Genomic DNA, 278806 nt, shown 5'->3' with positions numbered 1-278806 from the left:
ACCAAGAAACATTTGATGAACAAAAGTCAATCTTAAAACATAACATTTTCAGAAAACAAAGACAGCACTTAAGGGGACTTTTAACAAATACTTAAGCCACAGGGTCATGATTTGAGTTTTCTGTTTCCTGTTTTATTTTGTAGTCCTGTGTCCTTTGTGTCTCTACAATTCCTGCCCTGGTGGTTGTCTGGGATTGTCTGTCTACCTGGTTCCTGATTGTGTATACCCTTCACCTGTGCTGCCCTCATTGTGTTTCCCTATTTCGTGTTATCTCCGTCTTATATTTAAACCCCATTTGTCTCCTGTCCCCTTCTCGGTTTGTACCTTGTGTTCCACTGTTCCCCGTGAGTAGTATGTCTCTCTTTAATTATAGTGTTTGTTAAAATAATTTAAACTGTTGCATGGGCATTTGGGTCCTCACTCTCAGAGCTTCTCGTGACAGAACAAACTGATCAATACCTCGACCCAGCCATTTTTTTTTCCGGCTCTGCCATGGCAAGTCTATGGCCAGCCACTATCAGTTTTTTTTTGTATGTTTCTCATTGCTATAGCCTGGCCTGTGTCGACCAGGTCATGGCCCAGAGCTTGATGCCCTTTGTGAGTCCCCCAGATTCTCGGTGGTCTCTGGGGTCACGAGAAGGGATCCTTGGACCATGTGATGGACCCGGAGCGTGGTCTGTGGGGGGGTTTCTGGGTGGCTGTTGGTGGGGGCCCCGTAGCCTGAGGCGCAAGGTCCGTAATCCGGAGGACCGAACTTCAAGGCCTCGTCGTCATCTGGTATCCCACTGCTGCCCCGTGCTGCAGTCCAAGCTGGTTCTGGTTGCTGCCTCCATACTGCTGCCAGTTCCAGCCCTGGCCTCCGCCACTGCCAGCCCTCGACCAGGCCTCTGCACTGCTGCCAGACCCAGATCCGGCCTCTGTGCCCTGTCCGACACTTGCTCCCCCTGTCATGCCTCATATTTAGCAGTCCCCTTCCCTTACAGAGTCCCCTTTCCCTTCTATGGAGCCTCACTCTGCGGAGCACCTGGTCCTCCTAGGCGCAGAGCCACGGCTTCCTGGCCCCAGGAGCATGGCTGTCCTCCGGCCCGTCCCCCCTGACTGGTCGAGCCTGCCCCCCGCATTGATTTATTCCGCCTGGTGCCTGTCCTCCGGCACAGCCCCAGGGACTGTTTTTGCCGTGACCCTGTTCCCAGTGAGGAGTATTTCTCTGTTTAATTAGTGTTTTTGTTCAAATTACTGTAAACTGTTGCATGGGTATTTGGGTCCTCACTCTCAGAGCTTTCTGTGACATACGGAGGACAAAGATGAAGAAATTCTTTCACGTGTGCTCTTGGCTAAAAATAAACCAACGCTTGGTCGGTAGTTTGACATATATGCTCACTGTCAAAATGTAAATGGCAGAATTTTGCTTATTAAATCTGTTTCAATTCATCATATTCAAAGTAAATATAGAAGTTTTACCCACCTGATTCTCATCACCTGTAGCTCTGTGCATTTTATGAATTAGTGCTCCAATCTGAGTTCAATGTCAGAACAGCATGTATGTTCACTCCCTGTTCTATTTCATCCTTACTGACCGCCAGAGGCAGTGTTTCACAATGGATATTTCCATCTTGCGCTTGCGCAGGTCGAATATATTTATAACAACAAAGTGACCTCGGATAACCCCCAGCCGGGTACATCGTCCGGCGTCATCCTGAGATCAGTCCTTCGTCATCTTCTCGCTAAAGCAGGCTAACTATTATGTTAGCATCAGTTAATAGCTGAACCTAGACAATTAAAGAGCTGTCGCTCGTAGTCTTGGGACCACTGGTTGGAGTTGCAGGTCTCTCGCCCTCCAAAGGCTGCGACAAGCTGCCCCTCTTCGGCGGAAGCAGTACGCCTTCTACGTTCGGACCACGGAGCCGGACAGTGTACCGATCTTCGGTCATCACGAGGTCGGCTACCTTCACACCATGATGCACTGTCGAGACCACGCTAGATTCCAACAGCTAATTGACTACCGCCCCTCTCAGAGGCAGACTGTGCTTGACCCGTTACCATATGAACTGTTCGCCCGCTCGGCGTGGCTAGATCGCTACACTGTCGCGGCGGCTTTCAGTGTGCATCTCAGACTGACTGTAGGGACGCTAACGAGAGCAACGTTGGTAAACATTGCAGCTGTTGAGGTAGTGGAGTGACCCCACTCAGGCCAACTGGTGGGACGCTACCAAGAGTAAGTCGACGACGAGACTGAGCAGCGTGTACACACGCCGCAAATTACTGCGGCTGTAAGGGCAGTCGTCCCGTGGTAGAACGTATAGAATCGCACTCTGCGCCGCCGTGGCGGCTTTTGTCCTGAAAGGCAGTACAAATGTTTGTGGTGATTCAGCACTGACGACCTGGCGTCGACTCAACAAAGTGGATTGGGACCAATTTTGACAACCGGGGACAGCCATGGGGATTTCTTGGCAAGTCCAGTGAATGGCGTCGTTGCCTCATTCATCCTTTTTTCAAATCCTGAGCACTTTTGGCATTCTGCAGATGGTCTGTGGGCTTTGGAAGAACATCAGGGACAAACATTGACATAGGGGTGTAGACAATGCGCGTACACGTACATCCCATGTAACTGCACGGACAATGTCATTTCCTAATTGCGTGTCCGGGTCTCCAGAGGCCACCTGCTGGTTACATACCCAGGATTAGTGCACCCAGCTGGGCCCTGCTGTCATTTGTTGTCCCTGATGTAAGTACAAGGGGACGACTTTGCACACACAGTTGTACGGGCTTTTCATGTAAAGGTGTTGTCTATGCCCTGCTGTCAAGGGTTGTCCCTAATGCAAGTACAAGGGGACGACTTTGCGCACGCAGTTGTACAGGCTTTTCATGTAAAGGTGTTGTCTATGCCCTGCTGTCATTTGTTGTCCCTGATGTAAGTACAATGGGACGACTTTGCGCACGCAGTTGTACGGGCTATACATGGAATTGTGTTGTCTATGCCCCGCTGTCATGGGTTGTCCCTGATGGTCCGGCTCTCCAGAGGCCACCTGAGCTTGTCACTTAGCCAGAAATAGTACGCGCTGGGCATAAGTTCGTTAGCAACATGTTAGCATGTTGCTACTTGTTAGCTTGTTGCTCATTTTCGGCAATCTTTTTCTAAGCTGTCTGCAGACTTGTGCTCAGAGGAACATGTTAAGGACATCCCAAGCTATGCTACGTTCTAAGTACAAGCATTTTGGACCATTATTTGTTGATTTATGAGCATTTATGAGCATTTATGAGCACATTTACGTTGCATCATTGTCTGTTATTCATGAGGACCAGGGGTCTGATTCCCTAAAGCGGCGAAATAGGGGTTTTAACTCAGGTGGTGCGGGGGTGGGGGGTGCTTGAGTGTGGGTCCACCGGGTCGGGGGGTGAGCCGGGTTAGGGTTTGAGGTCCATAGGTGAGTCTCCAAGTACCCGGACTTAGTGGGCCCTGGCTGGAGTAACTCTATGTCATATGGACCCCCCTGATGACAAGAACCGTACCCCAGACTGAGTGGGCCTTGGATAGGTAACTAAGTCATGTGCACCCCCTGAGGACAAGGACCTGTACCTCAGACTCAGTGGGCCTTGGCTGGGATAACTAAGTAATGTGGACCCCCCTGATGACCGGGACCTGTACCCCAGACCGAGTGGGTCTTGGCTGGGTAACTCTCGACCATTATTTGATTACATTGTATCCATTACATTACAAAGGAATGCCAGTGTGCACACTGTTGTATGGGCTATACATCGAATCATGTTGTCTTTGCCCTGTTGTCATGGGTTGTCCCTGATGCAATTACAAACTCTAAGTCATGTGGACTCCCTCCTGATGACCAGGACCTGTACCAAGACTTAGTGGGCCTTGGCTGGGTAACTCTAGACCATTATTTGATTACATTGTATCCATTACATTACATGGGAATGCCAGTGTGCACACTGTTGTATGGGCTATACATTGAATCATGTTGTCTTTGCCCTGTTGTCATGGGTTGTCCCCGATGCGATTACCAACTCCAAGTCATGTGGACCCCCTGATGACCAAGACCCGCACCCAGACCAGAGTGTTTTTAAACTTGACACCCAGGACAACCGCAGACATCTGAGTGTATATAGACGATGCACATGAACGTATGGCCAATGCAACTGCCGGCGCAATTTCTTCCCCTTGACTGCAGCCAGTCAACCGGGGACAAATCTTGCCAATCCGGGGGCACATCTCCCCGGTCGTCAGAATTTGTCCTGTTCGACTCGCGAAACTCGCCACCTGGTGGCCGACCGAGGCGCCACAGACAACCCGGATTGCAACGCATGGTCGACTTTGAAAAATGGCAACTCCTGGCTCCCGGGCGGTCCCGGGCGGTTCTGAGGAGTCCCGACCGATCGCCGGGTGCCCTTTCTCCGCTCCAGGGGGCGCTTTTCCCCTCCGCAGGGCGACCAGTAACAGTGGGCCGGCGAGTGCGTGTTGTCAGAGGTGGGCCGGTTAGTGCATGTTGTCAGGGGTTCACTAATGCTTGTTAGAGGTAGCGGAGTGTCCCCAGTCAAGCTAACTGAGACCACACTAATTCTGAAGAGGGCCCCGCTAGAGACGCCCCTCTCACTAGACGGACCAGGTCTGACATGTTTCCACAAGACTGGTCCCCGCAGTAGCATAGTGCTCGAGCCATTGATGCTACTACTATGACACCAATAATCACAGCTACAGTACTAGCCACAGCTACTGTACTAATGAGGAGAGTGTGCTTGCCCCCCTCATAAACAGACTGTGCCTGACCTTTTTCCGGTTTCCCCACTAGCTCAGTGCTCTCGCTGAAGCTTACTGGTAGGAAACCAAGAACACAGCTACTGGACTAGTGAAGAGAGTGCTCTCGCGCCCCTCTCCTTGACAGACTGTGCTTGAACTGTTTGCCACAGGACCGGTTTTCCCACTAGCTCAGTGCTCTCGCTGAAGCTTAATGGTAGAACACCGGTTAGTGGGGCAGGTTCCCTCCAGACTCGCAGTCAGGTTTAACCTCGCCTGTTGTGGGACTTGTTGTGGGACTGTTGGCTCCTCTCCAGCCTGAGGATGGCCATGACCTTGCGCCTCCAGTTTTGGCCTCGAACACCCAAGGGGGGGTCTCTCAGAGGAATCATGCATGAACTGCGGCATTATGCTTTACGCAGTAACGGCCGCCAGACTGGCCAAGGTGGAACGCCTGACAGGCGAGGGTGACCTTCCCCTTTCAGGGCACCCGAATCCAGCCCAACCTACCAGAGGGGAGCTGCCCCCAAGAGAGCTAAACCCGGAGTGTTGGCTTCTAGGGTAGACCTGCTGACGGCTGAGCTAGCTGAGGTGAAGTTGCTTCTCCTGACCCTCCACCCTGGTACAGGTGGTACTGAGGCAGCAGCTCCATCCCCGGCTGAGCCGGTCCCAGAATTTCACGGAATGCGTCCGCCAAATTCTTCAATGAACACAGTGGCGAGTGGCCCTGCCATTCTTCCAGGCCTGGTTCCCATTCTTCAGCCCATACTCCTTTGGAAGGGCCAGTTGACGACCCAGGAGGTCGGTCATTCGCAGGGCACAGGCGCCAAATTACGGTCCCACAGAACTATTACGTTGACTATAAAAGTACTCTCACCCTGATTACGTGTTTGACGTATTACGAATACATTGCTTATACTCGTATTTTAGTTATCGTTTATTACAAATATGTTTATAATCGTGTGCTTGTGTTATTGTTTTATTGCGTTCCCGCTGAATTTAAGCATATTTGAATTTCTAAACTCTGCGGAGGAAAATAAAAGAAAAGGGGCGGTGTGAGGCCGGTAACGGGACCGGTCTGAAGACCGCTTGCCCGAAGGTGCCGGTAACGGCCCGCGTCGTACCGGTGTCCGGGACGGTACTAGCCCCCGTCGCGCCGGGTCTGGTCTTCTCTAAGTCGGGTTGTCAGCTGCAACTGACACTGATATGAAACATATTCAAACGCCTCTATTCTCTGCTATTCTCCCATCCTGTCCTGTTGGCATCCTATATGTTTGTAAATCTGACTTGTGAGTCAGTGCCTCCCCAACTCCAACCTTCACTGTACGTCACTGCTGGACCCCCTATATTCGGCTCTCGGAACCTTGGCAGACCTAAGATGGCTGTCTGCAAGGGCTGTTTTTTCTCCCTGCCATCACTTCGGCAGGCAAGTAGGTGAGACGCATGCCATGTTGGTGAGTGAATCCTGTCTGAGGTGGAACTCAGATGGCTCAGGTGCCACACTGTAGCTGCATGCAGCAATTTCTCCCAGAAGGCCGGGAACGCTTGCATCTCAACGAGCCTATCTAGCTGAACATTCCAACCCCCCCCCCCCCCCCCCCCCACCCACCTCGTGACTCTGTTGATATAAGTCATCCAGTGTGAAACAATGACTCTGGCGGTCGGTATGGATGAAATAGAACGAAAGTTACAAAGGTTACAAAGGTAACTACCGCCAGAGGCAGTGTTTCACACTGGATATTTCCATCTTGCGCTTGCACAGGTTGAATATTTATAACAATAAAGTCACCTGTGACCTCGGATGACCCCCAGCTGGGTACAACTTCTGGCTTCATCCTGAGATCAGTCGTGCGGAATCTTCTCGCGAAGCACGAGATTCCGAGTGACCAAGAACTCTGGCGGTCATCCAGGATTCATAGAACCGTAGTTACCTTCGTAACTTTCGTTTTCAGTAAGGATATAATAAAGACCAAAAACTATATTATGGCTCCAATAGCAACATTTACTGTAAAACTTAGTCTGCACATTCAGTCTTCATCTTTAACTAAATATTTACATTTTTTATATTACACATTTTAATCATTGTGTGTCATTTTTCGGAAGTACTTTTTGTTTTTCAAAAATATTCTGGCATCATAGCCTAATGGTTTTAAAAAACTGACAATATAAACTTTCTGTTATAAACTCAGTGCTCATTCATATTTCTGTTTTGGCATTATTTATTATGCAAATTAACAAAAAAACTAATTTGTGGTTGACATTTGTTAGTCTGTAGTAATCGCCTGAACACAGATTTTTCATGGGTAGCTTTAAAAGAGTAAAGAGACATGGGCACTTGATGCATATTATAACATACACAAAGCTCACAAAAAATACTTGTACAAGAGTTAATCAAAAACCAGAGGGTAAGAGCATCCTCTCTCTGACGTACAGTAAGCTGACGTACAGTAGGAGGAAGCTTCAGTCAGAAAATCTATATAGACCAGTAAAAACACAGAATGCCCACTAGAGGAGAGTTGAGGATGGAGATCTCAGCTCTCTTTATTGGCCTGATCCTGTCTCTGGGTTTGTGTAAGCTGAACTCAGCTCTTGGCTTGAATGGTTCTGTGGATGGTGTGAAACAAAGGAATGAGCTCACAGAGGATAGGACTGGTGTTGGGGTGAGCACTGAGGCCTCATCTGTGAAATGTAAGCTCCAAGGTACCACTCGTCTACCTGCTTTCTCAATGGATGGTGACTACGTTATTGGTGGTAGTTTCTCCATTCATTACTCCATGCACGCGATGAAGCATAACTACACCACCATGCCTGATCCACTAAGATGCTCAGGGAGGTTAGTAAGTGGAAGATGTTGTGGTTAAGAGGATGTTTTTATTGTTTGGATGCATTAATGTTTGGTTATGAAAAAATGCATTACATAAAATGTAAGTATTATATGAACAAAACAGGAGAGAATTGTACCTATTTTTCATTTGTTCACTGAAAACATTAGGAAAACAAAAACTAGAGTTTAAAAAATCCAACTATTGTTAATCTATGCATTAAGATTATTGTGCATTTTGTACTGATATCTGTTTAAATTGTTACCTGTTATGTATTTCTGTTAAAATTAGTGAAATGTCCTTATTATATGTAGACCATATTTTAAACAGTGACACAAGTGTCTGTCTGCAGGATTGTTACCCGTGAACTGCGTTATACACGTGCAATGATCTTCGCCATCGAGGAGATTAACAACAGCACAGAGCTGCTGCCGGGCATCAAACTCGGTTATCAGATCTACGACTCGTGTGCCTCTGTGCCTGTATCAGTGCATGTGGCATTCCAGCTGTCAAGCGGCCTGGACCCAATGTTTTACACCGGTGACAATTGTTCACAATCTGGTAAGGTGATGGCTGTTGTTGGTGAGACTAGGTCCACGCCATCCATCAGCATGTCTCGCATCATCGGACCCTTTAACATTCCTCAAGTAAATATTTTGAATTTCTAAAAACAATGTGTTCAACAGACTAGTGCTATTTTGTGTCTATCCTGTTCAATAATTACACTGTTGTATTCATTTAGGTTAGTCACTTTGCCACTTGTGCATGCCTGTCCGATAAGCAGCAGTACCCGAGTTTTTTCAGAACAATCCCAAGTGACCAGTTCCAGGCTGACGCGCTGGCAAAGCTGGTCAAACACTTTGGTTGGACTTGGATTGGTGCTATTCGATCAGATTCAGATTATGGAAACAATGGCATGGCGTCTTTCCTGGACGCAGCACACAAAGAGGGAATCTGTGTGGAATATTCAGAATCTTTCAACAAGTACCAGCCACGAAGCAGGATCCAGAGAGTAGCCGATATTATCCGCAGGTTTTAACATTCTCTGATTATGTGCTTTTGTTCCCTGCGCTCACACTGATCATATGTACGTAAATCTACAACAATGTTCTCTAAAGTGAGAGATAGGAGACTATTTTTTCACCTTTAAGACACATTGCGTTTAAAACATTTCAAACTATCACCATATATATATATATATATATATATATATATATATATATATATATATATATATATATATATATATATATATATATATATATATATATATATATATATATATATATATATATATATATATATATATACATACATACATACATACATACATACATACATACATACATACATACCAGAGAGAGAGAGAGACACAAATATTTTGTATATAGTTCTCTTACAATGCAATGTTATTTATGTCCAGGTCGACAGCTATGGTGATTGTGGCGTTTATAATACCTCGAGACTTGATGATTCTGCTGGAAGAGCTGTCGCTCAAGCCCTCTTCTCCTCGTCAGTGGATCGGCAGTGAGGGCTGGGTAACTGACCCAGACATGCTGAGGTTCAGTTTATGTGCTGGAGCAGTTGGATTTGGCATTGAGAGATCTGTCATCCCAGGTCTGAGAGACTTCCTGCTGGATCTCTCTCCCTCTAAAGTGGCTGCCTCTCCAGTGTTTACTGAGTTCTGGGAAGATGCATTCAACTGCAGGCTGGGGAAAAGTGAGAAAGTTTGTCTGATTCTGAATATAACACTTACAGTTGTGTCTTGTGACAGATATTTAAATGGAAATCTATTGTTATTGAACAAAAACATCAAGAAGGTAGCGCAGTAGCAGCACTTTAGTAGCACTCAGATGGCACTTACTGATAGCACTTTGTAGTTTGACTTTATTGAAGAAATTGTACTTTCAGGATTCTTATTATTCTGAGTTAGTTCTCACGATTGACTGTTACTTATTGTAAGTCGCTTTGTTTCAAAGCGTCAGCTAAATTAAATGTAATGTAACATGAAGTGTAAATCAGGTCTCCATGAAAAATATAACTATTATTTATTCATTTTTTAATAGTATTTTTCAGGCCAAGTTGAGCCACTCGTCTGTCTTGGAGAAGATTTTAAAACTAAAGCCCTACACACAAGGACACATTATATTGACAGTCTTTAGGCCACTTTAAGTGAAATAAAGTACATCATATTGTATTTACTTGCCGTATCAGTTTCAGTATATAAGTAACTATGTATGTTGATCTAAACATAGAGATATATTGACATGGATTAATAGATCATTTATTTGCTTAAAAGACATTTAAACAGGTTAAGTCAGTATCCATTTCAAGGAAAATACTTTTTTAAATAAGCATATATGTGTGTATATATATATACATATACATACAAAAGATGAAACAAAAAGAAGATAAAAACACAGGGCCATACAAAAACGGAATTTGCACATTTTCAAAACAATAAAAAACAGATAAACAAGATCAAGGTTGTAACAAAGTGTTTTGAATTGTAATCAAAAATAAGCATTTTTTAAAAAAGTGAATTAGAATAAAATATATATTAATCACTGGCGGGCTGTGCATTTCTTACCTATCCATGCCGTCTGATATTGTATACATGAATACGCGCGTGACGGGATAGTTATAACTTTTAATTATTAAAAAAAAAGCTCTACCTTTGTGATTATTTAGGTCAGCAGAGAAGGCTTGGTAGGAGGCCCTGATGGCCCAACACTGATATTTATGTATGTAGATATATACAAGGAGCTTTAATAAAGGTTTTGGAGGTTAAATAAAACTAAAAAGAACATTTTTTGAAATGATGAAATAGTTTTCTCAACATAAAAAAACACCTGCCTGTGTCTTTGTGTGTTTTTAGCAGTAGCCACAGACAAGAATGTGTGTGATGGAAGTGAAGACATAGAGACGATCCAGAGCCCGTACACTGACACGTCTCAGCTCAGAATCACTAACATGGTGTACAAGGCTGTTTATGCAATAGCACATGCCATTCATAATGCAGTGTGTCAGGAATCATATGCTATCACCCAGTGTGATAAACTCACCAGCATAGAGTCCAAACAGGTCAGTCAAAACAAATGTTATAACACCAATGTACTTTTTTTGCTATACTGTGCATTTTCATGAATTAAATTTACATTTTAAAAACATTGTCTAATTTTTTCCCACTCCATCTTCCACTACTTCATCCTCACAGGTTCTCCTTCAGTTGAAGAAAGTTAAGTTTTCCCAAAATGGTTATGATGTGTCATTTGATGCCAACGGGGATCCTGTGGCCACATACGAGCTGGTTAACTGGCAAAAAACTGAGAGTGGCAGCATTGAGATGGTGGCAGTAGGGCACTACGATGCATCACTGCCGGTGGGCCAGGAACTCCACATCAACAGGAACATCATCTGGGTGGAGGATAGCATACAAGTAGGAAGCCCAAAATGTATATTTGGTCGCTGGTTATCCAGTCCATAATGGTTGTAAAGAGATTTTTTGTCAAGTTACAGCATTTTCAGTCTGAAATACAACTTAATAGTTTCAACAAAAAGCTTCCTTTGCTGAGAAATAGTAACAAAAAACATGACTTAGTACAAAAAGACTAACTTTGGAAGATAACTGCTTGCTTTGTCCAATTCAGGTTTTTTTTCCACCAGCTGTTGCATTGACAAAACACACTTACTTATTTCAACATGTGAGTTATGTTTTTCTACAGACTCGAAAAGAGCTATAGGGCTTGGCAAAGTTGAACAAATTTAACTTTTCTCATGATTTTTCTGTGATTAATTGCAATTAATCACATTCTAAACCTAAGACCAGCAATTGATTAACTTCATAAAAAGCAATAATTGCTTTGGATGTTTTCCAGTCCAGTTCAGTTTTTCTTTCTCAGTGAGAAAAGTGCAGTCTGCATTAGCTTGAAAAAGTGCACTGAAGCTCTTCTTAGCATGTCTCCTCATGAAAAGTTCTCCTCTTTGAGAGAAGAGTAAAGATCCAGAAGTATATAATATAGTATAGTAATAAAAAATGCAGTTACGCATGATCAAAAAATGTACGTTGTTAAAGATTACTGCATGAGCGCGTTTAAACGAGTTAACTTGCCCATCCCTAAAAAAACTTGAACATGTTCTTTACTCCTCAGCGTTTTGAAGCACATCTGAATATGTTTGACTTTGTATCTATGTGCCAGGTGCCTGTGTCAGTGTGCTCTGTCAGCTGTCCTGCAGGAACTCGTAAGGTGCTGCAGAAAGGAAAACCCATCTGCTGTTATGATTGTATACCGTGTCCTGAAGGAGAGATTAGCAACGCTACAGGTATTGTTTCTCTGAATGCATATCTACTGCACAGCATCAAATATTGAGCATGACCGCTAAAAGCCCTCCTTTGTTGTATTATTTCAGATTCCCCTGATTGTTTCCCTTGCCCCAAGGAATTTTGGCCGAATGCAAAGAGAGACACTTGTCTCCCCAAGCCTGTAGAGTTTCTTTCCTTCAACGAGGCCCTAGGAATCATCCTGGCTGCATTCTCAGTTGGTGGTGCCTGTCTGGCCATCATAACAGCGGCTGTGTTTCACCGTCACAGAACATCCCCGATTGTCAGAGCCAACAACTCTGAGCTGAGCTTCCTGCTGCTCTTCTCTCTGACTCTCTGTTTCTTATGTCCATTGACTTTCATTGGAGAACCCTCTGAGTGGTCCTGCATGCTGCGCCACACAGCGTTTGGGATCACCTTCGTCCTCTGTATGTCCTGTGTTCTTGGAAAAACAATAGTTGTGTTAATGGCATTTAAAGCCACTCTCCCAGGTCGTAATGTTATGAAATGGTTTGGTCCTCCACAGCAAAGGATGACTGTAGTGTCTTTCACCTTCATTCAAGTTATAATATGTACTCTTTGGTTGGTTCTTAGTCCTCCTTTTCCAAGGAAAAACCTCACCACATACAAGGAGAGAATCATCCTGCAGTGTGCATTAGGCTCATCTATTGGGTTCTGGGCTGTGCTCGGGTACATTGGCCTGCTGGCTGTCTTTTGCTTCGTGTTAGCGGTCCTAGCCCGGAAACTACCTGATAATTTTAATGAAGCCAAGCTTATCACCTTCAGCATGCTGATATTCTGTGCAGTCTGGGTCACCTTCATCCCAGCATATGTCAGTTCTCCTGGGAAATTTACTGTGGCTGTGGAGATATTTGCCATTCTTGCCTCCAGTTTTGGACTCATATTGTGTATATTTGCTCCAAAGTGTTTCATCATATTGTTTAAACCAGAGAAAAACACCAAGAAACATTTGATGAACAAAAGTCAATCTTAAAACATAACATTTTGAGAAAACACAGACAGCACTTGAGGGGACTTTTATAAATACTTAAGCCACAGGGTCATGATTTGAGTTGTCTGTTTCCTGTTTTATTTTGTAGTCTTGTGTCCTTTGTGTCTCGACACTTCCTTCCCTAGTGGTTGTCTGGGATTGTCTGTCTACCTGGTTCCTGATTGTGTATACCCTTCATCTGTGCTGCCCTCATTGTGTCTACCTGTTTCTCGTTACCTCCCTTTTGTATTTAAACCCCATTTGTCTCACTGTTCCCCGTGAATAGTATGACTCTCTTTAATTATAGTGTTTTTTGTTCAAATAAAATAATTTAAACTGTTGCATGGGCATTTGGGTCCTCACTCTGTGAGCTTCTCGTGACAGAACAAACCGACCAATACCTCGACCCAGCCATCTTTTTTCCGGCCCTGCCATGGCAAGTCCATGGCCAGCCACAGTTTGTTTTTTGTGATGCTCATGGCTATAGCCTGAGCTGTGTCGACCAGGTCATGGCCCCAGAGCTCGATGCCCTTTTTGAGCCCCCCAGGTTCTGCGTGGACCAAGCCTCCGCACCGCTGCCAGACCCAGATCTGGCTTCCGCTTCGGCACCCTGTCCGACACCTACTCCCTCTGTCTTTCCAACGCCATCTCCCCTTGTCCTGCCGACACTTGTCTGAGTCACCTTAAGCAGTCCCCTTCTCCGACAGAGTCCCGTTTCCCTTCTATGGAGCCTCACTCTGCGGAGCCCCTGGTCCTCCTAGGCGCAGAGCTAAGGCTTCCTGGCCCCAGAAGCATGTCTGTCCACCTGGTGGCTGTCCTCCGGCCCGCCCCTCTGACTGCTCGAGCCCTTCCCCCGGATTGATTTATTCCACTTGGTGCCTGTCCTTCAACACAGCCCCAGGGACTGTTTTTGCCGTGACCCTGTTCACAGTGAGGATTATTTCTCTGTTAGTGTTTTTGTTCAAATTAATTACTGTCAACTGTTGCATGGGTATTTGGGTCCTCACTCTCAGAGCTTTCCGTGACACACAAAGGACAAAGATGGAGAAATTGTTTCACATGTGTGCTATTGGCTACTCACGCTCCAGACCCCTGGGTGGTTTCCGGAGAGACTCTAACTCAGGGGTACAAGCTTCAATTGAGACGCCCGCCCCAAACCTTCAGCCGGGTCAAGTTGACCACCATCACCAACCCGGCAAAAGCCCTAGCCCTGAGCCAGGAGTTAGCCGTGCTCCTGACTGAAGGTGCAATCGAGGTGGTGGGTTCTACTCGACTTACTTCCTCGTAAAGAGGAAGAACGGCGGAATGTGCCCAGTCCTAGATTTGAGGGGATTAAACAAGTTCCTGTCGGTCATACCATTCACATGGTGAGCACAGCAGACGTCCTTCGTGCCGTCTCCGCGGGAGACAGGTTCAAGTCTGTCAACTTGAAGGACACCTAATTTCATGTCCCCACTGTGACACATCACAGACAGGTTCCTTCGTTTTGCCTCCCAAGGCTGTCCTTTTCAGTTCAGGGTTCTTCCACTTGGACTCTCCCTATCCCCACAAGCGTTCACAAGTTTTGTCACTGCTGCCTTTCTCCCTTTCTCCCCCTGCAATCACAGGGCATGAAGACACTGTCCTAACTGGAAGATTGGCTGATCTGTGCGCCATCCCGGGTTCAGGCTGCACAGGAAACCACTTGCCTTCCCTCATGTGGCCCTGTGGGGCCTCATGGTAGGCATGGAGAAGAGCTCTCTGAGCCCTTCTCTGAGCATAACATTAATCTGTATAGCTCTAGATGCAGCCGCTATGAGGACCAGTGTGTTGCCTCAGTGTGTGGACGACATCCTCTATCCCCTTTGCAGAAGGGGCCGAACAGCCTCTGCTTGTGCCATAGGCACAGGATAGTAGAAGTGTCACAGCATTGGCCTTATCGCTCTATCATTGTGGAGGGTGAGAACATACTCATCAAGCGGTATCCCCATTGGCATGGTTCCATCCCATCGGGAAGTGGTCACGACAGATGCCTGCCCTTCATGGCAGTGTGTCGGAAGAGGACTGTTCATCGAGCATGTCAATGTCACCTAACGTTCAAACGTTTCCCGCTATACTTGAGAGGAAAACAGGTACCGGATCTGTCAGACAACACCTCAACCATGGTTCACAAAGGCCAGCCGGGGGCACCAGGTCTGCGACGGGTGTCCCGTACCTTTCTGACTTGGGCAGGTCTTCTCCCGGCCAGCCTTCGTGTGGTGTACTGACCAGCAGTAGGGAACTGGGTTACAGATTCCCTCTCACGTCACAAGCCTCCATCAGGGGAGTGGCAGCTTCATCCATAAAGTGGCACACAGCACCAGAGTTCACTTCGGCAGAGCAGAGAGGGGCTCCTTTTCTCAAAGGTGTCGACCCACTTGTTCTCCGTGAGACAGAACCAGCCCTCTGGGTCAAGATGCCCTGGCGCACACGTGGCCAGAAAGCCTTTGTGCTTACCCCTATTTTTACTGATCTACTACGGAGCGCCATGGCACCTCGCCCACAGGGGGAACCTCCTATGGCAGCTCGGTGGTCGGATCTAGCATCCCAACCCCAGCCAACGTCAACTAGGGGCCTGGCTGCTGCGTGGCCAAATAGCCTGCTGAGCGGCTGTTAACAATGACAGGGTATTGAGCCATAGGATGGTGTCCCTGTTCTTTAAAAGGGGGCTCAGCGACTGCGCCCTCCGAGCACCCCGACGGCGCCTCACGGGACTTGTCCATGAGACTGGACTCCAGTGACATGCAGTTAGAGGAGGCAGGTGAGGCTGTGCCTCCCCTGCCATCATGAGAAGAAAAAGAAAGGAAATAATAAAATAACATGAGTATTAATATGTGTCCTCTAGCCTATGATTTTGGTGAGGTTCATAATGTATTTTGATAATTTTTATTGTCAAAATAGCGGAAATTCTGTATTTTCTGTTCGAATACAACAGAGACGAGAGGTGAGGCACAGACGAGCTGTGCCTCCCTTCAGATTGTGCAGTCACTCACAAACTGGATTAAGCACGTGCAAATGGTGCGTGCTTGTTCCCATTTCTGTGTATGTGTCCAATATGATCGTTAAGGACACTTCTATTATACGTCTTTATTTCCGTGGTGTTTAGTAATGTATTTCACGTATGTGCGTAATATTTACGTCTTATTGATCTGACATGAATCCACAGGGAAAATACTTGCCGTGAGGCAGCCAGTACCTGTGCCTCAATGAAGGGGGCGATAGTGAGCCCGCTGTCCGGTGAACTCTAAAAGTATGTAAAAGAAGAAAAAAAACAACATCACGACCACAACAACAAATGCAATGCTAGAGCTTAGCTGACAGCTGTCATTTCTCGCCCTGAAAATGAAGGATTTGAGGATTACTTGCCAGTAAAAGTAAGATATACTGCAATATACCAGTCCTGTCTTCTACAAATTACGGTCCCCTAGAACTATTACGTTTACTAGAAACGTACTCTCACCCTGATTACGTGTTTGACGTATTACGAATACGTTGCTTATACGCATATTTTATTTTTATCGTTTATTGCAAATACGTTTATAATTCTGTGCTTGTGTTATTGTTTTATTGCTTTCCCGCTGAATTTAAGCATATTTGAATTTCTAAACTCTGCGTAGGAAAAGAAAAGAAACGGGGCGGTGTGAGGCCGGTAACGAGACCGGTCTGAAGACCGCTTGCCCGAAGGTGCCGGTAACGGCCCCCGTCGCACCGGGTTCCGGGACGGTAGCAGCCCCCGTCGCGCCGGGTCCGGTCTTCACTAAATTGGGTTGTCAGCTGTGGCTGACACTGACGTGAAACATATTCAAATGCCCCTATTCTCTCCTATTCTCCCATCCTATCCTATTGGCATCATATTTGTTTGTAAATTTGACTTGTGAGTCAGTGCCTCCCTAACTCCAACCTTCACTGCACGTCACTGCTGGACCCCCTATGTTCGGCTCTCGGAACCTTGGCAGAGCTAAGATGGCTGTCTGCAAGGGCTGTTTTTTCTCCCTGCCATCACTTCGGCAGGCAAGTAGGTGATCTCCAGTGCCTCCACGTTAGGAGCACCCCTGAGAGGTGTGCCTGTGGAGGATATATGTGCTGCACCCAGCACAATCAACAGACTACAGAGTGAACGTTGCCACCTCTCACCCACTGGGTGTGGTTCTGGTTCAAATTTCTCTGCTTGAGCCATATGAGGTAGTTCCCGTGGGATTCCTCGTGACTCTGTTGATATAAGTCATCCAGTGTGAAACAATGCCTCTGGCGGTCAGTATGGATGAAATAGAACGAAAGTTACAAAGGTAACTACGGTTCTATGAATCCTGGATGACCGCCAGAGTTCTTGGTCACTCGGAATCTCGTGATTCGCGAGAAGAATCTGCATGACTGATCTCAAGATGAAGCCGGAAGTTGTACCGGGTCATCCAAGGTCACAGGTGACTTTATTGTTATAAATATTCGACCTGTGCAAGCACAGGATGGAAATATCCAGTGTGAAACACTGCCTCTGGCGGTCATCCAGGATTCATAGAACCGTAGTTACCTTCGTAACTTTCGTTTTCAGTAAGGATATAATAAAGACCAAAAACTATATTATGGCTCCAATAGCAACATCTACTGTAAAACTTAGTCTGCACATTCAGTCTTCATCTTTAACTAAATATTTACTTTTTTTTTTATATTACACATTTTAATCATTGTATGTCATTTTTCGGAAGTACTTTTTGTTTTTCAAAAATATTCTGGCATCATAGCCTAATGGTATAAAAAAAAAAAGACAATATAAACTTTCTGTTATAAACTCAGTGATTATTCATATTTCGGTTTTGGCATTATTTATGATGCAAATTAACAAAACAACTCATTTGTGGTTGACATTTGTTAGTCTGTAGTAATAGCCTGAACACAGTTTTTTCATGGGTAGCTTTAAAAGAGTAAAGAGACATGGGCACTTGATGCATATTATAATGTACACAAAGCTCACAAAAAATACTTGCACAAGAGTTAATCAAAAACCAGAAGGTAAGCGCATCCTCTGTCTGACGTACGGTAAGCTGACGTACAGTAGGAGGGAAGATTCAGTCAGAATATCTATATAAACCAGTAAAAACACAGAATGCCCACAAGAGGAGAGTTGAGGATGGAGATCTCAGCTCTCTTTATTGGCTTTATCCTGTCTCTGGGTTTGTGTGAGCTGAACTCAGCTCTTGCCTTGAATGGTTCTGTGGATGGTGTGAAACAAAGGAATGAGCTCACAGAGGACAGGACTGGTGTTGGGGTGAGCACTGAGGCCTCATCTGTGAAATGTAAGCTCCAGGGTACCACTCGTCTACCTGCTTTCTCAATGGATGGTGACTACGTTATTGGTGGTAGTTTCTCCATTCATTACTCCATGCACGCAATGAAGCATAACTACACCACCATGCCTGATCCACTAAGATGCTCAGGGAGGTTAGTAAGTGGAAGATGTTGGCGCTAAGAGGATGTTTATATAGTTTGAATGCATTAGTGTTTGGTTATGAAAAAATGCATTACATAATATGTAAGTAATTTATAAACAAAACAGGAGAGAATTGTACCTATTTTTTATTTGTTCACTGAAAACATTAGGAAAACAAAAACTAGAGTTTAAAATATCCAACTATTGTTAATCTACGCATTAGGATTATTGTGCATTTTGTACTGATATCTATTTTTAAATTCTGACCTATTATGTATTTCTGTTAAAATTTGTGAAATGTCCTAATTATATGTAGAACATATTTTAAACAGTGACACAAGTGTCTGTTTGCAGGATTGTTACCCGTGAACTGCATTATTCACGTGCAATGATCTTCGCCATCGAGGAGATTAACAACAGCACGGAGCTGCTGCCGGGCATCAAACTCGGTTATCAGATCTATGACTCGTGTGCCTCTGTGCCTGTAGCGGTGCATGTGGCATTCCAGCTGTCAAGCGGCCTGGACCCAATGTTTTACACCGGTGACAATTGTTCACAATCTGGTAAGGTGATGGCCATTGTTGGTGAGTCTGGGTCCACGCCATCCATCAGCATGTCTCGCATCATCGGACCCTTTAACATTCCTCAAGTAAATATTTTGAATTTCTACAAACAATGTGTTTTACAGACTAGTGCTATTTTGTGTCGTCCTGTTCAATAATTACACTGTTGTGTTCTTTTAGGTTAGTTACTTTGCCACTTGTGCGTGCCTGTCCGATAAGCAGCAGTACCCGAGTTTCTTCAGAACAATCCCAAGTGACCAGTTCCAGGCTGACGCGCTGGCAAAGCTGGTAAAACACTTTGGTTGGACTTGGATAGGTGCTATCCGGTCGGATTCAGATTATGGAAACAATGGCATGGCGTCTTTCCTGGACGCAGCACACAAAGAGGGAATCTGTGTGGAATATTCAGAATCTTTCTATCGGACCCACCCACGAAGCAGGATCCAGAGAGTAGCCGACATTATCCGCAGGTTAATTATTCTATATTTAATAATTATTCTATAATTATTCTATAATTATGTTCTTACGTTCCCAGTGTTCACACTGATCGTATGTACACAAGTCCATAACAATGTTCTGTAAAGTATAAGACAGAAGAGTATTTTCTCACGTTAGAGGCAAATTGAGTGAAACCAAAAACTGTTTAAATTATCTCTATATATAAATACACAATTTATTTTGTAATATATATCATTATTTTTCTCATACAATGCCCTTTTATTTCTCTCTAGGTCAACAGCTATGGTGATTGTGGCATTTACATCCCCTGGAGACTTGAGGATTCTGCTGGAAGAGCTGTCGCTCAAGCCCTCTCCTCCTCGTCAGTGGATCGGCAGTGAGTCCTGGGTAACTGACCCAGACATGCTGAGGTTCAATCTATGTGCTGGAGCAGTTGGATTTGGCATTGAGAGATCTGTCATCCCAGGTCTGAGAGACTTTCTGCTGGATCTCTCTCCCTCTAAAGTGGCTGCCTCTCCAGTGTTTACTGAGTTCTGGGAGGATGCTTTCAACTGCAGGCTGGGAAAAAGTGAGAACGTTTGGCTGATCTTTAACACAACACTTACAGTTGTGTGTTGTCTATGTTCTGTTTTTTAATTCTGTCTGACTGCATTAACATCCCAATCCCTGAGTAATTTAAAGGGAAATATTTTGTTATTGAACAATGATATTAAGTATAAATAAGGTCTCTGTGAATAATCTAACTTAAAATGAAGATTTTTCAGGTCAAGTTGAGGCACTCTGCTGTCTTGCAGAAGAATACAACAGTAAAGGCTTAGTGTAACATACAAATTGGGTTTACCTGTATGTATCAGTTTCAGTATATATGTAAATATGTATGTATGTTGGTCTAAATACATTTTTATATTGACGTGGATTGATGTATCATTTATTCGTTTGAAAGACATTTAAACAGGTCAATATCCAATTTAAGAAAAATACTTATTTTTTTCGGACAAAATGAGCTGATATACAAAAGGTAAAAACACAGGGCCACATAGAAGAAACAACTAAAACAGATAAAGACAAGTCGGGAAAAAAAGTGTTTTAAATTGTAATAGAAAATAAGCATGTTTTATAAGTGAATTAGAATAATCTATTCCTACGGTGTCTTTATGTGTATATATATGTATATATATATGTATATATATATATATATATATATGTATATATATATATGTATGTATGTATATATATATGTATATATATATATATATATACATATATATATACATACATACATATATATATATATACATATATATATATACATATATATATGTATATATATATATATATATACATATATATATATATATATGTATGTATGTATATATATGTATATATATATATATATATATATATAGAGAGAGAGAGAGAGAGAGAGAGAGAGAGAGAGAGAGAGAGAGAGAGAGAGAGAGAGAGAGAGAGAGAGATAAATATATATATACATATATATATATATATATATATATATATATATACATATATATATATATATATACACACACATTTATATACATACACAATAAGCTTGAAGCAAAGATTCTAGGTTAAATAAAATTTAAAAAGAACATTATACTTGAGAAATAATTATATAATTGTCAAGGCTAAAACAACTACCAGTGTCTTTATGTGTCCTTTCTTTTGTTTTTAGCAGCAAGCACGGACAAGAATGTGTGTGATGGAAGTGAAGACATAGAGACGATCCAGAGCCCGTACACTGACACATCTCAGCTCAGAATCACTAACATGGTGTACAAGGCTGTTTATGCAATAGCACATGCCATTCATAATGCAGTGTGTCAGGAATCATATGCTATCACCCAGTGTGATAAACTCACCAGCATAGAGTCCAAACAGGTCAGTCAAAACAAATATGTCAAAACCAATGTCCTTTTTTTTGCTATACCGAACATTTTCCTACATGAAATATACATTTAATATATGTTTAATTTCTCCCCCTCTCCGTCTTCCACTAATTCATCCTCACAGGTTCTCACTCAGCTGAAGAAAGTTAAGTTTTCTCAAAATGGTTATGATGTGTCATTTGATGCCAACGGGGATCCTGTGGCCACATACGAGCTGGTTAACTGGCAAAAAAGTGAGAGTGGCAGCATTGAGTTGGTGGCAGTAGGGCACTACGATGCATCACTGCCGGTGGACCAGGAACTCCACATCAACAGGAACCTCACCTGGGTGGAGGGTAGCACACAAGTAAGGCACAAAATGTATTACATATTTTATTTAAAACTTACATTCTAATAAACGTTATATGTGAAGATGTATTCTTGATTACTGCAATTGTTACCCCTGTAAATAAAGCCAGTAAAGATATCTGCCCCGAATCTGATTTCAATGTAATGAATCATGGGTCACACATTGAAATAACTACACAGAGCCCAAAATGTATATTATAACACGTTCTAATTTCAAATTTGGTGATATGTGTCTTTGGATCGGTTCCTCCAGTTCAATAACAGGGACACATACTGGGAATATTTCTGTTCTAATGTTACAGCATTTTCAGTCTGAAATCACACTGAATAGTTCCAACAAAAATTAATCTTTGCTGGAGAATTTTTGTTGGGAAAAGTAACAAAAAACAGGTTGTTGAACAAAATTACTCTTTGGAAGACAACTGCTTGCTTTGTCCAATCCAGACTGCTGAGGCCTCATTTTGCTAAACATAAGAACTATTTTTTTACATAACTGTGGATTTTTTTCACCAGCATTTGCATTGACAAATCACACATACTTATTTTAACATGAGAGTTATGTTATTAGACAGACTTGAAAACAACTTGAACATATTCTTTAATCCTCAGAGCTTTAAGCACATCTGAATATGTGCGACTTTGTTTGTATCTATGTGCCAGGTGCCTGTGTCAGTGTGCTCTGACAGCTGTCCTGCAGGAACTCGTAAGGTGCTGCAGAGAGGAAAACCCATCTGCTGCTATGATTGTATACCGTGTCCTGAAGGAGAGATTAGCAACGCTACAGGTATTGTTTCTCTGAATGCATATCTACTGCACAACATCAAATATTGAGCATGACTGCTAAAATACCTCTTTTATTGTATTCTTTCAGATTCCCCTGATTGTTTCTCTTGCCCCAAGGAATTTTGGCCGAATGCAAAGAGAGACACTTGTCTCCCCAAGCCTGTAGAGTTTCTTTCCTTCAACGAGGCCCTAGGAATCATCCTGGCTGCATTCTCAGTTGGTGGTGCCTGTCTTGCCATCATAACAGCGGCTGTGTTTCACCGTCACAGAACATCCCCGATTGTCAGAGCCAACAACTCTGAGCTGAGCTTCCTGCTGCTCTTCTCTCTGACTCTCTGTTTCTTATGTCCATTGACTTTCATTGGAGAACCCTCTGAGTGGTCCTGCATGCTGCGCCACACAGCGTTTGGGATCACCTTCGTCCTCTGTATCTCTTGTGTTCTTGGAAAAACAATAGTTGTGCTAATGGCATTTAAAGCCACTCTCCCAGGTCGTAATGTTATGAAATGGTTTGGTCCTCCACAGCAAAGGATGACTGTAGTGTCTTTCACCTTCATTCAAGTTATAATATGTACTCTTTGGTTGGTTCTTAGTCCTCCTTTTCCAAGGAAAAACCTCACCACATACAAGGAGAGAATCATCCTGCAGTGTGCATTAGGCTCATCTATTGGGTTCTGGGCTGTGCTCGGGTACATTGGCCTGCTGGCTGTCTTTTGCTTCGTGTTAGCGGTCCTAGCCCGGAAACTACCTGATAATTTTAATGAAGCCAAGCTTATCACCTTCAGCATGCTGATATTCTGTGCAGTCTGGGTCACCTTCATCCCAGCATATGTCAGTTCTCCTGGGAAATTTACTGTGGCTGTGGAGATATTTGCCATTCTTGCCTCCAGTTTTGGACTCATATTGTGTATATTTGCTCCAAAGTGTTTCATCATATTGTTTAAACCAGAGAAAAACACCAAGAAACATTTGATGAACAAAAGTCAATCTTAAAACATAACATTTTGAGAAAATACAGACAGCACTTGAGGGGACTTTTGTAAATACTTAAGCCACAGGGTCATGATTTGAGTTGTCTGTTTTTCCTGTTTTATTTTGTAGTCTTGTGTCCTTTGTGTCTCGACACTTCCTTCCCTAGTGGTTGTCTGGGATTGTCTGTCTACCTGGTTCCTGATTGTGTATACCCTTCATCTGTGCTGCCCTCATTGTGTCTACCTGTTTCTCGTTACCTCCCTTTTGTATTTAAACCCCATTTGTCTCACTGTTCCCCGTGAATAGTATGGCTCTCTTTAATTATAGTGTTTTTTGTTCAAATAAAATAATTTAAACTGTTGCATGGGCATTTGGGTCCTCACTCTGGGAGCTTCTCGTGACAGAACAAACCGACCAATACCTCGACCCAGCCATCTTTTTTCCGGCCCTGCCATGGCAAGTCCATGGCCAGCCACAGTTTGTTTTTTGTGATGCTCATGGCTATAGCCTGAGCTGTGTCGACCAGGTCATGGCCCCAGAGCTCGATGCCCTTTTTGAGCCCCCCAGGTTCTGCGTGGACCAAGCCTCCGCACCGCTGCCAGACCCAGATCTGGCTTCCGCTTCGGCACCCTGTCCGACACCTACTCCCTCTGTCTTTCCAACGCCATCTCCCCTTGTCCTGCCGACACTTGTCTGAGTCACCTTAAGCAGTCCCCTTCTCCGACAGAGTCCCGTTTCCCTTCTATGGAGCCTCACTCTGCGGAGCCCCTGGTCCTCCTAGGCGCAGAGCTAAGGCTTCCTGGCCCCAGAAGCATGTCTGTCCACCTGGTGGCTGTCCTCCGGCCCGCCCCTCTGACTGCTCGAGCCCTTCCCCCGGATTGATTTATTCCACTTGGTGCCTGTCCTTCAACACAGCCCCAGGGACTGTTTTTGCCGTGACCCTGTTCACAGTGAGGATTATTTCTCTGTTAGTGTTTTTGTTCAAATTAATTACTGTCAACTGTTGCATGGGTATTTGGGTCCTCACTCTCAGAGCTTTCCGTGACACACAAAGGACAAAGATGGAGAAATTGTTTCACATGTGTGCTATTGGCTACTCACGCTCCAGACCCCTGGGTGGTTTCCGGAGAGACTCTAACTCAGGGGTACAAGCTTCAATTGAGACGCCCGCCCCAAACCTTCAGCCGGGTCAAGTTGACCACTATCACCAACCCGGCAAAAGCCCTAGCCCTGAGCCAGGAGTTAGCCGTGCTCCTGACTGAAGGCGCAATCGAGGTGGTGGGTTCTACTCGACTTACTTCCTCGTAAAGAGGAAGAACGGCGGAATGTGCCCAGTCCTAGATTTGAGGGGATTAAACAAGTTCCTGTCGGTCATACCATTCACATGGTGAGCACAGCAGACGTCCTTCGTGCCGTCTCCGCGGGAGACAGGTTCAAGTCTGTCAACTTGAAGGACACCTAATTTCATGTCCCCACTGTGACACATCACAGACAGGTTCCTTCGTTTTGCCTCCCAAGGCTGTCCTTTTCAGTTCAGGGTTCTTCCACTTGGACTCTCCCTATCCCCACAAGCGTTCACAAGTTTTGTCACTGCTGCCTTTCTCCCTTTCTCCCCCTGCAATCACAGGGTATGAAGACACTGTCCTAACTGGAAGATTGGCTGATCTGTGCGCCATCCCGGGTTCAGGCTGCACAGGAAACCACTTGCCTTCCCTCATGTGGCCCTGTGGGGCCTCAGGGTAGGCATGGAGAAGAGCTCTCTGAGCCCTTCTCTGAGCATAACATTAATCTGTATAGCTCTAGATGCAGCCGCTATGAGGACCAGTGTGTTGCCTCAGTGTGTGGACGACATCCTCTATCCCCTTTGCAGAAGGGGCCGAACAGCCTCTGCTTGTGCCATAGGCACAAGATAGTAGAAGTGTCACAGCATTGGCCTTATCGCTCTATCATTGTGGAGGGTGAGAACATACTCATCAAGCGGTATCCCCATTGGCATGGTTCCATCCCATCGGGAAGTGGTCACGACAGATGCCTGCCCTTCATGGCAGTGTGTCGGAAGAGGACTGTTCATCGAGCATGTCAATGTCACCTAACGTTCAAACGTTTCCCGCTATACTTGAGAGGAAAACAGGTACCGGATCTGTCAGACAACACCTCAACCATGGTTCACAAAGGCCAGCCGGGGGCACCAGGTCTGCGACGGGTGTCCCGTACCTTTCTGACTTGGGCAGGTCTTCTCCCGGCCAGCCTTCGTGTGTGTACTGACCAGCAGTAGGGAACTGGGTTACAGATTCCCTCTCACGTCACAAGCCTCCATCAGGGAAGTGGCAGCTTCATCCATAAAGTGGCACACAGCACCAGGGTTCACTTCGGCAGAGCAGAGAGGGGCTCCTTTTCTCAAAGGTGTCGACCCACTTGTTCTCCGTGAGACAGAACCAGCCCTCTGGGTCAAGATGCCCTGGCGCACACGTGGCCAGAAAGCCTTTGTGCTTACCCCTATTTTTACTGATCTACTACGGAGCGCCATGGCACCTCGCCCACAGGGGGAACCTCCTATGGCAGCTCGGTGGTCGGATCTAGCATCCCAACCCCAGCCAACGTCAACTAGGGGCCTGGCTGCTGCGTGGCCAAATAGCCTGCTGAGCGGCTGTTAACAATGACAGGGTATTGAGCCATAGGATGGTGTCCCTGTTCTTTAAAAGGGGGCTCAGCGACTGCGCCCTCCGAGCACCCCGACGGCGCCTCACGGGACTTGTCCATGAGACTGGACTCCAGTGACATGCAGTTAGAGGAGGCAGGTGAGGCTGTGCCTCCCCTGCCATCATGAGAAGAAAAAGAAAGGAAATAATAAAATAACATGAGTATTAATATGTGTCCTCTAGCCTATGATTTTGGTGAGGTTCATAATGTATTTTGATAATTTTTATTGTCAAAATAGCGGAAATTCTGTATTTTCTGTTCGAATACAACAGAGACGAGAGGTGAGGCACAGACGAGCTGTGCCTCCCTTCAGATTGTGCAGTCACTCACAAACTGGATTAAGCACGTGCAAATGGTGCGTGCTTGTTCCCATTTCTGTGTATGTGTCCAATATGATCGTTAAGGACACTTCTATTATACGTCTTTATTTCCGTGGTGTTTAGTAATGTATTTCACGTATGTGCGTAATATTTACGTCTTATTGATCTGACATGAATCCACAGGGAAAATACTTGCCGTGAGGCAGCCAGTACCTGTGCCTCAATGAAGGGGGCGATAGTGAGCCCGCTGTCCGGTGAACTCTAAAAGTATGTAAAAGAAGAAAAAAAACAACATCACGACCACAACAACAAATGCAATGCTAGAGCTTAGCTGACAGCTGTCATTTCTCGCCCTGAAAATGAAGGATTTGAGGATTACTTGCCAGTAAAAGTAAGATATACTGCAATATACCAGTCCTGTCTTCTACAAATTACGGTCCCCTAGAACTATTACGTTTACTAGAAACGTACTCTCACCCTGATTACGTGTTTGACGTATTACGAATACGTTGCTTATACGCATATTTTATTTTTATCGTTTATTGCAAATACGTTTATAATTCTGTGCTTGTGTTATTGTTTTATTGCTTTCCCGCTGAATTTAAGCATATTTGAATTTCTAAACTCTGCGTAGGAAAAGAAAAGAAACGGGGCGGTGTGAGGCCGGTAACGAGACCGGTCTGAAGACCGCTTGCCCGAAGGTGCCGGTAACGGCCCCCGTCGCACCGGGTTCCGGGACGGTAGCAGCCCCCGTCGCGCCGGGTCCGGTCTTCACTAAGTTGGGTTGTCAGCTGTGGCTGACACTGACGTGAAACATATTCAAATGCCCCTATTCTCTCCTATTCTCCCATCCTATCCTATTGGCATCATATTTGTTTGTTAATTTGACTTGTGAGTCAGTGCCTCCCTAACTCCAACCTTCACTGCACGTCACTGCTGGACCCCCTATGTTCGGCTCTCGGAACCTTGGCAGAGCTAAGATGGCTGTCTGCAAGGGCTGTTTTTTCTCCCTGCCATCACTTCGGCAGGCAAGTAGGTGATCTCCAGTGCCTCCACGTTAGGAGCACCCCTGAGAGGTGTGCCTGTGGAGGATATATGTGCTGCACCCAGCACAATCAACAGACTACAGAGTGAACGTTGCCACCTCTCACCCACTGGGTGTGGTTCTGGTTCAAATTTCTCTGCTTGAGCCTTATGAGGTAGTTCCTGTGGGATTCCTCGTGACTCTGTTGATATAAGTCATCCAGTGTGAAACAATGCCTCTGGCGGTCAGTATGGATGAAATAGAACGAAAGTTACAAAGGTAACTACGGTTCTATGAATCCTGGATGACCGCCAGAGTTCTTGGTCACTCGGAATCTCGTGATTCGCGAGAAGAATCTGCATGACTGATCTCAAGATGAAGCCGGAAGTTGTACCGGGTCATCCAAGGTCACAGGTGACTTTATTGTTATAAATATTCAACCTGTGCAAGCACAGGATGGAAATATCCAGTGTGAAACACTGCCTCTGGCGGTCATCCAGGATTCATAGAACTGTAGTTACCTTCGTAACTTTCGTTTTCAGTAAGGATATAATAAAGACCAAAAACTATATTATGGCTCCAATAGCAACATCTACTGTAAAACTTAGTCTGCACATTCAGTCTTCATCTTTAACTAAATATTTACTTTTTTTTTTATATTACACATTTTAATCATTGTATGTCATGTTTTGGAAGTACTTTTTGTTTTTCAAAAATATTCTGGCATCATAGCCTAATGGTATAAAAAAAAGACAATATAAACTTTCTGTTATAAACTCAGTGATTATTCATATTTCGGTTTTGGCATTATTTATGATGCAAATTAACAAAACAACTCATTTGTGGTTGACATTTGTTAGTCTGTAGTAATAGCCTGAACACAGTTTTTTCATGGGTAGCTTTAAAAGAGTAAAGAGACATGGGCACTTGATGCATATTATAATGTACACAAAGCTCACAAAAAATACTTGCACAAGAGTTAATCAAAAACCAGAAGGTAAGAGCATCCTCTCTCTGACGTACAGTAAGCTGACGTACAGTAGGAGGGAAGATTCAGTCAGAATATCTATATAAACCAGTAAAAACACAGAATGCCCACAAGAGGACAGTTGAGGATGGAGATCTCAGCTCTCTTCATTAGCCTGATCCTGTCTCTTGTTTTGTGTGAGCTGAACTCAGCTCTTGCCTTGAATGATTCTGTGGATGGTGTGAAACAAAGGAATGAGCTCACAGAGGATAGGACTGGTGTTGGGGTGAGCACTGAGGCCTCATCTGTGAAATGTAAGCTCCAGGGTACCACTCGTCTACCTGCTTTCTCAATGGATGGTGACTATGTTATTGGTGGTAGTTTCTCCATTCATTACTCCATGCACGCGATGAAGCATAACTACACCACCATGCCTGATCCACTAAGATGCTCAGGGAGGTTAGTAAGTGGAAGATGTTGGGGCTAAGAGGATGTTAATATAGTTTGAATGCATTAGTGTTTGGTTATGAAAAAATGCATTACATAATATGTAAATAATATATGAACAAAACAGGAGAGAATTGTACCTATTTTTTATTTGTTCACTGAAAACATTAGGAAAACAAAAACTAGAGTTTAAAATATCCAACTATTGTTAATCTATGCATTAAGATTATTGTGCATTTTGTACTGATATCTGTTTAAATTGTTACCTGTTATGCATTTCTGTTAAAATTAGTGAAATGTCCTAATTATATGTAGAACATATTTCAAACAGTGACACAAGTGTCTGTTTGCAGGATTGTTACCCGTGAACTGCGTTATTCACGTGCAATGATCTTCGCCATCGAGGAGATTAACAACAGCACGGAGCTGCTGCCGGGCATCAAACTCGGTTATCAGATCTACGACTCGTGTGCCTCTGTGCCTGTATCAGTGCATGTGGCATTCCAGCTGTCAAGCGGCCTTGACCCAATGTTTTACACCGGTGACAATTGTTCACAATCTGGTAAGATGATGGCCATTGTTGGTGAGTCTGGGTCCACGCCATCCATCAGCATGTCTCACGTCATCGGGCCCTTTAACATTCCTCAAGTAAATATTTTGCATTTCTACAAACAATGTGTTTAACAGACCAGTGCTATTTTGTGTCGTCCTGTTCAATAATTACACTGTTGTATTCATTTAGGTTAGTCACTTTGCCACTTGTGCATGCCTGTCCGATAAGCAGCAGTACCCGAGTTTTTTCAGAACAATCCCAAGTGACCAGTTCCAGGCTGACGCGCTGGCAAAGCTGGTAAAACACTTTGGTTGGACTTGGATAGGTGCTATCCGATCAGATACGGATTATGGAAACAATGGCATGGCGTCTTTCCTGGACGCAGCACACAAAGAGGGAATCTGTGTGGAATATTCAGAATCTTTCAATAAGTACCAGCCACGAAGCAGGATCCAGAGAGTAGCCGACATTATCCGCAGGTTTTAACATTCTCTTATTATGTGCTTTTGTTCCCTGCGCTCACACTGATCATATGTACGTAAATCTACAACAATGTTCTCTAAAGTGAAAGATAGGAGAGTATTATTTCACCTTAAAGACACATTGCGTTTAAAACATTTTAAACTATCGCCATATATATATATATATATATATATATATATATATATATATATATATATATATATATATATATATATATATATAATATAAATATATATATATATATATATATATATATACACACACACACACACACACACACATACATACATACATGGGAGAGAGAGAGAGAGAGAAAAACATTTTGTAATATAGTTCTCTTACAACGCAATATTATTTATGTCCAGGTCGACAGCTATGGTGATTGTGGCGTTTATAATACCTCGAGACTTGAGGATTCTGCTGGAAGAGCTGTCGCTCAAGCCCTCTCCTCCTCGTCAGTGGATCGGCAGTGAGTCCTGGGTAACTGACCTAGACATGCTGAGGTTCAGTTACTGTGCTGGAGCAGTTGGATTTGGCATTGAGCGATCTGTCATCCCAGGTCTGAGAGACTTCCTGCTGGATCTCTCTCCCTCTAAAGTGGCTGCCTCTCCAGTGTTTACTGAGTTCTGGGAGGATGCTTTCAACTGCAGGCTGGGAAAAAGTGAGAACGTTTGACTGATCTTTAACACAACATTTACAGTTGTGTCTTGTCTCTGTTCTGTTTTTTAATTCTGTCTGACTGCATTAACATCCCAATCCCTGAGTAATTTAAAGGAAAATATTTTTGTTATTGAACAATGATATAAAGTATAAATAAGGTCTCTGTGAATAATCTAACTTAAAAAGAAGATTTTTCAGGTCAAGTTGAGGCACTCTGCTGTCTTGCAGAAGAATACAACACTAAAGGCTTAGTGTAACATACAAATTGGGTTTACCTGTATGTATCAGTTTCAGTATATATGTAAATATGTATGTATGTTGGTCTAAATACATTTTTATATTGACGTGGATTAATGTATCATTTATTCGTTTGAAAGACATTTAAACAGGTCAATATCCAATTGAAGGAAAATATTTATTTTTTTCGGACAACATGAGCTGATATACAAAAGGTAAAAACACAGGGCCACATAGAAGAAACAACTAAAACAGATAAAGACAAGTCGGGAAAAAAAGTGTTTTAAATTGTAATAGAAAATAATAATCTATTCCTCTCTCTCTCTCTCTCTCTCTCTCTCTCTCTCTCTCTCTCTCTCTCTCTCTCTCTCCCTATATATATATATATATATATATATATATATATATATATATATATATATATATATATATATATATATATGTATATAAAAATATGTATATAAAAATATATATATATATATATTATATATATATATATATATATATATATATATATATAGATATATATATATATAGATACACACACACACATTTATATACCTACACAATAAGCTTGAAGCAAAGATTCTAGTTTAAATAAAATTTAAAAAGAACATTATACTTGAGAAATAATTATATAATTGTCAAGGCTAAAACAACTACCAGTGTCTTCATGTGTCCTTTCTTTTGTTTTTAGCAGCAAGCACGGACAAGAATGTGTGTGATGGAAGTGAAGACATAGAGACGATCCAGAGCCCGTACACTGACACATCTCAGCTCAGGATCACTAACATGGTGTACAAGGCTGTTTATGCAATAGCACATGCCATTCATAATGAAGTGTGTCAGGAATCATATTCTATCACCCAGTGTGATAAACTCACCAGCATAGAGTCCAAACAGGTCAGTCAAAACAAATGTTATAACACCAATGTACTTTTTTTTCTTCTATACCGAACATTTTCCTAAATGAAATATACATTTTAATATATGTTTATTTTTCTCCCCCTCTCCGTCTTCCACTACGTCATCCTCACAGGTTCTCACTCAGCTGAAGAAAGTTAAGTTTTCTCAAAATGGTTATGATGTGTCATTTGATGCCAACGGGGATCCTGTGGCCACATACGAGCTGGTTAACTGGCAAAAAACGGAGAGTGGCAGCATTGAGTTGGTGGCAGTAGGGCACTACGATGCATCACTGCCGGTGGGCCAGGAACTCCGTATAGACAGGAACCTCACCTGGGTGGAGGGTGGTACACAAGTAAGGCACAAAATGTATTACATATTTAATTTAAAACTTACATTATAATAAACGTTATATTTGAAGATGTATTCTTGATTACTGCAATTGTTACCCCTGTAAATAAAGGCAGTAAAGATATCTGCCCTGATTTCAATGTAATGAATCATGGGTCACACATTGAAATAACTACACAGAGCCCAAAATGTATATTATAACACATTCTAATTTCAAATTTTGGTAATATGTGTCTTTGGATCGGTTCCTTCAGTTCAATAACAGAGACACATACTGGGAATATTTCTGTTCTAATGTTACAGCATTTTCAGTCTGAAATCTCACTTAATGGTTTCAACAAAAATGAATCTTTGCTGGAGAATTTTTGTTGGGAAAAGTAACAAAAAACAGGTTGTTGAACAAAATTACTCTTTGGAAGACAACTGCTTGCTTTGTCCAATCCAGACTGCTGAGGCCTCATTTTGCTAAACATAAGAACTATTTTTTTACACAACTGTGGATTTTTTTCACCAGTTTTTGCAATGACAAATCACACATACATATTTTACATGAGAGTTATGTTATTAGACAGACTTGAAAATAACTTGAACATATTCTTTAATCACATCTGAATATGTGTAACTTTGTTTGTATCTATGTGCCAGGTGCCTGTGTCAGTGTGCTCTGTCAGCTGTCCTGCAGGAACTCGTAAGGTGTTGCAGAAAGGAAAACCCATCTGCTGTTATGATTGTATACCGTGTCCTGAAGGAGAGATTAGCAACGCTACAGGTATTGTTTCTCTGAATGCATATCTACTGCATAACATCAAATATTGAGCTTGAGTGCTAAAAGCCCTCTTTTGTTGTGTTCTTTCAGATTCCCCTGATTGTTTCTCTTGCCCTAAGGAATTTTGGCCGAATGCAAAGAGAGACACTTGTCTCCCCAAGCCTGTAGAGTTTATTTCCTTCAATGAGGCCCTAGGAATCATCCTGGCTGCATTCTCAGTTGGTGGTGCCTGTCTTGCCATCATAACAGCGGCTGTGTTTCACCGTCACAGAACATCTCCGATTGTCAGAGCCAACAACTCTGAGCTGAGCTTCCTGCTGCTCTTCTCTCTGACTCTCTGTTTCTTATGTTCATTGACTTTCATTGGAGAACCCTCTGAGTGGTCCTGCATGCTGCGCCACACAGCGTTTGGGATCACCTTCGTCCTCTGTATCTCTTGTGTTCTTGGAAAAACAATAGTTGTGTTAATGGCATTCAAAGCCACTCTCCCAGGTCGTAATGTTATGAAATGGTTTGGTCCTCCACAGCAAAGGATGACTGTAGTGTCTTTCACCTTCATTCAAGTTATAATATGCACTCTTTGGTTGGTTCTTAGTCCTCCTTTTCCAATGAAAAACCTCACCACATACAAGGAGAGAATCATCCTGGAGTGTGCATTAGGCTCATCTATTGGGTTCTGGGCTGTGCTCGGGTACATCGGCCTGCTGGCTGTCTTTTGCTTTGTGTTAGCGGTCCTAGCCCGGAAACTACCTGATAATTTTAATGAAGCCAAGCTCATCACCTTCAGCATGCTGATATTCTGTGCAGTCTGGGTCACCTTCATCCCAGCATATGTCAGTTCTCCTGGGAAATTTACTGTGGCTGTGGAGATATTTGCCATTCTTGCCTCCAGTTTTGGACTCATATTGTGTATATTTGCTCCAAAGTGTTTCATCATATTGTTTAAACCAGAGAAAAACACCAAGAAACATTTAATGAACAAAAGTCAATCTTAAAATACAAAGCATGGAGAAAACTAAGACAGCAATAAAAGGGTCTTTTAATACAGATACTAACAACAGAGGACAAAGAGGGAGAATGTTTTTCACATGTGTGCTCTTGGTTAAAAATAAACCAATGTTTAGTTTCTAGTTTGACATATGTGCCATATATATGTCAGAACCTCATGTCTGTACACAAAATTAGCACACACAGGCACTGCGCTCGCCCTCTTCTCATCCCACCTCAACGACCGCACCTACAGGGTAACTTGAAGAGCGTCTGTGTCGGAACCTTGTCCTCTCACTACTGGGGTCCCTCAAGGCTCCGTCCTAGGTCCTCCTCTCTTTGCACACCAACTCTCTCGGCTCTGTCATTCGCTCGCATGGCTTTTCCTACCATAGCTATGCTGATGGCACCCAACTGATCCTCTCATTTTCCCAATCAAAAACACAGGTAGCAGAGCGAATTTCTGCCTGTCTGACTGATATCTCTCAGTGGATGTCCGTACACCTTTTTTATTTTATTTTTACTGTGTTTAAGCTATTATCACAGACTAACAGATGTCAACCATTAATGAGTTGGTTGTTTGTTTGTTTGAATTTTATATTAAATAATGCCAACACAGAAATATGAATAAAGAAGGACATAGTTTATAACAGAGTAAGAGTAAATTCATATTATCATCTGTAACTGTTGCCACTGTATTGGTTTGATGTTTTGTGACTGTTTTCCATTGGGTTATATTTTGTATTTGTGTATGGCATCGCTGTGTAACTACAGATAGGACTTTAATTTTGGAGCCTCAGCTGAGCTGTTAGAACGCACAGAGCTTTATAGAGGTACCTGAACACACCACACCTGTGTTCTCACTGTGCTGGGAAGGCTTGCTAGCTCAGTAGTATCACACACCTTTACGCCGGCAGGACGTACAGACATCGCAACAAGGTGAAGGGAACTAATGTTTAGGACTGGAAGAAGTTCAGAGGATTTCCTTCTCGTTGCACGCAGCCAACGAGGTTTTTTGTCCATTTGGTGTTTGCTTGTGCTTTGTGTTGTTGTTGATGCTGTTTTGCTGACTGGCTAACGTTGTGTGTTCACCTTGTGTTGCATAGTTTTCACGGTTTAATATGGAAGAAGAAGAATTCATTAAAACCCTTAATGGAAACCATTTTGCTGTCTGACTGTGCTTGGGAGGACGTCACATCATCTCTTACTTTTGTCATTCACTTTCTTCTGTATTGCTGGCCGTGATGACAGAATATTGTTAAAATAAAACAAAACTATTTTTAAATTAGTGCTTGGGAGGGCGTCACATCATCTATTACTTTACTCATTCACTTTCTTGTATATTTGCTGGCCGTGATGGCAGCATATTTTAAAAATAAGACAATACTATTTTTAAATTAGTTAGTAAATATTCAGAAGATGTTGAGGAATGAATTTGCACATCATGACCTATATACTAACTCAGGGGTGGGCAATTATTTTTCCCAAGGGGCCACATGAGGAATAGAAAACATTGTGGAGGGCCAGGCCAATAGCCTGAACTCATTTGTATACTCTCCGTGACAGAGTTTGACAGAACTTCCCAGCATGCAGTTCCGTGGTATAATTTTATAAATGGGAAAGCTTGACTGAAGTTTCTATCCCTGACAGTTAAGTAGGTCCGCTCAGTAGATCTTTGGCTATAGCTAAGAAAATTTAATGTTACTGCCTGCTAACAGTTATGATAATGCACCGCCTGTTTGACGGTATGTCCACCAGGCCCGCCAAAAGTGCCAGGCCTAACATAAAAAATAAAAAATTTAAATTAGAATACTCAGCAGGACCAGAATAAAATGCCCAATGGGTTATATACGGCCCTTGGCTGTAGTTTACCCACCCCTGTACTAACTGCTGCTGTTGATACCATAATGTAGCTTTTTGTCTTTATTCTATCCTTACTGAAAACACAGTTTTTTACATTACATTTCATTTAGCTGACGGTTTTATCCAAAGCGTCTTACAATGAGTGTGTTCAAGTACAAACTCTGAACAACAAGAATCAGGAAAAAACAATTTCTTCAATAAAGTCAAACTACAAAGTTCTATCAGTAAGTGCCATTTGAGTGCTACTAAAGTGCTACTGCTACTGTCTTTATTTAAGGTGTAGTCGAAACAATTGTGTTTTTCGTTTGCGACGGAAGATATAGACACTTTCTACTGTCCTGATTTCGATGGGGGAGCTCGTTCCACCAATGAGGAGCAGGAAAGCAAACAGTTGGGACTTCGTTGAGTGTTTAGCTCGCAATGACAGAACTACAAGCCAATCTGTTCGTAGCACGGTATGCCAGTACCAATGTTTTAAAGCGGATGCGTTCAGTCACCTGTAACCAGTGAATCGCACGGAGGAGCGGAGTAGTGTGGGTGAATTTCGAAAGGTTAAAGACCAGTCAAGCTGCTGCATTCTGGATTAGCTGTAGAGAGTGAATGGCGTTAGCAGGTAGACCTGCCGGGAGGGAGTTACAGTAGTCAAGACGCAAAATGACCAGAGCTTCTACAAGAACCTGTGCCGCCTTCTGAGTGAGAAGGGGACGTATTCTCCTGAAGTTGTACAGCATTTATCTACAGGTGCGTGTTGTTGCGGTGATGTTGGCAGGGAGTCAGGGAGGCTTGACTGTTGAGAGTCACACCGAGGTTCTTGGCAGTCGGGGTTGGGGTCAACACCAAGTTGTTCAAGGTAATAGTGATGTTGTGGTTGGGAGAGTCTTTTCCTTTCCAGGAAAAGAAGTTCAGTCTTGTCAGGGTTTAATTTCAGGTGGTGTGCGGACATCCACCGAGCGATATCAGTCAGACAGGCAGAGATTCGCTCCGCTATCTGTGTTTCTGATTAGGGAAACGAGAGGATCAGTTGGATGTTATCAGCATAGCTATGGTAGGAAAAGCCATGCGAGCGAATGACAGAGTCGAGAGAGTTGGTGTGCACAAAGAGGAGGACCTAGGACGGAGCCTTGAGGGACCCCAGTAGTGAGAGGACAAGGTTCCGACACAGACGCTCTTCAAGTTACCGTGTAGGTGCGGTCGTTGAGGTGGGATGAGAAGAGGGCGAGCGCAGTGCCTGTGTGTGCCAGTTTTGTGTACAGACATGAGGTTCTGACATATATATGGCACATATGTCAAACTAGAAACTAAACATTGGTTTATTTTTAGCCAAGAGCACACATGTGAAAAACGTTCTCCCTCTTTGTCCTCTGTTGTTGGTATTTGTATTAAAAGTCCCTTTTAGTGCTGTCTTAGTTTTCCCCATGCTTTGTATTTTAAGATTGACTTTTGTTCATTAAATGTTTCTTGGTGTTTTTCTCTGGCTTAAACAATATGATGAAACACTTTGGAGCAAATATACACAATATGAGTCCAAAACTAGAGGCAAGAATGGCAAATATCTCCACAGCCACAGTAAATTTCCCAGGAGAACTGACATATGCCGGGATGAAGGTGACCCAGACTGCACAGAATATCAGCATGCTGAAGGTGATGAGCTTGGCTTCATTAAAATTATCAGGTAGTTTCCGGGCTAGGACCGCTAACACAAAGCAAAAGACAGCCAGCAGGCCGATGTACCCGAGCACAGCCCAGAACCCAATAGATGAGCCTAATGCACACTCCAGGATGATTCTCTCCTTGTATGTGGTGAGGTTTTTTCTTGGAAAAGGAGGACTAAGAACCAACCAAAGAGTACATATTATAACTTGAATGAAGGTGAAAGACACTACAGTCATCCTTTGCTGTGGAGGACCAAACCATTTCATAACATTACGACCTGGGAGAGTGGCTTTGAATGCCATTAACACAACTATTGTTTTTCCAAGAACACAAGAGATACAGAGGACGAAGGTGATCCCAAACGCTGTGTGGCGCAGCATGCAGGACCACTCAGAGGGTTCTCCAATGAATGTCAATGAACATAAGAAACAGAGAGTCAGAGAGAAGAGCAGCAGGAAGCTCAGCTCAGAGTTGTTGGCTCTGACAATCGGGGATGTTCTGTGACGGTGGAAGACAGCCGCTGTTATGATGGCAAGACAGGCACCACCAACTGAGAATGCAGCCAGGATGATTCCTAGGGCCTCGTTGAAGGAAAGAAACTCTACAGGCTTGGGGAGACAAGTGTCTCTCTTTGCATTAGGCCAAAGTTCCTTGGGGCAAGGGAAACAATCAGGGGAATCTGGAAAAAAACAAAAACAAAGACAGCTTTTAGTAGTCATAGTGATGTTATTATTATTAATAATAATAATAATAATAATAATGTACCCTCCTAGGGGGGTCTAAACCTCTTTTTCCCACTGTCATAGGAACCCTAGGAAAAAGAGGTCTCAAATTTGTGACAAGAGGTATGCATTAGAAGACCACAGCTGGATAAAGAAGTGGTGGTGAGGTGAGAGAGGGCTTAGTTGATTATGGAGGGCTTTTTGAATGAGGATATAGGACTTTGAATTGGATCTGTTGTGGGACAGGAAGCCAGTGAAGGATTTAGGGCATAAGGATGATGTGATCACAGAAGTGGTGGTTGAGCAGAGAAGCAGCAAGAAGAAGATAGGTAGCATGTACTTGCAGACTTGCAGGACACCTGTATATGGTCAGTTAAAGTGTTTAAACATTTAAACGTCAGAATGCTAAAGGATCAGGAACAAAGCACCGCTAAAATGTGCCAGCTTCTGTATAATCTGTACTAGGAAAAACAATACCTGTAGCATTGCTAATCTCTCCCTCAGGACACGGTATGCAATCAAAACAGCAGATGGGTTTTCCTTTCTGCAGCACCTTACGAGATCCTGCAGGACAGCTGTCAGTGCACACTGACACAGGCACCTGGCACATAGATACAAAGTCACACATATTCAGTTGTGCTTCAAAGCTCTGGGGATTAAACACAAACACGCAGAGAGGGGTTCAAACTCTTGCTGAGGTTAGTAGAGTGACGGTGGTGTGGGCCCTCAGAAGCCCTGTTGTTTCGGAAGGCTCTTCACATACTCAGGGTTGGGAAGCGTAATGATCTGTTTGACAAACACCGATTGGCACAGCATGAAAATCCACCCTGCCACAACAATGGCCAAGAAAGCTCATTTACGCCTTTCCGACAATCCATCTCACCCGTTCGCTGTTGGAGAGAATGAGTGCAATTGATGCGCTGCCCACTCTGAGCCATCCTCTCCTGTCTTAGCTTCTTAGTAGAATAGGCTGTGCCTAGTCTCTCCTGTTTACAATGTTTGGTTGATAGGGAGCTGTCTCATGCCACTACATATGTGTATGCAGCAGCTGTTTGTTTCTGCTATGAGGATTTTGGCAACAGACCAGTCTTAAGCCACTCTTGTGTGGCGGTTCTTGCAGGAGCTCAGGAGACAATTACTGGTGACGAGTGCCTCCTCCCCACAATTAAGGCCTTTGTGTAGGTTCCTCTGGAGCACCACTCTCAGAAGGTTTTATCATTCAAAACCACTTTGCTGCTTGCATTGACCTCAGCTAAGTGTAAGTGAACTATATTGGTGCACATCAGGTGTTTGCGGTTTCGTTGCTGGACTATTTTCAGCCCGAAATGTTCCTTTGTTGACAACAATGGAGTTATTTCACTCTACACACTACACACAGCATGGCAGTCTTGGAATATCATGTGCAGGGTGTCTATTGCTTGGGTTATGCCATGACTCCAACCAGTTCACTCATGTACTACCGAGGTTGACCGACGCCCCCTACTTCTCTCCATAGTGGTAGCCTATGTTAGAAATATGTAGATGGAGTGTGCCAACTAGCCTTTAGCTGGTCAGGATCAATGTGCTTGGGTCAATGTTATGTGGCGACAATGCGGGACTTTGTGGGTTAGTAGAGAGGTTTCTGTATTGTAACCCTAGGTCAAAGCCCTCCAGCTGAAGAGAACGTACGATAGTGTGCTGCCTAATATAGTGTGGGGTATGCATGTATCCGGGTATATGTATCCTGAATAGCCAGCTGCGTTCATGCAACTTTACTTTTGTTTATATATAAAGTTACAATATCATAACCTTTTTCCTTCTTCTGAAGTTTAGTCTTTTTAGCACAAATGTCCTCCATGTATTACTATCCCTTGTGTCATGGCTCAGCAAGGGAACACTTTTGGAAATATAAAGGAATTTTTATATCATCTGAATGCAGGGATGGGATCTGAAACCCAGTATTAAACTGGTTTTGGTGCTAAATTACCAGAGTATGAATACGTCCTGTCATTACTTATGTTTTTATAATTTTTAATGCTTTAAAACAACATGAGTACAACAAGAAGGAGCCTATTGATGTATGAATAGGTTTTGGTCATTCTTGACTTATGCTCCCAATAACAAATATTCTGCAGTGTATATAAAACCAAATTTCTCAAAAATTGCTGCTTGAGTATGACCCTTAGTGATTAAACACTTGCCCTAACTCTTCCTTGCACAGATTTATTAATAAAGTATTGGCTTTTTACTTGTGAATATTTCATATAATGTCCAAACAAAATATATCTTCGCAAATACAGAAATGTTATTGAAAGTAGAGGGGTATTTATGGTACAGATGCAACTAAATCTTACACAATGGGATTCCAAATTCAAATTTGAACACTGCTTTTGAGCGCCTTACTTGTGTACCACCGTCCACCCAGGTGAGGTTCCTGTTGATGTGGAATTCCTGGCCCACTGGCAGTGATGCATCGTAGTGCCCTACTGCCACCAACTCAATGCTGCCACTCTCAGTTTTTTGCCAGTTAACCAGCTCGTATGTGGCCACAGGATCCCCGTTGGCATCAAATGACACATCATAACCATTTTGTGAAAAATGTACATTATTCAGTTGAGTAAGAATCTGTGAGGAAGAAGTAAAAGAAGACAATGGGGGAGAGATTTGAAACCACGTTAATTTAAGAAAAGGTATAGTACAGCGAAAAAAGGACATTGAGGTAATCATGTATTGGTCTTTACTAGCCTGTTTGGACTCTATGCTGGTGAGTTTATCACACTGGGTGATAGCATATGATTCCTGACACACTGCATTATGAATGGCATGTGCTATTGCATAAACAGCCTTGTACACCATGTTAGTGATTCTGAGCTGAGAGGTGTCAGTGTACGGGCTCTGGATCGTCTCTATGTCTTCACTTCCATCACACACATTCTTGTCTGTGCTTGCTGCTAAAAAACACACAAAGAGACAGGGAGGTATTTTTTTAGGCTTGACAATGATATTATATTATTATTCATCTGTATGTTTTATTTCATTTTTTTTAGCTCACCTGCTAAATGTGCTTTGTAAAAATATGTGTACTTACATTGTTCTCATTTAGAAGTAAAACTTTATTTTGAATTATATATTTTTGTTTAAAATTAAGATATTTCACTCTTCATCTATAGTATAAGTAGCTGATAACATTTTAACAAAGAGAACTTTATTGGGCAAAAATAACAGAGCACACACGAGGACCCAACTGCAGCTGTTTTTTATGTTTCTGTTAAAGGTCAGCCAAACGTTCTCACTTTTTCCCAGCTTGCAGTTAAATGCATCCTCCCAGAACTCAGTAAACACTGGAGAGGCAGCCACTTTAGAGGGAGAGAGATCCAGCAGGAAGTCTCTCAGACCTGGGATGACAGATCTCTCAATGCCAAATCCAACTGCTCCAGCACATAGACTGAACCTCAGCATGTCTGGGTCAGTTACCCAGGACTCACTGCCGATCCACTGGCGAGGAGGAGAGGGCTTGAGCGACAGCTCTTCCAGCAGAATCCTCAAGTCTCCAGAGGATGTAAAAGCAACAATAACCATGGCTGTTGACCTTGAGAGAAATAAAAGTGCATTGTATGAGATAAATAATGATATATATTACAAAATAAATTGTGTATTTATATATAGAGATAATTTAAACAGTTTTTGATTTCACTAAATTTGTATAAGACCAATTTAAGAAAAATCAGTATCAAGTTAATAAACACAAACTAACATGAGATAATTGGTTCAAATGATTCTATGAGAACATCAGTAATGTGCCGTTCATATGAAAAAGGTGTGAAGACAGGGAAAAAAAGCACATAATCAGTGAATGTAAAAACCTCCGGATAACGTCGGCTACTCTCTGGATCCTGCTTCGTGGGTGGGTCCGATAGAAAGATTCTGAATATTCCACACAGATCCCTTCTTTGTGTGCTGCGTCCAGGAAAGACGCCATGCCATTGTTTCCATAATCCGAATCTGAGCGGATAGCACCTATCCAAGTCCAACCAAAGTGTTTTACCAGCTTTGCCAGCGCGTCAGCCTGGAACTGGTCACTTGGGATTGTTCTGAAGAAACTCGGGTACTGCTGCTTATCGGACAGGCATGCACAAGTGGCAAAGTGACTAACCTAAAAGAACACAACAGTGTAATTATTGAACAGGATGACACAAAATAGCACTGGTCTGTTAAACACATTGTTTGCAGAATCTCAAATATTTACTTGAGGAATGTTAAAGGGTCCGATGATGCGAGACATGCTGATGGATGGCGTGGACCCAGACTCACCAACAATGGCCATCACCTTACCAGATTGTGAACAATTGTCACCGGTGTAAAACATTGGGTCCAGGCCGCTTGACAGCTGGAATGCCACATGCACCGCTACAGGCACAGAGGCACACGAGTCGTAGATCTGATAACCGAGTTTGATGCCCGGCAGCAGCTCCGTGCTATTGTTAATCTCCTCGATGGCGAAGATCATTGCACGTGAGAAGCGCAGTTCACGGGTATCAATGCTGCACAAAGACACTTGTGTTACTGTTTAAAATACATATGAGGACATTTCACTTATTTATTAGAAATTAAACACGATTGCATTTAAAAGTGTTGACCAACAACTGATAGCTGGACTGCATAATTATGTCATCCACAATTACGCCAAAGAATTTCAAAAAAGGTATAAATAGTTAATCAACTTAAAATGATTTAAAATGTACATCTCTAAATTGTCACAATTTGCTATTGTAGGAAATATAATACCTAAAATGGTCAAGCCAAACACTGATTTGGTAGTTTATGTCAAATATTCTTTTGCATTTTCAATAAAACACATACAAAAATATATTGAAACATTTCCACATCCACAGTGGAACATTCTTTTAGCCCACACATCTTCCACTTACTAACCTCCCTGAGCATCTTAGTGGATCAGGCATGGTGGTGTAGTTATGCTTCACTGTATATGCATAGTGGTGTATGGACAAAACACCACCAATAACATAGTCACCATCCATTGAGAAAGCAGGTAGACGAGTGGTACCTTGGAGCTTACATTTCACAGATGAGGCCTCAGTGCTCACCCCAACACCAGTCCTATCCTCTGTGAGCTCATTCCTTTGTTTCACACCATCCACAGAACCATTCAAGGCAAGAGCTGAGTTCAGCTCACACAAACCCAGAGACAGGATCAGGCCAATGAAGAGAGCTGAGATCTCCATCCTCAACTGTCCTCTTGTGGGCATTCTGTGTATTTACTGGTTTATATAGATTTTCTGACTGAATCTTCCCTCCTACTGTACGTCAGAGAGAGCATGCTCTTACCCTTTAGTGTTGATTAACTCTTGTACAAGTATTTTTTGTGAGCTTTGTGAACATTATAATATGCATCAAGTGCCCATGTCTCTTTTCTCTTCTTTTTAAGTTACTGTTGTAAACCTAAATATCTTCTTAATTAGGTCATATACCTTTTAAATGTCTAACAAATGTCCACCTATAAGAAATTGTTTGTTTAGTTATATTGCATATGAAATAATGCCAACACAGAAATATAAATAAAGAAGCACTAAGTTAAGACAAAATAAATACATAATATTGTCAGTTTTCCATTTATATTATCAGGCCGTGATCGAAGATTTAAAAAAAAAAATAAGACAACGAAAAAATTAAAGTACTTACACAAAATTACATTACAATTAATAAAATATATTATAATATATAATGTAAAAAAAAATGGAATTTGTTGAAACAAGATGATGACTGAATGTGCACATCATGAACTATATACTAAATGTTGCTTTTGGAGCCATAATATATTTTTTTTGTCTTTATTATATCCTCACTGAAAACACAGAGTACATACATGCAGTTCTGACATTGAAGACAGATTGGAGCACTAACTCATGAAATGCACGTAGAGCTACAGGTGATGAGAATCAGGTGTGTTGAACAGTTCTTTAGTTACGTTACGTGTTGGAGAGAGAACATGGCTGGCGTGCTTAGATTGTGAATATAATGAATTAAAACAAATATTTAATAAGCAAAATGTTGCTATTTACATTTTGCCAGTGAGCATAAATGTCAAACTACCAACCAAACATTGGTTTATTTTTAGCCAAGAGCACACATGTGAAACATGGTTTTCCTCTTTGGCCACTGTGGTTTTAGTATTTGTTTTAGAAGTCCCTTCAATTGTCGTCTTTGTTTTCTTCAAACTATATGTTTTAAGATTGACTTTTGTTCATTAAATGTTTCTTAGTGTTTTTCTCCGGCTTAAACAATATGATGAAACACTTTGGAGCAAATATACACAATATGAGTCCAAAACTGGAGGCAAGAATGGCAAATATCTCCACAGCCACAGTAAATTTCCCAGGAGAACTGACATATGCTGGGATAAAGGTGACCCAGACTGCACAGAATATCAGCATGCTGAAGGTGATGAGCTTGGCTTCATTAAAATTATCAGGTAGTTTCCGGGCTAAGACCGCTAACATAAAGCAAAAGACAGCCAGCAGGCCGATGTACCCGAGCACAGCCCAGAACCCAATAGATGAGCCTAATGCACACTCCAGGATGATTCTCTCCTTGTATGTGGTGAGGTTTTTCCTTGGATAAGGAGGACTAAGAACCAACCAAAGAGTACATATTATAACTTGAATGAAGGTGAAAGATACTACAGTCATCTTTTGCTGTGGAGGACCAAACCATTTCATAACATTACGACCTGGGAGAGTGGCTTTGAATGCCATTAACACAACTATTGTTTTTCCAAGAACACAAGAGATACAGAGGACAAAGGTGATCCCAAACGCTGTGTGGCGCAGCATGCAGGACCACTCAGAGGGTTTTCCAATGAAAGTTAACGAGCATAAGAAACAGAGAGTCAGAGAGAAGAGCAGCAGGAAGCTCAGCTCAGAGTTGTTGGCTCTGACAATCGGGGATGTCCTGTGACGGTGAAACACAGCCGCTGTTATGATGGCAAGACAGGCACCACCAACTGAGAATGCAGCCAGGATGATTCCTAGGGCCTCGTTGAAGGAAAGAAACTCTACAGGCTTGGGGAGACAAGTGTCTCTCTTTGCATTCGGCCAAAATTCCTTGGGGCAAGGGAAACAATTGGGGGACTCTGAAAAAGTACAACAAAAGAGGGTTTTTAGCAGTCATACTCAATATTTGATGCTGTGCAGTAGTCATGCATTCAGAGAAACAATACCTGTAGCGTTGCTAATCTCTCCTTCAGGACACGGTATACAATCATAACAGCAGATGGGTTTTCCTTTCTGCAACACCTTACGAGTTCCTGCAGGACAGCTGACAGAGCACACTGACACAGGCACCTGGCACATGGATACAAACAAAGTCAAACATATTCAGATGTTCTTCAAAACTCTGAGGATTAAAGAATAGGTTCAGATTATTTTCAAGTCTGTCTAATAACATAACTCTCATGTTAAAATAAGTATGTGTGTTTTTGTCAATGCAACTGCTGGAGGAAAAACTTTACAGTTGTGTCATAAATTATTTCTAATGTTTAGCAAAATGAGGCTTCAGCAGTCTGGATTGGACAAAGCAGGCAGGTATCTTCCAAAGAGTAATTGCATTTTGCTCCTTACTTCTGTGCTACCCTCCACCCAGGTGAGGTTCCTGTCTATACGGAGTTCCTGGCCCACCGGCAGTGATGCATCGTAGTGCCCTACTGCCACCAACTCAATGCTGCCGCTCTCAGTTTTTTGCCAGTTAACCAGCTCGTATGTGGCCACAGGATCCCCGTTGGCATCAAATGACACATCATAACCATTTTGGGAAAACTTAACTTTCTTCAGCTGAGTGAGAACCTGCAAGGATGAAGTAGTGGAAGATAGAGAGGGGAAGGAAAGAAACAATGTATCATAACATTCATATTTTCATTGGTGTTTTGACATATTTGTTTTGACTGACCTGTTTGGACTCTATGCTGGTGAGTTTATCACAGTGGGTGATAGCATACGATTCCTGACACACTGCATTATGAATGGCATGTGCTATTGCATGAACAGCTTTGTACACCATGTTAGTGATCCTGAGCTGAGATGTGTCAGTGTACGGGCTCTGGATCATCTCTATGTCTTCATTTCCATCACACACATTCTTGTCCGTGCCTGCTGCTAAAAACAAAAGAGAGGACACATGATGACACTGGTAGTCGTTTTAGCCTTAAGGATCCATCCATCCATCCATTTTCCGCCCCTTATCTGGTGTCAAGTCGCGCTGGCAGCACACCCAGCAGACGGACCCAGGCTTTCCTCTCACCCGCAACATTTTCTAGCTCATTCTGGGGGACCCCGAGGCGTTCCCAGGCCAGCCGGGAGATATAATCCCTCGCGCGTGTTCTAGGTCTTACCCGGGGCCTCTCCCCAGTTTGACATGCCTGGAAAACGTCTAATGGGAGGCGTCCAGGAGGCATCCAGATTAGATGCCCGAACCACCTCAGCTGACTCCTTTCGATATGAACAAGTAGCGGTTCGACTCCAAGCTCCCTCCTGATGTCCGAGCTCCTTTCCCTATCTCTAAGGCTGAGCCCGGCCACCCTACGGAGGAAGCTCATTTCGGCCGCTTGTATCCGCGACCTCGTTCTTTTGGTCACGACCCAGAGTTCGTGACAATAGGTGAGGGTTGGAACATAGACCGAGCAGTAAATGGAGAGCTTCGCCTTCCGACTCAGCTCCCTCTTCACCAAGACGGACCGTTACAGCGCCTGTTTTACTGCTGCAGCCGCACTGATCTGCCTGTCGATCTCCCACTCCACCGTACCCTCACTCGCGAACAAGACCCCGAGATACTTGAACTCCTTCACTTGGGGCAGGCATTTTGTACCCACCTGGAGGGAGCAATCCACCGGTTTCCGGCAGAGAACAATGGCCCCAGATTTGGAGGCGCTAACTCTCATTCCTGCCGCTTCACACTTGGCTGCAAAATGCCCCAGCGAATGCTGGAGGTCACGGTCCAAGGAGGCAAACAGGACCACATCATCTACAAACAGCAGAAAGGAAATCCCGAGGCTCCCGAACCGGATTTCCTCCGCCCCCTGGCTGCGCTTACAAATCCTGTCCATGAAAGTCACAAACAGGACCGGTGATAAAGGGCAGCCCTGGCGGAGGCCAACACCCGCCGGAAATGTGTCTGACTTATTACCGAGGATACGAACGCAACTGCATGCCTGTACATGGTTCCAACACTATCATCAAGTTTGCAGACGACACAACGATGGTGGGCCTCATCAACAACAACGATGAGTCGACCGACAGGGAGGAGGTCCGGCACCTGGCTGCGTGGTGCGCCAACGACAACCTGACCCTCAACACCAAGAAAACCAAAGAACTCATCTTGGACTTCAGGAAGACATAATGCTGCACACACTCCTGCATCTGTATCAATGAAACAGAGGTTGAGCGTGTCTCCAGCTCAAGCTTCTTGGATGTCCACATCTCAGAGGACCTCTCTTGGACCCTCAACACCTCAACCCTGGTCAAGAAGGCACATCTGCATCTCTTCTTTTTGAGGAAACTGAACAAGATCCACGTCTCCTCTGATACTGGTGAACTTCTACCGCTCCACCATCGAGAGCATGCTGACAAACTGCATCACAGTTTGGTACGACAACCACTCCATCCACGGACTGTTTGCCCTCCTCCCCTCTTGGAGGTGCTATAGAAACCTCCGTTCCAGGACCAGCAGGCTCAGGAACAGTTTCTTTCACTCAGCTGTCAACACCCTTAACTCTGCACCACGGTGACATCATTACACCACACTGCACCTTAATCGCTACTTTTGCTCTCTGGACAGATGCAAACTCCATTTCATTGCCACAGTACTTGTGCTATAAAGATGCATCTGAATCTACAAGTATACCTATATTACTGTAATATATGTACTTGTATAGCGCTTTTCTAGTCTTCCGACCACTCAGCGCGCTTTAACACTACGTGACATCATTCACCCATTCACACACTAATGGGAGGAGCCACCATGGAAGGTGCCACCATGGAAGGTGCCACATCAGTATCATCAACCATTCATACACATTCATACACCGTAGGCGCAGCTACGGGAGTAATTTTAGAGTTAAGTGTCATGTTGAAAGACACATCGACATGGGCTAGCGGGCCGGGGATCACACCGCCAATCCTCTGATTGAAAGACGATCCCTGCTCACCACTGAGCCACAGTCGCCCTGCATGTAATGTATTTCACCCAAGTAGCCCAAATACTGTCTATATAGTGTGTGCTTGTGTTTAGCCCTTTAGTGTTGACATCTTCTCCAAGATAGCAGAGTGCCTCAACTTGACCTGAAAAATCTTTATTTCAAGTTAGATTATTCACAGAGACCTTATATCCACTTCATGTCTTTGTTCAATAACAAAAGATTTCCCTTTAAATAGATTGGAGATTGGCATGTTAATGGAGCTGCTTCTCCAGTCAGAGAGAATAACCCATCTATGTGTTATATTCAGAATCAGACAAACTTTCTCACTTTTTCCCAGCCTGCAGTTGAATGTATCCTCCCAGAACTCAGTAAACACTGGAGAGGCAGCCACTTTAGAGGGAGAGAGATCCAGCAGGAAGTCTCTCAGACCTGGGATGACAGATCTCTCAATGCCAAATCCAACTGCTCCAGCACATAGACTGAACCTCAGCATGTCTGGGTCAGTTAACCAGGCCTCACTGCCGATCCACTGGCGAGGAGGAGAGGGCTTGAGCGATAGCTCTTCCAGCAGAATCCTCAAGTCTCCAGCCGATGTAAAAGCCACAATAACCACGGCTGTTGACCTTGAGAGAAATCAAAGTGCATTCTATGAGTCAAATAATGACATATATTACAAAATAAATTGTGTATTTATATATGTAGATAATTTAACCCTGTAAGACCCAAACATAAAAATAATGTCTATTTTTTTTTAAAGTCAGATTATGTTTTAAGAGTCTTCTGATGCAGATAATGAAGGATTTATTTAAAAAAAAGTTTTTGTAAGTTTTTAGGGAAACGTAATATTGCAACGTTGGGCCTAGTTGGTTGCAGAATTTCAGCATTTGCTTTCAAACTGTCAGAACAAATGCACAAAACAACTACTGGTTAATTTAGAGTGTGTATAAAGAATCAGTTTCCCTTGATTACTTGCAATGGTAGTCCCAAAGCAGTTTTTTTCCTCTGAAAAGCAGAGGCGGAGATTGCACTTCCTGCAGAGTGTATTGGAATATCCTTTCACGCAATGTCTGCAGCGTCCTCTTGTTGTATTCACCGGGAAATGTGCAGCCACTTCCATTTACAAAAGGAAAATACAACCCCACCCAGAACTCTTACATCCCCACATCGCAGAACATTTACACCTTTCCCTAAACAATGCACCATGCATGCAACCCCCAGGTTCCTAAACATTTAAACTTGTCCCTGCACAACCATCCTCCAAATCATTCCACAAACATGATCTGGCTTGTGTAAGAAGGAGATATTTGAGCAAACAAAAAAAGTCCAGATTAAAAAAAATGGACTATATCACATAGAAATGATGTAGTGTTATGGTTACAATAACCCAATTATAATTATTAAATCTGGTTTAAACTTAGAATTATAACAAATAACCCATTAGTAAAGTGTGAATAATCAAATACATTATATTTCTGTAAGTATTTATCCTGTTTCTGAACATTTGAGAAGTGGAATGTCTCCATGTAGTGTGCAAGGTGCATGCTATTTTAGCTACCATTATGACCCAACGTTGTAAAATTACAACAATGACATAACAAGCTGAAAATCTAATGGGATGCATTAATTCCACAAAAAAATATATATATATATTTCATGGAATTTATTTACTTCAATGTTGATATATCCAGTTGAATGAAACAAGGAAACGCGCTTCCATGAAAGTGTGCAGGTAGAGTGAGTTCAAGGCCTTCTGGCCAGACCGACATACACATTTACAATTCAATGGCCTTGCAAGGCATGACAATATGACCCATTGACTATGTAAATGTGGTCTTTCCTCAAAAAACGTTTTTGCAAATGTATTTTTTTAAGAGATAAAAGTGACGTTGTCATATTACAACAACGGGTCTTACAGGGTTAAACAGTTTTTGGTCTCACTCAATTTGCCTCTAACGTGAGAAAATACTCTTCTGTCTTATACTTTACAGAACATCTTCATGGACTTGTGTACATACAATCAGTGTGAACAGAAGGAACAAAAGCACATAATTAGAGAATATAAAAACCTGCGGATAATGTCGGTTACTGTCTGGATCCTGCTTCGTGGCTGGTACTTATTGAAAGATTCTGAATATTCCACACAGATCCCCTCTTTGTGTGCTGCGTCCAGGAAAGACGCCATGCCATTGTTTCCATAATCCGTATCCGATCGGATAGCACCAATCCAAGTCCAACCAAAGTGTTTGACCAGCTTTGCCAGCGCGTCAGCCTGGAACTGGTCACTTGGGATTGTTCTGAAGAAACTCGGGTACTGCTGCTTATCGGACAGGCATGCACAAGTGGCAAAGTAACTAACCTAAAAGAACACAGCAGTGTAATTTTAGGATAGACACAAAATAGATAGACACAGTGTAATTATTGAACAGGACGACACAAAATAGCACTGGTCTGTTAAACACATCGTTTTCAAAAATTCAAAATATTTACTTGAGGAATGTTAAAGGGTCCGATGATGCGAGACATGCTGATGGATGGCGTGGACTCAGACTCACCAACAATGGCCATCACCTTACCAGATTGTGAACAATTGTCACCGGTGTAAAACATTGGGTCCAGGCCGCTTGACAGCTGGAATGCCACATGCACTGATACAGGCACAGAGGCACACGAGTCGTAGATCTGATAACCAAGTTTGATGCCCGGCAGCAGCTCTGTGCTGTTGTTAATCTCCTCGATGGCGAAGATCATTGCACGTGAGTAGCGCAGTTCACGGGTATCAATGCTGCAGACAGACACTTGTGTCATTGTTTAAAATATGGTCTACATAATGATGGACAGGACATTCGACTCATTTTAACAGAAACACATAACAGGTAACAATTTCAAACCAAAATTAAAGAAAGATATCACTACGAAATGCACAATAATCTTAATTAATGGATTAACAATAGTTGGATATTTTAAACCCTTACGTTAGTTTTCATAGTGTTTTCAGTTAACATAAAACTAGCTAAAATTCTCTCCTATATTGTTAACATAATACTTGCATATTATATCATGTTTTTTTTCACAACCAAACATTAATGCATTCAAACTATATAAACATCCTCTTAGCCCCAACATCTTCCACTTACTAACCTCCCTGAGCATCTCAGTGGATCAGGCATGGTGGTGTAGTTATGCTTCATCGCATGCATGGAGTAATGAATGGAGAAACTACCACCAATAACATAGTCACCATCCATTGAGAAATCAGGTAGACGAGTGGTACCCTGGAGCTTACATTTCACAGATGAGGCCTCAGTGCTCACCCCAACACCAGTCCTGTCCTCTGTGAGCTCATTCCTTTGTTTCACACCATCCACAGAACCATTCAAGGCAAGAGCTGAGTTCAGCTCACACAAAACAAGAGACAGGATCAGGCCAATGAAGAGAGCTGAGATCTCCATCCTCAACTGTCCTCTTCTGGGCATTCTATGTATTTACTGGTTTATATAGATTTGGGACTGAATCTTCCCTCCTACTGTACGTCATCATACAGTACGTCAGAGAGAGGATGCTCTTACCCTCTGGTATTGATTAACTCTTGTACAAGTATTTTTTGTGAGCTTTGTGTACATTATAATATGCACCAAGTGCACATGTCTCTTTTCTCTTCTTTTCAAGTTACCATTGTAAACCTTAATATCTTCTAAATTAAGTCATATACCTTTTAAATGTCTAACAAATGTCCAACACTAATGAATTGTTTGTTTGGTTATATTGCATATTAAATAATGCCAACACAGAAATATGAATAAAAAAGCACTGAGTCAATTTAAAAAACAAACATTATACTGGTAGTTTCCCTTTTATATTTTTAGTACTTACTCAAAATTACATTAAAATTAATATATTTAATATTAAAAAAATTAAAATGTAAATATTTGGTGAAACAAGATGATGACTGACATCATGAACTATATACTAAATATTGCTGTTGGAGCGATAATATAGTTTTTTTGTCTTTATTATATCCTTACTGAAAACACAGAGTACATACATGCAGTTCTGACATTGAACACAGATTGGAGCACTAACTCATGAAATGCACACAGAGCTACAGGTGATGAGAATCAGGTGTGTTGAACAGTTCTGTAATTAAGTTACGTGTTAGAGACAGAGCATGGCTGGCGTGCTTAGATTGTGAATATAATGAATTAAAACAGATATTTAATAAGCAAAATGCTGCTATTAACATTTTGCCCGTGAGCATAAATGTCAAACTACCAACCAAACATTGGTTTATTTTTAGCCAATAGCACACATGTGAAACTTTTTTTTTTCTTTGTCGATGGTTCAGGTATTTGTATTGCCTTCTTAGTTTTCTCCATGCTTTATGTTTTAAGATTGACTTTTGTTCATTAAATGTTTCTTAGTGTTTTTCTCTGGCTTAAACAATATGATGAAACACTTTGGAGCAAATATACACAATATGAGTCCAAAACTAGAGGCAAGAATGGCAAATATCTCCACAGCCACAGTAAATTTCCCAGGAGAACTGACATATGCTGGGATGAAGGTGATCCAGACTGCACAGAATATCAGCATGCTGAAGGTGATGAGCTTGGCTTCATTAAAATTATCAGGTAGTTTCCGGGCTAGGGCCGCTAACACAAAGCAAAAGACAGCCAGCAGGCCGATGTACCCGAGCACAGCCCAGAACCCAATAGATGAGCCTAATGCACACTCCAGGATGATTCTCTCCTTGTATGTGGTGAGGTTTTTTCTTGGAAAAGGAGGACTAAGAACCAACCAAAGAGTACATATTATAACTTGAATGAAGGTGAATGACACTACAGTCATCTTTTGCTGTGGAGGACTAAACCATTTCATAACATTACGACCTGGGAGAGTGGCTTTGAATGCCATTAACACAACTATTGTTTTTCCAAGAACACAAGAGATACAGAGGACGAAGGTGATCCCAAACGCTGTGTGGCGCAGCATGCAGGACCACTCAGAGGGTTCTCCAATGAAAGTCAATGAGCATAAGAAACAGAGAGTCAGAGAGAAGAGCAGCAGGAAGCTCAGCTCAGAGTTGTTGGCTCTGACAATCGGGGATGTTCTGTGACGGTGAAACACAGCCGCTGTTATGATGGCAAGACAGGCACCAGCAACTGAGAATGCAGCCAGGATGATTCCTAGAGCCTCGTTGAAGGAAAGAAACTCTACAGGCTTGGGGAGACAAGTGTCTCTCTTTGAATTCGGCCAAAATTCCTTGGGGCAAGGGAAACAATCAGGGGAATCTGAAAATAAAGAAAAAGAGGGCTTTTAGCAGTCATGCTCAATATTTGATGTTGTGCAGTAGATATGCATTCAGAGAAACAATACCTGTAGCGTTGCTAATCTCTCCTTCAGGACACGGTATACAATCATAACAGCAGATGGGTTTTCCTTTCTGCAACACCTTACGAGTTCCTGCAGGACAGCTGTCAGAGCACACTGACACAGGCACCTGGCACATAGATACAAACAAAGTCACACATATTCAGATGTGTTCCAAAGCTCTGAGGATTAAAGAGTATTTTCAAGTCTGTCTAAAAACATAACTTACATGTTAAAATAAGTATGTGTTTTTATCAATGTAACTGCTGGAGGAAAAACTTCACAGTTGTGTAATAAATTAGTTCTAATGTTCAGCAAAATGAGGCATCAGCAGTCTGGATTGGACAAAGCAATTAGGTATCTTCCAAAGAGTAATTTTGTTCAACAACCTGTTTTTTGTTACTTTACCCAGCAACAATTCTCCAGCAAAGATTAATTTTTGTTGAAACCATTAAGGGGGATTTCAGACTGAAAATGCTGTAACATTAGAACAGAAATATTTCCAGTATGTGTCCCTTTTATTGTACTTATTTATATTAATATTTTATTGTAAATATTGTGTATTTAAAATAAGAATGTGTTATAATATACATTTTGGGCTCTGTGTAGTTTTTTTCAATGTGTGACCCATGATTCATTACATTGAAATCATATTGGGGACGGATATCTTTACTGCCGTTATTTACAGGGGTAACAATTGCAGTGACCCAAAAAACGTGTTCACATATAACATTTCGTAAAATTTTAGTTTAAATTGAAATATATAATACATTTTGCTCCCTACTTGTGTGCTACCCTCCACCCAGGTGAGGTCCCTGTTGATGTGGAGTTCCTGGCCCACCGGCAGTGATGCATCGTAGTGCCCTACTGCCACCAACTCAATGCTGCCACTCTCAGTTTTTTGCCAGTTAACCAGCTCGTATGTGGCCACAGGATCCCCGTTGGCATCAAATGACACATCATAACCATTTTGGGAAAACTTAACTTTCTTCAACTGAGTGAGAACCTGTGAGGATGAAGTAGTGGAAGACGCAGTGGGAAAAAATTAGACAATGTTTTTAAAATGTAAATTGAGGTAGATGGAGAGGGGGGGAGGAAAGAAACAATTTATAACAAAATTTAAATTGTATTGAGTAAAATGCAGAGTATAGCAACAAAAAAAATGGACATTAGTGTTTTGACAATTGTTTTGACTGACCTGTTTGGACTCTATGCTGGTGAGTGTATCACACTGGGTGATAGCATATGATTCCTGACACACTGCATTATGAATGGCATGTGCTATTGCATAAACTGCCTTGTACACCATGTTAGTGATTCTGAGCTGAGAGGTGTCAGTGTACGGGCTCTGGATCGTCTCTATGTCTTCACTTCCATCACACACATTCTTGTCTGTGACTGCTGCTAAAAACACACAAAGACACAGGAAGGTTTGTTTTTGCCTTAACAATTCTATAATTATTTCTCATGCATAATGTTCTCTTTTAGTTTTATTCTGAAAACCTCGCTTAGGGCCTCTTGTATAGAGCGTATTCACCCATGTGACCACACCGAGCTTTGGCGGCCATATTGGGGTCCATGCACAGCATTGTTTTGCTGTGTTTTATGCCGCTCTTCTTAAGAAATGGCCATTATATCCTGAAGGAGACACAATTTCAGTTCAAAACGGCGTATGTTGTGATTATTGTACTGTGCCTTATTGTTAGATGTGGGACTAATATTTCAGAATATGGGTTTATCAGCTCAACAAGACAGACTTGTACTTCAACTTGTCCAGCTTCTCAATTATGCATCTAACTTACTTCGGTTTCACTCGTGAATAAGCGTTAGCACTGTTCTCATGTGTTTCTGTTAATACATCGGGTTGTGGGCACGTTTCCATTGACATGCTCTCATCAATAATCTCCTTTAGCTTTTTCGCTGGGTGAAAATCAATGTCCTTCACTTGCGCAAAGGGAACTGTGGATGGAAACTTGAGAGAAAGCCATGAAATGGCAACTCTGTCGGGCGACGTCTGCCTTTACTCTGTGATTCATTTCAAGGTAAAATAAAACCCTGGCGACATGGGAACAGCACTCAGCACGACAGCCAAACAGTCACTGCTGGTCCCCCCTGAATGAGCACTGGAAGCGGCTTCATCCAGACACTTGTCCTGGAGCCGGAGACAGCTGTGTGAGGCTACGGAGAATAGTATGAACCCAGACACGGGGCGCTCGATGGTTCCGACATTCGTTTCATATGTGATATTTACACAACAAGCATAGCGCAGAAATATTTGTTAATGTCTCATGGTCGATAGCGGAAATGAAAACTGTTTTACAGAAATGTGACCAGGCTATGTGATGATGGTAACTCGGGGTAACGGGACTCAAGCCGCGCCGGCTTTCCACCGCAACTGGTTGCGAAAAAGCGAAAAACGAGTTAACCACATAACGTGTCAAGCGAGTAAAAATCCATTGCAAAATCCATTGCCTCACACTAGCAGTAGGCTAACTAGGTGGACCCCATGATGGCGCGATTGGGATGATGACGTCACGTGAATACGCTCTAAAGAGAGAGAGAGAGAGAGAGAGAGAGAAATAGAAATATATTATTCTAATTTACTTATACAACTTTTTTTTATTACACTTTAAATCACTTTTTTTGTTTCTTAATCTGTTTTTTCATAGCCCTACGGTTTTACCTTTTTTTTTTAACCTTTTGTATATCAGTTCAAAAAGTATTTTTCTTGAATTGGGTACTGACTTGACCTGTTTAAATGTTAAACTAATAAATGATCTATTAATGCAAGTCAATATAACAATTTATTTAGACCAACATACATATTTTGCCACATTAATGCAGGATTGGTGTGTATCGATATATAGAAACAAAGTCACATATTCAGATGTGCTTCAAAATTCTGAGGATTAAAGAATATGTTCAAGTTTTTTTTTGAGCTGGGCCAGTGAACTTGTTAAAAACGTGTTAACGCAGTAATCCTTTAACAGTGTTAATCATTTTATTATGTACGTGCGCACACGCTCCTGTAGCCTTACTGACAGGCAGTGCTGACAACTTGCAGACTTAAGGCCTAACGTCAAAGCACGTATTGTTATGCAGTTTCAGTCCTCAGCGAGCAGCAGGCGCTGCCACAAGCTGCTCCGCTTCCCAAAGCTCTCACAGGCAGTGACTTGGAGCCTATGCAGGCTCCAAGTCTTGATTGAAAATGAATCGTGCAAAGCTCCTGACCTTGCGGTCTGATACACTTTGGCAGAGCACATTAAGTCAGTATCACTTCTGGATCTTAGCTCTTCTCTCAAATAGGAGAACTTTCCACACCTGAGGAGGCATGCTAAGAAGAGGTTCAGTGCACTTGTTCAAGCCAACACAGGCTGAACTTTTCTCACTGAGTAAGGAAAACTGAACTTGACTGGAAAACATCCAAAGCACTCATTGCTTTTGTATGAAGTTAATCAATTGCTGGTCTTTAACATACATCTTTAAGGTAAGCAAAAAACTGAACATGGACAAAACAAGGAGTGGGTTGTCCCTCACAGAGACCTTTACTACTGAAAACACTGTTTATGTTGTTCCCTGATAAAATACAAATGTTTCTTCTAAAACCTGCTCAGAAAAAAGAAAATAAACTGATTCATATACTATATGTGTATGTATGTTAACTTGCTGTTGCTCCAGAGTGTCTGTTATATTGTTCTGAAAACATTACTTAAAAAAAAAAAGCGTACAATACACTAGTTTTTCTGCATTGTTGAATTTGGCGCATAATGCAATTAATTGCAGAAAAATCATGAGATTAATCAGTTACATTTTTTAACTTTGCCCATCCCTAAATATTTAAATATATACTGGATCTGATACATCCTAAAACAAAGACCAGAGGAGGGCTAAGCTCAGGCTAAAGCTAACGCCGCACCATCTGTCTTTACCCAGCATCTTCCTTTCCAATGTGCGATCTTTGGCGAACAAAATAGATGAGCTGCAGCTGTGGATCATCACTCAGTAAAGGATTATGGACTGCAACATCATGATCTTCACAGAAAAATGGTTCATCAGCGGCGTCTCGGATAGCGCCATGGAGCTAGCGGGTCGCTACATGCTCAGAGCAGATAGATCTGCAGTCGACTCCGGTAAGACCAAAGGCGGGGGACTGTGCATTTACATCAACAAAGCTTGGTGCACGGACATTGCTGTAATTGAGAGTCACAGCTTTGACAACCTGAAACATCTGATGGTTGAGTGCAGACCTTTCTATCTGCTCAGAGAATTCACATCTGCTGCAGCATATATCCCCCCAAATGCTAATGCTGCGCTTGCAATGAAAGAACTGCATGATGCCATTAGTAAACTACAGACTAAACACCCAGAGGCAGCCTTTACTGTTGCGGGTGACTTCAATCACTCCAACCTAAAGTCTCTAATGCCCAAATTACATCTACATGTCTCCTGACCTACTCGAGGAGACATGACCCTGGACCATGTTTACACCAACGTGGCTGAGGCCAACAGCGCCATTCCCCTCCCCCACCTAGGACAGTCGGACCATCTCTCTTTGTTCCTACTCCCCAGGTACACACCACTCATCAAATGTCAGAAACCATCAGAGAAATTAGTCAAAGGGTGGCCAAAAGGAGCAGAGTCTACACTGCAGCACTCCAGTCTGTGAGTTTCAACTCACAGACTGGAGTATGTTTGCCATTCAGGCCACCCTGGACTACCACACAGACATTGACTCTTATGCATCCTCTCTTCTGTATTACCTCAGCACTAACACCAATAATGTCCCCTTCCTCAAAGACATTACAACATTCCCAAATCAGAAGCCGTGGATGAGCAGAGAGGTCCGCCTACTACTGAAGGCATGCGACACCGCCTTCAGATCAGGTGATATACAAGCCTACAGCTCATCCAGAGCCAACCTGGAAAGGGGCGTCAAGAGGGCCAAGCAAAGCCACAAGCTAAGGACTAAAGAGTACTTTAACAACTCCGACCCCCAACGCATGTGTCAAGGCATCCAGGCCATTAGAGATTATTAACCCTCCAGCATTAAACACTATCATCCCCTCAAATCTAAATGCCAAACTAGTTGAGCTTGGCATTGACACCTCCCTCTGCAGCTGGATACTGGATTTCCTAACCAACAGACCCAAGTATGTTAGGTTAGGCAATCACACCTCCTCGACCATCACCCTGAACACTGGCTTTCCACAGGGCTGTGTACTGAGTCCTCTACTCTATTCCCTGTTTACCTACAACTGCATGCCTGTACATGGTTCCAACACCATCATCAAGTTTGCAGACGACACAACGATGGTGTGCCTCATCAACGACAACAACAACGATGAGTCGACCGACATGGAGGAGGTCCGGCACCTGGCTGCGTGGTGCGCCAACAACAACCTGACCCTGAACACCAAGAAAACCAAAGAACTCATCGTGGACTGCAGGAAGACAAAGTGCTACACACACTCCTGCATCTGTATCAATGAAACAGAGGTTGAGCATGTCCCCAGCTTAAGCTTCTTGGGTGTCCACATCTCAGAGGACCTCTCTTGGACCCTCAACAACTCAACCCTGGTCAAGAAGGCACATCAGAATCTGTTCTTCCTGAGGAAACTGAACAAGATCCATGTCTCCTCCGATACTGGTGAACTTCTACCGCTCGACTATCGAGAACACCCTGACAAACTGCATCACAGTTTGATCCGGCAACTGGTCTGTCTCAGGCCGGAAAGCTCTGCAGAGGGTGGTGAAAACCGCCCAACGCATCACCGGTACTCCACTCCCTGCCATTAACTCCATCCACCTCAAGCGTTTCCTGCAGAGAGCGCACCACATCGTCAGGGACCCCACTCACCCCAACCACGGACTGTTTACCTTCCTCCCCTCTGGGAGGCGCTACAGAAACCTCCGTTCCAGGACCAGCAGGCTCAGGAACAGTTTATTTCACTCAGCTGTCAACACCCTTAACTCTGCACCACGGTGACATCATTACACTGCAACTTAACTGCTAGTTTTGCTCTCTGGACAGATGCAAACTACATTTCGTTGCCACAGTACTTGTGCTATAAAGATGCATCTGAATCTACTAGTATAGCTATATTACGATAGTATATGTACTTATTTAGCGCTTTTCTAGTCTTCTGACCACTCAGAGCGCTTTAAAACTACATGACATCATTCACCCATTCACAACCATTCACACACTAATGGGAGGAGCCACCATGCAAGGTGCCACATTGGTATCGTCAACCATTCACACACATTCATACACCGTAGGCGCAGCTATGGGAGCAATTTTAGGGTTAAGTGTCTTGTTCAAAGACACATCGACATGGGCTAGCGGTCGCCCTGCATGCAATGTATTTCATCCAAGGGGCCTAAATACTGTCTATATAGTGTGTGCTTGTGTTTAGCCCTTTAGTGTTGACATCTTCTCCAAGATTGCAGAGTGCCTCAACTTGACCTGAAAAATCTTTATTTCAAGTTAGATTATTCACAGAGACCTTATTTCCACTTCATGTCTTTGTTCAATACCAAAAGATTTCCCTTTAAATAGCTCGGAGATTGGCATGTTGATGCAGCTGTTTCTCCAGTCAGAGAGATTAACCCATCTAAGTGTTATGTTAAAGATCAGTCAAACTTTCTCACTTTTTCCCAGCCTGCAGTTGAATGCATCCTCCCAGAACTCAGTAAACACTGGAGTGGCAGCCACTTTAGAGGGAGAGAGATCCAGCAGGAAGTCTCTCAGACCTGGGATGACAGATCTCTCAATGCCAAATCCAACTGCTCCAGCACATAGATTGAACCTCAGCATGTCTGTGTCAGTTACCCAGGCCTCACTGCCGATCCACTGGCGAGGAGGAGAGGGCTTGAGCGATAGCTCTTCCAGCAGAATCCTCAAGTCTCCAGATATTATAAACGCCACAATCACCATAGCTGTTGACCTTGAGAGAAATAAAAGTGCATTGTATGAGTCAAATAATGCCATGTATTACAAAATAAATTGTGTATTTATATATGGAGATAATTTAAACAGTTTTTGGTCTCACTCAATTTGCCTCTAACGTGAGAAAATACTCTTCCATCTTATACTTTACAGAACATTATTAAGGACTTGTGTACATACGATCAGTGTGAACACAAGGAACAAAAGCACATAATTTGAGAATATAAAAACCTGCGGATAATATCGGCTACTCTCTGGATCCTGCTTCGTGGCTGGTACTTATTGAAAGATTCTGAATATTCCACACAGATTCCCTCTTTGTGTGCTGCGTCCAGGAAAGACGCCATGCCATTGTTTCCATAATCCGTATCCGATCGGATAGCACCTATCCAAGTCCAACCAAAGTGTTTGACCAGCTTTGCCAGCGCGTCAGCCTGGAACTGGTCACTTGGGATTGTTCTGAAGAAACTCGGGTACTGCTGCTTATCGGACAGGCATGCACAAGTGGCAAAGTAACTAACCTAAAAGAACACAGCAGTGTAATTTTAGGATAGACACAAAATAGATAGACACAGTGTAATTATTGAACAGGACGACACAAAATAGCACTGGTCTGTTAAACACATCGTTTTCAAAAATTCAAAATATTTACTTGAGGAATGTTAAAGGGTCCGATGATGCGAGACATGCTGATGGATGGCGTGGACTCAGACTCACCAACAATGGCCATCACCTTACCAGATTGTGAACAATTGTCACCGGTGTAAAACATTGGGTCCAGGCCGCTTGACAGCTGGAATGCCACATGCACTGATACAGGCACAGAGGCACACGAGTCGTAGATCTGATAACCGAGTTTGATGCCCGGCAGCAGCTCCGTGCTGTTGTTAATCTCCTCGATGGCGAAGATCATTGCACGTGAGTAGCGCAGTTCACGGGTATCAATGCTGCAGACAGACACTTGTGTCATTGTTTAAAATATGGTCTACATAATGATGGACAGGACATTCGACTCATTTTAACAGAAACACATAACAGGTAACAATTTCAAACCAAAATTAAAGAAAGATATCACTACGAAATGCACAATAATCTTAATTAATGGATTAACAATAGTTGGATATTTTAAACCCTAACGTTAGTTTTCATAGTGTTTTCAGTTAACATAAAACTAGCTAAAATTCTCTCCTATATTGTTAACATAATACTTGCATATTATATCATGTTTTTTTTCACAACCAAACATTAATGCATTCAAACTATATAAACATCCTCTTAGCCCCAACATCTTCCACTTACTAACCTCCCTGAGCATCTCAGTGGATCAGGCATGGTGGTGTAGTTATGCTTCATCGCATGCATGGAGTAATGAATGGAGAAACTACCACCAATAACATAGTCACCATCCATTGAGAAATCAGGTAGACGAGTGGTACCCTGGAGCTTACATTTCACAGATGAGGCCTCAGTGCTCACCCCAACACCAGTCCTATCCTCTGTGAGCTCATTCCTTTGTTTCACACCATCCACAGAACCATTCAAGGCAAGAGCTGAGTTCAGCTCACACAAACCCAGAGACAGGATCAGGCCAATGAAGAGAGCTGAGATCTCCATGCTCAACTGTCCTCTTGTGGGCATTCTATGTATTTACTGGTTTATATAGATTTGGGACTGAATCTTCCCTCCTACTGTACGTCATCATACAGTACGTCAGAGAGAGGATGCTCTTACCCTCTGGTATTGATTAACTCTTGTACAAGTATTTTTTGTGAGCTCTGTGTACATTATAATATGCACCAAGTGCACATGTCTCTTTTCTCTTCTTTTCAAGTTACCATTGTAAACCTTAATATCTTCTAAATTAAGTCATATACCTTTTAAATGTCTAACAAATGTCCAACACTAATGAATTGTTTGTTTGGTTATATTGCATATTAAATAATGCCAACACAGAAATATGAATAAAAAAGCACTGAGTCAATTTAAAAAACAAACATTATACTGGTAGTTTCCCTTTTATATTTTTAGTACTTACTCAAAATTACATTAAAATTAATATATTTAATATTAAAAAAATTAAAATGTAAATATTTGGTGAAACAAGATGATGACTGACATCATGAACTATATACTAAATATTGCTGTTGGAGCGATAATATAGTTTTTTTGTCTTTATTATATCCTTACTGAAAACACAGAGTACATACATGCAGTTCTGACATTGAACACAGATTGGAGCACTAACTCATGAAATGCACACAGAGCTACAGGTGATGAGAATCAGGTGTGTTGAACAGTTCTGTAATTAAGTTACGTGTTAGAGACAGAGCATGGCTGGCGTGCTTAGATTGTGAATATAATGAATTAAAACAGATATTTAATAAGCAAAATGCTGCTATTAACATTTTGCCCGTGAGCATAAATGTCAAACTACCAACCAAACATTGGTTTATTTTTAGCCAATAGCACACATGTGAAACTTTTTTTTTTCTTTGTCGATGGTTCAGGTATTTGTATTGCCTTCTTAGTTTTCTCCATGCTTTATGTTTTAAGATTGACTTTTGTTCATTAAATGTTTCTTAGTGTTTTTCTCTGGCTTAAACAATATGATGAAACACTTTGGAGCAAATATACACAATATGAGTCCAAAACTAGAGGCAAGAATGGCAAATATCTCCACAGCCACAGTAAATTTCCCAGGAGAACTGACATATGCTGGGATGAAGGTGATCCAGACTGCACAGAATATCAGCATGCTGAAGGTGATGAGCTTGGCTTCATTAAAATTATCAGGTAGTTTCCGGGCTAGGGCCGCTAACACAAAGCAAAAGACAGCCAGCAGGCCGATGTACCCGAGCACAGCCCAGAACCCAATAGATGAGCCTAATGCACACTCCAGGATGATTCTCTCCTTGTATGTGGTGAGGTTTTTTCTTGGAAAAGGAGGACTAAGAACCAACCAAAGAGTACATATTATAACTTGAATGAAGGTGAATGACACTACAGTCATCTTTTGCTGTGGAGGACTAAACCATTTCATAACATTACGACCTGGGAGTGTGGCTTTGAATGCCATTAACACAACTATTGTTTTTCCAAGAACACAAGAGATACAGAGGACGAAGGTGATCCCAAACGCTGTGTGGCGCAGCATGCAGGACCACTCAGAGGGTTCTCCAATGAAAGTCAATGAGCATAAGAAACAGAGAGTCAGAGAGAAGAGCAGCAGGAAGCTCAGCTCAGAGTTGTTGGCTCTGACAATCGGGGATGTTCTGTGACGGTGAAACACAGCCGCTGTTATGATGGCAAGACAGGCACCAGCAACTGAGAATGCAGCCAGGATGATTCCTAGGGCCTCGTTGAAGGAAAGAAACTCTACAGGCTTGGGGAGACAAGTGTCTCTCTTTGAATTCGGCCAAAATTCCTTGGGGCAAGGGAAACAATCAGGGGAATCTGAAAATAAAGAAAAAGAGGGCTTTTAGCAGTCATGCTCAATATTTGATGTTGTGCAGTAGATATGCATTCAGAGAAACAATACCTGTAGCGTTGCTAATCTCTCCTTCAGGACACGGTATACAATCATAACAGCAGATGGGTTTTCCTTTCTGCAACACCTTACGAGTTCCTGCAGGACAGCTGTCAGAGCACACTGACACAGGCACCTGGCACATAGATACAAACAAAGTCACACATATTCAGATGTGTTCCAAAGCTCTGAGGATTAAAGAGTATTTTCAAGTCTGTCTAAAAACATAACTTACATGTTAAAATAAGTATGTGTTTTTATCAATGCAACTGCTGGAGGAAAAACTTCACAGTTGTGTAATAAATTAGTTCTAATGTTCAGCAAAATGAGGCATCAGCAGTCTGGATTGGACAAAGCAATTAGGTATCTTCCAAAGAGTAATTTTGTTCAACAACCTGTTTTTTGTTACTTTACCCAGCAACAATTCTCCAGCAAAGATGAATTTTTGTTGAAACCATTAAGGGGGATTTCAGACTGAAAATGCTGTAACATTAGAACAGAAATATTTCCAGTATGTGTCCCTTTTATTGTACTTATTTATATTAATATTTTATTGTAAATATTGTGTATTTAAAATAAGAATGTGTTATAATATACATTTTGGGCTCTGTGTAGTTTTTTTCAATGTGTGACCCATGATTCATTACATTGAAATCATATTGGGGACGGATATCTTTACTGCCGTTATTTACAGGGGTAACAATTGCAGTGACCCAAAAAACGTGTTCACATATAACATTTCGTAAAATTTTAGTTTAAATTGAAATATATAATACATTTTGCTCCCTACTTGTGTGCTACCCTCCACCCAGGTGAGGTCCCTGTTGATGTGGAGTTCCTGGCCCACCGGCAGTGATGCATCGTAGTGCCCTACTGCCACCAACTCAATGCTGCCACTCTCAGTTTTTTGCCAGTTAACCAGCTCGTATGTGGCCACAGGATCCCCGTTGGCATCAAATGACACATCATAACCATTTTGGGAAAACTTAACTTTCTTCAACTGAGTGAGAACCTGTGAGGATGAAGTAGTGGAAGACGCAGTGGGAAAAAATTAGACAATGTTTTTAAAATGTAAATTGAGGTAGATGGAGAGGGGGGGAGGAAAGAAACAATTTATAACAAAATTTAAATTGTATTGAGTAAAATGCAGAGTATAGCAACAAAAAAAATGGACATTAGTGTTTTGACAATTGTTTTGACTGACCTGTTTGGACTCTATGCTGGTGAGTTTATCACACTGGGTGATAGCATATGATTCCTGACACACTGCATTATGAATGGCATGTGCTATTGCATAAACAGCCTTGTACACCATGTTAGTGATTCTGAGCTGAGATGTGTCAGTGTACGGGCTCTGGATCATCTCTATGTCTTCACTTCCATCACACACATTCTTGTCTGTGACTGCTGCTAAAAACACACAAAGACACAGGAAGGTTTGTTTTTGCCTTAACAATTATATAATTATTTCTCATGCATAATGTTCTCTTTTAGTTTTATTCTGAAAACCTCGCTTAGGGCCTCTTGTATAGAGCGTATTCACCCATGTGACCACACCGAGCTTTGGCGGCCATATTGGGGTCCATGCACAGCATTGTTTTGCTGTGTTTTATGCCGCTCTTCTTAAGAAATGGCCATTATATCCTGAAGGAGACACAATTTCAGTTCAAAATGGCGTATGTTGTGATTATTGTACTGTGCCTTATTGTTAGATGTGGGACTAATATTTCAGAATATGGGTTTATCAGCTCAACAAGACAGACTTGTACTTCAACTTGTCCAGCTTCTCAATTATGCATCTAACTTACTTCGGTTTCACTCGTGAATAAGCGTTAGGACTGTTCTCATGTGTTTCTGTTAATTCATCGGGTTGTGGGCACGTTTCCATTGACATGCTCTCATCAATAATCTCCTTTAGCTTTTTCGCTGGGTGAAAATCAATGTCCTTCACTTGCGCAAAGGGAACTGTGGATGGAAACTTGAGAGAAAGCCATGAAATGGCAACTCTGTCGGGCGACGTCTGCCTTTACTCTGTGATTCATTTCAAGGTAAAATAAAACACTGGCGACATGGGAACAGCACTCAGCACGACAGCCAAACAGTCACTGCTGGTCCCCCCTGAATGAGCACTGGAAGCGGCTTCATCCAGACACTTGTCCTGGAGCCGGAGACAGCTGTGTGAGGCTACGGAGAATAGTATGAACCCAGACACGGGGCGCTCGATGGTTCCGACATTTGTTTCATTTGTGATATTTACACAACAAGCATAACGCAGAAATATTTGTTAATGTCTCATGGTCGATAGCGGAAATGAAAACTGTTTTACAGAAATGTGACCAGGCTATGTGATGATGGTAACTCGGGGTAACGGGACTCAAGCCGCGCTGGCTTTCCACCGCAACTGGTTGCGAAAAAGCGAAAAACGAGTTAACCACATAACGTGTCAAGCGAGTAAAAATCCATTGCAAAATCCATTGCCTCACACTAGCAGTAGGCTAACTAGGTGGACCCCATGATGGCGCGATTGGGATGATGACGTCACGTGAATACGCTCTAAAGAGAGAGAGAGAGAGAGAGAGAGAAATAGAAATATATTATTCTAATTTACTTATACAACTTTTTTTTATTACACTTTAAATCACTTTTTTTGTTTCTTAATCTGTTTTTTCATAGCCCTACGGTTTTACCTTTTTTTTTAACCTTTTGTATATCAGTTCAAAAAGTATTTTTCTTGAATTGGGTACTGACTTGACCTGTTTAAATGTTAAACTAATAAATGATCTATTAATGCAAGTCAATATAACAATTTATTTAGACCAACATACATATTTTGCCACATTAATGCAGGATTGGTGTGTATCGATATATAGAAACAAAGTCACATATTCAGATGTGCTTCAAAATTCTGAGGATTAAAGAATATGTTCAAGTTTTTTTTTGAGCTGGGCCAGTGAACTTGTTAAAAACGTGTTAACGCAGTAATCCTTTAACAGTGTTAATCATTTTATTATGTACGTGCGCACACGCTCCTGTAGCCTTACTGACAGGCAGTGCTGACAACTTGCAGACTTAAGGCCTAACGTCAAAGCACGTATTGTTATGCAGTTTCAGTCCTCAGCGAGCAGCAGGCGCTGCCACAAGCTGCTCCGCTTCCCAAAGCTCTCACAGGCAGTGACTTGGAGCCTATGCAGGCTCCAAGTCTTGATTGAAAATGAATCGTGCAAAGCTCCTGACCTTGCGGTCTGATACACTTTGGCAGAGCACTTTAAGTCAGTATCACTTCTGGATCTTAGCTCTTCTCTCAAATAGGAGAACTTTCCACACCTGAGGAGGCATGCTAATAAGAGGTTCAGTGCACTTGTTCAAGCCAACACAGGCTGAACTTTTCTCACTGAGTAAGGAAAACTGAACTTGACTGGAAAACATCCAAAGCACTCATTGCTTTTGTATGAAGTTAATCAATTGCTGGTCTTTAACATACATCTTTAAGGTAAGCAAAAAACTGAACATGGACAAAACAAGGAGTGGGTTGTCCCTCACAGAGACCTTTACTACTGAAAACACTGTTTATGTTGTTCCCTGATAAAATACAAATGTTTCTTCTAAAACCTGCTCAGAAAAAAGAAAATAAACTGATTCATATACTATATGTGTATGTATGTTAACTTGCTGTTGCTCCAGAGTGGCTGTTATATTGTTCTGAAAACATTACTTAAAAAAAAAAAAGCGTACAATACACTAGTTTTTCTGCATTGTTGAATTTGGCGCATAATGCAATTAATTGCAGAAAAATCATGAGATTAATCAGTTACATTTTTTAACTTTGCCCATCCCTGAATATTTAAATATATACTGGATCTGATACATCCTAAAACAAAGACCAGAGGAGGGCTAAGCTCAGGCTAAAGCTAACGCCGCACCATCTGTCTTTACCCAGCATCTTCCTTTCCAATGTGCGATCTTTGGCGAACAAAATAGATGAGCTGCAGCTGTGGATCATCACTCAGTAAAGGATTATGGACTGCAACATCATGATCTTCACAGAAAAATGGTTCATCAGCGGCGTCTCGGATAGCGCCATGGAGCTAGCGGGTCGCTACATGCTCAGAGCAGATAGATCTGCAGTCGACTCCGGTAAGACCAAAGGCGGGGGACTGTGCATTTACATCAACAAAGCTTGGTGCACGGACATTGCTGTAATTGAGAGTCACAGCTTTGACAACCTGAAACATCTGATGGTTGAGTGCAGACCTTTCTATCTGCTCAGAGAATTCACATCTGCTGCAGCATATATCCCCCCAAATGCTAATGCTGCGCTTGCAATGAAAGAACTGCATGATGCCATTAGTAAACTACAGACTAAACACCCAGAGGCAGCCTTTACTGTTGCGGGTGACTTCAATCACTCCAACCTAAAGTCTCTAATGCCCAAATTACATCTACATGTCTCCTGACCTACTCGAGGAGACATGACCCTGGACCATGTTTACACCAACGTGGCTGAGGCCAACAGCGCCATTCCCCTCCCCCACCTAGGACAGTCGGACCATCTCTCTTTGTTCCTACTCCCCAGGTACACACCACTCATCAAATGTCAGAAACCATCAGAGAAATTAGTCAAAGGGTGGCCAAAAGGAGCAGAGTCTACACTGCAGCACTCCAGTCTGTGAGTTTTAACTCACAGACTGGAGTATGTTTGCCATTCAGGCCACCCTGGACTACCACACAGACATTGACTCTTATGCATCCTCTCTTCTGTATTACCTCAGCACTAACACCAATAATGTCCCCTTCCTCAAAGACATTACAACATTCCCAAATCAGAAGCCGTGGATGAGCAGAGAGGTCCGCCTACTACTGAAGGCATGCGACACCGCCTTCAGATCAGGTGATATACAAGCCTACAGCTCATCCAGAGCCAACCTGGAAAGGGGCGTCAAGAGGGCCAAGCAAAGCCACAAGCTAAGGACTAAAGAGTACTTTAACAACTCCGACCCCCAACGCATGTGTCAAGGCATCCAGGCCATTAGAGATTATTAACCCTCCAGCATTAAACACTATCATCCCCTCAAATCTAAATGCCAAACTAGTTGAGCTTGGCATTGACACCTCCCTCTGCAGCTGGATACTGGATTTCCTAACCAACAGACCCAAGTATGTTAGGTTAGGCAATCACACCTCCTCGACCATCACCCTGAACACTGGCTTTCCACAGGGCTGTGTACTGAGTCCTCTACTCTATTCCCTGTTTACCTACAACTGCATGCCTGTACATGGTTCCAACACCATCATCAAGTTTGCAGACGACACAACGATGGTGTGCCTCATCAACGACAACAACAACGATGAGTCGACCGACATGGAGGAGGTCCGGCACCTGGCTGCGTGGTGCGCCAACAACAACCTGACCCTGAACACCAGGAAAACCAAAGAACTCATCGTGGACTGCAGGAAGACAAAGTGCTACACACACTCCTGCATCTGTATCAATGAAACAGAGGTTGAGCATGTCCCCAGCTTAAGCTTCTTGGGTGTCCACATCTCAGAGGACCTCTCTTGGACCCTCAACAACTCAACCCTGGTCAAGAAGGCACATCAGAATCTGTTCTTCCTGAGGAAACTGAACAAGATCCATGTCTCCTCCGATACTGGTGAACTTCTACCGCTCGACTATCGAGAACACCCTGACAAACTGCATCACAGTTTGATCCGGCAACTGGTCTGTCTCAGGCCGGAAAGCTCTGCAGAGGGTGGTGAAAACCGCCCAACGCATCACCGGTACTCCACTCCCTGCCATTAACTCCATCCACCTCAAGCGTTTCCTGCAGAGAGCGCACCACATCGTCAGGGACCCCACTCACCCCAACCACGGACTGTTTACCTTCCTCCCCTCTGGGAGGCGCTACAGAAACCTCCGTTCCAGGACCAGCAGGCTCAGGAACAGTTTATTTCACTCAGCTGTCAACACCCTTAACTCTGCACCACGGTGACATCATTACACTGCAACTTAACTGCTAGTTTTGCTCTCTGGACAGATGCAAACTACATTTCGTTGCCACAGTACTTGTGCTATAAAGATGCATCTGAATCTACTAGTATAGCTATATTACGATAGTATATGTACTTATTTAGCGCTTTTCTAGTCTTCTGACCACTCAGAGCGCTTTAAAACTACATGACATCATTCACCCATTCACAACCATTCACACACTAATGGGAGGAGCCACCATGCAAGGTGCCACATTGGTATCGTCAACCATTCACACACATTCATACACCGTAGGCGCAGCTATGGGAGCAATTTTAGGGTTAAGTGTCTTGTTCAAAGACACATCGACATGGGCTAGCGGCGCCGGGATCACACCGCCAATCCTCTGATTGAAAGATGATCCCTGCTCACCACTGAGCCACAGTCGCCCTGCATGTAATGTATTTCACCTAATTTGGCCTAAATACTGTCTATATAGTGTGTGCTTGTGTTTAGCCCTTTAGTGTTGACATCTTCTCCAAGATTGCAGAGTGCCTCAACTTGACCTGAAAAATCTTTATTTCAAGTTAGATTATTCACAGAGACCTTATTTCCACTTCATGTCTTTGTTCAATACCAAAAGATTTCCCTTTAAATAGCTCGGAGATTGGCATGTTGATGCAGCTGTTTCTCCAGTCAGAGAGATTAACCCATCTAAGTGTTATGTTAAAGATCAGTCAAACTTTCTCACTTTTTCCCAGCCTGCAGTTGAATGCATCCTCCCAGAACTCAGTAAACACTGGAGTGGCAGCCACTTTAGAGGGAGAGAGATCCAGCAGGAAGTCTCTCAGACCTGGGATGACAGATCTCTCAATGCCAAATCCAACTGCTCCAGCACATAGATTGAACCTCAGCATGTCTGTGTCAGTTACCCAGGCCTCACTGCCGATCCACTGGCGAGGAGGAGAGGGCTTGAGCGATAGCTCTTCCAGCAGAATCCTCAAGTCTCCAGATATTATAAACGCCACAATCACCATAGCTGTTGACCTTGAGAGAAATAAAAGTGCATTGTATGAGTCAAATAATGCCATGTATTACAAAATAAATTGTGTATTTATATATGGAGATAATTTAAACAGTTTTTGGTCTCACTCAATTTGCCTCTAACGTGAGAAAATACTCTTCCATCTTATACTTTACAGAACATTATTAAGGACTTGTGTACATACGATCAGTGTGAACACAAGGAACAAAAGCACATAATTTGAGAATATAAAAACCTGCGGATAATATCGGCTACTCTCTGGATCCTGCTTCGTGGCTGGTACTTATTGAAAGATTCTGAATATTCCACACAGATTCCCTCTTTGTGTGCTGCGTCCAGGAAAGACGCCATGCCATTGTTTCCATAATCCGTATCCGATCGGATAGCACCTATCCAAGTCCAACCAAAGTGTTTGACCAGCTTTGCCAGCGCGTCAGCCTGGAACTGGTCACTTGGGATTGTTCTGAAGAAACTCGGGTACTGCTGCTTATCGGACAGGCATGCACAAGTGGCAAAGTAACTAACCTAAATGAACACAACAGTGTAATCATTGAACAGAAGGACACAAATTAGCACTGATGGTTAAACACATAGTTTCCAGAAACTCAAATATTTACTTGAGGAATGTTAAAGGGTCCGATGATGCGAGACATGCTGATGGATGGCGTGGACTCAGTCTCACCAACAATGGCCATCACCTTACCAGATTGTGAACAATTGTCGCCGGTGTAAAACATTGGGTCCAGGCCACTTGACAGCTGGAATGCCACCTGCACTGATACAGGCACAGAGGAACACGAGTCGTAGATCTGATAACCGAGTTTGATGCCCGGCAGCAACTCCGTGCTGTTGTTAATCTCCTCGATGGCGAAGATCATTGCACGTGAGTAGCGCAATTCACGGGTATCAATGCTGCAGACAGACACTTGTGTCACTGTTTAAACTATGGTCTACATCATAATGAGGGCAGGACATTCCACTCACTAATTTTAACAGAAATACATAATAGGAACAATTTCAAACCAAAATTCAAGACAGATATCAGTATAAAATGCACAGTATTCTTAATTCATGGATTAACAATAGTTGGATATTTTAAACCCTAATGTTAGTTTTCATATTGTTTTCAGCTTACATAAAAATAGCTAAAATTCTCTTATATATTGTTAACATAATACTTGTATATTGTATCATGTTTTTTTTCATAACCAATCATTAATGCATTCAAACTATATAAACATCCTCTTCGCCTCATCTTCCACTTACTAACCTCCCTGAGCATCTCAGTGGATCAGGCATGGTGGTGTAGTTATGCTTCATCGCGTGCATGGAGTAATGAATGGAGAAACTACCACCAATAACATAGTCACCATCCATTGAGAAAGCAGGTAGACGAGTGGTACCCTGGAGCTTACATTTCACAGATGAGGCCTCAGTGCTCACCCCAACACCAGTCCTGTCCTCTGTGAGCTCATTCCTTTGTTTCACACCATCCACAGAACCATTCAAGGCAAGAGCTGAGTTCAGCTCACACAAACCCAGAGACAGGATCAGGCCAATGAAGAGAGCTGAGATCTCCATCCTCAACTGTCCTCTTGTGGGCATTCTATGTATTTACTGGTTTATATAGATTTTCTGACTGAATCTTCCCTCCTACTGTACGTCAGCTTACTGTACGTCAGAGAGAGGATGCTCTTACCCTCTGGTGTTGATTAACTCTTATACAAGTCTTTTTGTGAGCTTTGTGTACATTATAATATGCATCAAGTGCCCATGTGTCTTTTCTCTTCTTTTCAAGTTACCATTGTAAACCTTGATATCTTCTAAATTAAGTCATATACCTTTTAAATGTCTAACAAATGTCCAACATTAATAAATTGTTTGTTTGGTTATATTGCATAATAAATAATGCCAACACAGAAATGTGAATGAAGAAGCACTAAGTTAAGACAAAAAAATACATTATATTGTCAGTTTTCCTTTTATGTTTTCAGGCCGTGATGAAAGATTATTTTTTAAATAGGACAAGAAAAAATTAAAAGTACTTACATACAATTAGATTACATTTAATATAATATATAATGTAAAAAACTGAATATTTTGTGAAACAAGATGATGACTGAATGTGCACATCATGAACTATGTACTAAATGTTGCTGTTGGAGCCATAATATAGTTTTTTTTGTCTTTATTATATCCTCACTGAAAACACAGAGTACATACATGCAGTTCTGACATTGAACACAGATTGGAGCACTAACTCATGAAATGCACGCAGAGCTACAGGTGATGAGAATCAGGTGTGTTGAACAGTTCTTTAATTACGTTACGTGTTGGAGGGAGAGCATGGCTGGCGTGCTTAGATTGTGAATATAATGAATTAAAACAAATATTTAATAAGCAAAATGCTGCTATTTACATTTTGCCAGTGAGCATGAATGTCAAACTACCAACCAAACATTGGTTTATTTTTAGACAAGAGCACACATGTGAAATATGGTTTCCCTCTTTGCCCACTGTGGTTTCGGTGTTTCGGGTCTTTGTTTTCTTCAAACTATATGTTTTAAGATTGACTTTTGTTCATTACATTTTTCTTGGTGTTTTTCTCTGGCTTAAACAATATGATGAAACACTTTGGAGCAAATATACACAATATGAGTCCAAAACTGGAGGCAAGAATGGCAAATATCTCCACAGCCACAGTAAATTTCCCAGGAGAACTGACATATGCTGGGATGAAGGTGACCCAGACTGCACAGAATATCAGCATGCTGAAGGTGATGAGCTTGGCTTCATTAAAATTATCAGGTAGTTTCCGGGCTAGGACCGCCAACATAAAGCAAAAGACAGCCAGCAGGCCGATGTACCCGAGCACAGCCCAGAACCCAATAGATGAGCCTAATGCACACTCCAGGATGATTCTCTCCTTGTATGTGGTGAGGTTTTTCATTGGAAAAGGAGGACTAAGAACCAACCAAAGAGTACATATTATAACTTGAATGAAGGTGAAAGACACTACAGTCATCCTTTGCTGTGGAGGACCAAACCATTTCATAACATTACGACCTGGGAGAGTGGCTTTAAATGCCATTAACACAACTATTGTTTTTCCAAGAACACAAGAGATACAGAGGACGAAGGTGATCCCAAATGCTGTGTGGCGCAGCATGCAGGACCACTCAGAGGGTTTTCCAATGAAAGTCAATGGGCATAAGAAACAGAGAGTCAGAGAGAAGAGCAGCAGGAAGCTCAGCTCAGAGTTGTTGGCTCTGACAATCGGGGATGTTCTGTGACGGTGAAACACAGCCGCTGTTATGATGGCAAGACAGGCACCACCAACTGAGAATGCAGCCAGGGTGATTCCTAGGGCCTCGTTGAAGGAAAGAAACTCTACAGGCTTGGGGAGACAAGTGTCTCTCTTTGCATTCGGCCAAAATTCCTTGGGGCAAGGGAAACAATCAGGGGAATCTGAAATAATACAATAAAAGAGGTATTTTAGAAGTCATGCTCAATATTTGATGTTGTGCAGTAGATATGCATTCAGAGAAACAATACCTGTTGCGTTGCTAATCTCTCCTTCAGGACACGGTATACAATCATAACAGCAGATGGGTTTTCCTTTCTGCAGCACCTTACGAGTTCCTGCAGGACAGCTGTCAGAGCACACTGACACAGGCACCTGGCACATAGATACAAACAAAGTCAAACATATTTAGATGTGCTTCAAAGCTCTGAGGATTAAAGAATATGTTTAAGTTATTTTCAAGTCTGTCTAATAACATAACTCTCATGTTAAAATAAGTATGTGTGATTAGTCAATGCAAATACTGGTGAAAAAAATCTACAGTTGTGTAAAAAAATAGTTCTTATGTTTAGCAAAATGAGGCCTCAGCAGTCTGGATTGGACAAAGCAAGCAGTTGTCTTCCAAAGAGTATTTTTCTTCGACAACCTGTTTTTTGTTACCTTTCCCAGTAAAAATTTTCCAGCAAAGATTCATTTTTGTTGAAACCATTAAGTGAGATTTCAGACTGAAAATGCTGTAACATTAGAACAGAAATATTCTCAGTATGTGTCCCTGTTATTGAACTGGAGGAACCGATCCAAAGACACATATCACCAAATTTGAAATTAGAATGTGTTATAATATACACTTTGGGCTCTGTGTAGTTATTTCAATGTGTGACCCATGATTCATTACATTGAAATCAGATTCTGGGCAGATATCTTTACTGCCTTTATTTACATGGGTAATAATTGCAGTGATCAAGAAAATGTGTTCACATGTAACGTTTAATATAATTTAAGTTTAACTTGTTTAAATTAAAATATGCAATACATTTTGCTCCTTACTTCTGTACCACCCTCCACCCAGGTGAGGTTCCTGTCTATACGGAGTTCCTGGCCCACCGGCAGTGATGCATCGTAGTGCCCTACTGCCACCAACTCAATGCTGCCACTCTCAGTTTTTTGCCAGTTAACCAGCTCGTATGTGGCCACAGGATCCCCGTTGGCATCAAATGACACATCATAACCATTTTGGGAAAACTTAACTTTCTTCAGCTGCGTGAGAACCTGCAAGGATGAAGTAGTGGAAGAGGGAGAGGGGAAGGAAAGAAACAATGTATCATAACATTTATATTTTCATTGGTGTTATAACATTGGTTTTGACTGACCTGTTTGGACTCTATGCTGGTGAGTTTATCACACTGGGTGATAGCATACGATTCCTGACACACTGCATTATGAATGGCATGTGCTATTGCATAAACAGCCTTGTACACCATGTTAGTGATCCTGAGCTGAGATGTGTCAGTGTACGGGCTCTGGATCGTCTCTATGTCTTCACTTCCATCACACACATTCTTGTCTGTGACTGCTGCTAAAAACACACAAAGAGACACAGGCAGGTGTTTTTAGCCTTGACAATTATAGTTTCTCTTTTTTCAAACCTAGTTTAGAGCCTTTTGTAGAAAGAGAGAGAGAGAGAGAGAGAGAGAGAGAGAGAGGGCGAGATAGATTATTCTAATTAACTTATAAAACTTTCTTTCCATTACAATTCAAATCACATTTTTGCTTCTTAGTCAGTTTTTTTCTTGGCTTTACGGTTTTACTTTTTTTTTTTTTTTTAACCTTTTGTATATATGTTAAAAAAAAGTATTTTTCTTGAATTGGATACTGACTTAACCTGTTTAAATGTCAAACTAATGAATGATCTATTATTTTTTTAGACCAACATACATATTTTGCCACATTAATGCAGGATTGTTGTGTATCCATATATTCAAACAAAGTCACATATTCAGATGTGCTTCAAAATTCTGAGGATTAAAGAATATTTTCAAGTTTTTTTAGGGCTGGGCCAGTTAACTTGTTAAAAACGTGTTAACGCAGTAATCCTTACTGAACACACTGTTTATGTTGTTCTCTGTTGAAATACAAATGTTTCTTTTGGTACCTGCTCAGAAAAAAAAAAGAAAACTGAGACATGTATTATACGTGTATGTATGCATATTTACTTGCTGTTGCTCTAGAGTGTCTGTTATATTGTTCTGATAACATTACTTTTAAATAAAAGCCTGCAATACACTATTTTTTACTGCATTGTTGAATTTGGCGCATAATGCAATTAATTGCAAAAAAATCATGAGATTAATCAGTTACATTTTTTAACTTTGCCCATCCCTAATATTTAAACATATACTGGATCTGATACATCCTAAAAAAAAAAAAAACCTTGACAAGATGGCGTGCACAACGTGAGGCTTTGTGTCTCTCTGGACTTGCAAAACAGTAGTTATCTGCCTATTTGTCTTAATCCTATTCAAATAGTAAAGTCATGCAAACACCTTCTACAGCTGACAACAACTTCTAGACATCCATTCCCAAAACTTAGTCCACTATATCGGGCCCGCAGGCGGCGCTGAGATCGTAAACAAAGGCGGGGTGCAAGAGGAGGGCTAAGGGCTAAGCTAAAGCCTAGTTCATGCTTCTGCGTCACGTTGACGCCGTACCTACGCCGTCGACGTGACGCCTCGTTGAGCATTCAAAGTTCTGCGTCAAGGGACCGCGGTGCTCTGCAATTCACGGCCATGCCACCAGGTGCGTGTGGCTGTGTGGTTCCAGGGATTTTAGAGTCGGAGCTCATCAAAATTGAAGAGCAAATGCTTATATTGCAAATGTTGAAGCGTAGGCGACAGAGAAGACGTTTGTGGAGGTGGTCTGTACGACCACTAAAAAAAAAGCAACTGCCGGAAGTTATGTCGACGCGACACGTAGTTAGGATTTTGGGGAGGTGCACGTCAGGCTACGGCGTAGTGGTCTGCGTCGACAGCGCAGCAACGGCGTAGGTATGCCGTTGACCTGACGCAGAAGCATAAACTAGGCTTAAGGCTAAGGCTAACGCCGCATCGGCTGTCTTTACCTAGCATCTTCCTTGCCAATATGCGATCTCTGGCAAACAAAATGGATGAGCTGCAGCTGTGGATTATCACTCAGTAAAGGATTATGGACTGCAACATAATGATCTTCACGAAAACATGGCTCAACAGCGGCGTCTCGGATAGCGCCATTGAGCTAGCGGAGCGCTACCAATAACCAAAGGCGGGGGACTGTGCATTTATATCAACAAAGCTTGGTGCACGGCCATTGCTTTAATCTAGAGTCACAGCTTTGACAACCTGAAACATCTGATGGTTAAGTGCAGACCTTTCTATCTTCCCAGAGAATTCACATCTGCTGTTGTGATTTCAGTAAATATAACCTGCATGCTAAGGCTGCGCTTGCAATGAAAGAACTGCATGCTGCCATTAGTAAACTACAGACTAAACACCCAAAGGCAGCCTTTATTGATGCAGATGACTTCAATTACTCCAACCTGATGTCTGTACTGCCCAAATTTCATCTACATGTCTCCTGCCCCACTAGAGGAGACAAGACCCTGGACCATGTTTACACCAACATGGCTGAGGCCAACAGCGCCATTCCCCTCGCCCACCTGGGACAGTCGGACCATCTCTCTTTGTTCCTACCCCCCAGGTACCTCCCTCATCAAATGTCAGAAACCATCAGAGAAATTAGTCAAAGGGTGGCCAAAAGGAGCAGAGTCTACACTGCAGCACTGGTTTCAACTCACAGACTAGAGTATGTTTGCCATTCAGGCCACCCTGGACTACAACACAGACATTGACTCTTATGCATCCTCCGTTCTGTATTACATCAGCACTAACACCAATAATGTCACCTTCCTCAAAGACATTACAACATTCCCAAATCAGAAGCCGTGGATGAGCAGAGAGGTCCGCCTACTACTGAAGGCATGCGACACTGCCTTCAGATCAGGTGATGTACAAGCCTACAGCTCATCCAGAGCCAACCTGGAGAGGGGCGTCAAGAGGGCCAAGCACAGCCACAAGCTCAGGACTAAAGAGTACTTTAACAACTCCGACCCCCAACGCATGTGTCAAGGCATCCAGGCCATTACAGAGTATTAACCCCTTCAGCATTTGACACTATCATCCCCTCAAAACTAAATGCCAAACTAGGTGAGCTTGGCATTGACACCTCCCTCTGCAGCTGGATACTGGATTTCCTAACCAACAGACTCCAGTATGTTAGGTTAGGCAATCACACCTCCTTGACCCTCACCCTGAACACTGGCTTTCCACAGGGCTGTGTACTGAGTCCTCTCCTCTATTTCGTGTTCACCTACAACTGCATGCCTGTACATGGTTCCAACACCATCATCAAGTTTGCAGACGACACAACGATGGTGGGCCTCATCAACAACAACGATAAGTCGACCGACAGGGAGGAGGTCCGGCACCTGGCTGCGTGGTGCGCCAACAACAACCTGACCCTTCACATGTCTCCTCTGATACTGGTGAACTTTTACCGCTCCACCATCAAGAGCATCCTGACAAACTGCATCACAGTTTGGTATGGCAACTGGTCTGCCTCAGGCCGGAAAGCTCTGCAGAGGGTGGTGAAAACCGCCCAACGCATCACCGGTGCTCCACTCCCTGCCATTAACTCCATCCACCTCAAGCGTTACCTGCAGAGAGCGCACCACATCGTCATGGACCCCACTCACCCCAACCATGGACTGTTTGCCCTCCTCGCCTCTTGGAGGCGCTATAGAAACCTCCGTTCCAGAACCTGCAGGCTCAGGAACAGTTTCCTTCACTCAGTTGTCAACACCCTTAACTCTGCACCACGGTGACATCATTACACTGCACTGCACCTTAACTGCTTCTTTTGCACTCCGGACAGATGCAAACTCCATTTCATTGCCACAGTACTTGTGCTATGTGCAATAACAATAAAGATGAATCTGATCTGAATCTACTAGTAAGTACAATTTGTTGTAATGTAAATGGACGTGTACTTGTATAGCGCTTTTCTAGTCTTCCGACCACTCAAAGCGCTTTAACACTACATGACAACATTCACACACTGATGGGAGGAGCCACCATGCAAGGTGCCACATCAGTATCGTCAACCATTCATACACATTCATACACCGTAGGCGCAGCTACGGGAGCAATTTTAGGGTTAAGTGTCTTGTTCAAAGACACATCGACATGGGCTAGCGGTCGCCCTGCATGCAATGTATTTCATCCAAGGGGCCTAAATACTGTCTATATAGTGTGTGCTTGTGTTTAGGGCTTTAGTGTTGACATCTTCTCCAAGATAGCAGAGTGCCTCAACTTGACCTGAGAAATCTTTATTTCAAGTTAGATTATTGACAGAGACCTTACTTCCACTACATGTCTTTGTTTAATAACAAAAGATTTTTCTTTAAATCACTTGGAGATTGGCATGTTGATGCAGCTGCTTCTCCAGTCAGGGAGAGATTAACCCATCTAAGTGTTATGTTAAAGATCAGCCAAACCTTCTCACTTTTTCCCAGCCTGCAGTTGAATGCATCCTCCCAAAACTCAGTAAACACTGGAGAGGCAGCCACTTTAGCGGGAGAGAGATCCAGCAGGAAGTCTCTCAGACCTGGGATGACAGATCGCTCAATGCCAAATCCAACTGCTCCAGCACATACACTGAACCTCAGCATGTCTGGGTTAGTTACCCAGCCCTCACTGCCGATCCACTGACGAGGAGGAGAGGGCTTGAGCGACAGCTCTTCCAGCAGAATCATCAAGTCTCCAGGGGATATAAACGCAACAATAACAATAGCTGTTGACCTGGAGAGAAATAATAGTGCATTGTATGAGTCAAATAATGACATATATTACAAAATAAATTGTGTATTTATATATGGAGATAATTTAAACACTTTTTGGTCTCACTCAATTTGCCTCTAATGTAAGAAAATACTCTTCTATCTTATACTTTACAGAACAATGTTATAGACTTGTGTACATACGTTTAGTGTGAACACAAGGAACAAAAGCAAATAATTAGAGAATATAAAAACCTGCGGATAACGTCGGCTACTCTCTGGATCCTGCTTCGTGGGTGGGTCCAATAGAAAGATTCTGAATATTCCACACAGATCCCCTCTTTGTGTGCTGCGTCCAGGAAAGACGCCATGCCATTGTTTCCATAATCTGAATCCGACCGGATAGCACCTATCCAAGTCCAACCAAAGTGTTTTACCAGCTTTGCCAGCGCGTCAGCCTGGAACTGGTCACTTGGGATTGTTCTGAAGAAACTCGGGTACTGCTGCTTATCGGACAGGCATGCACAAGTGGCAAAGTAACTAACCTAAATGAATACAACAGTGTAATTATTGAAGAGGATAGACATAAAATACCATTGATGTGTTAAACCCTTTGGTTTCAGAAACTCAAAATATTTACTTGAGGAATGTTAAAGGGTCCGATGATACGAGACATGCTGATGGATGGCGTGGACTCAGTCTCACCAACAACAGCCATCACCTTACCAGATTGTGAACAATTGTCGCCGGTGTAAAACATTGGGTCCAGGCCGCTTGACAGCTGGAATGCCACCTGCACTGATACAGGCACAGAGGAACACGAGTCGTAGATCTGATAACCGAGTTTGATCCCTGGCAGCAGCTCCGTGCTGTTGTTAATCTCCTCGATGGCGAAGATCATTGCACGTGAGAAGCGCAGTTCACGGGTATCAATGCTGCACAAAGACACTTGTGTCACTGTTTAAAATATGGTCAACATAGTGATGAGGACAGGACATTCCACTAATTTTAACAGAAATACATAATAGGAACAATTTCAAACCAAAATTCAAGACAGATATCAGAACAAAATGCACAATAATCTTAATTCATGGATTAACAATAGTTGGATATTTTAGTTTTTTTAGTTTCATATTGTTTTCAGCTGACATGAAAATAGCTAAAATTCTCTCATACATTTTTAACATAATGCTTGCATATTATATCATGTTTTTTCATAATCAATCATTAATGCATTTAAACTATATAAACATCCACTTTGCCCCAACATCTTCCTCTTACTAACCTCCCTGAGCATCTTAGTGGATCAGGCATGGTGGTGTAGTTATGCTTCATCGCGTGCATGGAGTAATGAATGGAGAAACTACCACCAATAACATAGTCACCATCCATTGAGAAAGCAGGTAGACGAGTGGTACCCTGGAGCTTACATTTCACAGATGAGGCCTCAGTGCTCACCCCAACACCAGTCCTGTCCTCTGTGAGCTCATTCCTTTGTTTCACACCATCCACAGAACCATTCAAGGCAAGAGCTGAGTTCAGCTCACACAAACCCAGAGACAGGATCAGGCCAATGAAGAGAGCTGAGATCTCCATCCTCAACTGTCCTCTTGTGGGCATTCTGTGTATTTACTGGTCTATATAGATTTTCTGACTGAAGCTTCCCTCCTACTGTACGTCAGCTTACTGTACGTCAGAGAGAGGATGCTCTTACCCTCTGGTGTTGATTAACTCTTATACAAGTCTTTTTGTGAGCTTTGTGTACATTATAATATGCATCAAGTGCCCATGTGTCTTTTCTCTTCTTTTCAAGTTACCATTGTAAACCTTGATATCTTCTAAATTAAGTCATATACCTTTTAAATGTCTAACAAATGTCCAACATTAATAAATTGTTTGTTTGGTTATATTGCATAATAAATAATGCCAACACAGAAATGTGAATGAAGAAGCACTAAGTTAAGACGAAAAAATACATAATATTGTCAGTTTTCCTTTTATGTTTTCAGGCAGTGATGAAAGATTATTTTTTAAATAGGACAAGAAAAAATTAAAAGTACTTACATAAAATTAGATTACATTTAATATAATATATAATGTAAAAAACTGAATATTTTGTGAAACAAGATGATGACTGAATGTGCACATCATGAACTATATACTAAATGTTGCTGTTGGAGCCATAATATATATTTTTTTTGTTTTTATTATATCCTCACTGAAAACACAGAGTATATACATGCAGTTCTGACATTGAACACAGATTGGAGCACTAACTCATGAAATGCACGCAGAGCTACAGGTGATGAGAATCAGGTGTGTTGAACAGTTCTTTAATTACGTTACGTGTTGGAGGGAGAGCATGGCTGGCGTGCTTAGATTGTGAATATAATGAATTAAAACAAATATTCAATAAGCAAAATGCTGCTATCTACATTTTGCCAGTGAGCATGAATGTCAAACTACCAACCAAACATTGGTTTATTTTTAGCCAATAGCACACATGTGAAACATGGGCCCTATTCCACGTACGTGGTTTACTGATATAGCTGGATAACTTCCAGGATAAGATGACGTAGATCTGGATTTTCGGTTCCACGAAGCCAGTTTAGATCAGTCACCATAGCAACACATCAAAATCGCCTAACCTGGTCGGGAGCAGGTTTAGTGAAAGTTCACTGGATAAGTTGGCCACTCTCACCGGACAAAACGCAGCTCTCTTCCTCATTAATGAAGGAGCGATATTAGTTTTATATTAGTTTTATAGGGAGAGTTCTTCCAGATCGCCAAGATCCGTTCTCGCATCATGATGACGTCATATGAGCGCTGTCGATTCTGCCGACAAGGACTCATTTATTTACGAGACTTTCTGGAGCCGTACATTGAACACCGGCGCAGCCGAGCGCTGTCCGTCTCACATACTGTACACAATACATACTGTACATGCAGACTGGATCACAGAAGGATAGTGTAAAAAAAAAAAAAGAGCGCAAGGCTCAGCTCGCTTTTTTGCGAGTGGTACACGTTTGTATTCGCGATGCGGAGAACATGGTGAAAGCCACTGCATGCCGTGCTGTTCATAACGTTTATTTAGCGCTTTAGAAACTTATAAATGTGTTGAAAGCACTCATACTTATATGATAGTCATTAGTACACGATGCATATCATTACTGTAGAACACGATAAAGGTGAACTCAAGAAAACAATCCTTATCACTGCTTCAACTGATTGAATTTCTAATTATGAATAATACATACATACTGATCCGCCCATACAAATATTCAAACTCCTAGTTATATGGTAATCTGAACACACATAGGTTACATGAATATACACATAGTTCATGATACATACGTGCATACAGTACATATATCCTCATAAGTATATATTAATTCGTATACTACTACCAGCAGGCACATTTAAATAAATATAATCTGAATGAATTGGGTGATGAGGCACTTAAAATTAGCAGATACATTTTATTTTGTTTGACACATTTACTTGTCTGATATTTCTGCACTGACTCGTCTTACGCTGCATTCACAACAGGAAGTGTTGCGAATATTCGCTACGCTTGAATTTGACTGCACCATTAGATTTTGTCATGATTATGGACTTAAATTCATCATATGTAGTCTTGATCAACTTCTGCTCATCTGCAGAGAAACGAGACAGTCATTCTTTGAGTTTATAAGTCTTTTTAGAAAGACAACATTATGAATTTGGCGTTTGACTTTTCTCCCTTCTGAAGAGGAGAGGGCACGCACAGTTATCCTGTGAACTGACGTCTGGTTAGAATAAACGAGACCGTTTGTGGACGGATCCACCTTTGTGGAACCGACATATCCTGTAGTCAATCATCTCGTTAGGTTAAGCTGGATAATAGGACTTTTGATCGGATTTGTTGAACTACGTACGTGGAATAGGACCATGGTTTCCCTCTTTACCCACTGTGGTTTCTGTGTTTGTTTTAGAAGTCCCTTCAATTGTCGTCTTTGTTTTCTTCAAACTATATGTTTTAAGATTGACTTTTGTTCATCAAATGTTTCTTGGTGTTTTTCTCTGGCTTAAACAATATGATGAAACACTTTGGAGCAAATATACACAATATGAGTCCAAAACTTGAGGCAAGAATTGCAAATATCTCCACAGCCACAGTAAATTTCCCAGGAGAACTGACATATGCTGGGATGAAGGTGACCCAGACTGCACAGAATATCAGCATGCTGAAGGTGATAAGCTTGGCTTCATTAAAATTATCAGGTAGTTTCCGGGCTAGGACCGCTAACACAAAGCAAAAGACAGCCAGCAGGCCGATGTACCCGAGCACAACCCAGAACCCAACAGATGAGCCTAATGCACACTCCAGGATGATTCTCTCCTTGTATGTGGTGAGGTTTTTCCTTGGAAAAGGAGGACTAAGAACCAACCAAAGAGTACATATTATAACTTGAATGAAGGTGAAAGACACTACAGTCATCCTTTGTTGTGGAGGACCAAACCATTTCATAACATTACGACCTGGGAGAGTGGCTTTGAATGCCATTAACACAACTATTGTTTTTCCAAGAACACAAGAGATACAGAGGACGAAGGTGATCCCAAACGCTGTGTGGCGCAGCATGCAGGACCACTCAGAGGGTTTTCCTATGAAAGTCAATGGGCATAAGAAACAGAGAGTCAGAGAGAAGAGCAGCAGGAAGCTCAGCTCAGAGTTGTTGGCTCTGACAATCGGGGATGTTCTGTGATGGTGAAACACAGCCGCTGTTATGATGGCAAGACAGGCACCACCAACTGAGAATGCAGCCAGGGTGATTCCTAGGGCCTCATTGAAGGAAAGAAACTCTACAGGCTTGGGGAGACAAGTGTTTCTCTTTGCATTAGGCCAAAATTCCTTGGGGCAAGTGAAACAATTAGGGGACTCTGAAAAAATACAACAAAAGAGGGTTTAGCAGTCATACTCAATATTTGATGTTATGCAGTAGATATGCATTCAAAGAAACAATACCTGTTGCGTTGCTAATCTCTCCTTCAGGACATGGTATACAATCATAACAGCAGATGGGTTTTCCTTTCTGCAACACCTTACGAGTTCCTGCAGGACAGCTGACAGAGCACACTGACACAGGCACCTGGCACATAGATACAAACAAAGTCAAACATATTCAGATGTGCTTCAAAACTCTGAGGATTAAAGAATATGTTTAAGTTATTTTCAAGTCAGTCTAAAAACATAACTCTCATGTTAAAATAAGTATGTGTGTTTTTGTCAATGCAACTGCTGGAGGAAAAACTTCACAGTTGTGTCATAAAATTATTTCTAATGTTTAGCAAAACTAGGCCTTAGCAGTCTGGATTGGACAAAGCAAGCAGGTATTTCCCAAAGAGTAATTTCATTTTGCTCCTTACTTCTGTGCTACCCTCCACCCAGGTGAGGTCCCTGTTGATGTGGAGTTCCTGGCCCACCGGCAGTGATGCATCGTAGTGCCCTACTGCCACCATCTCAATGCTGCCACTCTCAGTTTTTTGCCAGTTAACCAGCTCGTATGTGGCCACAGGATCCCCGTTGGCATCAAATGACACATCATAACCATTTTGGGAAAACTTAACTTTCTTCAGCTGCGTGAGAACCTGCAAGGATGAAGTAGTGGAAGAGGGAGAGGGGAAGGAAAGAAACAATGTATAATAACATTTATATTTTCATTGGTGTTTTGACATATTTGTTTTGACTGACCTGTTTGGACTCTATGCTGGTGAGTTTATCACAGTGGGTGATAGCATATGATTCCTGACACATTGCATTATGAATGGCATGTGCTATTGCATAAACAGCTTTGTACACCATGTTAGTGATTCTGAGCTGAGATGTGTCAGTGTACGGGCTCTGGATCATCTCTATGTCTTCACTTCCATCACACACATTCTTGTCCGTGCCTGCTGCTAAAAACAAAAGAGAGGACACATGAAGACACTGGTAGTTGTTTTAGCCTTGACCATCCATCCATCCAACCATTTTCCGCCCCTTATCTGGTGTCGGGTCGCGGTGGCAGCACACCCAGCAGACCGACCCAGGCTTCCCTCTCACCCGCAACATTTTCTAGCTCATTCTGGGGGACCCCGAGGCGTTCCCAGGCCAGCCGGGAGATATAATCCCTCCAGCGTGCCCTGGGTCTTCCCCGGGGCCTCTTCCCAGTTGGACGTGCCTGGACAACCTCTAATCGGAGGCGTCCAGGAGGCATACGGATTAGATGCCCGAACCACCTCAGCTGACTCCTTTCGATACAGACAAGTAGCGGTTCGACTCCAAGCTCCCTCCTGATGTCCGAGCTCCTTTCCCGATCTCTAAGGCTGAGCCCAGCCACCCTACGAAGGAAGCTCATTTCGGACGCTTGTATCTGCAACCTCGTTCTTTTGGTCACGACCCAGAGTTCGTGATCATAGGTGAGGGTTGGAACGTAGACCGAACAGTAAATGGAGAGCTTCGCCTTCCGACTCAGCTCCCTTATCACCAAGACGGACCGGTACAGCGCCTGTTTTACTGCTGCAGCCGCATTGATCCGCCTGTCGATCTCCCGCTCCACCTTACCCTCACTCGTGAACAAGACCCCGAGATACTTGAACTCCTTCGCTTGGGGCAGGCATGTTGTCCCCACCTGAAGGGAGCAATCCACCGGTTTCCGGCAGAGAACCATGGCCCCAAATTTGGAGGCGCTAACTCTCATTCCTGCCGCTTAATACTCGGCTGCAAAATGCCCAAGCGAATGCTGGAGGTCACGGTCCGAGGAGGCAAACAGGACCACATCATCTGCAAACAGCAGAGAGGCGATCCCGAGGCCCCCAAACCGGATTTCCTCCGCCCCCGGCTGCGCCTAGAAATCCTGTCCATGAAAGTCACAAACAGGACCAGTGATAAAGGGCAGCCCTGGCGGAGGCCAACACCCACCGGGAACGTGTCTGACTTACTACCGAGGATACGAACGCAACTCCTACTACAGGCGTACAGACACCGGATAACCCGTGCCAACGGGTCCGGCACCCCATACTCCTGCAGCACCCCCCACAAAAATCCCCGAGGGACCCGGTCGAAAGCCTTCTCCAAGTGCACAAAGCACATGTAGACTCCTTGGGCAAACTCCCATGACCCCTCCAGTAGCCTTGCAAGGGTAAAGAGCTGGCCCACTGTTCCACGACCGAGATGGAATCTGCACTGCTCTTCCTGAATCCGAGGTTCGACAAGCGGTCGGAGCCTCCTTTCCAGCACCCTGGCATAAGCTTTTCCCGGGAGGCTGAGCAGTGTGATACCACGATAGTTCGAGCACACTCTCCGGTCCCCCTTCTTGAAGATGGGAACCACCACCCCGGTCTGCCAGTCCATGGGCACTGTTCCCGACCCCCATGCGACACTGAAAAGGTAGTGATGGCGAGATGAAGCTTCTTGAAGCTTTGAGGCTTTCCATCCAATTAGTTCACTCATGGGTAAGATGTAATGACAGGCGGGACTTGAGCCGTCCGGGAGCGCGTATTTGTCGTCGTCACCGTCGTCTCTCTCTGATGTATTGTGACTTTGGTTCAGTGGTTCGACACCCGTCTTTCAGTAGGAGTGTTGGTGGTTCGAGCCCGGGATCCGCAAGTCCATCATAATGTGTCCTTGAGCGAGACACTTAATCCAGAGTTACGGTGTATGTAGCTTAAATATAAGTTGCTTTTTATGAAAGCTTCAGCTAAATGTAATGTTACTCAAGGTGCAACGTTATATATTTTTTTAATAAAAATATAACTTTCCCACAGTGCTGGGCTTTTTGAGACAAGTTCACTTGCTTTATAAAATACCTTTCACAGGCACAGATGAAGCTGGTTACAGAGAGGAAGGGGGGAAATCTATTGAGTTTCGCTGCCTCTTATATTTCGAATCCCACGGCAAACCAACAAACTGTTTTCTGAATCAGTCACATGGTGCCGTTCGCGAGGCTTCGAACGTCACCACATACGTCATCGACACAAGCCCAACCGCCCAACGTATCACCGGTACTCAACTCCCTGCCATTAACTCCATCCATCTCAAGCGTTAACTGCAGAGAGCACACCGCATCGTCAGGGACCCCACTCACCACAACCACGGACTGTTTGCCCTCCTCGCCTCTGGGAGGCGCTACAGAAACCTCCGTTCCAGTACCAGCAGGCTCAGGAACAAATTATTTCACTCAGCTGTCAACACCCTTAACTCTGCACCACGGTGACATCATTACACCACACTGCACCTTAATCGCTACTTTTGCTCTCTGGACAGATGCAAACTACATTTCATTGCCACAGTACTTGTGCTATAAAGATGCATCTGAATCTACTAGTATAGCTATATTACTATAATATATGTACTTATATAATGCTTTTCTAGTCTTCCGACCACTCAGAGCGCTTTAACATTACATTACATCATTCACCCATTCACACCCATTCACACACTAATGGGAGGAACCACCATGCAAGGTGCCACATCGGTATCATCAACCATTCATACACATTCATACACCGTAGGCGCAGCTATGGGAGCAATTTTAGGGTTAAGTGTCTTGTTCAAAGACACATCGACATGGGCTAGTGGCGCTGGGATCACACCGCCAATCCTCTGATTGAAAGACGATCCCTGCTCACCACTGAGCCACAGTCGCCCTGCATGTAATGTATTTCACCCAAGGGGCCTAAATACTGTCTATATAGTGTGTGCTTGTGTTTAGCCCTTTAGTGTTGACATCTTCTCCAAGATAGCAGAGTGCCTCAACTTGACCTGAAAAATCTTTATTTCAAGTTAGATTATTCACAGAGATCTTATTTCCACTTCATGTCTTTGTTCAATACCAAAAGATTTCCCTTTAAATAGCTCGGAGATTGGCATGTTGATGCAGCTGTTTCTCCAGTCAGAGAGAATAACCCATCTAAGTGTTATGTTAAAGATCAGTCAAACTTTCTCACTTTTTCCCAGGCTGCAGTTGAATGCATCCTCCCAGAACTCAGTAAACACTGGAGAGGCAGCCACTTTAGAGGGAGAGAGATCCAGCAGGAAGTCTCTCAGACCTGGGATGACAGATCGCTCAATGCCAAATCCAACTGCTCCAGCACATAGACTGAACCTCAGCATGTCTGTGTCAGTTACCCAGGACTCACTGCCTATCCACTGGCGAGGAGGAGAGGGCTTGAGCGACAGCTCTTCCAGCAGAATCCTCATGTCTCCAGGGGATGTAAAAGCAACAATAACCATGGCTGTTGACCTTGAGAGAAATCAAAGTGCATTGTATAAGTCAAATAATGACATATATTACAAAATAAATTGTGTATTTATATATGGAGATAATTTCAACAGTTTTTGGTCTCACTCAATTTGCCTCTAACGTGAGAAAATACTCTTGTATCTTATACTTTACGAAACATTGTTATGGACTTGTTTACATACGATCAGTGTGAACACAAGGAACAAAAGCACATAATTAGAGAATATAAAAACCTGTTGATAATGTCGGCTACTCTCTGGATCCTGCTTCGTGGCTGGTACTTATTGAAAGATTCTGAATATTCCACACAGATTCCCTCTTTGTGTGCTGCGTCCAGGAAAGACGCCATGCCATTGTTTCCATAATCCGTATCTGAGCGGATAGCACCTATCCAAGTCCAACCAAAGTGTTTTACCAGCTTTGCCAGCGCGTCAGCCTGGAACTGGTCACTTGGGATTGTTCTGAAGAAACTCGGGTACTGCTGCTTATCGGACAGGCATGCACAAGTGGCAAAGTAACTAACCTAAATGAACACAACAGTGTAATTATTGAACAGGACAACACAAAATAGCACTGGTCTGTTAAACACATAGTTTGCAGAAACTCAAAATATTTACTTGAGGAATGTTAAAAGGTCCAATGATGCGAGACATGCTGATGGATGGCGTGGACTCAGTCTCACCAATAACAGCCATCATCTTACCAGATTGTGAACAATTGTCACCGGTGTAAAACATTGGGTCCAGGCCGCTTGACAGCTGGAATGCCACATGCACTGATACAGGCACAGAGGAACACGAGTCGTAGATCTGATAACCAAGTTTGATGCCCGGCAGCAGCTCTGTGCTGTTGTTAATCTCCTCGATGGCGAAGATCATTGCACGTGAATAGCGCAATTCACGGGTATCAATGCTGCACAAAGACACTTGTGTCACTGTTTAAAATATAGTCAACATTGTGATGGGGACAGGACATTCCAGTCATTTTCAACAGAAATACATAATATGTAACAATTTCAAACCAAAATTCAAGACAGATATCAGTACAAAATGCACAATAATCTTAATTCATGGATTAACAATAGTTGGATATTTTAATCCTGAATGTTAGTTTTCATATTTTTTTCAGCTGACATGAAAATAGCTAAAATTCTCTCATACATTGTTAACATAATACTTGCATATTAAATCATTATATTTTTTCATAACCAAACAATAATGCATTCAAACTATATAAACATCCTCTTAGCCCCAACATCTTCCTCTTACTAACCTCCCTGAGCATCTTAGTGGATCAGGCATGGTGGTGTAGTTATGCTTCATCGCGTGCATGGAGTAATGAATGGAGAAACTACCACCAATAACGTAGTCACCATCCATTGAGAAATCAGGTAGACGAGTGGTACCCTGGAGCTTACATTTCACAGATGAGGCTTCAGTTCTCACCCCAACACCAGTCCTATCCTCTGTGAGCTCATTCCTTTGTTTCACACCATCCACAGAACCATTCAAGGCAAGAGCTGAGTTCAGCTCACACAAACCCAGAGACAGGATCAGGCCAATGAAGAGAGCTGAGATCTCCATCCTCAACTCTCCTCTTGTGGGCATTCTGTGTTTTTACTGGTTTATATAGATTTTCTGACTGAATCTTCCCTCCTACTGTACGTCAGCTTCCTGTACGTCAGAGAGAGGATGCTCTTACCCTCTGGTGTTGATTAACTATTGTACAAGTCTTTTTTGTGAGCTTTGTGTACATTATAATATGCATCAAGTGCCCATGTGTCTTTTCTCTTCTTTTCAAGTTACCATTGTAAACCTTAATATCTTCTAAATTAAGTCATATACCTTTTAAATGTCTAACAAATGTCCAACACTAATGAATTGTTTGTTTGGTTTTATTGCATATTAAATATTGTCAACACAGAAATATGAATAAAGAAGCACTGAGTTAATACAAAAAAAACATTATGCTGTTAGTTTTACTTTTATATTTTCAGGCCGTGATGAAAGAATATTTTTTTAAAAGGGACGAAACATTTTTTAAGGTACTTACTCAAAATTAGATTAAAATTAATATATTTAATATAAAAAAACTTAAAATGTAAATATTTTGTGAAACAAGATGATGACTGAATGTGCACATCATGAACTATATACTAAATGTTGCTGTTGGAGCCATAACATAGTTTTTTGTCTTTATTATATCCTGACTGAAAACACAGAGTACATACATGCAGTTTTGACATTGAACACAGATTGGAGCACTAACTCATGAAATGCACACAGAGCTACAGGTGATGAGAATCAGGTGTGTTGAACAGTTCTTTAATTACGTTACGTGTTGGAGACAGAGCATGGCTGGCGTGCTTAGATTGTGAATATAATGAATTAAAGCAGATATTTAATAAGCAAAATGCTGCTATTTACATTTTGCCAGTGAGCATAAATGTCAAACTACCAACCAAACATTGGTTTATTTTTAACTAAGAGCACACATGTGAAACAGTTTGTTTTTCCTTTGTCGATGGTTCAGGTATTTGCCTTCTTAGTTTTCTCCATGCTTTACGTTTTAAGATTGACTTTTGTTCATTACATTTTTCTTGGTGTTTTTCTCTGGCTTAAACAATATGATGAAACACTTTGGAGCAAATATACACAATATGAGTCCAAAACTGGAGGCAAGAATGGCAAATATCTCCACAGCCACAGTAAATTTCCCAGGAGAACTGACATATGCTGGGATGAAGGTGATCCAGACTGCACAGAATATCAGCATGCTGAAGGTGATGAGCTTGGCTTCATTAAAATTATCAGGTAGTGTACGGGCTAGGACCGCTAACACAAAGCAAAAGACAGCCAGCAGGCCGATGTACCCGAGCACAGCCCAGAACCCAATAGATGAGCCTAATGCACACTCCAGGATGATTCTCTCCTTGTATGTGGTGAGGTTTTTCATTGGAAAAGGAGGACTAAGAACCAACCAAAGAGTACATATTATAACTTGAATGAAGGTGAAAGACACTACAGTCATCCTTTGCTGTGGAGGACCAAACCATTTCATAACATTACGACCTGGGAGTGTGGCTTTGAATGCCATTAACACAACTATTGTTTTTCCAAGAACACAAGAGATACAGAGGACGAAGGTGATCCCAAACGCTGTGTGGCGCAGCATGCAGGACCACTCAGAGGGTTCTCCAATGAAAGTCAATGAGCATAAGAAACAGAGAGTCAGAGAGAAGAGCAGCAGGAAGCTCAGCTCAGAGTTGTTGGCTCTGACAATCGGGGATGTCCTGTGACGGTGAAACACAGCCGCTGTTATGATGGCAAGACAGGCACCACCAACTGAGAATGCAGCCAGGATGATTCCTAGGGCCTCGTTGAAGGAAAGAAACTCTACAGGCTTGGGGAGACAAGTGTCTCTCTTTGCATTCGGCCAAAATTCTTTGGGGCAAGAGAAACAATCCGGGGAATCTGAAAGAACGCAACAAAAGAGGGTTTTTAAAAGTCAAGCCCAATATTTGATGTGATGCAGTAGATATGCATTCAAAGAAACAATACCTGTTGCGTTGCTAATCTCTCCTTCAGGACACGGTATACAATCATAACAGCAGATGGGTTTTCCTTTCTGCAACACCTTACGAGTTCCTGCAGGACAGCTGACAGAGCACATTGACACAGGCACCTGGCACATAGATACAAACAAAGTCAAACATATTCAGATGTGTTTCAAAGCTCTAAGGATTTAAGAATATGTTCAAGTTCCTTTCAAGTCTGTCTAAAAACATAACTCTCATGTTAAAATAAGTATGTGTGTTTTTGTCAATGCAACTGCTGGAGGAAAAACTTCCCAGTTGTGTCTTAAATTATTTCTAATGTTTTGCAAAATTAGGTCTCAGCAGTCTGGATTGGACAAAGCAAGCAAGTATTTCCCAAAGAGTAATTGCATTTTGCTCCTTACTTCTGTGCTACCCTCCACCCAGGTGAGGTTCCTGTCTATACGGAGTTCCTGGCCCACCGGCAGTGATGCATCGTAGTGCCCTACTGCCACCAACTCAATGCTGCCACTCTCCGTTTTTTGCCAGTTAACCAGCTCGTATGTGGCCACAGGATCCCCGTTGGCATCAAATGACACATCATAACCATTTTGGGAAAACTTAACTTTCTTCAGCTGAGTGAGAACCTGTGAGGATAAATTAGTGGAAGACGGAGAGGGGGATAAATTAAATGATGTATAATAGGAAAAGGTACAGTATAACCAAAAGTCATTTGGGTTTTGACATATTTGTTTTGACTGACCTGTTTGGACTCTATGCTGGTGAGTTTATCACACTGGGTGATAGCATACGATTCCTGACACACTGCATTATGAATGGCATGTGCTATTGCATAAACAGCCTTGTACACCATGTTAGTGATTCTGAGCTGAGATGTGTCAGTGTACGGGCTCTGGATCGTCTCTATGTCTTCACTTCCATCACACACATTCTTGTCTGTGGCTGCTGTTAAAAACACACAAAAACACAGGCAGGTGTTTTTTAGCACTGACAATGATATAACTATTTCAAGTTATAATGTTCTTTTTGAGTTTTATTTAACCTGTAAAACCGTTCATAGAACCTATTGTATCTATAGTCATCTAATTCATTCATAAAACATGCTTATTTTCACTGACTCCTTAACTCTCAAGTCACTCCTCTCAGACATTACCCATGAATCCATTTTCTGCCTCTAACTAGTCTTAAATGCAGCAGCTAGGCATCTTACTGGTTTTAACAGACAACAGAATATTTACCCAGTTCTGACCTTTCTCCACTGGCTCCCAGTTGGTTTTAAAATTGATTTTTATTGATCACTTTTAAGACCAGTCTGGGTCTGACTTCATAACTCTCATGTTAAAATAAGTATGTGTGTGCTCTGTTACTGAAATGTTAAAGATCAGCCAAACGTTCTCACTTTTTCCCAGCCTGCAGTTGAATGCATCCTCCCAGAACTGAGTAAACACTGGAGAGGCAGCCACTTTAGAGGGAGAGAGATCCAGCAGGAAGTCTCTCAGACCTGGGATGACAGATCTCTCAATGCCAAATCCAACTGCTCCAGCACATGAACTGAACCTCAGCATGTCTGGGTCAGTTACCCAGGACTCACTGCCGATCCACTGGCGAGGAGGAGAGGGCTTGAGCGACAGCTCTTCCAGCAGAATCGTCAGGTCTCCAGTGGATGTAAAAGCAACAATAACCATTGCTGTTGACCTGGAGAGAATTAATAGTGCATTGTATGAGACCATTATGAACAAAATATATGACAACATATTTGTGAATATGTATGGAGATAGTTTTTGGTCACACTTAATTTGACACTCGGTGAGCAAATACTCTTCTATCTCATACTTCACAGGACATTGTCGTTGATTTGTGTACATACGATCAGTGTTAACACACAGAGAACAAAAGCACATTATAAGTGAATGTAAAAACCTCCGGATAATGTCTGCTATTCTCTGGATCCTGCTTCGTGGGTGGGTCCGATAGAAAGATTCTGAATATTCCACACAGATTCCCTCTTTGTGTGCTGCGTCCAGGAAAGACGCCATGCCATTGTTTCCATAATCCGAATCTGATCGGATAGCACCTATCCAAGTCCAACCAAAGTGTTTGACCAGCTTTGCCAGCGCGTCAGCCTGGAACTGGTCACTTGGGATTGTTCTGAAGAAACTCGGGTACTGCTGTTTATTGGACAGGCATGCACAAGTGGCAAAGTGACTAACCTAAATGAACACAGCAGTGAAATTTTAGGATAGACACAAAATATCCCTGGTCTGTTAAACACATTGTTTTCAGAAATTCTAAATATTTACTTGAGGAATGTTAAAGGGTCCGATGATGTGAGACATGCTGATGGATGACGTGGATTCAGATCCACCAACAACAGCCATCACCTTACCAGATTGTGAACAAGTGTCACCGGTGTAAAACATTGGGTCCAGGCCGCTTGACAGCTGGAATGCCACATGCACCGCTACAGGCACAGAGGCACACAAGTCGTAGATCTTATAACCGAGTTTGATGCCTGGCAGCAGCTCCGTGCTGTTGTTAATCTCCTCGATGGCGAAGATCATTGCACGTGAGAAGCGCAGGTCACGGGCTATAAAGCTTTACATGGATAAAAACGCAAACTCAGGGTTCAATAACTGTATTAATATGGTCTACATATGAGGATAATTCACAATTTTAACAGAAATATACAAAACGTGAAAACTGAATAACAAAAATCGATGTGATTAACTAATTAATTAGATACTAACCCAATAATAATGTTCATGCATGGATTTAACAATATTAACTGTTCCAAACAACATTTTTGGTTTTTATAATGTTTACTAATTCAAAAACATATACTTAAATGTTATATTATGATTGTAATAATATAATTTACTTACATTTTTTCGAATATGTAAATTTGTTATGTCCACAGAATGTTGCAATAAAGAAATTTAAAACAAAATACACATTTCCATCACAGAGTAACATCCTCTTAACACCGACATTTTCCTCTTACTAACCTCCCTGAGCATCTTAGTGAATCAGGCATGATGGTGTAGTTATGCTTCATTGTATATGCATAGGGGTGCATTGAGAAACTACCACCAATAACGTAGTCACCATCCATTGAGAAAGCAGGTAGACGAGTGGTACCCTGGAGCTTACATTTCACAGATGAGGCCTCAGTGCTCACCCCAACACCAGTCCTATCCTCTGTGAGCTCATCCCTTTGTTTCACACCATCCACAGAACCATTCAAGGCAAGAGCTGAGTTCAGCTCACACAAACCCAGAGACAGGATCAGGCCAATAAACAGAGCTGAGATCTCCATCCTCAACTGTCCTCTATTGTGCATTCTGTGTTTTTACTAGTCTATATATAGATTTTCTGACTGAATCTTTCCTCCTACTGTACGTCATCTTACTGTACGTCAGAGAGGATGTTCTTACCCTCTGGTATTGATTAACTCTTGTACAAATCTTTTTTGTGAGCTTTGTGTACATTATAATATGCATCAAGTGCACATATCTCCCTCCCTCATAGCTTCTCTCCTATTGTACGTCATCTTACTTTACGTCAGAGAGAGGATGATCTTACACTGTAATGTTTGATTAACTCTTGTATTCCTCATTTATTTTACAGAGAGGATTCATAACACCCATCCCCACCAGCCCGGGTCTGTTTTTTATTTCTGAACATACATATTGTGTAAATATTTTTTTTAATGTATCATACATATTTTGTTTTTTAAAAATGAAGCTTGCTCTGCAGTATGAAGTCATTTATTAGTCCCATTTTTATAATTTTGGTGAAAGAAATGACAGACAGTTTTAGACATTTAATGACATGTATCTACCATTTTATTCACATATTTCACTGCTAGACCCACATGGAACAAAAAATGTGTACCCTTCTTTCTTATTTCTTCTTCCATCCATCCATCCATTTTCCGCCGCTTATCCGGGGTCGGGTCGCGGTGGCAGCACACCCAGCAGACCGACCCAGGCTTCCCTCTCACCCGCAACATTTTCCAGCTCGTTCTGGGGGACCCCGAGACGTTCCCAGGCCAGCCGGGAGATATAATCCCTCCAGCGTGTCCTGGGTCTTCCCCGGGGCCTCTTCCCAGTTGGACGTGCCTGGAAAACCTCTAATGGGAGGCGTCCAGGAGGCATCCGAATTAGGTGCCCGAACCACCTCAGCTGACTCCTTTCGATACGAAGGAGCAGCGGCTCGACTCCAAGCTCCCCCCTGATGTCCGAGCTCCTTACCCTATCTCTAAGGCTGAGCCCGGCCACCCTACGGAGGAAGCTCATTTCGGCCGCTTGTATCCGCGACCTCGTTCTTTCGGTCACGACCCAGAGTTCGTGACCATAGGTGAGGGTTGGAACGTAGACCGACCAGTAAATAGAGAGCTTCGCCTTCCGACTTAGCTCCCTCTTCACCAAGACGGACCGGTACAGCGCCTGTTTTACTGCTGCAGCCGCACCGATCCGCCTGTCGATCTCTCGCTCCACCTTACCCTCACTCGTGAACAAGACCCCGAGGTACTTGAACTCCTTCGCTTGGGGCAGGCATGTTGTCCCCACCTGAAGGGAGCAATCCACCGGTTTCCGGCAGAGAACCATGGCCTCGGATTTGGAGGCGCTAACCCTCATCCCTGCCGCTTCACACTCGGCTGCAAAACGCCCCAGCGAATGCTGGAGGTCACGTTCCGAGGAAGCAAACAGGACCACATCATCTGCAAACAGCAGAGAGGCGATCCCGAGGCCCCCGAACCGGATTTCCTCCGCCCCCCGGCTGCGCCTAGAAATCCTGTCCATGAAGGTCACAAACAGGACCGGTGATAAAGGGCAGCCCTGGCGGAGGCCAACACCCACCGGGAACGTGTCTGACTTAATACCGAGGATACGGACACAACTCCTACTGCAGGCGTATAGAGACCAAATAGCCCGTGCCAACGGATCCGGCACCCCGTACTCCTGCAGCACCCCCCACAGAACCCCCCGAGGGACCCGGTCGAAAGCCTTCTCCAAGTCCACAAAGCACATGTAGACTGGTTGGGCAAACTCCCAAGACCCCTCCAGTAGTCCCGCAAGGGTAAAGAGCTGGTCCACTGTTCCACGACCGGGACGGAATCCGCACTGCTCCTCTTGAATCCGAGGTTCGACAAGCGGTCGGAGTCTCCTTTCCAGCACCCTGGCATAAGCTTTTCCCGGGAGGCTGAGTAGTGTGATACCACGATAGTTCGAGCACACTCTCCGGTCCCCCTTCTTGAAAATGGGAACCACCACCCCGGTCTGCCAGTCCATGGGCACTGTTCCCGACCCCCATGCGACACTGAAAAGGCGTGTCAGCCAAGACAGCCCAGCAATGTCCAGCGCTTTCAGCATCTCAGGGCGGATTTCATCCACCCCCGGCGCCTTGCCACCAAGAAGCTCTTTAACTACCTTAGTGACCTCTGCCAGGGATATGGGTGCACCCACCCCAAGGTCTTCAGGCACTGCCCCCTCCCCAGGGGACATGTTGGCCGGGTTTAGGAGTTCCTCAAAGTGCTCTTTCCACCGTCCGACGATGTCCCCAGTCCGAGTCAGCAGTTCCCCTCCCCCGCTGAGAACAGCCTGGGGTAGGCCCTGCTTTCCCTTTCTGATCCGCCGGATGGTTTGCCAGAACCTCTTTGAGGCCAACCGAAAGTCCTTCTCCATGGCCTCCCCGAACTCTTCCCATGACCGAGTTTTAGCATCCGCTACCGCCGCAGCTGCAGCCCTCTTGGCCTGCCGGTACCCATCAGCTGCTTCAGGAGACCCCTGGGCCAACCAGGCCCGAAAGGCCTCCTTCTTCAACTTGACGGCTTCCCTCACCCCCGGTGTCCACCACCGGGTTCTCGGGTTACCGCCGCGACAGGCACCGACGACCTTCCGACCACAACTCTTGACAGTAGCTTCCACAATAGAGGCTTTGAACAAGGTCCACTCGGATTCCATGTCCCCAACCTCCCTCAGGATGCGTGAAAAGTTCTTCCGGAGGTGGGAGTTGAAGACCTTCCGGACAGGATCCTCAGCTAGACGTTCCCAGTTCACCCTCACAACACGTTTGGGCTTGCCAGGTCTTTCCAGCCGCCTCCCTCGCCATCTGATCCAACTCACCACCAGGTGGTGATCAGTTGACAGCTCTGCTCCTCTCTTTACCCGAGTGTCCAAGACATACGGCCGCAGGTCAGATGATACGATTACAAAGTCGATCATTGATCTTTGGCCTAAGGTGTTCTGGTACCAAGTACACTTATGAACCACCTTATGCTCAAACATGGTGTTTGTGATGGCCAAACCGTGGCTAGCACAGAAGTCCAACAGCAGAACACCGTTCGGGTTCAGATCGGGCAAGCCGTTCCTCCCAATCACCCCCCGCCAAGTTTCACTGTCATTACCCACGTGACCGTTGAAGTCTCCCAGGAGAACTATAGAGTCGGCAGGACTCTATAGGACTCTATTTCTTCTTTATACTTATTATTTATTTTTTTTCAAACAGGAATATCAGGTTGGACTACCATCACTTCCAGTGAGACCAGGGTGCATTCTTGCTCTCTCTGGAACCTAAGGTCTCTCTTTGGCTACTAACCGTCCCCTATCCACTCTTCGCCCCTTGGAAGGTAGCTGCAACCTGTAGACGACCTCACCCACCCTTTCCAAGACTGTGCAGGGGCCGACCAGCTTTGGGCACTAACCCGTCTTTCGCTGCGGGTTATAAACCCACACAAGCTCCCCAGCCCAAAAGTGCTGTCCTCTTTCCCTCACGTCTTAATTACGTTTTTGCTGCTTCCTCGAGAACTCATGGGCAGATTCGAGGCAAGCTTGCAGTCTCCTGGCAAACTCGGGCTCAGGGGAACGGTTTCAGGGGGCCGGCCAAAAGCCATTTCTGCGGGGGTGCGAAGTTCTCTCCCCAGCATGAGGAGAGACGTGTACAAGAAGACGACTCCTGAACAGCCGAGCGACACGCCATGAGCACCAAAGGCAGATGCTTGTCCCAGTCGTGCTGGTGCTGGGCAGTAAGGATGGCCAGCTGCTGACCCATGGTGCGGTGGAATCTCTCCACCAACCCATCACTATGCAGCCGCAGGGGGGAGGTGCACGTCTTGTGCATGCCTAGGGGCTCACACACCCGTGACTTAAAGTTCCACCCCTGATTGCTGTGAATGGTCTCTGGTACTTCAAACTGACTGAACATGGCTTTCACCAGAGTCTCAACAACCGTCTCTGCCTCTTGATCAGGGATAGCGTACGTCTCTAGCCACTAGGTGAAGTAGTCGATGGCTGTGAGAACATAGCGGTTCCCTCCGTCTGAGCGAGGCAGCAGCCCCGCCACATCCACGGCCACTTGCTTCATTGGTGCCCCCACGAGGCACTGCTGTAACGCCGCATGTGAGCGCCCAGGGGGTCCCTTTCGTGCCATGCAAAGATTTCAGTGATGGCAGAAATCCTCCACATCATTCTTGCACTGTCCCCATTAGAAGCCCTGACGTAGGCGACATAGTGTTTTGGACACCCCAAAGTGCCTGGACACTAGCACCGCGACACGCAGCCCCTTGGGGACCACCATCTGCCACTTTGCCTCCTCTGTTGCTGGCTCCTTACATGCCCAATGGAGTATGGCCAGACTCAGGCGTAGCGATTTGAACTGTGACCGGAGTCCTTGAAGGGATTTGGAGAACCCGGCTACCTCCTCCTACAGCGACCGCCGACCTGACCCCCACCCACTGTATGGCCGCCTGTAAGTCTGTGTCCTGACTCTGTTAGCGTTTCCACTTGGCTAGGTCCACCACATGCCGCTCCGTGACCTCCTCCAGACGTCTTACCGCCGCACAGTCCCCCTCCTCCTTTCTCAGTTCCCCTCCTCCTTTCTCAGTTCCTGCTCTCTGGACTCCCTTTGTTGATATTATCTGCACTGGTCTATGGCACAAGGGCAATGTGAGAGCGCGTCGGGGTTCGTGTGCCATGCCCCATCCCGATGCTCCACGACAAACTCATACAACTGGAGCTCCTCCAACCACCTGCCCCTCCGGCTCCTTGAATGACCTTGAGAGCCACTGCAGAGCCGCATGGTCCATCCTCACGGTGAACGCCCGCCCGCAAAGGTAGTATTTAAAGTGACGAACTGACAGCACTACCGCCAGGAGCTCCCTTCAGGTGACGCAGTAGCGGCGCTCAGCCTTGCTGAATGACCGACTGAAGTACGCCACCACCCATTCTTCTTCTAGTCTTTACTGCGAGAGTACTCCCCCGATGCCTCCCCCGCTGGCGTCTGTTTCCAAGGTAAACAGCAAGTTGGGGTCGGCGGCAGCCAGCACCGGAGCATCAATCAGGGAGCCTAGCAGTCTGTCGAATGCTGCCTGGCACTCTTCTGTACAAGAGAACTCCCTGTCCTTCTGGAGCAACTAAAACAGCGACGCAGCTGTCCCCCCGAATCCTCGTACGAAACTCCGGTCGTACGAGGAGATGCCCAGGAAGCTTTTCAGCTGTTTCAGATTGGTGGGAGTAGGCCAGTCGGCGACTACCTGCACTTTCTCCAGCAAGGTTCCGACACCTTCCGCTCCTACCCTGTGCCCCAGGAAGCACACCTCCCTCTGAAGAAAGTTGCACTTCTCCGGGTGGAGTTTGAGGCCCGCTGACTTGATCCTGCCCGGCACCAACCGCAGTGATGCCAGTGCACACTCGCATGAGTCACCATGTGCCAGGATGTCGTCCAGGTAGACCAGGCATTGCTCACAGGGAACCCCTTCCAGCACCTTGCCCATTAACCGGACAAATGTGGCAGGGGCATTGCACAGTCCAAAGCTCAGGACCTTAAACTGCCCGTCGGCGGCAGATCGCTGTCTTTGGTCGGGACTCCGGGGTGAGCGGCACTTGATAGTAACCGCTGTGGAGGTCCAGTCAGGGGAACCATGAGGACCCTGAGACCAGGTCCAGGGACTCGCCGATACGGGGCAGCAGGTACGAATCTTTCCGTGTTACCCCGTTCACCCCCCTGTAGTCTGCGCAATCTCCAGCCCCGCATCTTATTTGGCACCATGACCATGGCTGCCGCCCATGGACTGTCTGAAGGCTCTATAATGCCGGCTTGGAGTATGCCTGCAACCGCTTTATCGCAAGCATGTTGCCTCGCCAGTGAGAGGTGAGTTTGTCCTACCTCTTCTTCGTTCCTGGCAAAGATGCCCCAGCTGCTCCTGCTGGTGGCGGTGCAACCCGTCCCGGTTTTGTCCCATATTGCTTTCATCGCTGGAAGCAATTCTTGGTCCTCTTCCTGCACGGTGGGGTCAGCCGCGGATGGGCTAACGTCTGATTCTGCGGAAACAGTGGAGGGAGACAGATCTTCAGGTTCCACCTCTGCAGCTCGGTTAGCTCGCCCTGTTAGCTCTCGGTTAACTGCAAGCTCCGCTTGATTAGCTCCACAACGGCTTACTTGCGTCCGGTAAATCACTTCTGACACCAGTGTAATGTTCGCTGCAGAAAGGCTTGCGGATGTTGGTCTCTTTAACTTGACGGTTTATTTCAAAGATTCACTTGTCGGTGACGGGGCTAAAAACACTCATGTAAACCCCCACACTACACATACAGCAACAACCACAACACACATACTTCCTTCGAAAACCATCCATCTCCCCCCTGCTCCACCAATCACAGGCCACAACCCCACCAAACGGACGCTGCTTCCCTGTGATTGGCCGGAGAGTGTGAGAGGCCCCTGCCCGTCCATCCTCCCCAACAGATACCAGTACAGGGTCGCTACAATAGGATGCAGCCAGCACGGCCATAGGTTTGCATGCCCTGCTTGGATGAATGATGTCGTCAGCACGGCTATAGGGCTGCATGCTATGCTTGGATGAATGATGGAGCCAGTACGGCTATGATACTGACTTAAAGTGCTCTGCCATAACAACATAACATAACAATATGTGCTTTCAAGTCAGACTCAAGTCGGCAAGTCGCGAACATTGCCAGTCAGTGAGAATACGGAAGCGCACACGCACCTACATAAATCGTCTTCAGAGTAAAACCAGTGTCGTTGTATTGTATTTCTGGAAATTGTATTTATTTATTTTTCATTTTTTCATTGACCTTACCATTGACCTTACGTGGGCCGGACTGGGAGAGCTGTAAGACGCCGAGTTCTAAACTTTACCGTCTGGTAGAGATCTGAAGTGCCTAAAATAAATATGAAAGAAAGTCGATGAGGTAAGTAAAAAAAAAAATCTCTTTTTATGGCTCCAAGTGCAACATTCAGTAAAACGCTCATGATCAGTCATCATCTTGTTTCTTTAAATATTTAGCTTTGAAGATTTTTAGATCAAATAATATATTAATTTTAATGTAATTTTGTGTAAGTACTTTCTAAAAGATGTTTGTCTTATTTAAAAAATAGTCTTTCATCACGGCCTGAACATATAAAAGCAAAACTAACAATATAATGTATTTTTCTTTTATTAACTCAGTGCTTCTTTATTCATATTTTTGTGTTGGCATTATTTAATATGCAATTTAACCAAACAAACAATTCATTCGCGGTGGACATTTGTTAGACATTTAAAAGGTATGTGACTTAATTAAGAAGATATATAGGTTTACAATGGTAACGTGAAAAGAAGAGAAAAGAGATATGTGCACTTGGTGCATATTAAAACATACACAAAGCTCACAAAAAAGACTTGTACAAGAGTTAATCTGTACCAGAGGGTAAGAGCATCCTCTCTCTGACGTACTGTATGATGACGTACAGTAAGAGGGAAGATTCAGTCCAAAATCTATATAAACCAGTAAATACACAGAATGCCCACAAGAGGACAGTTGAGGATGGAGATCTCAGCTCTCTTCATTGGCCTGATCCTGTCTCTGGGTTTGTGTGAGCTGAACTCAACTCTTGCCTTGAATGGTTCTGTGGATGGTGTGAAACAAAGGAATGAGCTCACAGAGGACAGGACTGGTGTTGGGGTGAGCACTGAGGCCTCATCTGTGAAATGTAAGCTCCAAGGTACCACTCGTCTACCTGCTTTCTCAATGGATGGTGACTATGTTATTGGTGGTAGTTTCTCTATACACCACTACATATATGCAATGAAGCATAACTACACCACCATGCCTGATCCACTAAGATGCTCAGGGAGGTTAGTAAGAGGAACATGTATTCTGTGGTGATGGACATGTTTACATACTTTTAAAATAATTGAATGCATTAGTATTTGACGATACAGAATGTGAGTCAATTTTTTGTTTGATGTTCAGTTCTCCCGTATTATATATGTATATTAACATTGTGAATTGTCCTCTTATGTGTGTCATATTTAAAAACTCAACTGTGATTTTGTATTTGTGTATAGCTTTAACTCCCGTGACCTGCGCTTCTCACGTGCAATGATCTTCGCCATCGAGGAGATTAACAACAGCACAGAGCTGCTGCCGGGCATCAAACTTGGTTATCAGATCTATGACTCGTGTGCCTCTGTGTCTGTATCAGTGCATGTGGCATTCCAGCTGTCAAGCGGCCTGGACCCAATGTTTTACACCGGTGACAATTGTTCACAATCTGGTAAGGTGATGGCCATTGTTGGTGAGTCTGGGTCCTCGTCATCCATCAGCATGTCTCGCATCATTGGACCCTTTAACATTCCTCAAGTAAATATTTGAGTTTCTGGAAACTATGTGTTTAACAGACCAGTGCTATTTTGTGTTGTCCTGTTCAATAATTACACTGTTGTGTTCTTTTAGGTTAGTTACTTTGCCACATGTGCATGCCTGTCCGATAAGCAGCAGTACCCGAGTTTTTTCAGAACAATCCCGAGTGACCAGTTCCAGGCTGACGCGCTGGCAAAGCTGGTAAAACACTTTGGTTGGACTTGGATTGGTGCTATCCGATCAGATTCGGATTACGGAAACAATGGCATGGCGTCTTTCCTGGACGCAGCACACAAAGAGGGGATCTGTGTGGAATATTCAGAATCTTTCTATCGGACCCACCCACGAAGCAGGATCCAGAGAGTAGCCGACGTTATCCGGAGGTTTTTACATTCACTGATTTTTTTCTCTGAACTGTTTTTGTTCCCTGTATTCACACTGATCGTATGTACACATGTCCATAACAATGTTTTGTAAAGTATAAGATAGAATTGTATTTCGTCAACTGAGAGGCAAATTGAGTGAGACCAAAAACTGTTTAAATTATCTCCACATATATATACATTTTTTTTGTCATATTGGTCTCATACAATGCACTTTTATTTCTCTCAAGGTCAACAGCTACGGTGATTGTGGCGTTTACATCCTCTGGAGACTTGACGATTCTGCTGGAAGAGCTGTCGCTCAAGCCCTCTCCTCCTCGTCAGTGGATCGGCAGTGAGTCCTGGGTAACTAACCCAGACATGCTGAGGTTCAGTTTATGTGCTGGAGCAGTTGGATTTGGTATTGAGCAATCTGTCATCCCAGGTCTGAGAGACTTTCTGCTGGATCTCTCTCCCTCTAAAGTGACTGCCTCTCCAGTGTTTACTGAGTTCTGGGAGGATGCATTTAACTGCTGGCTGGGAAAAAGTGAGAAAGTTTTGCTGATCTTTAACATACCTGACACTCACAGTTGTGTCTTGTCTGTGCTGTGTTTGTTTATTCTGTCTGACTGTAGACGCAGCTGCTTTAACATCTCAACTCCTGAGTGATTTAAAGCGATGTCCATTGTCATTGAACAAAGACATGAAGTGTAAATAAGGTCTCTGTTAATAATATATAAGTTGTAATGAAGATCTTTTAGGTCAAGTTGAGGCACTCTGCTGTCTTGGAAAAGATTACAACAATGCAAGCATACACTATATACAAAGTCTTTAGGCCATAAGGCTAAATAAAGAATATATTGTACCCATTAGTTTATATCAGTTACAGTATATGTGTAAATATACTGTTATATTGATCTTTTTTTTTTTTTAAAGACATTTAAAAGTCAGTATTAATTCAAGGAACATATTTTTCTCTGATGTACAAAAGGTAAAAAAAATAAAATAAAAACATAGGGCCATATAAAAGCTTAAACTTCACATATTAAAACAGATGAAGACAAGTCAGCAAAAAAGTGCTTTGAAATGTAATAGAAAATAAGCATGTTTTATGGATAAATTAGAAAACTATAGCTACAAAGGCTTCTAAGAAAGGTTTTACAGGTTAAATTAAACTTAAACTAAACTAAAAAAGAACATTGTACATGACAATACTTATTTAATTGTCAGTGCTAAAAAAACACCTGCCTGTGTCTTTGTGTGTTTTTTAGCAGCAGCCACAGACAAGAATGTGTGTGATGGAAGTGAAGACATAGAGATGATCCAGAGCCCGTACACTGACACATCTCAGCTCAGAATCACTAACATGGTGTACAAGGCTGTTTATGCAATAGCACATGCCATTCATAATGAAGTGTGTCAGGAATCATATGGTATCACCCAGTGTGATAAACTCACCAGCATAGAGTCCAAACAGGTCAGTCAAAACAAAAATGTCAAAACACTAATGTCTTTTGGTTATACTGTAAGTTTTCCTATTATACATTGTTTCTTTCCTCCCCCTCTCCGTCTTCCACTACTTCATCCTCACAGGTTCTCACTCAGCTGAAGAAAGTTAAGTTTTCCCAAAATGGTTATGATGTGTCATTTGATGCCAACGGGGATCCTGTGGCCACATACGAGCTGGTTAACTGGCAAAAAACGGAGAGTGGCAGCATTGAGATGGTGGCAGTAGGGCACTACGATGCATCACTGCCGGTGGGCCAGGAACTCCGTATAGACAGGAACCTCACCTGGGTGGAGGATAGCATACAAGTAGGGAGCCCAAAATGTATATAACATATTCCAACTTCAAATTTGGTCACATGTCGTTGGTCCCTGTTCCTCCAGTTCAGGAACAGCGACACCTACTGGGAAGAGATCTGTTTTCAGTCTGAACTAAATGTTGTTTTATTTGCTGAGGAATCGCAGCAAAAAACAGGACATTGAACAAAAATAATAATATTTAGTGGATAAGTACTTGCTTTGTCCAATCCAGACTGCTGAGGCCTCATTTTGGCTTTGGCTGAACTTTAGAACTAATTTATTACACAACTGTGAGTTTTTCCTCCAGCAGTTGCATTGACAAAACACACATACTTATTTTAACATGAGAGTTATGTTTTAGACAGACTTGAAATGACCGTAACATATTCTTTAATCCACAGAGTTTTAAAGGACATCTGAGTATGTGTGACTTTGTTTGTATCTATGTGCCAGGTGCCTGTGTCAGTGTGCTCTGTCAGCTGTCCTGCAGGAACTCGTAAGGTGCTGCAGAAAGGAAAACCCATCTGCTGTTATGATTGTATACCGTGTCCTGAAGGAGAGATTAGCAACGCTACAGGTATTGTTTCTCTGAATGCATATCTACTGCACAACATCAAATATTGCGCATGACCGCTAAAAGCCCTATTTTGTTGTATTTTTTTCAGATTCCCCTGATTGTTTCCCTTGCCCCAAGGAATTCTGGCCTAATACAAAGAGAGACACTTGTCTCCCCAAGCCTGTAGAGTTTCTTTCCTTCAACGAGGCTCTAGGAATCACCCTGGCTGCATTCTCAGTTGGTGGTGCCTGTCTTGCCATCATAACAGCAGGTGTGTTTCACCGTCACAGAACATCCCCGATTGTCAGAGCCAACAACTCTGAGCTGAGCTTCCTGCTGCTCTTCTCTCTGACTCTCTGTTTCTTATGCTCATTGACATTCATTGGAGAACCCTCTGAGTGGTCCTGCATGCTGCGCCACACAGCGTTTGGGATCACCTTCGTCCTCTGTATGTCTTGTGTTCTTGGAAAAACAATAGTTGTGTTAATGGCATTTAAAGCCACACTACCAGGTCGTAATGTTATGAAATGGTTTGGTCCTCCACAGCAAAGGATGACTGTAGTGTCTTTCACCTTCATTCAAGTTATAATATGTACTCTTTGGTTGGCTCTTAGTCCTCCTTTTCCAATGAAAAACCTCACCACATATAAGGAGAGAATCATCCTGGAGTGTGCATTAGGCTCATCTATTGGGTTCTGGGCTGTGCTCGGGTACATCGGCCTACTGGCTGTCTTTTGCTTTGTGTTAGCGGTCTTAGCCCGGAAACTACCTGATAATTTTAATGAAGCTAAGCTTATCACCTTCAGCATGCTGATATTCTGTGCAGTCTGGATCACCTTCATCCCAGCATATGTCAGTTCTCCTGGGAAATTTACTGTGGCTGTGGAGATATTTGCCATTCTTGCCTCCAGTTTTGGACTCATATTGTGTATATTTGCTCCAAAGTGTTTCATCATATTGTTTAAGCCAGAGAAAAACACCAAGAAACATTTAATGAACAAAAGTCAATCTTAAAACATATAGTTTGGAGAAAACAATGACGACAACTTAAGGGACTTTAATTACCAATACCTAAGGAAAGAGGGAAACCATGTGTCACGTTTGTGCTTAAAACATAAAGGTTTGTCATGATTTAAGTTTTCAGTTTCCTGTTTTATTTTGTAGTCTTGTGTCTTCTGTGTCTCTGCACTTTCTGCCCTGGTGATTGTCTGTCTACCCGGTTCCTGATTGTGTATTCCCTGCACTTGTGCTGCCCTCATTGTGTCGACCTGTTTCTCGTTACCTCCTTCTTGTATTTAAACCCCCTTTTTCTCCTGTCCCCTTGTCGGTTTGTACTGTGTGTTACACTCTTCCCTGTTATTAGTATCGCTCTGTTTAATTATAGTGTTTGTGTTAAAATAAATTACTTTAAACTGTTGCTTGGGGATTTGGGTCCTCACACTCCTAGCTTCCCGTGACTGAACAAACCGACCAATACCTGGACCCAGCCATCTTTTTTTCCGGCCCTGCCGTGACAAGTCCATGGCCAGCCACTGTCTGTTTGTTTTTTTGTGACTCTCATGGCCGTAGGCTATGTCGACCAGGTCATGGGCCCAGAGCCTGATCCCGAGACCCTTCAGAGTCCCAGTCTCCGGAGCCCAAGCTGTCCACCATTAGGTTCCATTTTCCTGAAGCCGCCGCCACCACCCCCTGGTCCTTCTAGGCACAGAGCCATAGCCTTCTGGCTCCAAGAGCACGATATCTGTCGGCCTGGTGGTCGTCTCCGTCCCCCCCTCGGACTGCTTCAGCCCACCTGGTGCCCATCCTCCAGCATAGCTGAGTAAGAACCTGTGAGGATAAAGTAGTGGAAGACGGAGAGGGGGATAACTTAAATGATGTATAATAGGAAAAGGTACAGTATAACCAATAGTCATTTGTGTTTTGACATATTTGTTTTGACTGACCTGTTTGGACTCTATGCTGGTGAGTTTATCACATAGTTTATCACACTGGGTGATAGAATATGATTCCTGACACACTGCATTATGAATGGCATCCTCGATGGCGAAGATGATTGCACGTGAGAAGCGCAGGTCACGGGCTATAAAGCTGTACATGGATAAAAACGCAAAGTTAGGGTTCAATAACTGTATTAATATGGTCTACATATGAGGATAATTCACAATTTTAACAGAAATATACAAAACGTGAAAACTAAACAACAAAAATCGATGTAATTAATTAATGAGATACTAACCCAATAATAATGTTAATGCATGGATTTAACAATATTAACTGTTCCAAACAACATTTTTGGTTTTTATAATGTTTACTAATTCAAAAACATATACTTAAATGTTATATTATGATTGTAATAATATAATATACTTACATTTTTTAGAATATGTAAATTTGTTATGTCCACAGAATGTTGCAATAAAGAAATTTAAAACAATATACACATTTCTATCACAGAGTAACATCCTCTTAACACCCACTATTTCCTCTTACTAACCTCCCTGAGCATCTTAGTGAATCAGGCATGATGGTGTAGTTATGCTTCATTGTATATGCATAGGGGTGCATTGAGAAACTACCACCAATAACATAGTCACCATCCATTGAGAAAGCAGGTAGACGAGTGGTACCTTGGAGCTTACATTTCACAGAGAACTCATGGGCAGATTCGAGGCAAGCTTGCAGTCTCCTGGCAAACTCTGGCCCAGGGGAACGGTTTCAGGGGGCTGGCCAAAAGTCATTTCTGCGGGGGTGCGAAGTTCTCTCCCCAGCATGAGGAGAGACGGTGTACAAGAAGACGACTCCTGAACAGCCGAGCGATATGCCATGAGCACTAAAGGCAGATGCTTGTCCCAGTCGTGCTGGTGCTGGGCAGTAAGGATGGCCAGCTGCTGACCCATGATGCGGTGGAATCTCTCCACCAACCCATCACTATGCCGCCGCAGGGGGGAGGTGCACGTCTTGTGCATGCCTAGGGTCTCACACACCCGTGATTTAAAGTTCCACCCCTGATTGCTGTGAATGGTCTCTGGCACTTCAAACTGACTGAACATGGCTTTCACCAGAGTCTCAACAACCGTCTCTGCCTCTTGATCAGGGATAGCGTACGTCTCTAGCCACTTAGTGAAGTAGTCGACGGCTGTGAGAACATAGCGGTTCCCTCCGTCGGAGCGAGGCAGCAGCCCCACCACATCCACGGCCACTTGCTTCATTGGTGCCCCCACGAGGCACTGCTGTAACGCCGCATGTGAGCGCCCAGGGGGTCCCTTTCGTGCCATGCAAAGATTTCAGTGATGGCAGAAATCCTCCACATCCTTCTTGCACTGTCCCCATTAGAAGCCCTGACGTAGGCGACATAGTGTTTTGGACACCCCAAAGTGACTGGACACTAGCACTGCGACACGCAGCCTCTTGGGGACCACCATCTGCCACTTTGCCTCCTCTGTTGCTGGCTCCTTACCTGCCCAATGGAGTACGGCCAGACTCAGGCGTAGCGATTCGAACTGTGACCAGAGCCCTTGAAGGGATTTGGAGAACCCGGCTACCTCCTCCTACAGCGATCGCCGACTTGACCCCCACCCACTGTATGGCCGCATGTAAGTCTGTGTCCTGACTCTGTTAGCGTTTCCACTTGGCTAGGTCCACCACATGCCGCTCCGTGACCTCCTCCAGACGTCTTACCGCCGCACAGACCCCCTCCTCTTTTCTTAGTTCCCCTCCTCCTTTCTCAGTTCCTGCTCTCTAGACTCCCTTTGTTGATATTATCTGCACTGGTCTATGGCACAAGGGTAATGTGAGAGCGCGTCGGGGTTCGTGTGCCATGCCCCATCCCGATGCTCCACGACAAACTCATACAACTGGAGCTCCTCCAACCACCTGCCCCTCCGGCTCCTTGAATGACCTTGAGAGCCACTGCAGAGCCGCATGGTCCATCCTCACGGTAAACGCCCGCCCGCAAAGGTAGTATTTAAAGTGACGAACTGACAGCACTACCGCCAGGAGCTCCCTTCAGGTGACGCAGTAGCGGCGCTCAGCCTTGCTGAATGACCGACTGAAGTACGCCACCACCCATTCTTCTTCTAGTCTTTACTGCGAGAGTACTCCCCCGATGCCTCCCCCGCTGGCGTCTGTTTCCAAGGTAAACAGCAAGTTGGGGTCGGCGGCAGCCAGCACCGGAGCATCAATCAGGGAGCCTAGCAGTCTGTCGAATGCTGCCTGGCACTCTTCTGTACAAGAGAACTCCCTGTCCTTCTGGAGCAACTAAAACAGCGACGCAGTTGTCCCCCCGAATCCTCGTACGAAACTCCGGTCGTACGAGGAGATGCCCAGGAAGCTTTTCAGCTGTTTCAGATTGGTGGGAGTAGGCCAGTCGGCGACTACCTGCACTTTCTCCAGCAAGGTTCCGACACCTTCCGCTCCTACCCTCTGCCCCAGGAAGCACACATCCCTCTGAAGAAAGTTGCACTTCTCCGGGTGGAGTTTGAGGCCCGCTGACTTGATCCTGCCCGGCACCAACCGCAGTGATGCCAGTGCACACTTGAATGAGTCACCATGTGCCAGGATGTCGTCCAGGTAGACCAGGCATTGCTCACAGGGAACCCCTTCCAGCACCTTGCCCATTAACCGGACAAATGTGGCAGGGACATTGCACAGTCCAAAGCTCAGGACCTTAAACTGCCCGTCGGCGGCAGATTGCTGTCTTTGGTCGGGACTCCGGGGTGAGCGGCACTTGATAGTAACCGCTGTGGAGGTCCAGTCAGGGGAACCATGAGGACCCTGAGACCAGGTCCAGGGACTCGCCGATACGGGGCAGCAGGTACGAATCTTTCCGTGTTACCCCGTTCACCCCCCTGTAGTCTGCGCAATCTCCAGCCCCGCATCTTATTTGGCACCATGACCATGGCTCTATAATGCCGGCTTGGAGTATGCCTGCAACCGCTTTATCGCAAGCATGTTGGCTCGCCAGTGAGAGGTGAGTTTGTCCTACCTCTTCTTCGTTCCTGGCAAAGATGCCCCAGCTGCTCCTGCTGGTGGCGGTGCAACCCGTCCCGGTTTTGTCCCATATTGCTTTCATCGCTGGAAGCAATTCTTGGTCCTCTTCCTGCACGGTGGGGTCAGCCGCGGATGGGCTAACGTCTGATTCTGCGGAAACAGTGGAGGGAGACAGATCTTCAGGTTCCACCTCTGCAGCTCGGTTAGCTCGCCCTGTTAGCTCTCGGTTAACTGCAAGCTCCGCTTGATTAGCTCCACAACGGCTTACTTGCGTCCGGTAAATCACTTCTGACACCAGTGTAATGTTCGCTGCAGAAAGGCTTGCGGATGTTGGTCTCTTTAACTTGACGGTTTATTTCAAAGATTCACTTGTCGGTGACGGGGCTAAAAACACTCATGTAAACCCCCACACTACACATACAGCAACAACCACAACACACATACTTCCTTCGAAAACCATCCATCTCCCCCCCTGCTCCACCAATCACAGGCCACAACCCCACCAAACGGACGCTGCTTCCCTGTGATTGGCCGGAGAGTGTGAGAGGCCCCTGCCCGTCCATCCTCCCCAACAGATACCAGTACAGGGTCGCTACAATAGGATGCAGCCAGCACGGCCATAGGTTTGCATGCCCTGCTTGGATGAATGATGTCGTCAGCACGGCTATAGGGCTGCATGCTATGCTTGGATGAATGATGGAGCCAGTACGGCTATGATACTGACTTAAAGTGCTCTGCCATAACAACATAACATAACAATATGTGCTTTCAAGTCAGACTCAAGTCGGCAAGTCGCGAACATTGCCAGTCAGTGAGAATACGGAAGCGCACACGCACCTACATAAATCGTCTTCAGAGTAAAACCAGTGTCGTTGTATTGTATTTCTGGAAATTTTATTTATTTATTTTTCATTTTTTCATTGACCTTACCATTGACCTTACGTGGGCCGGACTGGGAGAGCTGTAAGACGCCTAGTTCTAAACTTTACCGTCTGGTAGAGATCTGAAGTGCCTAAAATAAATATGAAAGAAAGTCGATGAGGTAAGTAAAAAAAAATCTCTTTTTATGGGACAAGTGCAACATTCAGTAAAACGCTCATGATCAGTCATCATCTTGTTTCTTTAAATATTTAGCTTTGAAGATTTTTAGATCAAATAATATATTAATTTTAATGTAATTTTGTGTAAGTACTTTCTAAAAGATGTTTGTCTTATTTAAAAAATAGTCTTTCATCACGGCTTGAACATATAAAAGCAAAACTAACAGTATAATGTATTTTTCTTTTATTAACTCAGTGCTTCTTTATTCATATTTTTGTGTTGGCATTATTTAATATGCAATTTAACCAAACAAACAATTCATTCGCGGTGGACATTTGTTAGACATTTAAAAGGTATGTGACTTAATTAAGAAGATATATAGGTTTACAATGGTAACGTGAAAAGAAGAGAAAAGAGATATGTGCACTTGGTGCATATTAAAACATACACAAAGCTCACAAAAAAGACTTGTACAAGAGTTAATCTGTACCAGAGGGTAAGAGCATCCTCTCTCTGACGTACTGTATGATGACGTACAGTAAGAGGGAAGATTCAGTCCAAAATCTATATAAACCAGTAAATACACAGAATGCCCACAAGAGGACAGTTGAGGATGGAGATCTCAGCTCTCTTCATTGACCTGATCCTGTCTCTGGGTTTGTGTGAGCTGAACTCAACTCTTGCCTTGAATGGTTCTGTGGATGGTGTGAAACAAAGGAATGAGCTCACAGAGGACAGGACTGGTGTTGGGGTGAGCACTGAGGCCTCATCTGTGAAATGTAAGCTCCAAGGTACCACTCGTCTACCTGCTTTCTCAATGGATGGTGACTATGTTATTGGTGGTAGTTTCTCTATACACCACTACATATATGCAATGAAGCATAACTACACCACCATGCCTGATCCACTAAGATGCTCAGGGAGGTTAGTAAGAGGAACATGTATTCTGTGGTGATGGACATGTTTACATACTTTTAAAATATTTGAATGCATTAGTATTTGACAATACAGAATGTGAGTTGTTTTTTTTCAAAAAGAGGAAATAATTGGAGTCAATTTTTTGTTTGATGTTCAGTTCTCCCGTATTATATATGTATATTAACATTGTGAATTGTCCTCTTGTGTGTGTCATATTTAAAAACTCAACTGTGATTTTGTATTTGTGTATAGCTTTAACTCCCGTGACCTGCGCTTCTCACGTGCAATGATCTTCGCCATCGAGGAGATTAACAACAGCACAGAGCTGCTGCCGGGCATCAAACTTGGTTATCAGATCTATGACTCGTGTGCCTCTGTGTCTGTATCAGTGCATGTGGCATTCCAGCTGTCAAGCGGCCTGGACCCAATGTTTTACACCGGTGACAATTGTTCACAATCTGGTAAGGTGATGGCCATTGTTGGTGAGTCTGGGTCCTCGTCATCCATCAGCATGTCTCGCGTCATCGGACCCTTTAACATTCCTCAAGTAAATATTTGAGTTTCTGGAAACTATGTGTTTAACAGACCAGTGCTATTTTGTGTCTTCCTGTTCAATAATTACACTGTTGTGTTCTTTTAGGTTAGTTACTTTGCCACTTGTGCATGCCTGTCCGATAAGCAGCAGTACCCGAGTTTCTTCAGAACAATCCCGAGTGACCAGTTCCAGGCTGACGCGCTGGCAAAGCTGGTAAAACACTTTGGTTGGACTTGGATTGGTGCTATCCGATCAGATTCGGATTATGGAAACAATGGCATGGCGTCTTTCCTGGACGCAGCACACAAAGAGGGAATCTGTGTGGAATATTCAGAATCTTTCTATCGGACCCACCCACGAAGCAGGATCCAGAGAGTAGCCGACGTTATCCGGAGGTTTTTACATTCACTGATTTTTTTCTCTGAACTGTTTTTGTTCCCTGTATTCACACTGATCGTATGTACACATGTCCATAACAATGTTTTGTAAAGTATAAGATAGAATTGCATTTCCTCAACTGAGAGGCAAATTGAGTGAGACCAAAAACTGTTTAAATTATCTCCATATATATGTATACATTTTTTTTTGTCATATTGGTCTCATACAATGCACTTTTATTTCTCTCAAGATCAACAGCTACGGTGATTGTGGCGTTTACATCCTCTGGAGACTTGACGATTCTGCTGGAAGAGCTGTCGCTCAAGCCCTCTCCTCCTCGCCAGTGGATCGGCAGTGAGTCCTGGGTAACTGACCCAGACATGCTGAGGTTCAGTTTATGTGCTGGAGCAGTTGGATTTGGCATTGAGCAATCTGTCATCCCAGGTCTGAGAAACTTTCTGCTGGATCTCTCTCCCTCTAAAGTGGCTGCCTCTCCAGTGTTTACTGAGTTCTGGGAGGATGCATTTAACTGCTGGCTGGGAAAAAGTGAGAAAGTTTTGCTGATCTTTAACATACCTGACACTCACAGTTGTGTCTTGTCTGTGCTGTGTTTGTTTATTCTGTCTGACTGTAGACGCAGCTGCTTTAACATCTCAACTCCTGAGTGATTTAAAGCGATGTCCATTGTCATTGAACAAAGACATGAAGTGTAAATAAGGTCTCTGTTAATAATATATAAGTTGTAATGAAGATCTTTTAGGTCAAGTTGAGGCACTCTGCTGTCTTGGAAAAGATTACAACAATGCAAGCATACACTATATACAAAGTCTTTAGGCCATAAGGCTAAATAAAGAATATATTGTACCCATTAGTTTATATCAGTTACAGTATATGTGTAAATATACTATTATATTGATCATTTATTTTTTTTAAAGACATTTAAAAGTCAGTATTAATTCAAGGAACATATTTTTCTCTGATGTACAAAAGGTAAAAAAAATAAAATAAAAACATAGGGCCATATAAAAGCTTAAACTTCACATATTAAAACAGATGAAGACAAGTCAGCAAAAAAGTGCTTTGAAATGTAATAGAAAATAAGCATGTTTTATGGATAAATTAGAAAACTATAGCTACAAAGGCTTCTAAGAAAGGTTTTACAGGTTAAATTAAACTTAAACTAAACTAAAAAAGAACATTGTACATGACAATACTTATTTAATTGTCAGTGCTAAAAAAAACACCTTCCTGTGTCTTTGTGTGTTTTTAGCAGCAGCCACAGACAAGAATGTGTGTGATGGAAGTGAAGACATAGAGACGATCCAGAGCCCGTACACTGACACATCTCAGCTCAGAATCACTAACATGGTGTACAAGGCTGTTTATGCAATAGCACATGCCATTCATAATGCAGTGTGTCAGGAATCATATGGTATCACCCAGTGTGATAAACTCACCAGCATAGAGTCCAAACAGGTCAGTCAAAACAAAAATGTCAAAACACTAATGTCTTTTGGTTATACTGTACCTTTTCCTATTATACATTGTTTCTTTCCTCCCCCTCTCCGTCTTCCACTACTTCATCCTCACAGGTTCTCACTCAGCTGAAGAAAGTTAAGTTTTCCCAAAATGGTTATGATGTGTCATTTGATGCCAACGGGGATCCTGTAGCCACATACGAGCTGGTTAACTGGCAAAAAACGGAGAGTGGCAGCATTGAGATGGTGGCAGTAGGGCACTACGATGCATCACTGCCGGTGGGCCAGGAACTCCGTATAGACAGGAACCTCACCTGGGTGGAGGATAGCACACAAGTAGGGAGCCCAAAATGTATATAACATATTCCAACTTCAAATTTGGTCACATGTCGTTGGTCCCTGTTCCTCCAGTTCAGGAACAGCGACACCTACTGGGAAGAGATCTGTTTTCAGTCTGAACTAAATGTTGTTTTATTTGCTGAGGAATAGCAGCAAAAAACAGGACATTAAACAAAAATAATAATATTTAGTGGATAAGTACTTGCTTTGTCCAATCCAGACTGCTGAGGCCTCATTTTGGCTTTAGCTGAACTTTAGAACTAATTTATTACACAACTGTGAGTTTTTCCTCCAGCAGTTGCATTGACAAAACACACATACTTATTTTAACATGAGAGTTATGTTTTAGACAGACTTGAAATGACCGTAACATATTCTTTAATCCACAGAGTTTTAAAGGACATCTGAGTATGTGTGACTTTGTTTGTATCTATGTGCCAGGTGCCTGTGTCAGTGTGCTCTGTCAGCTGTCCTGCAGGAACTCGTAAGGTGCTGCAGAAAGGAAAACCCATCTGCTGTTATGATTGTATACCGTGTCCTGAAGGAGAGATTAGCAACGCTACAGGTATTGTTTCTCTGAATACATATCTACTGCACAACATCAAATATTGCGCATGACCGCTAAAAGCCCTATTTTGTTGTATTTTATTCAGATTCCCCTGATTGTTTCCCTTGCCCCAAGGAATTTTGGCCGAATGCAAAGAGAAACACTTGTCTCCCCAAGCCTGTAGAGTTTCTTTCCTTCAACGAGGCCCTAGGAATCATCCTGGCTGCATTCTCAGTTGGTGGTGCCTGTCTTGCCATCATAACAGCGGCTGTGTTCCACCGTCACAGAACATCTCCGATTGTCAGAGCCAACAACTCTGAGCTGAGCTTCCTGCTGCTCTTCTCTCTGACTCTCTGTTTCTTATGCTCATTGACTTTCATTGGAGAACCCTCTGAGTGGTCCTGCATGCTGCGCCACACAGCGTTTGGGATCACCTTCGTCCTCTGTATGTCCTGTGTTCTTGGAAAAACAATAGTTGTGTTAATGGCATTCAAAGCCACACTCCCAGGTCGTAATGTTATGAAATGGTTTGGTCCTCCACAGCAAAGGATGACTGTAGTGTCTTTCACCTTCATTCAAGTTATAATATGTACTCTTTGGTTGGCTCTTAGTCCTCCTTTTCCAATGAAAAACCTCACCACATACAAGGAGAGAATCATCCTGGAGTGTGCATTAGGCTCATCTATTGGGTTCTGGGCTGTGCTCGGGTACATCGGCCTGCTGGCTGTCTTTTGCTTTATGTTAGCGGTCTTAGCCCGGAAACTACCTGATAATTTTAATGAAGCTAAGCTTATCACCTTCAGCATGCTGATATTCTGTGCAGTCTGGATCACCTTCATCCCAGCATATGTCAGTTCTCCTGGGAAATTTACTGTGGCTGTGGAGATATTTGCCATTCTTGCCTCCAGTTTTGGACTCATATTGTGTATATTTGCTCCAAAGTGTTTCATCATATTGTTTAAGCCAGAGAAAAACACCAAGAAACATTTAATGAACAAAAGTCAATCTTAAAACATATAGTTTGGAGAAAACAATGACGACAACTTAAGGGACTTTAATTACCAATACCTAAGGGAAGAGGGAAACCATGTTTCACGTTTGTGCTTAAAACATAAAGGTTTGTCATGATTTAAGTTTTCAGTTTCCTGTTTTATTTTGTAGTCTTGTGTCTTCTGTGTCTCTGCACTTTCTGCCCTGGTGATTGTCTGTCTACCCGGTTCCTGATTGTGTATTCCCTGCACTTGTGCTGCCCTCATTGTGTCGACCTGTTTCTCGTTACCTCCTTCTTGTATTTAAACCCCCTTTTTCTCCTGTCCCCTTGTCGGTTTGTACTGTGTGTTACACTCTTCCCTGTTATTAGTATCGCTCTGTTTAATTATAGTGTTTGTGTTAAAATAAATTACTTTAAACTGTTGCTTGGGCATTTGGGTCCTCACACTCCTAGCTTCCCGTGACTGAACAAACTGACCAATACCTGGACCCAGCCATCTTTTTTTCCGGCCCTGCCGTGACAAGTCCATGGCCAGCCACTGTCTGTTTGTTTTTTTGTGACTCTCATGGCCGTAGTCTGGGCTATGTCGACCAGGTCATGGGCCCAGAGCCTGATCCCGAGACCCTTCAGAGTCCCAGTCTCCGGAGCCCAAGCTGTCCACCATTAGGTTCCATTTTCCTGAAGCCGCCGCCACCACCCCCTGGTCCTTCTCGGCACAGAGCCATAGCCTTCTGGCTCCAAGAGCACAATATCTGTCAGCCTGGTGGTCGTCTCCGTCCCCCCCTCGGACTGCTTCAGACCATCTAGTGCCCATCCTCCAGCATAGCCCCAGGGACTGTTTTTGCCATGTCCCTGGTTTATTATATGAAAATAAACCAACACTTAGTTGGTAGTTTGACGTATATGCTCACTGGCAAAATGTAAATAGCAGGATTGTCCATATTACATTTGTTTCAATTTATTGTATTCAGAATCAAGCACGACAGCCATGCTCTCTCCAACCGGTAATGTAATCAAAGAACTGTTCTACACTTTTGAATCTCATCACCTGTAGCTTACCTATGTGCACTTCATGAACTAATGTGCCTATCTTTGTTTAAAGTCAGAACTGCATGTATGTTCACTTTGTTTTCAGTAAGGATACAAAAAAGAAAATGGCATTATGGTTTGACCGGCAACATTACTCTATAGCTCATGAGCAGATTTAGTTTTCATATTGTCTTTGTAAATATTCATATTTGAAATGTATTTTATTAATTGTAATGGCATGTTATGAAAGTACCTAAACTGTTTTTGGTATTTCAAAGTGTTTTTTCATCACAGCCTGAAAATACAGGATTAAAGTAATGCTAATTAAAAAAAGAGTAAAATAAAAATGTGTTTCTTTTAGCATCAGTGTGGTTTAACTAAACAACTCATGAGTAGTGGCCATTCGCTTAACTGTCAAAATACAGCAAAAAAGGTGTGAGAGTATAACTTAAGAAGATATTACTGTTTACAATTGTATCTTAAAGAAACGTGGGCACTTAGTGCATATTATAATGTACACAAAGCTCACAAAAATACTGGTACAAGACTTAATCAACACCAGAGGGTAAGAGCATCCTCTCTCTGACGTACTGTAAGCTGACGTACAGTAGGAGGGAAGATCTAGTCCCAAATCTATATAGACCAGTAAAAACACAGAATGCCCACAAGAGGACAGTTGAGGATGGAGATCTCAGCTCTCTTCATTGGCCTGATCCTGTCTCTGGGTTTGTGTCAGCTGAACTCAGCTCTTGCCTTGAATGGTTCTGTGGATGGTGTGAAACAAAGGAATGAGCTCACAGAGGATAGGACTGGTGTTGGGGTGAGCACTGAGGCCTCATCTGTGAAATGTAAGCTCCAGGGTACCACTCGTCTACCTGCTTTCTCAATGGATGGTGACTATGTTATTGGTGGTGTTTTGTCCATACACCACTATGTATATGCAATGAAGCATAACTACACCACTATGCCTGATTCACTAAGATGCTCAGGGAGGTTAGTAAGAGGAAGATGTGTGGGCTAAAAGAATGTTTCACTGTGGGTGTGGAAATGTTTCAATACGTATTGTGTTTTATTGAAAATGTAAACAAATATTTGACAAACTACCAAATCAGTATTTGGCTGGACCATTTTAGGTATTATATTTACTACAATAGCAAATTGTGACAATTTAAAGATGTACATTTTTTAAATCATTCATAGTTGATTAAGTATTTTTTATTTTTATTATACTTATGCAGTTTAGCTATCAGTTCTTGGCCAACACTTTTAAATGCAATTGTCTTTAATTTCTATGAAATAAGTGAAATGTCATATGAATGTCAGAATCTCATATGTATTTTAAACAGTGACACAAGTGTCTGTCTGCAGCATTGATACCCGTGAACTGCGCTTCTCACGTGCAATGATCTTCGCCATCGAGGAGATTAACAACAGCACGGAGCTGCTGCCGGGCATCAAACTTGGTTATCAGATCTACGACTCATGTGCCTCTGTGTCTGTATCAGTGCATGTGGCATTCCAGCTGTCAAGCGGCCTGGACCCAATGTTTTACACCGGCGACAATTGTTCACAATCTGGTAAGATGATGGCTGTTGTTGGTGAGTCTGGGTCCACGCCATCCATCAGCATGTCTCGCATCATTGGGCCCTTTAACATTCCTCAAGTAAATATTTTGAGTTTCTGCAAACTATGTGTTTAACAGACCAGGGATATTTTGTGTTGTCCTGTTCAATAATTACACTGTTGTGTTCATTTAGGTTAGTCACTTTGCCACTTGTGCATGCCTGTCCGATAAGCAGCAGTACCCGAGTTTCTTCAGAACAATCCCGAGTGACCAGTTTCAGGCTGACGCGCTGGCAAAGCTGGTAAAACACTTTGGTTGGACTTGGATAGGTGCTATCCGGTCGGATTCAGATTATGGAAACAATGGCATGGCGTCTTTCCTGGACGCAGCACACAAAGAGGGAATCTGTGTGGAATATTCAGAATCTTTCTATCGGACCCACCCACGAAGCAGGATCCAGAGAATAGCAGACATTATCCGGAGGTTTCAACATTCACTGATTATCTGCTTTTGTTCATTTATCTCGCACAAAAGGCACACAACTGACGTTATAGAATCAGTGGCACAATACTGTACATTAACAAACAAAATTGAAGTCTCTTGACATCTCTTATATAATTGTTTTAATTAGCTTTATATAGAATTAAATGTTTTTTTCATATTGGACTCATTCGATGCACTATTATTTCTCTCAAGGTCAACAGCTACGGTGATTGTGGCATTTATAACATCTGGAGACTTTAGGATTCTGCTGGAAGAGCTGTCGCTCAAGCCCTCTCCTCCTCGCCAGTGGATCGGCAGTGAGGCCTGGGTAACTGACCCAGACATGCTGAGGTTCAGTCTGTGTGCTGGAGCAGTTGGATTTGGCATTGAGCGATCTGTCATCCCAGGTCTGAGAGACTTCCTGCTGGATCTCTCTCCCTCTAAAGTGGCTGCCTCTCCAGTGTTTACTGAGTTCTGGGAAGATGCATTCAACTGCAGGCTGGGAAAAAGTGAGAAAATTGGGTTCATTGACATAAAAGACACTCAAAGTTGCATCTTTGCATGTGTTCTGTTATTTCTTTCAAAGTCCAATTGAAACTGTGTTAAAATGTCTAAATGTGCTCTTAGTCTAACCCCTAGATTAAAATAGAATATATATAGATATTGAACAAAGACATGTTATGGACATAAAGAGCATTTTTGTGAATAATCAATTTTTTTGTGGTTTGTAAGAACTTCAGCTGCAGTAGTTTCACCATGTCAACCCTGAAGCCTGAACACATGCACACAATAAATTAAGTTTACAGGCCACTAAGCAAACTAAAGTACAAACAGTTTTACTTATCCTACTAGCATGTATCAGTTACAGTTTATATGTATATAGTTTGATGCTCTTTTTCTAACAGTGATAGTTTATTTCTTCAAAACACTTTAACACAGATCTTCAAATTCAATGAGAAAAATACATGATTTGCATTTTATTCAGTTGACTAATTGTCGGATATGAGCTCGTCGATAAAGCTAAAAAAAAAATACAAAAAACATTCAGATGAATTATAATATTGTCAATGCTAAAGAAAATGTGGTTTTGTCTTTATGTGTTTTTAACAGCAGTCATAGACAAGAATGCGTGTGACGGAAGTGAAGACATAGAGACGATCCAGAGCCCGTACACTGACACATCTCAGCTCAGGATCACTAACATGGTGTACAAGGCTGTTTATGCAATAGCACATGCCATTCATAATGCAGTGTGTCAGGAATCATATTCTATCACCCAGTGTGATAAACTCACCAGCATAGAGTCCAAACAGGTCAGTCAAAAAAATATGTACACTTTTCACTCTGTTGTACCATTTTATAATCATACATTCATCTTATCTTCTATTGCTTCAAATTTCTCTTTCATTTTCTTCCACTACTTCATCCTCACAGGTTCTCGCTCAGCTGAAAAATTTAAAATTTTCCAAAAATGGTTATGATGTGTCATTTGATGCCAACGGGGATCCTGTGGCTGCATACGAGCTGGTTAACTGGCAAAAAACTGAGAGTGGCAGCATTGAGTTGGTGGCAGTAGGGCACTACGATGCATCACTGCCGGTGGGCCAGGAATTCCACATCAACAAGAACCTCACCTGGGTGGAGGGTGGTACACAAGTAGGGAGCGAAATGTATTTCATATTTCAATTTGAACTTGCATTATATTAAACGTTATATGTGAACACGTAATTTGGGTCACTGCAATTGGTACCTCTGTAGATAAAAGCAGGAAAGATATTCGTCCCGAATACGATTTCAATGTAATGAATCATCGGTCACACATTTTAACAGTATTTAGCATTAGTTAAGTATGAGTAAAAACCTAATTTCTAAATTTTAAAGCATTGTTCCAACATTTATAAACACAAGTGTCGGGCCGTGCGTTTTAAACTTAGGCCTTCAGTGAGTGCCGTATAGTCCACATCACGGGTGGACTGGGGGAAAAAAATTGTCCCGGGAGTTATTGTCACAGACCAACCCACTCAATACACATCGCGTTTCTACAGTTTACCATGTGTGGACAGCAGACAACCACTCCGCCACACGGCACTACCACAAGCGTGCGTGGGGGCCGACCCACGAAGCTATGTGGACTAACCCGCCGAACAACACACAATTACGCAGCACCTCTCGATTGGACGCCTCGAGGTTGGAGGTGTCTCTACACCTTTTCTCTACACATGAACACTCCGTGGAGCAATGTGCCTTGCAATGTTGTGCATCGTGGCTGACTGATTTGTCCAGCGCAACCCCGTCGGGTCAACAACAATGCATGTTGTCCAAATCAACAACTAGTCACATTTAGTTATAGCAAAACAATCCAACAAAACTGCGGCACTGAAACCCTTTAAACACAAGACATTGCAGGCGTGATAATATATATTATTATTTTTGTATAAAATAGCTATAACTTTGAGATTCTGATTAGGCCAGCAGGATTGTGCGAAAGAAAGTCCTTCATTTGAGTCTTCCAATATTGCGAGTAACTTGCATCTCTTGCTTAAGTTTAATGAGAAGGACCCAGAGGTTTTTTCTCTGTTCGAAAGGGTTGCAAGGGCAAGAAAGCGGTCTGACTGAGCAAACTGTGCTGTTGCAGTGTGTGTTGTCAGGGGAGGCTCAGGAGGCGTATGCGGCTTTAAGTGATGATCTAACTTATATATCAGTCAAGGATGCGGTGTTGAAGGCATATGAATTGGTCCCTGAAGCATATTGTCAGCGCTTTAGGACACGGGAAAAATAGGTCAACCAGTCTCACACGGCGTCTGTGAGGGAACTTACCTTTAATTGACATGCAAGTATTGTTTTTAGACACACTTGAAAATAATCTTAACTCCTTTAATCCTCTAAGCACGTTTTGACATGTGTGACTTTGTTTGTGCCAGGTGCCTGTGTCAGTGTGCTCTGACAGCTGTCCTGCAGGATCTCGCAAAGTGCTGCAGAAAGGAAAACCCATTTGCTGTTTTGATTGTATAACATGTCCTGAAGGAGAGATTAGCAATGCTACAGGTATCGTTTCTCCGATTGAAGATTAGACATAAACTGGCACATAACTGTTAATGTAACACATGTTTTAACACTTTAACCAAGCAGATAAAGTTGTCCGGAGAGTCTGTGTATACATGCTACCGATTATCCTCCTTGTCTGCTCACCCATTACCACTGCTGTGATCACATCACCGCTGTCCACTAATACCCTGCACTGGCTCCCTGTCCCACAACAGAGCCCATTCAAAATCCTTATTTTTATGGTGTGTTCACACCAAAACACTTGTGAATATTCACAACGCCTTTTTGCCTGACTTTATGTAGTTAATTTGCTTTTTCTCAATCATTGGTGGCAGAAAGGGGGCGTGGCTACGTTACCCCAAGTCACCAGCACATAGCCTCACAAGCTAATCTAAACTCACCAGGTCATGTTCCTGGAGTTACCACTTAATACCGAAATGAGTGACAGTCACGCTCAATGCGTGACACTTGAGAGCCCTGATATCTCAGTCTCTCTGCTCCTCCTGAGTTTCTCCCGCGACTGTGTCTGTTTGGTGTAAATTAGGGTGACTAGACGTCCTCTTTTTCCCGGACATGTCCTCTTTTTCCCGGACATGTCCTCTTTTCGAGACTTAAAAAATGTTTGAATTAAATTGAATTCAGCTACGGCAGGATGGCGATGACGACGGGCGCAGCATCTCAACGCTGATTGGCTTTCACCAACTCCGTGTCGGGCAAATTAAATTGCCAATTTAAATTGGCAAAAAAGCAAATATTCACAACGCTTTTTCGCATCATGTGCACCGCCGGGCGAAAAATTTGCTTTTTCGCAACCATTCGCATTGGTGCATTGAATTTACATGTAATCTATTCTAATCTGTTACTCAAACACACTCTCCAAATCAGGCCTTTACCCCAACAAGCTGCTTCACCACCACACTTTTTTCCACAGCTGCAGTTCCTCTAATACCAACCTCCTGTCTCCACCTCTAAAGACCAAGCAGCAGCTACAGTGTTCTCAATAGCTGCCTCCTTCATTATTATTGACTACACAACATCAAATATTGAGTATGGCTGCTAAAAGCCTTTTTGTTGTGTTCTTTCAGATTCCCCTGATTGTTTCCCTTGCCCCAAGGAATTGTGGCCTAATGCAAAGAGAAACACTTGTCTCCCCAAGCCTGTAGAGTTTCTTTCCTTCAACGAGGCCCTAGGATTCATCCTGGCTGCATTCTCAGTTGGTGGTGCCTGTCTGGCCATCATAACAGCGGCTGTGTTTCATTGTCACAGGACATCTCCGATTGTCAGAGCCAACAACTCTGAGCTGAGCTTCCTGCTGCTCTTCTCTCTGACTCTCTGTTTCTTATGTTCATTGACTTTCATTGGAGAACCCTCTGAGTGGTCCTGCATGCTGCGCCACACAGCGTTTGGGATCACCTTCGTCCTCTGTATCTCTTGTGTTCTTGGAAAAACAATAGTTGTGTTAATGGCATTCAAAGCCACTCTCCCAGGTCGTAATGTTATGAAATGGTTTGGTCCTCCACAGCAAAGGATGACCGTAGTGTCTTTCACCTTCATTCAAGTTATAATATGTACTCTTTGGTTGGTTCTTAGTCCTCCTTTTCCAATGAAAAACCTCACCACATACAAGGAGAGAATCATCCTGGAGTGTGCATTAGGCTCATCTATTGGGTTCTGGGCTGTGCTCGGGTACATCGGCCTGCTGGCTGTCTTTTGCTTTGTGTTAGCGGTCCTAGCCCGGAAACTACCTGATAATTTTAATGAAGCCAAGCTCATCACCTTCAGCATGCTGATATTCTGTGCAGTCTGGGTCACCTTCATCCCAGCATATGTCAGTTCTCCTGGGAAATTTACTGTGGCTGTGGAGATATTTGCCATTCTTGCCTCCAGTTTTGGACTCATATTGTGTATATTTGCTCCAAAGTGTTTCATCATATTGTTTAAGCCAGAGAAAAACACCAAGAAACATTTAATGAACAAAAGTCAATCTTAAAACATAAAATTTTGAGAAAACAAAGACAGCACTTAAGGGGACTTTTTACAAATACTTAAGCCACAAGGTCACAATTTGAGTTTTCTGTCTCCTGTTTTATTTTGTAGTCTTGTGTCCTCTGTGTCTCTGCACTTCCTGCCCTGGTGATTGTCTGGGATTGTCTGTCTACCTGGTTCCTGATTGTGTATTCCCTTCACCTGTGCTGCCCTTATTGTGTCTACCTGCTTCTCGTTACCTCCCTCTTATATTTAAACCCCATTTGTCTCCTGTCCCCTTGTCGGTTTGTACTGTGTGTTACCCTGTTCCCTGTGAGTAGTATGTCTCTGTTCAACTATAGTGTTTTTTGTTAAAATAATTTAAACTGTTGAATGGGCATTTGGGTCCTTACTCTCAAAGCGTCCCGTGACCGAACAAACCGACCAATACCTGGACCAGCCATCTTTTTTCCGGCCCTGCCGTGGCAAGTCCATGGCCAGCCACAGTTAGTTAGTTTTTTTTGTGATGCTCATGGACATAGTCTGGGGTATGTCGACCAGGTCATGGGCCCAGAACTTGATGCCTTTTGTGAGCCCCGCGAGGTTCTGCGTGGTCCGTGGGGTCACTAGAAGGGACCCTTGGACCACGTGATGGAGCATGGTCCGTGGTGGGGTGCCCAACTGGCTCTTGGTGGGCCCCGTAGCCTAAGGGGAAAGGTCCCTGATCCGGTGGACTGAACTTCAAGGCCTAGTCGTCGACAGGTTCCTGCTGACCCCCCCCCCCCCCCCCCCCCACCCGTGCTTCAGTCCAAGCTGGTTCTGGTTGCTGCCTTCCTACTGCTGCCAGTTCCAGCCCCTCATGATTTCAGTTTCCTGTTTTATTTTGTAGTCTTGTGTGTGTCCCTACACTTTCTGCTGCGGTGATTGTCTGTCTACCTGGTTCCTGACTGTATATGCCCTTCACATGTGCTGCCCTCATTGTGTCCACCCGTTTCTCATTACTTCACTATTGTATATGATCCCAGTTTGTCTCCTGTCTCCTTGTCGGTTCATACTGTGTCTTATCCCGTTTCCTGTGAGTAGTATGTCTCTGTTTAATTAGTGTTTTTGTTCAAATAAATGACTTTGAACTGTTGCATGGGTATTTGGTTCCTCACTCATAGAGCTTCCCGAGACACACGCAGGACAAAGATGGAGAAATTGTTTGACATTTCATGAGTTAGTGCTCCAATCCGTGTTTTTTATATTGCATATTTTATTTATTGTAATGTCATTTTTCGAAAGTACTTTTAAAACGATATTTGTTTGATTTAAAAAATATTCTGTCATCACAGCCTATTAGTATAAAAGAAAATTGATATACACTTAATTCTACTTTATAAACTCAGTGCTTCTTTATTCATATTTCTGTTTTGGCATTAATTATGCAAATTAACTGAACTCATAAGGTTGACGTTTGTTAGTCTGTAATAATAGCTTGAACACAGATTTTTCTTGGGTAGCTCTAAAAGAGTAAAGAGACATGGGCACATGGTGCATATTATAATGTCCACAAAGCTCACAAAAAAAGACTGTAGGGTCAGATCATCCTCCTTCTGACGTACAGTAAGATGACGTACAGGAGGAGGGAGGATTCAGTCCCAAATCTATATAGACCAGTAAAAACACAGAATGCCCACAAGAGGACAGTTGAGGATGGAGATCTCAGCTCTCTTCATTGGCCTGATCCTGTCTCTGGGTTTGTGTGAGCTGAACTCAGCTCTTGCCTTGAATGGTTCTGTGGATGGTTTGAAACAAAGGAATGAGCTCACAGAGGATAGGACTGGTGTTGGGGTGAGCACTGAGGCCTCATCTGTGAAATGTAAGCTCCAAGGTACCACTCGTCTACCTGCTTTCTCAATGGATGGTGACTACGTTATTGGTGGTAGTTTCTCCCTACATTATTCCACGCACGCAATGAAGCATAACTACACCATCATGCCTGAGTCACGAAGATGCTCAGGGAGGTTAGTAAGAGGAAGATGTTGGGGCTAAAAGGATGTTTATATAGTTTGAATTATAAAAAAAAGTATGACATAATGTGTAAGTATTATATTAACAAAATAGAAGAATTGTAGCTATTTTTCATTTGTTGACTGAAAACATGAAAACTAAAACTAGTTTAAAATATCCAACTATTGTTAATCTATGCATTAGGATTATTGTGCATGTTGTACTGATGTTTGTGTTTAAATTCTTACCTATTATGTATTTCTGTTACAATTATTGGGATGTTCTGTCCTCATCATTATGTAGACCATATTTTAAACAGTGACACAAGTGTCTGTTTGCAGGATTATTACACGTGAACTGCGCTACTCACGTGCAATGATCTTCGCCATCGAGGAGATTAACAACAGCACGGAGCTGCTGCCGGGCATCAAACTTGGTTATCAGATCTATGACTCGTGTGCCTCTGTGTCTGTATCAGTGCATGTGGCATTCCAGCTGTCAAGCGGCCTGGACCCAATGTTTTACACCGGTGACAATTGTTCACAATCTGGTAAAATGATGGCTGTTGTTGGTGAGACTGGGTCCTCGCAATCAATCAGCATGTCTCACATCATCGGACCCTTTAACATTCCTCAAGTAAATATTTTGAATTTCTGAAAACTATGTGTTTAACAGACCAGTGCTATTTTGTGTCGTCCTGTTCAATAATTACACTGTTGTGTTCTTTTAGGTTAGTTACTTTGCCACATGTGCATGCCTGTCCGATAAGCAGCAGTACCCGAGTTTCTTCAGAACAATCCCAAGTGACCAGTTCCAGGCTGACGCGCTGGCAAAGCTGGTAAAACACTTTGGTTGGACTTGGATTGGTGCTATCCGATCAGATTCGGATTATGGAAACAATGGCATGGCGTCTTTCCTGGACTCAGCACACAAAGAGGGAATCTGTGTGGAATATTCTGAATCTTTCAATACGTACCAGCCACGAAGCAGGATCCAGAGAGTAGCAGACATTATCAACAGGTTTTTATATTCTATTATTATGTGCTTTTGTTCCCTGTATTCACATTGATCGTATGTACATAAGTCCATAACAATGTTCGGTAAAGTATAAGACAGAAGAGTATTTTATCACGTTAGAGGCCAATTCAGTGAGACCAAAAACTGTTAAAATGATCTCCATATATATATATATATATATATATATATATATATATAGACACAGACAATTTAATTTGTAATATATGTTATTACTGGTCTCATACAATGCACTTTTATTTCTCTCCAGGTCGACAGCTATGGTGATTGTGGTATTTGCAACCTCTGGAGACTTGACGATTCTGCTGGAAGAGCTGTCGCTCAAGCCCTCTCCTCCTCGCCAGTGGATCGGCAGTGAGTCCTGGGTAACTAACCCAGACATGCTGAGGTTCAGTTTATGTGCTGGAGCAATTGGATTTGGCATTGAGCGATCTGTCATCCCAGGTCTGAGAGACTTCCTGCTGGACCTCTCTCCCTCTAAAGTGGCTGCCTCTCCAGTGTTTACTGAGTTCTGGGAGGATGCATTTAACTGCAGCCTGGGAAAAAGTGAGAAAATTAGGTTCATTAACATAAAAGACACTCAAAGTTGCGTATTTGCGTGTGTTCTGTTATTTCTTTCAAAGTCCAATTAAAACTGTGTTAAAATGTCCAAAGGTGCTTTCAGTCCAACCCCTCGATTAAAATAGAATATATATAGATATTGAACAAAGACATGTTCTGGACATAAAGAGCATTTTTGTGAATAATCAGTTTTTTTGTGGTTTATATGAACTTCAGCTTCAGTAGTTTCACCATGTCAACCCTGAAGCCTGAACACATGCACACAATAAATTAACAGTCTACAGGACACTAAGCAAACTAAAGTATAAACAGTTTTACTTATCCTACTAGCATGTATCAGTTACAGTTTATATGTATATAGTCTGAATCTCTTTTTCAAACAGTGATAGTTTATTTCTTCAAAACACTTTAACACAGATCTTCAAATTCAATGAGAAAAATACATGATTTGCATTTTATCCAGTTGATTAAGTGTCTGATATATGGGCTGGTAGATAAAGCTCAAAATAAAAATAATAAAACATTTTTTTAGATGAATTATAATATATAATTTTGTCAATGCTAAGGAAAATGTGTTTTTGTCTTTATGTGTTTTTAACAGCAACCACAGACAAGAATGTGTGTGATGGAAGTGAAGACATAGAGACGATCCAGAGCCCGTACACTGACACATCTCAGCTCAGAATCACTAACATGGTGTACAAGGCCACTTATGCAATAGCACATGCCATTCATAATGAAGTGTGTCAGGAATCATATTCTATCACCCAGTGTGATAAACTCACCAACATAGAGTCCAAACAGGTCAGTCAAAACAAATATGTACACTTTTCACTCTGTTGTGCCTTTTTTTAAATCATACAGTCTTACAATCTTATCTTCTATTGCTTTATTTCTCTTTTATTTTCTTCCACTACTTCATCCTCACAGGTTCTCACTCAGTTGAAGAAAGTTAAGTTTTCCCGAAATGGTTATGATGTGTCATTTGATGCCAACGGGGATCCTGTGGCCACATACGAGCTGGTTAACTGGCAAAAAACTGAGAGTGGCAGCATTGAGTTGGTGGCAGTAGGGCACTACGATGCATCACTGCCGGTGGGCCAGGAACTCCGTATAGACAGGAACCTCACCTGGGTGGAGGGTAGCACACAAGTAAGGAGCAAAATGTATTACATATTTCAATTTGAACTTACATTATATTAAAGGTTATATGTAAACACGTATTTTGGGTCACTGCAATTCTTACCCCTGTAAATAAAAGCAGTAAAGATATTTGTTTGAATACAATTTTAATGTAATGAATCATGCGTCACACATCGTAATAGTATTTAACATTAGTTAAGTATGAGTAATTTTTCAAGCATTGTTCCAACATTCATAAGCACCAGTTGCAGGCTGTGCGTTTTAAACTTAGGCCTTCAGTGAGTGCCGTATAGTCCACATCACGGGTGGACTGGGGGAAAAAAAGTGTCCCGGGAGTTACTGTCACAGACTGACCCACTCAATACACGAGGCGTTTCTACAGTTTACCATGTGCGGACAGCAGACACCCACTCCGCCACACGGCACTACCACAAGCGTGCGTGGGGACTAGGAGTGTCACGATACCAAAAGTTTAGTAGTCGGTGCCAATACCAGTAAAATAACATGATTCTCATTACCAATTTTGATACCATGATTAAAAAAAAAGATTCAATGTACTTAAACTTGAAACATGAACTTCTTTATTCAAATATTTTTTTTAAAAACACCCGACACGTTTGCTGCACCACACTTCACTGAAAGTTTTAGTTTACTTGTTGAGAGTTGCGCATGCCCAGAACTGATGGTGACTGGGTCCGCCCACTTACTGTGAAATATAAATCTTCCAGAGCAATGCGCCGTTCTGCTAGCTCAATCAGTGCACAAACCCGTCTGCATTTGCTTCAAAACGATTTACTGTCAACAGTTTCTTTCGGTGTGCACCGACTTTCCAGAGATAGCTGTTGCTCAAGTTCCACTAATGTTCACCACCTCCACTGTTTACAAGCCACGCCAGCTCGGTAGGCCCCGCGTGCAGTTCCTCAGCACACAGCCTTTCTGTTAGCTAGGTATTTAAGTAAGCTAGCACGGCGTGCAGTGTAGCTTTCTGTCTGTTGATCTAGTAGCGAAAGAGAGAGAGAGAGAGCGCTCAGGCAACAAATACACTAGCGCAGTTTAAAGCTTTAAGAACAAGCAGGTTTTGCTTGCGCAAGAGGGGATTTTGCTCGCGGAGTGATGTAAAAGCGCTCGTCAAAGTGATGTAAAAGCGCTCGTCGAAGTAAATTACGCTACCCTTTCTTGTCAACAAGTCACGGTGGGACAATCGCTGCAGCCGTAGTTGCCATCTTTGTTTTCTGAATGTAAACATCGACTGGAACACGAAAGCGTATACTGCCCACATCAGTTCCAGAAGAGGTGCAGCTCACGGTACTTGCGATACCTCAAAAAAATAGGCATCGTCCGTGTTTTGATATTTCAGAATCGAAAGGTACCGTAAGTATCGGTTCTCGTGACATCCCTAGTGGGGACCGACCCACGAAGCCACGTGGACTCCCCCGCCGAGCAACGCACAATTACGCAGCGCCTCTCGGTCAGATGCCTCAAGGTTGAAGTTGTCTCTACACTGAAACCCTGCACACACAAGACATTGCAGGCGTGATAATATATTACTTTGTTTGTATAAAATAGCTATAACTTTGTGATTCTGTTTAGGCCATCAGGATAATTTTGCAAATGAAAGAAAGTCTGAGTCTTCTGATATAGTGAGTACCTTGCATCTTGCCTAAGTTTAATAAAAAAGGACCCAGATGTTTTTTTCCCTGTTTGAAAGAGTTGCAAGGACAAGAAACTGGTCCGACTCAGCAAACTGTGCTGTTGCAGTGTGTTGTCAGGGAAGGCTCGGGAGGCGTATCCGGTTTTAAGTGATGATCTAACTTATATATGAAGGATGCCGTGTTGAAGACATATTATTTGGTCCCTGAAGCATGTTGTCAGCGGTTTAGGACATAGGAAAAATAGGTCAACCAGTTAATATGGACTTTGCGAGTAAACTTACCTTTAATTGACATGCAAGTATTGTTTTTAGACACACTTAATAATCTTAACTCCTTTAATCCTCGATGCACATTTTAACATGTGTGACTTTGTTTGTGCCAGGTGCCTGTGTCAGTGTGCTCTGACAGCTGTCCTGCAGGATCTCGCAAAGTGCTGCAGAAAGGAAAACCCATTTGCTGTTTTGATTGTATACCGTGTCCTGAGGGAGAGATTAGCAATGCTACAGGTATCGTTTCTCCGATTGCAGATTAGACATAAACTGGCACATAACTGTTAACGTAATACATGTTTTACACTTTAACCAAGCAGTTAAAGTTGTCCTGAGAGTCTGTGTATACATGCTACCTATTATCCTCCTTGTCTGCTCACCCGTTATCACTGCTGTGATCACATCACCCCTGTCCACTAAAACCCTGCACTGGCTCCCTGTCCCACAACGGAGCTTTCGCCTGACTTTATGTTGTTAATTCGCTTTTTCCCATTTTTTTTTTCTCACCATTCGTGGCAGAAATGGGCTGCGGCTATGTTACCCCTAGTTACCAGCACATAGCCTCACTAGCTAACCTAAACTGACCCGGTCACATTCCTGTAGTTAGCTGCACATAGCCTCACTAGCTAACCTAAACTGACCCGGTCACATTCCTGTAGTTAGCTGCACATAGCCTCACTAGCTAACCTAAACTGACCCGGTCACGTTCCTGTAAAACAATTTTCATCGACCATGAAAAATTAACAACTATTTATGCGTTATACTTGTTGTAGGAATACCATAAACGTGTAAACATCAAGCGCCCCCATGTCTGGGTTCATATTATCCGTAGTCGCACACAGCTCCGACTCCTCCAGGACGAGTGTCTGAATGAAGCCGCTTGGCTTTCGCAACTCGGCGTCAGACGAATTAAATCGGCAGAGTTAAAATATTTAAACTCTGGTGAATGCAAATATTCACAACGCTTTTTCGCGTCATTTGCGCCGCCAGGAGAAAAATTTGCTTTTTCGCAACCATTCTCGTCTGTGCATTGACTTTACATGTTATCTCCTTGTGCAAATATTTCGCAACTCTTTTGGTGTGAACACAGCACTACTCAAAAAAGCCCTCCAAACCAGGCCTTCACTCTACCGAGCTGCTTCACCACCACACTTTTTTCCACAGCGGTAGCTCCTTTAATGCCAACCTCCTGTCTCCACCTCTAAAGACCAAGCTGCAGCTACAGTGTTCTCAATAGCCGCTTCCTTCATTATTATCTACTGCACAACATCAAATATTGAGTATGACTGCTAAAAGCCCTTTTGTTGTGTTCTTTCAGATTCCCCTGATTGTTTCCCTTGCCCCAAGGAATTGTGGCCTAATGCAAAGAGAGACACTTGTCTCCCCAAGCCTGTAGAGTTTCTTTCCTTCAACGAGGCCCTAGGATTCATCCTGGCTGCATTCTCAGTTGGTGGTGCCTGTCTTGCCATCATAACAGCGGCTGTGTTTCACCGTCACAGGACATCCCCGATTGTCAGAGCCAACAACTCTGAGCTGAGCTTCCTGCTGCTTTTCTCTCTGACTCTCTGTTTCTTATGCTCATTGACTTTCATTGGAGAACCCTCTGAGTGGTCCTGCATGCTGCGCCACACAGCGTTTGGGATCACCTTCGTCCTTTGTATGTCTTGTGTTCTTGGAAAAACAATAGTTGTGTTAATGGCATTTAAAGCCACACTCCCAGGTCGTAATGTTATGAAATGGTTTGGTCCTCCACAGCAAAGGATGACTGTAGTGTCTTTTACCTTCATTCAAGTTATAATATGTACTCTTTGGTTGGTTCTTAGTGCTCCTTTTCCAATGAAAAACCTCACCACATACAAGGAGAGAATCATCCTGGAGTGTGCATTAGGCTCATCTATTGGGTTCTGGGCTGTGCTCGGGTACATCGGCCTGCTGGCTGTCTTTTGCTTCGTGTTAGCGGTCCTAGCCCGGAAACTACCTGATAATTTTAATGAAGCCAAGCTTATCACCTTCAGCATGCTGATATTCTGTGCAGTCTGGATCACCTTCATCCCAGCATATGTCAGTTCTCCTGGGAAATTTACTGTGGCTGTGGAGATATTTGCCATTCTTGCCTCTAGTTTTGGACTCATATTGTGTATATTTGCTCCAAAGTGTTTCATCATATTGTTTAAGCCAGAGAAAAACACCAAGAAACATTTAATGAACAAAAATGTATCCTAAAAGATTCAGTAAGAACCTGAGAGGCCCATCAAGTCAGATCTGGAATTGAAGATTGCCAACGCCTCTTGTCCAAGTCTCTTCTGTGGACTGCATGTACAATATCATCTTCACTAAGTGCCCATGTCTCATTTCTACTCTTGCAGGACATCATATTAATTTCATGCTAACCTTATTGCAGTTAAATCTAATAAATATACAAATTGAAGGAGTAGTTAGTTTGCAATAGTTAGGACGACAACCTACAGTGTAATGCTCATGATGTGCACATTCGACTGTTTTCACCTTGTTGATTTACTGTAATTAACAAGTTATTTTGTATAAATATTTTGATTGAATTATATGTCTTTTATGTGTAATCATATACATAAAATGAATACACAAGGTGAATCTTCTTCATTAAATTATTGCTACTTTAATAATGTGTTTGTATCTATTTTTTTAAGACCATATTCAACGCCACAATAACTTCTTCAATTTGTATATTTATTAGATTTAACTGCAATAAGGTTAACATGAAATTAATATGATGCCCTGCAGGAGTAGAAAAGAGACATGGGCACTTAGTGAAGATAATATTGTACATGCAGTCCACAGAAGAGACTTGGACAAGAGGCATTGGCAATCTTCAATTCCAGATCTGAAAGATCTGACTTGATGGGCCTCTCAGGTTCTCACTGAGTTGTGTGAGAATGGATTCAACTGAACTCTTTTAATTGATTGTCAAAGTGGAGCAAGAGCAGCTTAAAGATGAAACCTCAACACATGGTGGGGATGTAAGTTTGATGCTATGGGAGGTTAAAGCATATTGCATACAGTACAATAAAAATAAAATATCCATAAAGTCCAGAAAAGGGATGCAAACTGAACTGCAGCAATTGTAAACTATGAAAGATACACTACTTTTTTTGTGTTTTAGTACCTATTAACATCCCTTGATCCTCACATGCCCCAACTAACTAATTTGTGTGTATTGTCCACCATTGTCCACTATAATAATATGAAAGATGGAAACAAACACATAATCACATTTTTAGCAAAATTGTATTTCTCTTTTTCTATTTAGCAATAATTTAAAAATTGTGAACACATGAAAACATCAGACAAAAGGAAAGACAAAACAGTTTACAGTACACAAAGATAGAGGTACGTTTAATAATGCTAATTAAACAGACTATTCAGGGCACAAAGTGAGCTTTGATGCAGCTTTAGGATCTAAACCTGCAGTCATATCTCAATCAGATCTAAATGTGTTTTTTCCTTGAACCCTGATTGCTGTCTTTGTGTTTCTCTCCAGTCTCAGCAGGATGATGTAACATTTGCATTCACGTATTGTCCTCTCTCCTGTGCCATTGCATTTGATTGTGATTGGTTAATCTGGCGATGACTCATATGACCCATGAAATAAAGCAACCATCACAGTTTTTATAGCACTTAGACAGCCTTTCAGAGAATATGTTGGCGAACTGTCATCTCTTAAAGACAGTGTTCATTGGGTCTGTGTCGACATTCTACCATTGTGATGGCTTCTCCCTGGCTGAGTCTTTGCGCCTTATTTATGCTTCTTTTTCCTGTGTTCTCTGATGTGAAGGAAAGGGAAGAGCCAAGTTTAGAGAGAAGTGTGGTGGGGAATGAGGAGAACGTGAGTGAGGTCGGTTCTAGTTTACCTCATTGTGTGAAGCTGGCAGCCAGCGAGCCTGCGGCCCTGCAGTCGGGAGGGGATGTCGTGATCGGAGGGCTTTTCCCTTTGCATTATGTGGCTTCCAAGCAAGAGCAAAGTTACCACAGCAAACCTTATCTCACGCCTTGCAGCGGGTAAGTGTAAGGGTCCTGTTGATATGTGATATACCCCCCCACCACATGTTTTCAATTTTCATATTGTTTTAATTTTTACACAAAAACGTAACTGAAATGTGTTTTTTGTCAAAGGATGAATTCCATAGACTGCATTCAACTTTATTTAATTCTCTGCAGCTTTGACCACAGAGCCTTCCGCTGGATAATGACCATGGTGTTCGCAGTGGAGGAAATAAACCGTAATTTGAGCCTGTTACCAGGGGTTAAACTCGGCTACAGGATCATGGACAGCTGTGACCATGTCCACACTAGCCTCAAAGCTCTTTTGTCTTTAGTCAGTCCATCCAAAGTTGTGATGAATGAGGTGAACCAAATGGAAGAAATGGATAAAAGATTAGATATGTCAAAGGACAGAAGTACTGGATCGGAGGGGGTAAAAGGCAATGAAAATGAAAGAAAGGAAAGGATGCTGTGGACAGTGAAAAAGAGAGTGTCTGAATTTCTTGAAGCAACGCCTCACAGTCTTGAAAATAATGGAAATGACAAAAAGGAAAATGAAACAACTGATGGGAGTACACGGTCTCAAACTTTACCTCATTGTCTGGCTGACTCTCCGGTGGCAGCTGTGATTGGCCTTGCATCCTCTTCTCCTACAAGAGCAGTAGCTCACACCCTTGGCCCTTTCAATCTCCCACTGGTAATGAAAAGCCAGAAACATGCACAGCACCACATTTTCACATATACTGTATATATTTTCATCACGTTTTTTTTTTTTCATGATGAATCACAAAAGAATGCTTGATACATTTTGTTTTTTACAGGTGAGTTATTTTGCCACCTGTACCTGTCTAACTGACAAGCACATGTACCCATCATTCTTGCGGACTGTGCCGAGTGATCTCTTTCAAGTTAGAGGGCTTGTTCAGCTGGTCACCTTCTTAGGCTGGTTCTGGGTGGGCACAATAGGGACCACGGTGAGATAAGCCTTCTTCTTTTCTTTCATACCAACATACCAACATGTTTTACAAAAGCTCTCTATGTATTTCAGGATGACTACAGTCGCTATGGTATCCACGAATTTTCCAACCAGTTTAGACAACAAGGTGGGTGTCTGGCATTTCATCTGACCATCCCGAAATCACCCACAGCGGCTGAGACACAGGAAATGGCAGACAGGCTGCAGAGTTCCACCGCAGTGGTCGTGGTGGTGTTTGCCACAGAGGGACAGCTGCTGGACTTGATCCTCGAGGTGAGCACTCTGGGGTTCTCAACCTTTTGTGGCTCAACTAACAAACGCTGACTTGTTTTGTGTCGCCGACTAAATTTAGTAAAAATTAAAAAATATGAGTGGCCAACACCAAGTACCGATCTGATACCAGTTTAAATCAGAAACCCTGGAGGCTTCACTTTATAGAACAGGCAGGCTGTATTTGTTTATGTGTAAAGTGAAATCGGACTGGACTTGAACATTATATTCCTAACTTTGTAAAAAAAAAAAATCCATTTTGTGTCACTCCATCTAAAAGGACGTGTCTCTTTGTCTCAGTTTATGCATATGCATGATCATACCATTATATATTATGAAGCATTTAAAGTAATAATTGGAGTTCATGCTCATCTGTTTGCTTTCTTATTAGATTTCTTGACGTATGCCTTATTTTCCAGCTGGCTCAGAGAAATGCGACAGGCATCCAGTGGGTAGCAAGTGAAGCCTGGGTGACGGCGAGCCTGCTGACCTCACCCCGCTTCCACCGTCTCTTAGAGGGCACGCTGGGCTTCTCCTTCCCTGGAGTCAGGATCCCAGGCTTGAAAGAGTTCTTGTTGAATATCCGCCCTTCTCCAATACCCGGGATGGCGTTCGTCAACATGTTCTGGGAAGAGCTGTTTAGCTGCAGGCTAGAGTTTAGAGGAAACCAATCAGCTGATGCAAACTATGAAGGTGCTGCTGAAAAGCCTGCGTGCACTGGTTCAGAGGATGTGAGGGCCATTGACAGCAGCTTTACTGATGTATCTCAGGTCAGAATATCCTATAATGTTTATAAAGCTGTATATGCCATCGCCCATGCTCTTCACACTTTATTAAACTGTGATTCTGCAGAACATCACGGAAAGTGTGAGAATCGCAAATCATTCACTTCTAGGCAGGCAAGTTAAACCACGGCAACATAATAAAGTATATGATTTATTTGAACTATGTCATTACATGAGTCTTTCCTTTAGTTGTTCTCTCCTCTGTTCTTTATTGAGTTTTTTCTCTTTTCATACAGTTGCTGCAACATCTGAAGGCAGTGAATTTCACCAACCAGTTTGAGGAGAAGGTTTTTTTTGACTCCAACGGAGAGCCGGTCCCTCTCTATGACATCATCAACTGGCAGAAAGACAGCACGGGTGTAATTAGGTGGAATATTATCCTTTTAAACTCTCGGATATAATTATGTTTTCAAGAACTTTTTATTTAGTTTGATGTCAAACTGATCTCCTTCAGCGGCAAAACTACAAAATATATTTCAAATAGTTCAAAGATATCCCACAAAGTTTTTTCGTATGTCATTCACATAATCTTAAAGGAGGATGTATAAAGACAGCGAATTACACTCAATGAGAGCAGGAGGGGAGGTTAATCTATCAAACAGCAGTTTGTGAAACGAGGAGTCTGTTGAGGTTTTTGTCATGTCACTTGTGTACTTCCTTAACGACACGTCCACGGTTGTTTTAACTCAAACAACAATCTATTCCTAAACCTAACCGAGTAGTTATCATGCTTCAACCTCACAGGATCATCCGTGAAGACAAAAGTGTATCTATAAAAAAGACTGTATGCCTGTAACGAGCAGAAATTGACGGGCTTTTGTCGGAAAACACACAAACGATGAGATGACATTGATGACATTTTGTAGGATTTACAAACCGTTGCATGAGAATGCGCTGTAACGCTTTTTAAACTTTCAGCAATACAAAATTGTCAAATTTACTCTGGCCTGATATTACAATAATGCCATGTGTTTAGATTCATAAAAGTGGGAAGCTACGATGGTTCCGCTCCATTGAAAGAACAGCTGCAGATAAAGCAGAGCACCATTGTGTGGACAAGTGGACAGTCACAGGTGGGTCACATGTCCTCTAAAAACATTTAAATTTCTTTAGCTTACAGGAAAAGACATATTCAAATTGCTAGCATGGAACCCAGCATGTAATCTGCTGCGACGCAAATCTTGGTATGTGATTGAACTCCTTTATTTCTCCAGGTTCCTGCGTCTCAGTGTAGTTCTCCGTGCTCGCCCGGCAGCAGACAGGCCAGACGGCCCGGAGAGCCTCACTGCTGCTTTGATTGTTTGCCCTGTGCAGATGGAGAGATCAGCAACCAGACCGGTGGCCCATCCATTTTTTTTTCCATTCATAACGTGTCTGAAGCAAAATGCCAAATCCTGGAACACTAACATTACAAAGAGTATATTTTATCCCCGATATAAAGTACCCGATAAAACATATTTCTCATCAAAATATATGAATACAAAAATACAATATTGAATATCTTCTTTTATTTTTACATTATGTAGAATTTCTCATGAAACTGAAAACAGGTGTCCCAGTGAGACCCTGAGAAAAGGTTAAAAATCAGGTGAACAATTTGGGGAATCGTCAATGAAACATGATTAGAAATATAAATAATGGAGCTATGAACTTCTTCTTTGATCCTTCCTGGGTGATGTGAGTCTCCCCGCGATGGTAATGTCCACCTGAAAATCTTTGACCCTTTATCACTAACGTTGGGTGAAAATCACCAGAACAAAAAAAAAGGGATCGGCTTCCCGCCTTCATAACGTCAGTGGGCAGCCTGAAGCTACACAAACACCTACACAACTCAGACAAAAGCAACACAATGAAAATTACGTAACCACAATCGCGCTGGTAAAAATCAACCAACGTTAATGTTCTAGGGTTAAACCCACAAAAAAAAGAATGTCGCACAACTTTGGCATATATGAATGCAAACTGTTGTGTAGAGTTTGGGTGTGTTTACAGTGTGTGTGTTTGTGTGTGTCTCTCGAATAGGTTCCACCGAGTGCACAAAGTGTGCTGAATACTACTGGTCAGACAAAGACCATGTGACATGCGTGGCTGGGGTGGAAGAGTTCCTGTCTTTCCACGACATCATGGGCGTCGTCCTGGTCACGCTCACGCTGCTGGGCGTTGTCCTGACAACCATGGTCACTGCTGTCTTTCAACGTTTCCGTCGCACGCCGATCGTGAAGGCCAACAACTCAGAAATAAGCTTCCTGCTTCTCCTGTCACTCAAGCTGTGCTTCCTGTGTTCCCTGGTGTTCATCGGCCAGCCTTCAGTGTGGACGTGTCGGCTCCGGCAGGCCGCATTCGGGATCAGCTTTGTCCTCTGTCTCTCCTGCCTCCTCGTGAAGACCATAGTTGTTCTCTTGGTCTTTTACTCCAAAGCACCCGGTTCGAGGGCCCTGAAGCAGTTTGGTCCCTCTCAACAGAGGACTTTGATCCTGTGCACGACAGCTCCTCAGGTGGGAGGGCTTTAGCACCAACACTAAGCTGTGACGTTTTTTCAATTTTGGGGGGGTTTATAAAGGGTAGCTTATCTTTTCATTTTGCCCCCAGATTTGTCTCTGTGCTGGTTGTCTTTTGGGCGCCCCTCCTTTCCCATTCAAGAACTCAAACTACCAAGCCTTGACTGGAAAAGTAAGAATTGCAGTATCTACCGTCAGGAGTCTCCAGAATGAGAAATGCAGAAATCAGAGCCAAACCAAACAATCAGTTCAAATTGGTTATAAACACCCTGATGCAAAATGATACCATTCATGTTGATTGATCTGTATTCATGTATTGTTGGACATACTTAGATTGTTGTGGAGTGTAAGGAGCCATGGCCCCCTGGATTTTATCTGGTCCTGGGCTACATTGGTCTACTGGCCCTCGTCTGCCTCATCCTGGCGTTCCTTGGACGCAAGCTCCCCGATACCTTCAATGAGGCCAAGCTCATCACCTTCAGCATGCTGATCTTCTGGGCCGTGTGGATCTCTTTCATCCCAGCTTACGTCAGCTCTCCTGGAAAGTTCACTGTGGCTGTGGAAGTATTTGCTATATTAGCCTCCAGTTTTGGACTGTTGCTATGTATTTTTGTGCCAAAATGTTATATAATATTACTGCGGCCTCAGAGAAACATTAAGAAAGGACTGACGAGAAAATAACTAACATGAAGTCACCATGTGTCACACAGTTCCTGTACATTGTTGCAGTGTGTTTGTGTACACCTTTTCCTGTTACTGTCTCTCTCACAATAACCCTTTAGTAGTCCATGCCCCATATTCACAGCACCCTGCTAGAAAAGCTTTATTGTCCAATGTCTTACATACTATAACTGCATATTTGAAACACGACATATCTCATTACAGACTCACTTTGTATAGTTACATTGTATCAATAAAAAAAAACCTATAGGTTATCAGTGTTTAACAAATGTTTTTCATGACCGTATGAAATGATGTGTGTGCATCCAATTTTAAACATTCAAACCAATAGTTTTATTTGTGCTTGTGCTAGTGAGCCATAACAATTGTACAAGCACATTTGAATTGTGAAAGATAAAAGCAAAGTCAAACATCAAATCAAATTCTGCTCAATAGTTCCTCACACCCAGAGCGCAGAGGAGAGGGTGTGATGAAGTATCTGCTCACGGCCGCTGATGAAATTATAATCATCGGTTGTAGAAATCCAAGATAATATCAAAAAGCATTAAAGAATTGAAGAACAGAGTCAACAATAAATTCACTGGAGCGACAATCAAACCAAATTCCTTCTGTGTTCCCAATGATTTGCAAGTAAAATTGGGCTCATGTTTGGATAATATGTTCAGATTTTATTGCTACAAGAACTTTGAAAGGTCACTCCTTTAATAAAAAGTGGAGAGTGCTTTCCAGTATTATGGTGCATGCTCCTCCCTCCGTGTGAATGTCATACAGATCATTATAGAAAAGCCGTGTTCATTTATTTAAGGATATCCATGTTTCTCTCCCGACATTTTGTCAACTACAAAAAAATCGTCACACATATTTGATGTTAAAATAAATTAGTAAACAGAATTTTGCAAATGTCTGAGACTTTTGGGACAGTTTCAGTAATATTGTGTGAAGTGTGTAAAAGTATAAACCTGTTAAGTTTACAGGTACAGCAAGGTAGCACATAAACACAATATATACACCAAAAACTACTGCTAGTTATCTTTTTATCTTCTAAACACACAATAAAGCGATATGCTCTTTGTAATTTGTAAACAGTTGCAATGCTGAGATAATAATAACCTATCAAAATATTGAACATTGATTGGGAATCTCAAACAGGTTCATTTATGTCGTGTTAGTTCTTTTATTTTCCCATCAGGTGCTGTTTTGTATTCTTTTCTGGCTTCAGTAAAATAATGTAGCACTTTGGAGCAAACAGGCACAACAATAAGCCAAAACTGGAAGCCAGAATGGCAAACGACTCCACTGCATCTGCATAATTCCCAGGAGAGCTGATGTAAGCGGGGATGAATGCCAGCCAGACCGCACAGAAGATAAGCATGCTGAAGGTGATGAACTTGGCCTCGTTGAAGTTGCCCGGCAATGCGCGGGCAAGGAAAGCCAGTACAAAGCACAGACAGGCCTGGAGACCAATATACCCCAGAACACACCAGAATGCAATGCTGGAGCCCACACTGCACTCCAGTATGATCTTTGAGCGCTCATACTGAGTGTTCGGGGATGGAGAAGGGGGAGCGTCAATGAGCCAGGCGGCGCAGATAGCCACCTGAATAAGAGTGCTGAAGAAGATGATGGCCCTCTGCTGTTTGGGCCCCAGCCACTTCATGATGTTGTCCCCCGGCCTGGTGGCAGTGAACGCAGCCAACACCACCAGGGTCTTCCCCAGGATGCAGGAGATGCAAAGTGAAAATGTGATGCTGAAGGCAGTGTGGCGCAGCATGCAGGACCAAAGGGTTGGTTCTCCAATGAACAACAGGGAACACAAGAAACAAAGAGTGAGAGCGCACAGGATGAAGAAGCTGAGTTCAGAGTTATTCACACGGACGATGGCACTTTTTCTATGATAGAAAAAGACGGCAAATACAGCTATAGTGAGGCACGCACCCACCACAGAGATCACTGTCAGGGCTATGCCCAGTGCATCATAGGCCAAGAACTCCACCTTTTTGGGGATGCAGGCGGCTCTTTCGTCGTTTGACCAGAAATCCTCGGGACAAAGTGTGCAATCTATTGAATCTGGGGAAAAAAAGGGTAGTTCAAACATCCAGTATTCAAATAGTACATCATGGTAGTACATCAAAGAATACTTTTAAAAGATATTTTGATGGTAACTATGAACATCCAGCATGATATGAGCTAGATTCCCCCAAAATGCCTCCTGGAGCGTCAATAAGACACCTTTTTGGAAAGATTAGGGCCTAAAGGATCTGAATCTGCAACAAAAATCACAATAATACAAAGTCTTGGTCTTTTAGGAAGAAGTTTCAGTCAAATAACTGTGTTTGGTTCAAAAATGGAAGAATTGCGTATTATAAGCCAAAAGATTGTCTGAATTGGGCATGCTGGGACTTAAAATGGCAGCGGGAGAATTTCCATACACAGTTTCCAAAAGGTTAAATTGTTGTGCACGATTTGTCTACCCTTGCTAGCTTGCTACACTTGCTAGTCTGCCCCAGAAATACGGGATGGTCAAAATTGTCATTTTATTGTCATCCACTATTAAATTACAGAATGACACGTGCTACATATGAGCTATCCAGATCTTATCTCATCAGCCCTTATTTGAATTTATTATGATTTCTATGGCTTGGTTTTGAGCTCACTTGTCTGATTGCTAATTTTGCCACTGTCACATGGAACACAGTCAAAGCAGCAAACATGTTCCCCACGACGGACAGCCTTCCTGAACCCTGGGAGACAGCTGGCACTGCATACAGACACTGGCACCTGGGGAGCAAAGAGTGGCATTCAGCTAGGCAGTGTGAACGGAGTCTGCAGAGATAATATATAATAAGTATAATAAGTCACACTGTATGGTGGGCTTTGAACTATTTACGCAATACAATAGAACTCACATCAGATCCAGCTCGTTCAGCCCACCTGACTTACCTCCACCTTAACCTACAGAACTTCAACAGTTGGCATCTGATGAAGGTAAAAACACAGTGTGAGCAGCTTGCCTCCCTCTGATGCCCTGCCCACATTATCCTGTCCTCCTGGATCACCAGCTCCTCTCCGGCAGGCTTGGTCCCATCAAACAACCCCACGTTGACAAATTCAATGTTCCCATCCGGGCCTCTCTGCCAATTGAGGATGTCATAGTACGGTATGGAGTCTCCCTTCAGGTCGAAGTTTACCTCCTCATCTGCTATATTAAACTTCACTTCCTGGAGGTAGTACTGGAGCTGGCAAACCAATAGATCATACTCTAAAAAATAAACTCCAAACACAATTTACATCACACAACAAAAAAAAAACAATAAGAAGACTGAACTCTACCTGCCAGGGGTGTATGTTGTTGCCTTGAGCACATGAGTGGTTTTGGAAAGGGCCAGTGCCTGGTTGACAGAGAAGAAGGTTGTGCAAGGAATAAGCAACTGCATATACAGCTTTATAGACATTATAGGCCACCCGAGGGCTGGAGGTATTCATGTAGGCTGAATGCTGTTCCAACAGGGACTCCTGCCCTGAGCATGGAGGCAGCTGGGAGCCAGGCATCGGAGAAGGATTGCAACCATACAGGGCCTCCCACAGTTCCTTTACCAGATTATTATCTGGATACAGCTGAGGGTTAACTGTTTGAAGGTAGAGGCTGAGTCTGGAGATATGACCTTTTCGGATGCCAAACCCGATGGTGCCCCCGAGGTAGGGGTAAAACTCGCTGCCTGTGAAGACAGATGCTGTGACCCAAGCCTCGCTGGCCACCCACTGGATTCCAGTGATGTTCTGTTTCATGTAGTCCCTCAAAAAAGGCGTCATCTCCCCCTCAGCTGAAAACACCACCACCACTTTTGCCGAAGAGGAACGCATCACCTACGCAGAAAGCCAGATGATGAAGGAAGACAGTCTCACAAGGTACAGAGAGAGAGAGATGGCAAAAAAACAGATTACAGATTACAAATAAGTGACCATGCACAAAATAATGTGTAATAACTGCATGTATTACATGTTACTATATATAGGATTTGAAAATGTAATCTAGTGATCATTTACCAAAAATATACTTTGGCAAACAGTGCCAATACCCCTGACCCCGCCCCTCCAAAGCTCCAATCTATGACACTGGGAGAATGAAAGCAACACATGGGCTGCAACTGACTTCTCTCTAAACATGGACTTCCCTCGGGCTGATAATGATGTGTAATCAGCAACTACTACCAACAGGGTCTTGGGGTGAATACAAACTCTCTAGTGCTTTAAAACCTAACTCTGTGTGCTTCGCCTATACCTCCATGATCTCCAGAGCCCTCTTGCGATCGTAGAGCAGAGGGATCATTTCTTGGTACGCCACACACACTCTGGTCCCTTGTAATTCTCTCAGTAAACCTTGCACAGCAAACCGCCCGTACTCGTGGTCCCCTCGCACCAGCCCCACAAAGCTCCAGTTGAAGCGTATCAGCAGCTGAGCAATGGCTTTCACCTGGGTGCAGCAGTAGAGATGGACAACACAGTCATGAAACATAGTTCACTGGCATTATTTCAATATAATGTCTATACAACAGACTGGCCGTCAGTCTGACAAACAATTGAACAATTAATCAGACACCTCCATCTGCACTATCTGCACTTTCTGCACCACTGTTTCCTGTCGTTCTGTTTTCTGAATGTCTTTTTTTGTCTTTTATATTAAGAGCAAAGAGAAATCTGAGTAAAATTTACATGGCCATTAAAGCTGATTTTGATTCTGCATTTTGTTCTTATGCTAGGCAATGGACATATATGACAATTTCAAGAAATGTCTTCTTACAACCTTATTCTTCATCAAGTCCTGAGGCCAAATTCCCACCTGATAGTCATCGTTTGGGATCACTCTGAAGAAGGTGGGGAACTCTTTTCTGTCAGTGAGACAGGCGCATGAAGAAAAGTAGCTGATCTGTGGAAAGAAGATTGTAAGATAATATGCTAATGTTTTGGGTGGATTAAGAAGTAGTCATCTTTACCATTGGGATTCTGAATGGTTGTAGGATTCTTGACACCACGATAGACTGAGCAGAACCAGATTCCCCGATCACAGCGAGGAGCGGAGACGCCCCTCGGCACATGGGGGAGTCGTCCTCGCTCAGCCCGTTCAACACCGCCAGAGCCGCCCGCTGGCCAGTCAGCGGATATGCACATGAATCAAATATTTTGTACCCAAGGGTGTAGTTTGGCAAAAGGTCTGCACTCTGATTGATCTCCTCCACTGCCAGCCTCATAGTCTGGGCCCAGCGGAAAGCCCTGGGGTCGAATCTGAAGCCGGCAGAAACAGATGCACACAAAGGAAAATATCACGTTTGAATTGGAAGTTAGTCAGAATTGCATTTTTTTTAAATCTATTTTTGGAAAAAAGTAACAGAGTGGATTATTTTTGCTATGTACTCATTTTTGAACATCTTTTTTTAGAATATGCTACCAAAATACAACTTTATTAACGATTTATTTTACACATCTGTATTTTTTTATTACTTCCTGAGATGTTATCTTAAAAGACTCGAATGATGTCAAACTACTTTCAGTGGAAAATACACACATTGTTCAATTAGTACACTTCCAAGTTATGCATTAAAATTGCTTGCTGCGTATAGAGCATATTCCCATTATCCACATTTTAATGAAACTAAATCACATAATGAATAAAAATATTAGGCAATCGCACACCCAATAAATAAATAAAACATTCTCGTTGTGTCTCTCTTGAACATTATTTACTCTGACATAAATCTTTAACTTAAACTAAAATGCAATTCAGTTCAAACCAACTTCTCACGTCAGACCAATTATCACCATATACCCAAACCTGATGAGTAAAAATGTATTCAGTCAAGGAAAAGTTGTAAAAAATCAGACACTATTTGAGTGAAAAAAGGAAGTTGCGTAGTCCCACTATGATTCTATTAAACTCACCCATTGCACTTCACTGGCAGGGCTCTGTAGGTGCTGTTCAGGTCAGGCATCTCCTGGTTATAGTGCAAAGGGAAGATTCCTCCAAGAACATAGTCACCCTGGGCCACGAAGCTCGGATTGAAGCTGTTTTGAAGCGTGCACGCTTTGGCTGCAGATGGTGGTGAGGAGGTAAAGCTGGAAATTGGGATACAGGTTATACTGAGGACACAGAGAGAGTAAAGCAATGACACTAACACAAGTGCAGTCATATTGTTCACACACCCCTAACCCTGACAGAGAGGGAGATACATATATATATTTATAGATATTAGGCAAGTTCTAAGCAGTATGTCACTGACGTCAAAGAGACACTGGATTGGATATCAGCAGCCCCACCTGATTTACTCAAGACTGAATTATGCAAATTAATGATGTAATAGGACATTGATAAAAGATATGTGCATTTCTATTAAAAAAAAGACTTACTTGCCAGTTTATAACACCGAGTTAGACCTACTTTAATTTAATGTTAGAAATCCAACCTACTTATTGGTAAAAATGGATTCAGTCTGGATTAAACAGATTCAATTAATAAACAGATATTGAATAGGACTTCAATATAACATGGACGGGGCAAGGCAGATGTAACTTTGTCTCCAATTTAGAAAAAACAAAAAAAACATGCAGTTCATTCAATTTCAAACATTTAGAGCTCCGGACGTTCTTGGGAACAAAGACGTTTCAGCTTCTCGGTCGCACCACAGCAGCCAGCTGGGTGCAGAAACAGTGTGTTCACACACACTCTGAGGTCATCGAGAGCAGCAAAGCTGTCTTCAACATTAACGTTTCTTAAGAGGTCACCTGTCAGTCACAAAAACTCTTGGGGCAAAAAGAAATGGCGGCTCACGCTGTGGAGACGCCCGTGTGGGTCAGAACGCTTCGGCACATTTTTCTATCTGAATTTAAAATGATGAATTTCTTAATTAAAATCCCCACATGAAATCAATTCCTCTTCATATCACACAACGGTTGTATTTCTGTTATAACAGTACTTATATACACACAGATAAAATATTCAACCATAAACAATGCATGATGGCTCATCATTTAATATTTTTTCAACAAAAATTACACAACTTTAATTCATTAATAATTCATTTGTATCGTATATATATTAAATAATCACTTCCATCCATGCTTTTTGCCTACAGCACAGTAAATATGTGCATTTTGTGTACATTATGTATAGAAGATAAGACATTAAATATATATTGCAACTATTGATGAAAACTCTGCAGTACAATACAGTACATTGGATCATTAGGACTATCTTCAAGAATTAAGAAATCCTACTATTTCCCATGACATGTTTCTTGGTATTTTTCTCCGGCTTGATCAATATTATGTAACATTTAGGTGCAAAAATGCTAATAAATAAGCCAAATGCTGAAGACAAAATTGCAAATATCTCCACAGCGACAGTGAACTTCCCGGGAGAGCTGACATACGCTGGAATGAAGGCAATCCAGACGGCACAGAATATCAGCATGCTGAAGGTGATTAATTTGGCTTCATTAAAGTCATCAGGCAACTTTCTGGCTAGAAATGCCAGGACCAAACTTATTAATGCGAGGATCCCTATGTAGCCCAGCACTGCGTAGAAAGCAGCGTCAGAGCCCGTGTTACATTCTAAAACAATCTTCGTATTGCTGTGTTGAAAAACCATGTCTGGGAAAGGCGGATTTAACTCAAGCCACAACACACATATGACGATCTGAAGCACAGTGCAGGAGCACACTATGATCCTTTGCTGAGCGGGACCAAACTTTCCTGCAAATGCGTTGCCTGGGAATGTGGCTTTGAACGCTGTAACGACAACAATAGTTTTCCCCAAGACGCAGGAAATACAGAGTGCAAATGTCACGCCAAAAGCTGTGTGGCGCAACATACATGTCCAGACTGTGGGTCTGCCCATGAAGGTGAGGGGACAGAGGAAACACAAAAACAGAGAAAGCAGCAGGAAACAGCTGAGCTCAGAGTTGCTGGCCTTTATCACCGGAGTCTCTCTGAAGCGGATGAAGAGCATCATCGTGGCCAGCGACAGGGAAGCCCCGAGCAGGGATACGACTGTGATAGCTATTCCCATCGACTCGTGATAGGTCAGGAACTCAATAGCTTTTGGAATGCACTTGTCTTTCCCCTCGTTGGACCAGTATTCCCGTGGACAAGGTGTGCAGTCTGCTGCACCTGTTGAACATGAGCAGAAAAAGATCAGTGCAGTGACTCTGATAATTATATATTATACATCAAATGTATGCAAACACTAATCACATGCTATGTTATTGGATTGTGTGTGCTTTACTTTGGCAATCATGGGTTTGATACCTGTTGAATTGGCTATAGTTCCATCTGCACATGGGATGCAGTCAAAACAGCAGTTGGGTTTTCCCTTTTTATGCGCTTTCCTTGTTCCTTCTGGACAAGCATCAGAGCACATCGACATCGGGACCTGAGCAAAAGAAAAGTTGTAATTGTTTTTTTATATACTGTATATGTATTGTTCTGATCTACTGGTCTTATGTTTCAACAAAAGATGTAAGCTTATTGCATAACTAATATTTTGTTTTACCATTTTTCCTGTCCTCCACACAATTTCTTTATTCTGGATCCTGAGTTTATAATCTGCATTAGCAGCAGAGGCAAAATGACCCACTGTGACATGTTGCACCTGCCCGTCTATGAGTTGCCAGTTAATAATATCATAAGAGGCAGGAGGGTCACCATTGACATCAAAAAACACATTATCCTCAAACTGATTCTTAAAATTCACCCTTCGTAGGTGATCAGTGACCTGATAAAAAGAACAAATCGCTCATTACATATTCTATTGAAAAGACAACTACACAAACACATTCTTAACTAACTATTTCTCACCTCTTTGGGCTGAATTTGGGATATATTCAAACATGGCCTCACGGTGTTTTCTCCGACTGGTTGACAGAATACCAGCTGATGTAGCGCATGTGCAATGGCATAAACTGCTTTATACACGTTATAGGACACTCTGAGCTCTGTTACATTGAAGAATACATCCTGGGAATTCAATATTGTCTCATAGCCGGTGCATATTTCTTTTGATGCCTCAGTTCCAATTTGTTCCCCGGGTAAGAGAGGACGACAGCCAACCATAACTTCCCAGAAGTCCCTCACAAAGGCTGCACTTGGATCCGCATAAGGGCTAATGCCTGTGAGAAAGTGTTGTAAATTTGGAATAGCCATCTTCTGCACCACGAACCCCAAGGCGCCACCAAAAGCTTGATATATTTCGGGTGTGGAGGGTCGAGTTGCTGTGATCCAGGCCTCACTGGCAATCCACTGAATCCCTGTAATATTTTGCTTCACAACCTCTTTCATCAAAGGGTAAAAGTCCCCCTCTGGAACAAAAGCAAGAATGACTTTGACAGCAGACTGCTTGATCATTTCCACGACATCCAGAATTTTATCCATCGTATACGTACGCAGAATTGTGCCGACAAATGCGATACAAACCCCCAGCTTCTTAACCTCCTCAGTGAAAGCCTGAATCCCACCTCTCCCGTAGTCATTGTCTGACTGGATCGCCCCGATCCACTGCCAGCCAAAACGTCCTACAAGTGCTGCCAAAGCTTTCGCCTGGAAATAGTCGCTGGGGATCGTCCGAAAAAACGTTGGATATTTAGCTTTGTCGCTCAGGCAGGCACATGTTGAGAAGTAACTTACCTATAAAAAGAACACCACAAGTGTCACAAAACAAACACTGCACGAGCATCAAACATATCCGCAATACAACATATCATTGACTCTCTTACTACTGGCACTTGAAATGGTCCAAGAGTTCCAGCCACTGCTAAAGACTGAGATGATCCTGATTCTGCTATGAGGGCAGAGATCGCTGGAGGACAGGGGGAGTGGAGCGCTCGCTCCTCGGGTCCACTAGCCAGCGCTAGTGCAGCGCGCAACGTGTTGGTGGGAGACGCACAAGAGTTAAGGATCCTATATCCAAGAGATATGTTTGGCAGGAAAGCAGGATCATTATTTATTTCTTCAATTGCAAATATCATCACTTGGGTCCATCGAAAAGCACGCAGGTCAAATCTAAAAAAGGTTTGGGTTGAAATAGGTTGTAAAATCACGGTACAGTACATGAATGTGAAAGAGCAAAATTATAGATAATGAGCTCGTATGAAGTCGGGCGTGTTAAAACTTACCCTGCACACTGAGCTCGAGGTGGCTCGCTCCCGAACGTAGGAGGAGTGCTACTTATTTCTTTGTTGAAAACCGGGAAAATCCCCCCAATCATGACGTCTCCGTGCTTGAATAAACTAGGCATGCCAAACTTCCTGAACAGTTCACATTCAGGAACTGTGCTCGGGCAGAGAACAAGAAGACACAAGATAATAGCTCTCTGCAGCTCACGCATGTTTTACTGGAGATGAGCAAACAGCTCTTACAGCAGCAGCGTCGTGTTCGGGTTGATCTGCTCCCTTCATAAAAGGGTGATTTATCTCCCACAGGGCACTGCAGTCTTACATGGGTCGAACTATCACACATACACACACACACACACACACACACACACACACACACACGCACACACAATGTAGGGCTAAGAAAGCTTTCTGCAATGTCACAAGTAAGCAAGTACTTCAGGAGCAAACGTGACGTGGAACAAGATTATGGGTTTGGTTTTAACCAAATATGCAGAAATAAATCTGCACCTGTCAATTGAAACTTGACCTTGAAGTTCCAAAGCAGTTGTGAATGGACAAAAACAGATGTGACCAAAGTGTCTGATTGGTCCGCAGGAACATATCATTTACTTCGCAGGAGGAACACAGGGATATTGGATCTGATTTCTCTTTTCATACAAACAAAGGCATTTTAGCTTATTCTCAAAGAACTGTGCGAAAACAAACTCGTCCTCGTGACGTCAATGTTACAGTGAACACAGTGACATCTGCTGGGCAAAAGCTGATTTTACTCCCTGATGTGTTCTTGTTTTGATACTGACTGCACTGTAAAACAATGTTTTTGGCAAGCTAGGTGTGCTACGGTAAGACCACGTTAACTACATAGATACAGAGAAACCATATTCACGGATATGATGCAGTTATGTTGTCCTTCAGTCAGTGTGTGATGGCGCACCATAAGGGCAATTCTCCTTACGACCTCCGAGTATCTTCCTGTCATGCAGGCGGCGCCGTCAGCTGTTTAATTAAATCATCCTAAAAACCCAGTCGCCCCCTCATATCAGAAAAATAAACTACAATCCGTTGCATAAAAAAGTCCTTTCAAAATAAAACCAGATGATAAAATATATATATATATATATATATATATGTATATATATATATATATTTAATCCCCCACTCTGCTTTCAACCGGCCGGGTCAGTAAATCACAGACTCTTTCTCTCTCTTGTGTGTGTTTTTGTCTCTTTTATTTTCTCTACGCGTCCGGCCTGACAACCCCCTTGAGCTGTACATTATTGATGATACAGTACTGGTTCTTCTACCTTAGTGCTTAAGTATAATATGAGTCACTGATGCAAACTAAAGACAACACTGGCATTCTTACCACGAATTAAACATTCATCCCAAAGTTACAAATTACATTCTATACACTGTTTACATTATTTATGATAAAATAATTGGGTGAAAAAGACAAGAGTATTCAATTTATTCAAGTAAAAAACAAACATGAATTGCAATGTCTTTAACATATTAATATGCAATAACATGGATTAATTTGTTGGGCATTTGAATTTCAGGACACGTTGTGATTACAGATTACAGTGTTTTTGGTGGTATTTTACTCAATAAATGTTTTTTGGAGTTTTGTTCTGGCCTAAAGATAATAATAAAACATTTGGGGAAAAAAATGCATATCAGCAAAGCAAAACTGGAGGCAAGAATGGCAAATATCTCCACAGCCACAGTGAACTTCCCAGGAGAGCTGACATATGCTGGGATGAAGGTGATCCAGACGGCACAGAATATCAGCATGCTGAAGGTGATGAGTTTGGCTTCATTGAAGCTGTCTGGCAGCTTTCTAGCAAGAAAGGCAAGTACAAAGCACAAGAGAGCAAGAAGCCCGATGTAACCCAACACAGCCCAGAACCCAACCGCCGAGCCCAGGGCACACTCTAAGATGATCTTTTCTTTATAGTATTTCATGTTCCTCTTTGGGAATGGAGGGTTGATTGTCAGCCAAAAAATACAAATTACAACTTGTATGAGAGTAAAAAACAGAACACTGAATCTCTGCTTTGAAGGTCCAAACCATTTCATCACATTACTACCTGGAAGCGTTGCCCTGAAGGCCATTAACACCACGATAGTTTTCCCCAGAACACAAGAGATACAGAGGACAAAGGTGATGCCGAACGCTGTGTGTCGCAGCATGCAGGACCACTCAGTGGGCCGGCCGATGAAGGTCAGAGAGCACAGGAAACACAGTTTCAAGGAGAAGAGCAGCAGGAAGCTCAGCTCAGAGTTGTTGGCTTTTACAATCGGAGTCTCTTTATGAGTAAAAAAAATGATGGATGTCAGAAGAGATAAAAATATGCCAACACAGCCAAATCCAGTTAAAAGTGCTCCCATGATCTCTTTGTAGGAAAGGTATTCAGTCGGTTTCAGAAGACAACTGTCTTTCTTTTCATTTGGCCAGAATTCAGGTGGACAGATCAAACAGTGTGGAGAATCTGTAAAAGAAATATAATTGTACAGAAATACAAACCTCAAACCAAAATAAAGTATAATGATAGACTAGATGTGTTGTCATTACACTATTCTTAATGCAAAACAGGAAAGAATGACTCACTTGTCTGGTTACTTATTGTTCCCTCCGGACACTCAAAGCAGTCAAAGCAGCACACCGGCTTTAACGTGTTTATGGACTTGCGCGTCCCGAGTGGGCATGGCTCTTTGCACACCGATCTCGGCACCTGATTGTAAAACACAACGTAATAAGTGTTTGTGTGTCAGCCGTTGCGATGTTTCTACAGTTTTGAAGTGATACATGTCTTCTTACATGTTGCATGTGTGTGGACTGACGCCCACAGGGACGGCTGACCTGAATGCTCCTTCACACACATCTCATGTGCTGGCAACTCTCAACAGCTGTCCCTGTGGAGGCCGGCCTCTGTACATATGAGATCACGTATTCAGAGTTACTCATGCAACATTTTGTTCAGTTTACCTCATGACTTTCTCCTCCCCAAACTATTTTGGTGTTGTCTTTTAGTTTGAATGGTTCCCCCTCTGGGTTAGAGGTATCATATTGGCCTATTTTGACAATCTCAAAAGAGCCAGTTTCGTTCATCTGCCAGTTAACTAAGTCATACTGGACAGGCGAGTTTCCATTTTTATCAAACACAACCGTGGCCCCGTTCTGTGTCGTGAAGTTCACATAGTGCATGTGTTCCAACACCTGTGCAGAGACAATCAGCACACTTTAACAAACATAAATCTGGCATCCAAAAAAAAACAAAAACATTTCAGATATTAGTATTGAAATGGTAACCAAAATAAATATATAACATTGCATTAATCACAAAACATACAATCACTAAATACACATGCTATGTCTGAATAGATATAGCAGAACTTACGAGCTTAGGCTGAACCTCGTTCCTGTTCACACAGGCCTTTCCCGTGGTGGGATTTGAGCCATTTTCACATTGCAAGAGTGCATGCAGGGCGTGTGCCACCGAGTACACAGCTTTGTACACATTGTTCTCAAACCTAAACTGTGTCACCTCTGTGTAGTCACTGGACACCGTCCTGAGATCCTCCGTGCCCGTACACATAGTCGTAGTATTTGTTGGAGAGACGCTGCAGTCAAAGAACTTCTTCCAGAAAGCTTTAATTATGGTACTATGTGGTTCATCCGAAGGTTTCAGGCTGAGTAAGTAGTCACCAAGTCCTGGTATGTCTGCCAAAGGGATGGCAAAGCCCATTGCCCCCTGTAAAATACCCTTTATCTTGACAGAAGCCAGAATTGCTTGTGAAATCCAAGCCTCACTTCCAACCCACTGCTTTCCGGTGATATTATATGTTTCAATTCTTGACATAAAAGATTTGGTGTAAGACAAGGACATGAACAATACCACCACCTTTGAAGAGGATTCCCTCAGCATCTTTACAATAGCGCTCAACTTGCGTTCACTTGTCTTAGAGTAAGGTAATGTGTATTCAACACATATGCCCCTTTTCTTTGCTTCCATGCTGAATTCATCTCTACCTTCTGTTGAATACAAACTCACAGTGTGTATAATCCCCACCCAGCGCCAGTCAAAGTATTGCATGAGGTGCACCAGAGCAAGGCTTTGGAATTTGTCACTCGGCACAGTTCTGAAGAACGTGGGATACAGTCTTTTGTCATTCAAACAAGTACAAGTTGAAAGATGGCTAACCTTGAAAGAGGAAAAGAAAACAATACATGTACACATCTTTCAAAGATGTAATTACAAATAAACATATACACCATGACAATTGCTTGCAGTTATTTCTTCTTACCTGTGGAATGGATAGCGGGCTTAGTATCATGTTTATGTCTCCAGTCACTCCAGAGGATGAGTGGCCAATGAGAGCCTGGATCTGATCACTGCAGCGCTTTACATCTTCTGCATTTACTGCTTCTACAGCTGCTCGTATGAGGTTTTCACTCCCACAGCCGTTGTATAGCTTGTAGCCCAGACTCACTCCGGGGAGGACTTTAGTATTTTTGTTAATCTCCTCCACTGTAAAAATCATTGTCCGGGCAAACTTTAATTCCCTGTCATTTAACCTACAAATACAGTGTTAAGTGTTAGCAAAAACAAGTTATTACAGCTGATTATTTAACAACAGATCAAACACCATGCTATTGTCATATATTGCATACATTTTTGACATATTTGAACCACCTACTTCCTGCAGTATGCGTGTGGAGCGGCCTGGTAGTCATTACTAATCAGTGTGCGTAAACTCGTCATCGAAAAAATTCCTCCTATGATAAGATCACCTGCTTTTGAAAATTCCAGGAACCCTGTCTGCCCGATCACTTTGCATGTTTGGTTTTCTGGTCTCGCCTTTGCCAGCAGAGAGACTAAGATTAAAGTAATCCAACCCATCACGAGCCACCTTCCCCTTCAGTGACGACGTGCTCACCTGTGAGCTAACCTTTATAGCTTTTCTTACCATATGAGAAACATTAGCAGCCAATGAGCACACTTCACATTATTATTAATATTAAGTATTGCTGCACTTCTGAGAAACTGATGCTGCTGATTAAATTGAAACGTCTTCTCTATGGCCTGAACAGAATGACAAAGTTATAGCTATTTCATAATGAAGGTTATATTTATTTGATAATTTAATTGTTTTTCAGAAATACACTACACGTATTATAATTATTTTTCCATGTTAGCTTGTTTTCTCATGTCAGCGCTCCTGTGTTCTTGTTCCTGAGCTGTCAGGCCAGCAGCGAGCAGCAGCTCGGCCTGACAGCAGCTTACTACAGCTCATCCACTCAGATTTCACCTTTTGTTTCTTTATGCTAGACATTAAACAATATGCTAACAGCCAGCTAGCTAGCGTTAATATCTGCTAGCATTATGGACGTTGTGATTGGTCACAGCGTGAAATGTATGTCGAGATGGATGCCTTGTTTTCTCCGGTTTTCTACTGAAAACCAAGTTTACCTAATTGAGTAACCAACCAACGTGCCACACCGAACTGTTCATGTTGTAGAGGTAATGTCACTCACATTGCAATGAGCAGCTGATTCCAGCTTCCAAAAAGACATCACGAGTTGTGCCACCTTTGAAATATCACAGACTTTTGGAGCTTTATATATTCATGCACAATAAGTCAGATAAAGCACTTGAATAAGAATTCTACAACTAATAAGCAATTTCTCAAAGCCGTGGGGTACGGTGGTAGTACAGGTATTTATTTATTATCTCTTTGAGTGTAATCTCAGCCCTCAAAGTTCAAATTGATTTATTTTCATGTCCTCTTTTTTTTCCTCATTGGCTTTTTGAATATCTAACTGCATTGAAAGTAACTTGTGGGCTTTAATGATATAATGAAATACATTTTTGAAAACAGTTGCACATCCGCAAATCCATAATGCATTATTTAAACAGTAGTTTCCATATGTTTTTAATATATTTACTCAATATGGTGTAAAGTTTTACATAGTTGTGCCATGATATGGAAATACATAAAGACAATATCTCCATTAAAAACATCTTTAATAAGGTTGTAAAGAGCTCTGTACAAGTATTCATAACAGTCAGACATTGTGTGCAGTGTTGTAGCCACAGAGGCTTTTCACATTTATCTGCTAAGGTCTTCAATGGAGTGTATCCTACTCATGTCATCTCAAGATAAAACTATGAAGGAAATGGTAGATTCACCAATAACACCATCTCCTTAACTGCTGCCCATGTCAATGATGGTTCACTGGTCATAGTCAGATACAACAGGATATGGTTCGTGGTATATTTTTCAAATCGCCCTGTTGACATTAAAGACCAGAACATATTGCGTTGGTCCCCTCGAGTTCTGCAGACAGGACACCAGTTGCACGTGTAAGAGGACACTCACAACATTCAGCTTAGTCAGGATGGACTGTAGCAGACTGCAGAGTGAGACAAACACACAGAGCATCGTAGCCAGCAGCTCTATCTGCCCAAACCATGCCCAGTATCCCAGTCCTCCCTCAACAAGTGTGTCTTCAAAGAAGTTTGTTCTGGTCTTACTTGGAAAAGGAGAACTGTAAGCCAACCAGATGAACAACACGGTGACAGGCAGAGCTCTACATTGCTGCTGTATGGGACACAACAAGTTAATGACAGTGTGAGCAGCCCTGCAGGCAATTAACACATGAACAGTTCTCCCCAGACCACAAGAGAGGAAGAGAACAAAGGAGATCCGGACAGCGACCACGGACCACACAGAGGGCGGATGAACGGTAACCGACGGTGAACAACAGTACAACGTCATGGTGGAAAACATCACCACTGTGGAGGTCCTGCCCTGAGCAGAGCGGACTCTGGTTGCTGATGTCTTTATTCTTGTCGTGTAGATTCCAAGCAGTAACACAGCTGACAGAATATATACTGCTATCAATCTCCCACTCTTCACTCTGCCTGTGTAAACAAGAAAACAAGTGTTAGATTACTATCCGACATAAAGAAAATTAAAGCTTTTCTTGCTATGGATGGTATTGGGATTTTGTTTTTTTTATATCACCTGCTTCTTTGAGACAGTGGGATGCCGAGAGTGTTGATGGCATCTGATGACAAAATGTGAAAGTTTACAGCACAAACATCGCACACACATGCAAATCACATCTGCAGGACTCTGACCTGGAGGTTGCATACCTTACAGATGCAATGCAATGTTCTCCAGTGGTCTAGGAGAACAATTGTGATGATGTTGGAGCAGCGAGCTCTCTAAAAAACAAATAAAGGACTGACACTATCAGTCGGTGTTGTATGAAGGACAATTACAGACAAACAGACGAGATTGCTGATATATTTCATGATAAATTGACGTGAAATACAAGTTCTACACACAATCAAGACAATAATTACTGAGTGCATTGTTCTAATTTCAAATTCATATTGACGTTAACATGCAATTTGATCAAAATGATTACTGTCATGGCGCTCACCTCTATTGTAAGTAGCAGACAGCTGGTCTTCGACTGTAAATGCAACAAAAACTGCTGGAATTTACATTCGCAGGCATTTGCAGGCCTGTTTTGCTCCACAGCCTCCTTCCCTCTTTGCAACAGGTGCACACAGTCATCACATAGCATGTGGTTCAAAGTCACACCAGGAGAGAGGGAACACTCTTTTTTGATCCTGTTCTGTGGGAAAGTCTTCTCTGAGGCAACACTTCTTTCAGGAGATGTACACACATGAAAAAAAACACAACAATCAGTTGAGGATGATGTTTTGGAGTATCACATAATCATCACTCAAAACCTACATCATACATTGCATTATCCACTAAACTGCACATCGTTTAGACATACGCTAAACTGGCATTTAAAAAGCAAACACAATTTAAAAAAACAAGTAAAACCTTTTTTTTCAAATCCAAGAGTGCAACATAGAAACCATAATAACCCAACTGTAAGACCGTGTCTTTGTATGGAATTAAAATTACTTCCAATTGTAACTCCTAAAAGCACTCAATACAGCTCTCAATATGGTGTTAAGGCCCCGATAATGTGCTAACAAGCTAGTTTCTGCTGAATCTGTGGGAAACAATACTGGTCCAGGTCCTCGACAAAGACAAACAGCAAGTTAATGAACGAGATACACGTGGATGAAACAGAGATAAGCAAAAACACCACAATTCTGCAACAATTTACTCACCTTTCACATGTCAGTTTGTCATGCATAACAATGTTTGTACATGATGCACAGCCGTTGGTCTCTTCACAGCATCCATACTGACGCAGCTCAGTGCACCGGTCCAGTCTGAGCCATGAGCCAGACGACACCATCCAAGTGAACAGTGTGAAGAAGACGAATGCTCCTGTTGACATCTCAGAGTCTCGCCTTTGGCACAGTCAGGATTCTTACAAATATGTGTTTTATAGCTTCCTGTCTGCTACTCAGGTGTAGGAGGCAACTCAGTGGTCCATTCTCAGAGATTCATGCAAATTCCTTCTTTTCTTTTCTTTTTTTTTTTTTGCGTACGTAAGACCTGAAAGATGTCAGGCATAAAGAATACCTCTGACAAGACTACTCATGGGACATGTTTCCTTAACGATCAGTCTCACGCTTAACGTGCTGACTGAAATCCGCTTAGTTAAGGCCTTTAGGTTTTTACTGCATATTCTATGAGCCAGCACTGAACAGTGGATGCATGCGTATGTGCACACACACCCTTAACACATATCACCATTTACTAAACCTCAGTTACTCAAGTTCAGGAGCTAAATTTTGCTTATCTATTGCGTCAACATGGCGCTGGCTGAGGCATGCGTGGCCAGGTCACGTGCACTAACATGCACACAGATGGGCCCGGCTATGACACCAGAAGATGGGAGAAGATAAGTTACAAACTCAATGTTCAGTTTCTGCTCATTCTGAGTGTAGTGGTACATTTATAATATATACTTTTCCACCTCGGTTCTGAGTTGCATCTAGTGCCACGGGTGACATGAGTAAAAAGTGACAACTCACTAATACTCGTCCTATGTTCTGTCCATATCGTGTCGTACAGCCCTCATACACTTGGAGCTTTTTCACAGATGGTGTTGTGACGAGTCACACGGGAGTAAATGATAAATTAATGGATTAAATGTTAGCAAAAGCTTTTCACAGAGTTTAGACACACTGTGTTTGATGATACATGACACCTCATCCTAACAAAAAAAAACTCACAAGAGAGAAGATGTCTTCCAATGTTTTATTTTCAACAATCTTCACACTACAACAATTAGTAATTCAAATAGTAGATCTTTATACATTTGAAGTTAATCTAAAGTCACGGTCTGTAGCTGGAACATCGTGACTGATAACAAAATGTAGCGCGCTGTTCTCTTACTTTGAATACAAGAGGAAAGAACCCAGAAACACATCACCACGTCAGCTATTGTGTTGATTAACTATGTGGGCTTTTCTGTCTACTCGCATGTCACTGCATCCACAAGGTGTACGCAGTGAGGGTGAAGTCATGTCAGAGTCATTATTCCATTATACACATCAATTTGTTTTAGATGTTAATGTTTGTAATTTCTCCAACCGCACAAGAAGAATCTATTAAACTAAAACTACTTATGTTTTAGCAACTAAAACTAACAAATACATATTGGTAAGCCAAAAAGAAACTATCTATAGTCCACAACTAATTCATGCCCCTTGACGACATTAACAGATGACATCATGCTGACCCCAGCAGTTTTTATGAATCATGTGTTGTGTCTTTTTTTAGATTTGTGCAGAAAATAAAGACTTCAACAATACACCAGCAAACTCTCGGGGCGAAGAAGAAGGTCAGATTATGTTTCCCAGTGCAAGTCAGTCAGAAGATAAAGACTCTGAGACTCTAAGAGCTTCTGGCGTCGATCTCGAGAGCTCAATTTTAGATGTGATTGAAAACTATAATAGGAAATGTTGTGAAATCTTCCATTTTTTAAATTATATTGTGGTCATTTTTCTAAAAAGTCAATAAGTGTATCATTTAAATTGAACAAATAAGGAAGGTACCTGTTTATAATGGTATCATAATCCATGTAATAGCAAACACAAGTAGTGAAAGACAGGAATCACAACAGTATAAATCTAACATTCAACATCTTTTGTTTTGCCCATTATGTGCCTTTTGGTATTTTGTTCTGGTGTCAGTAAAATAACATAACATTTGGGGGAAAAAATGCATAAAAGAAGCCCATAACTAGAGGCTAAAATAGCAAATATCTCCACAGCCACTGTGAACTTCCCAGGAGAGCTGGCATAAGCTGGGATGAAGGTGATCCAGACGGCACAGAATATCAGCATGCTGAAGGTGATGAACTTAGCTTCATTAAAATTATCAGGCAACTTTCTGGCCAAAAAAGCAAGTACAAAACATAACACAGCGAGCAGACCTATATATCCCAACACAGCCCAGAACCACACAGACGATCCCAGTGCACACTCGAGAATAATCTTCTCCTTATAGTGGCTCATATTTTTGAAGGGAAAAGGAGGGTTGATTGTCAGCCATAGGATGCAAATTACAACTTGTATGAGAGTGAAACACAGAACACTGAGTCTCTGCTGTGCCGGTCCAAACCATTTCATCACATTACTACCTGGAAGTGTTGCCCTGAAGGCCATTAACACCACGATAGTTTTCCCCAGAACACAAGAGATACAGAGGACAAAGGTGATGCCGAACGCTGTGTGTCGCAGCATGCAGGACCACTCAGTGGGCCGGCCGATGAAGGTCAGAGAGCACAGGAAACACAGAGTCAAGGAGAAGAGCAGCAGGAAGCTCAGCTCAGAGTTGTTGGCCCTGACAATGGGAGTTTCCCGGAAGGAAAAGAAAACCGACGCTATCGCAGTCGTCACAGCCACTCCCATCAAACACAAGGATGTTAATATGACCCCCATGATCTCTGCATGAGTCAAAAATTCTATTTCCTTCAAGATGCACGTGTCTCCGATGGTATTGGGCCAATAATCAAAGGGACATTTGAAGCACTCAATGGAGTCTGTTTTTGAAAGAGAGAAACACACTGATGAGGTTATATGCCAATCACAGAAAGGCACAATAACATTTCAGATACAGTTTTCACATGCAAACAATCTTTTAAAAAAAAAAAAAAAAAATCCAACCTGTAATATTGCTGATTTCTCCTTCTGCACACGGTACACAGTCATAACAGCAAATGTGTTTTCTTTTCTGCAGGACTTTGTGTTTCCCCGGGGCGCAGCTGCCACTGCACACTGACACAGGCACCTGGTGCATGGGAATGTGGAGGAGTTGCATGTGACCCGCAGTGTGTTCACTGTTTCATTTGATTGGTGTTCACATGCCATTTGAATGTCATTCAGAAATATTACATGAAGTTATGAAAACAGTTTTGCTCTTTAGGGAGTTTGGGTTATGACATATTGTGCAGTATAGCATTGTGACTAACAACCCAGATATAACCCAACAAAGCAACATGAGTATGTACCGTATGACTTCCTCCTCCCCAGACTATCTTCTTGCCATTCATCGTAAATTGCCGCTCACTGGGTAGAGTGGAGTCAAAAAGCCCAACTGTGACGACATGCACGGTCCTTGAGGTCACATGTCGTATATTTACGAGTTCATATCTTGCAGGTGAATCTCCGTTCTGGTCAAAAGTCACTCTTTCCCCCTGATTGGTTGTGAAGTTGATGTTCTGCAAATAGTGCACCACCTGAAGAGGAGGAGGGACTTTAATAAACACAGTGAGCTCTAATTCTTTTGGGAAAAAAAAAACCTGTCAATGTTTTCTACCTCACCTGCCAGGGTTGAATGTGTGCAGGATCAGCACAGCTGCCGTTGTAGAAGGGGCCACTCCCTGCTTCACACGTGACCAGGCTGTGTAGCGCATGAGCCACTGCGTAAACTGACTTGTACACATTATTAGTAAATCTCAGCTCAGAAACATCTGTAAAATATGACTTGACTGTCTGCAGGCTCTCAAAGCCGCTGCATGGCTTTCTCTGAGGGTTTGCAGTGGTATTCAGAGCGCAGTCAAACGCGTCTTCCCAGAACTCTCTGACAAACCGACTGTCAGGAAACTGTGACGGGTGGAGCTGCCTCAGGTGCTCCTCCAGCCCCGGGATCTTAGCTTTGCTGACGGTGAAGCCGAGTGAGCCCACCAGGAGGCTGCGGCCCTCGCTGTCGGTCAGAGAGTCGTCTGTGATCCAGGCGTCACTGCCAACCCACTGCAGTCCTGTGATGTTCTGTCTGGACAACTCAGTCGCCAGCACGTTGACCTCTCTGTGGGACATGAAGGCCACAACGACCTTAGAGGTCGAGATCTTCACAGACTCAACTACTTTTGCGAACTCGTGAAGAGAACCTGTTTGCTCAAATGCCTGATAGTACTCGATGCACACCCCTTCTTCTTGCGCAGCTCGTATAAATGCGGTGATCCCGTTGATGCCATATTCATTTTTGTTGCTAATTGCCCCCACCCAGGTCCAACGAAAATGCTTGACCAGTTTTGCCAGCGCTCGGCTCTGGTGGAGGTCATTGGGAATAGTTCGGAAGAAGGACGGAAACTCCTCTCTGTTGCTGAGACATGCACAGGTTGCAAAGTGGCTGAGCTGTGCAAAGAAATGTAGATGGAACAAAAATGTTTGCATTACATGCTAATCATCTTGAAAAATAGGAAATACGCTCTTTGAAATCCCAAATCAGACATCCCCACTCTATGCAGTGATTTAGAAACATAATCTTAAAGGGAGTCTTTTGTAATCTGTAATGTACACAGTGAATAAAAGTAAAATATTTACCACTGGTATCTGGAACCTTCCTATAATCCGAGCGAATCCCACAGTGGGTGCAGAGCCCGAGTGGCCGAGTATAGCCTGTGCAGTGTCAGCCTTTGTACAGTTTCTCTCGTCTATGATCGCCCTCCGCCCGCTGGCTAAAACTAGAGCAGACCTTATAATGTTTGTCATTCCACAGGAATTGTATATATTGTAGCCCATTGTGTGGTTAGGAAGAAGAGCAGGGTTTTGATTTATTTCCTCAATTGCAAAGATCATGGTCTGGGCAAATTTGAATTCTCTTACATTGATGCTAGGAAGAAGAAGAAAAAAAGACATTTCTTATGAATCAGTTGTTTTGCTCCAAAACGTATTGAACAAATAATAAGCCAATAATTGAACAACATCCAAACACAGATACTCACTGCAGGCACGTTGCAGGATCGGGTACAGTTTGAAAGGTGGGCACGCTGCCTCTGTATCCAGTACGAAAGGTAAAAATTCCACCTGTGACAAAGTCTCCGGCCTTAGTCAGCTCAGGTGGTTGATCCTCCCCCCGCCGCCGGCACACAGGGGTTCCCCTCCTGAAGAGAAGAACCAGGAGGACCAGCTTCAGTCGTGACATGCCTTCGCTCCACTGGCCGGTCTCATGAACTCTGCCCCCGCGTGACTCTTTATACCGTGTCTACTGTCGGCCTCCGGATGTGCCCATGCTCACATCCATGGACCTGATGCGCCTGGGTGCAGAGACAAATGAGCTCAATGCCCCACGGGACCCAAGAAACAGGGTGTTTGGAGTCGAGCTATGGAAGAGCAACATTTTGTAACACGACATACTTTGATGTATTTAGCTGAAATCAAAATCTTCTATCGTTCTATTTCTTTGTCTGTGACAGAAAGTGCAGTCCTGACTCTGCCTCAAGGACAAACTGGAACCAGGAACAGATTCAGGGCTGTTTTGTTGTGATTTGTCAACATTACTTTGTGTTCATGTTATTCTGAAATGAGTTCAATGATAACATAAATGATACATAATGCCAACTCATATCCATATACCAATGTTGCATTATAAACATTCTCACGATGCATTGTAATCTATATACCAGACTGTATAATCATAGTTATGAGCACTGATGTACATATGTGTTATTACAATAATCATGACACATTTTGACTAATTATTTAATCACTCACCGAGTTTTTTGATCAGGATACATTATACAATTCATAGTTGTAATACATTACAGTATTGTTTATATTGCATTCCAGTTATAATGTGATTATAAGTTATTCTGAGCGATCATTGTTTGCTTAAAGAGCTGAAAAATGTTCTGTGTGGATTTAATGTTTTTTTCATCTTGATTAAAACACACAATTCAATATAACAGTGATTATAAGCCATAACAAAACTATGATGTGTTACAACTATAGGAATTATATAGTATAATCCTTGCCATAATACATTACACATTATCATCTACTGACTACCCCACCCTGCATTTCCTCCCCTGATAGCCAACACAAGCACCTCCCCACAGTACAACCGATAACAGCTCCCCCTGGTGGCCAGGTGGGTCTCCTACGGTGCTCTCTCTCGTCTCCGCCTTAACTTCCGCTCCCCGACCCGTGAACATTCTGGTCAGAGTCACGGGCTCCAGCTCGCACCCTACTCTTGGTCAGGTTGTGTTGCACGAGTGTTGTGACCGATCACATGTACATAAGCTTCCTGTGCTGTCTGATGAACGTTATATAGGCTCACATTTTCAATAACTTGTTCACAAATCATAACTTCAAACCTATCAGCGGGAAGTGAAGCGCATCCATCTAATCAAACTGTGCGCTGAGAACACTTCTTTTATCGGAGACCCCACCTGACAGGTGGAGGCCTCGCTGAGGTCTGGAAGAATCTGTCTTCCTGTCGAATGGGGAACGCAGAACCTTTTACTACTTTTGAACTCCGGCTGACTAAGGTCTGTTGGCTGAAGCCGTTTTATTGTGTTTTAATTTACCAGTGAGGCGTTCAGTCTAACCAGCTGCTGGATTGTTGAGTAAACGCTATCAAGGACCAGCCAGCAGGCAATGGCTTACAACTAAATGAGAATAAGACAAAGGTTCTAGTTATTGCTCCTGATGATGCTGTCCCTATGATCAAGCACTGGATATATATATATATATATATATATATATATATATATATATATATATATATATATATATATATATATTTATTTAATGCATTATGACATTGTGGGTATGCACTCTGAGTGTTTTATAATTGACACAGTAGATCTCATTAAACAGTTTGTATAGGTCCCATTCATGGAAACACAATAGCGACATGTTGCAAAACCCACACACACACACACACACACACACACACACACACACACACACACACACACACACACAACATGACACATATGGTGTCATGTTGGCCTCTACCTGCACAATTAGGATATACAGGGCATACAGGATGCATACATTGGGGCTATTTCCTGTCTTTCCTAAAATGTCAGAAAGTTAATTTTGCATTCAGCGCTTCTGGACAGCAGTTCGATGTTGACACTATAGAGGACAGTTAGGGCCTTAATGTCTCTCTAACTCAGTGCTTCTCAAACTGTGGGGCGCGGGGGGAAATGCAGATGAAAACAGGGATCCAACCGGCTTCCTTTGTAATCTTTTTTGCCAAATAGAAGTTACTTTTTGGACATATACAACTTTATTTTTAACAAAGTGATTGCACTTGTTATTAGTTCTTGTCTGATGGAGCGATCTGGTTTACTTGAAAGGGATTTACATTTTCTTTAATCTATTAATTAAAAAAGCAATTATGGAGGAGTCTCAAAAAGTTGGAGCATTTTGTTTCCACGTTGTTGAGGCGGTGAGGCCCGAACATTTCTTCTTCCTCCAAAGTGGAGCGTGACAGAAACATTTTGAGAACCTCTGCTTTAACTAAAGAGTAAGCAATTCAAAACATAACCAATACATTTATTATATAGTACCAAACCATTTAGAAACGTACATATTAGTTTGCTGTTTGGGCAAACACTGGCACGGTACAGCAGACTTGATCTCAGTTCGAAAAAATTAACAAGGGAGGAAAAGAAAGATCAAAACAAAAGCTTAATTGATTTCAAATGTAACATTTACTTGTTGTGACAAGGCTGTTAATTAAAATGTACTCTGTTTTTCTGCTTGAAGCAACATGCCACCTGTTGTTCATGTTGTGGACTAAAAGGATGGAGCGCTCTGCAGTGTTTCATCAGCAGTCGGCGTGTTGGTGAACGCTGCAGCGTTCCCACTGGAGGGGAGCCGCTGGGGAATGAAGTGCTCGCAACAGATGGGGACGTATTTATCTTCCATTGTTTCCTTCAGTGTTGTTTTTGTCTATGTACACGTGACCTTTCTGCTGTATTGCATCATAGTATACTAGAACTTCAGGGACTTTTTTTAATTTACCCCCCCCCCCCCCCCCCCGCCCTTTAGATTCACTTCATTCACTATTGTTGAATCTGAACTTTATTGGTTTGCTTTCCATATTTGTTTCAGAAAACTTTAGCAAAGCTAAAAACCAAGCTGAGAGGAAGGACAGTTGTAAAGTGATACCAAACATTATCACAAATGCATATATTTTTTTACATTACAGAAACAATGTTATTACTCCACAACTTATTGTCACTCTTATTGGCATAGCATTTAATATCATGTCCACACCATACACCGACATTTAGTAAAGAACATTTCTAGAGCTGGATGATCATCTGGATACGTAACATATGGTTCTGAAGACTATTAACAATCATGCAGCCAGTACTGCAGCCTTTCAACTGCATGGTTAGATTATCCAAGCAAGCCTCGTCTGTCACCACTGCTAATCCCAAATGACGCTGAGACCATATTGCCCAGTTAAGGAATCGTACCAGTAAAGCAAAAGTACTTTGGCACCCGTCTTTGCCTCACAGATTATATTTGGATTATAAAGGATGGATGGGTGGATATATTATTCATTCATCCCTAAGTAGTACTTTGGTTTTTGGCAGCAACAAACAGTTATGAGACATTTAAGCAAATTAAATGAGAGAAAAAAATATAGAAAATGAGTAAATAAATATAGTTTATACAGTGAAAGCGGTGCTAGGGTTATTGATGTTGAGGATTCAATTGACGGAGAATCTGGCCAGAGGTGATTTATTATAAAGTCTAATAGCAGTGTGCAGGAATCTTCTCCTGTATCGGACCTTTTGACAGCAGAGCTGTACGAGTCTATTGTATCTGTCCCTGTCGCGGAGCACAAAAGATCAAAACATATATTTTAGGCGGTTTGGTTAATAACTTATGTCATGATTAGGCGTCTTTCCCATTATGTGTCTCTTCGTGTTCTGCTCAGGCCTGAACAAGATTATGTAACATTTTGGCAGAAAAATGCAAAACAGCAGGCCAAAACTTGAAGCCAGAATAGCAAATATTTCCACAGCAACACTGAACTTCCCAGGAGAGCTGGCATATGAGGGGATGAAGGTGATCCAGACGGCACAAAATATCAGCATGCTGAAGGTGATCAGTTTGGCTTCATTAAAGTTATCAGGCAGTTTACGTGCCAAAAAAGCAAGTACAAAACATAAAATAGCTAGAAGTCCTATATATCCTAACACCGCCCAGAACCCAATAGCTGAGCCAAAATTACACTCTATGATGATTCTGTCCTTATAGAGCAACATATTATTGGATGGAAATGGAGGGTTGATTGTAAGCCATAAAGTGCAAATTACAACTTGTATGAGAGTGAAACACAGAACACTGAGTCTCTGCTGTGCCGGTCCAAACCATTTCATCACATTACTACCTGGAAGTGTTGCCCTGAAGGCCATTAACACCACGATAGTTTTCCCCAGAACACAAGAGATACAGAGGACAAAGGTGATGCCGAACGCTGTGTGTCGCAGCATGCAGGACCACTCAGTGGGCCGGCCGATGAAGGTCAGAGAGCACAGGAAGCACAGAGTCAAGGAGAAGAGCAGCAGGAAGCTCAGCTCAGAGTTGTTGGCTCGTACTATAGGGGTTTCTTTGTGGCCGTAGAAGAGTAGCAGTGTTATCATGGTTAGACACACTCCCAGCAGAGCAAATGAGGCAAGCAAAGTTCCAAGGATTTCATCATATGCCAAAAATTCTAATGCTTTGTTGACACAAGTATCTCTCTTCTTGTTGGACCAGTACTCTGATGGGCATCTCTTACAGTGTATTGAGTCTGCAAGATAGAAAATAAAGATAGTTTCAGAGGTCAACACTGCATTTCCAGATTTTCTTTTTTTTTTCTCTTCATGTTATTATGTGTGTATATATTTTATTGCACCCGGAAGAGTAGATTCAATTGTTTCTTTACCTGTTGAATTACTGATTTCACCTGCTGGACAGGGTATGCAATTATAACAGCAGATTGGCTTGCCTCTCTGGAGGACCTTATGAGTTCCTGGGAGACAGCTCTCACTGCAGACTGAGACAGGAACCTCCTACATACATGAACACAATTTGTAAAAAAAAGAAAAGAAAAAAGATGCACAGAAAAGAAATCTCTACATCTACATCAAGGTTTGTACAATTGTCATTGAACAGTTAAGATGTCCAGACCTCAGTTTCTAATTTACCTTGTTCAGCCCATTACCCCAGACAACTTGGAATTCATTCAAATTAAACTGGTGAATCTCTGGAAGAGATGCATCATAAATGCCAACTGCTACTCCTTCCATGGTTCCTTTGTTTGTCATTTGTAAGTTTACAAGTTCATATCTTGCAGGTGAATCTCCATTACCGTCAAAATAAACTCTTTCTCCTTCCTTAGTGGTGAAATTCACAGTGTTGAGATATTGCAAGACCTAATAAATACATAATGGGTCGATTAAACTACAAATTCCTGCCGTTATCATTCTTTCACACTTGACTGATGGTTCCTTACCTGCCAGTGTTGAATGTGATTGGTATCAGCACAGATCCCATTTCCAAAAGGCCCTTTACCTTCCTCACATTTAATCAGGTTGTCAAGAGCATGAGCCACTGCGTAAACTGACTTGTACACATTATTAGTAAATCTCAGCTCAGAAACATCTGTAAAATACGACTTGACTGTCTGCAGGCTCTCAAAGCCGCTGCATGGCTTTCTCTGAGGGTTTGCAGTGGTATTCAGAGCGCAGTCAAACGCGTCTTCCCAGAACTCTCTGACAAACCGACTGTCAGGAAACTGTGACGGGTGGAGCTGCCTCAGGTGCTCCTCCAGCCCCGGGATCTTAGCTTTGCTGACGGTGAAGCCGAGTGAGCCCACCAGGAGGCTGTGGCCCTCGCTGTCGGTCAGAGAGTCGTCTGTGATCCAGGCGTCACTGCCAACCCACTGCAGTCCTGTGATGTTCTGTCTGGACAACTCTTTTGCCAGCAACTTAATTTCTCTGTGAGACATAAAAGCCATAATCACTTTGGAAGTGGCATGTTTTATGATCTCTATTATTCTCTGCAGGCTCTCAGGAGGATGTGATGATGAAAATACTTCAGAATACTCAATGCACACTCCATATTCTTGTGCAGCTTGGATAAATGCAGCGATGCCATTAAGGCCATATTCGTTTTCCACAGCGACAGCCCCAATCCAGGTCCAACCAAAGTGCTTGACCAGCTTTGCCAGTGCTCTGCTCTGGTAATAGTCACTGGGAATAGTTCTGAAAAAAGTGGGGTAGTCTTTCCTGTTGCTCAAACAAGCACAGGTGGCAAAATGACTGATCTGCAGTTAATGATAAAAACATGTTACTGGTTGAGCAACTATTTAAGATTATTGCACAATAACAATATACAGTGGCTTCATAATATAGATATTTCTAACCACACACTTAACTCAAAGTAAACAATAGTTTGCATTAACTGCAGTGACCATTTCACTATGACTTACCACAGGTATATGGAACCTTCCAACCACTTGTGCAAATGCAATAGTTGGTCTAGATCCTGAATGTCCCAAGATGGCATGCACTGTCTCAGATTTATTGCAGTTGTCGTCACTGACTTCTCCCTTTAGTCCGCTCACCAGGGCGAGTGCAGCTCTCAGAATGTCCAAAGTTCCACAGTTATCATATATCTTGTAGCCCAGTTTGAGATTAGGAAGCAAATCAGTGTTTTTGTTGATCTCATTAATAGCAAATATGACTGCTTGAGCAAATTTAAATTCTCTAAAATTGAAGCTGGGTTGATAAAAGATAGAAATAATTATATATATATTTGACTCACATGCAATACAAATTACAGATACACAATTTACAATTGACCAAATAATACATACTTGTTGCATTTCCTTGCTTCAGGAAATGTCTGAAATGTGTTAATTACATAATCCTGCATTGTGCGAAAAGAAAATATGCCTCCAATTACAAGGTCGCCATCTTGGGTCAGTTCAGGCGGTTGTGCTGAGCCTTGCAGTCGGCACACAGAGTCTCCTTTTCCCATCTTTCCCATCACCACAACCAAGAGGAGCAACCTCAACATGGCTCTGCTCTTCAGGCCAGGCCAATCTGCTGTATTGCTTATGACATGCCTTTATACACCTCAACAAGAGGGAAGCTCTCTTCCCGTGCCTCAGGAGACCACAGGAAATCAAACATGTTTTGTCTTTGAAAATGTGGATTGTATTCCATGCTTTTTGGAACTGTATTGAATGTTTTTTATATACATATTTTATTATATATTGATAAATAGGACAATTTTGTAGATTATCCCCTGAGATATAACAGTCCAGAAACCGCTAGGACTATTAACCGCTTCCCACCACACTACAAGAAAAACACTAAAAGACACAATCACCCTACACTACTTAAAGCACCTTACTGCGAAATGGAGAAATATCAAATCAGGAACTCTTTGATTCTACTTAGCTCAACTGGTCACAACAAAAGTGAGACATAATGTGAACATTTAAACGGATACAATTTATTGCACGAAACAAACCAAATGTCAGAGGGATCTGAAACCCTGTTAATAAAAGTGAGGGCACCTCGCTAAAGACGTTTCTTTTTTTTTTTTCTCGTCATGAGGAGCGGCCCTGTATACTCATGGTGTAGCGGAGCGGGTGGTGGATATGAACTTTATGAACACGCCATGTATTGAGGGACTTTTTCCTCCCGGTGAAGGGCCGAGGTCTCAAACCCACTGGCCGCACCTGGTGTGAGGGTTTGACAGAAGGTAAAAGCAAAAATAAACTAACAAAGTTAACATAACGTAACTATATCAGAGCTTGTGCCTGAAGGGAGGAGAGAAAGAGAGAAGCTGCAACTGGGCTTTAGCTAAGGCTGCTGGGGTAAAGGACAAGTTGAACAATCTTGCTTGGCCTTCTGCCACCACAACCCGGTCCTCGGTAAGTGTAATGCTGTGTTCACACCAAAATAGTTGCGAATATTCACAACGTTTTTTCGTCTGATTTTACTCGCTCTACACTTTATGCGGTTCATTAGCTTTTTCGCAACCAGTTGTGGAAGAAAGGGGGTGTGGCTTGAGCCACGTTACCCCTAGTTACCAGCACATAGCCTTACTAGCTAACCTAAACTGACCGGGAACGTTACTGTAAAACAATTAAATTTCCGCTATCGACCATGAAAAATGAACTCTTTCTCCGTTATACTTGTTGTGGAAATACCACAGACGTGGGAAGATCAAACACCAAAATATTATTCGGACTTGCTCTCACTCCTCCAGGACGACTGTCTGGATGAAGCCGCTTTCAGCACTCCTTCGGGCGGACCGACAGCTAGTTGAATTCAGCTATGGCAGGACGGCAATGGCGAAGGGCGGAGCTTCTCAACGCTGATTGGCTTTCGCAACTCAGCGTCGGGCGAATTTTTCACCAAAGTTGAAATATTTCAACTCCGGCAAAAAGGCGAAAAAGCATCATTTCCGCCGCCAAGCAAAACATTTGCATTGACTTTACATGTAATTTACTTGCGTGACTATTTCGCAACTCTTTCGATGTGAACACACCATAAGGAAATGGACTCTTGAAATTAAATAGTTGTAGTAGGTGAACAGAGCATCAGGGATAGGTTAAACTGTTGAAATATAAATATCCTTTTAAATGTTTTTGCTCTCAAATATAGCAGGCATAAAATGTTTTTCAGTTTTCAGAATTATTTTGTTACCCCTTCCCCATCATATTCTTTTTTGTATTCTTCTCAGGTTTCAGGAGGATAATATAACATTTTGGAATAAATATACAAAACAGCAGGCCAAAACTAGAGGCCAGAATAGCAAATATTTCCACAGCAACACTGAACTTCCCAGGAGAGCTGATGTATGCTGGGATAAAAGTGATCCATACTGCACAAAATATCAGCATGCTGAAGGTAATGAATTTGGCTTCATTGAAATTATCAGGCAGTTTACGGGCCAGAAAAGCAAGAAAAAAACAAAGCATGGCCAGAAGTCCAATATATCCAAGTACAGCCCAAAAGCCTACCTCTGAACCCAAAGCACACTCTAGAATGATTTTGTCCTTGAATTCTTTAAAATTCTTAAATGGAAAAGGAGGAGAAATTGTTAACCATAGGACACATATGATAACTTGTATGAGAGTGAAACACAGAACACTTAGTCTCTGCTGTGCTGGTCCAAACCATTTCATCACATTACTACTTGGAAGTGTTGCCCTGAAGGCCATTAACACCACGATAGTTTTCCCCAGAACACAAGAAATACAGAGGACAAAGGTGATGCCGAATACAGTGTGTCGCAGCATGCAGGACCACTCAGTGGGCCGGCCGATGAAGGTCAGAGAACACAGGAAACACAGAGTCAAGGAGAAGAGCAGCAGGAAGCTCAGCTCAGAGTTGTTGGCCCTGACAATGGGAGTTTTTCTGTATACGAAGAAAATGAGTGCCACAAAACTAGTGATGCATGTTCCAAATAACGATGCTGCAGTGAGCAGTGCTCCCATAATCTCTTTGTAGGATAGAAACTCTGCCTTCTTCTTCACACAGGCATCTCTTCTCTCATTTGACCAGAACTCAGGGTGGCATTGCACACAGGTGATCGAATCTGAAAATAAAAAAAACAAAGCATGTGTTGAATTTGCTTAGTATATTTGTATATTTTTCAGAAAGAGAGAATGTCAAATGTCAAAACCTAAGTTGGCGAGAACATGACTATTTGCATATTAATGTTTCACAAGGATGCCTTTTTTTATTTTATACCTGTTTAATATTACTACACCTGTAACGTTGCTTATTTGTCCCTCTGGACATCTTAAGCAGTCATAGCAGCAGACAGGCTTTCCTTTCTGGAGAACCTTGCGAGTTCCTGGAGAACACTTCTTACTGCAAACTGATAAAGGCACCTGAACAGAATTACCATGAGAAAGATGTATCAGAAATTATATGTGCTGAAATACACTTGATTCAAAGAGCCTCCTTTGTAACATTGTATCATACCTGTTGTGAGTTTTGTGCCCAAATCAAAGACTTATTTTGCAGATTCAGCTGTTTGTCTGCATGTAAAGATGCGTCATGGAGACCAACTGTGACAAAGTCCACGATGCCCTTTTCTGTTGGCTGCCAGTTTATAATTTCATACTTTGCTGCAGGGTCTCCATCCTCATTAAAGTAAACCTCTTCTCCTTCCTTTGTTTTGAACTGAATCTTTTTCAGAAGCTGTAAAATCTAAGAAGATACGCATACATGTAGGTCATTATCTGACACACGTTATAGGCTTATTGGCTCAACTTCAAAATGTGAACAACATAGTTTCCTTGTTATAGTGGCATTAAAATTATAATTGTCGCTGGTGTTCAACTCACCTTATATGAATCAAGCTGCACTGTGTTGTTGCAGGTTTTGTTACAGTTGAGAATACTATGAAGTGTGTGAGCCACAGCATACACTCCTTTGTAGACATTGTTAAAGATTGGCATCAGCGACATATCAGTAAAGCTGTTCTGCACTCCAGCCAGATCTTCATGTCCAGTACACCCTCTCTGATTACCTGATGAGGTCTGTGACTGCCTGAACTTACAGCTAAACAATGCCTCCCAAAACTCTGTAAACAATTCATTACTAGATGAATTGAGCGGCTTAACATCCAACATGAACTCTCTAATGCCACTAACATGTGCTTTTGGGATGGACAGGCCTATGGCACCATCCAGAATGTGATGCTTATCCATTGCTGCTGTTTGGGAATCAAGTATCCAGCCCTCAGTGCCGACCCACTGGTATCCAGTCAAGTTGTTGTGAGACAACTCATGTAATACCACATCCATATCCATGTAGGAAAGGAAAGCGACAATAACCTTGGAAGTAGAAGTCTTGATAGTGTCAATTATGTTTTGTATTTTGTCTGGTGGATCTGTTCTGAAGAAAGATACTGAGTACTCCAGACAGATGCCGAGCTGCTGGGCGGTTTCTGTGAATGTGGCCATGCCATTATTGCCGTAATCATCATTTGTTCTAATAGCTCCAATCCAAGTCCAACCAAAATGCTTGACCAACTGGGCCAGGGCTCTGCTCTGGTAATAGTCACTGGGTATTGTTCTGAGGAAGGATGGGTACTTGGTTTTATCACTGAGACACGCACAAGTAGCAAAATGGCTGATCTAAAAGGAACAAAAAGAAATGATATCCCAAGATCAAGATATTAAATATAATGCTATGACCAGCTGGAAGATATTACAAATCATAATATTGTTTTCACAATTATAACAACTCAACAATCTTACCCACCATTGGGATGTGGAAGGGTCCGATGACAGTAGCTGTAGCCATGCTAGGAGAAGACGAGGATTCTCCCATAATGGCCTGCACTTGGGAAAGTCTGATACACGGTGCTTGGGAAGGGCCCGATGCTACTTCATTACCATTAGCCAATAATAATGCGACCCGTACACCTCTGGCAATGGAGCCACATGCATCATACATCTTGTAGCCCAGAGAGATTCCAGGCAGTAGATTGGTGCTGTTATTGATCTCCTCTATGGCAAAGAGCATAGCCTGGGCAAACTGGAACCCTCTGAAATTCAGACTGATGCAGACAGTTATACATTTTTGTAATTTTAAATATCCTTGAAATAGAAATAAAATCATAATTAATTACAATTAGTTGATGGTATTAATACATTAATACTACAGTGAAGTCTCATTTATAAAACCCAGTAAGACTTCCTCTTAGACAGTCTGAAATCTAAATAGATTGGTTTATAATTTACCTGGTGCATTGTAGTGGCAGTGGTTTTTGAATGTAGGTTTCCTGTCTGTCTTTCCAGCTGCTGTGGAAAGAGAATATCCCCCCTAACATAACATCCCCATCCTTATAAAGCTGGGGGCTCTCAGGATCCCCTCTCTGCATGCACACCAGCTCCTGAGTCCGAGAGAAGGATGCAACCAATAAGAGCTGTAAGAGAGCCCATCCCTGCTCTGGCCATCTCTGTGTGGATGTCATACTGTCTAAGAGAGTGAAACCACAGGGTGGCATCATGTGTGCCTTATTGTTAATTCAAAGCGTTCAATGGTATTTATACATGTTGATGATGCATGGGAAATAATAATAGAACACTGATTGTTACGTCCCCACAGTTTCTTGTGTTGCATTTGAGACGCCAAGTGGTGCAGTGTAATTGCATCTTTTTTTTTATCCCTTCTCTCTTGCCATAGTTTGTTCTGATTCAGATAAGAAGACATGCTGCAGCTGTTTGTTATATTTATTGTCTGTTAGCCTTTAAAGACCTAAGTCTGTAAGTACGTTTTATATGTGCATGTAAATATCTTTTCCGATATATTCTCTGTCTGTTTACCGTTTCAATTATGTTGTTTAGATGCTATCCGAGATGCTAATTGTGATGCTAATCACGATTAGCATTTTTGTATTAACGTGCATTCTGCATTGAGACGTAGACAACGTTAAAATATGCTTATACTCTTAATTAGTCCAGGGAGTCTTGTGTTAATGAATACTTGCCTTTTGCAGCATATTTGCTGTGTGTTTATTCAGAGCTTGGTATTCTTCTGTATAAGCTAATTACATGTTTTGTTTCTACAGTTATACAAAAACCAAGATTCAAGTTAAAACCTTATATGCCACCCTGGATTCCTGGGTCTTGATTTTCTGAATCTACTGTTAGCTCTTTGCTAATTTCTGTGGTGGGGCAGGAGGAAGGAGGTTCCTCATTTAGGCATGTGGGCCTTAACAAATCAGAGGTGATACCTGAGGTTCTTTACAAACGTTCCTCGTACCAACTGCAGTAATAACCCACAAGGTACTAGAACACTTGGTTGGGAATCAGTGTTTCAACAATAATGTATTTTCCTCTTTGGGGCAGTTTATGAAGACCAGTGGCCGTGAGATTCAGACCGAGGCCTTTAATAAGTGTCATGAAGTCTACATCACGGGCAGACTTGGAGAAAAACATGTCCCTGGAGTTACTGTCGCAGACCAACACACTCAAGGCACGTTCATACAGTCCACCACCACCCGCTCCGCCACGGGGCTTCACCACGGGGCTTCACCACGAGCTCATGGGTCAAGGGGACTAACCCGCAGGGCCGCTCCACATAACGAGAAAAAAAGAGGAGACGTCATGAGCGAGATGGCTCTCACTTTCATTGTGCCACAGGGTTTCAGAGACCCTCTGACTCGCGTGTGCGTTAGACTCCTTGGTTTGTGTTTCAAGATGGGTTGGGTGGGTTGCCAACTTCACCGTAGAGCCCTGACGTCCTTTACGTGGGCCGATCGCCCACCCTGTTCTGGCGCTCCGCCTGGTGCCGCAACCGGCTCTAGGTCAGCTTGGGCCGAAGGTGGCATGCCGGTTCTGGCCGCGTGATTCAGAGCGTCCGTGCCCAGACCTCGTCGCTTCCCGGGGCCGTGGAATATTTGCTTGCGTAGTCTTCTCTCCCCGCTCTGGCGACACGACGCAGCGCGCACCAGCCGACAGTTGTGCCGGGAGCAGAGGGCTGCGTCCCTCCTCGGCGGGGAGAGAAGACACTGGAAGCAAATAGTCCACAAACCCGAGAAGCGGCGAGATCCGGGTGTAGCAGTTGTGTACTCTATCTTTTGCGTTGTGTAATTTTTTAGTAACGTAAAGCACACTTAGAGTTGTATTGGCTTCACCAGCCGTTTATTCTCCAGTAGAGACGTGACACGGATATGACACGATGGCAATGGCCTGGCAAAACAACAAAAACACATCAGCTTCTCATATCCCGCCTCATGGTCATAGCTGTGGTACACAGAGAAAACGTGTCGTAGACTGGGGAACACACGGACATTTCAACTTAACATACCTGGCAAAACAACAAAAATACATCAGCTTCTCATAGCCCGCCTCGTGGTCATAGCTCTGGTCCTAACAAAGGAAACAAACATCATCTTTCAACACAGCCTACAATAATACATTATATGAACAAATATACACTTATTTAGCTAGCACAATAGAGCTCAATACATATCCACCTACCACAGAGAAAACGTGTTGTAGACTGGACAGAGCACAGGGGTGCACCACTCAAGTAAGCAGGGGCCCAGAAGGGGCCGGGCTCGAATGTCTCACAGCATGCTAGTTTCTGTGGCTGACTGACAACACATTGTAGTAAAGGACAGTGATGACAAGTGGAATCATTAACTCCGTTACACGGGCACAGGTGCTTTAAAGCACACGGCCTGAGCCGGTGTGTCACATTCGGCCTGATCCTTTCCAAGCCAATCTAAAGTCGGTCACGGCACCCGGTGAGGGCCAGCACAGCAAGGGGAGAGTCAAACCCCGCCGGGTCAACAAAAATGCATGTTGCCCAAATCTATCAAACAAAACCAAGACACTGACCCTGCACAGTGCAGACATGACATTGAAGCACAGCTGCACCAGCGACAACCTCTCTAAGGTGCACATCTTGGCACAGAGAGAGGCCACGGGTAGAAGCACCAGCAGCCCCAGGTGCAGCAGCAACAACAGCGCTGTGGCTATTTTATTTTTACATATGACTGTAAATGTATATACAGTGTATATATACACACACTCACACTTATATATATGTATATGTATATATATATATATATATATATATGTGTGTGTGTGTGTGTGTGTGTGTGTATCATCTTTAATGTGCCAGTACAGTGTTACAAGAAAAACAGAAACATAGTGAGGACAGGCAAAGGCTGCAGGGTTTAGGGCCTTCTTACTTTTTGCGATTCAATTGATGTGAGCCAAAGATGAGCCCCAATCATTTCTACCTAGCTCAAGTGGCCACAACAAAAGAGAGACACACAATGTGAACATTTAAGCAGATACATTTTATTGCACAAAACAAACCAAATGTCACAATTGAACCAAATTTAACTTAATTTAAGATGTGCTAAATAATTAAAATATGAGGTGTGGATTTTATTGAAACTTGAAGTATGTGTGAGGGGTTGACAGAACGTGAAAGCAAAAAAGTCAAGATAATTAAACTTTATTCAAGCAGCAGCCTGAAGGGAGAAGGAGAGAAAGAGAGAAGCTAAAGTTGGGCTTTAGCTAACGTTGAAAGGGCTGCTGGGGTAAAGGACAAGTTGAACAACCTTGCTTGGCCTGCTGTCACGCCATGCTGGTCCTGGATAAGTGTAAGAAAATGGATGGGCTGTTAAAATTAAGAAAAATAATTGCAGTAGGTAAGTTAAAACAGAACAACGGGAGTAAGATAGACTGGTAAAATATGGATATATTGTTATATATTTTTGTTAAAGTCTCAAATATGTTTTTCGGAATTATTTTGTTACCCCTTCCCCATCATATTCTTTTTTGTATTCTTCTCAGGTTTCAGTAGGATAATATAACATTTTGGAATAAATATACAAAACAGCAGGCCAAAACTAGAGGCCAGAATAGCAAATATTTCCACAGCAACACTGAACTTCCCAGGAGAGCTAGCATATGAGGGGATAAAGGTGATCCAGACTGCACAAAATATCAGCATGCTGAAGGTAATGAATTTGGCTTCATTGAAATTATCAGGCAGTTTACGGGCCAGAAAAGCAAGAAAAAAACAAAGCATGGCCAGAAGTCCAATATAGCTAAGTACAGCCCAAAAGCCTACCTCTGAACCCAAAGCACACTCTAGAATGATTTTGTCCTTAAATTCTTTAAAATTCTTCATTGGAAAAGGAGGAGAAATTGTTAACCATAGGACACATATGATAACTTGTATGAGAGTAAAAAACAGAACACTTAGTCTCTGCTGTGCCGGTCCAAACCATTTCATCACATCACTACCTGGAAGCGTTGCCCTGAAGGCCATTAACACCACGATAGTTTTCCCCAGAACACAAGAAATACAGAGGACAAAGGTGATGCCGAATACAGTGTGTCGCAGCATGCAGGACCACTCAGTGGGCCGGCCGATGAAGGTCAGAGAGCACAGGAAACACAGAGTCAAGGAGAAGAGCAGCAGGAAGCTCAGCTCAGAGTTGTTGGCCCTGACAATGGGAGTGGCTCTGTATATGAAGAAAATGAGTGCCACAACACTAGTGATGCATGTTCCAAATAACGATGCTGCAGTGAGCAGTGCTCCCATAATCTCTTTGTAGGATAGAAACTCTGCCTTCTTCTTCACACAGGCATCTCTTCTCTCATTTGACCAGAACTCAGGGTGGCATGGCACACAGGTGATAGAATCTGAAAATTAAAAAAAACAAAGCATGTGTCAAATCTGCTTAGTATATTTGCCTTTTAATATTTCTCTAATTTGCATCTTTTCTACGGATACAAGGCAGACACGCCATAAATACAAGATAACAAATGTATATTATTGTGATGCTTACATCGTATCAGTATGTATGGTCTGCATTGTATCTGGACAAGATAGATTATATATTATACTATTACATTTTAAGTATTATCTGTTATTTTTGGTTTATGTTGTTTTATTTCTCAATAACTAAGCATGATAAATATTTTCAAATATACATTTTCAATGATCCTGCTCAAACAATTTCATCCACTCTGAATGCATTCATTGCAGTTTCAGAAAGAGAGAATGTCAAATGTCAAAACCTAAGTTGGCAGAACTATTTGAATATTCAGGTACCGCAAGGAGGATGCCTTTTTTATTTCTAGTTTAATATTACTACACCTGTAATGTTGCTTATTTGTCCCTCTGCACATCTTAAGCAGTCATAGCAGCAGACAGGCTTTCCTTTCTGGAGGACCTTGCGAGTTCCTGGAGAACACTTCTTACTGCAAAGTGATAAAGGCACCTGCATGAACAGAACAACCATGAGAAAGATGTATGAGGAATTTTAAAATAAAATTACTTTATTCAAACAGACACCTTTGTAACATTGTATTATACCTGTTGTGAGTTTTGTGCCCAAATCAAAGACTTATTTTGCAGATTCAGCTGTTTATCTGCATGTAAAGATGCGTCATGAAGACCAACTGTGACAAAGTCCACGATGCCCTTTTCTGTTGGCTGCCAGTTTATAATTTCATACTTTGCTGCAGGGTCTCCATCCTCATTAAAGTAAACCTCTTCTTCTTCCTTTGTTTTGAACTGAATCTTTTTCAGAAGCTGTAAAATCTAAGAAGATATGCATACATGTAGGTCATTATCTGACACACGTTATAGGCTTATTGGCTCAACTTCAAAATGTGAACAACATAGTTTCCTTGTTATAGTGGCATTAAAATTATAATTGTCGCTGGTGTTCAACTCACCTTATATGAATCAAGCTGCACTGTGTTGTTGGAGGTTTTGTTACAGTTGAGAATACTATGAAGTGTGTGAGCCACAGCATACACTCCTTTGTAGACATTGTTAAAGATTGGCATCAGTGACATATCAGTGAAGCTGTTCTGCACTCCAGCCAGATCTTCATATCCAGTACACCCTCTCTGATTACCTGATGATGTCTGTGACTGCCTGAACTTACAGCTAAACAATGCCTCCCAAAACTCTGTAAACAATTCATTACTAGATGAATTGAGCGGTTTAACATCCAACATGAACTCTCTCATGCCACTAACATGTGCTTTTGGGATGGACAGGCCTATGGCACCATCCAGAATGTGATGCTTATCCATTGCTGCAATTTGGAAATTAAATATCCAGCCCTCACTGCCTACCCACTGGTATCCAGTCAAGTTGTTGTGAGACAACTCATGTAAAACCACAGTCATGTCCAGGGTGGAGAGGAAAGCGACAATAACCTTGGAAGTAGAAGTCTTTATAGTGTCAATTATGTTTTGTATTTTGTCTGGTGGATCTGTTCTGAAGAAAGATACTGAGTACTCCAGACAGATGCCCAGCTGCTTGGCGGTTTCTGTGAATGTGGCCATGCCATTATTGCCGTAATCATCATTTGTTCTAATAGCTCCAATCCAAGTCCAACCAAAATGCTTGACCAACTGGGCCAGGGCTCTGCTCTGGTAATAGTCACTGGGTATTGTTCTGAGGAAGGATGGGTACTTGGTTTTGTCACTGAGACAAGCACAAGTAGCAAAATGGCTGATCTAAAAGAAAAAAAGAAATGATATCCCAAGATCAAGATATTAAATATAATGCTATGACCAGCTGGAAGATATTAGGAATAATAATATTGTTTTTACAATATAACAATTCAACAATCTCACCCACCATTGAGATGTGGAAGGGTCCGATGACAGTAGCTATAGCCATGCTAGGAGAAGACGAGGATTCTCCCATAATGGCCTGCACTTGGGAAAGTCTGATACACGGTGCTTGGGAAGGGCCCGATGCTACTTCATTACCATTAGCCAATAATAATGCGACCCGTACACCTCTGGCAATGGAGCCACATGCATCGTACATCTTGTAGCCCAGAGAGATTCCAGGCAGTAGATTGGTGCTGTTATTGATCTCCTCTATGGCAAAGAGCATAGCCTGGGCAAACTGGAACCCTCTGAAATTCAGACTGATGCAGACAGTTATACATTTTTGTAATTTTAAATATCCTTGAAATAGAAATAAAATCATAATTAATTACAATTAGTTGATGGTATTAATACATTAATACTACAGTGAAGTCTCATTTATAAAACCCAGTAAGACTTCCTCTTAGACAGTCTGAAATCTAAATAGATTGGTGTATAATTTACCTGGTGCATTGTAGTGGCAGTGGTTTTTGAATGTAGGTTTCCTGTCTGTCTTTCCAGCTGCTGTGGAAAGAGAATATCCCCCCTAACATAACATCCCCATCCTTATAAAGCTGGGGGCTCTCAGGATCCCCTCTCTGCATGCACACCAGCTCCTGAGTCCGAGAGAAGGATGCAACCAATAAGAGCTGTAAGAGAGCCCATCCCTGCTCTGGCCATCTCTGTGTGGATGTCATACTGTCTAAGAGAGTGAAACCACTGGGTGGCATCATGTGTGCCTTAATGTTAATTCAAAGCTTCCAAGGGTATTTATACATGTTGATGATGCATGGGAAATAATAATAGAACACTGATTGTTACGTCCCCACAGTTTCTTGTGTTGCATTTGAAACGCCAAGTGGTGCAGAGTGTAATTGCATTTTTGTTTATCCCTTCTCTCTTGCCATAGTTTGTTCTGATTCAGATAAGAAGACATGCTGCAGCTGTTTGTTATATTTATTGTCTGTTAGCCTTTAAAGACCTAAGTCTGTAAGTACGTTTTATATGTGCATGTAAATATCTTTTCCGATATATTCTGTCTGTTTACTGTTTCAATTGTGTTGTTTAGATGCTATCCGAGATGCTAATCGTGACGCTTATCATGATTAGCATTTTTGTATTGACATGTGCATTCTGCATTGAGACATAGACAACGTTAAAATAAGCTTATACTCTAACTAGTCCAGGGAGTCTTGTGTTAATGAATACTTGCCTTTTGCAGCATATTGGCTGTGTGTTTATTCAGAGCTTGGTATTCTTCTGTATAAGCTAATTTCATGTTTTGTTTCTACAGTTTTACAAAAACCCAGATTCAAGTTAAAACCTTATATGCCACCCTGGATTCCTGGGTCTTGATTTTCTGAATCTACTGTTAGCTCTTTGCTAATTTCTGTGGTGAGGCAGGAGGAAGGAGGTTCTCCATAAAGGCATTTGGGCCTTAACAAATCAAAGGTGATACCTGAGGTTCTTTACAAACGTTCCTCGTACCAACTGCAGTAATAACCCACAAGGTACTAGAACACTTGGTTGGCAATCAGTGTTTTAACAATAATGTATTTTCCTCTTTGGGGCAGTTTATGAAGACCAGTGGCCGTGAGATTCAGACCGAGGCCTTTAATAAGTGCCATGAAGTCCACATCACGGGCGGACTGGGAGAAAAACATGTCCCTGGAGTTACTGTGGCAGACCAACACACTCAAGGCACATTCATACAGTCCACCACCACCCGCTCCGCCACAAGGCTTCACCACGAGCTTACGGGTTGAGGGGACTAACCCGCAGAGCCGCTCCACATAACGAGAAAAAAACAGGAGACGTCGTGAGCGAGATGGCCCTCACTTTCATTGTGCCACAGGGTTTCAGAGACCCTCTGACTCGCGTGTGCGTTAGACTCCTTGGTTTGTGTTTCAAGACGGGTTGCGTGGGTTGCCAACTTCACCGTAGAGCCCTGACGTCCTTTACGTGGGCCGATCCCCCACCCTGTTCTGGCGCTCCATCTGGTGCCGCAACCGGCTCTAGGTCTGCTTGGAAAGGCTCGGGCCGAAGGTGGCATGCCGGTTCTGGCCGCGTGATTCAGAGCATCCATGCCCAGACCTCGTCGCTTCCCGGGGCCGTCAAATATTTGCTTGCGTAGTCTTCTCTCCCCGCTCTGGCGACGCGACGCAGCGCACACCAGCCGACAGTTGCGCCGGGAGCCGAGGGCTGCGTCCCTACCCGGCGGGAAGAGAAGACACCGCAAGCAAATAGTCCGCAAACCCGAGAAGCTGCGAGGTCCGGGTGTAGCAGTTGTGTACTCTATCTTTTGCGTTGTGTAATTTTTTAGTAACGTAAAGCACACTTAGACTTGTTTTGGCTTCACCAGCCGTTTATTCTCCAGTAGAGACGTGACACGGAGATGACACGATGGCAATGGCCTGGCAAAACAACAAAAATACATCAGCTTCTCATAGCCCGCCTCGTGGTCATAGCTCTGGTCCCAACAAAGGAAACAAACGTCATCTTTCAACACAGCCTACAATAATACATTATATGAACAAATATACACTTATTTAGCTAGCACAATAGAGCTTAATACAGATCCACCTATCACAGAGAAAACGTGTTGTAGACTGGACAGAGCACAGGGGTGCACCACTCAAGTAAGCAGGGGCCCAGAAGGGGCGGGGCTCGAATGTCTCACAGCATGCTAGTTTCCATGGCTGGATCAAGGACAGTGATGACAAGTGGAATCATTAACTCCGTTACACGGGCACAGGTGCTTTAAAGCACACGGCCTGAGCCGGTGTGCCACATTCGGCCTGATCCTTTCCAAGCCAATCTAAAGTCGGTCACGGCACCCGGTGAGGGCCAGCACAGCAAGGGGAGAGCCAAACCCCGTCGGGTCAACAAAAATGCATGTTGCCCAAATCTATCCAACAAAACCAAGACACTGACCCTGCACAGTGCAGACATGACATTGAAGCACAGCTGCGCCAGCGACAACCTCTCTAAGGTGCACATCTTGGCGCAGAGAGAGGCCACGGGTAGAAGCACCAGCAGCCCCAGGTGCAGCAGCAACAACGGCGCTGTGGCTATTTTATTATTACATATGACTGTAAATGTATATACAGTGTATATATACACACACTCACACTTATATATATATATATATATATGTGTGTGTGTGTGTGTGTGTGTGTATCTTTAATGTGCCAGTACAGTGTTAAAAGAAAAACAGAAACATAGTGAGGACAGGCAAAGGCTGCAGGGTTTAGGGCCTTCTTACTTTTTGCGATTCAATTGATGTGAGCCAAAGATGAGCCCCAATCATTTCTACCTAGCTCAAGTGGCTACAACAAAAGAGAGACACACAATGTGAACATTTAAGCAGATACATTTTATTGCACAAAACAAACCAAATGTCATCATTTAACCAAATTTAACTTAATTTAAGATGCGCTAAATAATTAGAATATGAGGTGTGGATGTTATTGAAACTTGAAGTATGTGTGAGGGGTTGCCGGAACGTGAAAGCAAAAAAAACAACTGAGAAAGTCAAGATAATTAAACTTTATTCAAGCAGCAGCCTGAAGGGAGAAGGAGAGAAAGAGAGAATCTAAAGTTGGGCTTTAGCTAACGTTGAAAAGGCTGCTGGGGTAAAGGACAAGTTGAACAACCTTGCTTGGCCTGCTGTCACGCCATGCTGGTCCTGGATAAGTGTAAAGAAATTGATGGACTGTTATAATTAAGAAAAATAGTTGCACTAGGTAAGCTAAAACAGAACAACAGGGATAAGATAGACTGATGAAATATGGATATGTTGTTATATATTTTTGTCAAAGTCTCAAATATGTTTTTCGGAATTATTTTGGTATCACCTTCCCCATCATATTCTTTTTCGTATTCTTCTCAGGTTTCAGTAGGATAATATAACATTTTGGAATAAATATACAAAACAGCAGGCCAAAACTAGAGGCCAGAATAGCAAATATTTCCACAGCAACACTGAACTTCCCAGGAGAGCTAGCATATGAGGGGATGAAGGTGATCCAGACTGCACAAAATATCAGCATGCTGAAGGTAATGAATTTGGCTTCATTGAAATTATCAGGCAGTTTACGGGCCAGAAAAGCAAGAAAAAAACAAAGCATGGCCAGAAGTCCAATATATCCAAGTACAGCCCAAAAGCCTACCTCTGAACCCAAAGCACACTCTAGAATGATTTTGTCCTTGAATTCTTTAAAATTCTTAAATGGAAGAGGAGGAGAAATTGTTAACCATAGGACACATATGATAACTTGTATAAGAGTAAAAAACAGAACACTGAGTCTCTGCTGTGCCGGTCCAAACCATTTCATCACATTACTACTTGGAAGTGTTGCCCTGAAGGCCATTAACACCACGATAGTTTTCCCCAGAACACAAGAGATACAGAGGACAAAGGTGATGCCGAATGCTGTGTGTCGCAGCATGCAGGACCACTCAGTGGGCCGGCCGATGAACGTCAGAGAGCACAGGAAACACAGAGTCAAGGAGAAGAGCAGCAGGAAGCTCAGCTCAGAGTTGTTGGCCCTGACAATGGGAGTGGCTCTGTATATGAAGAAAATGAGTGCCACAACACTAGTGATGCATGTTCCAAATAACGATGCTGCAGTGAGCAGTGCTCCCATAATCTCTTTGTAGGATAGAAACTCTGCCTTCTTCTTCACACAGGCATCTCTTCTCTCATTTGACCAGAACTCAGGGTGGCATGGCACACAGGTGATAGAATCTGAAAATTAAAAAAAACAAAGCATGTGTTGAATTTGCTTAGTATATTTGTATATTTTTCAGAAAGAGAGAATGTCAAATGTCAAAACCTAAATTGGCGAGAACATGACTATTTGCATATTAATGTTTCACAGGGATGCCTTTTTTTATTTTATACCTGTTTAATATTACTACACCTGTAACGTTGCTTATTTGTCCCTCTGCACATCTTAAGCAGTCATAGCAGCAGACAGGCTTTCCTTTCTGGAGAACCTTGCGAGTTCCTGGAGAACACTTCTTACTGCAAACTGATAAAGGCACCTGAACAGAATTACCATGAGAAAGATGTATCAGAAATTATATGTGCTGAAATACACTTGATTCAAAGAGCCTCCTTTGTAACATTGTATCATACCTGTTGTGAGTTTTGTCCCCAAATCAAAGACTTATTTTGCAGATTCAGCTGTTTATCTGCATGTAAAGATGCGTCATAAAGACCAACTGTGACAAAGTCCACGATGCCCTTTTCTGTTGGCTGCCAGTTTATAATTTCATACTTTGCTGCAGGGTCTCCATCCTCATTAAAGTAAACCTCTTCTCCTTCCTTTGTTTTGAACTGAATCTTTTTCAGAAGCTGTAAAATCTAAGAAGATACGCATACATGTAGGTCATTATCTGACACACGTTATAGGCTTATTGGCTCAACTTCAAAATGTGAACAACATAGTTTCCTTGTTATAGTGGCATTAAAATAATAATTGTCGCTGGTGTTCAACTCACCTTATATGAATCAAGCTGCACTGTGTTGTTGCAGGTTTTGTTACAGTTGAGAATACTATGAAGTGTGTGAGCCACAGCATACACTCCTTTGTAGACATTGTTAAAGATTGGCATCAGTGACATATCAGTGAAGCTGTTCTGCACTCCAGCCAGATCTTCATGTCCAGTACACCCTCTCTGATTACCTGATGATGTCTGTGACTGCCTGAACTTACAGCTAAACAATGCCTCCCAAAACTCTGTAAACAATTCATTACTAGATGAATTGAGCGGCTTAACATCCAACATGAACTCTCTAATACCACTGACATGTTTTTTTGGGATGGACAGGCCTATGGCACCATCCAGAATGTGATGCTTATCCATTGCTGCCATTTGGGAATCAAGTATCCAGCCCTCAGTGCCGACCCACTGGTATCCAGTCAAGTTGTTGTGAGACAACTCATGTAATACCACAATCATGTCCGGGGTGGAGAGGAAAGCGACAATAACCTTGGAAGTAGAAGTCTTGATAGTGTCAATTATGTTTTGTATTTTGTCTGGTGAATCTGTCCTTAAGAAAGATACTGAGTACTCCAGACAGATGCCCAGCTGCTGGGCGGTTTCTGTGAATGTGGCCATGCCATTATTGCCGTAATCATCATTTGTTCTAATAGCTCCAACCCAAGTCCAACCAAAATGCTTGACCAACTGGGCCAGGGCTCTGCTCTGGTAATAGTCACTGGGTATTGTTCTGAGGAAGGATGGGTACTTGGTTTTATCACTGAGACAAGCACAAGTAGCAAAATGGCTGATCTAAAAGGAACAAAAAGAAATGATATCCCAAGATCAAGATATTAAATATAATGCTATGACCAGCTGGAAGATATTACGAACCATAATGTTTGTTTTCACAATTATAACAACTCAACAATCTTACCCACCATTGGGATGTGGAAGGGTCCGATGACAGTAGCTATAGCCATGCTAGGAGAAGACGAGGATCCTCCCATAATGGCCTGCACTTGGGGAAGTCTGATACACGGTGCCTGGGAAAGGCCCGATGCTATTTCATTACCATTAGCCAATAATAATGCGACCCGTACACCTCTGGCAATGGAGCCACATGCATCATACATCTTGTAGCCCAGAGAGATTCCAGGCAGTAGATTGGTGCTGTTATTGATCTCCTCTATGGCAAAGAGCATAGCCTGGGCAAACTGGAACCCTCTGAAATTCAGACTTGATGCAGACAGTTATACATTTTTGTAATTTTAAATATTCTTGAAATAGAAATAAAATCTTAATCAATTACAATTGGTTGATGATATTAATACACCCTACAGTGAATTCTCATTTAAAATACTCAGTAAGACTTCCTCTTAGACAGTCAAAAATCAAAATAGATTCATTATGTATAATTTACCTGGTGCATTGCAGTGGCAGTGGTTTTTGAATGTAGGTTTCCTGTCTGTCTTTCCAGCTGCTGTGGAAAGAGAATATCCCCCCCAACATAACATCCCCATCCTTATAAAGTTGGGGGCTCTCAGGATCCCCTCTCTGCATGCACACCAGCTCCTGAGTCCGAGAGAAGGATGCAACCAATAAGAGCTGTAAGAGAGCCCATCCCTGCTCTGGCCACCTTTGTTTGGATGTCATACTGTCTAAGAGAGGGAACCACTGGGTGTGTGCCTAATGTAAATTCAAAGCTTTCAATGGTATTTATACATGTTGGTGATGCATGGGAAATAATTTTAGAACACTGATGTTTTTTATGTCTGTTGTGAGGCAGGAGGAAGGACGTTCCCAAAAAAGGCTTGTGGGCCTTAGCAAATCAAAGCTAATACCTGAGGTTCTCCACAAATGTTCCACATAGCCTACCAACCGCAGTAATACCCCACATGGTACTAGAACACTTGGTTGGGAATCAGTGTTTTCATCTTGGGGCAGTTTAGTGAAGACCAGTGGTGGGCCGTGGGTTTCAGACTGAGGCCTTCAATGAGGCCGTATTGGCCAGTTGGAGCCCTGACCTCAATCCAATCAAACAACTTTGGCTAGAACTGAAAAACAGACTGAGCTATGACCTATCACCAAACATGATTTACCACATACCGGTGGCGGGCTGTGCGTTTTTGACCTAAACCTTCGGTGTCATTTTTGTCCAAATCAGGTGCACACTGGGAAAAAAAATAACGTGTCCCGGGAGTTACTATCTGACCGTCCCATGCGTGTATTGAACATAGCGCGCTGCCCACTCCACGGCCCGTTCATACAGACTGTCATGTGTGGACACTCTGCTGTACGGTCGATTTGTGGGGACCGAACTGCAGAGTTATTTTAACTAGAAAATTTCGCAAGAAATTTTGAAAGTGTGGCTACTACTGCCGTAAGACGTCGCAATATATAGCTTTTGTTTCTGACGCCCGTCTCTCCTCCAAAGCACTTGAGTTGGTTTGTGTGTTAAACTGATTGGCTGATATGAAGCACCTGTGTGCTGCCGTCGTCATGGTGACCAAGTGAGCGCCAGCAGACTGATTAGAGGCAGACTGGACTGTGGACTTAAGGAAATAAACTACTGAACGTCCTGAACACACACAAACGTATATGAAATATCATATGACCTTATTAATGATCACAGTGTTGACAACTACACAATATAAAACACACATAAACGTCTTTGTGTGTGTGTGTTTGTGTGTGTGTGTTTGTGTGTCTGTTTGTGTGTGTTTGTGTATGTGTTTGTTTGTTTGTGTATGTGTTTGTTTGTTTGTTTGTTTGTGTGTGTGTGTGTATGTGTGTATGTGTGTCTGTGTGTGTGTGAGACAAACAGACAGAGAGACAGAAGTCATCTGTGTTGTGTGTGCGTGTGTAAGTGTCTGTGTGTCTGTTAAACTGCCCTAACGAGAACACCTGTGGGTCGCTAGATCAAAGGTTGCCATGGTGATGACTTCAAAGGGACTTCCTTACGCTGAGCTTAATAGACCTAAATGCTGTGGAACTCCTTTCAAACTATTTTAAAAAAATGGTACTTTAAAAGCCACTATTGCTTCGATATCGCATATTGAGCGTTAGGAAGACCTGATGAACAGATACTGTGACTGGCGAGTCTGTACGATAAAACATGTGTCTGTACGGGCGATTTACAAATCAGGTACGAGCTTCAGGGGAGACGTGGCTTTGGAGGGAGATTTAACATGGCGGCGGATGGCAGAGCGAGGTGGACTTTCTCTCACATTCAGTCCGATTTCAAGACGTCTGAGTCTGTTGGATTCCTATCGACCGCAGTTTATGACAGAAGACAAGATTTCCAACGTTTCTATCCAACAATGGTGTATGAAGAGTGAACATTGTGGGAGTAAAGACAAAATACGTTTTATTTTTTTAACAGTTTCTGTCGCTTCTTCTCACTCTGTTAATTGGCGCGCCACCCTCTACGAACGTTTCGTGAAATTTTTTTTATGTTTTTTGCATTTTTCGGGAAAACGTACGGGCGAATCTCTTAGAAAAGTCATACCTCACGATTCCCGCGCAAACCGCACGTTTCGATGTAATTTTTGCGCATGTGCTGGCAACGCTCTGGGAGGAGTAGTGGTTTGACTATAAGAAGAATAATAATAATAACTAGAAATTGCATTTCCTGTGGAAAATGCGTTGGAATGCAAAAAGCTGAAGCATAAAGCTGAAATATTTGAAAGAAATTGCTGAATGTAGCTGAAAATAGTGAAATAAAGTTGAATAAAGCTTAAAAAAAGCTTAAAGCTGAATATATATGAAAACAGCTGAATGTATAAGAAAATACTGGAATATTTATCAAAACAGGTGAATATATATGAAAATAGTGGAATATATATGAACATGTAAAGAAAACTACCTGATGAAAAGTGTTGAAGCCCAAAAGCATTAAACTGAACTGTTGAAAATCCTTGTTGTTTAAATGTATAATTGGAAAAGGTGAAAGGAAAACTGCATCATCTAAACACTGAACATAGTGAAATATTGTTGAATAAAGCTTAAAAAAGCTTTAAAAAAGCTGAATATATTTGAAAATAACAAAACAACTGAATAAAACACCTGAATATGTATGAAAATAGTGGAATATATATGAACATGTAAAGAAAACTACCTGATGAAAAGTGTTGAAGCCCAAAAGCATTAAACTGAACTGTTGAAAATCCTTCTTGTTTAAATGTATAATTGGAAAAGTTGAAAGGAAAAGTGCATCATCTAAATACTGAACATAGTGAAATATTGTTGAATAAAGCTTAAAAAAGCTGAATATATTTGAAAATAACAAAACAACTGAATATATATAAAAATAGTGGAATATATATGAACATGTAAAGAAAACTACCTGATGAAAAGTGTTGAAGCCCAAAAGCATTAAACTGAACTGTTGAAAATCCTTCTTGTTTAAATGTATAATTGGAAAAGTTGAAAGGAAAAGTGCATCATCTAAATACTGAACATAGTGAAATATTGTTGAATAAAGCTTAAAAAAGCTGAATATATTTGAAAATAACAAAACAACTGAATATATATAAAAATAGTGGAATATATATGAACATGTAAAGAAAACTAACTGATGAAAAGTGTTGAAGCCCAAAAGCATTAAACTGAACTGTTGAAAATCCTTCTTGTTTAAATGTATAATTGGAAAAGTTGAAAGGAAAAGTGCATCATCGAAACACTGAACATAGTAAAATATTGTTGAATAAAGCTTAAAAAAGCTGAATATATTTGAAAATAACAAAACAGCTGAATAGATATGAAAATAGTGGAATATATATATGAACAGATAGAGAAAGGGAGGGAGGGAGACAGAGAGAGAAGTCCTGTGTGTGTGTGCGTGTGTAAGTGTCTGTGTGTCTGTTGAACTGCCCTCATGTCAGAGGTTGCCATGGTGATGAATTCAAATATCGGCAGTTACAATTACTAACTGCCGATGATTATATGGAGTCAATGCTGGGAAACACCTATCCAAAAATCACCCAAAAAACATACTTAAAAAGCCCCGATTGCTTCAATATCGCATATGAAGCGTTAGGAAGACTTGATGAACAGATACTGTGACTGGTGAGTCTGTACGATAAAACATGTGTCTGTACGGGCGATTTACAAATCAGGTACGAGCTTCAGGGGAGACGTGGCTTTGGAGGGAGATTTAACATTGAAGCGGATGGCAGAGCGAGGTGGACTTGCTCTCACATTCAGTCCGATTACGAGACGTCTGAATGTGTTGGATTCCTATCGACCGCAGTTTATGACAGAAGACAAGATTTCCAACGTTTTGAGCTATAAATTATGCCCAAAGAGTACACGGTACGGAGTTTACGGCAAATTTAAAAAAAAAAAATCTTCAAGATCTGACGTGGGTCTGCCCTCTAAGTATGACATCACGTGCACTGAGCTCCGCAACACACACTCATGCAAAAGAGAGAAAAGGCGGCAAAAAAACATAAAACTAAAACGCTGACAATTATGACAGTATAAAATATATCAATAAGTGGAGATATACGGTAATAGCTGAAAGTTTTGGCAACATTTTAAACTTGGAATGGTGTCTCTAGCTGAAAGCATGGCAGAGCCTTAGGCTTTTGGAGCTGAAGAAGTTTTAAAACGTTTTTCATTGGAAACCATTCATTTTTATTTTTATAAAAAGTTTAATAATTTAAATATTTGAAAAAATATGAAAAATGTAAAAGCGTAGAATAATAGCTGAACGTTTTGTCAACATTTGAAATTTGAAATTGTGTCTCTAGCTGAACGTATGAAGAACCTGCAAACGTTTGAAGTTGAAGATGATTTGAAGATTTCCCCATTGGGTCCCATTTTAAAAAAAATCATAAAAAGTTTAATAATTTAAAAATTTGAAAAGTCTGAAATTTGAAAAGGAAGTTGCACACGTGTGCTTAAGAAGCTGAATATTTGAATAATTGAACTTTTTTCTGTAGCTGAAAATATGAAGGAGCTGAAGAGGTCCAAAATACGTACGGAAGAAATAGAATAATAATAATAAGTTTTTTAAAGATTCGAAGAACAATAGTTGGAATGCTCGAAGCATTCCAACTAATAATAACTAGAAATTGCATTTCCTGTGGAAAATGCGTTGGAATGCAAAAAGCTGAAGCATAGAGCTGAAATATTTGAAAGAAATTGCTGAATGTAGCTGAAAATAGTGAAATATAGTTGAATAAAGCTTTAAAAAAGCTTAAAGCTGAATATATATGAAAACAGCTGAATATATATGAAAAAAGTGGAATATTTATCAAAACAGGTGAATATATATGAAAATAGTGGAATATATATGAACATGTAAAGAAAACTACCTGATGAAAAGTGTTGAAGCCCAAAAGCATTAAACTGAACTGTTGAAAATCCTTCTTGTTTAAATGTATAATTGGAAAAGTTGAAAGGAAAACTGCATCATCTAAATACTGAACATAGTGAAATATTGTTGAATAAAGCTTAAAAAAGCTGAATATATTTGAAAATAACAAAACAACTGAATAAAACAGCTGAATATGTATGAAAATAGTGGAAGATATATGAACATATACAGAAAACTACCTGATGAAAAGTGTTGAAGCCCAAAAGCATTAAACTGAACTGTTGAAAATCCTTGTTGTTTAAATGTATAATTGGAAAAGTTGAAAGGAAAAGTGCATCATCTAAATACTGAACATAGTGAAATATTGTTGAATAAAGCTTAAAAAAGCTGAATATATTTGAAAACAACAAAACAGCTGAATATATATGGAAATAGTGGAATATATATATGAACAGATAGAGAAAGGGAGGGAGGGAGACAGAGAGAGAAGTCCTGTGTGTGTGTGCGTGTGTAAGTGTCTGTGTGTCTGTTGAACTGCCCTCATGTCAGAGGTTGCCATGGTGATGAATTCAAATATCGGCAGTTACAATTACTAACTGCCGATGATTATATGGAGTCAATGCTGGCAAACACCTATCCAAAAATCACCCAAAAAACATACTTAAAAAGCCCCGATTGCTTAGATATCGCATATGAAGCGTTAGGAAGACTTGATGAACAGATACTGTGACTGGTGAGTCTGTACGATAAAACATGTGTCTGTACGGGCGATTTACAAATCAGGTACGAGCTTCAGGGGAGACGTGGCTTTGGAGGGAGATTTAACATTGAAGCGGATGGCAGAGCGAGGTGGACTTGCTCTCACATTCAGTCCGATTACGAGACGTCTGAATGTGTTGGATTCCTATCGACCGCAGTTTATGACAGAAGACAAGATTTCCAACGTTTTGAGCTATAAATTATGCCCAAAGAGTACACGGTACGGAGTTTACGGCAAATTTAAAAAAAAAAAATCTTCAAGATCTGACGTGGGTCTGCCCTCTAAGTATGACATCACGTGCACTGAGGTCCGCAACACACACTCATGCAAAAGAGAGAAAAGGCGGCAAAAAAACATAAAACTAAAACGCTGACAATTATGACAGTATAAAATATATCAATAAGTGGAGATATGCGGCAATAGCTGAAAGTTTTGGCAACATTTTAAACTTGGAATGGTGTCTCTAGCTGAAAGCATGGCAGAGCCTTAGGCTTTTGGAGCTGAAGAAGTTTCAGCGGATTTTAAAACGTTTTTCATTGGAAACCATTCATTTTTATTTTTATAAAAAGTTTAATAATTTAAATATTTGAAAAAATATGAAAAATGTAAAAGCGTAGAATAATAGCTGAACGTTTTGTCAACATTTGAAATTTGAAATTGTGTCTCTAGCTGAACGTATGAAGAACCTGCAAACGTTTGAAGTTGAAGATGATTTGAAGATTTCCCCATTGGGTCCCATTTTAAAAAAAATCATAAAAAGTTTAATAATTTAAAAATTTGAAAAGTCTGAAATTTGAAAAGGAAGTTGCACACGTGTGCTTAAGAAGCTGAATATTTGAATAATTGAACTTTTTTCTGTAGCTGAAAATATGAAGGAGCTGAAGAGGTCCAAAATACGTACGGAAGAAATAGAATAATAAGTTTTTTAAAGATTCGAAGAACAATAGTTGGAATGCTCGAAGCATTCCAACTAATAAGCCCGCAGGAGAACATGAAGTGTGCTTCCAGCATGGGGTCTATGACCCCATGCGGCTGAAGCCACACTTAATTACAAAAAAAGTGTTTTATGGCATTTTTTCTTTTGGTTACTTTACAAGTCTTGGTTCTAGGTTGTAGCTTCTTCTTCTCCTTCTCCTTCTCTCGCCACTCTCCCACTGACGTGCCGCTCTGCACGTCAGAGCGTGCCTTTCTCATGTGTGGCAACGTTTTTTCGCACGATTTTACTCGCTCGACACTTTATGTGGTTAATTAGCTGTGTAAGGAAATGGATGGAGTGTTAAAATTAAGAAAAAATGTTGCAGTAGGTAAGCCAAAACAGAGCAACAGGGATAAATTAGACTGGTGAAATATGGATATGATATATATATACATATATATATATATATATATATATATATATATATATATATATATATATATATATATATATATATATAATCTTTAATAGGCAAGTACAGTGTTACAGGAAAAACAGAAACCTAGTGAGAACAAGCAAAGGCTGCAGGTTGGGGGGCGATTTACTTGATGTGAGCCAAATTATTCTCCAGTAGAGGGATCATGATGCAACAGCACTGACAGTAAGTTTCCAAGGGGACAGGTGTGGTGTGGAGGAAGACTGGAGAAACTTTGAACTCTGGAGGGACTTTATTTGTTTGTTAGCCCGATTGTGAGTGGGACGAGCCTGAGGTGTAAGTCATGGAAAGGCCTGAGGCGCCTGCACTTTACCACATATGTTCCACTCAGCCCCCAAAGGATGTACTCTCTGGAGAGGTCAACGTGTTTCATAAACTAACAGTCATCTCTACAAACATACAAACAACAATTCATTTTTAATTAAAGAAGACCTGGGAGGCATATCAGCTGGCAATTAACATCCCTTTGACTGAAAAATAACAATAACAGCAAATTAAATAGCACATGGCCCAATGACTTGCTGTCAAGCACAATCAATTTAGCACTCAGCTGTGCTAAATTGTTGTCAAAAGTGTAACTTTAATTTCCTTATCCAAATGCATAATTCACTCAAAGCAATGTGACTTGTATAGGAAGTAAAATAACATTTTGTGCAAAAATCATGTAACATTAATATATGAATAAGGATGATCATTGTGCAAAATACACAAATGATTTATTTTCTTTCACATTCATGGTGTTTGGGAAAAAAACACAATGACCCTTAAGCCAACATTTGTAGGATATCTAAGATGTCTAATTATATTTTGTGTTGATATTTGCATCAATACTGTCTTAAACGTGCATGGACTAAGGCAGTGATTTTCAACCACTGTTCTGTAAGAGATTGTCAGCTGTGTCGCGGGAAAATGTCCAAAGTAATTTATTTGGTTAAAAATATTCTTTCTAAATAATATTCCATGCCAGTAGGTAGCTCAATGATGACCTATATGCTGTATTATGCTTCGATGTGACATTTTGTCATTGTTCTGGTTGTTGGTGTGCAGCTTAATATTTTTTGGTGTTGTAGGTAGTAAATGTTATGGACTACAACCTTTTTGCCAATGTTGTACAATGTAGTGAACAGATTGTACAACAGAACATCGTATTCAGGAAAGAAAGTTTATACTCTTCCTTTCCTGCATGACCTGTTTATCATATGATCTACAGGCAGATGTTTTCAATTAGCCTAATAACTCCTAACTCCACTAGGTAAGCATTTCAAAAATCATATTTGTTGTATACTGTAAATCAAATTAGAAATGTTCATAAAAATAGAATGCAAGAACAACCATTTGCATCAAAGCCCAGACAATAGTTGTCCATAGAAGTACAATGAAGCCTGCGATCAAAATATAAAACACACACACACACATATATATATATATATATATATATATATATATATATATATATATATATATATATATATATATATATATATAGTTTTGAATTGTGTCACTTACTTATTTTATATACATTACAATATGAAGTTGGTTACTGTGAAGCTTTTGTGAATATTTTCTACACTGTTGGAAAATGTAATCTATATCAATATGTGCTAACGTATCAAACTTGTGTACAGATAACTGTAACTAGTAACACCTTATTATGAAAAAATAAATAAAAATCATGGCAAGACACAATCAATATTGTCCTATCTCATCTCTGATTGGTTGGTAAGAGGCCAGTGACCCCTATCGTCAGCCAAGATATTAAAATGTCACATTTAAGACGCCATGATTCCGCCTCGGCTGGGTAGCTCTGCACAATCAGGATTTGAGAGTGTAAAATGTCACAAGTGATAATGGGGCTGCTTTTCTTGAGGCATCTGTTGGCATTTGGAGACGTGAAGGAGGAAGCTCCTTCCTGTCAGATCCTTGGGAGTCCAGAATTTCCTCTGCTGTCTAAGGAGGGAGATGTCATGATTGGGGGAGCCTTTTCCATCCACAGCAGAATCACACAGCCTCTGCTTTCCTTTACAGAGAAACCATCACGTCTCACATGTTCCAGGTAATTTTGAGCTTTGTATGAAAATATGTCCTCATGAGTTGTGTCACAGTGAACAACGTTTAATGTTGCTCTTTTTGTCTCAGTGTGAACCTCAGGGAGTTTCGATTTGCACAGACCATGATCTTTGCAATCCAAGAAATAAACAAAAGCAAATTTCTTCTTCCAAATGTTTCGATTGGATATCGTATTTATGACAACTGTGGCTCAACTTTATCCTCCATGCGTGCTGTGATGGCCCTGATGAACGGTGATGAGTGGACCGTAGGAAGGAGCTGTTCAGGTCAATCAGCTGTTCACGCTATTATCGGGGAGTCTGAGTCCTCTTCAACCATTGTGCTATCCCGCACTACTGGACCGTTCAAATTACCTGTGGTACGAGCAATATTTGTCTATCACTGTGTGTATTATGTGCAAATTCTTCTTATTGGTTCTCTCTCTTTGTGTATTCTCAGATAAGTCATTCAGCTACTTGTGAGTGTTTGAGCAACAGGAAGGAATATCCCTCTTTCTTTCGAACTATTGCCAGCGATCGCTACCAAAGTAGAGCTCTTGCCCAAATGGTCAAGCACTTCGGTTGGACCTGGGTCGGGGCAATCAACAGTGACAGCGACTACGGCAACAACGGCATGGCCATCTTCCTCGCTGCAGCCCAGGAGGAAGGAGTGTGTGTGGAGTATACAGAGAAATTTAACCGGGCAGAACCAGAAAAACTCATGAAAGTTGTGGAAGTGATCCGAAAGAGCACGGCCCGGGTCATTGTTGGCTTCCTGGCACACGTCGAGATGAACAACCTTCTCGAGAAATTAATTCTTTACAACATCACAGGCCTACAGTTTATTGGTGTGGAGGCCTGGATCACTGCTGACAGCCTGGTGACTCCCACCAGCTTCCGTGTGCTGGGAGGTTCGCTGGGTTTTGCTGTGCAAAAGGCCAACATCAGTGGCCTGGGTGGTTTTTTAATCAAAGATTTCTGGGACACGGAGTTTAAGTGTAAGGAGACAAACAGCAAAGCAGAAACAGCGCCATGTAAAGCAAACCAGCATCTAATTGAGCTTAAAGACAATAAAGACGATGTTGCAGACCTGCGATACTCTGGTAACATCTACAAAGCTATCTATGCTGTGGCCCATTCGTTGCACAGCATTCTAAAGTGCTCAGAGAGTCAAGGCTGTGACACAATGATAAAGGTTACTCCCTTACAGGTAAAAAGGACAGATTACTGTACTGTGCATTAATTAGCTTTCTTTATTTACATGTTGGCATATTGTCTTATTGTTTTGTAGGTAGTGGAGTCATTGAAGCAGGTCAATTTCACCATTAATAATGGAGACCAGGTGTGGTTTGACAGCACTGGAGCAGCTGTGGCTAGGTATGAGGTGGTGAACTGGCAGCGTGGATCAGAAGACTCGGTCCATTTTAAACCTGTCGGCTATTATGACGCCTCCCTACCTCCTGGACAGAAGTTTGTTCTCGAGACTGAAGCCATAACGTGGCCTGGAGGGAAGACTGAGGCAAATATAACTTGTGAAAGTAATGTAATTGCAATGCAAGGCTTTGAAATGTTTCCTGAGTAGTTGCTTATAAAAACGTAACATCTATCCTCTTCTTTGATTTAAAGTGGCCTGTTTCAGTGTGCAGTAAAATGTGTCGACCAGGAACTTATAAAGTCCTTCAGAAAGGAAAGCCGGTCTGCTGCTATGACTGCATATCATGTGCAGAGGGAGAAATCAGCAACAGCACAGGTATATGTAGCACAGACTATAGATATGGTCATTTTCATACATTGTTTGCTTTCCACACTCTATGTATCATGCTGAAGTTCACTATGCTACAGTCTCACGTTTACATTTTTAGACTCTAACTGATAGAATCACAATAATGAGCATTTTCCTATTACAGATTCTAATGACTGCAAAACGTGTCCTGAAGAGTATTGGTCCAATCAAAACAGAGATGAATGTGTACTGAAAAATGTTGAGTTCCTCTACTTCACTGAGATTATGGGTATAATCCTTGTGTTTTTCACTTTGTTTGGCGTGTTCCTTACTTTAATTGTGGCCACCCTATTCTTTATCTATAAGGACTCCCCCATTGTCAGGGCCAACAACTCTGAGCTGAGCTTCCTGCTGCTCTTCTCCTTGACTCTGTGTTTCCTGTGCTCTCTGACCTTCATCGGCCGGCCCACTGAGTGGTCCTGCATGCTGCGACACACAGCGTTCGGCATCACCTTTGTCCTCTGTATCTCTTGTGTTCTGGGGAAAACTATCGTGGTGTTAATGGCCTTCAGGGCAACGCTTCCAGGTAGTGATGTGATGAAATGGTTTGGACCGGCACAGCAGAGACTCAGTGTTCTGTGTTTCACTCTCATACAAGTTGTAATTTGCATCCTATGGCTGACAATCAACCCTCCTTTTCCCTTCAAAAATATGAGCCACTATAAGGAGAAGATTATTCTCGAGTGTGCACTGGGATCGTCTGTGTGGTTCTGGGCTGTGTTAGGATATATAGGTCTGCTCGCTGTGTTATGTTTTGTACTCGCTTTTTTGGCCAGAAAGTTGCCTGATAATTTTAATGAAGCTAAGTTCATCACCTTCAGCATGCTGATATTCTGTGCCGTCTGGATCACCTTCATCCCAGCTTATGCCAGCTCTCCTGGGAAGTTCACAGTGGCTGTGGAGATATTTGCTATTTTAGCCTCTAGTTATGGGCTTCTTCTCTGTATATTTGCACCTAAATGCTTTATTATTGTACTCAAACCTGAACTGAACACAAAAAAACATCTGATGGGGAAAACTGGATCCAATTAAAGAGATAGCAGGTTTTTCAAAGTTAATTTAACCTCATTGACTTGCTATTACATTCTTTTATTTTTTATTTTTGTAATACATATACATATACATTTATATATATATAAAAATCCATAATGTAATGAATAACCGAAACACAGACAGTAAAAATATGCTTGAGAAAATAATGATAATAATTATCTGTATCTTATAAATTGCAAAACATGTCTTGTACTGTGTAAAACTTGTATTGTTAATACTTTATTGGACAATAAGAAAATAAAAACTATCCATGAATCCATCCTCTCTTTTTTTAGTGTAACTAGAGCCCGCAAAGTAAAGATGACTGTACAGGCCTCAATGTGTGGTTCAAAGTCTTTTGAACCACACACACGGTTCAAAAGACTTTGTCATGAAAAACATACTTAAAGAGAACCTGAAATTCACTCTCATCTAAACAAATTGTTCTGTTTTCAGTATCCCCAATTCATCGTACCTCAATATGTTCATAGAGGTTCTTTTGTGAATCTTTTTTTAGTTATTTAGGAACGCCCTGTTCAAACTCAGCAACTTTATAAAATTGTTAATTTTTTAACTTTGCTAGTCCACTGATTTAGAGTCAGAGGTAAAGGCCTTTCATAAGGACATATGAGTATGCTGTTGACTGAACCAAAAGTCACAAGCAATATATATATATATATATATATATATATATATATATATATATATATATATATATATATATATATATATATATATATATATATATATATATTCTGCATTTTTTTAAAGGTTTCATTCCAATTTAGTGAAGTGAGAATAAAAGCTGTCAACTGACAATTTATGTGCAAATTATTTGGGGAAATAAATATTGGGGAAAAAAAATAATTTTGCACTAACATGGAAACATGATATGTTTAGCATAACATTTAGCATGTTAGCTTGCTATATAAAAGGCTGTTCTTCAGTGCCGCCTGCTGGACAGTTCATTTATTGGGATTGGGATAAATCCATTCATATATTACTACTTCTGTATAAGTACATACAATATACATATGGCATTCAATAACAATAATGTTTGGCAATACATTTAGAATTTCCAACTCACCCAATATCTGCAAAGCTTAAGTGAAATAATAAGCATAAGGATTAAAACACAGAAAATGGTGAAGGGTCCAAACTCTAGTCTCCTGCCTGAAGGAGACTTGTACACTGGTACACTGGTACACTGGTACACTGGTACAACGTCCACACAACTACACACAGATACTACATCCTGTATTGGCAATGCACATCGGCATTAATATATAAATATTAACGTGTACAATCATCCGATATAGACACAGTTCTTTGGATTACTAGGCTGGAATATTGATAATATATTTTACATTTCTTTATCGATTTGTCAACTTAAGTGAGGATACATTGTTTAATATGAAGTAAACACATAAAGTATGATGACACATACTGTGTGCTCAGCACCACACTCCCAACACAAGCTTTTAAACACACCCCTGATGTATAGCATTGAGCACAGGATTTATTTGTTTATTGTTTTTTGGTTCACACTGGTCCACTACCACCTGGAAAGTGTTTATATTCTGCTTTAAAACTGTTCAAACTGTAGACTCTTTAGCACTATATACACACTCAAAAGCTTTCTTCACATGAAGGTCAAACGCAGTGTCAGAGAGTACATCTCATGTACTCATGTTTAATATCTTGGTCTGAAACATCTGCCCCACACATGAATCAAAAGACCTATCACATGTTTACTATTGTAGGTATATCATCGTTTGAAGAATACAATCAATGTGCTTCTTCAAATGCTGGTTACAATATTTGTCTGTACATGAGTAGTGTTTCTCTCGATGTTCTCCAGATTATTGAGTTAAATTTCCAGCTTTTCTTTTTTCTCTTTTTCCTTTTCATTGTTGTACACGAACGCAAATATAAAGACAAAGGAAGAGGAGCCAAATGATCTGACGTCATCATACAGTGATTTCATGAGACGACCTCAATCATCATCACACACAGAAGTATAAAGCTCTGCGCATGAAAGAAGACGTGTATTTGGTCAGTGATAATATTACAGGAGAGGTTTATGTCCACCAGATGTGTGACTCTGTCAATGTGATGTTACTCTTTGTTCTCTTGGTGGGAGTGTGTGGAGCAGTGGATGACGCTGCACTCTGTGAGATGTTGGGGAGCCCAGAGTTTCCTCTGTTATCTAAAGAAGGAGATGTCACTATTGGAGGAGCTTTCTCTATCCATAGCCAAGTATCAAAGCCTTCGCTCTCCTTCACAAACGCTCCAGAATCGCTCATATGTTCCAGGTAATGTTTGTCGTCTCTTTTCTACTTTGTTAGTTTCTTAACCAAAAAAGTAAGAAACATTTTGGTCAAAACCGTTCTCACTCTTTTCAGGATACATTTCAGAGAATTTCGTTTTGCCCAAACAATGATTTTTGCCATCCAGGAGATCAACAACAGCAGCTCTTTGCTGCCTAATATCTCAATTGGTTATAAGATATTTGACAGCTGTGGTTCAGCATTGCCTTCCATGCGTGCAGTGATGGGTCTAATGAATGGGCAGCAAAGGACTTTGGGTAAAACCTGCTCAAGACAGTCATTTGTTCACGCTATCATCGGGGCTTCTGAGTCGTCCTCAACCATTGCGATGCTGCACATTTCAGGGATTTTTCAAATACCGGTGGTAATTATTTGCCAGTAATTGTCTGTTCATTTCTGATTTCAACCTATTTCTTTTTACAATTGTATTGTAATCATCTGAATGTATCTAATGAGGCAGTTATAGAGAGTGACCCTCAACAAAGTCAGATATTGAGTCAAACAGCATTTTGCCAAAGTTGGACTTTGTTATCAATGTTATGTTGTGTTTCCCTTCTTGTATTTTCTACTAGATCAGCCACTTTGCAACTTGTGCTTGTCTGAGTAACAGAAAGGAATACCCCTCCTTCTTCAGAACCATCCCTAGTGATTACTATCAGAGCAGAGCCTTAGCAAAACTGGTAAAGCACTTTGGCTGGACATGGGTAGGGGCAGTTAGAAGTGATAATGACTATGGTAACGATGGCATGGAGACATTTATTGCAGCAGCAAGCCAGGAGGGGATTTGTGTCGAGTACTCAGAGGCCATTTCGAGGACTGACCCCAGTTGGCAGGTTGCCAGGGTGGTCAGAGTGATCCACAGTGGCAGCGCAAGGGTCTTAGTTGCCTTCCTCGCCCAGAGCGAGATGACCATCCTGCTTGAGGAAGCTCTGAAGCAGAACGTGACTGGGCTGCAGTGGGTGGGCAGTGAGTCCTGGATCACGGCTGGTCATCTGGCCGTTGAGAGGTACTCTGCAATCCTAACAGGGTCTCTGGGCTTCACCATCAGAAAAACCAAGATCACAGGCCTGCGAGAATTTCTTTTGAAGGTCAACCCAAGTCAAAACCCACATAATAATCTGCTAAGAGAGTTCTGGGAAGCCACATTTGGTTGCAGTATCCAATCCAATGGGCATGGTCAGACCCAGTGCACTGGCACTGAGAGACTGGAGGAGATCAACAATCCTTTCACAGACGTGACAGAGCTCAGGATATCGAACAATGTGTATAAAGCTGTGTATGCTGCGGCTCATGCAATGCATGACATGTTAAAATGTGGAGAAAATGATGAAGCGCTGAATCAGTCTTGTAACCGGAAAGATAATTTACAGATGAATCAGGTAAGTGGTTGCCTTCAAGGATTATGGAAATCATTTGAAATAATCAACAATTTCCTTAAATATGCAAATTTCAACCTTGTTCTCTTTTTGTAGGTTGTGAAACACCTGCAACTTGTGAATTTCACTCTTCCATCCGGAGAAAGAGTCAATTTTGATGGAAATGGAGACCCTGCAGCAACTTATGAGCTGGTGAACTGGCAGAGAAACCGAGCAGGAGAGACTGTGTTCGTGGCTGTAGGGAGCTACGAGGCCTCTCTACCAAAAGGAAAACAGTTCATCGTGAACGAAATAAACACAACATGGGCTGCTGAATCCCAAAAGGTATCAAGGTGTTTTGTATGATGTAATAATTGTGGAGGCTGTTTTTCAAAGGAATAACTTTTCCTTGAGCTATTTCATCATAAAAAATAAGTAAATTCTGCATTGTTGAGGAAATCATATAAAAGTCTAAAAACACAAGTGCCAAAAGTTTCACTTCTGATCTGCAAGAGGTCCAAAACAAAAGTTTTTGGAGACTCAAAAAGACCCTAATGTTGATTCAAGTTAAAACAAATAACATTCATGTTCTTCCTCTTCTTCTTAATATTCTAATTATTATTACATGGGCAGCAAACCCTGAGTAGTTGATGAGTGTTGGTGTCGTTGCAGAGGCCGCAGTCTGTCTGCAGTGAGCGTTGTCTGCCAGGTTTCCGGCAGGTTGTGATGAAAGGGAAACCCGTCTGCTGTTTCTCGTGCGTCGCCTGTGCTGCTGGAGAGATCAGCAACTCCAGCAGTGAGTAAAAGCTTTCCTGTTCCTTATTTATCGTCTAATATATGTATTAAATGAATGCTCTTCAGTTTATTCCAGTAAGTATTTTAAAATGAGCTCCCTTAGCGTAGCAAAAGTTACGATATTGTAACCATGGTTCCGTGAGCACATGCTCTGCTCCTCAGCTGGACTCTTTGAGTAATGTTCTTTTCCAATCATGAGCATGCGGTCACTCACTAAACATTTGCAAGTTGCATCAGCGTAGCCAGCCAATGAGTACACAGTTACTTTTTACAGCATTAACACATTGTAGTGTTCCACGTTTTTTTGTTCAGATCCGGGCGAATGTTCCCGCTGTCCACTGGAGTACTGGTCAAATGAAGCTCACAGCCAGTGTGTTCCAAAGGTGATTGAGTTCCTATCTTTTGGAGAAACCATGGGCACCCTTCTCACCGTTTTCTCATTGTTTGGAGCAAGTTTAACACTGGTGGTGGCATGTGTCTTTTTTCGGTTTCATCGCACTCCTCTTGTCAAAGCCAGTAACTCTGAGCTGAGCTTCCTGCTGCTCTTCTCCTTGACTCTGTGTTTCCTGTGCTCTCTGACCTTCATCGGCCGGCCCACTGAGTGGTCCTGCATGCTGCGACACACAGCATTCGGCATCACCTTTGCCTTGTGCATATCTTGTATCTTGGCGAAAACTTTAGTCGTGGTGATCGCCTTCAAGGCCAAAAGTCCAGTAAATGCAGTTCCTCAGTGTTCAGCTTCACTTCAGAGAACAAGTGTTCTCAGTTGTACATTACTGCAGGTGTTAGTTTGTGTGCTGTGGTTATTTCTTGCCTCACCATTCCCCTACAAAAATTCAGCTTATGCCACTGAAAGGATCATCCTAGAGTGTAATTTAGGTTCACCTATAGGGTTCTGGGCAGTGCTGGGGTACATAGGGATCCTGGCTGTGCTGTGCTTTATCCTCGCTTTTCTGGCTCGAAAGGTGCCTGATAATTTCAATGAAGCTAAGTTCATCACCTTCAGCATGCTGATATTCTGTGCTGTCTGGGTTACTTTTATCCCAGCGTATGTCAGCTCTCCTGGGAAGTTCACTGTGGCTGTGGAGATATTTGCTATTCTGGCCTCTAGCTTTGGCTTGCTATTTTGTATATTTGCCCCAAAATGTTATATTTTACTGCTGAAACCAGAGAGAAATACAAAAAAACATATGATGGGAAGGCACCAGTAAAAATCACCATGGATGTGTTTAGTAAGACTAAAAGGTTAGCTATTTAGTCTTAGTTTAATAAAAGCTGTGGGTTAAATATGATCTTGCAGCACATGAGCCGAGCAGCAGTTTTTTTAAAAATGCAATTAACAATTTCAGTGCATTATCATTTCTGAATCTTAATATTCTATATTGAATGTTCTCAGCTGCAGTGAATTAAATGCCTAAAATAGTAAAAGTAATAATTGTGCATTGCATCAAATTGTCAAAAATGTATTTTTCATCATTTCCTCAAAATAAAATAAAAAACTGAAAAATAATACTAACACTCAAGAGCTTAGATCGCCTCATGGATTTCTGAAATCATTATTGTATGGCATAATTGGTTATGTTAAAAACAATTATACCATACAAATGAAGTAGTCCCTCTAATAGGCCCATCCATCTTTCAGTCACACCAGCATCACTGTCATTGGTGGACAAGAACACAATGTTCACATACGTTGCTCCCATGGCACTGTGGCGTTGTGATAGTTTGAAGAAAACCTCTATAAAATGCTGAGAGTTGAGGGATTTTAGCTTTCGGCCTTGTGGTGAATATTAAGGTGAGCTACAATGCTGCTGATAGCACATATGCTGCTTCTTTCCCTTCTGACTGTCAGAGGAGGGAAGCCTGGGTGTCAAGCATACGGGACAAAAGAACAGTCTCAGTTTTCTAAGGAGGGAGACATCAACATTGGAGGCATTTTCTCCTTCCATCAGAACCCAGTCAGTGTCAATCCAGTTCACCAAGTCGACCCAGGAACAATCCAGTGTGAAGGGTAAGCGGTATGAGCAAAATGTATCTGCAATCTCAATGCAATAGGTGTTGTTTGTTCATGTTTTAAGTGCAAACCAGTGTGCTTTTCATATCTTTTTACCTTTGCACAAATTGTAAGATCTGGTCCCTCTTCTTTTTTTAAGACTGGATCCAGGAGAGCTTCAGTACGCGTTGACTATGATATTTGCCATAGGGGAGATCAACAACAGCTCAGATCTGCTGCCGGGAGTGACACTGGGTTACAGGATCTTTGACTCATGCCCCAGCATCCCTCTGTCCATCAGGGCGTCACTTAACCTGATGAATAGGTATCAGAGTGGGGAAGGCAGCTGTAGCACACTCTCAAATGTGCACGCTGTCATCGGGGAAACCACTTCTACCTCTACAATAGGTATTGCTCGCACCATGGGACCCTTCCATATACCTGTGGTGAGTTTTGGGGACATGCACAGTCTCTGTACACATGAGCCGTCAAGGAAGTGTTTTTGTGGTTGAGAACAAGAACTCAGATAATATGTGAAAATGTTTTTGTATCAGGCATCTCAAAATGAGACAATCCTCTGTTTTCCTTGCGTTTCAGATCAGTCATTCAGCCACGTGTGCGTGTCTCAGCAAAAGAAGAGACTATCCATCTTTCTTCAGAACCATACCGAGTGACATTCACCAGAGCCAAGCCCTCGCAAAGCTTATGAAACACTTTGGTTGGACCTGGGTAGGGGCCATCAGAACTAACAGTGACTATGGGAATGGTGGCATGGCCGCTTTCCTAGAAGCAGCAGAAAGAGAAGGTGTGTGTGTTGAGTACTCAGTGGCTATTTACAGAACTGATCCCAGGAAGTGGTTTTTAGAGGTGGTGAACATTATTAAGAAATCCACCTCGAAGGTAATAGTGGCGTTTGCCGATGGCACAGACCTCGACATACTTATCAAGGAGCTTCATGCTCATAATGTGACCGGCCTGCAGTGGGTGGGCAGTGAGGGTTGGATCACTTACCGCTACATTGCCTCCCCAGTAAACTATGCTGTGGTGCAGGGAGCGGTGGGCTTCGCGGCGTTAAATGCTCACATCTCTGGACTGCGGGAGTTCCTGGCTAACAGCAGGCCCTCCACCGCACCGGGAGACCGGGGACTGGTGGAGTTGTGGGAGACGGTGTTCGGCTGCACCCTGACTCCCCGAGCAGAGACTGGAGCTCGGGGTTCAGTCGCAGCCTGCACTGGAAAGGAGTCTCTGTGGGACACAAACACACGCTTCACCGATGTTTCAGATGCCAGTTTACTGAACAATGTGTACAAGGCCACCTATGCTGTCGCTCAAGCTTTGCACATGTTGTTTACCTGCAAAGATGGAGACGGGCCTTTCGAGAACAATACTTGTGCCGATTGGAAAAATGCCCAACCATGGCAGGTAAACATACAAATTAAATTCTGGACCTCAGTCAAACTACTGTACAAAAAGAACTATAATTTAGCTAAATAACAGCATATATGATCTGTTTCCTTGCAGGTTCTGCATTACCTAACGCAGGTCAATTTTACTACTAAGATCGGTGAAAGGGTTTTCTTTGATAAAGTGGGCGACCCTGTGGCACATTATGCACTGGTCAACTGGCAGATGGATGAAACAGGTTACATCGTGTTTGAAACCATTGGTGTCTATGACGCCTCGCAGCCCGAGGGGCAGCAGTTTGAGATGAAAGCAGATGTGAGCGCTGTCTGGGCCGGCCAGAATCTTGAAGTGCGTAAATCTCGAAAGCTTGTCCCAGTGAGGTTTTTTCAAATTTCATTTTGAGCATAATATTCTATCTTTTTTCAATACAGGTACCAAGGTCTGTTTGCAGTGAGAGCTGTTTGCCAGGCACCCGCCGGGCTGTTGTGAAGGGCAAGCCTATCTGCTGTTTTGACTGCGTCCCCTGTGCTGACGGGGAGTTCAGCAACAGTACAAGTGAGACGGCAGGATTCCTAGCCTTTACAATAGCACTCATTGTGTTTCTGTTGGGTAAAATCACTGCCAGCACTTTACTGGTCTACCTGAGAATGTGTGCGCTGTACAGCCTAAACATATTTATGCTTTCAGATGCAGTGAAATGTGACAAATGCCTTCCCGAGTTCAAGTCCACCAAAGAGAGGAATAACTGTGACTTGAAAGCTATTGAGTTCATCACCTACAGAGAATTGATGGGTATACTGTTGGTCACCTTTTCCATCTTTGGTGCCTGCCTGGCAGTGACTATAGCCCTCATATTTTTCCACTTCAGGCAGACTCCCATTGTCAAGGCCAACAACTCTGAGCTGAGCTTCCTGCTGCTCTTCTCCTTGACTCTGTGTTTCCTGTGCTCTCTGACCTTCATCGGCCGGCCCACTGAGTGGTCCTGCATGCTGCGACACACAGCGTTCGGCATCACCTTTGTCCTCTGTATCTCTTGTGTTCTGGGGAAAACTATCGTGGTGTTAATGGCCTTCAGGGCAACACTTCCAGGTAGTGATGTGATGAAATGGTTTGGACCGGCACAGCAGAGACTCAGTGTTCTGTGTTTCACTCTCATACAAGTTGTAATTTGCATCCTATGGCTGACAATCAACCCTCCTTTTCCCCTCAAAAATATGAGCCACTATAAGGAGAAGATTATTCTCGAGTGTGCACTGGGATCGTCTGTGTGGTTCTGGGCTGTGTTGGGATATATAGGTCTGCTCGCTGTGTTATGTTTTGTACTCGCTTTTTTGGCCAGAAAGTTGCCTGATAATTTTAATGAAGCTAAGTTCATCACCTTCAGCATGCTGATATTCTGTGCCGTCTGGATCACCTTCATCCCAGCTTATGCCAGCTCTCCTGGGAAGTTCACAGTGGCTGTGGAGATATTTGCTATTCTGGCTTCGAGTTATGGGATGCTGTTTTGTGTTTTTTTGCCAAAGTGCTACATCATTTTATTAAAGCCTGAGAAAAACACAAAGAAACATTTACTGAGTAAAGCGACCCGAAGAGCCCTTTGATTTAGATTGAATCACAGCAGTAGATGTATTTGTATTGTATTTGTATTGTTTTGTACTTCTATTAAAAACAATTGTCTAATATCCTTATGCTGTCTGTATATCAACAAGTCAAAATGTATAATTAATAATACTCCCTTTAATTTGGCAAAGTGTTATCATGTAATTGGCTCAGAAAACAATTATTAAATATATGTATCACTGTAAAGTAGAATCTCCATATTGTGCATAAATGTGCATAATTGTTTTGTCATTAACTCTATCGTAATCATATTACAGTAAAAAACAGCAGACAGTAAATTACATAACACAGAGCACATTGCAGAGACATAATCATTTCAAATCTACTTTGGGAATAATTGAACATAAACATATTAAAACACATCATGTCTGTCATTCATTTTTCTATAAGCTTACACTGTCCGGAGATAAATACAGTTTATGATCATTTATTTCATTTGTTGGCTCATGCACACGGTCCTGTCACACAGATGAGGGGAAGGACTTATATACATATAATTGTATACAGTATGTACAGTATATTAAAGAAGTACTTTCATTATAATACTTGATCACAATTTCTATAAAGTCCAACAGACGGCACTGAACAGACTACATGAAAGCATGCATAATGTATCAGTAAGAGTTTAAAGTCTGAGCTAGTCCAACACCAGCATTGTACAGTAGTTTGAGCGCGCCAACACAAAAGCACATCTATGTGTAATAAAGTACAACTGACGCTCCGTATCATTCATCTTAAACTGCTTTAAGTCAATAGGACATTTATAATGTAATTATACATTATACATACATTATAAATGTATTATTCAACACAAATTATTATTCCACAAATCACTTCATGAATTTGGCACATTTACATTCCATGTTCTATTATTTGGGCCTACATTTAAAATACATTTGAAACTTAAAAAGTTTTGAGACTTTTGCATTTGTATAAGGAATTAATGATACACATTTGAGAAGCGATCAAAGTAGCAACTTTATTTGGTGTTATTGTTATTGTTCATCATTGTAGTCAGTTGAAGTGCCTCTCAGGCCCTCCTTAATTAAAAATAAATTAATGTTTGCAGAGATGACTGTTTGAAACACTTGGAGGTCTTTTGGGGTGTAATTAGAAGACACGTGGGGCAGTGCGGGTTCCTCAGGCCGGACCGTGCCGCACACCTCAGGCTCTTCACACTCACAAGCGCACAAACACATTAACACTCTCCCTCCAGGGTTCCCAGTGTCTCCAGTGTCTCCAGTGTCTCCAGTGTCTCCAGTCGGCCTCCACCACACCTCTCTCCTCAGTTTGCACTGGAACATTCCCGTCAGGGCTGTTGCATCATGCTCCCTTTAACCCTTGTTAATTTAACACAATCACAGAATGTTATGTTCAAATACTCAAAAGATGTTTACTTCAGCCCAATTACAAGCAATATAAACTGCATATATGGTTAATATTTGCCCTTTACCTTTGATTCAATTATAATCCAGATATAAGTGATGCTTCTGGCCACAGACTCTCCATCCCTGTGTAGTGAATTACATTCTTGTCTTTCCTCGGCTCATAGGAAACACAAACTTGGAAGAGTTACAGGTGTGTTGTGTAGTCAGCAGTTGAGATGGAGCTCAGACTGGTTTTCCGTGTCGTTCCCACAGTCATCTTCCTCTTTAAGAGCTCCTGTCACAGCTTTTGTAAAGGTCAAACATCATCGCATGTGAAGTTGTGTCCTCTGAGTCTCTTAGTTAGGACAACTCTCCTTCCTCTCATTCAATCAAAAAACTTTTTTTATCCATATTCCTTCACTTGCTGGCTGCTGACGGGCTGGTTCTAGTGATGGTCTTTATTTTGGAACTGATCAGAGCAAAGAACCCTGAGGTCAGAGCATAGAACCATAAGATCAGAGCATAGAACCCTAAGATCAGAGCATAGAACCCTGAGATCAGAGCATAGAACCCTAAGATCAGAGCATAGAACCCTGAGATCAGAGCATAGAACCCTGAGGTCATAGCATAGAACCCTAAGATCAGAGCATAGAACCCTAAGATCAGAGCATAGAACCCTAAGATCAGAGCATAGAACCCTGAGGTCATAGCATAGAACCCTAAGATCAGAGCATAGAACCCTAAGATCAGAGCATAGAACCCTAAGATCAGAGTATAGAACCCTTAGGTCATAGCATAGAACCCTAAGATCAGAGCATAGAACCCTAAGATCAGAGCATAGAACCCTGAGATCAGAGCATAGAACCCTAAGATCAGAGCATAGAACCCTGAGATCAGAGCATAGAACCCTGAGATCAGAGCATAGAACCCTAAGATCAGAGCATAGAACCCTAAGATCAGAGCATAGAACCCTAAGATCAGAGCATAGAACCCTAAGATCAGAGCATAGAACCCTGAGGTCATAGCATAGAACCCTAAGATCAGAGCATAGAACCCTAAGATCAGAGCATAGAACCCTAAGATCAGAGTATAGAACCCTTAGGTCATAGCATAGAACCCTAAGATCAGAGCATAGAACCCTAAGATCAGAGCATAGAACCCTAAGATCAGAGCATAGAACCCTGAGGTCATAGCATAGAACCCTAAGCTCAGAGCATAGAATTTGGAGGCCACAAAATAGAACCGTAGGATCAAAAAACTCTGAGAGAACCCTGAGGTCAGAGCATAGAAGCTTCAGGTTGGAACATAAAACCTTGAGGTTAGAACGTAGAACCATGAGATCAGAACGTAGAACTATGAGAACGGCAGGGGCATAAAAACTAAACACGCACGCCACACGCGCACACGCGCACACGCGCACACGCGCACACACACAAACACACACACACACACACACACACACACACACACACACACACACACACACACACAGGCCTTTGCTTTAAAGCCAGCAGACTGTATGTGCGGATGGCGTGGACAGTGTTGCCATCTAGTGGCAAAATAGTGCAGTTGCTGAAAAGCTGCAATACTGTTAGAGATAATGCTGTGGCTATTGATGACGATGTTATTATTATTATTATTATTATTATTATTATTATTATTATTATTATTAATAATAATAATAATAATAATAATAATAATAATAATCTTCTTCTTCTTCTTCTTCTTCTTCTTCTTCTTCTTCTTCTTCTTCTTCTTCTTCTTCATCTGATGTGCTCTTGTTGACACATTGAAAGCACAAAATTTAAAGGCCAGAGGAATTCTGAACCTCCTCTCGCCTCATTCAATCCACATGTTATATTACAGGCGTTGGGTCCCCACTTCCAACCAAAGGTTTGTGTCACTTTACAATACACAGCAAAAAAACTGTCTTCAACCACATTTATTCTTTAAAAAAATATAATTTTGATTGACTTTTATTTACTTCCCCCTTTGTGCCCACGGAGAATCCACACCTGCACCCACAGTGGGCACTGTTCATGGGACCTGGCTGTTTGATGTTTAAAGACTTGAACCAGAACCAGAACCTGAATCATATCTTTTTAGGATGTGTGGATATAACAACATATATAACGGTTCTTTTGGAGAAAAACCTTTTTAGATCATCCAGACTCTGACGAGCAGGTGCAGCAGAACACTTATGTCATAAAGCCTCATTAAATCTCATCCAAATTATGGATGGAGGAACATCAACCCAAATACTGAAAAAACCCTCATTAAAATGTAAGTTTATCCAGCTGCAATTAGAGGAACATTTTGTAAACAAAGCTGTAAAGTCCTTTAGATTTCTGGAGGGATGTTTGGAGAGCAGGCCAAGATGCATCAAAGCAGTAATTCAGCCAAAATCCAATATTGAACCTTTGCCAAGCCAATTAATTAAGTGTGGCTTCAGCCGCATGGGGTCATAGACCCCATGCTGGAAGCACACTTCATGTTCTCCTGCGGGCTTATTATTATTATTATTATTATTCTTCTTATAGTCAAACCACTACTCCTCCCAGAGCGTTGCCAGCACATGCGTAAAAAATACGTCGAAACGTGCGGTTTGCGCGGGAATCGTGAGGTATGACTTTTCTAAGAGATTCGCCCGTACGTTTTCCCGAAAAATGCAAAAAACATAAAAAAAATTTCACGAAATGTTCGTAGAGGGTGGCGCACCAATTAACAGAGTGAGAAGAAGCGACAGAAACTGTTAAAAAAATAAAACGTATTTTGTCATTACTCCCACAATGTTCACTCTTCATACACCATTGTTGGATAGAAACGTTGGAAATCTTGTCTTCTGTCATAAACTGTGGTCGATAGAAATCCAACGGACTCAGACGTCTTGAAATCGGACTGAATGTGAGAGCAAGTCCACCTCGCTCTGCCATCCGCCGCCATGTTAAATCTCCCTCCAAAACCACGTCTCCCCTGAAGCTCGTACCTGATTTGTAAATCGCCCGTACAGACACATGTTTTATCGTACAGACTCGCCAGTCACAGTATCTGTTCATCAGGTCTTCCTAACGCTCAATATGCGATATCGAAGCAATAGTGGCTTTTAAAGTACCATTTTTTAAAAATAGTTTGAAAGGAGTTCCACAGTATTTAGGTCTATTAAGCTCAGCGTAAGGAAGTCCCTTTGAAGTCATCACCATGGCAACCTTTGATCTAACGACCCACAGGTGTTCTCGTTAGGGCAGTTTAACAGACACACAGACACTTACACACGCACACACAACACAGATGACTTCTGTCTCTCTGTCTGTTTGTCTCACACACACAGACACACATACACACACACAAACAAACAAACACATACACAAACACACACAGACACACAAACACACACACACAAACACACACACACAAACACACACACACAAAGACGTTTACGTGTGTTTTATATTGTGTAGTTGTCAACACTGTGATCATTAATAAGGTCATATGATATTTCATATACGTTTGTGTGTGTTCAGGACGTTCAGTAGTTTATTTCCTTAAGTCCACAGTCCAGTCTGCCTCTAATCAGTCTGCTGGCGCTAACTTGGTCACCATGACGACGGCAGCACACAGGTGCTTCATATCAGCCAATCAGTTTAACACACAAACCAACTCAAGTGCTTTGGAGGAGAGACGGGCGTCAGAAACAAAAGCTATATATTACGACGTCTTACGGCAGTAGTAGCCACACTTTCAAAATTTCTTGCGAAATTTTCTAGTTCTAATATTTCATTTGATTTCATACTTAAGGGAACCATGCATGTTTTTAATAAGCACCTTTTGATTGCTATGAGAATTAGACTTTGACATGCACAATGTGTCACATTTAACCTAACGATGATAACATCTCCAATATGAAAGTAGTTAGTGTAGCTGATAGTAAATAATGATCCTGCTGAAGTCTGGCTAATTAGCGTGAGCTGCTTGTTTTGAAAATGGTGAGATCACCTCCAATTAAAACCACAAATTAATTAATTTCCAGCGGAACACCTGCTGAGCTGCTGCTTCACAGCCTCGGGCCCAGATGTCGTCAGTCTTGTTGGAAACACTTGCTTGTCTTTTCTTGCCCGGCTGGCCCCGAGTTCCCCCTCCATCCCCTGAGTAAAAGCTAAATTGGCAGGTTGAGGATGATGTCATGACACCACCTTCAAAATAGACACAATAACAACCTTAAGTGTTTCCCAGATGTGTTGTGATTCACCGCTTCACCGCTTCACATCACACAACTATGCCTCCTCTCCATATGGGGCCCGTCCCACACATTTAATCAGGATGTTTTTGTTTTGTAGCTATATTGCAATAAAATATGGATGACGAAAATAGGCCTAAAAGTTTTTTTCTGGCAGTATCTACTGAACCCTTCTTGTATCTCTTGTGTTTTTTACAAATTAGTTTTGATATCTCAACCTAAAACTTAGTGAATGATAGCCTGAATTAATTCTGCTTTCAGTGAATTAAGGTTGTCGGTGCAAAAGATCTGGACAACAAGACAACAAGAGCTCAGCATCTTGTAAAAGTTCTTAACTCAAATATAGATAATCTGTGAAAGTCCTGAAACATGGGAAACGATCATTCTTGTTACTATAACTAAACAAAAGTTTATTGATGGAGATTATTTTAATCATTTTATTACAAGCAGAAACATGAACCTCAAATGGTGCAGCTGCATAATCCATTATGATGGCAGGTCATCCTTCACTGTCTGTTTTTATCATGAACATAGCTCAAAGCTAAGTTCCTCTTCCGGGTTCACTGCCTGCATGTGGCCGACAGAAGATGAGCAATAGTGTTTCTCAGAGGAGCGGCCAAGCAGTCATGACGTCAGACTACAGTTTGTGTAGCATCGAATAACAAATCAAAACCAAACTTGTCCAGAAGAACATAATTTAGTGTGATAAGAACTTCCTGACATGGCAGAAACCAAATGAAGAAGACGGAGGGTTGTGTGTTGCTGAAAACAGCAGATGCTGAGCTTTCCAAATCACCTAAACCAGGACAAGAAATACAGGTTCTTGGACCCGAAGACCCCTTGATTGATATTTTAGACACCTTTAATAGCTTATTTGATTTGAGGTGATAATCACAAGACTATTATTTGTTAGTTGCAATTGTCACTAAAATGTCTCTACAATGTATTGTATTCACAAATATGAATAAATGTGGGCGGACATTTTTTGCTGTAAATGACACAGCCGGCCAAAAACACAACGAGATGCACGAAGCCGTACTGGACGTCCTCTGGACAAATGACCGACTCAGATCGCCACACTGACTTTAATGCACCGTGATTCAAAACACACACACACACACACAAATAAGCATAAATTCTATGCTCTTGCCAAAATGTTTCATCATTGCATATGTTATTTTCACCAAACATGGCAGGCTTTAGTTACTTGCAGTTCAGCAGTCAAGTTTGGGCTGATAGGAAGCAACATCTACAACTCCTGAAGGAAGGCGTGACCCACACTGCTCTATCTGGTTGGCTACTGGTTGCTCTATCTGGTTGGCTACTGGTTGCTCTTGTTGGTTGGCTACTGGTTGCTTTTGTATGTTGGCTACTCGTTAGGTTTCAGTATGTCTCAGTGATAATGATCTTACTCTGATTTGCAATGAAAGCTGTGGCTGTTCATCGCCACCTGCTGGCTGCATGGGAGCACCAACCAGCCTGACATCATTCTATTCCCCTTGACAGATCTATGAAAATGTCAATATCTATGCATATTCATAAAGAGTCATTGTGCTTATTACTTTTTCAATGTTTTGGAGAAATATTTATGTTATTTCTGCCATGGCTAAAAGGATTTTAAGGTTGTTTTTTTTATTTTAGGGTTTTAACTTAATGCTCCCAGTAAATGTTTATCGTGGCCAAAGCTTGAAAGTCTTTAAGTATATTTTTTATAAATTGGTGAACGTTCTTCATCTTTTAGTCCCGATAGTAGGGACATATATATATATATATATATATATATATATATATATATATATATATATATATATATATATATATATATATATATTCATCTTTTAGTCCCAATAGTAGGGACATATATATCTATCTGCACTGCTATCCTTGGTAATGGTATTTAAATTAAGATTATAAACTATTTTCCTTAATTGAATCTCTATTTAATCTGTGACGGTAACATGGATAGTGTTACATACACTGTGTGTGTGTAACCGCCATGTGTTCATCCAGACTGCCATGTGTTCACACGAACTGCCATGTGTTCGTACAGACTGTCATGTGTTCACACAGACTGTCATGTGTTCATACAGACTGTAATTTGTTCACGCAGACAGTCATGTGTTCATACATACTGACATGTGTTCATACAGACTGTCATGTGTTCACGCAGACTGCCAAGTGTTTATACAGACTGTTATGTGTTCATACAGACTGTAATGTGTTCACGCAGACAGTCATGTGGTCACGCAGACTGCCAAGTGTTCATACAGACTGTAATGTGTTCACACATACAGTCATGTGTTCTCACAGACTGTCATGTGTTCACGCAGACTGTCATGTGTTCACGCAGGCAGTCATGTGTTCACACAGACTGTCATGTGTTCACACAGACTGTCATATGTTCAACCAGACTGTCCTGTGTTCACACAGACTGTCATGTGTTCACACAGACTGTCCTGTGTTCACACAGACTGTCATGTGCTCACACAGACTGTCCTGTGTTCACACAGACTGTCATGTGTTCATGCAGACTGTCCTGTGTTCACGCAGACTGTCATGTGTTCACAAAGACTGTCATGTGTTCACGCAGACTGTCATGTGTTCACACCGACTGTCATGTGTTCACGCAGACTGTCCTGTGTTCACACAGACTGTCATGTGTTCACGCAGACTGTCATGTGTTCACGCAGACTGTCATGTGTTCACACAGACTGTCATGTGTTCACGCAGACTGTCCTGTGTTTACGCAGACCGTCATGTGTTCACGCAGACTGTCATGTGTTCCTACATTTCTATTTCTTTTGCACTATCACGAGCGTGGAGGAAGTTCCCACGCGGTGTGTGGACCAGCAGAACTTCAAACCTCTTTGAAAAAAGTTGAAAAAGTGTTTTATGGCGTTTTCCTTCTTTGGTTTCTTAAAGTTTGGTTAAAGTGTTTAATACACAGGCCCTTTCTCACAAGGGTTACGATATTGTAAAAAATTAAATAAAGTTAAACAACTATGTAGTTGGGGAAATAAATAAGGTGTCGTTTTTAAAACCTTTTTTTTTGTCAGATAATTAGGTATTTTAATTATCTTGAATCTCCCTGTGAGGACAACTGATACTATTGCGATGCCTTTATTGTTCACTTCTAATCAACTTGTTTTCAGAAACAATAAGGCTGATGCCTTTGCCTTTGGAGCATTTACACTAAGTCTAAAATCATACTTATGAAAAATGAAACAACTATGTCATGACACTGAGCATTCTGTGTTTGTGCAACTCTGTCTGTCCTCTTGAGCATCACACAGGGGCATATGACATTAATAACAATGAAGCTGCAGTAAATGACCTGAGGCAGCACAACAGTAAAACAGTAAAAGTGTCTCTGTTACACACTCACTGGTGCTGTGTTGTGTAGCCTGCAGGTTTGTCTTCTTAATGATATGCACAACACTCTAAGGACTCGTGGATTTCACCACACCTGTTTAACACCATGGAAGGATATTTGCCATGCAAGCATAAGAAAAAGCAGAACAAATATTGTACTGTATGGATGTTCTGTGTGCCAGGTGACACAGTTTAAATATATGTTCAACAATACAATAATCCGTCATATTTACCTCTTTCTTTCTATCACAATGAATAATTCCTATTGAGTTTCTGTGTGTTTGAAAGGCAGCCCCTTGTGACATGGGCCCTACCGCCTGCCTCTTCACATCATTGAAGGATGAGTAAGGCCCAGTCAGGCATGCCACTGTGACATGCGTTCATGTCTTTCTGCATTTTGGGTAAGTGCTGATTCCAGATCCTTGTTGTTGTTACTCACTGTGAAACTGGGGGCTGTTTTTCCACTGACCAGAGGCCCGAGGGAAATCAGGTCAATTTGACAATAGTGCCATGAAGCAGGTAGCATATATAGGCTACAGGGCTGCATCTCACTCAGAACTCCTCTAGATTGTCTATGGAGGGAAGACACTGCAGTGTTTGATGAACATAACATGTATTGGTTTAGGTTGATAATTAGATGTTTTTTTTTCTAGTAAATTAACTAGTTGAATAATTCCCATCTGGATATTTTACACTTTTACACTTGCTGAAGACACCTTGTTCATAAGACACATTGTTTGATGCTTTGTCAGCTTAGTTCAGCATTCACTCTTTGTATGTTTTATCCAGAACGTATGAGTTGAACTGATATAGATGATGGCTATCTAGAGCGTACGGTGATAGCTTGAAGGAAGGATGAGATCAGTAGAGTTTAATGTTTCCAGGAAAAGGACAGAGCGTGTGCTTTTGAGTCTCCTATGCTGTTTGGTGTTTCCCTACGACTCCAACCAAGACCAGAGCCGGCAATGCAAATTGATCTCGGGCTCGATGGCCCTGCCTGTGCTGCAGAAACAGGGCGACATCGTCTTGGGGGGACTCTTCTCCCTCCATAACACGGTGGTGGAGCCCAGCCTGTCCTTCACGTCTTCACCTCCACCTGAGCGGTGCACCAGGTGAGCGGTTCTTTAGCTATTGTCTTGAGGTGGCTGCACATTGTCTCCTGATTTTATTGCTTCCATAGTTCTGTGTTTTTGTAAACTATGTTGAGTGAAATGAAATCATTTTTACAGGGCTTCTCGTATACTTGTGCTGAAAATTATGATCGCATCGTCTCCGTTGGTACAGATTTAACTTCCGGACTTTCCGTTGGATGCAAACGATGATCTTTGCCATTGAGGAGATTAACAGAGATGGCGGCCTCCTTCCCAACATCACACTGGGCTACAGGATCTATGACTCGTGCAGTACACCCCATCAGGCACTGAAGGCTGCCATGGAGTTAGCGGGGAGTTCAGAGGTCGAAGGAGAGGCACACAGTGATGGCACCTGTCGCGGGACGGTCCCGGCACTGATAGGAGACGGAGGCTCTACGCAGTCTCTGGTCGTGGCTCGTTTCCTAGGCGTCTTCCATGTGCCGCAGGTCACAAAGTCATAGCTACTCAACAATTGTGTTTGCCAGATTGTGCTTTGCTGTTACCACCACTGGGGCAAGTCAACGGTCTCAAATTCATAGCGGTTTTTAACATTTTAAGAATGCAGTAATGGTTGAACGTTGACATTGTAAAATGTTTCCTTCCATTCAGGTCAGTTATTTCTCCAGCTGTGCCTGTCTGAGTGACAAACAAGAGTTTCCTGCTTTCTTAAGGACGATGCCCAGTGACTTCTTTCAGGTTAGAAGCAGCAGCCACTCACAATATTAACCTAGATACACAAAGAAAGTTAGTCCAAATTCATATGCTCTCTCTCTCTCTCTCTCTCTCTCTCTCTCTCTCTCTCTCTCTCTCTCTCTCTCTCTCTCTCTCTCTCTCTCTCTCTCTCTCTCTCACTAGGTAGATGCATTAGTACAACTAGTAAAGCATTTTGGATGGACGTGGGTGGGTGTGATAGCGGGGAATGATGCGTATGGCCTTGGTGGGGCGAACATATTTGCAGATGAGGTGAGTCACACACCAGTAATACAGAATTTAACAAAAGAAAAATAACATTCAGTCATTTTAATTGTATTACTATTCCCTATTGAATATATTGTGACCTTAAAATGACGTCGTCGTGCATGCCTCACAGATCAGAAAACGGGGTGCTTGTGTTGCTCTTCACGAGGTCATCCCGAGGAACCGAGCACAGAGAACCATTTCATCAATTGTTTCCACGATCCGCTCCTCTGGGGCTCGAGTGGTTTTGGTGTTTGCTGTGGAACAAGACGCAGCCGCGTTGTTCGACGAAGCTCTCAGGCATGATTAGTTCACAACCTTCTACACGTTACAAATGGACCGTCAACTTTTGGTTTGGTTTATTCTCTAAATTTGAATGTCTAATATGCTTATTATTGCAAGAAATGCTAACCCAATGTGACTTTCACTTAGACAGGGGCTCACTGGGATACAGTGGCTGGCCAGTGAGGCTTGGAGCACAGCCGCCGTCCTCTCCACCCCCCAGAAGCACCGCCACGTTCTCCAGGGTTCTATGGGATTTGCCATTCGAAGAGCACACATCCCTGGACTGCAGGACTTTCTGCTTCGCCTTCATCCCTCAAGCCCCGATGCCCTGGCGGATCCCTTCCTGATTCCCTTCTGGGAAGAGGTGTTTCAATGCAGCCTGGGTGTGCAGGCTGAAGGTCAGGAACACGCCACTGAAGGTAAACCTCCGTGCTCTGGAGCAGAAGAGCTGGGAAGTGTGACGAATATCTATTCCGATGTGTCACAACTAAGGATTTCCTACAACGTCTATAAGGCTGTGTATGCCATTGCGCATGCGCTTAGGGCAATGAGAAATTGCGTGAAAGGAAATGGGCCATTTCCTCGGCAGGCCTGCCCAGATGCAGAGAATATACAGCCATGGCAGGTACCGTCCCACATGTTCACCACTATTGTTTTATATATACTGCTAAACTAAATGATACGCACTTTATTCCCTCAGTTACTTCATTACATAAAAGATGTGGAATACTTAAACTCCTTTGGCGATGAAACCAAGTTTGACGAGAACGGGGACCCTGCAGCCATGTACGACCTGGTGAACTGGCAGCTGACACCAGCCGGGGAAATGGAGTTTGTTACTGTCGGCAAATTTGACGAGACGACCACAGGTGGAAAGCAAAAACTCCAGATCACTGAAAATATTATTAAATGGAATGGCAACCAAACCGAAGTAGGGATCTAAATATAATAATATATAATTGCATTTTGTTCAAAAATATTTGTTTTATTATGTAACTGTGTTGTGATTAGTGCACATTTTGAATACTCTGTTTGCATTTAATTTAATTTCCTTAATACACACTGCACAGTTATTTATATTATATATATATATATATATATATATATATATATATATATATATATATATATATATATATATATATATATATATACACAAAATAAAAAAGTATATATATATATATATATTAATTTTTTAATTTTGTATGTATCTGTCATCCCTGTTCTTATATTTTATTTTTATTTTGTGTTTAGTTTATTTATTTTTTCCATTTGGTGTCTGTAAAGTGTTGGGAGCTACTCTGACAACAAATTTCCCCTTGGAGATTAATAAAGTATCTATCTATCTATCTATCTATCTATCTATCTATCTATCTATCTATCTATCTATCTATCTATCTATCTATCTATCTATCTATCTATCTATCTATCTATCTATCCATCCATCCATCTATGCTGTTTTCTTAGATTCCCTTGTCAGCATGCAGCAGTGTTTGTCGTCCAGGGACCCGGAAAGCCATCAGACCAGACTTCCCAATCTGCTGCCATGACTGTGTGGTTTGCAGAGCTGGCGAGATCAGCAACCAGACTGGTAAGGAAAGGCTACTCGCCCACATGGTGTTGTAGAAACTAACCTGCGGTTGCAGTGGTGAAAATGTCCCAAACACAACAGCTAAAGTCTTCTTGTCGTTCCGTTAGATGCCATAGAGTGTGTGCGCTGTCTGCCAGAGTTCTGGTCCAATGCTGAGAGGACAGCCTGTATCCCCAAAGAAGTGGAGTTCCTCTCCTACAGCAGCACCATGGGCATCACCTTGATGGCGATTTCCCTCATGGGCTCCTTCTGCACATGTGTTGTAGCCTCCATATTCTCTTGTCACAGAGCCACTCCCATTGTAAAGGCCAACAACTCTGAGCTGAGCTTCCTGCTGCTCTTCTCCTTGACTCTGTGTTTCCTGTGCTCTCTGACCTTCATCGGCCGGCCCACTGAGTGGTCCTGCATGCTGCGACACACAGCGTTCGGCATCACCTTTGTCCTCTGTATCTCTTGTGTTCTGGGGAAAACTATCGTGGTGTTAATGGCCTTCAGGGCAACGCTTCCAGGTAGTGATGTGATGAAATGGTTTGGACCTGCTCGGCAAAAAGCAATCATTACCTGTTGTACGCTGGTCCAGGTAAGGATTTCTGACTCATTACACACCTTGAATAGGGCATTTTCCCAAATATCTGAATAAGACACATTTCTTTTCATGTAGGTAATAATATGCACAGTGTGGCTGGTTGTCGCGCCTCCTACTCCACACCAACTGATGCCACGTAAGAGCATTATTATCATTATCCTATGTGAAGAAGGTTCCCCCGTCGCGTTTGCTCTCGTCCTGGGCTACATCGGCCTGCTGGCCTGCCTCTGCCTTGTCTTGGCTTTCCTGGCAAGGAAACTACCGGACAACTTCAACGAGGCCAGACTCATCACCTTCAGCATGCTCATCTTCTGTGCAGTGTGGATAGCCTTTGTTCCTGCGTACATCAGCTCTCCCGGAACGTACTCCACCGCCACGGAGGTGTTTGCCATCTTGGCCTCCAGTTACGGACTGTTGGGTTGCATCTTTGCACCAAAGTGCTACATAATCCTCCTGAAGCCAGAAAGGAACACATGGAAACACCTGATGTCAAAATCTGTCACAAAAACATTTTAGGAAAATATCTTTAGTCCATGCACTTGTCATGTATTTTACCAGCTTTTTATCTGATGAATATAACATATGTATGTATAGATACAGTAAGTTTATTAGTGTCTATTCCTCAAATATTAAATTTGACCACGAGATGGCAGTACTGTGTTGTTAATCCTTCTGGTGTTCTTTGTGGCACACCTTTATGTTCCTCATTGTCTTCCTACATTTTCCTGTGTACTATTTATACTCCTATTATGTAAACTATTACCTACAGTTAAAGATATTTCTTAACTCCATTAATTAATTTGGTCAGTGGTGTCAAAATCAACAATCAATCCAAACAATATAAAAGACAAGGGAATTATCATGACGAGGTTATTGTTTGAAAGCCTCTATAGTATTTAACACCAAGCAATTCAAGACTATCAGCAGTTTACAAATGACTGTATTTTACTCCTACGTGACACTTCTCTGGCGTTCTCAGTTGAAATGTATCGGGCAGCTCGTGGCTGGGTCTGAATGGGATGTGGCAGCAGTGTTCATGCAGATTTGACCTAAGATAGAATGATGAGGCCCAGCGTCTCGGAGGTATGCTATGTGGAAATCCCAGCCATCAATGGTTAATCTAAACCCTCGTACTCTGGAGGCCTTTACATATAAACATCACGCTTGGCTGTTCCCTAGGATAACAAACTAAAACGTCAGACATTTTTCCGGCTGTCTACAGCTGCTCTCAGGCTAACGTTGATTATCCACTAATTGATCTGTTCCTTCCAAGACAGACAAGTCAGAAGATGGAGAGAAACTGATATCCACTGGGGTCGACAAGGTGTTTGTATGGGCAGATGGACAGTAAAATGGTATTGGCACTGGATCACTTCATCTATCTTGAATTGTTCTTCTTCTTCTTCTTCTTCTTCTTCTTCTTCTTCTTCTTCTTCTTCTTCTTTGCATTGTGTTCTCTATACTGCAACACACATTTCAACATGAGGCAGTGGTCCTTTGTGGATGGCTCCAGTGTGTGGCTGCTGCTTGTACGTGTTAGTCACTCTGGGTGTCATCGTGGCAAAATGTGGTCCTGGAGATACTTTATTTAGCTGCGTATGGGGTCTGCCGACATAAAGGCAGAGTTAGAAGTCGGAAATTGCTCCACCCGATACAGCTCGACCTGAATTGGCGTCGCGGCTCGTGTCCCATCACAACGTAGTCTCTTGCTTTATTTTTAAAGAATGATTCTTCAGATAGTAGCATGTTTGATTTAATTATTCAGAATAGACATCTCCATTCGAGGGCAAGGTGATATGAATGATACTTTTATTTGTTTTTGATCATTAAATGAACAAGCAATCAAATTACAGGCACACAGATGTAACATGGAAGTGTGCAAAGCTGTAAAAAACATATTAAAAGAGTGAGTCAAAAGAGAGAATGAGTCTGTAATTCTTAGAAATGCATTCCTGGAAATACTGAAAAAGCAAACTCCAAACATGACGACAGATATTGTTCACAGCGTAAATGCCGAACAGATGTGTGGACACAGGGGTTTACCTCGTCAAAGAAGGGATTGGAGAAGCTTACAACATGTTTTGTTAAACATATGATGTTGTGATATTTTAGGATGAAGCAAAGTGTTAGTGATGACTGAGCTAGAGACAAAGAGATGGATAACATAGCAAACACCTTCAATCTAACGTCGGTGCAGCATCGAAATGCGTGCTTTGTTTTAAAAAAAAGTCAAAAATGTAATTAGTGTCTGCCTAATATTTGTGAGTTGTGAAGCAAATAATCTGCTAAGTGCCTTTCAGATGGAGCTGTTGACCCGCCTCTTGACTTGTGCTTGACAACTCTGCTGCTTGAGACTCATCCTCCCACCTCATTGTTAAGTGTTTGCAACTAACACCAGCAATTCGGGAGAAAAATCACAAATCAACGTTACGTGTCAGTTTCAGTCTGGCGAGCACGACTTCTGTGAGTTTTTAAGGCAACTGGCAAAGGTACAGAGATGTCTTGCATCTGGTCTTGACTGCTGGTGCATTGGTTATAAACACATAGAAATGAATGTATCTTTACAAGATATGCTAAACAAAGCGGAAACTCATTAGGAGAAGTATTCATAACTAAACCCATGACACTATTCATCAAAATACAACTGGATATTTTTTTTCTAATGTACTGCATTTGTATGTAACAGCTGGACAAATAGTTTTAAAATGTGCCTCTCCATCACCCAGCGACACACATTCATCCACAAATAGTGGAGGTAAGTGTACGTATCAGTCACTTTGCATTATATTTATATATATTTATATAAGAGGACAGAGTGAGAGTGATTAAATCTTGTCTTGCACAGATCCGCCATTATCTAAAAGCTCTTTCACCATAATCCTGGTTTTCTGTTGTTTTCTTTGCATGAACTCTTTTCAGGTATCTTTTCCCTGAACTTTCTTTCACCTATTATGTCGTGAAAGCCGGCATCACAGAGGAGATGGACGCCATAGAAACTGCTGCCGAAACTAATGGTGTCCCCCACAATAGCACTATTCACTAGACCCATGCAATACGAGCAAATACAGTCTGCATTATAGAGGGCAGACAATAATGGGATGCTCTCAAAATACCCCTGAAATTGAAGTAACGGTGATGATAATGGCTTTTTTTGATATAGTATGAGTCACTATGCTTTTTTAATTATGCTTATCTAATCAGGCAAATCTTCCATATCAATTAAAATAGGAAATGTGTTGACAAAATGCACATGAGAGACAGCAATGAGGAGTTTCTAACACTGAATAATATGTGTGAGAGCAAACTATCCCCGGTTCCACCTCGTGAAGGCTCCAGCTGATGAAATATAATTTCCAATTAGGAAGAAATACATATGCAGATATTTTGCCGCGGTACGTTCAGCAATATTCAATAGCTCACAATAAACAATCATGTACACGACAGATTACATGAGCACAGAAGAAAAGTGACAATATTTTAATAAAAATAACATTAAATATTTTTAATGTCGAGAAGATAAGATGAGATTTTATAATCCTTTATTAGTCCCTCAGTGGGGAAATGACAGGGTTACAGCAGCATTGCTCACAAGTAAATAAAGATAAACATCAAGTAATGTGAATAAACAGTAGAACGATCTTAAAACAAAATTAAAAGTTAACAATAAGAAGAATATTAAATAAACAGATGGAATAAAAATGTGTATAAAAGTACTTAAACATACTTAAACGTACTGGATATTGCACCAGGAGATGAATTAAAGTGATCACAAGTATTCTTTCTTTCTTCTGATGTTGTTGTTGTCGTCACATGGATACACCACATTACGCTACGAGATACGTCAATACTTCTATGAAATTCATTTTTTATTTTCCTCTGAAGTCTTTCATGCCTTCATCTATTGATCCTGAGTTCTTGGTATTTCCCACTGAAAGACATCGATGTGTTTTGTAGTGTTTCTCTCAGGCCTCAAAAGAAAAAGAAAACACTTGGAGGCAAAGATATAGAACACAAAGCCACCGTTTGAGTCCAGGATGGCAAACATCTCCACGACAATAATGCTCGTCCTAGGAAAGCGTATAGGTAACAACAGAGAGGCCACTCAGACTCGACAGAAGATCAGCATGCTGAAGGTGATTTGTTTGGTTTCATTAAAGCCGTCAGGGAATTTCACTGCCAGGAAGGTCAGGGGCGGCCTGAAACATGCCAGCCCAAAACTATGGAGCCCGTGGCTAATTCCAGCATGACCTGGGGTCTCCGGTGGTCCAATATGTTTTTTTCCGCAGGCTGTGGAGGAGACAGGGTCAGGCACAAAGGTCCAATCAGGAGATGGTGAGGGATATTTGTTTAAAAAAAACAAAGAAAATGAAAGCAGATATTGTATTAGAAAAGCACAATTCAATATTTATGTATACTGAATTTATATGCGTGTGAACACTGAACAATAAAACATTTGACGTGAGATAGTGAAGCAAGGCAATACCAAGCACGGCACGGTCTGCTTGGTTTTTGTCCATTTTGATGTTAAGTGATCAGGATGCGTATCATTATACAACTATTCTCTGAGCGTGATGAAACTACCATGTAATTCTCTCCAATATGTAATATGGCGTCATCTGATGGTGCTGGACTTCAACAGAAGTGTGTCGAAGTGAAGGAACTTGGCAAACATGGCAGCTGTCAGGGCCCCGACGCTTCAGACAATGCAGAGGATAAGTCTCATGGAGCCATTGTGAGAAAGGAAATCCACCTGCTGGGTAATCAGGCGGTTTGGTTTGAGTTAGACCGGAATTTTTTTTTACTATATTGTAACCCGAGTTCTATGAGCACTGGCCTAACCCAGCGCATTACATTCACCATCGCTTTAAAGAGCACAGCAACATGGTGATGTGTTACGCTTCCTTGTCCTTCGCGGAGCTGGAGCACATAAACCATCCAGCTGTTTAACGCTTGACCTGAAAGAATGGGAACAAAGGGTTTGGTCTGAGAGCAGCGCTGCTGTGCTCACCACGCTGGAGCAGGCGAGAGAGGACCGACAGGGTGGCGAGTTCACACACACTCTCTTTTAGCTGAAGTCAGTGCGAGCAGCAGATCTGTCACTAAAACGACAACGCTTTCGGGCTGTCACTCAAGCTGCAGCGGTAGCCCAACACGTCCCGCCTCAGTGGTCGTCACCGGCGGGAAGTCCCGGTGGACAGATGTCGGCAGTGGACTTCTGCAGGATCCTGATTCATGGGACATCGAAGAGATATTGTCGTCCTTGTAATCTGCAGAAGAAGCCCTTTCAGAGCAGCAGAGGCCTGTTTGTGGCTGGGACGGCATGAGGAGACTGTGTGAGTTAGAACTGAACAGGTCACCGAACTAACTGCAGTTATCCCAAAGACATAGACAGAGAAAGACAGGTGTGTTTTTCACAGATACATCTGAAGGTGTTTCTATGCCTTTGTATCAATGTCACATGACCATTAAACGGCTTAAGTCACGGTCTATATTGACCTAAACATCAGAATCTCAGAATCTCAGTATTAGCCCATGTAAAATTGCACATAAATGAAAGTTGACGCCGGTTATACTTTGCTGCTCGTACTTATATACAACAAGCAAGATAAGTATAAAACATTTTCACAGAATGCAAGGATTGTGTCTCTTCTTCTCTGAATCCAAAATCTGCCAAAATCATCACCCATGGACACTAACCCCGCCCCGGTGCGCCCCGCGAGGCGGAGCAGCTCAGCCGTGGCCCAGCAGCAGCATCACTGCACGTTGTGCAGAAGAACAGCGGGGAGCTCTTCATAACACCCAATAGTCGTGTCATATCATCACTCAAACCCACACAGATAGCTCACAAGAACAAGAGAAGTTATTTTACAGAAAGATAGATGGAAAGACGGGGAAACAGAGATAGTGAAGAGAGAAACAATACGTTTGAAACACAGACAAAGACATTTAAGTAATAGTAAACACACTTCCCGTTACCGTGCAGAACTCTTGTTTTTGTGCTTTTGTCCAATCTAATTGTGGGAGCGTCGTTACAGCCCCTTTCCCACTGGACAAAAACACATCAACACTTGCTAACATCTGGCTTTGCCTTTAGTGGAAAAGGTTACAATCTGCATTTATTCCTGGGCAAATGCCTGCTGCAAGAATGGATATTATCGGCCCGGCTCTGCAGCTCTGCACTGAAAGAAACATGACACCCAAGTGCAGCCGCTAATTTCCCAATCCTCTTACGCTGCTTTTTTTCCTTCTGTCATCAGCCACAAATTCTGTCCGTCTCCATCCAAGCAGTGCACAAACATCCTTTTCTGGTGTTTAATTTTGGTGTTAAAGGGGTGTAATCATTAATTCGGAAGACAACTGGAGCAAGTGTAACAAACCCACATGAACACAGAGAATACAGTGAGAAAAGAGATGAGAGACATATGTTAGTGTCATACAGAACTAGAAATACTTTGCAACAACACTAACATGCACATTTATCATCGTTATGTTTGCAGCACAGTTATCTCCTCTATGTCAAACACAACAATGGAAGCTGAAGTGAGTGCATTGCCAACGTAACTGGCACCGTATAGACACAGGTCCACATTCGGAGTTTTCCAAATGAGCTTCCTGTCCAGTCACCACAGCAATGGCTGCTAACAGAGCGCTGCTCTCTGCTCGGCAAGCGTCAACGGCCAGATAGCCGAGGGTGAAGTTGGGCAGGAGGTCCGGGTTATTGTCGATTTCCTCCACTTAGAAGATCATAGCCTGAAGCCGACAATAAGCGGCCCGGTCAAACTGTAGCAGGTGAGATACAGGTAAATAACAGCGTGAAATATCTGAAACCAAGTCATCTGATGAAAGAGTCTATTTATTTCAGCTAAACAATCAAAGAAAATGTGTGATTCTTCAAATTCTTTCATTTCAGCAGCATTAACCTTCTCACTCCGCTAGTCCTGCTGAGGTTGTGGTGCCTTTACATGAACAGGGAACTCAGTCACTCTCTCTTTTGCCTGATAAGCGCCATGTGGGGGAGACTTGACCATCAGCTTGCAGGACTCCTCTCCATAAAGCTGGATAATCCCAGAGGCCGCCCAGAGGAGCAGAGCGCGGATACGCATCACTTGGAAGAGAGCATCGCGGCAAAGGAAAGTAAATCCATCTTTTCAAAGAATAACCAGCATTAATGTGTTAACACGTGGCTTTAGACACTTGGGTGTTGATCGTCAATGGTGCAGAAGGCGTCATACCTTCAAGTTAACATTTAATAAGTCTCAAATGTCCTCCATTGGAGCTTTTTCTATGTCCGTCTTCCTAAAACTGTACATTTGTGCTGCATAACATGTATCACTATAAACTTTACTATTACAAATATTATTAATATAGAAAAAATAAGCCAGACACATGCAATATCTAATGCTGTTTGTGTTTTTGTTGTTGATGAGACGGAGCAACATTTAACAGTTTCTCAACAAATTAAGTGATTCCGTTTGCTAAAAATCACAAACCCATATCAGAGCTTGATAACATGTAGGAAGAGGAAGCATTTGATACACAGCAATCACTGCCACATGGGAGGGGAATCAGTGTCTTGGTGGGAGGAGGAAATGAGTTTCTTATTGAAGGGAGACTGAGCTAACACACTAAAAGAGCAAAACCCGTGTGTGTGCATTCAGATCGCCGTGGACAGCAGTTTCAAAATAGATGATGCGACTACAGATTTTCTGTTATTGTGCACTTATATTTCGGTGGTGGCTGCGAATCTATAGGTCGAGCAGGTCGTCTATTAACTGCAGGTTCAGGGGTTTGATGCCTGGCTTCTCCTCCCCGCATCTCAAGTTGTCCTCTGAGGCAGACCAGCGCCTTCATGACGGCGCCATCCCCATCTGTGTGTGTGTGAGAATGAGAGGCACAAGTACATATTACATGCAGTCCATTTACCATTTTGGCAGATTAAACCAAATGCCCAAGTACATCTTGTGTATTTAATCGTCATAAATTACATTTTTCATTGGGTAATTCTATGTAATCATGCAATCAATTTGACCCCGTATCTCTCAAACGTCCCCTTGCTAATGACAGGTTACATGCAGCCATGCTGAGATGTACAATTAGCAGGAGGGATTAATTAGAGTGGCCTATAAAAGATGAGATGGGTTAGAGGGAGAAAAGGAGAGCTGTCATCAGGAGCAGTCCTGGAAATGACAAGTGTTCAGCCAATTACTCCACGAGTGTCCCTCTCTCCTGTGCTCTCTTTCTTCCTCTGCTCTCCACTTCAGTCTTTGTTAGTTCTTCAAGTCTTTCCAGTAATCACTGCTCTTCTCCTCTCATGTTCTCTCCTCTGCCCTATTTCTAGCCTTAAAGGAATAGTTTTGATATTTTGGGAAATATGAATGTCTGTCGCACAACCACAAAAAAACTAATTAAAAAACGACAAGCTTTATTCAAGCTGAGGCTCAGAGTCACAACTTCCGTAAAACAGCTTTGCTTTTTTTACACTTACACTGTTTTTAGTACAGGTTATAACAACCCAAAGTCAACATCTGGTGAGGTGAATGTAGCTGGAAGTAGCTTCATATTCTGTCAACAGACATAAATATTCTAGCTATTTGATCTAAATCTCGGGAAGAATAAGCACATTTGTCAAAACGTCAAACGATTATTGAAAGCTCCTGCATGGTTTCTGCATTAGAAAGTTGATCAGAGGTTGTTCATTAAACACGTTGTATTTGTCTTCCTGGGGCTCTGATATTGACCCATCGCATTGGACTAAGTGAAGAACGAGCAGAAAGCCCTCTGGAGACAGAGCTGCCGGCCTCAGCTGCAGCAGCTCCTCCAGGGGAATCCAGGAAGAGGAGCGCGGGGCCCAGCACAGCTGGGACCCGGTCCACAGAGAACAGGATGGGACTGGACTGGCCTCACCTCCAAAAGATGAGTGGGAAAAACATAAATCAATGTAAGTTTCTGTCTCTGTTTTGTGAATGTTGAGGAGAAGGAAACAAGCTGAAGAGTTCGATGGGACCGATGAAGGGCGAAGGATGGATTTAAATCCAAGCCCTCATGAGTTGCCGGATGCCAGCGTGAACTCTTCCCAGCACGGAGCCTGGCGATGCACCCATTACAACAAGAAGATGACAGCAAAGAGAGGTGTCATGTCCAAGAGGGGTAAGAAAGACACATTTGACCTACATATTGTTGGGGGAAAAAATATTTCAAAGCATTTTAATAAACACTCCAAACTCTTTGTTATGTTTCCTGTGTTTGTCTGACAGCTTCGTCCAACAAACTGGTGCCTGTCATGCTGATGGTGGGATGGATTGTTGGCTGCACGGCTGTTGTATACTTTGTCTTCATTTTTGCTTGGGTAAATTATTCAGTCTTTAAAGATTATAATTTGCTGGTGTATCCATGTATCATCAGTAGATGTCAGACTGTCCACCGCTTTGATCCAAAATGAGCTCAACAACTAAAGATTGACGTGAATCTCAGCAGAGACGTTTGTTTTCTCCGAGTATAGCATCTTGATACTTTTAGAATTGAGAGGGAAATTCTTAAAGCTGGACGCCATAACCCCTCCAGGTGATTGTATTAACTTTATTAGTTACTTACTATCACCCAGTGTCCTTCTAAGGTCAACATAGAAATCCTTTGGTGAAAATGATTGCTAAATGTCAACATTTTAGCATATTTTGAGCACGTTAGCATGCTGAAACTACTCATTGTTCAAACCTTTTGAGCCATATGGACTGCAGTGCCAGCCTGTGTGTTTCTTAATGGATTTTGATTCTCTTTCTTTGGCAGAAAAGAGGTGCGCGGGGAAGAAATTGAACTGAAATGAAAGTCTGCTCCCAGAGGACACGGGGACCAAACGATCGTCGCTGTGTTTTGAACTATCAGCTACTTCAGCAGATTTTGGAAATGCTAAAAAAGAGCACTGGATTTCCATTGTCCAGTTGGTAATGACGATTAGCTGTGAAGAGAGTTTCCTTTGACGTATAATTGTCTTTCATCGAACCAAAAAAAGAAGGAACCTCAGTCTCTCTGTCTGACTACGTGTTCTTTCATGTCATGGGAACCTTTCATCGGATCTACTCCACACTTGGTTGGTACGCATATAAGTTGGTACCATTTGGACATGTGACACGTTCAATCATAACATGACTGCAGCTCACTTTGCCTGCTGGGTCTTGAACATGTTCTCGCTCCCAACTCGTCACACACTACCGGTTAGTCACTGCCACTCAGCATCAGAAAACGATGCGTGGCGCCCGATTGGACGGCTATAGCACGTGACGTAGCATCAGGTGTGTGAGAGAGTCTGCTTAAGTGGGGCGGGAGTAGTGATGGATGTGTTTGACCGGTAAGAAGTGGACCTCATCGTGACGTCACCCGTTGGTTTGTGGACTACCGTTTGAAGGCCCAGGGTTTCACGGCCACCTTCGATGTTGCAACCAGTGAAGGGAAGTTTCCATATTTGGACTACAAAGAAGCGACAGAGCGGCACACAGCGCTGGTAGTGCGTCATTTTCATTTCTTAATAATAAATCTAGAGCTGCTTGCGGTCCTTTTTAACTCTATCCTCAGCCAGATGTCCTAATGAGAACACCGACGGTTTTCTGTGATCGATGTCAGATGTGATGCATTGACGTGTTTGTGTATTCAGTTACACTTCACTCACCAGAACGGACAAAACAAAACAAACTGATAGCATTTTGTATAAAAGGGGAGGACAAAGAGGAATGTACATACCTGGTTGTGTGTATGTGTCATGTCACACTGCTGGGCATCACAACTATTGGGTGTTAGGACTGGGACTATATTTATTTTGAGGAGTCCCCACTCTCATAGGGGAGAAAAATTGGGTGGGTGGCTTCACTTTTGCAGAGACAGCCTCGGTGGACTGTTTTTCCTCAAAGTTCGTTTCATCAAAAGTAAGCACTTGATCAACTGATTTACTTCTGGCACACTGAGAAATTTAAGATTACAACTGAATTAAGCTTACCACTTGAATTTCAGCTCAAAGCAATTCATGTTTGCCTGAAAAGTCAACTTACAACCCGTCATTACAACTGAGCCTCCAAATCTGTAATAGCAGCGCGGTCGGCTTTAAGGAGCATTTTCACGTCTCTGTTTAATAACAGTGAATTAGATCGTCTGGTCGTTACTGCAAGTTGTGTCACATCCACTTCCCAGTAAGCCATATAAATCACCTATACTTGGCATTACGCTTGAACATGTGCACCAGATGCAAACATCAGTGCGACAGTCTAATGAGGTCGAGATGGAAACTTTCTAAACCACAGCAATGCGACAGAGTTAGCAGAAACACATGGGACTCTAAACGTGCACACATATTTCCCTGCAGGCAAACATGGTAACACATCGCATCACTCTCATCCATACACATGCACAATCAAACGTGCACACACAACTTCTAGTAATGATGAAGCATTGGGTACCTGTAGTCACTGGTAATGTGTCCGATGTGGTAACATTGACAGCAAAAAACTAGTGACCCTCACTCCCACTCGCCAAGACACACACTCCTCCCAGCTCACACACTCTCAGCCTCAATCTAGCACTTCCGTCCTCTAAATAGATCGTTAAGCAAAGATGTCTTCCAGGTGTCGACCCAAACGGGACCGCTTTTACATCCTTAAATATTTAAACCCTGCTCAATAACAACAACAAACATGGAATTAATAATTATAAATGTCATTTGTGCACAATTACAGCTTGTTAAACTGTTTTAATCATGGATATTTAATAAAATATGTTCTATATAAATGCACTGTTGTTTTCTTTCATATTCTAATAGGTGGAAAAGTTGAGGAAGAGGCCAGGTTTCCTTAAATCCTAAACTAGTTTCAACTGCAAACAGGGCCGTGCATGTCGATGTGAAGCTCTTCCCTGACTCATTGGAAATACTCTAGTCGGAAACACGAGTAGCTTTAGGCCAGATACTGTTTTTTAAAAGCGATCAATGGAACCGTAAAATAAATTCTGATGTGAAAATCTACAATTTAAGTCATACTACATTTTAATCATTACAGTCCAGATGTCACCAGATTCAAGTACAAAAGGCTTTCTTCAGATAATTAAAAACTGGAGAAGAGAGATTGCATGTCTCTCTTTTAAAAGCCATATTTTTCCAAACCTCTGGCTCTTCATGCCTTCCTTTGATATTCTTTGATGGTGAATCATCCGCCGTACATGTGCACCAACAGCGAAACAATACAAGATGCTATAATGAACTGTGTGCTTCTGGATTCTTTGGCCGAACAAGAGCATGGAAATGAAAAAGCCAAATAAAGGCTGTGACCAGATGGCCTCACAGAGAGCTGCATGTCAAAGAAGAAGTGACATTTCCCATCGCGTTACACCAGCTGAACCAATTAAGTGCTGTGACCTTAAAGCCGTTCGCTCACTTGAAGCGGTTGATCAGAGTTGGATCGTCTATAGTGCCACTGACTGCGCTGAGATGTGAAAGTAATGAAACTGATATTTCACCTGTCTGCATCTAGCAGAGGATTAATGGTTACTTTACTGCTGCCGCAGTAACTGAACAATACTTAATCAAGATCAGATTGTGTTCGATTCATTAAAGCTATTTACTGGTCCTTCGATGAAAGACGTCCTCCTCTGGATTTGAGGGATTAATGCTTTTTTTTTTTTGTGGGGGTGGATAGGTTACATATGAAAAGGTTGCTGCAGCCAAATGTCAGAAGAAATGCATGAATGGCTCCAAATTGCAACATGCAGCTTAAGAAATAACATGCGTGAGAAGAAATAACACTCGATGTAGAAATCAACAGACAGCTTGTGTTTGATAGAACACAATGACACGTATTGTTTTAAAGAAATGTAATGCTGCGTTACTCCAGAGTCAGTCGGTGCAGGCTCAGCTGAAGTACACAGATGTGTTGAACAGCCACATGATGTCACTGTTTTACATGAATTATGGAGCGAGTGTGTGACGGCTCAATCAGAAGATAAACTGTGTGTGTTCCGGGATATCAAGTGAAACTTATTGTTTCTCCATTTGTCTTTACCAATCCATGGCTACAAGTTGGAAAACATTGTGAAAGTGTTTGTCTTGAGACACTGTAATAGTTGAATATGCATTTGTTTCAACGTAAACTACACACATGGTGTACACGGTGTTGCTTGCAGTTTTATAAACAATTGCAATGCAGATGATGTCACATCTGACGGGCAATGTGTCTGTTATTGCAAATACATACACTCTCAACACGAGGAAAGAAAGGCATATTAAAAGGTGTCTACTCGTTCTGCCTGTGCACTGAGCAGTCAATGCAACGTGTTTAAAAAGAAGAAGTCCATTTGTTGAAATCGAGAGCACTAAATACAATAGGTAGGAAAAAAAAATGGGCATGGGGAAAAAACATATTTTTTTCTTTAATACAAGTGTATGAAAGAGTTTTAGTATCAAAAGCATGGCAATTAAAAACCTTAACACAAAATTCAACCTTTTTAAAATCAGAATGAATGGAGATCAGTGGCTTTCAACAACGAGTGCACATAGAGAGTGCGTTTCACAATGAGATCCTCTTTGAGATAAAAGCGCACACTCTAATTATCCCAAAACTGTCTGGGTTATGATCTAATACATAATTTGCACTTGTGTGTGTACGAACACGTGTACTTTTGTGCATGTGTTCTTAAAGGCGTATATGTGGTGTGTGTGCACACATATAATTGTGCTGTGCTCCTCTCTCGTACACCTCGGACACCACACACTTCCACACACACACTGAAAAGCATTCCAGAGGCTGCAGCCCCCCCCCCCCCCCCCCTCCTCGCACACACACACACACACACACACACACACACACACACACACACACACACACACACACATACCACTGGACCTACTGTTAGGGTCGCCCAAAGGGCACATGAAGGAAAACTGAGTGGTTTTATGACCAGAAGGTAACAGAGGGGAGCAGAACGTTGTATTCAGAGCAAAAACAAAAGTAAGTCTAACATTTGTGACTTCCTTCCATCGAAGGCTTTAAGTCCCACGGTGTTAAAAATATCCCCCCCCCCCCCCCTCTCTGACAAACGTAATTTAATCACTTTTTCATAAATATTAAGAGTTGCAAACATCCTCTGTGCTGTTTGTTAATTCAGGCCAAAAGCCGTCGATGGTGTACAAAGTGCAACACACTGTGTCCTGCCTCTCAGGAACATGCTGAGGTGTTGTAATGTTAGCTGTGATGTTAGCGAGCGTAGCTGCTAATGACAGGGAGGGTGAGAGCACGAGGAAAGTGGGTGGTGTGAACCATCAGTTATCAAAGTGGTTCTTGCCACCGAGGGTAAAAAGAGACACCGAGATGTAAATAAGCAATTGCAACTGATATACTGTTAAAAATGAATACCTGAATGAGTCTCAAAGACTCACTATCTACACTCTACAGGCTTGTTTGTATATTTACCCAACATGAAATTAAGGATTCATCCAAATTAACATTTAAGAAAATGCTTAAAAATTGCATCCTGTGGTTGGTTGTTATCTATTTGACTCTGCCAGGTTACTCATTTCATTGCAGCCATTGTGACATGTTGTGGAATGTGAAGTAAAACCCCCAAAATGCTGCTGCTCTGCTCCACCAATCACAGTTGAGTTGTTGGTCACAAATCGCTTGGAATTTCCATATTGTTGTAAGGATGTTTGTGTTTTTCAATGAACAAATAAATGAAATATAAGTCATGAACTTCCCAACTTTACTGAAGTGTATTTGCACAAGCGTGTTGGTTTTGGCCTCTGCTGCTCTCCCCCCATCGGCCTCAAAGTGTGGCCGTGTTGCTGGAGCTCCTATGCTCCTCTGCCATCGATTTTACACCTGAACTTCTTGAAAAAAAAAAGTTTTTTATTCCCTGTACATCCTTGACTGCCTCTCCAGTTGCAATACAAGCCTTCCCAGTGCCAGGACACACACCTTCTGGTTCATTGCCGCATTGGGTGTGTTTACCAGAAGGCAGCTTGGGAGCAGCCATAAAAATAATGCACATTCATTTGTTTGCATCGTGTCTTTCACTAATTTAACACAATAGCCCTTCGTCCTCCAATGCTTACAGGTCCAATTAGTGAGGAAACGTATGCTAATGCTGCAATAAAATGAACTTCTTGTTTTTTTTTTTCCTCTGTGGAAATTACAAAATGAAACTAAAGCCCCATATTCATAACACTCCCCTTAAGTCTGGTAACACAGTCAGTGAAACAAGAAGGAAGAACCTTTCCATGAATATCACAGGCAGCACTGCAGGTAGAGAACGGAAAGGGAACGCTGCAGAACCTTTGCTTTCATGCACAACATTTCTATATTCTTGCTTTGTATAAAGTCTCTGAAATCCAGACAAAAAACAAGTCAGGTCAGCAGAACCAAGACATGATGTGCACTCACGCTGTTATGCGATGCAAAACGCTGAGATGTTTTGTTAACGTGTTTTTGGATCAGGATTTAGGGATTACATGCAAAACATGCAAACTGAGTACGATGCTAAAACAACACCACGTGTGCACACAAACAGACAAAGATTCACTTGCAGCCTCGGCGTGTTATTTAAATATTTATTTTGAAAGAAAACAAAATGCTTCTCAAGATGATTATCAGTCATTATTATAAAGTATCTAAAAACAGGCAACTGAGGTATATCTGTCTTCCTACAGTGTGACAGAGAGAGAGGCAGAAAGAAAGAAAGCCTGAGGGAGTGAGCGCCGCCGCTGTGGACAGAAAGCTAGCACGTGTGATGAGAGGAACAAAAGAGCAGGAAACAATGCGCGGCTGGACGTGGATGTTGTGATTGTACTGTCTGAAGAAGTGGTCGACATGATCATGGCGCATCGTTCACTGATCGCAATAGAAAAGGCGAAGACACAGCCTCAGTTACACTTTGGAAATAAAGCCATACAAAACCACGAATGCTAAACTGTGATTCACTAACTTGATACAAGCTTCTGCATTTGGAAAAAATGCATGCACTATTAATAAAACCCTCAGGTTCCAGCAAAGACTCAGCCCGCAGTTTAAAATATATAAATCCCTTGAAAGCGTAATCATATTATTGAAATTGACTTTCACTTCGATATCTTAAATGATTAAAAATACTTTTAAAAAAAAAGATGTGTCACACAAAGCTCTTCGTGTGATTGAAGATAAAACTGAAACATCGCTACACGTTTCTTCAACATTTTGAAAATTACACACATTCACTTTTTTCGGATTCAAGAGTAAGTTAAGAATATTGATAGTACTCAGAGCGAGGAGAGGGTTAGCTTAGCATAATGACGGCAAACTGCTAGCCTGGCTCTGTCTGTGGGACCACATCTGCCTACCACATCATGTTATTTTGGCATGTTTGATCCACAGAAGAAAGGGCAAAGTGAAGTCTCAAAGTCCCCAGATTTGTCCCCGTCGTCAGGTTGCCAGGCAGCAGTCCTGCACGCAGCACTCTGTAAACTACAAATCATTTAAACAAACGAGAAGAAACAGGGTTATTAGTGAAATTTAGAGATGCCGGCTGGCGTTTGTTTCACCTCTGGACAGAGCAGATAGCCGTCCGTCTGCTGGCAGTAGCAAAAGACATGAGTCGCCAAGTTCTCATCTAACTCTTGGTAAGAAAAGCAAAAAAAAAAAAGAAATATTTGAGAAAAAGTCAAACTATTGCTTTGATGACAGACTTTCGGATCCTTTGTTCGCGAACTCTCCGACACGGCAGATCACGTAAGGCATACCAATGTGCTTAACAAACAGTAGGCAGTGATCATAACGACTTGATATGACTCGAAACACAGAGACATACATCCACACAGGAGGCTCAGTGAACGTATAAAAAGGGTTTGGTGTCGATTGTCAGCTCAATGATTCATGACCACCGGTCACCTTAAAGGTACACACTTAAATGTGGTTAGTTGCTAATGAAGAGCAGCTGCCTTTACACTGCAGTACAGTCATAATCATTCAATATAAAAGAGTATTGTTTAATACATGGTTAGAGTTGGTCTATTCAGCAAATTCAGATTATCTGTCATAATTTCTCTAATTGGGTTATACATATTAACAAAGAGTAGAGTATGCATTGTCGAGCGTATCAGCACGTAGATAAACGCTGAAACCAGCTGAGGTTTGATGAGAGGCATCCAGCTCAGTCCCACATACAGCGCAGTGGTTCGACCCCGTTAGATGTGTATGAGTGTGAGTGGGCGGCTGGTGTATTCATACGCCAGTGAATTTGAGCACATTTTTCTGTCCTCCCCTCTCTTGACAAGTACAGTATTTTGACTGAAACACACTCACACTCGCATTGGCCGACTCACACATGATGAGCGAAACAGGAGGAAAATGGAGAGGAAAAAAAACAACAACATACATTAGTGATTGAATCCAGCGAGTAGCAAAAATAATCAAACCGATTGATTGAACTACAGTATCAGAGTCGGAGAGACGGTGCTCCGTCTGTCCGTGAGGATGCGGTCCACTGCTTTCCTCGGAGGAAGTGCATACTGCAGTGTCAGTCCACCAGCCCTGGTCCATCCAGTAAAGAGCTAAGGGGAGATGCAACTTCCCTGCAGCCCCTACGAGGGCTCCATCAGTCAGAGGGGTGAGGCACAGTGGGACAGGAGTGACCCATGTCAGAACTGTCCCCGTCCCAGAGCTCGGTGGATCACCACACACGGCAAACGTCGTCAGGGACCATGTAGCTGCCCTTGTTGCAGTTGAACGCTTTGGCAAATTCTGGGAAATTCTGAAGGGAGCCGAGCACTCTGCGCCGCACACGGAAGAGAAAAGATTGTTGTTTGAGATTTGAGTTGTTGCATTTGAAGGTTACTTGACACTGAAATGTACAAAGGCATGTCGTTTTCTCAAGGTTTTCAGCTGCTACTGTAATTTGCTTCCTGCCCCGTTGCCTCACATGGCACATTGATGTCACAGAAACACACGTTTGTATTACTTTACCTGAATTTCCCTGGACTGTGTACGTCTACTTTAATAGAATTAACAGCTTGCTCGGGTCGATGTGTTCCGCACCACACCTGAAATGACAAAGATTAGGATCGTACCTCATTGGACCAACAGCATTTACGTTATACTGCACTGTTTCCAAACTTTCATCCGTATCCTAGTCAAGCAAGTCAATCAGTCACGTAATACATAGATGTAAATATATGTAGTACCTGAGCAAAGTTTAGGAAGAAGAGTTGATTGTGGGAGAGGTCGATGCCGGGCAGTGACGGCTCCTCTCCGTGCTGCGCCACATAGTTATTATAGGCCTGCAGGTTGAACGGGAGTTTTGATTGTTATTGTCTTTGTCAAAGTGTCTTTTTGTTTTTTGGGTACTTCCTGTACACTTCTTAGACAGTTCACAGGGTGCATTCACATGCTTGGCGAATGCAACTGAAAGATCCTGGTCAACTCAATTGCAATCGGTTTATTGCAATTAATTGAAAAGTTGCTGCAGCAACTAATCTAACATATGGTGCCATCATTTCCATCATCACATCAATGCAAATCATGTCACTTTGTGCAATAGAAAGTCAGCGTGAAACTAAGAAAAGCACACTGGCATGTTGTCAGTTTGAAACTGTCTCCATTTAGCCTCAAAGGACAATTTTAATAGACATATCCATGGAATAGAAATACCACATAAAATCCTACCTAAATACTTATTATTGCAGGTCTTGCATATCAATCTGTGAATGCTCTTTCTTTGTTACACAGCTTCTGTAAAAACTGATGAAATCAGCAGCAACATCACGTCCTTCATTGGTGTGTTTACAATAGCTAACGATTCTGTCAGTGAACTGGCAACTGGCATTTATTAATGACAAAAACATACTGAATCAATCCTCTGTCATCTTTAAACGAGGGTTTATAAACCGAGTTCCCTGCTTTGTGTTCAGGCTCATTACCTGATACGCCTGCCGTATCCCTCCATTGTCAGCAATGTTCTCCCCGAGGGTGTTGTTACCGTTTAACTAGAGTAGAGACATAAGGAGGGAAAACACACAGGGATAGGCAGTGAAAAAGGGAGGGAGGTGGTCATGTTTCTACAGTTATGTCAGCAAATCACAGATATCCCCTTTTTTTTTTCTGGGATACAAGAAATCATTGTCCCAGGGGATGAAATAAACATTGTTCAAAGCAACATGACAGAGGAGGAGAAACAAAGAGAGCGAGGTTGATGTGTCAACACAGAATATTAAATGCACCTGAAGCAGAGAAGAGATGAGCCTGCAAAACTGAGGGAAACATAGAATTCGATAGGCTGGCAAAGCGAACGGGAAAGCAAGTCAAGGAGACAGTGAGCAAGGTTTTGGGATACTTTCTGAGTAAATTTATACTTTATGAAAACTTGTGGGGAGAAGGAGGTGAGAGAGATTGTCTATGAAGACATACATGTAGTCCATTGGCCAGGTCCCAGGAAAAGTTGCCATACTGATTGACGATGCACTTCGATAGGTCCAGGAACCTATTAGTGGAGGCTGGTGTCCACCAGTCCTTGAGGTCACCGTCCTTATCATAGTTACGACCTTATGAAAAAGAAGCCAAATGCATAAACGGTTGGATTTTCATCAACAAGAAGTGACACTTTTCTAATCCCAACCACCGTTCCCATTACATCTTAGGGTTATTTGCAGTTGTGGATATCATTATAAAACATTAAACATAATAACTTAACCCAGTGGAAATGAAAGCCGTGGAAAATGATCTGAGAGTAGAGGCACAAGAGTCGAAGCAGGAAATATTTCTATCCACAAGTATTATAATCTGTCAAATCTGCCTCTGGGGCAAAAACAGGGAGCAACAGTGTGGAAAATCATACCATTATCATCAAAGCCATGCGTGATCTCGTGACCGATCACCATGCCGATGCCGCCGTAGTTGAGAGATTTAGCCTGACCTTTACTGAAGAAAGGCGGCTGGAGGATACCTGCTGGGAAAACTGCCACCAGGGAATAAAAGAAATAGGTTTGTCTTCACAAAACTGACACGTGTAGAACGTTTAATAATCTCTCGCATCTCTCGCATGTGCGCATGTGAAAATACCTATTTGGTTTTTGCTGGACGAGTAGAAGGCGTTGACAACAGCAGCTCCAGTTACCCACCTGCAGGAGACAGGGAACATGTCATTAAAGAAAGATACAGCCAGGAGCACTATAGTTCAGCATGATTCAGATTTTATATTAGAATTAACCCGGGATCAATAACGGCGAGCTAATATTAGCATTGCTGCTGTGCTTAGTGGAAGGCTGAACAGTATGTGTGAGTAGGAGTTTGTGTGGGAGCAGGCGCTGTGTCGACTACAAGCACTGCACGCAAATAAGTCATTGATTTCTAAGGACTTTAACACTTAACATTGCCTCTTTAAATGTCTACACAAGGTGTATGTTCACGTCTGTTTACAGAGCAACGATTTCATCTTCTCCCCAGTATGACATCAATTAAATCTTACTCCTCTTTGTTGACTTTGACTCTGAGTTTCCGCAGGCGTTTCTTCTGCACATATTCCAGGTTCTGGAGGATGTTTTCAAAGTACTCCTCTGCACTGTAGCCCAGCTAGCACCAACACACAGCCAGAGGAACAGGAAGGATTAGCCTGGATGAGAGCTATCAACACGCGGTCATTTATTCTCCAGCAAAGCTCATAAAAGCCAAGAATTTACCGTGATGTTTCTTTTTTTTACAGAACTGATACGCTGCTGCGATGAACCCACACTGGATTCTGTTACACTGATTGCATGAAAGAAGAAAAACGTTCACAATCGCGTCTTTTCAGACACTCACGTCTTTGTACTCGTTGTTAAGATATTCGTCATCCGTGATGTTGGCAGAATAGCCAATCCGTTCCCGAATGGCTCGGGCCTACAGGAAAGTAGAGGAGACAGTTTGATAGACGAATACCTTAGTCATCACATAGAGAATAAAGTACAACAGACACTTTATTATTAGCAATACCTTCTCCTCAGCTGCTGTCTTGGTCTCTGCATCCATCCAGGTCAGGTCATGAAGGTTACTAAGGAACACTGAACGAATATCTTGAATCATCTCCTCCATCTGTTGCCCCCACCCCACACACACACACACACACACACACACACACACACACACACACACACACACACACACACACACACACACACACACACACACACACAAAAGGAGAATCAATCATAAATACGTCACTGAGATTTGACAATCAAATGTATATCATGAAAAAACACCAACTGTCAGTATAGTGTACGCAGCAAAATCGGAAGTGTGAAATTAACTCCCATAGTGTTAAAGTCAACACTATCCCAGTGTTTGTATAATCCACTCAGGTTCAGAGTTAAATTTCCACTTTGGATAGTGTTAATATTTTAACTCCTTCACAGTGTTAAAAACTAACACTCACAGTTTTGTCTCATGACACATGAAAGTCTGAATACATAATAGGGATAAGAAGTTAATTCAGGGTTTCACATTCATAAAGTTACACCGCTGAACTGCATGCTGGGTCGTCCTGTCAAACTCCATCGGACAGGATCTCACAGGATGTAAGTAAAAAGGAAAGATTGCAAAATAACCGTAGGTGTAGATAACTTAGTCAGGAGTGCATTGCGTTAAGTCACCGAAACAACCCCGCCCCCACAGCTTTTTCACTCCCAGAGATGAGGTGACGAAGGGGGAGGGGCTTGTCAGAGTATTTCTAACACCACCTGATTCTCCGTAAATTAACACCAACACAAGGCGGCATCTTCCTCAAGCTGTTGTTGAAATAACTCCGAGAGAGTCACTGGACTTTGACACTGCATATTTAACTGTGGATTTTACTGTGTACACCACACCTGACGTCAACACATAATTTTATATAACACACACACACACACACACACACACACACACACACACACACACACTCCACACACAGTCTTGCAACATATTGTGCACGGCAGTCAAAAAATAAACTTCCCTGAAGCGCTCCTCATCATCACATAGTCACATATCAATGTACAGGAGACACACTGAGTGAGACTCCCTCTGTGTAGGATGTGAAGATGCTCATGTGTGTGATGTGATTATTAGGACAGATGCAATACTAATAACAACGTTTGGGGACATTTCGACTGCTTAAAGGCCTTTTGTCTTGGCAAAATTGCAGATGCACTATTGATAATCATAAGAAGTTCCATTCTGCATTTACACAACTGAATGCAGTGTAGATGCATCCTGTAGTTTGGGGTTGAATGTTGTGTTACTGAAATAATCCCAAACTTTATGTAGAAGAGGAGCTTAATTATGTGTAACAGAACGCATATTTCCTTTCAGCATTCTTGTCTTCACATAACATACAATCATGATTATTTCGATTTGCATATGCACATTTACACAGTGAGCTGCCCCAAAATCAACATCAAAAGAACCATTTTCAGAGGAAACTTGTTGAGTTGAACGTTTCTTTAATGAATTGCAGTATTTGACGGACGCCAGCATGATGGCCCAACGCTGTGCGAACCATGAAGTGCACCATGGTCTCAGGAGAGTGTACAGCCACAAACTAAATTTCAATAATTCACAAAAAAATGTCCTGATCCAAGACTGAAAGCCTCGTAGGAGAGAGAAAGAAGTGAAACACTGCAGTGACAGTGAAGGGTGACCTTCCAGATCCTTTTAAGTTGTTCTCTGAGACTGCACCGAGCTGACCGAGGCATTCCAATGTCTCATCACATCAGCAGACCCCTTGCTTACACACTCCATGACCACTCGGACAACACGCTGCGGTTCACCTCGAACCACCAGGGACAACACTGTGTGTGTGTGTGTGTGTGTGTGTGTGTGTGTGTGTGCATATAAGTGTTTGCTGTATGCATGCATAGATGCTTGTGGTTGTATGCACGTGTGTCTATATCTGCTTGTGAAATGCTGTAATATAAAGTACTTATTAATAGAAGTACATAGGTAAAATACAGGGTTTAAATTGCTACTAAAGCTTCATGTATCATGATTGTTGGCGTGTACACAGGTTGATCATACAAAATGTGAGAGTAAAAATGTGATTAATAGCAATTTTTATTGTTTTTTATCATTTTAGATTCGCATGATAGTTTCATTATTGTGTATCTTGTATTTGTGTCACGGTCGTAGTTGGTTTTCTGACTTATTTTGAATTTCCCCGCCTGTCGCGTCCTAGCTTCACTTCACTTCTTGCCTTTAATCCTCCTGTGTGTAACCGCCTGCTCGTCCCCAGTGGGTTTAAACCCTGAGTGTTTCCTGCCTCAGTGTTTTTGTTCTGCTGTACATCTAATACAATCATTGAGAGCACAATGCACTCCATACTGACCAGTTCTTTGCTCTTCTCAGAGAAGGCCTCCTGCACATACAGGCGTCCCACAGCATTGTCCATGTTGTTGTTGACGTAAAGCGCACACTGTCGCCACACTGCTGCCTCTGACGTGGTACCGGACAAAGCCTGCAGAGAAAGTTGAGCTGAGTTAGAGATGCAGTGTAAACCGCTCAGCATGTTGGTGAAAAAGACTTCTTGTTGCGTCACCGCTTTAGGACTATAAGATACAGGATGAAAGAGACAATATCAGTTATAAATCTGGAGGATGAATATGAATGCAGTGGCCGTCTGCCCAACTGATACCGTGTATTAGCTGATACTGTAAGAACTGTGAGGACATGCAGTAAAGGATATTTCAGAAACAATCTTACATGTTTGCTTTTCATCATTAGGGCACCAACAGGTTTATTCCAGCAGCATTGCTCGAATTATTTGCATTGACTTTGATGCTCCCTTAGCTTTCCAGCAGCTCAACATTTGACAATGCCTGCTACTGTGGTTTAAGTTGAAATGACTGCAAACCTCATGACAATCCCAGAAAAATAAATAATACAACTGGAATGTATCAAAATCCAGTTCAAAAGCTATTTTTTTAGCCAATGCAAATATAAATCATTGTAAAACAATAGCCAGCGGGTTGCAGGGTAGCGTATTGGCCAATGTGCTGCACCGAGCCCGCCCGAACGGGATTGGTCAACGACAAACAAAAACCAGAACGCTCACGAGTGCAGAAGCGCGTCACTTTGCCTCGTATGCAGAATCTGTTGATGGAGACAATCTACAGAAAGACTAAGTGGCAGCGTACCTTGCGGAAGGCTTTCCTGGTGTCCCTGTAATTCCTGCTCAGGCCCACCACCATGTTCATAGCGAAACGCCACACCATGTAGTTCTGCAGATCCCTGCGGAGAGACGAGGGATGTTTAAAGAAACTCTCTCACTCACACAAGGCCACGACATATCAGTAATGTGCACTCCCGCCCCCACAATCAGGCTCGCATACGCAAACACAACGAGAGGCGAATACAACGAACACAAACACAAACACCTCTTGTTGTATCTGGCCAAGATGAGGTTGAGTCGTCTGTAGTAGTTGGGGGAGTAGTTGATGACCTTCTCTGTGTCAGGAACGCTGATGTTGACCGTACCCATTATCTTTGCTGTAAAGTAACTCCAATCAAATACCTTCAAGTCCAAAAGCACAGACAAAGAGGAAGAACAGCGTTAGAAACGGGATAAAACAAAGAGAACGTTTTGACAGAAAAGGAGCCTATTTTTTACCTGGGATTCAATCTCGAGGGTGAAGTTGGCGTTCAAATCACCCAGCTCCATCTTGTTGTAAAGCAACACTGGGTTGTTCCGGTCCTCTGGAGTATCAGTAGCCTTGGAGAGAGTAAGACGTAAGACAGAGAGGTAAAATAACAAGAATGTTGTCACAACATAACTCTCCTGTTTCCTGACACGTGTACAACCGCAGCGCAGGTCAAACAGAAACAAACATATTTGGAGTCTCAGAAGGCTTCAGGTCTGTAAATGTCAGGGCTTGAAAGGTGCGAGCGAGTGTCTTGTAAAAGCCAGCAGCCGAGCAGAGAGGAAGTAAAGCGTGGCGGTGAGCGGAGCGCAAAACCGGCAGAGAATGACAAAACGTGGAGCGTGGAAACCTGTCGGTGTCTGGGAAAAGTCGTTGTGCGGGGATCGAGCTTGTTTTACACAGACGCTGCTCCAGACTGGAGCACGAGCGAGGCGAGAGCTTTGGGCTACAAATGGAGGAGAGGAAGGTAATTATATCAGAAGTAATTAGCTCTGAAAATCCTCCTGTTGTGTGAAGCTAAGATAGAAGTTTAGTTGTGCAATACTGCTGGAAAACTGTGTCCCTCAGGAACAAAACAATAGTTTCTTTGGAGACTTGAAGAGGTTGTCCGATCACAGTAACTACTCAGACTTCTGCTGGGAAAAAGAATGAATGCGTGCTTACATTGGCGATGTCCCTCTCCAGGTCCATTACTCGCGCCACCTCTTCTCTGATGCGTGTTTCGTTGATGTCCAATCTCCGGTCCGAGCGCATCAGCTTTGCCAGGTCAATCATGAACTGCTCATAGGCCCGACATGCCTGTTGAACACACGGTCATTCATGATAATCGTATCTTAAATTGAACAGGAAGGACAGGAAGGAACGCAGCTCACTCGTTTACATTTGAACCAATGAGCGGGGATCCGTGGAAGCTCTAAAGTAAAACCAGAGCAGGGGATGTCTGCTCCCACCGCACACATCTGGTCTGGATTGAGACACAAATCTGTTCTGTTTTGCCTCTTTGACTTCAATCATCACTTACTGCCTCAGGGCACATTTGTATTTATCCTTACACACTTGCTCGTGAATGCACGAAGAAATAAACATCAGGTACTGATGTTTCAACTGATGCCCTCGCCATTCTTCGGGCATCCGGTTGACTGCAACAAACTCCCGGGAACATAGAACCCCAACTAAGTGGCATCGGCCCAAATGAACACACTTAGCTGTTCGTTATCGCTGTGCATCAGTTGAAATCCTTAATTATATGTTGTATGTTGCGGGTGAGAGGGAAGTCTGGGTCAGCCCGCTGGGCCACCACGACGTGACCACGGAGAAGTGGATGAAAATGGATGGATAGATGGATGTGACAAGAGTGTGCATGTGTGTACAGCTAAACCTTACCTCTGCATAGGGTCCGGTGCACGCGTAGTAATCTCTGGACAAGAGGCCGAGGCTCGTCTGCTGGTCAAACTGGCAAAGACAAAGACAAGAAAATACACATAAGTATCTCTATAAAGGTTTCCAGAAGGATGGATATGATGCATGAGAGTATGGATGTGGCTCTATACAGTCCAGAGTTCTGTGCTACAGTTTCACACCTACATGAATGATGTGTGAGTTGGAGTCCCTGTCGTCGGTGCCGACAAAAAAGTTCACCAAGAGTTGAGTTCCATATTTCTCGTTCAGCTTGGCGATGACGTTTTCCAACCTCCATGTTTTACCTGAGTGAAGGACGAGGAAGGAAAAGTGAGACAGAACAGGATTGCCTGTCCATAACATCTGCTCTGTACTGCACTCTCTACTCTACCATAGCTGGTCTCCCAGTTGTCCACAGCGATGGGCCACTCGAACACATCCGGCAGCATGTCGAGCAAAGGAGCTCCTCCTCTGAGCTCAATTAAACCTGACGAGACACGTAGAGACAAACAAGCAAAACGTGTTTAGAGCAATGGATACATTTATTTTATGCCGATCACAATTCAGCAAAAAGAAAAGAATCTGCGTCCGTACATTGTAGCTATTATAACACTTTATTAATCTAGACTAATTGAAGGGCATTTGATGGTTTATTGATGTCAGTTCAAAGAAATGTTTTTGAAGAAAGAATTTGTTTGGATCATATAAAGCTGGACAACTTGAATACAATACATATTTTAAAACTAATAATTGGTAGAAAATGACATACAGAACGTCTGATATCTGTCGGACAATAGTAGATACACACATCAATAATCTGTGTTAACTTCTAATGCCTTTTGACTCACTGTCGTTGGTGCAGGATTTATAAAGTGTCTTGGCCTTGGTGAGAGCAGCGGCTTCACCCTCCACGGTTTTTTCAAGGACACCTACAAACAGAGCAGAGAAACAGAGCGAGCATGAAGGAGAGAAATGAAGACACAGACACAATGACGAAGGAAGAATGAGCGTACATGAGAAACGAGACAGAGGTGTAATAACCTCAGGTACATCACTGTTGATTTAAAATAGCGTCCAGCTGTCGTCCAGATGTATTGCATCATTTTAATTAAGGCGCGTTGCCTACCCCGATGTCAGACAGCCCCAGCTTAAATAAAGTGATGACTTCAAACTGTGACAATCCATAGGGACCGGTGATGAAACACAGCATGTGGGATTAATCCACGGGGGGAAACAACAACGTCAGAATGTTATGACTGAATTTAAAGAACAAAAAACTAATTAGGGAGTTCTACCCTTTGACTTTTTTCAGATTACATCTTTTCTGAAGCTTGTGTTTAATGACATCGCTTCAAATGGGTCAACGCAGTCATCTGCTCCAAAGAAACAAGGGTCAGCATTTCAGTACTACTGCTCCATGTGATCTGCAAACCTTAGTTTTATCGTTTGTTTCTGGCCTTAACTCCGCGGTGGCCGAGATAAGTGAATGACTTGTGTTTTGTTTCATTCTGTGAGCATCGCTCTGTGGGGAGCATAAGATGCGTCAAGAGCTTCAGCCGGCAAACCTCCCAGCGAACGGGAATAACAGCGCACTAATGGAGAGCCTAACCTGTGAATCAGCAGCAACAGAAATGTTGCTGACCTGGCGGGAAGTTGGGGCAAAACCCTGGGATCAGACTGCTGGAGCTGGGATTTACTCTGGCTGAATTCAAGCTAACTACTAACTGAAGGTCTGTGTCTATCTCCAGAAGCTGCCACATGCAGTAATCCCTGCTAAGTAGTCTCCTGACTGTGGGGAGGATGAGGCGAGGGCACGCGTCATTTTCTCATTTCCACCACTTTGGATTTAACCCAATAGACAAAACTTACGATATAAATTCTGGCAACATCTTACACATTGCAACTTTAATGCCGACTTCCCCTTACTAAACAGACATAGACACTCAGTTTCCACTTTTCTGCCAATAGTGCAACAGTTCCCCTGCCAGCTTTGAAAAGATCAAACGTCATCTCACACCGAATGCCCTGAAATGCAGCATTAGTTAATCTATAGAGCAGGAACCGGGAACGCATAGCAATAGCAAGTACACCTGTGCACAGAAAGTGTACCCTTATACTGTGCATGGCCAATCTTTGCTTTAATTGATTGACTAAATGATCAAACCCATATCTATTACTTGCATTGCAATGGATCTTTGCGTTTGACTGGTTAAGGTTGTTTTGGCTCATTTGTTGTGGAGGTCAACATTGTCGTAGAGACCACAAATTGCACAATGTAATGCATATTGAATACCTGGTCGCTATAAAGGGAATTCTCAACGTGTACTCAGGGCAAGGCCAGCGACCTCAGAGCAGAGATGTCATGGAAAAAACAAGAAGCTACAACAAAATCAGGGAGCAGCAAAGCTGAATGTGTGGCAGTGAACACCGCTGCTTGTTTTATCGTCTCCGTTCATTGCCTCTTCGACACCTGTTGTGGACAGGAACGCCAGCAGCTCAGCCCCAGGCGAGAGTTTCTAGGTAGACAGCTCATCAAAATGAGTGATAAGTGTGTAAACTTATTTAACTGAGGGGGAGGAGAGTGGGGACCAGCAACGCACTTTTCCTGCTCTAACCAAATGCACAAAGTCGCATATTGTAGCTTTAAAAGGTAACCATTCCTTCAGGATGAGCAGACACTTTCCAGCAGCATCGAACATGAGAGCGAATGTTCATTAAGAGGATTGAGCGTTCATTAAGAGTCAACCCACATGGTCAATTTTGGTATTTGCTAAAAAACACCATGGGGACTGGAAATGTTTAGTTGTGATAGTGTTTGACAGTCTGCGCCCTGGAGTGAAAACCTCCCACTCAGTGAGTTCCCGAAGCTTTAGCTCAACAACTATCTGATGATTAGTCAATCGGTGCCAAACACAACACACAATATTTCATATAATCGGGGATTAGGAGCTGAAATCTTGACTGAGGCGCCTCGGCAAGTTGGTTCCCACAGATACGATTTGCAGCACACAGTTGTTTAAATGCAGAGTGTGTAGTTTCAGCCAGTCTAAACACTTTGATGACATCGTGAAGTACAATGGCACCGTGGCAATTGTTGTCCTCATTGTAAAACAACCACTGTGAACATCTCGCTGGTGTGATTCAAGAATCATGTTCAAGGACATGAAGAATCTTCAAAATGTATTCACGTTACGATTATTTACGTTATGTAATTTCAATCTAACGAAACAGCAGCAAGTAACGTTGATGAACTACTTAACTTAAGGAATTTAACCTACCATTATATGAGTCGACGACCCAAACAGCTACTGGAGCTAAATGTGGACCGCTTTGGCGTCAGAACGTGCAGCACACTCTTTGAATAATTATGCTCCATCACGAGTAAACAGGACAAACACAATAGATGGTTCACAAGAGAGTGGCTCGCCACTGAAGGTTGCAATGTCATTGCAGTTTTACCTCGAAGAAAAAGTTTGAACCTTGTTAGAAACATTTGGAATAAAGTAAGTGCAAAAGAACGTGTATTGTAGTTGTTTTCAAACATTTTTACATGGAATAGTTATCATACCTACTGATATATTTGGAAGGGTTTTAAATTCCATAACACCTGGTTATGATATGGCTCATTGGAGCAGCACTAATTAAAGAAACTAAAACAACAAAATCAAAGAATATATATATATATATATATATATATATATATATATATATATATATATATATATATATATATATATATATATATATATACATTTAGGGAACACTTCATGATGTGTCTATTTGTTCTTTAGGACTGCATGATCAATAATGGATGATGTAATACTCTTTTTAAGTCTAAGAACATGTGATAAACGTCATGTACCTTAAGTTTAATAGAAAAACCAAAGGGCAAAAAACTATTTGTCGTTTCATGTAGATGTATGAGCTGGACTATTTCTTGCCAGGCAACTAATAGAGCCTTCAGGAGGTTACTGGCCCTCGCCAAGAAAAACACATAACCTCCCGTAACAGGGTGATCAGATCATACTCAGATTAAACACAATACAAGGAGAGAGATTTAGAAGTGCTTGTCGGCAGATTTGTTGGGTATTGTCCAGCTGTGAAGTTAAGAGTATTTCAGAAGAACATGAACTTTAAATATCATTAACAATTTATAGGAACTCCAGTAAAGGAAACCCTTTGAAGGGGTATCATGACAATAGGACAACCTTTTGGTTTGGATAAACCATCACACAACTCATGGTCTCAGTAGCGGTCACTGATGAAGTTAACTCTCATGAGTGCTGCATCAGGATCAACAGATGTGCACCATCCAATATCAATGCAATGCCAGGATCAATACAGGAAAGAGGATGGATCTTAAATTACACAGCCAACGGACATCAAATTCCCCCCCGAGTCCATCACTCATGTCACAGGGAGTCGGGATCAAAAAATAAGTGGGGAAAATTTGATTTTTCTTTCTTTCTCTGTAATTTTCCATTTCCGACATGCCCAATCACAATAAAGAGAAAACATATTTAAAGGTATATCTCTTTCTTTAATCTTCGATGTCATTTAATGTCAAATTAGATCACCGCGTCTTCAAAAGACCTCTCGTTATTGCATAATTTATGAAATATCCAGTTCCATTCAATTGAGCAGTCCCAAGGTATTGTACATGTAATTCCATATTTAATCATAATCTTTTTCAATTATTTTCATTTGCTCAGTGATTTAAGTCATTTTTGTCACTTAAGTCTACGTGTTTTACTCATTGCATGACTGCCTTTCACTGTCTATCCTTTCATTTGTCTAATCATTCCATTTTCTCATTACCATGTGTGCAGTATTTATGTGCTCATATAATCTTAATGAAGTTCTGCGATAGGGACCCTTCACAGGGCGCTTCCTGCAAAAGGGCACAGATCATGTGTGTATGATTGGATTACTGACTGCCTAGTGCTAATGTTTAACCACAGCAGAGGCTTAACCGCCCTCTCTCTCTCTCTCTCTCCCTCTCTCTCTCCCTCTCTCTCTCGCCCTATGTGTGTGCGTGTTTGGATTTATTTGAGAATAGATTTTGTGCCACTTGATGTTTGTTTGAGACATCACGTCAATTTGAGCCAAACCGCTCAGCGTGACGCAGAATCCGAATTTGGAGTTTCATCTTTCTGCGTTGCCATTTTCTCCTTGACTGCCTCACACACTTGCAGTGTTTTCCACACTGAAGTTCTGCTTTCAATTTATTATTATGACACATATATTTTGGTAAATTACATCCAGAAACCTGAAATGAAGTTGAGCCGGAAATAATTTGACACTTCATGAGAGGGATTAGTCTCAATCTACAACAATAGAGCTGCTTACTGTTCTTTGTATAAAACACATAAAAGACCAAATAAAGACTGCAGTGAAAGGAAACAAAGGAACTTGTCATTCAATCCAGTACAGCAGCCCAATAGAAACTCCTATATATATATATATATATATATATATATATATATATATATATATATATATATATATATATATATATATATATATATATATATATATATATATGAAACATTGGCCTAAACTCTTTCCTGTACATGTTCAATTCAGGATATTGGATATTTTATCAATTTATTTTTGTTGGCCAAGAATTTCTGCATTAATGATCATAATATTTTACTTGGCCACAAAGATCTGGTCTGCTATGTGTATTTGATGTGTTCATGATAAATACTGTATAACTGCTGTTGTGCAATGGTTCTGACTTCTGACTGGAAGGTCATGTGAACAAACCATTTATCGTGAAAAAGTCTCGTTGCAGTCGGTATCGTTCACCGCAGGTTCTGTTTCAGCGATTGTTATCGCAGGAAAAACACAGACATTCAGTCTCTGACTGGTACGTCTGAGCACTATTCTATCGTCACAGCCACCTCACCGACACGCTACGACGCTGATGCCAAGTTCTATACGAAGCATAAGCCGGTTCTTGTGTTGCCTGCCTCTGGCGAGAAATGTCTCTGTTCAGTGAGATTTAGACCTGGAGTAAGAGCTTAGCTTGGAGATGACTTCCACATGCTGTTTCAAATTTGGTGACCTATCCTCAAAGCGTTCCCCAATATACTATCATCTTAGAAAGTGTACACAGCTCTTTCACCTCGCCTCAAAGACCCCTGCTCGCGTGTGTTTCTCCCCTTTAGATTTTTTTCAGCACTCTTTTTTTTTGTCCGTTATTTCCCCTCAATATTGATTAAAGTCTTATAAATATATTCTTTCCATCTGTTTTGTCTATTCTCCTTCTCTTCCCTTTCCTGTGACAAACTAGCTAGTAATTAAAATGCTCTCAGCCCATTTGGTAAATTATTGCACATTATGCCACACCTGAGTAGGGGGAGGCGGAAAAACAAACTCACACGGCCTCGTGCAGATCATGTGTACGCGCACGCACACACACACACACACACACACACACACACACACACACACACACACACACAAGGCTATGGTCACAATCAGTGTCCTCATTATGAATCATTTATGGCCTTTTACAGCAGCAGAGAACAATCCGAGGCATTTACAACCAACCACAAATCTACACAGCTCTTCACACACATACACATGCACGCAGTCTTTTTTATTGCTGTCTTGCAGCCCAGAGCGCTGCAGAGTCCAGGTGTTTCCAGGCCCCTGCAGCTGTTGACAGCGAAAAGGATCCGTCTGTCAGCGGGCGGTGGTATCCAAGCAGGTGGCAGCAGCCAGTCTCGAGATCACAGGTCGCATGTTTGATGTCAACTCCACAGGAGAGGTCACAGCTTTATGCGAAGGCCTCGCACTGCCCAAGCACGAGTCATTCAGTAAAAAAAAAAAAGATTCAGACAGCTAGTATGTCTCGTTGCTACTGAACATGTCCGAGGAACCAGAGTGCACACATTGGTTTGAAATATATATATCTTAGATACGCAGCATGGCTTTTTTTTTATTGGTCTCTGAAACACGCACAGACCCGAACACACAAAGTCAACCTGAACATGTGTGTATACAGTACAGTCGGAGGCATTCCAGCTCTGGTAAGCCAGACGCCCTGGAGGAACGAGCACAACAACAGCGGTTGGTGGGGAGATTTAAGCTGTTGAATGATTAAGACCAGTTCTTTAGCTGCTCCATTACTTTCTGCGAAACGGCAGAATTTCACTTAAGTCAATGATTTAAAAACATCAACCATTGCACTTTGTCTAATAATTCATCATGAGCTGCAGAAATGGATTTAATATCCCTACGAATGCTTTCAGACAAGCCACAACTATAAAGATCTCTGATAAATGACAACACAAATACAACAAAGTGTGAAATGACGCCACACACTTAAACAGAGACATGCTATGAATGCACACATGGTAACAAAATGCCTAAATTGAGCCCATTTTGGCAGTGTACAATGCACCAAAACATTAACGTGCATAATTTTTCTGACACTCCCAGAGTTGCCTGCATGCTTTTTTGTGAGAAATCTAATAAGCGATGTCTAAATCACGTAGAAGCTCGTGATCAAGCAAATCATTGTGAAGAGCCAGGGTTTCATTAGTCCACTTTTATAGATATGCTACGCAGAGGGGATGACGATGCATTTTTGCCACTTTCGAAGAAAAGGTATAACGCATATTGACCATTACATGGAATGTGTGAACCCTCATGAACGTTATATATTGATCTGTAAATAGCTGTGAAATAGCTGAAAAATGAATTGTAATCACAGGCCAGATGGCAAAAGGAAAAAATGTTGTCCCAAGACACAATGGTGTGTTTTTTCATCTCGATTGGAAAGATAAAGTGCTTGTGGCTGGTAAAAATGATCTGAGTCCACAAGACAGGCTGCACTTTAAACCCAGGTTTTCCCTTCATTCCAAGGATCCATCTCCCTCTGCCCCCTAAATCACTCTGCTTTTCCTGCAGTATATCTGCACTGTCATTTTTATACTGGAAGGCACAGGCATATAAATTGTAAATTTATGTGAGAAGAAGAGTTTCAGTCCTCCGTGGAAAGTTTGCGCGCCTTGGAGATTTAGCACCTTATTGCTCAGGACCCGACTGGCCTTCTCACAAACAAATCCAAGTGAAGTATGGACCCTGGCGCCACACACAAGTCCACCAGCGCTCGCGCATACTGTATGCAGTGTAACTCGACCCGCTCTATATCAAGCGTGCCAAAAGGACACTAACAAGAATCTATTGCTCGCTAAAAGCTGGGAAAACACATGAGACACACACGTATACAAACTTCAAACTACGATCTGTTCACACGGTCGAGTTGACGTCTTTAGAAAACAGCCTGAAAGCAACACATGCTGATAATTCCAGCTCTGTTGACAAACTCTCCACTCACACGGTGTTACTGAAGCCGTGGCATCCATCCGTGGTATCTACAGGGCCGCGGTCCATTTCAGCTTGTGTTCTCCAAGAACGCAATCAATCTGTTTTCCGTTCCTCTTACAGTACAAGATGACTTACAACTGTTGATCATGGACTCAATACAGTATCAATTAGCTCCCCTGCCTGTCTGTATTATGGCCTTTCTGTCTGTGGATCTTGAGCTGTGTGTGTGTGGTGTGTGAGTAGGTGTTTGACCTTTGAGAATGACCTCCAGCTCATCTCTTAGGATGTCAAATGTGCTGTATCTCGAGCTGGTCTCAGGGATGATGTTCTTCTTCAGCCAGCCCCCACAGGCATACTGGTAGAAGTTGTCACAAGGGTCCACGCTGGCGTCCATGTTTTCAATGAGGCGAGAAGCTGCAAGGACGGAGGAGAGGAAACAAGCCTTAAGAACGGGAGGTGATGCTTACCTAAAAACACTGCAATACGCTAGTTTATATATACTGAGGCTGTTTATATGCAGCATGTCAGAGATCATTTAACAGTTGGGAAATATGCTTATTGGTTTTATGTTGGTGAGTTCAGTATTAGCCAGTTAGCTTCGTTTAGCAAAGGAAGCTAACACAAGCTGACTCTGGGTCCCAAAATCCACCGAGCAGCAGCCGTCAAGCTCACAAAGCTTTCCTTCAGTAGGCACACATTGCGTTGGTTTTACACTTTTGCTTTTAAACTACATACACTGTGTTAATTTGTGAGCTTCAGAGGTGTTGATTTTATTACCTTCAGACACAGTCAGGCCAAGTGTTTCCACCTGTTTCTGAGCTTTGAGGTTGGATGCTTGCTCTTCTTGGAGCGAGAAACATTTACCCAAAACACATTTTAAAAAATGTCAATAACTTTATTAAAATATCATGAATAGACCTGTGAAAAACAGTAAAACTGTATCATGGCACTAGTGGGTCAGTTTGGCACCAGTCCTGCAAATGTGTGAACCTTTCTGAGCTGCAATTAAATGACATGAGGCAGCTGACTGATCTCTCGTGACAGTCTGTCTGTCTGATGTGACGAAATTGGGACATTGGTTTCCCAAAAATCCATCGCAAATGATTCATTGTCTGTTGCTGGAAACTAGAGGAAGAATTACTTGTCTTTGATTTGAAAAAAACTGTTGTCCAATGAAAAATGTCATATTCAAGAGGTTGTTGCATAAAGGATTAACACTGGTCTCTTCTGGAATGCTAAGGGTTTGTGTGATAGAAGATTTCAACAGCATTACTGCGTTGAAAAATGTGTTAAAAAATGTCAGTTGTGGACGCATGCTGCACACATAAAAGCCATACACACGTGCTTATTATACACATTACTGGTTTAACGACTTCTCCTGTGCAGTTGTTGATCTGAGAACAATAACCCTCTGCAACATGTTTCTGCCTATCAGGACTGTTCCTGTTTGATCACTGTTTTGACTTAGTGGCACAAATATTCACAGTTGAAGTGGCTTATTTCTCCAAGTGTGTCTGCAGCAGTCTAAGTGTTCACAATGCGTCCCCCTCTGAGAGAAAGGAAAGCCCTCAGAAACAAACAAAAGCAGACACAATGCTTACCGGACTGCGTGCAGTCAGCGGATGTGCAGATTTCATCTGTAGGAAAAGGCACAAAAGAAAATCATTCATCATTGTGATTTTTGCAGTCGCTCACGTTAGACACTCATGCTCTCATACCATCTTTCTTATTTTAGCTGTTTACTTTATTTTATTGCCGTCTCATCTATCTCACACATCTAAGCCCAAACTACTTAGAAGTGTTGCTTTCATTCTGTCAGGGATAATTTAGGTGCTAAACTGTTGATCAAATTCAGTCTGACACACACACACACACACACACACACACACACACACACACACACACACATTGTGTGACTGAGCTGTCATTTGACCGTAAAAACATTGCTTCATGTGATACGTGTGAGTGCATGTGATGTGCTCACAGGTACAAACATAGTCATTAAACATTTTCCTGGCATGGCAGCTCCCACATTTATTAACCACAAGATTGCGAAATATAATAATAGTGCAACACACAAATATGTCAACCAATGTTTGATGGATCATGAGATTTAATTTAATTGGATATTTGATAACTTCCAAGTTGTTCTTTTTGTCAATGCTGAATACGTGGATCTATTAATAAGCAGTTTACTATCCATGTTAATGTCATACTAGTATATAGCTTTTCCATCACGGTGGACTTGTTAATGATTTATACATCATCAGTTACAAAGACGTTGTGTCAGTAGTAGTGTAATACATGTTATATACGAGTGGACAAAGTAAGCAATGTCAGGATATTAACACTTCAAAACCCATTCTCATAGTGTGAGATTGGCCTGAATGAAGCAGCGATTGGTTTCCCAAAGTGAGGACAGATTGGTGGGGAGTTTGATTTCACCGTGTCTATTTCAAATGATCCATTTGAATTGACATTTAGAGCAAGATAATAAATACTGACACGTTAGTTCATTAGTATAAGTTGTGACTGAGCTCAATGTTTTGAGGGAAACACGGGTTGTTTGGCCCTTTGCACACTGCGCTCTTCTTTCTGGCTCAGCAGGAGAACTTTTGCACAATAAGTTTTAAAAGCACACAGCTCAAGTGTCTTCAAATCACCTAAACAAAACGCTGCTCTCCAGCACGCCCCTTCACGCTCGCCATTAACCACGAACTCAGCTGGATTGAACTTCAAAAGTTCTGATAGACACTTATCAATATGGTGACAAGAAAAATGAAAGAACTTCCTGCTAGCCGAATGGCTCCCGTCATAAAAGTTGTTGATTGCAGGACATCAGGTTTACTGAATTGTTGTCAGCAATCGCCTGTTCATCTACACAGGAACCACTCGCGTCTTCAAATCTTCCTCGCTCTCGTCTCAGAACTCACCGTTCTTCTGTGTGGCGAAGAGGATGATGAGGGCAACGATGACGATGAAGAGCAAGGAGACGATGGTGATGAGGCCGACCTCGAGGGAGGTCCAGCGGGGCTTCTTAGCCGACTTGGGGGGGTTGTTCTCTGTCATTCTCAGGTCGCCTCCGTCGGCCGCCAGCTGTATCAACTCACCTGAGAGGAAGAGTCCACCGATCAGCAACAAGTCTGATTATCAATATCAATGATCCAAAATGTTGTCCTTCACCAAGCAATCATGCCAAACAGGTGTAAATGTGATCGTGCTTCTCTGGTGTGTATAATAGTAAACTCAGTACTTGGTGTTTTTTTAGTATTAGGCTCTGAATCTATTTATGTTTTACACTTTTTCTCACATTTTACAAGTCAATCAATGGATTCCTTGGAATATAATAATGGATAAACTCATTGGAAATGAAAATAAACAGAAAAAAAAGAGATGTCTTAAAGACAAACACAGATGTTTGGTAAAAAGTACAAACAAGTGTAATTCCTACATGAACTAAATTATTAGTCATAAACACATTTCCATCGTGTCAGCATCATTTCAAAATCTAACAAGAAATGATGCCAAACACTTCTCAAATGTCAGAGTAGTACTTCAAAATACTATATTCAACTGATAAATCGTTTTGGCATTATTGATAAGGCAAACGTTGAGTTAAATCTTCAGACTTTTTAGACACAAGCTGAAAACAGAAAAGACAAAGAGTGAAAGCGAGACACCAGACACCTGGCCGTGATGAGAAAGCAGAACAAGCTAAAAAAAATAAATAAAGGGGTGATTTTTTTTATTCAATATTGTAGCAAAAGGCAAGAACAATGGAAGGTCTTACCCTCTAGTGGCAGTACACTCCAGACAAAAACAAGAAACACACACTTCTGAAGAATGGAAAACAAGAGAGACCTTTCCTCTGCTCCTCTGTTGTTTTCCTCTCTGGGGCCAAGTGAGAACTTTACAAAGTTCATGGAACAAGCTGTTAAGTCTATCTTTGAAGGCAATTAATCCTTAATCCCTCACCGAAGGCACACACACACTCGTGCAATTATGGCACACACACACACACACACAGACACACACAGACACACACCACACACACAGCCATGCTCTCACACACACTTTTACAAGCTGGTGTCATGAGGCATCTGTGCAGATGGGTGGGTCTCTGGCTGAGATGAGAGCGCCGCCCAACCGAAAGACAAAGTCTATAGCTTCCTTTGAATTAGCAGCTAGACACACACACACAAACACACACACACACACACACACACACACACACACACACACACACACACACACACACACAACAACACCTGCTGTAATAACCACAGACCTGCTGAATATCAAATCCCACACCTTTGTTCTTCGTGACTAAACAATTCCCCCGTGTAAAGTAAACTACGGTCAGTATTCAGGCCTCTAATGTTCAGATCCCAAAAGGCTTCTTTCCAGCACGATGGGCTACAGCACGCATGATGTCACTCCGCGCCATACCATTTACTATTAGACAAGTTGTGACCCTGCAGGTGCCAGATTCCTTCTTCTTTTTGCAAGGTGTGTTTGGGAACGATGTGATTTTACAACAGCCATAAAAGCAACTTCAGATAAGGGCAGAAAAAGAAGGACCAAAAACAGGAGACGGGACAGTGGAGTGACACACGATGATGTGTCAGTCTAAACTTCCTGTCAACTGGCCTCTGGTTGGCTGCAGGAAGAGCAGAAACTTTGCCAAGCAAGCAGAAACTTCCCAATGAAAACCTTTGTGCAAATACAGATTGGAGAGTGTGTTATTCCCATATGCGCTAATCCTGGCAAGCACCATGCTAAGGAATTAAAATGTCTGTGAAATGTATTTCAAAGGAAAAGGGACATAAACATGGAGTAAAGGAATGTACCCGAATAAGGGTGTGGGGGGTGGAGAGAGAGAGACATAAAAACAGAGATGGACACTGGACACTGAAAGGTTCTAAATCATATGTAAGTGAGCTGAGGGCATGTTAGATATGAATCTGAATGAACCCCCACTGTACATGCACTTACCATCCTTACGTTAATGCTTTCGGATTTCTTTAGGAGAATTGTGCACATTTAAAGTCGGTTAATTCCAGTTCCCTCTCCCCATCGCTTCAGGGTGGATTACGGAAACCTTTTCCTGTCGTATAAATGTGGCACTGGTTCCTCTGAGGGTGTTTGCTCTGTGAGGGAAGAAGTCCTAATGCGAGTGTGAGTTATGTGTAAAGGCAGCTGTCATGTCCGCTGGTGTGACTGCTCCTGTTGCAGGACGCCGTCACACCGGCAGGTTATACTTGTCTTAATGTGCTCTGATTATTGGTCTTCGGTGTGCTTTGTGAGGTATGTTTCAAAAAGTCTCCCTTACTTTTTTTTCCTTCTTTTTTTTTGCTGTCAGTCAGGATATATCTGAAACATAAACAGTCCCCGTGTCTCATGAGAGCTCACAAACTCCTTCAAAATTAAACCCATCATTCACTGAGACACCCATTCATCTGCACACACACACACACACACACACACACACACACTAGACTGCTTGTGCAAAGTCACTTTTTTACAACCGATATCTCTGAGAGCCATGAACATGTCATGTACTTAATTGAGTTTGAATAGTGCAGGAATGTGGCCTACTTAAACTTAAAATAACACCTTATGGGATATAATGTTCTGCACTGGACCTCCCTTGATGTACACTGCAGAATAAAATCACTTTAAAATCCATTTTTTGGAGGAGGTGACTTGGTGCCCAAAGGTGTGCTCTAACTGAAATGAAGTCTCGCTCTTAAATTGCTTTCCTCATGATATTAATAGCAGTATGAATGGAAAGGGGGGGATTAACACTTACAGCTGCTACACAGTGAAGCAAAACCACAAAGTATCAGCGTGGATACCCATCTGTGATTACATGACAGTAGATTGAGAGGTTTTCTGATCTGCAATAGATGTTCAAACAGTGATCAAACATATGCAGCTGCAGCACGCGCTGGTCAAGACGCGGTTCAAACACGTGCCAGATCCTCATCTCCTGTTGCACGTCGGGAATTCCAAGGGTGGCATGATCAACTGGTGTATGTTGCCCCGTGTCACCCAGCCGGCACGCGCGCACACGCACAGATAATGCACGCACACGCACTCACACACACACACACACACACACACACACACACACACACACACACGCACACACACAGACGGAGACTCACACAGATGGCACCTCGTTAAAAGAAGCGCTCGTGCTAAGTGAGCGACTTACCAGATGTGTCGGGAAATTTTCGCTCGATGATATATATTGGCATCACATCCACTGATCCATCAAATCTAACAGGAGGAGCGCGAAGTGCTGATCGATCTGTTTCAGATTATTGTGCTTGCTTCACCCTGGATTCCAACAAGGCGCAAACCCGATCCCGCCTCTCTCTCTCTCTCTCTCTCTCTCTCTCTCTCTCTCTCTCTCTCTCTCTCTCTAGCTCTCCTTTTTCTTTCTTTGGCTTGATATTCTACGAGTGCACACTCGCGCGCAGACCCTTCCCTGAAGCTGCTGACGGAGGATCGCTGAATTCAAATGAACCATCAGACTGTTGCGCGTGCACTTGGTCAAGTGTGCGATCCTGAGGGGCGAGATCCCAAAATGCATACAGCCAATGACACAGAGAGAGGAAGCAGCCCCGTGGAGCTGCTGCCCACGTCCTCCTCCCGCAGGGCGGTGAGAAGTGACCCCGCTGCCGGCTCTCCGGCGCAGGTTCAGGTTCAGGTGATCGAGAGATGTGGAGGCGACACGCAGTCCTTTAAAAAGAGCTCCAACAGCCAATGAAGACACTTCACGGATATTAAGATACAGAACAAATCCCATTATGAACACTGATGTGAGTTGTCCAACAGATGTTTGGAGGCATTATTTAATTTAGATAGATAGGTGGATAAATGGATAGATAGATAAATGAATAGATAGATAGATAGATAGATAGATAGATAGATAGATAGATAGATAGATAGATAGATAGATAGATAGATAGATAGATAGATAGATAGATAGATAGATAGATGGAAAGATAGATAATAAATAAAATGAAAAAATGAAAAGTACATACACATATAAACTGCATATAAACTGTTTACACTGAAATATAAGTTTATACAGTCAATATAAAGTGGATTTAAAGTAAATACTGTGAATGTAACCTTTTCCTTTAAGGGTCATGCTAATGGTCCATCTCCTGCTGTCTTAACGTTCACCTAAAGGTCCTTGGACTCCACTTTGGGAACCATTTGTCACTTAAAACCAAAGCATTCGAGCCCTTGATTGCAGCGCATGTCGTCCGGTCTGACAGTGCTGCATAGCATGCGGTCAGTGCACGCTACACAGACCAGTGTGTTAGAATGTTAAAGGTTGAAAGTGACCAGCTTAAGCATGCAGCACACCGTTAAATCCCCATTACCACGGTTGGAAAGGTTGCTCAAGGTAAGGCGGAAAATTAACTTCATTATATTTTGCTACATAATTATAAAATTGAAACTCCAGACACCTGCACATCCACTCCGTGGACAATCAAACCACCATGTGCACAAGTCCTCACACAGCAACACATGTCCATCACAGAAGCAGTGAGCTGCTCCATGTATAGAAGTGTGGTTAAAATGATTCACATCCATGCCGGGAGATTAAGGACCACTTGATTCGTCTCCGATGAAAACTTGCTCCGTGATCTTTGTTATACAAGTGAGTCATGAGCCGATACACATTTCCACAGTGACACGGCTGGTTATCTAGCCCTATTTAAAAAGAAACTTTGACTTTAATCCATTTGCTGTGTTGTGTTGCTCTTAGGTCACATGTTGAACATGTTGAGTGGGTCACTTCTGTGAGTATGTTGGGTCTCAAAGTGAAAGTCAACCTTAATGTGAGAAGAAAGAAAAGCCTATACCTCACATCAGAGAATAAATGATCGTAGTCATGTGATCTATGTTAAGCTGTGGTTGCTATATGTGCATATTTAGATAATACTATTTACCAGGTAGATGAAAGTGGAGTAGTCATATGCTGAAACAGACAGACCTGAATGTCACTTGGGAAACTGCATTAAAAAAAAAAAAATCTTATCCCGACCACTTCATCTCTTCTCTCTGCCGCGGCAGTGTGACACTTTGATGCATGTTTAAACAAGCCTGTCTGTGTCAGCTCATCATACCATGTGTCAATGCTTCGGATTCAAAAACAGCATGATTTACTGTCAGAGAATGTCCATCTGTGTGTGTCTTTGGACTGTCTGTAAAGCTGAAGTGACAGCAATTTACACAGCAGCTGTCTGTCAATGCATCTGAAAAGTTGTCCTGTAATGCAACCTCAGTGATTTTCCATTATTTTGTAGCTCTTCAAATAAAACACCTCACCCCTTCTCTGTTGGCTATTGGGGCTCTGTTTGCTGTCAGTAAAGCCAGCATGCTATAGATTCTTGGAGCTTATTGGATTTTAATTGCGCTGAGCCCGGGGTGACACAGGTATTAAACAGTCTTTTGCTGCAAAAATAGGCTCACATGTGGCAAGACAGATACTCAGGCGTGCATGCTCTCCACATATTCTTCTTGTAGTATTTCTTAATGAAACCAACCAGTGCCAAACAGACACACACACAACATGTGGCAGCCTGCCTATTGCGTCAGTAACATTTGGATGCAAACCATGCCTTACCGGCAAATATGTGGTTTTAATTGTACCTTTCTTGAGAGCTCCATCTATAATGCATCACCAGAGTTATGATTGACAGCCTCGTGTTTTTTTTCTATTAATTAACATCAACTGTCCGTTACCATCCTCCGAAGCATAATATGTGCCAACTAACTGGTAATACGAGGAAGCAAACACCATGACTAATACGCAGCTCTGCATTTGGTCGATATGCTTGTGAATCACACAGACCAGCCGGGGCGTCACAATTCCAAGAAGTTGTTTTTTCGTCTGGCTTTTTGATGAATCAAGGTCACTCAGCCTTGTTCTATCAGCCCCCCCCCCCCCTTCAGGAACTGTCAGGGGAGTAACTGTCCTATAAACAACGTACGGACTGTCCAGGTCACACTCTCTCTCACACACACACACACACACACACACACACACACAAGCTCGCACCAAAACACAGACCCACACAAATATACCCACACTGGACTCACACGTGATACACAGACATCAATAAGCTCACTGCTGTCACTCACAGCGAGGCGCTTTCAGACAGCAAGAAGAGGGAAGGAGATGACAGAGAGATAGATAAGGAAGAGGAAAATAGTTAAAAGTGCCAAGTTACACAACATTTCCAAAGAGGTGCAGACAGTTGGGGAGTTTCTTTATTTTTTGTTTTCTTACCAAATATTTCCAGAGAGGCACAGACAGTAAGGGAGTGAATTTTTTTTTAATTATCAGCTTTTCTCTGAGGAATTAGATGGACAGCTGCAAGATTGAAGCAAAGCTGGACGATGTTTTTGTGACATTACAGTTACTTCACCGGAGATTTACAATATCCAGTATATTTCTAATCAGAACCGTTACTCCGACCAAGAACAAACTTTAACCATTCGTCTCCACTCGGGAGGAGAGTCCCTGCATTGTGACTGTACAGCTGCTTGTTCCCTCAAGATGCATCAGACATGTCCCTCACACACTCACAAACACACTCACACACACACACACACACACACACACACACACACACACACACACACACACACACACACACACACACACATTCTAATAGACTTTACTTGTGCAGAGATTGTTTTTGATAAAACGTTCTCAGGTTTTTTTTCTTCCTATTTCATTGTAAATACATACATAAGTGCATCACATATGCATCCCCCTTCACCATTTGCACTCATGTGCATCATTGCATTTATGATTATCAGCTGTCATGAATAATAACACAATTGAAGAGACATTTCCTTTGATGGGTTACTCTCTTGCTCGCATTTGCTTTGCTACAAGGAGTTGATATCTGGGAATCTGATGATGTGGAAAGGAATGACAAGTAACTTGTGTAGAACCTCCCAGAGATCAGAGACACTTCCTAGAACATCCGTTAAAATAAGGACAATATAGTTATATATTAACCCTTCTGTTATGTTGGTTTTTAGGTACAGCAATGTTGTTCCCGGGTCGATCCGGTGTGTGTTAAATCATCCAAAAGTTGTCAGAAACCAAGAAATCCTAATGAATGTAGTTTGCACCTCATCACAAACCTCATCACTAACAATTCAATCAGTTTTTAGTGGAATTGAGTTATTCACCCCTCCATAGATCATAGTTCAATTAGGCTCACTCACTTGTTTTAATGAAAAATACATGTCCAAACAATTGTTTATACATTGGAACCATTTGCATTTTATTTATTTATTTATTTTATGGGGTGATGTAGATAAATAGAGATAAGACACCTCTGCTGTTTAGGGTCATATTGACTCGCTCACTCAAAATCAAGCCAAATGAGTCATAAAGGAGTAAGAAAGACTTTCACATGTTCAAAGAAGGGAATGGTCTAAACTTGACACTTCTGACCCCCCGTAGCCTCCATTTCCACTGCCAAGTCAAAGTGACCCGAACATCATCTTAGTAATATAAACCTGCAGGGGGGTTACAAATACATCATTTGACCCTGAACATAACAGGAGGGTTGAGCATAGAGTTTTCATGCCACGCGTGTCCAACCAGAAAATACACATATACTCAAAAAATCTATATTTAATTCCATCAAAAGTGTATTTGAAACTGCAGTAATGGATCTTTTTTAACAATGGATCAGATTACGATGTGCTAAGGTGAACTTACAGAGACGTATGTATCAACAAATGAACTTTCCAGAGGGTTTGAGCATCTTTTAGACACTGTTTTGGATCTACAGCCATTAGTATTAGGTCACTTTGTCGGTACTCTCTCCAACACGATTTCCAGCAAAACAGTTCAGATAGCTCTGCTGCTGGATGCCCATCACCACGAAGCAGATGCCCAATGTGCGCGACTAGCAGGTTATTATATTAATTTGCAGCTAAAAAGCCTTATATTTCTCTATACCAAAACAGAGCCACATGTTGGGCTTCAGGTGGCCAGAAACATGACTCCAAATGAGTGCTATTGTTGCTCAGTGCCTGCTGGATGTCTAGTCAGGTATCACTGCATGCACAGGTTGTTCTGCTCATGGGAGCAATTCACTTATTTCAACACTTTGTTTTAACATTTAGTTTCGACATTTGTTCTGTTATCATGCTTAAGCCGGGATCTGGGCATCACGGCATCATGACAAAGCAGATGCAACGGTGGGATTCATCCTAATCCTGACCCAGAGCGGGGATTTCCCTGAAAGCCTCCACTGATCAAAACGTAAGGCATGTTCAGACAGATTCTTCTGACAGTTCTTTGGCCAGAGAGAAGTGCCAGGATTACTTGAGTAAGTGCTGTAGTCTTTGTGTTTGAGCTGATGGCAACCTCTGCTTCTGAAACGGGGAAGGAGTGCCACAGTCTGGTGTTCTGTCTAATGGCCACTAGGGGGCGGCTCCTCTGGCGGTATAGAAGTTCGTGAGAAAACAACCTAATTCTCACTTGTTTTATTTTGAAACATTGTAAACATGAGTTTATGGTCGCAATTGCTAGTTACAAGTCGTATTCCGTGAAGTATGATGTTTATTTAGTAAATGACGGTCCCATTTAGACCATATAAAACCAATGAAGTATTTGTTAGGGGGGGGCGAGCTCATTGACAAGTCTCTGCCTCAGTGTTGTCCAGTCTGTGTTGCTTGTACTACTTCAACCCTTTCACTGTATGTTTTCAGTTTATTAAAGTCTATTCAAACTTTTTTCTTGCCAAAAATGTCTTGTTCAGCATTTTGTAGTACGTAGCCCCACCCTCTCGTGTCACTTGTGAAAAAACAAAAACAAAATAGTGAAGTGCAAAATGCAAAACTCAAGGCTTCAAAAGGGAAAGTCCAAAAACAAATGGGCGTCCTCACCGTGAATCCTTCCACTTCCCAACGTTCCTGTAAACAACAATATTGTCCGTGGTCACTTTGTCCGGCGTTCTGCCTTCTGTGAGCGGACATTTTACTGCTTCTAGCAATATTTGTCTTAACACTTGGACACGATTTGTCATCCACCGCTGACATTCCTACACTTTTTTAGGGGGGTTACACCGTTTCCTCCCCCTCTCTTTATTCCACTCTGTCCTGAATTCCCTGACAGGAAATGTTTTACTCAAACTTGACTTTGAACAGTCAGCACAGACACAGGCCATTTGTCCATCGCTCCTTTTCTCTTTCACACTCCATGCACAGCAGGATTACTGCTATTTGTATTTTCTATCTTTCTCAAAGTTTCAGCAGGAAGGGAGCAAACTGTATGTCGGGTTGTTAAAATCATGTTGCAACTGAGGTGGAATGAAGGTAAAACACACAGTGAGACTTGTTAACACACACTGAGAGTGCTCTCTACCTCTCCAATGCATCTTAAAGGTGGGTCTTGATGCTGCTTTGGTGCTGTATGTAAAGCCACTGCCCTCTAACGTTCTGTAAAGCTGGCACAGCAGCATTCACCCTCAGCTGTAAACCCCCGCGGTGAAACACACGCCTGTTATTTTTATTGTTTTTTTTTATTTTATTGATCTTTTTTTTTACGGCAGCCAATTTTGTCATTGGATTGGAAAGACCAAGATTTAAAACATAGTTTCCCAAGATACAATATGCTGCCAGTTGACTTGCTGGGGAGTTGCAACACTTCCACAGTGTTTTGAAGAGCGCTCGAGTTTCATGGCAGCCGGCTTGAAAGGTTTTTAAAAGTTGCCCATGCGTGTGGACGATAGCCAAGCCGGTGCACAGATATCCGTTTAGACAAAATCTCTCTGTTTGTTTTAGATAAGTCAGACATTTTAAATCCCTGAAGCAAACGTTTCATTTCATAACTTACCTCTTACCACTTTGTCTTTGCCTCATTTCAAACCGATGCATTTCTTCATGTTTGAGTTTAAAATTGTTAGTTTATTCTGAATGTAATGCAGGCTATATTGAAGTGAAGCCAGTCTGTTACCCCTCTTTGTCTGCCTCTTTATGGTTATTGCATCAGAGGAATGAATGAGAGTGCAGTAGTGATGGGGCCCAGAGGGGAAAAGAGCTACTAATGGGACCTTAATGAAAATCTTCAGTCTGCGTATTAATGTAGAAATATACATCATACACACAGTCAGAGAGGGGAAGGAAGACTCAATGCTTGCACACTCACACAAACACAAGCACGCACACACACACACACACACACACACACACACACACAGACAGACACACTCACAGAAAACACAGATGGTTTGACACATTACCTCCTTATAATGATCTCATTTTATGTCTTTTCTTCTCACTTCAGTTCAGGCTGTCTTTCATTCCAGTGACAAAGAAAACAAATGATAGTTCATTCTTCATCATCAGCATCATCATCATCATCACTAGTTTTTGCCTAAATAATCAGAGAAGCTGCATAGGTTAGCATTGGTGTTCGCTCCGTAACCGTGCAGGAAAAGTACTCCAGGTATGTTCTTCTGCTGCGAGCGAGTCATTGATTCCACGGAGCCGGACGTGCTGGATGAATTCATTCTGCTGATTAGCGTGGCACAGGTTGATGGAATGAAGGTTTGGAGATCATGGAGTGAGTTAATATGTCACATTTCTTCACAGTCAGATGCCTCGGTCGTTTCTGTCCCTGCAGCTGTGACCCGCCTGCAACCCCAGCGGATCCTGAGGACTCTGCAGACGCACCAGCAGGGTAACACACCTGCAGGGTAACACACCTGCAGCAAAGCAAATGTGAGTCTAGAAGACATAGCTGTTGTTTGTTGGCTTTAGGCAATACTTGGTTACCTGCTTCCTGTGTTTGACTCAGGCCCAGCACACAGGACAGATTTCCCACAGTGCAATAGGTCCATCTGGTGGACAAATTATGACTATTTGTGAGCTGGGAAAAACTTGGAAGGATTGTTTTTACAATTGTTCAAGTCTGTCTTTGAACAATGGCCAGGTGCCCAGATGCAAACAGACACTTGTGTTTCTTTAAAGAGATTCCTCCTGAATACAGCCTAAGCTATGGAGCAATGATTCCGGGTATGCGAGCCATGGTCACGACGCGTACATGAAACATGAAGATCACGAAGAGGAAACATGAGAAGGGCCTTCAGTGTGTACTCTCTTGACTGGAGTCATGTGCTTTCTTCCCTCTCTTTCATGTTTCTTCTCATGACTCGCTCAGCTGAACAGCCAATCAGAGCCGTTTCTCTCGCCAACGGGCCCTGCCGCCTATTGTGCCGCCTATATGTTCAGACGCCCGGGTCTTTTTACAGTAATGCTGATTGTAATGACTGAGTAAGGACCCCAGCGGCGCTATGAGCTCTCTGGTTTCACCGTCGACAGGTCACCACAGCCCATTTGAATGCAGTAAAAACATTATAAAGTACTAATTTTGAAAAGCCCAAAGAATTTTTGATTTATATTATCACTCCCTCGATGTGCCGTGATGCAAATAGAAGCAGATTATTCATGATTACATGACACGTCCATCTTAACAATATTTTCAATGTGAGTTGAAGGAGATCTCATTCACGATCCATTTTAAGTTTGAAGTTTTAAGTTAAACTGCGGGTGGAGCGGGCTCTTCAGCCCACAGGTGTGTACTGATACTCCACAGTGAGCCTTTCTCCTTTCATATAATCACGTTTTCTTGGTCCAAAATGAATTATCCAGAGGTCCATGTTTCCTGAATGACATGATGACCACGTTCACCAGCTTCATTTCTAGCAGCCACATGAGTTATTCCCATTGTAGATGAGGCACATGTCTTTGCAAATGCAAGTCACCCTGACTCTGCACTGAACTAAATCTCACTTAAAAACTTTTAATTGAATGTGAAATTTGAATATATTTGTTCACATATTTGTGGTAGGTAGGCAGAAAAGGTTGGTTTCCATGGGTACTGCCACTGTTGGACAGAGATGTGATTCAGTCGGTTCACTGAAGAGGATGTCACCTTCTCCGAACCCTCTAATAACACATTGTTAGTCACTTGTGCTACTTTTTAGAAAAGGTATATAATGAATATTCAAACTATTCAAATTAGCTGTGATGCAAGCTGAACCTTCGAGAGAGAGGTAGAGAGTCGGTGTTTGGGCAAAAACATGTTTACTCTCTGCATCATTTCTTTTTATTCCTACGTAATAAATAAATCAAGAATTAATGTAAATATGCTCTGGTGGTATATGACTTTCAAACACACTGCCTCTTGTTTTATAGATGACAGCTCTGAATGCGCACACGGATGTGCACACACACCTTCAGTAATCATCAGGTACTAAGAGTCCAAGTGTATGAATATTTTGGGACACACACACACACACACACACACACACACACACACGCATGTATGAGTTGATGCCCAAATGCCTGGTGTAAGAGTGCCAACTGAATTTAAATGAATTTCTTGGAATTTGAGTCATGCATTCAGAATTGTAATAAAAGTCAATGTTTTTTTAATCTTTATATCTTAATTCAAGAAATTCTATTATTTTGGATATTCATTAACATTTATGCTGTAACATTTTAATTTATAGCTTTAATGGTGCTGTGTTAGATCACGTGATCACCTGTGCACAGGTGAACTTTATTGAACTAGTCATGTGACTTCTGAAGGTTTTTGGTACCACAAGGTCGTACACGGATTCCCAGCAAAAGTGACGAATACCACGTTTTCTTTTTTTCTCCATTACTATTCACCAATCTTGACTACTTTGTTCATTACATACAAAACCAAATACCAATCTAATTCCTGTCAATAATGCAAACTCATGAGAGGCAGAACTCTTTTTACTTTTGTATTTTTTTATTATTTGAAAGTGTTATGCAAGAGACTAAGAATAAATACCTTCCCCAATAGATAGATGGATGAAAGATTAAGTAAACATTAAAATGTGCACACAGGAGCATCTTGTCAATGAAGCAACGTGAAGCTGCATGAATGACCCCTGTCCACTAGGAGGTGCTGTCAGACACACATCCACCATACGCATGCCTTATAGATGTATGTTGTTATGGCTGTGCATGTGCAAACAGACGCTCACATCCTGCAGAGCAGCATTAGCCTTCATTGTGATATTTATGTTCACCTCGACCGTCACACTCTTTCAGCTCTGTTTTGGTCTCAACTCACAGAAAATGTGTCTTGCTTTAGATTCTACGTTTCCACTTAAGAGTTAGAAGTGATGATTCAGCACTTCAAGACCTTTTTTGAGTCCTTTTCTAAACGCTCATATATTTGAATAAGCGCTCCCTTTTGGCCTACACCAAGTATATGTGTGTTCTCAAAATCAATCTCACTCTAAAAACAGCATATGTTTCTATTGTACCTAATGTAATCCAAAAAGAGTTGAGCTTTGAGTCATTATGAATTCATGGCACTAACTATTCAACCTCCCATCCTCATTTAGTTGCATTTCTCGTTCATGTAAATACAACCTACCATTCTGTTTCTGTGTCTGCAACTCTGTGTCAAGTGCTACTTCATTCATTTTTAATGTGACTTGGGATAATGATGCACTTAGACACTGTGTGTGTGTGTGTGTGTGTGTGTGTGTGTGTGTGTGTGTGTGTGTGTGTGTGTGTGTGTGTGTGTGTGTGTGTGTGTGTGTGTGTGTGTGTGTGTGTGTGTGTGTGTGTGAGACACTTCAACAGTTAATAAAAATGACAAACTGTGCCGTGCTGAATCAGGATGAACCAGCAGAGGCCGGTGGCAGCCTCACATGCAAACATGTGTGCAGATACAGCAGATGAACATACAAATACATTATTAATGAAGGGTATTTATACAACATATCACTGTCATCTATCATTGATTAGCTGCTTCCATTTCATGGTTCAGATCAGGCCGAGACACAATACTTCATAACACTCCCATGGTTTCATTTTCACTCCCAACCCAATAATACGGATACATGATTGATTAGATGTTGTAGGATGGCTGTTATTTTCAAAATCAAAGTATTTTTCCATCAGTTTAAATTATTGTTTTGATTTTATAACTCAATTAGATGTATGGGAGTAGATGCAATGATGAAAATGTCAGGTTATATATATATATATATATATATATATATATATATATATATATATATATATATATATATATATATATATATATATATATATATATAAATACATATACCATAACTCTCTACAAAGGACTCCACAATCTGTAAGGAATGGGCCGCATCTGCGTGTTTCAATGAGAAATATATTTCTTTGATCGAATTCCATCCAGTAAGTGACTATAAAAGCAGGAAATCATCACGCTGGAGTGTTTCTGTTTGTCTTTCTGTTGTTGACATGTGATCAATGTCTAGAATTGAACAATTCCAGTAGAACCAGTCTGATGATTGTCTAGAGGACTCTGATTTTTTTCCTTTTTGCACATCAGCCTTGGCCAACCGCGGCAGTGAGGGGAAATTGGCAATTAGTGGACATGATGTGTAATAACTTCTCTTTATGTGTTCATCCATTCAGCGCCAAATCTGCTCCCCTGTTGACATACGGGAAATATATACATCGGGGGAGAAATGTTAAATGTATCCCAGAGTTAGGTGAGCTAATTATGCATCCATAATGCATGTGGAATGGATCCTCAAATGGTAAATATTTTTCAGAAATGATGCATTTCTTTTTTCCGAGCTCTTTGTCTATTGCTACCGTGACATAACACGTCTTGGCTGCATGAATAAATGATGCAATGTGTTTTGACAGAATGATTCATATTTTCATTCCCCTCTATTCCTCTCTGATACGCTGAAAACCTTTAGAGAGTTGCACTCTCACCTTGTGTCTTTTCATGCACTCCTTGCATGCTGTATGCATAAACATAAAAAGTGGGTCACCTTGGTGTGTGATGTCGAGCTCAATACGTGTGTGTGTGTGTGTGTGTGTGTGTGTGTGTGTGTGTGTGTGTGTGTGTGTGTGTGTGTGTGTGTGTGTGTGTGTGTGTGTGTGTGTTTTAAGCCTTGTGGATTATGTTTTGTCCTCTTGTGTTTCTCTTTGTGTCCTCGTGGCCCCAGAGAGAGTCATTAGACTGGCTGTAAATCCCTTAGCCCCAACTCTCATTCAATTACAAGACCTGCAATCAGATGCACTTACAGTCATGTCGCATCCATATTGATAGATATTGAACAAGAGCTGAACATCCACAGATAGTAATATATAACACTCTGAGTGAGAACATGAGGGAAGGGTTTAAATAAATAAGCATGGGCTGTCATAAGTTTACTCACCACAATGCCACAGGCCCCTTACTCTGCGGGAGGGGGTTAGTATTTGTCATGACCCAAGGCACACGAATCCCCAAAAAACGTAGCCCGGATGCACGTGACCAATTCAACACGTAGTAGTAGTACGGCAGCGTTTTGGCCAAGC

The 278806-nt window shown here is 42.3% G+C and overlaps 27 protein-coding genes and 2 pseudogenes across 27 annotated transcripts; 13 read left to right on the top strand and 16 right to left on the bottom strand.

Annotated features, from left to right (window-relative positions):
- Positions 1 to 72, top strand: part of LOC137790179 (extracellular calcium-sensing receptor-like) — a 5886-nt pseudogene extending 5814 nt beyond the window's left edge.
- A 7443-nt stretch (positions 73 to 7515) lies between these two features.
- On the top strand, positions 7516 to 12884 carry LOC137790490 (extracellular calcium-sensing receptor-like). Its single transcript, XM_068584783.1, has 8 exons — positions 7516 to 7580; positions 7922 to 8216; positions 8312 to 8601; positions 8993 to 9288; positions 10448 to 10653; positions 10787 to 11008; positions 11769 to 11892; positions 11980 to 12884. The coding sequence occupies exons 1-8, from the start codon at positions 7522 to 7524 to the stop codon at positions 12882 to 12884; spliced, it is 2397 nt and encodes a 798-aa protein (XP_068440884.1). The 5' UTR covers positions 7516 to 7521.
- Positions 12885 to 18270: 5386 nt separating this feature from the next.
- On the top strand, positions 18271 to 23380 carry LOC137790626 (extracellular calcium-sensing receptor-like). The gene is made up of 8 exons (XM_068585027.1): positions 18271 to 18335; positions 18679 to 18973; positions 19068 to 19357; positions 19619 to 19914; positions 21043 to 21248; positions 21381 to 21602; positions 22265 to 22388; positions 22476 to 23380. The coding sequence occupies exons 1-8, from the start codon at positions 18277 to 18279 to the stop codon at positions 23378 to 23380; spliced, it is 2397 nt and encodes a 798-aa protein (XP_068441128.1). The 5' UTR covers positions 18271 to 18276.
- A 5384-nt stretch (positions 23381 to 28764) lies between these two features.
- Positions 28765 to 33768, top strand: LOC137790134 (extracellular calcium-sensing receptor-like). The gene is made up of 8 exons (XM_068584116.1): positions 28765 to 28829; positions 29171 to 29465; positions 29560 to 29849; positions 30219 to 30514; positions 31448 to 31653; positions 31790 to 32011; positions 32653 to 32776; positions 32864 to 33768. Exons 1-8 carry the CDS (start codon positions 28771 to 28773, stop codon positions 33766 to 33768), a joined length of 2397 nt encoding a protein of 798 aa, XP_068440217.1. The 5' UTR covers positions 28765 to 28770.
- A 3258-nt stretch (positions 33769 to 37026) lies between these two features.
- Positions 37027 to 43233, bottom strand: LOC137790178 (extracellular calcium-sensing receptor-like). The gene is given in 8 exon segments (XM_068584160.1): positions 37027 to 37955; positions 38476 to 38599; positions 40381 to 40602; positions 40723 to 40928; positions 41271 to 41566; positions 41841 to 42130; positions 42224 to 42518; positions 42910 to 43233. Coding segments are annotated over 8 exon segments (2673 nt in total). The 5' UTR covers positions 43221 to 43233.
- Positions 43234 to 44222: 989 nt separating this feature from the next.
- On the bottom strand, positions 44223 to 51366 carry LOC137790527 (extracellular calcium-sensing receptor-like). Its single transcript, XM_068584853.1, has 8 exons — positions 51323 to 51366; positions 50672 to 50966; positions 50251 to 50540; positions 48512 to 48807; positions 45940 to 46145; positions 45615 to 45836; positions 45215 to 45338; positions 44223 to 45127 (listed from the first exon to the last, which is right to left on the bottom strand). Exons 1-8 carry the CDS (start codon positions 51349 to 51351, stop codon positions 44223 to 44225), a joined length of 2367 nt encoding a protein of 788 aa, XP_068440954.1. The 5' UTR covers positions 51352 to 51366.
- Positions 51367 to 52567: 1201 nt separating this feature from the next.
- On the bottom strand, positions 52568 to 61847 carry LOC137790487 (extracellular calcium-sensing receptor-like). The gene is made up of 8 exons (XM_068584776.1): positions 61804 to 61847; positions 61153 to 61447; positions 60732 to 61021; positions 60203 to 60498; positions 54750 to 54955; positions 54336 to 54557; positions 53558 to 53681; positions 52568 to 53472 (listed from the first exon to the last, which is right to left on the bottom strand). Exons 1-8 carry the CDS (start codon positions 61830 to 61832, stop codon positions 52568 to 52570), a joined length of 2367 nt encoding a protein of 788 aa, XP_068440877.1. The 5' UTR covers positions 61833 to 61847.
- A 1201-nt stretch (positions 61848 to 63048) lies between these two features.
- On the bottom strand, positions 63049 to 72338 carry LOC137790523 (extracellular calcium-sensing receptor-like). Its single transcript, XM_068584845.1, has 8 exons — positions 72310 to 72338; positions 71657 to 71951; positions 71275 to 71564; positions 70746 to 71041; positions 65231 to 65436; positions 64817 to 65038; positions 64039 to 64162; positions 63049 to 63953 (listed from the first exon to the last, which is right to left on the bottom strand). Exons 1-8 carry the CDS (start codon positions 72336 to 72338, stop codon positions 63049 to 63051), a joined length of 2367 nt encoding a protein of 788 aa, XP_068440946.1.
- A 1264-nt stretch (positions 72339 to 73602) lies between these two features.
- Positions 73603 to 81526, bottom strand: LOC137790457 (extracellular calcium-sensing receptor-like). The gene is made up of 8 exons (XM_068584709.1): positions 81498 to 81526; positions 80853 to 81147; positions 80468 to 80757; positions 79939 to 80234; positions 75714 to 75919; positions 75391 to 75612; positions 74595 to 74718; positions 73603 to 74507 (listed from the first exon to the last, which is right to left on the bottom strand). The coding sequence occupies exons 1-8, from the start codon at positions 81524 to 81526 to the stop codon at positions 73603 to 73605; spliced, it is 2367 nt and encodes a 788-aa protein (XP_068440810.1).
- A 2704-nt stretch (positions 81527 to 84230) lies between these two features.
- LOC137790394 (extracellular calcium-sensing receptor-like) lies at positions 84231 to 90779 on the bottom strand. Its single transcript, XM_068584592.1, has 8 exons — positions 90751 to 90779; positions 90096 to 90390; positions 89712 to 90001; positions 89183 to 89478; positions 85947 to 86152; positions 85622 to 85843; positions 85221 to 85344; positions 84231 to 85135 (listed from the first exon to the last, which is right to left on the bottom strand). Exons 1-8 carry the CDS (start codon positions 90777 to 90779, stop codon positions 84231 to 84233), a joined length of 2367 nt encoding a protein of 788 aa, XP_068440693.1.
- Positions 90780 to 92046: 1267 nt separating this feature from the next.
- Positions 92047 to 95610, bottom strand: LOC137790181 (extracellular calcium-sensing receptor-like). The gene is made up of 7 exons (XM_068584163.1): positions 95335 to 95610; positions 94955 to 95244; positions 94434 to 94729; positions 93777 to 93979; positions 93439 to 93660; positions 93039 to 93162; positions 92047 to 92951 (listed from the first exon to the last, which is right to left on the bottom strand). The coding sequence occupies exons 1-7, from the start codon at positions 95593 to 95595 to the stop codon at positions 92047 to 92049; spliced, it is 2301 nt and encodes a 766-aa protein (XP_068440264.1). The 5' UTR covers positions 95596 to 95610.
- An 8517-nt stretch (positions 95611 to 104127) lies between these two features.
- LOC137790183 (extracellular calcium-sensing receptor-like) lies at positions 104128 to 108417 on the top strand. The gene is made up of 8 exons (XM_068584165.1): positions 104128 to 104171; positions 104385 to 104679; positions 104773 to 105062; positions 105293 to 105588; positions 106313 to 106518; positions 106635 to 106856; positions 107301 to 107424; positions 107513 to 108417. The coding sequence occupies exons 1-8, from the start codon at positions 104143 to 104145 to the stop codon at positions 108415 to 108417; spliced, it is 2367 nt and encodes a 788-aa protein (XP_068440266.1). The 5' UTR covers positions 104128 to 104142.
- A 5896-nt stretch (positions 108418 to 114313) lies between these two features.
- LOC137790182 (extracellular calcium-sensing receptor-like) lies at positions 114314 to 118644 on the top strand. Its single transcript, XM_068584164.1, has 8 exons — positions 114314 to 114357; positions 114604 to 114898; positions 114992 to 115281; positions 115515 to 115810; positions 116535 to 116740; positions 116857 to 117078; positions 117523 to 117646; positions 117735 to 118644. The coding sequence occupies exons 1-8, from the start codon at positions 114329 to 114331 to the stop codon at positions 118637 to 118639; spliced, it is 2367 nt and encodes a 788-aa protein (XP_068440265.1). The 5' UTR covers positions 114314 to 114328; the 3' UTR covers positions 118640 to 118644.
- A 1678-nt stretch (positions 118645 to 120322) lies between these two features.
- LOC137790180 (extracellular calcium-sensing receptor-like) lies at positions 120323 to 126730 on the top strand. Its single transcript, XM_068584161.1, has 8 exons — positions 120323 to 120641; positions 121017 to 121311; positions 121406 to 121695; positions 121909 to 122204; positions 122806 to 123008; positions 123130 to 123351; positions 124617 to 124740; positions 125826 to 126730. The coding sequence occupies exons 1-8, from the start codon at positions 120331 to 120333 to the stop codon at positions 126728 to 126730; spliced, it is 2646 nt and encodes an 881-aa protein (XP_068440262.1). The 5' UTR covers positions 120323 to 120330.
- Positions 126731 to 128682: 1952 nt separating this feature from the next.
- Positions 128683 to 135618, top strand: LOC137790089 (extracellular calcium-sensing receptor-like). Its single transcript, XM_068584031.1, has 8 exons — positions 128683 to 128711; positions 129039 to 129333; positions 129428 to 129717; positions 129983 to 130278; positions 130895 to 131097; positions 131224 to 131445; positions 133471 to 133594; positions 134676 to 135618. Exons 1-8 carry the CDS (start codon positions 128683 to 128685, stop codon positions 135578 to 135580), a joined length of 2364 nt encoding a protein of 787 aa, XP_068440132.1. The 3' UTR covers positions 135581 to 135618.
- A 709-nt stretch (positions 135619 to 136327) lies between these two features.
- olfcu1 (olfactory receptor C family, u1) lies at positions 136328 to 142584 on the top strand. Its single transcript, XM_068584159.1, has 14 exons — positions 136328 to 136345; positions 136875 to 136889; positions 137169 to 137392; positions 137552 to 137708; positions 137925 to 138071; positions 138196 to 138348; positions 138423 to 138623; positions 139040 to 139519; positions 139642 to 139772; positions 140382 to 140478; positions 140620 to 140743; positions 141428 to 141900; positions 141995 to 142075; positions 142237 to 142584. Exons 1-14 carry the CDS (start codon positions 136328 to 136330, stop codon positions 142582 to 142584), a joined length of 2649 nt encoding a protein of 882 aa, XP_068440260.1.
- Positions 142585 to 143758: 1174 nt separating this feature from the next.
- LOC137790175 (extracellular calcium-sensing receptor-like) lies at positions 143759 to 149445 on the bottom strand. Its single transcript, XM_068584158.1, has 10 exons — positions 149405 to 149445; positions 148519 to 148716; positions 147576 to 147864; positions 147422 to 147508; positions 146864 to 147055; positions 146179 to 146448; positions 145915 to 146118; positions 145596 to 145820; positions 145239 to 145362; positions 143759 to 144651 (listed from the first exon to the last, which is right to left on the bottom strand). The coding sequence occupies exons 1-10, from the start codon at positions 149443 to 149445 to the stop codon at positions 143759 to 143761; spliced, it is 2523 nt and encodes an 840-aa protein (XP_068440259.1).
- Positions 149446 to 149836: 391 nt separating this feature from the next.
- On the bottom strand, positions 149837 to 152836 carry olfcn1 (olfactory receptor C family, n1). Its single transcript, XM_068584157.1, has 6 exons — positions 152745 to 152836; positions 152349 to 152631; positions 151684 to 152256; positions 151226 to 151348; positions 150883 to 151006; positions 149837 to 150738 (listed from the first exon to the last, which is right to left on the bottom strand). Exons 1-6 carry the CDS (start codon positions 152834 to 152836, stop codon positions 149837 to 149839), a joined length of 2097 nt encoding a protein of 698 aa, XP_068440258.1.
- A 1489-nt stretch (positions 152837 to 154325) lies between these two features.
- LOC137790173 (extracellular calcium-sensing receptor-like) lies at positions 154326 to 157292 on the bottom strand. The gene is made up of 5 exons (XM_068584156.1): positions 157056 to 157292; positions 156149 to 156520; positions 155737 to 155967; positions 155359 to 155482; positions 154326 to 155239 (listed from the first exon to the last, which is right to left on the bottom strand). Exons 1-5 carry the CDS (start codon positions 157290 to 157292, stop codon positions 154326 to 154328), a joined length of 1878 nt encoding a protein of 625 aa, XP_068440257.1.
- A 5540-nt stretch (positions 157293 to 162832) lies between these two features.
- On the bottom strand, positions 162833 to 165784 carry LOC137790172 (extracellular calcium-sensing receptor-like). Its single transcript, XM_068584155.1, has 5 exons — positions 165530 to 165784; positions 164528 to 165340; positions 164215 to 164442; positions 163871 to 163994; positions 162833 to 163746 (listed from the first exon to the last, which is right to left on the bottom strand). Exons 1-5 carry the CDS (start codon positions 165782 to 165784, stop codon positions 162833 to 162835), a joined length of 2334 nt encoding a protein of 777 aa, XP_068440256.1.
- Positions 165785 to 169830: 4046 nt separating this feature from the next.
- On the bottom strand, positions 169831 to 172984 carry LOC137790171 (extracellular calcium-sensing receptor-like). The gene is made up of 6 exons (XM_068584154.1): positions 172821 to 172984; positions 172434 to 172722; positions 171456 to 172268; positions 171148 to 171375; positions 170907 to 171012; positions 169831 to 170750 (listed from the first exon to the last, which is right to left on the bottom strand). The coding sequence occupies exons 1-6, from the start codon at positions 172982 to 172984 to the stop codon at positions 169831 to 169833; spliced, it is 2520 nt and encodes an 839-aa protein (XP_068440255.1).
- Positions 172985 to 174662: 1678 nt separating this feature from the next.
- LOC137790170 (extracellular calcium-sensing receptor-like) lies at positions 174663 to 177847 on the bottom strand (annotated as a pseudogene).
- A 3383-nt stretch (positions 177848 to 181230) lies between these two features.
- Positions 181231 to 184753, bottom strand: LOC137790169 (extracellular calcium-sensing receptor-like). Its single transcript, XM_068584152.1, is given in 6 exon segments — positions 181231 to 182156; positions 182614 to 182737; positions 182833 to 183060; positions 183198 to 183992; positions 184117 to 184414; positions 184599 to 184753. Coding segments are annotated over 6 exon segments (2511 nt in total). The 5' UTR covers positions 184739 to 184753.
- Positions 184754 to 187975: 3222 nt separating this feature from the next.
- On the bottom strand, positions 187976 to 191237 carry LOC137790090 (extracellular calcium-sensing receptor-like). Its single transcript, XM_068584032.1, has 6 exons — positions 191047 to 191237; positions 190565 to 190862; positions 189642 to 190436; positions 189277 to 189504; positions 189059 to 189182; positions 187976 to 188883 (listed from the first exon to the last, which is right to left on the bottom strand). Exons 1-6 carry the CDS (start codon positions 191184 to 191186, stop codon positions 187976 to 187978), a joined length of 2493 nt encoding a protein of 830 aa, XP_068440133.1. The 5' UTR covers positions 191187 to 191237.
- Positions 191238 to 199967: 8730 nt separating this feature from the next.
- LOC137790168 (extracellular calcium-sensing receptor-like) lies at positions 199968 to 202980 on the top strand. The gene is made up of 6 exons (XM_068584151.1): positions 199968 to 200173; positions 200257 to 200545; positions 200626 to 201375; positions 201457 to 201684; positions 201792 to 201915; positions 202073 to 202980. The coding sequence occupies exons 1-6, from the start codon at positions 199968 to 199970 to the stop codon at positions 202978 to 202980; spliced, it is 2505 nt and encodes an 834-aa protein (XP_068440252.1).
- Positions 202981 to 205158: 2178 nt separating this feature from the next.
- Positions 205159 to 208671, top strand: LOC137790087 (extracellular calcium-sensing receptor-like). Its single transcript, XM_068584030.1, has 6 exons — positions 205159 to 205295; positions 205386 to 205674; positions 205883 to 206689; positions 206783 to 207010; positions 207338 to 207461; positions 207773 to 208671. Exons 1-6 carry the CDS (start codon positions 205159 to 205161, stop codon positions 208669 to 208671), a joined length of 2484 nt encoding a protein of 827 aa, XP_068440131.1.
- A 594-nt stretch (positions 208672 to 209265) lies between these two features.
- On the top strand, positions 209266 to 212458 carry LOC137790167 (extracellular calcium-sensing receptor-like). The gene is made up of 6 exons (XM_068584150.1): positions 209266 to 209471; positions 209614 to 209899; positions 210051 to 210875; positions 210975 to 211205; positions 211289 to 211412; positions 211545 to 212458. Exons 1-6 carry the CDS (start codon positions 209266 to 209268, stop codon positions 212456 to 212458), a joined length of 2586 nt encoding a protein of 861 aa, XP_068440251.1.
- Positions 212459 to 222305: 9847 nt separating this feature from the next.
- LOC137790166 (extracellular calcium-sensing receptor-like) lies at positions 222306 to 226518 on the top strand. Its single transcript, XM_068584149.1, has 10 exons — positions 222306 to 222562; positions 222735 to 223029; positions 223193 to 223279; positions 223439 to 223546; positions 223674 to 223840; positions 223973 to 224450; positions 224526 to 224756; positions 225293 to 225416; positions 225524 to 225996; positions 226078 to 226518. The coding sequence occupies exons 1-10, from the start codon at positions 222306 to 222308 to the stop codon at positions 226516 to 226518; spliced, it is 2661 nt and encodes an 886-aa protein (XP_068440250.1).
- Positions 226519 to 241526: 15008 nt separating this feature from the next.
- Positions 241527 to 266962, bottom strand: LOC137791095 (neprilysin-like). Its single transcript, XM_068585802.1, has 23 exons — positions 266604 to 266962; positions 263317 to 263493; positions 261985 to 262020; positions 260636 to 260797; positions 252889 to 252969; positions 252432 to 252527; positions 252227 to 252345; positions 252026 to 252094; positions 251306 to 251440; positions 250612 to 250713; positions 250379 to 250515; positions 250139 to 250232; positions 249331 to 249459; positions 246966 to 247064; positions 246795 to 246872; positions 246463 to 246566; positions 246057 to 246115; positions 245833 to 245952; positions 245406 to 245539; positions 244919 to 244984; positions 244184 to 244279; positions 243966 to 244042; positions 241527 to 243772 (listed from the first exon to the last, which is right to left on the bottom strand). The coding sequence occupies exons 1-23, from the start codon at positions 266644 to 266646 to the stop codon at positions 243673 to 243675; spliced, it is 2313 nt and encodes a 770-aa protein (XP_068441903.1). The 5' UTR covers positions 266647 to 266962; the 3' UTR covers positions 241527 to 243672.
- Positions 266963 to 278806: the final 11844 nt, after the last annotated feature.

This window comes from Clinocottus analis, unplaced genomic scaffold (assembly GCF_023055335.1).
Source record: "Clinocottus analis isolate CAN_PGR_092001 unplaced genomic scaffold, fCliAna1.0.p SCAF_2, whole genome shotgun sequence".
Taxonomy (NCBI): Eukaryota; Metazoa; Chordata; class Actinopteri; order Perciformes; family Cottidae; genus Clinocottus; species Clinocottus analis.
The sequence above is the reverse complement of the archived record's forward strand: the minus strand, read 5'-3'. Positions and strand labels throughout refer to the sequence as shown.

What these genes read in the sequence shown, in the direction of transcription:
- LOC137790172 (XM_068584155.1), bottom strand. Translation starts at nt 165,784, where the DNA reads ATGATCTTTGCAATTGAGGAAATAAATCAAAACCCTGCTCTTCTTCCT. An exon ending in GAAGGTTCCAGATACCAGTG is followed by an intron (nt 165,341 to 165,529) that starts GTAAATATTTTA and finishes TTCTTTGCACAG; the next exon opens with CTCAGCCACTTTGCAACCTG. An exon ending in GGGGAGGAGGAAGTCATACG is followed by an intron (nt 163,995 to 164,214) that starts GTACATACTCAT and finishes CCCATGCACCAG; the next exon opens with GTGCCTGTGTCAGTGTGCAG.
- LOC137790183 (XM_068584165.1), top strand. Translation starts at nt 104,143, where the DNA reads ATGCCTGATCCACTAAGATGCTCAGGGAG. An exon ending in CCACTAAGATGCTCAGGGAG is followed by an intron (nt 104,172 to 104,384) that starts GTTAGTAAGAGG and finishes ATTTGTGTATAG; the next exon opens with CTTTAACTCCCGTGACCTGC. An exon ending in CCAGCATAGAGTCCAAACAG is followed by an intron (nt 106,519 to 106,634) that starts GTCAGTCAAAAC and finishes TCATCCTCACAG; the next exon opens with GTTCTCACTCAGCTGAAGAA.
- LOC137790626 (XM_068585027.1), top strand. Translation starts at nt 18,277, where the DNA reads ATGCACGCAATGAAGCATAACTACACCACCATGCCTGATCCACTAAGA. An exon ending in GACCCTTTAACATTCCTCAA is followed by an intron (nt 18,974 to 19,067) that starts GTAAATATTTTG and finishes GTGTTCTTTTAG; the next exon opens with GTTAGTTACTTTGCCACTTG. An exon ending in CAACTGCAGGCTGGGAAAAA is followed by an intron (nt 19,915 to 21,042) that starts GTGAGAACGTTT and finishes TTTTGTTTTTAG; the next exon opens with CAGCAAGCACGGACAAGAAT.
- LOC137790523 (XM_068584845.1), bottom strand. Translation starts at nt 72,338, where the DNA reads ATGCCTGATCCACTGAGATGCTCAGGGAG. An exon ending in CCACTGAGATGCTCAGGGAG is followed by an intron (nt 71,952 to 72,309) that starts GTTAGTAAGTGG and finishes GTCTGTCTGCAG; the next exon opens with CATTGATACCCGTGAATTGC. An exon ending in CAACTGCAGGCTGGGAAAAA is followed by an intron (nt 65,437 to 70,745) that starts GTGAGAAAGTTT and finishes GTGTGTTTTTAG; the next exon opens with CAGCAGTCACAGACAAGAAT.
- LOC137790182 (XM_068584164.1), top strand. Translation starts at nt 114,329, where the DNA reads ATGCCTGATCCACTAAGATGCTCAGGGAG. An exon ending in CCAGCATAGAGTCCAAACAG is followed by an intron (nt 116,741 to 116,856) that starts GTCAGTCAAAAC and finishes TCATCCTCACAG; the next exon opens with GTTCTCACTCAGCTGAAGAA. An exon ending in GGGTGGAGGATAGCACACAA is followed by an intron (nt 117,079 to 117,522) that starts GTAGGGAGCCCA and finishes TCTATGTGCCAG; the next exon opens with GTGCCTGTGTCAGTGTGCTC.
- olfcu1 (XM_068584159.1), top strand. An exon ending in TATCTCACGCCTTGCAGCGG is followed by an intron (nt 137,393 to 137,551) that starts GTAAGTGTAAGG and finishes AATTCTCTGCAG; the next exon opens with CTTTGACCACAGAGCCTTCC. An exon ending in TGGGCACAATAGGGACCACG is followed by an intron (nt 138,349 to 138,422) that starts GTGAGATAAGCC and finishes TATGTATTTCAG; the next exon opens with GATGACTACAGTCGCTATGG.
- LOC137790490 (XM_068584783.1), top strand. Translation starts at nt 7,522, where the DNA reads ATGCACGCGATGAAGCATAACTACACCACCATGCCTGATCCACTAAGA. An exon ending in CCACTAAGATGCTCAGGGAG is followed by an intron (nt 7,581 to 7,921) that starts GTTAGTAAGTGG and finishes GTCTGTCTGCAG; the next exon opens with GATTGTTACCCGTGAACTGC. An exon ending in GACCCTTTAACATTCCTCAA is followed by an intron (nt 8,217 to 8,311) that starts GTAAATATTTTG and finishes GTATTCATTTAG; the next exon opens with GTTAGTCACTTTGCCACTTG.
- LOC137790166 (XM_068584149.1), top strand. Translation starts at nt 222,306, where the DNA reads ATGAGATCAGTAGAGTTTAATGTTTCCAGGAAAAGGACAGAGCGTGTG. An exon ending in TGCCCAGTGACTTCTTTCAG is followed by an intron (nt 223,280 to 223,438) that starts GTTAGAAGCAGC and finishes CTCTCTCACTAG; the next exon opens with GTAGATGCATTAGTACAACT. An exon ending in CCTGTTGTACGCTGGTCCAG is followed by an intron (nt 225,997 to 226,077) that starts GTAAGGATTTCT and finishes CTTTTCATGTAG; the next exon opens with GTAATAATATGCACAGTGTG.
- LOC137790487 (XM_068584776.1), bottom strand. Translation starts at nt 61,832, where the DNA reads ATGCCTGATCCACTGAGATGCTCAGGGAG. An exon ending in GACCCTTTAACATTCCTCAA is followed by an intron (nt 61,022 to 61,152) that starts GTAAATATTTTG and finishes GTGTTCTTTTAG; the next exon opens with GTTAGTTACTTTGCCACTTG. An exon ending in GTAGCCGATATTATCCGCAG is followed by an intron (nt 60,499 to 60,731) that starts GTTTTTATATTC and finishes ATTTCTCTCAAG; the next exon opens with GTCAACAGCTATGGTGATTG.
- LOC137790180 (XM_068584161.1), top strand. Translation starts at nt 120,331, where the DNA reads ATGGAGATCTCAGCTCTCTTCATTGGCCTGATCCTGTCTCTGGGTTTG. An exon ending in GGCCCTTTAACATTCCTCAA is followed by an intron (nt 121,312 to 121,405) that starts GTAAATATTTTG and finishes GTGTTCATTTAG; the next exon opens with GTTAGTCACTTTGCCACTTG. An exon ending in CCAGCATAGAGTCCAAACAG is followed by an intron (nt 123,009 to 123,129) that starts GTCAGTCAAAAA and finishes TCATCCTCACAG; the next exon opens with GTTCTCGCTCAGCTGAAAAA.
- LOC137791095 (XM_068585802.1), bottom strand. Translation starts at nt 266,646, where the DNA reads ATGCCAATATATATCATCGAGCGAAAATTTCCCGACACATCTG. An exon ending in CTTCGCCACACAGAAGAACG is followed by an intron (nt 262,021 to 263,316) that starts GTGAGTTCTGAG and finishes CTTTTCCTACAG; the next exon opens with ATGAAATCTGCACATCCGCT. An exon ending in ACCTGGCCAATGGACTACAT is followed by an intron (nt 244,985 to 245,405) that starts GTATGTCTTCAT and finishes TCTCTACTCTAG; the next exon opens with TTAAACGGTAACAACACCCT.
- LOC137790457 (XM_068584709.1), bottom strand. Translation starts at nt 81,526, where the DNA reads ATGCCTGATCCACTAAGATGCTCAGGGAG. An exon ending in GTAGCCGACGTTATCCGCAG is followed by an intron (nt 80,235 to 80,467) that starts GTTTTTATATTC and finishes ATTTCTCTCCAG; the next exon opens with GTCAACAGCTATTGTTATTG. An exon ending in GGGTGGAGGGTGGTACAGAA is followed by an intron (nt 74,719 to 75,390) that starts GTAAGGAGCAAA and finishes TCTATGTGCCAG; the next exon opens with GTGCCTGTGTCAGTGTGCTC.
- LOC137790527 (XM_068584853.1), bottom strand. Translation starts at nt 51,351, where the DNA reads ATGCCTGATCCACTGAGATGCTCAGGGAG. An exon ending in CCACTGAGATGCTCAGGGAG is followed by an intron (nt 50,967 to 51,322) that starts GTTAGTAAGTGG and finishes GTCTGTCTGCAG; the next exon opens with CATTGATACCCGTGAACTGC. An exon ending in GGGTGGAGGGTAGCACAGAA is followed by an intron (nt 45,339 to 45,614) that starts GTAAGGAGCAAA and finishes TCCATGTGCCAG; the next exon opens with GTGCCTGTGTCAGTGTGCTC.
- LOC137790173 (XM_068584156.1), bottom strand. Translation starts at nt 157,292, where the DNA reads ATGATTTTTACAGTGGAGGAGATTAACAAAAATACTAAAGTCCTCCCC. An exon ending in GCCCGCTATCCATTCCACAG is followed by an intron (nt 156,521 to 157,055) that starts GTAAGAAGAAAT and finishes GCTTCTGTCAAG; the next exon opens with ATAAAGGGTATTTTACAGGG. An exon ending in AACAATAAGTAACCAGACAA is followed by an intron (nt 155,240 to 155,358) that starts GTGAGTCATTCT and finishes TTTCTTTTACAG; the next exon opens with ATTCTCCACACTGTTTGATC.
- LOC137790167 (XM_068584150.1), top strand. Translation starts at nt 209,266, where the DNA reads ATGCTGCTGATAGCACATATGCTGCTTCTTTCCCTTCTGACTGTCAGA. An exon ending in GGAACAATCCAGTGTGAAGG is followed by an intron (nt 209,472 to 209,613) that starts GTAAGCGGTATG and finishes TCTTTTTTTAAG; the next exon opens with ACTGGATCCAGGAGAGCTTC. An exon ending in GACCCTTCCATATACCTGTG is followed by an intron (nt 209,900 to 210,050) that starts GTGAGTTTTGGG and finishes CTTGCGTTTCAG; the next exon opens with ATCAGTCATTCAGCCACGTG.
- LOC137790394 (XM_068584592.1), bottom strand. Translation starts at nt 90,779, where the DNA reads ATGCCTGATCCACTAAGATGCTCAGGGAG. An exon ending in GTAGCCGACATTATCAACAG is followed by an intron (nt 89,479 to 89,711) that starts GTTTTTATATTC and finishes ATTTCTCTCAAG; the next exon opens with GTCAACAGCCATGGTTATTG. An exon ending in AGAGATTAGCAACGCAACAG is followed by an intron (nt 85,136 to 85,220) that starts GTATTGTTTCTT and finishes GTATTTTTTCAG; the next exon opens with AGTCCCCTAATTGTTTCACT.
- olfcn1 (XM_068584157.1), bottom strand. Translation starts at nt 152,836, where the DNA reads ATGATTGGGGGGATTTTCCCGGTTTTCAACAAAGAAATAAGTAGCACT. An exon ending in CCTCGAGCTCAGTGTGCAGG is followed by an intron (nt 152,632 to 152,744) that starts GTAAGTTTTAAC and finishes AACCTTTTTTAG; the next exon opens with ATTTGACCTGCGTGCTTTTC. An exon ending in TTGGACCATTTCAAGTGCCA is followed by an intron (nt 152,257 to 152,348) that starts GTAGTAAGAGAG and finishes TTCTTTTTATAG; the next exon opens with GTAAGTTACTTCTCAACATG.
- LOC137790171 (XM_068584154.1), bottom strand. Translation starts at nt 172,984, where the DNA reads ATGGGAAAAGGAGACTCTGTGTGCCGACTGCAAGGCTCAGCACAACCG. An exon ending in GAAGCAAGGAAATGCAACAA is followed by an intron (nt 172,723 to 172,820) that starts GTATGTATTATT and finishes TTATCAACCCAG; the next exon opens with CTTCAATTTTAGAGAATTTA. An exon ending in GAAGGTTCCATATACCTGTG is followed by an intron (nt 172,269 to 172,433) that starts GTAAGTCATAGT and finishes CATTAACTGCAG; the next exon opens with ATCAGTCATTTTGCCACCTG.
- LOC137790168 (XM_068584151.1), top strand. Translation starts at nt 199,968, where the DNA reads ATGGGGCTGCTTTTCTTGAGGCATCTGTTGGCATTTGGAGACGTGAAG. An exon ending in TCACGTCTCACATGTTCCAG is followed by an intron (nt 200,174 to 200,256) that starts GTAATTTTGAGC and finishes TTTTTGTCTCAG; the next exon opens with TGTGAACCTCAGGGAGTTTC. An exon ending in GGCCTGGAGGGAAGACTGAG is followed by an intron (nt 201,685 to 201,791) that starts GCAAATATAACT and finishes TTTGATTTAAAG; the next exon opens with TGGCCTGTTTCAGTGTGCAG.
- LOC137790090 (XM_068584032.1), bottom strand. Translation starts at nt 191,186, where the DNA reads ATGCAGAGAGGGGATCCTGAGAGCCCCCAACTTTATAAGGATGGGGAT. An exon ending in TGCAGCTTGATTCATATAAG is followed by an intron (nt 189,505 to 189,641) that starts GTGAGTTGAACA and finishes GTATCTTCTTAG; the next exon opens with ATTTTACAGCTTCTGAAAAA. An exon ending in ACAAATAAGCAACGTTACAG is followed by an intron (nt 188,884 to 189,058) that starts GTGTAGTAATAT and finishes TTTAATTTTCAG; the next exon opens with ATTCTATCACCTGTGTGCCA.
- LOC137790134 (XM_068584116.1), top strand. Translation starts at nt 28,771, where the DNA reads ATGCACGCGATGAAGCATAACTACACCACCATGCCTGATCCACTAAGA. An exon ending in CCAGCATAGAGTCCAAACAG is followed by an intron (nt 31,654 to 31,789) that starts GTCAGTCAAAAC and finishes TCATCCTCACAG; the next exon opens with GTTCTCACTCAGCTGAAGAA. An exon ending in AGAGATTAGCAACGCTACAG is followed by an intron (nt 32,777 to 32,863) that starts GTATTGTTTCTC and finishes GTGTTCTTTCAG; the next exon opens with ATTCCCCTGATTGTTTCTCT.
- LOC137790175 (XM_068584158.1), bottom strand. Translation starts at nt 149,445, where the DNA reads ATGTGCCGAAGCGTTCTGACCCACACGGGCGTCTCCACAGC. An exon ending in CACACGGGCGTCTCCACAGC is followed by an intron (nt 148,717 to 149,404) that starts GTGAGCCGCCAT and finishes CTGTGTCCTCAG; the next exon opens with TATAACCTGTATCCCAATTT. An exon ending in GGGCAGGGCATCAGAGGGAG is followed by an intron (nt 145,363 to 145,595) that starts GCAAGCTGCTCA and finishes TTTGCTCCCCAG; the next exon opens with GTGCCAGTGTCTGTATGCAG.
- LOC137790181 (XM_068584163.1), bottom strand. Translation starts at nt 95,595, where the DNA reads ATGATCTTCGCCATCGAGGAGATTAACAACAGCACGGAGCTGCTGCCA. An exon ending in GACCCTTTAACATTCCTCAA is followed by an intron (nt 95,245 to 95,334) that starts GTAAATATTTAG and finishes GTGTTCATTTAG; the next exon opens with GTTAGTCACTTTGCCACTTG. An exon ending in CAACTGCAGGCTGGGAAAAA is followed by an intron (nt 93,980 to 94,433) that starts GTGAGAACGTTT and finishes TGTTTTTAACAG; the next exon opens with CAGCCACAGACAAGAATGTG.
- LOC137790089 (XM_068584031.1), top strand. Translation starts at nt 128,683, where the DNA reads ATGCCTGAGTCACGAAGATGCTCAGGGAG. An exon ending in CCAACATAGAGTCCAAACAG is followed by an intron (nt 131,098 to 131,223) that starts GTCAGTCAAAAC and finishes TCATCCTCACAG; the next exon opens with GTTCTCACTCAGTTGAAGAA. An exon ending in GGGTGGAGGGTAGCACACAA is followed by an intron (nt 131,446 to 133,470) that starts GTAAGGAGCAAA and finishes TGTTTGTGCCAG; the next exon opens with GTGCCTGTGTCAGTGTGCTC.
- LOC137790087 (XM_068584030.1), top strand. Translation starts at nt 205,159, where the DNA reads ATGTTGGGGAGCCCAGAGTTTCCTCTGTTATCTAAAGAAGGAGATGTC. An exon ending in GGATTTTTCAAATACCGGTG is followed by an intron (nt 205,675 to 205,882) that starts GTAATTATTTGC and finishes ATTTTCTACTAG; the next exon opens with ATCAGCCACTTTGCAACTTG. An exon ending in AGAGATCAGCAACTCCAGCA is followed by an intron (nt 207,462 to 207,772) that starts GTGAGTAAAAGC and finishes TTTTTTGTTCAG; the next exon opens with ATCCGGGCGAATGTTCCCGC.